Genomic DNA, 288,358 nt, shown 5'->3' on the forward strand with positions numbered 1-288,358 from the left:
CAGCCCCTCCCTCCAGCCGTGGAGCCATGGAGGCAGCTGGGCCTCCCAGTCCAGGCCCCTCTGGGATGGCCCTTCCCGACAGCCTGGCATGGCCCTGGCCCGCCACCTGGTGGCCACAACAACAATTGCCAGGACGTAGCCTCAGGCTCTGATCCCACCTCCCTCTCCCTGGGGACAGCCTCTGTTACAAGGCAGTGGAGGAGCCCATGGTTCTTCCCAGAAGCCCTCTGCTCTAGTGGGCAGCATTTCTGAGACCCCTACAAAGTGCTTGGTGCTAAGCCCCAGGGCCACAGAGGCCTCTCCAGGGGTGAGGGTCACACATCTCTGAGACCATGAAGTCAGGCTGGACCGACCCTTCTAACATGATTTCCTTTGGGCAACAAAGAGTTCCTGGCACCGAGAAGGCTTTTACTTTGCAAACTCAAATGTGCAAGAAATCATCCATTTTCACATTTGCTTTCAAATTTTCTCTCCAGTTCCTCCTCCTGGGCTCACCCACGCCTGAACTTCCCCCACCTGAGAGAGCACAGATGACAGCAAGTGTCCGTGGCCCCAGAGGGAAGGAAAGGGCCTCTGGGGTCACTGCAGTCCCTCTGGCCTCAAGCCCAGACTGGCCATGTCTGTGGAGGTAGGAGGTCCCAAGCTCCTGCGCTTCCAGGGGCTCAGCAGTTTACACCCGGTTGGCAGCCCCAGCTTAGGGTGCAGGCTCCCTCGCAAGCCACACAGCCGTTCTCGTTGGAGGCCCTGCCACCTCTTGGGGTGCAGGGATTGGTTTCCTGTCACCCATAGGTCCCACCACCCTCACGGCCCTTTATAGGCTGGGGTGATTTTTGCTTTCTTTGCTGGTTCTCTCACGAGCTAGATGTTCTAGTTATACTGCTATGCACAAACCACCCCAAAATTGAGCACATAAAACAGCCATTTTATTATAATCATGGATTCTGTGGGTCAGAAATTTGGAAAGGGCATCATGGAGACAGTTTACCTCTGCCCATAATGCCTGAGGCGCCGGCTGGAAGATGAAGGCTGGGGTGACTTGACGGTGGTGGCAGGAACCCTCTGGTGGGCATCCTCACGTGCAGGTCTGAGGCCGACACGGGCTGCCACCTGGGACACTGACCCGTCTGCTCCACTCCACGTGGTCTGTGAGTTCTTTTTAGCGTGGCAGCTGGGTTCTAAGAGTGGATGTCCCAGGAGAGCAAGGCAGAAATGCATGGCATTTTCTAGATCTAGCCTGGGAAGTTACAGAGCATCTTCTGCCATACTCTACTGGTCAAGGCAGTCACAAAGGTCTATGCAGTCAGAGATGTGGGGTGGAGTTGGGATCAGATTGAGCACTGAGTGAAAAAGCTTCACTGCAAACAGGGATACCCCCAGAACAAAGTCCAGGCTTTGTGGGGAGGAGAAATGAAGCAGATCTGCTAAAGCCAAAAGATGGAGAACTGCTTCTGTCTGTGAGTGGGGTGGGTTGGCCAGCAATACCTGGGCTTCACAGGTCAGTATGGGGCTGGCTGAAGGCACCCACCTGGTGTTCAGGGGGCCCAGGGGCCTCCATAGAGCAAGATAAGTGCCAAGTTAGCACACCAGGGTCACCAGGCAGCCAGGACAGGTGACTATCTCGGGGTCTGATGGAAGCTCAAAGTCCAGATGCTCTGCTCAGCCCACTCCCGGGCTCCACACTGGTCTCCACCATCTGTGTGACCTGGGCTGATGACATCTTCGAACTCCACTTTCTCACCTGCAAAACGGGGCTAATTATAGTTCAATGAGTCATAGCCCATTTCAGGGGCAAGTTCTAAATCAGTAAGGCAAAAATTAGGTACACACAAAACGACCCTTGAGAACCTCTTATGCTCCCCACCAGCATGGATACACATGGTTTTGTGTATACAGTTGTGAATAGTAAGTCTAATGAATGTCAAATGTGGACAACTGATGAAGCAGAACAGAGGGGGGATGGGGTGCAGTGGGAAAGCCAAGAGGGAGGTCTGGACTTCTGTGCCATCTGCCTTTAAGAAAATGCCCATCTCTAGTTGAGTGGGGGACAGGGCAGGGGTAGGGGTGGGGTTCCTCTAAGCCTGTCAGGTTTGCTGACTGGCTTTTCCGTGTTGCTTTCACACCAATCCTCTATAGTGTTAAATGAACTGATAGATTTGTGTGGCATTGTACAAATTAAACTAGTTAATATACATAAAGGCTCCAGCACAGTTCCTGGCATATAATAAGTGCTCAATAAATGTGGGTTGGATTTTTTTTTTTTTTTTTGTGAGACAGAGTCTCGTTCTGTCACCCAGGCTGGAGTGCAGTGGTGAGAGCTCAACTCATCGCAACCTCCACCTCCAGGGTACAAGTGATTCTCATGTCTCAGCCTCCCAAGTAGCTGGGACTACAGGTCTACACCACCATGCCTGGCTATCTTATTTTGTGTGTGTATTTTGTATTTTTAGTAGAGACAGGGTCTCACCATGTTGACTAGGCTGGTCTCAAACTCCTGGCCTTGGCCTCCCAAAGTGCTGGGATTACAAGCGTGAGCCACTGCACCCCGCCCTGGATTCATCTTAATTTTGCTTGATCTGACCCATGCACGTGGCTCGTTTTCAGCCAGTGCTGCCATCCTGGTTGTTAAAATATCAGCATGTGTCCGCTCCAGTTGGTAAATAGCTGCTGTCTAATTCCCCATGAGTGTGACCCGCTGCCCTGCTGCCCTGGCCTCTTACGTGGGATCCCCGTGTCTCCCCATGATGCAGCAGCTTGAGGGGTGGCCTTGGTCCAATTGGGCCCCTGGGACCTGCTCAGGTACCAGGCCAGGCCTGTTCTGACTGTTGGTCTCATGAGCTTCTGGGGTTAAATATTTCAAAGATCACTCCTGCCCATGTGCCCACTGCTCTGTGAAAAGCTGGAAGCAGCAGCCAGGCACTGCCTCCTGCACTCTCGGCTGGCATTTCCTGCTGGGGCCCACGGATCCCTTGCTCAGCCTGGGCTCTGGCTCCTGCCCTTGGACAGGATTCCAGAGGCAGGTGTGTCTTCATGGTGGGGCCTCACTCCCGAGTGAGGATGAGCTGCCTCCTTTCAGGGAATGTGGTGCCCAGAGGCACCAGGGGCCTCTCAGTGGCAGCTGTCTTTGAAGTCCTTGGACCCATCTCTCCCCAGCCCTGCCTTTAGCTATGTGGGGACCCAGGCCCAGTGCCACTCAGACTTTCTCAGCCTGCCCCTGAAATACCCACTAATGCCAACCAAGAATTAACACATGCACCCGCAGGCCAGGCAGCCTGCCTGAAGCAGCTGACACAAGTGTGAAATTTCTTTGAAGTCTTGGGTTTTGTCTCAAAAAATACACGCAGATTCTGCATTCTGCTCCATAATGTTTCCATTTTTGTTTAAATCTAAAAATAGGGCTTTAAATGACTTCCAGTGAAGAAAGTTGCCTTTCCAGGAAGATGTCGGGGCTTAGCCTGTGAGACTGTCAACACCCCTGGCCACAGGCCTCTGGACACTCAAGGCTAGAAACCGAAAAATGTTGTCCCCGCCCCTCAGGAAAGGTTGAGTCTGACTTTTCACCTCTGACCTGTGCTTAGGCACCCTCTTTGGGTCACTTCCTATTTCTGTCCCTCTGAAACTGCAGTTGGTCCTGACCCAGAGTGGTGAGGAGTGGCGGTCTCTTGCTACTACAGGTAGGATGCAGGCTTGGCAATGCCAGTGGCCATGGTTCTACCCACCCCTGCCTTGAAAGGAAAATAGCACAGCTCAAGAAAAGGGACACCCAGAGACAGCAGTGCCCTGACAACATCACTCACTCTCCTTGACCCAGCATCACCTTGGATGTCGCAGGGCTATGTGACCAGAAATTCCTCATGTTGCCCCTAAACATGGTGAGGCCCTGTCTCTACCATGCACAGATGAAAAGAGTCCTAATTAATCAACTCTCCCTAGAAAGGAGACCACTCGGAGGAGCCCTGCTCATTCTCAAAATATTCAGAGGCTATCCTGGGGAGGAGGGAGAGTATCTGTTCTCTGTGGCTCCACTGGGCCACAACCAAGACTGAGATGTGGGAGATGGAACAGGGCAGATTTAGGATGGTGGGAGGAAGTGCTTTCTGAGTCAGATCTGTCCAGGGAAAGCAGGGCCTGCTTATCAGGTAGTGAGCTCCTGTCCCTAGGGGTATGTAAGTGTAAGCTGATAACCTTCTGGTAGCAAAAAGGCAGAAAGATTGAAGCACTAGATGGGGAAGGGTGGGCTTTTGCCTCTAAAATTCCTTCCCTTTCTGAGTCTCTGGTTCCATGATACTCTCTAAGCCCTGTTCAGGGATGTTTCCTCCCTATTCCAGTGTCCAGGGTTGCTCACAGTCACCACTCCTTTCAAAGCTGGAGGCACTGCGGCAGTGAGCAGGTGGGCATCTGTGCCCTGTGTGACCTGCTGATAGCATAGACGTGGTTATCAGCCCTCTATATGTCAGGATTCTGACTAGGAAAACTCAGTGACCCAAAGCGACCTTCATCCAAACCTCTCCTTTATTTCTGTAGTTTATACACTTTGCGTGCAAACGCCCCTGGGAGGGACAGTACCTACACCTTTGGCAATGCTAAGCTTCACACAAAGAATTTTTCATCTCCTTTCTTGGATCGGGGGCGGCTTTTATTTTTCTTCCAAGAACGACTAGTCCTTATGCAGACCCAAGAAGTGGCAGCTAAGCTTCGGAGCCAGAAAAATGAGAGCCCTGAGTACAATGCCCTTACAGAGATCTGGCTTGCCCACATGTCACCCCCAACCCTAATTGAACTCACCAGGAAAACGTAAAAGGGGGGTGGGGATGAGAGGTGGGGGATTTAGGTAGCATTACAATTTTTCTAAAGTGCCAAGTAGGAGTTTGAGGAATTTCTTCTAAGCCAGTCACTGATGGGGCCAGGTAGGAGAAATACCCTGAAAGCAACATGTAGCCGGACCCAACTATCTGTGAGCTGGAACCGCCAAGGGGCTCTCCTCTGACCCTGGGGGCTAAAGTGCCCAAAAGGAGGACAGGCCGCTGCTCTGGCCTCCCCGGCGCAACGACCTCACCAAACAAGGCCCCTTCAGGAGTGTCCTGGACCGGTGGCCACGAATTGCAAGGCCTCGCTTGCTCTATACAGGTTGTGCAGGACATAATCCAGGTGCGGGGTGCAAGGAGCTTCACATCCCATTCCCTCACCCATTTGTAAAGGTGTTACTTCAATTGTCCAGCAGATGGCAGTAAAGTATACCAAACAAGAGGCGCCTTTCTTTAAGTTGCCCAGAAACCACTGGTTCCGCTCCTGGGTGGCAGAAAACTTGGAGAAGACAATCAGCTCTCCAGATTCCAAACTAAGAGTCAGATTCCCCCCCCCCCCCACCCCCGTTTTTTTTTTCTATTTCCACAACTATTTTTAATAAAAGGTTTACAGTTTTCGACGTCCAATGGTTCCCCGAGACTTACCACAAAACTCAGCTGCCGCCTCCCCACATCATCTCAGCAGCTCTCTGGGACAGGCGACCACTTGCAACTTTGGGAGGTGTTTCTTCTGTTTTTAAATCTCCATACTTCTAAGCACTAGTTCTTGATTTCACCATTTTCGACACCATCTTTGACTTACTGTGATGGAAGATGAAGATTTATCTTTCTCACAATCCATCCCACCCTGTCCCTCCACCACTTCCCCTCCCGTCTCTCTCCCAGCATAATTGTCTCCCTATTTTTGGTTAAGTCAGTGTTCTTGATATTTACTCATCTTCTTTGCCATCTCTGGACTTACGGGGTGCCCTCTATGCCACACGGCATTCCACCCAACATTGCTTCGGACCAACAAACCCATTTCACAGCGACAGGACAACAGGGACCTTGGGCCCGTGGAAATCACTAGTCTTATCATTGACTCTCTCTCATCCGGAAGCAGCTGGCCTAACTGAAGGGTGGAATGGCCATGTGAACACTCAGTTAAGGTTCTGCTTGAGAGACAATGGCCTGAAAGGTTTAAGTTCTGTCTTACAGGATGAAGAATATGCTTTGATGAGGTGACCAGTAGAAGGTATGGTTCCTCCGACATCCACAATAACAGGGCCCCAAATCAGAGAGTGGGAGTGGCTTTCCTCACTATTACACCTAATAACCACATGCCCTCGAACCCTCCGGGCTCTGTCGATTTGAAAGGTTTTGTTCCCGAGGGAGAAATGCTTCCATCGCGGAACACAACCAGGGGCCCATTGAGTTGGTCCATGAGACTGGACACTATGGGTGCCTCCTGCCACTGAACTGGCAACATGGGAGGAAGTCACTCTGCTGTGTGGCACATTTGATCCTGGTGATCAAATCAGGTTGATACTGTACAATGGGAGGACTATGTCTAACACCCAGATGACTTTCTGAGAGTACCTCTTTTTTTAGCTTTAATTTTTATTGTAATAGTTTTTGGGGTATAGGTGGTCTTTGACTACATGAATAACTTCTTTAGCAGTGATTTCTGAGATTTTAGTGCACCGGTCACCCAAGCAGTGTACACTGTACCCAATATGTAGTCTTTTATCCATTACCCCCCCAACCTTCCCCCACAAGTCCCCGAAGTCCCTTATATCATTCTAATGCCTTTGCATCCTCATAGCTTAGCTCCCACTTACAAGTGAGAACATACAATATTTGGCTCTCCATTCCCAAGTTACTTCACTTAGAATAATGGCCTCCAGCTCCAAACAAGTTGCTGCAAAAGACATTTCATTCTTATGGCTGAGTAATATTCCATGGTGTATATATAACACATTTTCTTATCCACTGGTTGGTTGGTGGGCACTTAGGTTGGCTCCATAACTTTGCAATTGCTAATTGTGAGGCATAAATGGGTGTACAGGTGTTTCTTTCATATAATGATGTATTTTTCTTTGGGTAGACACCCAGTAGTGGGATTGCTAGATCAAATGGTAGTTCTACTTTTAGCTCTTTAAGGAATCTCCATACTGTTTTCCATAGTGGTTGTACTAATTTACATTCTCACCAGCAACATAAAAGTGTTCCCTTTTCATGACATCCATGCCAACACCTATTGTTTTTTGACTTTTTAATGATGGCCGTTCTTGGAAGAGTAAGGTGGTATCTCATTGTGGTTTTGATTTGCATTTCCCCGATGATTAGTGATGTTGAGCATTTTTTCGTATGTTTGTTGGCTCTTTGTATATATTCCTTTGAGAACTGTGTATTCATGTCCTTTGCCCACTTTTTGATGGGATTATTTGTGTGTGTGTATGTTTTTCTTGCTAATTTGAGTGCCTTGTAGATTCTGGATATGAGTCCTTTGCCGGATGCATAGTTTATGAATATTTTCTCCCACTCTGTGGGTTGTCTGTTTACTCTGCTGATTATTTCTTTTGCTGTGCAGAAGCTTTTTAGTTTAATAAGGTCCCATTCATTTATTTTTGTTTTTGTTGCATTTGTTTTTGGGGTCTTAGTCACGCATTCTTTGCCTAAGCCAATGTCTAGAAGAGTTTTTCTGATGTTATCTTCTAGAGATGTTATGGTTTCAGGTCTTGGATTTAAGTCTTTGATCCATCATGAATTGATTTTTGTATAAGATGAGAAATGGGAATCCAGTTTCATTCTACTACATGTGGCTTGCCAGTTTTCCCAGCACCATTTATTGAACAGAGCGTCTTGTCCCCAGTTTACGTTTTTGTATGCTTTGTCAAAGAGCAGTTGGCTGTACTTATTTGGCTTTATTTCCGGGTGCTCTATTCTGTTCCGTTGGTCTACATGTGTGTTTTTATACCAGTACTATGCTGTTTTGGTAACTATAGCCTTATAATATAGTTTGAAGTCGAGTAATGTGATGCTTCCAGATTTGTTCTTTTTGCTTAGTATTGCTTTGGTTATACGGGATTTTTTGGGTTCCACAATTTTAGGATTGTTTTTTCTAGTTCTGTGAAGAATGATGATGGTATTTTGATGGGAATTGCATTGAATCTGTAGATTGCTTTGGGCAGTATGGTCATTTTCACAATATTGATTCTTCCCATCCATGAGCACGGGATGTGTTTCCATTTGTTTGTGTTATCTATTATTTCTTTCAGCAGTGTTTTGTAATTTTCTTTGTAGAGATCTTTCACCTCTTTGGTTAAGTATATTCCTAAATTATTTATTTATTTATTATTTTGCAGCTGTTGTAAAAGGGAGTGAGTTCATGATTGAATTTCAGCTTGGTTGTTGTTGGTGTATAAGAGTGCTACTGATTTGTGTGTGGGTTTTTTTTTGTTTTTTTTTTTGTTTGTTTGTTTGTTTTTTTACAAAAAATCACATTGATTTTGTATCCTGAGGCTCTACTGGATTTGTTTATCAGATCTAGGAGCTTTTTGGATAAGTCTTTAGAGGTTTCTAGGTATACAGTCATATCATCAGTGAATAGTGAAAGTTTGACTTCCTCTTTTTCAATCTGGATGCCCTTTATTTCTTCCTCTTATCTGGTTGCTCTGGCCAGGACTTCCAGTACTATGTTGAATAGAAGTGGTAAAAGTGGGCATCCTTGTCCCAATTCTCAGGGGAAGTGCAATAGAACCACTCATATGTCAAAGATGTTAGAATTAGCACAGGGAATTTAAAGCAGACTTTATAAATATGCTCAAGGACTTAAAGGATAAAAATGTTTATAATGAATGAATAGAGGGAAAATCACAGCAAAGAAGTGGAAACTCTAAACAAGAACCAAATAGAAATTCTAGACTTGAAAAGTACCATATATGAAATTTAAATAATTCACTGATATGCATAACAACAAACAAACTGGCAGAAGGGTCAATGAACTTGAAGCTTGATAAATAGAAAGTATCTAATCTGAAGTGGAAAAAGGTTTGAAATAAACTAAACAGGGTCTCTGAAATCTGTAAGATAATATTAGTTTCCTTAACACATGTCATTAAAGTCTTAGAAGGAGAGAAAATTGATACCAGAGCAGAAAAATTATTTGATAAACTGTCCCAAACTTGGTGAAAAACACAACTTATATACTCAATAAGCTCACTGAACCCCAAGAAAGATAAAAATAAAAGGAAGCAGTTCCTAGGCACATCATAGTCTAAAGATCAAAGAGAGAGAAAATCTTGAAAGTAGCCAGTGAAAACAAAAACCAAACCAAAACAACCAAACACACAAAAAAACCATATCACACATAGAGGAACACTTGCATGAATAATGAATGAGTTATCATCAGAGACAATAGAAGCCAGAACATAATAAAATACCATCTTTAATGTGCTGAAAGGGAAAAAGAACTTAGAATTATATATCCAGAAAAAAATCCGTAAACATGGGGAAACAAAGATATTTCAAATAAATGAAAACTGAGAAAACTCACTGCCAGTAGACCTGTTTCACAAGAAACACAAAAAGAAGTTCTTCAGGCTGAAGGGAGATTACACTGAAGGATACTCAGATTTACAGGAAGGAATGAAGAACATTAGAAATAGTACACATGTAAATCGTTATAAAGGAAAAAACTTTATTTCCTTAATCTAAAAAAGATATAATTATTTGGAGCAAAAATTATAACACAGTATTATGGAGCTCATAATGTATATAGCATGTGTGTGTTTGTATGTCTATATATATATAAAATAAAATTAACACAAAGCAAAGGTTCTTACTTTGATGTGAAGTGACAAAATATCTATGATAAGGTAAGGACTCATATTAAAATTGCTAGAGGAAATATTACAAATGCAAAGAGGTTTTGCTAATGCAAAGAGGTTTTGATAAAAAGTAACAGAGAAAAGGTTCTTTAAAAAATGTTTAACTCAAAAGAAAACAAAAAAGGAGGAAGACAGGAACAAAAGATTCAGGTGATGAATAGAAAATCAACAGCAAAACTGATAGGCCTATACTCAACTATGTCAATAATTATATTAAATATAAATGGATTAAACACTCTAGTTAAAAAGCAGAGCTTATCAGACTGAGCTAAAAGAGAAAGAACCAATTGTGTTCTCTATAAGAGGCACTCTTTCAATAGAAATATATAGTTAGGTTGAAGGTATAAGGAGACAAAAAGATATATCATGCAAGCATTAGAAAGCTAGAGCAGGCCAGGTGTGGTGGCTCACGCCTGTAATCCCAGCACTTTGGGAGGCTGACGGGGGTGGATCACCTGACATCAGGAGTTCGAGATCAGCCTGGCCAACATGGTGAAACCCCGTCTCTACTAAAAATAGAAAAATCAGCTGGGTGTGGTGGCAGGTGCCTGTAATTCCAGCTACTTGGGAGGCTGAGGTAGGAGACTCACTTGAACCTGGGTGGTGAGGTTTGCAGTGAGCCAAGATCACGCCATTGCACTCCAGCCTGGGTGATGAGTGAAACTCTATCTCAAAAAAAAAAAAAAAAAAAGCTAGAGCAGTGATATTATTATCAGGTTAAACATGTTTTAAAACAGTCAGTATCAGCTGAGATGAAGAACACTTTATCAGAAAGGCATGACAATTACAAACAATTACAAATATCAGAAAGGTGTAACAATTACATACAAATGTGTATGTGCCTAATAAAGCACCTTCAATATACATAAAAAAGCAATCCTGACTAGACTAAAGGGAGAAATAGACAAAATGTACAGTCATGTTTGGAGACACTACAACCCCTGTCTCAGAAATTAACAGAACTAACTGACCAGAAATCAGTTAAGGTATAGAAGATTATGAATAACACTATAAAGTGCTTTGATTTAACACCATTTATAGAACACCACGTCAAACATCTCCAGAGTACATATTCTTTGCAAGTACATATAGAACATTCACCAAGACATACCACATACTAAGCTACAAAATAAGCCTTAAAATTTTTCAAAAGACTGAAACTTTACAGAGTATGTTCTCTGTCAACAATGGAATTAAGTTGGATAGCAATGACAATAAGGTATCTAGAAAATCCTCAGATAATTAGATATTAACATATCTTTAAATAACTGCTTGGTGAAAGTAGAAATCAGACAGAAAATTATAAAATATTTTGGACTGAATAATAACGAAAATATATCTCAAAATGAGTGCAGTGCAGCTAAAAGTGCTTAGAAATTTATACCTAGAAATGTGAGAAAATAAATTTTTGTTGTTTAAGCCACCCAGTCTGTTGTACTTTGTTATGGCAGTCCTAGAAAACTAATATGATGTATCACACTTCAATAAGAATCAGGGCTCCTTGGACAAATGGCTGATTCTAGAACTGGGGAAGGAAATATATGACATGAGCCTGGAACATCTTGTAGCTCTAGAAAGTAGGGAAAGACTCAAATGCAAGAAAGAAAAAAATACTCACAAATTGATGAGCTGTCAAAGGATAACAGAAGTCCACTTAAAGAGTTCCCAATGCAGCCGGTTGCAATGGCTCACACCTGTAATCCCAGCACTTTGGGAGGCCAAGGTGGGAGGATTACCTGAGGTCAGGAGTTCGAGACCAGCCTCACCAATATGGTGAAACCCTGTCTCTACTAAAAATACAAAAATTAGCCGGGTGTGGTGGTGTGCGTCTATAGTCCCAGCTACTTGGGAGGCTGAGACAGGAGAATTGCTTGAACCTGGGAGGCAGGTTGCAATGAGCCGAGATAATACCACTGCACTCCAGCCTGGGCAACAGAGCGAGACGAGACTCCATATCAAAAAAAAAAAAAAAAAAAAAAAGAGTTCCCAGTGGCCAATGTGGAAATAATTTGAACAATAAAATTAATAAAGTTCCATTAGATGATAACCCAAAGCATAAAATAAATATCCACAAGTCCATACTGATATAAGTCACTGATGCAATAAATTCATAAATGGGAGAAGGCAGATAAATCTCTCATGCAGAAGAATTCCAAATAATTTATTTAAAGATGCTCAGCCCTCAAAGAGGAGAAGCAGTTTGAGTGTGGTGCTAATGCCTGTCATCCTAGCACTTTAGGAAGCTGAGGCTGCAGGACTGCCTGAGGCCAGAAGTTTGAGACTAGCCTGAGCAACATAGCAAGAACCCTCCTCTACAAGAAAAAATATAATTAGACTGGTGTGGTGGTGTGCACCTGTACACCCAGCTACTCAAGAGGCTGAGGCTGGAGGATCACTTGAACCCAGGAGTCCAAGGCTTCAGTGATTCATGATCACACACTGCACTCCAGCCTGGGTGATAGAGCAAGATGCCATCTCAAAAAAAAAAAAAAAAAAGTTAATTTAAAAAGAGGAGGAGCATAGCTCCCCACTCTTTAGGTATTGGCTGCAAATAGTGACTTCCTTCCGACGAGTACAGTATGGAAAGAAGGGAAAAAGAGTAACTGTACTGTGGGAACACCTGACCAACACTAACTCAGCCAGGTCTCTAAGGCCAACATTAACAGTTATAGATAATGTTGACAATATATATACTTGATATGATGTGGTGAAAATGGCACTTTACCTGTGATTTTCCACCCAATAAACCATAACCACAGTCATGACATTAAAAAAAAATTGAACAAATTCCAACAGTGGGACATCCTACAAAATGCCTGGCCAGAACACCTCAAAACTATCAAGATCATGAAAAATAGAGAAGGAAAAGAAGTCTTTGAAATTGCCATAACCAAGAGGATCTTAGAGAGACTTGACAGTTAAATGCAATGTGGTATCCTGGATAAAATCCTAGAAAAGGAGAAAAAAAAAAAAACTAGGTGAAACCTAAGGAAATATGAATGAACTATGGACTTTAATTAATCACAATGTACCAAAATATTGTTTGATTAACTGTAACAAATATAGTTATGTAGGATAATAGTAATAGGAGAAATTGGTGAGGGGTGCATAGGAACTCTGTACTGTTTTCCCAATTTTTCTGTAAATCTAAAACTTCAAAAAATAAAATCTACCAAAAATAAAAAATATTAGCAGATTAAATTCATCAACATATAAAAATGATGATACATCATGACTAAGTGAGTTTCCTCCCGGGAATGCAAGTTTAACATTCCAAAACCAATTCACCTGTTAATGGAATAAAGAGGAAATATCATACAATTATCTCAACAGATGCAGAGAAAAAGGATTTGACAGAATTTAACACTCATTTGTGATAAAAGCATTCAGCAAATTAGCAGTAGATGGGAACTTCCTCCATTTGATAAATGAAATCTATGTAGATAAAATACTGTAACTCATTTCATATTGGGTTAAGTATGAATGACAAAATGTTTTTCCTCCAAAATCAGCAATAAGACATGAATACTCACTCTTGTTATTTCTACTCAGCATAGCACTGATAGTTCTAGCTAGGGCAATTAGGAAAGAAGAAAAAATGCATGAAATTGAAAAGGAAGGAAAAGAGCTGTCAGAGTTTGTATGGGGTTGAAATAGTCCGTTTTGGGCATGGACTGGCAGTCTGCCTTGGCCCAGGCAGAGAAACTCCACTGAGGGAGAGAAAAATTATAATCCCTTTTGGTGGTTGCTGGGTCAGCTGCAATGATTTATAACCTAAAAGAGGTCCAAACACAAGACCATAGTCTTCCACAGAAGTTTTCTGTGTTCTGGAGCTACAGCAAGCTGAGGCTCTGATCTATAATGACAGAGGAGAAACTCTTGCATAGGTGGTTAGGAGACCAAATCACACTAGACCAGGGACCTACCTGCAAGAATCACAAACTAGTTTCCTTCCTGAAACATCTGTCAGATTTTGAACTTGTGAACTTGTGTGAGTAGGCAAATGAAAGAGCGAAGCTCAAAACATTCCAAGGTCAGACGGAACTTTCAGATTCTCAATGAAAAACCTGGTAAGGCGGCCGGGCGCGGTGGCTCACACCTGTAATCCCAGCACTTTGGGAGGCCGAGGCGGGCGGATCACGAGGTCAGGAGATCGAGACCATTCTGGCTAACACGGTGAAACCTTGTCTCTACTATAAAAAATACAAAAAATTAGCCGGGCGAGGTGGAGGGCGCCTGTAGTCCCAGCTACGCGGGAGGCTGAGGCAGGAGAATGGCGTGAACCCCGGTGGGCGGAGCCTGCAGTGAGTGCCACTGCACTCCAACCTGGGTGACAGCGAGACTCTGTCTCAAAAAAAAAAAAAAAAAACCTGGTAAGGCCATACCAGGAAGAATAGGCAGGTACCAGTGGCGGACTGAGTCTTACTAATACTGTAATGCAGCCACAAGATTATCAGTCCCTTACCCCATTTTCTTAACAGAATAAAAGACTAAACCCTAATTACTGAAAGATATTATCTATAGCCTCTATGGTCCTTCTATGAGCAGCATCTGGCAGTGAGAGTGACAGTGACAAAGTAGGAGATGAGCAAGGAAGGGGGAAAATGTGGACAAAAAATAGCAGAGCCACTGCTGACCCAGTTACTGGAGTTAGCAGTAAGGACATAAAAACAGCCATGATCAGCATGTGAAAATAAATACAGGAAAAGATGCACAAGATGGATTAAAAAGTGGAGAATTAAAATAGTTAGAATATCTCTTAAAAATCCAATGGCCATTCTAGAATGGAAAATATATCAGAATTTTAAGAATTTGTTGAATGTATTTAACAGGAGACTGAACACAGTGTATGACTGGATAGTGAACTGGAACTCAATAGAAATTATCCACACTGAAGCACACAGAAATAAAGCTGGGGAGGGAGGGGGAACAGAACAGAGCATAAAGGCATGTGAGGTACTAACAAAAGTTCTAACATACACATATGTGGAGTATCAGAAAGAAAGGAGAGAGGAATGAGGCATAACCAGTATTTGAATAAATCATGCCTGAGAATTTTCCAAATACCACAGATTTAGTTTTATAAAGCAAGGCAAAACCCAAGCAGGATAGATACAATGTAAAACCACATGCAGGCTCATAATAAACTGCTGAAAGACAAAGACAAAGACAAACAGTAAAAAGCTGCTAGAGGAAAAAGGAACCATTACCTTAAAAGAAGTAACAGTAAAACTGACCACTGGTCTTCACTAGAATCTATGGAAGCTAGAAAAAATATTGCCAACTTAGAATTCTATATCCACTAAAATGTCCTTCAAAATTAAAGGTGAAATATATTTTCATTAAAAAAAAAACCACATACAGAATCATCACCAGCAGACCAGTATCACAATAAATCAAAAGAGAGTCTGTCCTTCATGGTGAAGGAAAATGAGCCCAGAGAGAACAGACCACAGGAAGGAGTGAATAGTACCCAAGACAGTAAGTATGTAGGTAAACATAAAACAATATTGATTACATAAACCAGCAATGATAACAATGTATCTTCAGCTCATAACATATGTATGAGTACCAATATATGACAATAATAGCACAAAGGGCAAGAGCGGATAAAGTTGAGTTAAACTGTTGTAAAGTTCTTGCATTGAAGGTTCTTGCATTGTTCAAGAAGAAGTAACAGTGCAACCTTAAGGTAGACTGTAACAATTCAGGGATGCAGTTTAAATCCACTGAAAGAAAAAAAGAACATATAACCACGAAGCTAACAGAAGTGACAAAAATAGTTGATAAGTCAAGAAAGGCAGGAAAGGAGGAATTAAAAAATGAAGAATAGATGGTTCAAGTAAAAATCAAATCACACGATGGTAGTTTGATACTACCAACTATATCAGCAATTACATTAATTATAAATGGATAAATAGTATAACACGAAATAATTGTCAGATTGAACTAAGAAAACAAGATGCAAATATTAGTTGTTTGTAAGAGATACACACAATATAGGAGGACACAAGTTGAAAGGAAAAGAATGAAAAGATATTGCTGGAAACCATTAACAAAAAGCTGGTGTGGTTATATTACTATCTGATAAAGTAGACTAAAAGAAGTAACTTCCCCATATTAGTATGCTCCTCATTTCAAAGCTTCAAATATGCAAAGCAAAAGTAACAGAATTTTTAAAAAAGAAATGGGCAAATTCAAAATCAGAGTTACAGATTTAACACACTTCTCTCAGAAAATGCTAAAACAAGCAAGCAAACAAAAAACAGTGAAATACTGAATATTTAAACAACATAATTAAGCAATTTTATCTAGTTAATGTATATACAACATTATATTGAATAACTGCAGAATGAATATTATTGTGAAGTGCTTGTGGAACATTTACCACAATAGACTACACAATGGGTCATAAAGCAATTAACACAAATTTCAAAGAACTGAAATTATACAGAATATGCTCTCTAACTGGAGTGGAGTTAATTAGAAATCTATATAAAAAGGCAACTAGAAAATCTCTAAATGCTTGAAAATTAAGCAACACACTGCTAAATAGTCCATGGGCCAAAGGAAACATTACAACAGCAAATATTTAGAGTGGGATAATGAAAAGTGTGAGCTGCATCTAAAGGCTGTGGTTACAGAAACATTTATAGCCTTAAATGCAATTCTTAGAGAAAAAGATACACGGAAAATTAATGAATCTAAGCTTCCATCTCAGGAAGACAGATAAACAACAGCAAATTAAACCTCAAGAAAGTGGAAGGAAAGAAATAGTAAAGATGAAAGCAGAAATCAAATAGGAAAAAAATACACAGTGGAGAAAATGAGCAAAGATAAAAGTTAGGCCTTTAAACAAGTAAATAAAATGTATAAACCCCTACTAAGAAGAGAGACACAGACAGACACACACACACACACAGACACACACACACACACAGAGAAAGAGAAACAGAATATCAGCTAAGAAAGTGGGTTATCAGTACAGGTTCTAGAGACATTTAAAAGATATCATGGTTTTTTTAAATTATTATACCTTAAGTTTTAGGGTACATGTGCACAATGTGAAGGTTTGTTACATATGTATACATGTATACATGGTATATACATGGTATACATATGTATACATGTATATACATGGTATATACATGGTATACACGTGTATACACGTGCCATGTTGGTGTCCTGCACCCATTAACTCATCATTTAGCATTAGGTATATCTCCTAATGCTATCCCTCCCCACTCCCTCCACCCCACAACAGTCCCCGGAGTGTGATGTTCCCCTTCCTGTGTCCATGTGTTCTCATTGTTCAATTCCCACCTATGAGTGAGAACATGCAGTGTTTGGTTTCTTTGTCCTTGTGATAGTTTTCTCAGAATGAAGATTTCCAGTTTCATCCATGTCCCTACAAAGGACATGAACTCCTCATTTTTTATGGCTGCATAGTATTCCACGGGGTATATGTGCCACATTTTCTTAATCCAGTCTACCATTGTTGGACATTTGGGTTGGTTCCAAGTCTTTGCTATTGTGAATAGTGCCACAGTAAACATACATGTGCATGTGTCTTTATAGCAGCATGATTTATAGTCCTTTGGGTATATATCCAGTAATGGGATGGCTGGGTCAAATGGTATTTCTAGTTCTAGATCCCTGAGGAATCGCCACACTGACTTCCACAATGGTTGAACTAGTTTACAGTCCCACCAACAGTGTAAAAGTGTTCCTATTTCTCCACATCCTCTCCAGCACCTGTTGTTTCCTGACTTTTTAATGATCGCCATTCTAACTGGTGTGAGATGGTATCTCATTGTGGTTTTGATTTGCATTTCTCTGATGGCCAGTGATGATGAGCATTTTTTCATGTGTTTTTTGGCTGCATAAATGTCTTCTTTTGAGAAGTGTCTGTTCATATCCTTCCCCCACTTTTTGATAGGGTTGTTTGTTTTTTTCTTGTAAATTTGTTTGAGTGAATTGTAGATTCTGGATATTAGCCCTTTGCCAGATGAGTAGATTGCAAAAATTTTCTCCCATTTTGTAGGTTGCCTGTTCACTGTGATGGTGGTTTCTTCTGCTGTGCAGAAGCTCTTTAGTTTAGTCAGATCCCATTTGTCAATTTTGGCTTTTGTTGCCATTGCTTTTGGTGTTTTAGACATGAAGTCCTTGCCCATGCCTATGTCCTGAATGGTATTGCCTAGGTTTTCTTCTAGGGTTTTTATGATTTTAGGTCTAACATGCAAGTCTTTAATCCATCTTGAATTAATTTTTGTATAAGGTCTAAGAAAGGGATCCAGTTTCAGCTTTCTACATAAGGCTAGCCAGTTTTCCCAGCATCATTTATTAAATAGGGAATCCTTTCCCCATTGCTTGTTTTTGTCAGGTTTGTCAAAGATCAGATAGTTGTAGATATGCAGCATTATTTCTGAGGGCTCTGTTCTGTTCCATTGATGTATATCTCTGTTTTGGTACCAGTACCATGCTGTTTTGGTTACTGTAGCCTTGTAGTATAGTTTGAAGTCAGGTAGTGTGATGCCTCTTGCTTTGTTCTTTTGGCTCAGGATTGACTTGGCGATGCGGGCTCTTTTTTGGTTCCATATGAACTTTAAAGTAGTTTTTTCCAATTCTGTGAAGAAAGTCATTGGTAGCTTGATGGGGATGGCATTGAATCTATAAATTACCTTGGGCAGTATGGCCATTTTCACGATATTGATTCTTCCTACCCATGAGCATGGAATGTTCTTCCATTTGTTTGTATCCTCTTTTATTTCCTTGAGCAGTGGTTTGTAGTTCTCCTTGAAGAGGTCCTTCACATCCCTTGTAAGGTGGATTCCTAGGTATTTTATTCTCTTTGAAGCAATTGTGAATGGGAGTTCACTCATGATTTGGCTCTCTGTTTGTCTGTTATTGGTGTATAAGAATGCTTGTGACTTTTGTACATTGATTTTGTATCCTGAGACTTTGCTGAAGTTGCTTATCAGCTTAAGGAGATTTTGGGCTGAGACAATGGGGTTTTCTAGATATACAATCATATCATCTTCAAACAGGGACAATTTGACTTCCTCTTTTCCTAATTGAATACCCTTTATTTCCTTCTCCTGCCTAATTGCCCTGGCCAGAACTTCCAACACTATGTTGAATAGGAGTGGTGAGAGAGGGCATCCCTGTCTTGCGCCAGTTTTCAAAGGGAATGCTTCCAGTTTTTGCCCATTCACTATGATATGGGCTGTGGGTTTGTCATAGATAGCTCTCATTATTTTGAGATACGTCCCATCAATACCTAATTGCGAGTTTTTAGCATGAAGGGTTGTTGAATTTTGTCAAAGGCCTTTTCTGCATCTATTGAGATAATCATGTGGTTTTTGTCTTTGGCTCTGTTTATATGCTGGATTACATTTATTGATTTGCGTATGTTGAACCAGCCTTGCATCCCAGGGATGAAGCCCAGTTGATCATGGTGGATAAGCTTTTTGATGTGCTGCTGGATTCGGTTTGCCAGTATTTTATTGAGGATTTTTGCATCAATGTTCATCAAGGATATTGGTCTAAAATTCTCTGTTTTGGTTGTGTCTCTGCCAGGCTTTGGTATCAGGATGATGCTGGCCTCATAAAATGAGTTAGGGAGGATTCCTTCTTTTTCTATTGATTGGAAGAGTTTCGGAAGGAATGGTACCAGCTCCTCCTTGTACCTCTGGTAGAATTTGGCTGTGAATCCATCTGGTCCTGGACTTTTTTTGGTTGGTAAGCTATTGATTATTGCCACAATTTCAGAGCCTGTTATTGGTCTATTCAGAGATTCAACTTCTTCCTGGTTTAGTCTTGGGAGGGTGTATGTGTCGAGGAATTTATCCATTTCTTCTAAATTTTCTAGTTTACTTGCATAGAGGTGTTTGTAGTATTCTCTGATGGTAATTTGTATTTCTATGGGATCAGTGGTGATATCCCCTTTATCATTTTTTATTGCATCTATTTGATTCTTCTCTCTTTTCTTCTTTATTAGTCTTGCTAGCGGTCTATCAATTTTATTGATCTTTTCAAAAAACCAGCTCCTGTATTCATTAATTTTTTGAAGGGTTTTTTGTGTCTCTATTTCCTTAAGTTCTGCTCTGATTTTAGTTATTTCTTGCCTTCTGCTAGCTTTTGAATTTGTTTGCTCTTGCTTGTCTAGTTCTTTTAATTGTGATGTTAGGGTGTCAATTTTGGATCTTTCCTGTTTTCTCTTGTGGGCATTTAGTGCTATAAATTTCCCTCTACACACTGCTTTGAATGTGTCCCAGAGATTCTGGTATGTTGTGTCTTTGTTCTCATTGGTTTCAAAGAACATCTTTATTTCTGCCTTCATTTCGTTATGTACCCAGTAGTCTTTCAGGAGCAGGTTGTTCAGTTTCCATGTAGTTGAGCGGTTTTGAGTGAGTTTCTTAATCCTGAGTTCTAGTTTGATTGCACTGTGGTCTGAGAGACAGTTTGTTATAAGTTCTGTTCTTTTACATTTGCTGAGGAGTGCTTTACTTCCAACTATGTGGTCAATTTTGGAATACGTGTGGTGTGGTGCTGAAAAAAATGTATATTCTGTTGATTTGGGGTGGAGAGTTCTGTAGATGTCTATTAGGTCCACTTGGTGCAGAGCTGAGTTCAATTCCTGGGTATCCTTGTTAACTTTCTGTCTCGTTGATCTGTCTAATGTTGACAGTGGGGTGTTAAAGTCTCCCATTATTATTGTGTGGGAGTCTAAGTCTCTTTGTAGGTCACTCAGGACTTGCTTTATGAATCTGGATGCTCCTGTATTGGGTGCATATATATTTAGGACAGTTAGCTCTTCTTGTTGAATTGATCCTTTTACCATTATGTAATGGCCTTGTCTCTTTGGATCTTTGTTGGTTTAAAGTCTGTTTTATCAGAGACTAGGATTGCAACCACTGCATTTTTTTGTTTTCCATTTGCTTGGTAGATCTTCCTCCATCTCTTTATTTTGAGCCTATGTGTGTCTCTGCATGTGAGATGGGTTTCCTGAATACAGCACACTGATGAGTCTTGACTCTTTATCCAATTTGCCAGTCTGTGTCTTTTAATTGGAGCATTTAGCCCATTTACATTTAAAGTTAATATTGTTATGTGTGAGTTTGATCCTGTCATTATGATGTTAGCTGGTTATTTTGCTCATTAGTTGATGCAGTTTCTTCCTAGCCTTGATGTTCTTTACAATTTGGCATGTTTTTGCAGTGACTGGTACCGGTTGTTCCTTTCCATGTTTAGTGCTTCCTTCAGGAGCTCTTTTAGGGCAGGCCTGGTGGTGACAAAATCTCTCAGCATTTGCTTGTCTGTAAAGGATTTTATTTCTTCTTCACTTATGAAGCTTAGTTTGGCTGGATATGAAATCCTGGGTTGAAAATTCTTTTCTTTAAGAATGTTGCTCTCCCTCTCCCTCTCCCTCTCCCTCTCCCCACGGTCTCCCTCTCCCTCTCTTTCCACAGTCTCCCTCTGATGCCGAGCCGAAACTGGACTGTACTGCTGCCATCTCGGCTCACTGAAACCTCCCTGCCTGATTCTCCTGCCTCTGCCTGCCAAGTGCCTGCCATTGCAGGCGCGCGCTGCCACGCCTGACTGGTTTTTGTATTTTTTTGGTGGAGACGGGGTTTCGCTGTGTTGCCCAGGCTGGTCTCCAGCTCCTAACCGCGAGTGATCCGCCAGCCTCGGCCTCCCGAGGTGCCGGGATTGCAGACGGAGTCTGGTTCACTCAGTGCTCAATGATGCCCAGGCTGGAGTGCAGCGGCGTGATCTCGGCTCGCTACAACCTCCACCTCCCAGCCGCCTGCCTTGGCCTCCCAAAGTGCTGAGAGTGCAGCCTCTGCCCGGCCGCCACCCCGTCTGGGAAGTGAGGAGCGTCTCTGCCAGGCCGCCCATCGTCTGCAACATGAGGAGCCCCTCTGCCTGGCTGCCCAGTCTGGAAAGTGAGGAGCGTCTCTGCCCGGCCGCCATCCCATCTAGGAAGTGAGGAGAGCCTCTTCCCGGCCGCCATCCCATCTGGGAAGTGAGGAGCATCTCTGCCCGGCCGCCCATCGTCTGAGATGTGGGGAGCGCCTCTGCCCCGCCGCCCTGTCTGGGATGTGAGGAGCACCTCTGCCTGGCCACGACCCCGTCTGGGAGGTGGGGAGCGTCTCTGCCCGGCCGCCCCGTCTGAGAGGTGAGGAGACCCTTTGCCCAGCAACCGCCCCGTCTGAGAAGTGAGGAGCCCCTCCGCCCGGCAGCCACCCCATCTGGGAAGTGAGGAGCGTCTCCGCTCAGCAGCCACCTCGTCCGGGAGGGAGGTGGGGGTCTGCCCCTGCCAGGCCAGCCGCCCTGTCCGGGAGGGAGCTGGGGGGGTCAGCCCCCCGCCCGGCCAGCCGCCCCGTCCGGGAGGTGAGGGGCGCCTCTCCCCAGTTGCCCCTACTGGGAAGTGAGGAGCCCCTCTGCCCGGCCAGCCGCCCCATCCGGGAGGGAGGTGGGGGGGTCAGCCCCCCGCCCAGCCAGCCGCCCCGTCCGGGAGGGAGGTGGGGGGGGTCAGCCCCCCGCCCGGCCAGCCGCCCCATCCGGGAGGGAGGTGGGGGGGTCAGCCCGCCGCCCGGCCAGCCGCCTCGTCCGGGAGGGAGGTGGGGGGGTCAGCCCCCCGCCCGGCCAGCCGCCCCGTCCGGGAGGGAGGTGGGGGGGTCAGCCCGCCGCCCGGCCAGCCGCCCCGTCCGGGAGGGAGGTGGGGGAGTCAGCCCCCCGCCCGGCCAGCTGCCCCATCCGGGAGGGAGGTGGGGGGGTCAGCCCCCCACCCGGCCAGCCGCCCCGTCTGGGAGGTGAGGGGCGCCTCTGCCCAGCTGCCCCTACTGGGAAGTGAGGAGCCCCTCTGCCCGGCCACCACCCCGTCTGGGAGGTGTACCCAACAGCTCATTGAGAACGGGCCATGATGACAATGGCGGTTTTGTGGAATAGAAAGGGGGGAAAGGTGGGGAAAAGATTGAGAAATCAGATGGTTGCCGTGTCTGTGTAGAAAGAAGTAGACATGGGAGACTTTTCATTTTGTTCTGTACTAAGAAAAATTCTTCTGCCTTGGGATCCTGTTGATCTGTGACCTTACCCCCAACCCTGTGCTCTCTGAAACATGTGCTGTGTCCACTCAGGGTTAAATGGATTAAGGGCGGTGCAAGATGTGCTTTGTTAAACAGATGCTTGAAGGCAGCATGCTCCTTAAGAGTCATCACGACTCCCTAATCTCAAGTACCCAGGGACACAAACACTGCAGAAGGCCACAGGGTCCTCTGCCTAGGAAAACCAGAGACCTTTGTTCACTTGTTTATCAGCTGACCTTCCCTCCACTATTGTCCTATGACCCTGCCAAATCCCCCTCTGCGAGAAACACCCAAGAATGATCAATAAAAAATTAAATAAATAAACAGATAAATAAATAAATAAATAAAAAAGAATGTTGAATATTGGCCCCCACTCTCGTCTGGCTTGTAGAGTTTCTGCTGAGAGATCCGCTGTTAGTCTGATGGGCTTCCCTTTGTGGGTAACCCAACCTTTCTCTCTGGCTGCCCTTAACATTTTTTCCTTCATTTCAACTTTGGTGAATCTGACAATTATATGTCTTGGAGTTGCTCTTCTCGAGGAGTATCTTTGTGGCGTTCTCTGTATTTCCTGAATCTGAATGTTGGCCTGCCTTGCTAGATTGGGGAAGTTCTCCTGGATAATATCCTGCAGAGTGTTTTCCAACTTGGTTCCATTCTCCCCGTCACTTTCAGGTACACCAATCAGACGTAGATTTGGTCTTTTCACATATTCCCATATTTCTTGGAGACTCTGTTCGTTTCTTTTTATTCTTTTTTCTCTAAACTTCCCTTCTCACTTCATTTCATTCATTTCATCTTCCATCACTGAAGCCCTTTCTTCCAGTTAATCGCATTGGCTCCTGAGGCTTCTGCATTCTTCACATAGTTCTCCAGCCTTGGCTTTCAGCTCCATCAGCTCTTTTAAGCACTTCTCTGCATTGGTTATTCTAGTTATACATTCGTCTAATTTTTTTTCAAGTTTTTAACTTCTTTGCCATTGGTTTGAATTTCCTCCTGTAGCTCGGAGTAGTTTGATCATCTGAAGCCTTCTTCTCCCAACTCATCAAAGTCATTCTCCGTCCAGCTTTGTTCCGTTGCTGGTGAGGAGCTGCGTTCCTTTGGAGGGGGAGAGACGCTCTGCTTTTCAGATTTTCCAGTTTTTCTGCTCTGTTTTTTCCCCATCTTTGTGGTTTTATCTACTTTTGGTCTTTGATGATGGTGATGTACAGATGGGTTTTTGGTGTGGATGTCCTTTCTGTTTGTTAGTTTTCCTTCTAACAGACAGGACCCTCAGCTGCAGGTCTGTTGGAGTTTGCTAGAAGTCTACTCCAGACCCTGTTTGCCTGGGTATCAGCAGCGGTGGCTGCAGAACAGCGGTGGCTGCAGAACAGCAGTGGCTGTAGAACAGCGGATTTTCATGAACCACAAATGCTGCTGCCTGATCGTTCCTCTGGAAGTTTTGTCTCAGAGGAGTACCCGGCCCTGTGAGGTGTCAGTCTGCCCCTACTGGGGGGTGCCTCCCAGTTAGGCTGCTCAGGGGTCAGGGACCCACTTGACGAGGCAGTCTGCCCGTTCTCAGATCTCCAGCTGCGTGCTGGGATAACGACTACTCTCTTCAAAGCTGTCAGATAGGGACGTTTAAGTCTGCAGAGGTTACTGCTGTCTTTTTGTCTGTGCCCTGCCCAGAGGTGGAGCCTACAGAGACAGGCAGGCCTCCTTGAACTGTGGTGGGCTCCACCCAGTTCCAGCTTCCCGGCTGCTTTGTTTACCTACGCAAGCCTGGGCAATGGCAGGCGCCCCTCCCCCAGCCTCGCTGCCACCTTGCAGTTTGATCTCAGACTGCTGTGCTAGCAATCAGTGAGACTCTGTGGGCGTAGGACCCCCTGAGCCATGTGCGGGATATAATCTCCTCGTGTGCCATTTTTTAAGCCCGTTGGCAAAGCGCAATATCAGGGTGGGAGTGACCCGACTTTCCAGGTGCCGTCTGTCACCCCTTTCTTTGACTAGGAAAGGGAACTCCCTGACCCCTTGCACTTCCTGAGTGAGGCAATGCCTCGCCCTGCTTCGGCTCGCACACAGTGCACTGCACCCACTGTCTGGCACTCCCTAGTGAGATGAACCCGGTACCTCAGATGGAAATGCAGAAATCACCCAGCTTCTGCGTCGCTCACGCTAGAAGCTGTAGACCGGAGCTCTTCCTATTCAGCCATCTTGGCTCCACCCCACGCCCCCCCCCCACCCCCCGCTGATATCATGGTATTAACAACTTTTTGTCGATACATTTGGCAACTTAGATTAAATGAACAAATTCTTTGAAAACACACCTTACCATATAAAAAAGTAAAAAATACTGTAGTCTAATATTCATTTAAAAACTGAATCTGTAATTGAAAATTTTCCTACAAAGAAGCTTCCAGGGCCTGATAGCTTCACTGGAGAATTTCCACAAATATTTAAGGCAGAAACAGTGCTAATCTTATTTAAACTATTTCAGAAAAAAGAGAAATAAAAAACACCTCCAAACTTGCTTTACAAGACCAATATAAACCTGATTTTAAAAATCTGACATTTTATTATTATATTTTATAAGCAAGGAAAGAAAAAATTACAGGCCAATATCACTCATAAGCATAAATGTGAAAATGCTAACTAAAATATTAGCAAATCAAACATAGTGACATATAAAAATTATATATCATGACCACATGGTGTTTATTCTAAGAATGCAGTTACTTTAGCATTATTTTAATGTAATTCACCACATTAACAGAATAAAGGAGAAAAAGTATATAATTGTCTTGATAGATATAGAAACATTATTTAACAAATTCAACACTTTTTCAAATTAAACTACCAGAAAACAGGAATAGAAAGGAACTTTTCTAATCTAATGAAGGATATCTACAAAAACCCTTAGCTAACATCTTTTAACATAAACTAGTGAATGCTTTTCCTCTGAGGTTAGAAACAAGACAAGGCTACTATCACTGCTTCTATTCATCATCGTACTGAAGATCCTAGCCAGTGCAATATGGCAAGAAAACAAATTGAAAAGTATGAGACTTGAAAGAATAAAACTATTATTTGCTCACATACATGGTGATGTATGCAAAAAATTCAAAAGGGTCTATAAACAAACTATTAGAATTAATAAGCAAATTTGGAAAGGTCATTTAAACAAGGTGACTTTTCAGAAATCAACTGTATATTTATATACTAGTAAAATAAATTGGAAATAGAACCTTAAAAACCACCATTTACAACTGAATTTTTAAAATCAAATAAGAATACATACAATGAAAAATTGCAAGATATCCACCCTATAAAACAGTATTTAGAGAAATTAAATAAGACCTAAATACATGGATTTACATAAACACTTCATGTTTACAGATTGGAAGAATCAATATTGTTTCTCTCCAAATAGCAATCTCTCTCCAAATTGATCTACAGATTTTGTGACATCTCAATCAAAATACTGGAAGTAAATTGAAAAGCTGATTCTAAAATATACATATAAAAATGCAAAAAAACCCAGAATAGCCAAAATGATGTTGAATAAGAATAAAGTTGGAGGACTCGTACCATCAGATATACTTATTGTAAATCTACAGTAGTTAAGAAGACTATGTGGGTTTGGTGCAAAGACAGATAAATAGAAGAATGAAGTAGGATAGAGTCCAACAACAGACCCACACTTACATGGTCAATTGATTTTTGACAGTGGTGCCACTGCAATCCAGTGGGTAGAGAATGCCTTTTAAATAAATGGCCTAATGTCTTAGATCAATTGGATATTCATATGGGAAAAAAATGAAGCTTGATCCCTACCTCACACCAAAATTAATTTGAAATGGATTCTAGATCTACATGTGAAAAACAAAACAATAAAGCTTCCAAAAGAAAATACAGAATCATATCATTATGATATTGGGATAGTCCAAAAGTTGTTAAAACACCAAAGCCATTACCCATAAAGTAGGCCTCATTAAAATTAAGAACTTCTGTTCATTAAAAGACATCAGGAGTGTGAAAAGGCAAAATATATACTGGGATAAGATATTGGCAATACATATATCTGAGAAATCAATAAAACAAAAAACAATTAAACTTTGGGCATAAAACTTAAGCACTTCACAAGAAAGGATATTCAAATGGCCAATCAGCACATGAGAAGGTGTTCAACATTATCACTCATCAGGAAAAAGCCAATTGAAACCACAATGAACATCACTACAAACTTTCTAGAATGAGTAAAAAGAAAAAGATTGTGAATATTAAGTGTTGGCAAGAACGTGGCACACCTGGAACTCACTCATGTACTGTTTTTGAGAGTGTAAATTGATACAATTACTTTGGAGAACTGTTTGGAAATTTCGTATTAAGTGTACACCAAATTTTGATATTTACAGCTAAAAGCATTCTAACTGTTGCAAATAGGGTCATATTGCTTATATTATTTTGAGCATGTGCTTTCATTTTACAATATGAAATATTGTAAAATAACTTTTTCCATAATAGGATTTTTAATGGCTGCACTGTATTCAATGTGTTATGAGACGTTTAGGTGTTGCCAGTTTGAATTAAAAATTTAAGTAATTTGAATTGTAGGTAACTACCCAAGATACCTTAGAGTACACATGTCCATCAAAAAAGCATGTATGAAACTTTACAGCAGCCTTGTTTAAAATAGCCAAGAGTTAGACACAACTCAAATGTCCATCAACGGTAAAATGGATCATTGGTATAGTCATATAATGGTGATACCACACAGCAAAAAATGGAACAAACCTACTATTCTCAACAACGTGAATGAATCACACAGATACAATGATGAGCACAAGGAGTAGGTGTAAAAGTCAACATACATGTAATTTCACTTATGTGAAGTTCAAGAATTGGCAAAACTCACTTGTGATGATAGAATCTGAGTAACGGTTACTTCTGTGGGTACTGGCTGGGTGGAGGAACAAATGATTCCCCCAGGACTCGAAATGCTCTGTTTCTTGATTTGGGTGTTGGTTATATGAGGGTTTTCAGGTTGTGAGAATTAAGCATGATTTGTGTAATTTTCTGTATATACGTTATACTTCAATGCAAAGTTAAAAATAGAATGCTAACAAGGAAAGTTGGTAACAATGGCAGATTACAAATCAATGCAAAGTTTTGGAGGGAAATTTAAGGAAAAGCCTTGATAATATATACCACCATTACCCAATATTTTGTTTCTAGAAAATTACCCCTAAAACCAAACAAATATGCAAAGATTTGTGCTGGGTGTTGTCACACCATTATGTATAATGGCAAAAACTGGCAACACCTAAATGTCTCACAACATGTTGAATACAGTGCAGCCATTCAAAATCCTATTACAGGAGAAAGTTATTGACTTTTGAAAATGTTCATGGTATATTATGAAATGAAAGAGCATGCTCAAAATAATACAAGCAATATGATCCTATTTGCAACAGTTAGAATGCTTTTAGCTGCAAATAATGAAATACCTTTCTAAAATAAGGGCAGATTATTATCTCAAATAACAGGAGTCCAAAGATAGGGCAATTTCAGGGTTGGCTAATGAAGTTGCTCAAAAATGTTATCCGGGATCTAGATTTCTTCTTTGGTGTTGGTTTTTGTTTTCAGCCTAGTTCTTCCTCGCTTGCTGGATGGCTGCAGCAGTTCCCTGAATCTCCACCTTATAGAGCCAAGCTGAGCAACAGAAAGAGGACCATCATCTTCTGTGGACCTCTAAGAGCAAGGAAAACATTCCCCCAAAGTCATTCTTGTGCATCTCACTGGCCAGAACTGTATCACATGTCCAATGTCTAAACTATTCACAGAAAAGGGAAATGCGATCACTGTCATTATCTTAAACCAATCATGATTGGATTCCCTGGAGCTGCGCTGTGCAGGGGGTCACTTTCCCTGAGCCCATGACAACAAGGAGCTTGAACACTTCTACAAAACAAGAGCTTTGCCAACCAAGAAGAAGTGAGCAGAAGTGAAGACAGACTGCCACTGAATAGGCAACCCACAGTGTTCACCCCATCAAATACACACCAAAAAGGCATAAACCAAGTTCTGAACTTGCTCATAAGCCTCACCTCTGGGTAGTAAAACTGTGGTTGATTTATTTTAGTGTTTTGCTCATGGTTTTCGTCACTGGACATGTATTATGTTATAATAAAAAAGTCTTAAATGTTATTTTTAAAACAATAATTTAAAAATAAAAGGGAGCTTGCGGATCATTAAGCACATCCCCAGCACTTTGCAAATTGAAAAGACATGTCCCTGAAAGGTAGAGTAATGCTTATGAAGCCACAGTCATTTCCTTTCTACTTCTGTTTCCATTCTATTCCTCCATCCTTTCACAATCTGCCTCTGAGCTACTCAAAGTCTGACTTCAAAGTGATGCTGGATGGAAGGGACCTCTAAGGACATCGAAGTTAACCTCTTACAGGAAACCCAGAATGAGAGCAGCTTACTCAAAGTCACCCAGCTACCTAAGGAGAAGACCCAAAGATAGTAATAGGCGCTTTAGAAATCCTCTGATGAGTATACTTCTCCAATTCCTAAAGCCAGCCCAGGGGCAGCAAAGATTGAGCAAAACCCAGGAAAATACTAATGGCTCAGCCATCTTGCTGTGGAAAGAGGAGCAACACCCTGCTTAAGAATGTGCCACACACACCCCATCCCCATCCCCATCCCCAAATTAAAGTAAAAGTCCTCTTTCTAGTGTTACCTCTCTGCTGTTAACCTTGCCTTCTCTGCCAGCTGCATTCCCATAGGCTGGAAACACGTCCAATTTTCTCCCAACCTTTAAACAATAAAAATATTTTAACTCTGCCTTCTCTTTCTAACACTTTTCATCCAAATAGCTCAAAAAGATAATCTGTGCTTTCTTTTTCTAATTCCTTACCTCTCATTTTCTCCTCAACTCATTCCAATCTGCTATACCACTTCCATGAGGTAATACCACTAAAATTGTTCTTGTTAAGGACATAAGTGACTCCTATCATGAAATCTGAGGAAATCCTTAAGTTCTTATCTTACTGGACCTCCCTGTTGCATTCAACCCTATTGTCCACTTTCTCTTTCTGAATGCTCTGCTCTCTTGGTTCCCAAGATATCTTGCTTTCCCCAATTCTCATAACTTTCTGGCCATAACTTTTTCTTCGTAGGTGGGAAGATGTATAAAGACATATTTCTGATGATATTGTTTTAACAGCTTGATCCAGCCATGCCTGAAGCCTGACCCAGATTTTTTTAGTTATAGGAGCCAACACATTATTCTTTTTGCTCAAACCAGTGTTCGCTGAGTTTCGGGCACTGACCAGTGGAGCTCAGCACAGCAGTGGAATCCTCTCCCTTGGTAACTCCTTCCCTTCTTCTACTGGCATGTGCAGCACTAATGATAGTACTACCTAGACACAGGTCCCCAACAGGCACATAGTGGAGGCTAGACATACAGTTAGGGAGGAGTAACTCAAGAATGGCAAATTTGGATCCTCCAAACAGAGCAGCTTGCCTCAACATACACCCCAGCTCATGGGTCTCATTTGATGCAGAGAGCAGGCTAAACCAAATGGATTTTGCCAGCTAAGCACTGCCACAACCATCAGCACTGTTTGAGATGGGCCCCCAAATGCCAATCTGCTTCCTGGCACAGGAACCCTGAAGGGCAATCTCTCTGCCAGCCTTTGCCCTCTGCAGCTGGGTGAAGCTCACCTAAGACTACCCTACATCTCTATACACCCCCAGAGGGCAAGGCACACATGGGAAATCAATGACTCACCTACACAATTGCTGGGAAAGCTCACATCAGCTACGAATGGTGATTAGGCGAGTCCTTTGTTTAAAAATGGGAAGAGACAGTGAAAATTTTCTGGACATGCAAGGAGAGTCAGTGGCCTGAACTGAATACTCGGACCAAATAGCTCATGCTGAAATAGGGTTAATGCAGGAGATATGGAAGAAAACTTTAGTCTTACGATCATGTTCCTTGAGACTCATAAGCATACTCCCTGACAAAATAATCTCAGGCAGTTACAAAAAAAAGTTATAGAGACTAGCATAAACTTGAGTTCAAAACTAACAAAGCCCACTCACACAAAAATTTAGAATAGCAGACAGGTGTGGAGGCACAAGCCTGTAATTCCAGCACTTTGGGAGGCTGAGGTGGGCAGATCGCTTGACTCAGGAGATTGAGACCAGCCTGGGCAACACAGCAAAACCCTGTCTCTACAAAAAATACAAAAATTAGCTGGATGTCGTGGCATGTGCCTGTAGTCCCAGCTACTTGGGAGGCTGAGGTGGGAGAATCGCTTGAGCCTGGGAGGTCGAGGCTGCAGTGAGCTGAGATTGCACCACTGCACTCCAGCCTGAGCAACAGAGTGAGACCCTGTCTCATGAAAAAAAAAAAAAAAAAGAATAGTATTTCAACATTATAATTAGCCACACATTTTTTTTAATTTTTAAAAAATGTATAATAGCAATTTGATGCAGCAGCATATTAAGGAAGAACTTGACATATTTTATCCTAGAAATTCAAAGATGACTTAATAATTATCAAATCCTATAATGTTTTCCATGTTTGCAAATTATTGCAGAGCAATAATCATTACATCTAGAGGTCAATATGGAAAAATAGGTGCTGATACTGATAGATACAAAAAAAGGCATTGGTAAAAATTCCATTTTAGCTGGGCACAGTGGCACACAGTTGTAGTCCCAGCTACTAAGGAGGCTGAGGCAGGAGGGTAGTTTGAGCCCAGCCTGGGCAACATAGTGAGACCCCCATCTCTAAAAAGAAGAATCCAATTTTAATTATACTCTCTCTCTCTCTCCTACTAAAATAGGAACAAAAGGACATTTCTAGAATGTAATGAGATTATCAGAAGGCTGCAGGAAACATCATGAAAACAGGAGAAAACCTGCCTTAGCAAACAAGAATGCTTGCTGTCTCCATTCCTAATCATCGTTTTGGAGCTTCTAGCTAATGCAATAATATAAGAAAATTAACCAAGATTCATAAATATTTTTTAAAAGGAAGGCACAAAGTAATTATTTGCATGAGATACTCTTGTCTATCAAAAAAGTCCCAGAGAATCAGCTCAGAACTAATGAAAACAATATGTGAATTTAGTAAGATAGCTGGTCAGAATATACATTTATAAAAATCAATAGCTTTCCAAATCCTAGCTTTCCAAATCCTAGCTTTCCAACAGCAAGGACAATTTAGAAAATAAATGTAGTTGAAAAAGATCCTACTCACAATAGCAGCAAAAACTATCACATACCTAGAAATAAACCTAAACAGAAATATGTTAGGTTTATAAGAAGCAAACTATAAAACTTCACTGGAGATCATAAAAGAAGACTTAAATACGATGGAAAAATGCACCAGGTCCCTGAAGGAAAACTCAATATTATGGGAATGTCAATTCTCCTCAAATTAACCTATAAATTTAATGGCATTCCCATCAAAATCCCAATGGCTTCCTCTCCAAAACCCATAACCCGAGTCTAACGATGAGAAAAACATCAGACAAACTACAATAGAGGATTCTTCCACAAAAGGCCTGCCCAGGACGCCTCAAAAATGAGCTATCAAAAACAAGGGAAGTATGAGAAACTGTCCCAGCCAAGAGGGGCCTAAGAAAACAGGATGAGTAAATATAATGTGGATGAGATCCTAGAACAGAAAAAAGTACTTTAAGTAAAAAGCTAAGGAAATTGGAACAATCTATGAACTTAATGTAGGATTTTGGTTCATTACTTGTGGCCAATGTATTGTACTAATGGAAGGTGTTAGTAATAGGGGGAACTGGGTACAGGGTATATGAGAACTCTTTGTAATAGCTTTGCCATTTTTCTGTAAACCTAAAATTGCTTTAAAACATAATATCTAGTTTTTAAAAGTTCCAATGGATTTTGAAGGGGAAGAAGAGAAAATGTTTCCATTTTTATTTTAAATGTTACCTGAAATGATAACAGAGTGATAACAGGACAGAATTCCCATTTTAAAATTAATGTGTGCCTAGTAAGCCAAGGTGAAGTGAAAAGGTGTCCATCTCCTTCTCCTCTTGAAAAACCATCCTGGAACAAGCAGAACAAAAAACACAACACAAAATCCACCTTGGATAAAACAAGGAGGCATCTAAAGTATTACCAGATTGCAACATAGGCAGGTGGAAGACAGCTGGAGGAAGGGCTGCCTTAGTATAGAAGATGGAATCAGATCTGAGTACCCAATGCGGGACACTGGAACGCAGAAAGCCAATTTGCCCACAAGGAATCACAGGAAAGGCTTAGAAATGGCAAGAACCAGGTCCCTTAGAAGGCCGAAGTGAGGGCTGCGGCTGAAAATAGAAGGATCATTTTCCAAACCTTATTAAAGAAGCACTGAGACCCCCAAATTGCCCATCCCAACCCCACCCAAGGCAGTTCCCTTGCTGTCCCTGTGGACCACCATAGTCCTTTCCTAGAGCGATGGTCATAGACAGACTTCTAAGTTGTTTTCACCAGGCACTGAGGAGGGTGGGAAACTGCTGAATCAAAAACAGATGGGGGCTGGGCACAGCGGCTCCTGCCTGTAATCCCAGCACTTTGGGAGGCCGAGGCGGGTGGATCACTTGAGGTCAGGAGTTCAAGACCAGCCTGGCCAACATGGTGAAACCCCCATCTCTACTAAAAACACAAAAAAAGAAAAAAAATTAGCTGGGTGTGGTGGCAGACACCTGTAATTCCAGCCACTCGGGAGGCTGAAGCAGGAGAATTGCTTGAACCTGGGAGGCGGAGGTTGCAGTGAGCTGAGATCGCACCACTGCACTTCAGCCTGGGCGAGGGAGTGAGACTCTGTCTCAAAAACAAACAAACAAAACAAACAAACAAACAGATGGGGCCGAGGCAGGCAGATCACTTGAGGTCAGGAATTTGAGACCAGCCTTGCCAACATGGTGAAACCCCGTCTCTACTAAAAATATAAAAATTAGCCAGGCTTGGTGGCACACGCCTGTAACCCCAGCTACTCGGGAGGCTGAGGCAGGAGAATTTCTTGAATCCGGGAGGCGGAGGTTGCAGTGAGCTGAGATCGCAGCACTGCACTCCAGCCTGAGTGACAGAGACTCCGTCTCAAAAAAAAAAAAAAAAAAAAAAGAAAAAGAAAAGAAAACACAGATGGGAGGCCGGGTGTGGCGGCTCATGCCTGTAATCCCAACACTTTAGGAGGCCAAGGCAGGAGAATTGCTCGAGCCCAAGAGTTCCAGACCAACCTGGCAACCTGGCGAGACCTCCTCTCTACAAAAAATAAAATTAGCCGGGCATGGTGGCGTGCATCTGTAGCCCTGGCTACTCAGGAGGCTGAGATGGGAGGACTGCTTGAACCCAGCAAGGTTACAGTGAGCTGAGATGGTGCAACTGAACTCCAATCCAGCCTGGGTGACACAGTAAGACCCTGTAAAGAAAGAGAGAAAACAAGCAAGCAAGCAAACAGATGGGTAAGGAGCTGTTTGAGCCCTCCAGTTCCTTCCCCACTCGGGTCCAAAATTAGAGATCCCTTCTGACCCAGCATTACCTTGAAGTCAGAGCAGGACTAGACTTATGACTCAACCCTTGTGTCCTCCCTCTGCGTGCACACATACACACACGCACACACACACACACACACATACGTGAGAAAGTGGAGGGTCATTCTTTGTTAAAGAAAGGAAGACCTACACCACACGGGGAAAACACAGCTTCACCCTCCAGTAAAGCATTCAGTCTGTGAATCCCAACCGCCTGGGTGTACCAAGCTTGTTGAGTAACTTGCTCTCAAAAATGAAAAGGCAGCCAAGGATCACCAGATATTTGAAGAAAGCCACTGCCTGAAAGGGAGCCCAATGAACAGGGGGGAAAAACTTGAAGAAGCAGGTAATACAGAGAACAGAAGGAAAAAAAGATATTCTTAGAGAAGAGAAAACATTGCATTCATTCAAAATAATGGAAGGAGGCTGGGTGTGGTGCTCCCGCCTATAATCCTAGTATCTTGGGCAGCCAAGGAGGGAGGATCACTTATACTCAGGAGTGCAAGACCAGCCTGGGGAACATAGTGAGACCCCATCTCTATAAAAAACTTTTAGAAATTAGACAGGCATGGCGGCATGTGCCTGTAGTCCCAGCTACTTAGGAGACTGAGGTGGAAGGATCGCTTGAGCCTAACAAGTTGAGGCTGCAGGGAGCCATGACCATGCCACTGAACTCCGGCCTGGGTGACAGAGCGAGACTTGTCTCAAAAATAAATAAATTTAGTGCATGATACACATGACACTACAAAAGAATGAGGAATAGATGGATTATTCTATAATTGGTGTTGGGGCAACTCTCCACTAAGGAAAACATAAAGTCACATCCCTATGCTATACTCTACACCAAAGTAAATTCCAGCTGTGTCAGATATTTAAACAAACAAACAAAAAGAGCAATCAGAAGAAAATCTTAAGATTTTTTTTTTTTACAATTTACTGAAGAAGGCCTTTCTAACTATGTTCGCAAAACTATAAAGGAAAAACAGAAAACATCTAAATTTCCATACAGCAAAAGACATCACAAATAAAGTTACAAAAATTGTTTGCATTGAGAAAACTGCATTACATATTTCAAACAAAGCATTTTGCTATCCTTAATATGTAAACTACATTTCTAAATCAATAAGAAAAATAAGGGCCCCAATTTTAAATGGACAAAGGACATAATCAAGCAATTTGCAAAAGAGGCATGAAAGATGAGTAAACATATTAAAATAAGCTCATCTTGCTAGTGGTGTCATATAATTTAAAACAACAATGAGATACATCAGTTGCAGAGCAAACCACTGAAGATTAAGCAGATTGATGGTGTTCAGCATAAGGGTGTCGGGGAAACAAGCAGGCTCATACAAAATCAATGAGAACTGACACAGGCACGAACACTTTGCAGGACAACTGGGCAAAATGTTTTATGACAACTGGGCAAAATGTTTTATGCAGTGGCTCACGCCTGTAATTCCAGCACTTTGGGAGGCCGAGGCAGATGGATCATGAGGTCAGGAGTTCAAGACCAGCCTGGCCAACATGGTGAAACCCCATCTCTACTAAAAACACAAAAATTAGCTGGGCATGGTGGCAGGCTTCTCTAATCCCAGCTACTTGGGAGGCTGAGGCAGGAGAATCGTTTGAACCCGGAAGGCGGAGCTTGCAGTGAGCAGAGATTGCACCACTGCACTCCAGCCTGGGTGACAGGGCGAGACTCCAACTCACACACACACACACACACACATACACACACACACACACACACACACACACAAAGTTTTTAGGATGTAAAGCAGGGCATATCCTTTGACCCTGAAATTTCATTTTGGGAACTCATCTTAAGGGAATAACCAGAGAAGCAAACAAAAGATACAACTAAGGATGTGTACTGCCGTATTTTTATGATAAAAAATGTGATCTAACCTAAATATCCATTCGTTTATATGCCTATGTGTTGGTCTTCCTTGGGATACTCTGAGCTTCACATAGGAAGGGACTGTAGGTGTCTCACTCATCTTAGTGGCTCTCATGTCTGACGTGTCAATCAGTGTTTTACAAATGGAGGGATGAGTTCAGGGAAAGAGAGAGAAACAATGTTGAAGTTTATTTGGAATCATTAAGCCCAGTGATTCCTATATTTCTTACTTTCATAACTGGAGGGAACTACTGTAGGTTTGTCAACCTTTTATTTTGCCAAGTAGGGTCCCTCAGAAAAACAATAACACCATTTTCATCTTCTACACATGCTATTATTACCCTTGCATAAAAGAAAAAGGACATTTGAACACCAAAAATAGTAGGAAATATATTATCTCAAAATGAAGATCATCCTTTAAATTGAATAGCTTTAGCTTTATGAAAATAATGCTACATTGCTTTATGGTTTTCATCTTCTCAAGGACAAGGGAAATGTTCTCTGACAAGGGTGGCCGTATGGATTGACATGTGGAAACTGGTCCCTCACTTTACAAATTGAGAGAAAACCAGTGAGGCTCTGAGCAGATACACGATCTGACTGTAGTCCCCCAGGAGTCAAATAACAGGGGTGGTACTAGAACCCACATCTCTTGGCTCCTGGCCCAGAGCTCTATTCTTTCACGACAGTGCTCTCCACCAGCAATGTGGCTGCACCATTTCTGGAATCAAGAATATTCCCCTATGGTGGGACTTTGGAGATCATTAAACATAACATCTACCTGGGCATAAATCATCTTCAGAAGAGCCCCCAACCTTGGCTTACACACCTCCAGTAACAGGAAGCTCACCACTTGCAGTGGCAGCCCCTATTTTTGTTGGGTGGCTCCATTGTTTCAGCAGTTCTTATTTTCCTGGAGCTTATCTGTCTCATTGTGGCTCCACCCAGCAGTCCTAAAGCTGCTCCCCAATCTGCATGAAGGTCTCTCAGGTTTAGGAGTATGTGGCATTCAGGAGTCTTCCTGGAGTCTCCTGGGACAAAAAAAAACAACCTCTCTAATGCCCCAGTCCCCATCCCTTTCTCTAGCATCCCTCTACAAGACTGAGAACATACTTCATCTCTTGAATGATGATTGAATCCAACATTCCCAGCCCTATTTACAGACAAGGAGACCGAACGAGTGCTGTAGAAACCATCAATTCCAATACTCAACACCATTGAGGTCTTCCAAAATGGAGAGAGTTGCCCAGAGTCTCAAGTTTGGAAAGAGTACTCCACAACTTGTACTCTAATCAGTGATTTCAACCTCTTTGATTTTACCAGTCTGCCAAGGTCCTGTCTAACAAGGCAAGCTCTACCGCTGGCTCTCAGCTGATATCTGGGGGTTTCCTTTGCCTATCCTCCTGGCTAGACACACTGTTAAGAAATTTTGGTGAATAACTGCGTGATCATCTACAAGCTCCATAAAGTCTTGGTTTTAATGTTGCAAGCAACAGAAATTGCTCTGGCTGATTTTGGTCACCAGCCTCCAAGGTGACCACCAAGGATCCCTCCTCCTGGTGGCTGCACCCTCGTGTAGTCCTCTCCCACACTGTACCAGGGTTGGTCTGTGTGACCACAGAATATGGCAGCAGTGATGGCATGTCACTTCTGAAATTAGTTTATAAAGGGCTGTGGCTTTCCTGGCCTGTCAGAAACTGTGTGATAATAAATGTTTACTGTCTTCAGCTGCTAAGTTTCGGGCTATTGGTTATGCAGCAATAGACAACTTGTAAATTGAAAAGGAACACAGTGAAAGGATTTCAGGTAGCTCATGATCCTCTGGAAGGCTGGAGAAACAGGTGTGGGGTGCACACAGCCAGAGCCACAGCCAAGATCATGCTAGAGACCTGATGTGGTAAAGACATTGCTCCCCAACCTGACCAACAGATGCCAAAGCCTGCACCACCAGCCCTAGCCCACAGCTCTGTTGGACCCAGCCACTGACATTACTGCTCCTGAGAACGGACTGCACTGCACCTCACCCATACCTGAAAGGACTGTCCATGATCCATGCTTCTATTATCTCTAGCTCCCAATTCAAAGTCAGGAAGATGCATCTGATTGACAGCCTGGGTCACGGACCAGTGCCTTACCTGCAGGGAGGCCAGGGAAGGGAGTTTTTGTTGTTTCAGCTTCTCCAGTGGGCAGAGAAAGGGCACACTCTGCTTCTCCCCAAGGCTCAGAAGGTGGGATGTTCTCCAGCCACTGGAAGGGGAATCAGATGCTGGGAAGCCAGAAAAAAAAGACACATGTTTGCTTCAATCTCATCTAGAATTCAGGGATAATTCAATGAGATGGTTTATGAGCATGTCTACAAACTCACTGGGACTCAGTAAATGTTTATCATCCAGATGGCAACCAAGGTGATCTCATGAAAACAAATCAAGTTCTGGGTCTCCCCAGCTTAAAAATACCAGTGGCTTTCACCGCACTTCAGAGAAAGCCAAACTGGAAAACCCTGGCAGAGATCCCACCCACTTCTCCCCACATCTGCTTCTTGTCCTTCTTGCCACACTGCACCCTGGGCACACTAGCCTTCTGCCACTTCATAGAACAAGCCAATTCCATCCTGCTCAGGGCCTTTGCACTGGCTGTGTCCCCTTCCCAGGAATTCTGCTACTCAACTCTTGGTGGAGCTGGCTCCTTTGTATCTAGCAAGACCCCCACTGAAATGCCACCTCCTCAGAGATGCCTTCCCTGTCCTCATGATCTAGGGATGCCCCTCACTCCCACGCCACTATTCCCATACCTCTCCACCTTTCCATGCCTCAACAGGAGGGACTAACGGGGGAGATTTTCTGGAGCACAGGTAGGGGATAGTGGTTTGGGCCTCCCAGGGAGCTGGTAGGAGCAAGGCAAGCTGCTTGTCAGTAGAGCAAAAAATGGCAACAATGATCTGACCCAAGGCATTTTGATCTTAGCCACTGTCAGCAGCTGGATGAGCAATTCCTTGGGCTTAAGCCAGTCCCTCCTTCCTTCCAAGAGAGGGATTCCTCAGCTGTTGGGTGAATGGACAAGATCAGAACAGAACTGTGCCTAGCTTAACGTGAGGCCTGTGGAATCCAGGTCCCTTCAGCAGCTCTTCCAAATGTGGATTTATTTAAAGCATTTATCTCTTACCATTAAAAAGGGGAACATCTTTAATAAAAGGCAGAGAAAACAAGGCTGAGCCAGGAGGATTAGAAGTAGTAAAGCAGTAATAAGGATGCAACTGCCAAAGCTGTTAGAAGTGAAGGTGGAATTTGGCTCTGAGCTTCCTGGCAACCCGTGCAAGAAGGGAAGGCTGATCAGTTACGGAGCTCCTCTTATTAGCAAGGAAGATGCTTGCCAGTTCCTTGGGGGAAGATGCAGTGTGTTTCAGTCTTAGTTTTTTCCAGGTACTAAATCCTTATTGAAATTTTGCCCTTGTGCTTTCAGGAAAGGTCATATGTGCAATAAACAATGTCCTTGTTTTACAACAAATGTGGAAGTGAATCCCCAGTGACTCTTCCTTCTAGGATCCAGGGGGCATTTACCTTGGAGCTAACAGGAAGTATTTTGCTTGGTGTCATTATTATTAGTAGGGGGTGGAGGGAAGGCCTCAGGTGGACTTTTCCTTCCAAAGAGGTGAACTCTATTCATTTAGAGTATCTCAGTAGCCTTCACAGGGACCTAGAGGTGACTGGGATTGTTAGTACATTTTTTGCAAGAAGAGGTCATAATGTACCTGGCCTTGAATCACAAAGTTCTGGTCAGCTCCTCTTTGTGAGATACGCTCAAGGGAGAAATTAAGGAAATATTTCACCATCCATTAGGCTGAAAAGCTGCATTATGGAAAAGGACAATGAACCAGAAATGACTAAGAGCAGATGACACTGAGCAATGGAGTCAGGCAGACCTAGGTTTGAATCTCACCCTGCCTCAAACTAGCTGTGTGACCTTGGGCAAGTCTCTTAACCTCTCTGAACATGGTTTCTCTGCCTGCAAAAAATAGTGATGATGATATCCTTCTTGGATTATTGAGATTATTGAGTATAGATGGTAATAACCCAGAAGGTGTGTACCATGTGCCCTATTCGCTTCAATCCTGTTCTCCTTCCCCTTTCCTTAAGTTCTCAGGAAATGCCAGTGGAGCTCTCATCTCATCCCTACTTCTGAGTTTCGGGCCCAACTCAGCCCGCAGAGGGAAACTGAGGCACTTCCTCACCAGACGTGCTTTGTCTAGACTGCTTGTCCGTGGTGATCACATTCAGGGTCTGGGACCACTTTCTGCCCACTTTCTGCCCACATTGACCCAGAGCACATGTGTCAACCCTCCAACTGCCTAGGGCTTCCCTTCTGAGATGTTTCCAACAATTCCCCCAGCCTTGTTTCAGATTACTTCCTGTGCCTTGGCCTCGACTATGTAACTACAGGGGCAGTTTCTTGAGGGCAAAATATAGAACCCCTGGTCCCAACTCTTCATGCCATGCAGGAAAACACTGGCCCCCAAAGAGGACAAGTCAAATGCTTCAGGCGACAGGTTGGGACTCAGACCTGGGTCTCTGGATCACACCGCATCTCTTTGCTCCCCATAGCCCCTGGACAAGTCCCAGTGTGACGCCTGAAGCGCTGACTCCCCAGCCTGCAATGCCTGAGGACCCAGTCTCACCCTACAGATGCAGCTGAGGACCTACGGCTTCCTGGCAAAGGAAGCCAGGATAGAAATGGATGGGGAGATTTAAATAGAAAACCAATGCCACAAGAAATTCCCTCCTTACCTCACTTCCAACTTGCCAGCTCATTCTCTTAAAGATCCTTTTGCTCTCTGGAGGCTGGGACCACACCCCTCCTTTATCTACTTCTCTTTTTGCCCTCATCTCCGATATCTCTGCCTCACCCTCTACCCCAGTCACTGCAGGACACATGTCCAACACCCTGGGTAGGTTGACGCCTCGAGGTCTTTGCTTCTGCTCTTTGCCTTCCTGGCAATGCCATCCTACCATTGGTGGAAATTCCAGGCCTACCTCTGACATCACTTCCTTGGTGAATCTTTCTCCTCAAAAGGAACAACAAATGGCTCCTTCCTCAGTGCTCTTTTCCCGGCCGGGCAATTGGCATCCAAAACCATGCTCAGTGCAACTGGAGGTGCATTCAGTTCTGAATTAATTGAAGTTATCTGCGAGTGCCTTCATCTCTTGGGCAGACCAAGACCTGCCTGAAGGATCTTGTCATTCTAATCGTGGAACCCCTCCCCCAACCCCCGTCCCCCAGTACCCGATACTCTGCCTGGCACCAAGCAGAGAAATACTCAGGAAACTTACAGTTGCATTGAACCTCATATAATGACAGGGTTGTTACTGTCTCTTGAGCATCTACTGAGAGCAGCTGGGTGCTGGGCCCTTTAAATACACTCTCATGGCTCCTTACACAGAGCCAGGAACGTCGGTATTACTGTGCACCACTTTGCAGATGTGGGAAATAAAGGCTCAGAGAGCAGAAGCCAGTTGCTCCAGATCACACAGCCAGTAACAGGCATGAGATTCCAAGAAGCTGTGTTTGTGACGCCAGAGTCAAGGGAAACAAATGATGTGGTACCCACAGTGCTCCCTCCCTCATCACCCCCACCGCCTCCAGCTCCACATCCAGATTCCAAAAGCCATGAGCACCCCCATCTGACCATGAACGCCCATCTGACCATGAACGCCCATCTGCGGATCGCCAGCAGCGAGGTTGACACGGAACTCCTTCTGCCTTGGGAGGAGGCTTCCCTGGGGTAGTACCCTCTGGGGGCCTCCTGGGCAACTCTTGCAGGGCTTTGTGGATGTTTGGGGGAAGCATTGGACAGCGCCTCGCCCAGGTGCCTTCCTGGGAATCACCAACTGGGGTTTACTGCCCCAATTTTGGAGCCTGCACAGAGCATCCTCCCTTGGTAGGAGAGACGTCGCCATTGGGCCACAGGACTTGTAGAGGACGCCACGAGAAAGGGGTTGATTGGGGAATGGTTGTCCTGGTTACGCCACCCTGCAGTGTCCCTTGCCCTCCTCCAGGGCTTCCAGCCCCATCACAACCTGTCAGTTTTCCAGGCGCTCAGGAAAGCATGTCAAGCACTCAAGCACTCTGACAATTCCACCCCCGGCCCAGTCTTTCCCTCTTCACCCCCTCTCAGTGATGTCGAATCCCATTTCACAGATGGAGAAACTGAGGAATCGAGCAAGTGAATGCCGCTTAAACATCTTTTCCAAGCCAGCCAGGGACCAGCCCCTCCAGTTCTCAGAATCTCTCTCCCTCTGTAACATATTTTGAGTTGAAGAACATGTGCGATTCGTGACTACAAAACCGCAACCCCACATAAAGAGTTAATATTTTTAACGAACCCCAAGCCCCGCACCCTCAGCCTTCGCGGGACGCCTGCGTTTCGCAACTTCAGTTTGTATCTCCAAACTGCTGAGCATTCAAAGGGTTAAATGGGACCGGGAGGGGGCCAGCCGCGGAGCCCTGAAAGGGTTAAAAATCCAAACGCGTCGACTCCCCCCGACTATTTGGTTCCAAATGGACAGCCACGCGACCGGGAGAGTCAGGGAGCCCCCCTCGCAATGACTTTTTTAAAATTTGAGAACTTTTACTGCCGACCCCAAAAGAGTATCCCAGTTCGAAAGTTCTCTCTTAATCTTTTCTTTTTTTCATCTATTTTTTTCTCGATTTCTCCACGGGCTGGATTATAAAACGCTCCCTCTCCCTTTGGGTTTGGAGAGCCGGGTTCCCCCCTCTGGGCAGGGCGCGGGCCTAAGGGGCCCCGGGAGTTTTCTCCGGGGCCGGGTCGGGACGCGGCTGGTGAGTCCCGGCTCCGGCCCCTGAATTGGGGGGTCCGCGTCTGCCCCAAACGCCGCTTTCTTCCGTTTTCCATGTCATTTCCTGTACTAATAAGATGGTGGTCAAAGCAGGGGAGGAGAGCAGCAGCGAGTCGCCGCCGCCGCCGCGCCGAGGCTGGCGCTGAAACTTTGCCTCGCCGGGGACCAGCGCGCCCGCAGCGCGGCCGCTCCCGCCGCGGGGGCCGCCAGCCGAGGCCGCGCCGCCTCCGCCGAGCCGCCCGCCGGGCCGCCCTCGCCGCCCGGGCCCCGCGGCTGCCGCAGCATTCCCGGGAAGGTGAGTCAGCCCCGGTAGCCAATGTGGCCATTGAAAATGGCTTCGGAGAGCGCTCGGCAGTTTGCCAGCGAGCGCGGGGGCCGCCGGTGCGGGGGCCGGGAGCGGCGGCTGGGGGCGTGGGCGGCCGGGGGTCTCGGCGCGGGCGCGGGGCGGGGGTCCGGGCGGCGCGGGCGCGGGGTGGGGGGCGGCCCGCCGTGGCCGCGAGGTGGGTGAACCCTCGGCAGGTAGCTGCCGCCCCCGCGGGAGCCGGGGGCCGCCCTCCGCCTCCTTCCTCCCAGTTCGCTCGCTCCTCGCCTTGTTACAATGTAGCCTTTTCTCTCCGCAAGCGGCGCGCCCGCTGACGGACGTGGCCGCCGACCAATGGGAGTGGCGGCCCCGGCCGAGCGCTCGGAATGAGAACGCGGTGACACGGGCGGGGCGGGGCGCGGACGCCGACGCCAGAGGGCTCGCCGCGGCCGCCGGCCTAGTTCTCTCGGACGCCCTCGGCCCCGCGCCGTGGGCTGCTGCGGGGGGCTCGGGGATGAAGGTGGGAGGCGTCCTTTGGGATGCAACGAAGCCTTCTCCATCGCGGTTCGCGATTGCCCGCGAAGCGTGGCCGAGCCGGAGGGCATTTCTGGAATGCGTTTTAAGTGTCAGTTGCGGTGTAGACTCTTCGGGAAACCTCTCCGGAGCGTAGCCTCCACCCCCCACTCGCAGTCCCCAAGGTACTCTCCTATGCAGAAACTGCAGAAACTTAGCGGCCAATGACCTCTCTCCGGTCAAGGCCAGCGTGCTCTAGGCGAGTCGCTGCAAAGAGAATACCAATGTCTTGGGCGATGCTGGTGAAAAATTGCTGGTGTGTGTCTAGAGCCCAGTTGGGAGATGGGGGCTTAGAACCCCCCAGGCTGGGCTGGGATTTAGGGGAGAAAAATGTGAAACCTCTCCTCTTTCCTAGACGTTTGCTTCGTGTGGAGAAAGGCTGTGCTGTATAATGTAGAGTGGCTGTAAGGAAACACACCCAGCCCTTTGTGCGTGGGGCCAGGAGGCAATGATGAGAGATTGCTCTTGGTACCTGGAAACCCTATAAACTTCGGGGGTTTGGGGACAGAAGAATTTTCTGTGGAGCATGATGCCTGTAGCACCCAAGCTGGTCCTTGCCCACATTTCCTCTTGGGAGGGAGGAAGGTTCGGGCTTTCCTAGGGTCATTGTTGGAGGTGTAGGGTCATGGTTGGGGAGCAGGGCACAGTCTTTGCCCGCCGAGTCTCTGAAAGGTGGACAAGCAGAGTTCTATAGGGCACGTGTAGAAACCTCCCCTTCTGGGAATAGAACCCAGACCTCTTGCTGTATTCAGTTTAATGGAAAGGCTTTCTCTCTTTGAATTCTACCTCCTCCTCATAGTCACTGTCTGACTTTGGACTTCACATCGTTGTCTTTGGCCTCTCTGAGCCTTGTGTCTCCATCCCTGAGTCCAACAAAACCTGCCTGGCAAGGCAGTTGTGAAATTAAATGAGATAGCAAAGATGAAATGCCTGTTCCAGGGCCTGGCATACTGTTTAAGAAGTGTTCTCCCCCAGAATCACGGCAGAAGGTACTGACCTGGGAATATCAGAATTGCCCCCACAGACCCCACCGTGGTCCATCCAGTCTCAAACTGACAGGGCCCCAAGGAACAGCTGGTGGCAGGGTCTTGTTTCCTTCCCTGGTGACGTTCTCAAAGATGAGGGACTCCCCTCATTTGTCCCAGGAGTCCTAGATTGGTCATGATAGCCATCACCTCTGCACTTACGGACTCATTTGACCTGAGTTACAGTTCTGTCGTCTAGACTTCTTGGGTTGATGTATTCCATCAATTTCTTCTCCTTGGTGTCAAGTAGGATTTCTCCTATTTGGATCTGCCCTCTCCTGGACTTACAGGGAGTTTCCCTGGTTCCAGGTTGTTGGCAAGTATGAAGTAAAGAACACTGGGGTAGGAGTCAGGAGTCCTGCCTGTGGATTCAGCTGCCTTCTTGGCCTGCTCTCTTGGCTGTCTCATAGGCATGACAAACCCACAGTGGCCAAAGGTGTCCATAATCTTCCTCTCTAAACCTCCTCTATGGCTCTGATCTTGGCCAAGAGCACACTGTCCCACTACTCTTTAAGGCAGAAGCCTTGGTGTCTCTGTCTCTCTCACCCCAATCTACTCCATCTCCGGACCCAGATAACTTTATCCTCTCAAATGAACCCATCCACTTCTCTCCATCCCCTCTTCCCCAGTGTTGTAGTCAAGCCATTGCTGTCTCTCCCCAGGACAACAGCAAGAGCCTCCTAATGTCTACCTGCAACCTCCCCCTCATGGCAGTCAGAGTGATCCATTCCAAATAGGATCATGTCAGGCATCCCATTTCCTGCTTTAAACACCTAGAAGTCTTTCCAGTGTGTTGGGGATAAAGAACCAAATTGGTGTAGTGACCTAAAAGCTTCCGAATGATCTGGCCCCTGCCCTTGACCTCATCTTCTATCCTCTCCTAGATCTCTCTGAACTCCATACCCCGATCTCTCCTACATAGGCTGGCCTTTCCTCCTCAAATCCTTGAGCTGTTGTCATCTAATGAATGAATTAAGGTTAGCAAAGGGCATAGTGGGATGGGAGTGTCTGGTGGTCCTTAGTGCTTTCCTCTTACTATTTCCGGTTCTTCCAGTTCCACAGTAGGTTGACTGGAGCTCTACCTGCGCTTGGGTGGGGGCCCCATGACTGGCTGGTGAATTATAAATGACAGTGATACACGTCACTTCTGGGCCACAGCATTTAATTGCTGGTGTGAGACCCTCCACAGTGCACTTTCCCTGTGGCATGGCAACTGGTAGTAAGGCGGGATGGTGGTGGCTGCTGCCAGCCTGAGTCCCTGTGTCACTCCGTGAGTGAAGCCCTTGGTGACCCATGATGGACATGCAACATGAGTGATAACTAAACCTTTGCTGTTTTAAACTGCTGAGCTGTTGGGGCTGTTTGTTACTGCAGCATAACTTAGCCTGTGCTGACCGATGCAGGGACTAGAGAGGCATTTTAGGCAGAGAGACAAGTAGTGCATGTGCAGTTAATGCACAGAGAGAGGACCCTGACTTGGAAAGCAGCTAGGGTGATCTTTTCGACATGCATATCTGAGCTTATAAACCCCTGCCTGAAAGACCTTCAGGGACTCCCCCTGCTGTGAGGAGAATGACAGAAATCCAGCTGCCCTCCAGTCTCTGCAGGGACACCATCTTTTGTCCCTCCCATTTGTCATGTTCTGCCTCACATGGGCCTTCCTCATGCTGTTCCTTCTGCCCTGACCTTGCATTCCACCCCCTCTCCCGATGAGGCCTCCTCATCCTTCCTCCTCCATCTTCACATCCCCTCTTCAGGGAAGCCCTCCCTGATTAGGCTGAATTCCCTTCTTTATAGCTTTCTTGGCCCACCTACCTCTCCTTTGGAGCACTCACATCCATAGCAATTTCCCACTTATTGGTGTAATGATTTGGTTGCAGCCTTGCTCTTCCATCAGACTCTACCAGGGTTGCTTTGAGTGTGCTGTTGGGTTTGCACTTGAGAGTTGCTCACCAAACACCTTCTGTTGAATCCTTAAGCATAGATAGAAGGCCCACTGTGTGCTGAGGGCTGGGGACAGGATGAGGGAACACCACTTCCCTGAGCTGCGGGCTGGTGGGTCCAGCCGGAAGGAGGTGTTAGGCATAGCTGGCAAAATGACTGGCTTGTAGAGTACAGATGGTACGTTCCCCATCCTTACTGGTGTCCATGGCCCAGGGGGACTGTGTGCCAGGGATGTAGCATAGGATATTCCAGGAAAGCAAGAGGATGAGATTCAACATTGACTCGAGGTCCCTGCTCATCTAGATAGTATATGATTCAGTGAAGGGGCTGCAGAACAGGAGATCTGGGGAAGATGAAGAGGAAGAAGAAGATGTTGATGATGGCAGCTAATGTTTTTTGAGGGCTTATTGTGTGCTATCTGTGGTTCTAAGCATGTCACATACCCTGCACTGAAAACAGCTCCACAAGGTAGATATTATTTCTGTTTCACAGATTGAGAGACTATGGCTACGAAAGATGAGGTAAGGGACCCAGGGTTAATGGTGTGGCCAGGATTAGAACCCTGGCAGTCTGAGGCCATCTCCTTGGTATGCCTTCTTGGAGTGAGGGCAGAGAACCCCAAACCCATTTGGAAGCATCATGTGGGGTTATAAAGCTGTCATGGGAGAGCGGGCCTCCAGTGGGGTAACACCTACCTAACATCAGGGTTTAAGCATGGGGTTCTTGGCTCAGAGGTGACTGGTGGCCCTGGTGCCAGGGCTGGTCTAAAACTGCCTGGTGCATCTCTACCTCCTGCTGGAGGCTGAGACTCCATGGAGGCCGCAGAGCCCCATGTTCTCAGAGTGAGGCCTGGGAGGGGCTTCCCGACAGCTGACCCTGGAGCTGTGCTGGAAAAACAAGCCGTGCAGAAAGAAAAAAGAAAATTGTGCTGTTGTTTTCTTAAAAGCCTGTTTCCTATTGCAGATTTGTCTCTGTGTTGAAAAGGCCAATGTTCACTTAATGCAGCCACATCGCTGGTGGTGTCCCCAGACTGTGGCTCTGTAAGTGGGGAGGCCTGGACCCCCATCTGGGTATCATTCAGTCCTTCATTCATTGACCAGGTGGTCAGGACATGTATGCCATTGCTGTGCCAGGCACTGTGCTGGGCCTAGGGGGTACCACGTGCAAGTTAGTCCTTGCCCTTCCAGAGCTCACAGATCAGCCTGGGAGATAGGCAAATAACCAGGCAGTTGCAGCTTACAGCAGAAGGATGCGAAGGAGACAACCACTGACTATAAGTCAGGGAAAGCTTCGCTGAGGAGGAGGCCTTTAGGCTGGCCTTTGGAGAGTGAATAGGATTTGGATAGCACAGGAGGGGAGAGGCTTCAGGCCCAGGGCATGGCTTGTCCAGAAGCATGGATGCATGTAAGGGACTGGGGAGGCTGGAGTAGTTCATTCGGGTAGAGAGTAGGTGTAAGGGGAGGAGATGGAGGTGGATGAGGCTGGAAAGAAAATAACAATAATAGTATGAGTAACACTAATCCTGGTCCTCGGCATTGGTTGCATCCTCTCCCTAGATCACTCTTACCCCAGTTATCTCCATGGCGTGCCCCCTTGCCTCCCCCAGGACTTTTGCTCAAATACTACCTACTCATGGGCACATTTATTTATTTATTTATTTGAGACAGGGTCTTACTCTGTCACCCAAGTTAGAATGCAATGGCATGATCTCAGCTCATTGCAACCTCCGCCTTCTGGGTTCAAGTGATTCTTCTGCCTCAGCCCCCGAGTAGCTGGGACTACAGGCACATACCACCACACTTGGCTATTTTTTGTATTTTCAGTAGAGACTGGGGTCTCACCAGTTGGCCAGGCTGGTCTTGAACTCCCGACCTCAAGTGATCCACCTGCCTCAGTCTCCCAAAGTGTTGGGATTACAGGTGTGAACTACCGGGCCTGGCCATGGGTACTTTCTTGTTTAAAATTGCAACCCACCCCAACACCCTCTCTCTGCTTCCTGCTTTTTTCTCTTTAGTGCATAGCACTTATCCCATGCCCCATGTTTTACTTTTTTATTTTGTTTTCTGTCTGCCTCCCATCATTTTAATGCAAGTTCCCAGAGAGCTGGGATTTTTGTTACTTTTGTTCACTGCTGTATGAATAGTATATGCCATATGGTAACTAGAGCCTCAAATACTTGTGGAATGAGTGAATTAATTGAGCCCTTACTGTGTTCAAAGTGCTTTATCTGCTTTGTCTTTTTAAATCTTCACAGTGATGTCCTGATCATGGTATTGTTATTTCCCCATTCTACAGTTTAGGAAACTGAGACTCAGAGAGGTAGCATCACTTGCCCACGGTTTCACAGTTGGTGATGAAATTCAAACTCAGGGCACCTGATTCCTGAGCCCTCCGGCCTAACCCGGATACTTGGCCTTGACTAGGCTGTAACAGGTCCTGACTGCTGTGCTGAGGAGTTTACACTCTGTCTGTTGGGCCACAGGGAGCCTCAGAGGGTTTTATGAGGAGGAAGCTGACATGGTGATCAGATCCATGTTCCGAAAAACAGCAGCAGCTTGGGCATAAGGCTGGAGGCAGGGAGGCCAAATAAGAGGCTGTCGTAGTAATTGACGTAGGAGAGGATGAAGGTGAGAGCTGAGAGTGACCATTCCCAGGGAAAAGTAGGGGGATTTGGCCCTCTACAGCGAAGGTCAGAGCAGATGGGTTGGGGCTTGGTTCTGGAGGCCAGTTGTTTCCCCGAGTGTGCCTGACTTATGCTTCTGAGTAGCGAGGGGACCCGCAGATAAAATCCAGCAAAGTGCCTTAGGCTGGTCCCTTGGCAGAGAAAGGGAACTGAGAAGGAGCCAGGGAGCCAGCTGGTGGGGTCCACACTGTTCCCTGGAGAGGGCGTGGGCCCCAGGTTCAGTCCTGCTTCTGGCACCAGATAGCGGTGAGATCTGAGCAGGAGGCTGTCCCTCTTGGAGTTACCCATTTTCTCATTTGCAGAACGGGGGCGATGCCACTACTGGCCTCCAAGGGCTGCATGGACAGCTCCGGAGAAAGACGGAGCACCAGTGAATGGCTTAGGGCCAGTCTTGGGCCATCTCCTGGGTGTGAGGCCAGTGGACATGGGGGAGGCATGGGGGTCCTCTCATGCCTCTTGCTGGGGATGGGACAGCAGTGCCTGAATACGAGACAGTGAGCATATCTGTACTTAAAGTTGATCTGGCCACAGCCTCAGACACTCATGGTGCCCCACTGTCTTGTGTTCAAGGCCAAATATTTAACTGCGCCTCAGTTTCCTTTCTGTAAATGGACTCAGTAATATCAGTCCTGCCCTACATTCTGTGGAAGATTTTTTCCTCTGTGTTTGCAGGACTGAGTTTAAGGTGCTGTTATCTCTGGGGCAGTAAACAGGTAGAAGGAACATGTATGGAGCACCAGGACACTGACAACAGCCCCGTGAGGTTACTCCCGCATCCACATATGGATGAGGAACCTTGGGGCTCAGAGAGGTTACATGACCAACTGAAGATCACACAGCTATCATCTCATTTTTCCAATCTTCTTAAGAAGACCACATTGATAAAGGAAGCCTTTGAGGTTGCCTATTTGTATTACATAATAATTCCCAGAAGGTTTCTTGGGTGATTTAAAAATAGGATTTGGGCTGGGCACAGTGGCTCATGCCTATAATCCCAGCACTTTGGGAGGCTGAGGTGGGAGGATCGCTTGAGTCCAGGAGTTTGAGACCAGCCTGGGCAACATAGTAAGACCCTGTATTTACAAAAAATGAACAAAATTACCTGGGTTTGGTGATGTGTGCCTGTAGTCCCAGCAACTTGGGAGGCTGAGGCAGGAAGATCACTGGACCCTGGGAGATCGAGGCTGTGATGAGCTGAGATCGCACCACTGTACTCCTGCCTGGGAGACAGAGTGAGACCCTGTCTCAAAAAATAATACATCAATAAAAGTAGGATTTGATTTATAGAGTGTTGGTTTCAGACCTTCTCCCCATCCCAGGAACCTCACAGGTCAGAAGTTGCGAACACATTCAAACAGACCAGGAGCCTCCGCTGAAATGATAGTGGGTACGGGAAGTGGAGTAGGGGTGGGGGCAGATAGCTGCTGCCCATCTGCTCCCAAGCAGCAGCCTTAGATCAGGGGTTGGTGCTAGTGGTAGGGGGGTCCCTGCTTGCAAAGTGAGGCACCCCAGGCCTCTGGAGCCTTCAGTGCCTTCTAGAGCTTTCCCTTCCAGTCCTGTCTCCCCTGCCTCATCTGATCCATAAGAGCAACCAGAACTCTCCTCCTCCCAACTGCACCTTCTCCCGATCCCCGATTACTAGCCCAGGCAGGTTGGCTCTTAAAACCCCCATTTTACAGCTCAGAAAACTGAGGCTCAGAGAGGGGAAGTGACTTAGAGCTCATACAGTTCAGGAAGTAACCAAGCTAACATTCTAACCCCAAATCTAGCACCCCTTCCTCTGCACCCCAGTCCTTCTGGAATCAGAGCAGAATGGGGACCCCAGAGAGTGTTGTTGTAGCCTCTGTACCCTGCTTCCCAAACAGAGAGATTGTCCAGCTACTGCAGGGAGTGTGGCTGGAAGGAGCTTGGGGTAGAAAGGGGGGTAGTGGCCGGTGGGCGCCTTCCCCCAGGCTTGTGTCAGAGTTGAGGGCGAGAGTGGGCCCAGCAGGCAGGAGGATCACTTTGACTAGGGCACTGAGCTGGGCTGGTATGGACGTCACTGAGCAAGTAAATATGGAACCGCCCCCACAATGTCAGCTTTCCCGGAGTGGCTTCTCCCACTATCTCTCACTTTCCCCAAGGGAAAGGGGTGAGGGCCAGGAAAGGATCTGGCTGCCCGATGCCAGGGGATGGAGATGGCCGGCTTAGGAGGCTCCAGGACGGCCGAGGGGCATGGGGAGGAGCCCACCAGACCCTCAGCCCCAGAAGGAAGTGAGCTTCTCGTGGGAGCAGCCGACTGGGACCCAGCCAGGGCAGACTCAGCACCGTCATGGCCCAAGGTACAGAGAGGGCGGGCTCTGGGGGTTGCCGGGAGGTGGTTGGCTGGGGCTTGTCCCTGACCTCACAGCCCTTTACTGTTCCAACCCAAACAGAGTGGCATTTTCCCAGGGGCCAGGGGTGCCCCTCTTTAGGCCGCTGTGTTCCAAGAGAAAGAAAGACCAGCCAGAGGGGGTTTGCATTTGGAGAGGGGGTGCCGTGGTGCCTCAAGGAGGGGTGGAGAGGGAGGAAGGAAAAGCCCCTTAGCCTGAGGGAGGCAGAGGGCAGGGAGGTGAAGTCCTCAAGGGAAATCAGCAAGCTTAGCAGCCAGGGAAACCAGCAGTCTCTCTTGACCCCAGAGAGGAGATATTGGGTCTCCAGAAGAGCAAGCAGAAAAGGAGGATCCAGGACAGAGTGTCTTGCTGCCAGACCCTGGGCCTTTTATAAACATCAGCGACAGCCGAGCCCAGATGAGTGTGGACGGGCATGTTCCATTCAACCCTCATAGCTGTCCCATGATGCTAGTGTTATTAGGTGCAGTTTACAGAGGTAACATTGAGGCCCAGAGAAGTGAGGTGACTCACCTAAGGTCACACAGCTATGAAAGGCTGAGCCAGGATATGAACCTAGGTCTGTCTGATTCCAGAGTCTGAGCTCTTTATCACAGCATGGGACTGGCTTGCTGGGACTGCAGTGGGAGATAAGGTCAGCCATCCATGCTGGGCAGGAGTTTGGATGGCTAACTTACAGATTCCAAGTTCCTTCCCCTGAGATGATGGGCAGTGTAAAGAAAGTACAGCATATGAGCCACTGTGGCTCGGGCAGGTCACCCTCTCTGTGCCTTTATGTGGCCACTTGAAGAATGGGGAGGCCTAGCATAAGGACCGGCCATGTTACAGCATTTTCAGACCTTCCCATCCATTGTCTGGGTCAGCAGATGTTCATGGAGCGGCCCCTTGTGCTCTGGGGTCCAGACATACACACCTGACTCTTGATGGGCCCTGCACCAGGTTCCTCTTGGAACACTGGGAGCACAGTGGCTCTGCCAGGCAATGGAGACCGTGGTCCGCAGACCTCTGCCCATCCTGAGCTATGCTGGATGGGTGTATGGTGAGAGACATGCAGACTTAGAGAGAAAGCCTTGAGAAACTTGTTTGGCAACTTGACATTGCCACATCATTTTTAATTTTATTTCACAAAAATATCTGTTGGCATCAGATTGGAAAACTTAAAAAGTAAAGAGGTCACTTCACCTCAAATTTCTTGAGCAGCTCTTGCCTGGGTCTTGGGATTGAAGGTAGGATGCGCCTGGCTTGCTCATGGATATGGGGCAGAGGAGGGCAAGTCATTTCGCCCTGGAGGTCGAGAGGGAGGATCTGATTAGGCTTACCAGAGGAGGTGATGATGAGCTGGACCTTGAGGGAGGAGCGGGGGTTTGCCAGGCGGAGGGAGAGGGAAGGGCATTTTAGGCACTGGGAACAGTATGTGCAAAGGCAGGAACAGGAGGACCCCATGGTTCAGGAATGGCAAGCGGTCATGGGTGTTCAAAGAAGCATTGGAGATGGCTGGGGAGAGGCAGGTGGGGGCCAGGCCGGGAGGGCCTTGAATGCCGTGTGAAGGAATTGAGACTTTGCCCTGGAGGCACGGGGGAGCTGTCGGTGGTTTGTAAGCAGGGGAGAGAAGTAGTTAGCTTTGCGCTACAGAAACTCTGTCCAGGTGGCAGTGGACTTGAGGTGGCCATGGCTGAGTAGGTGGCTTACAGCAGTGGTCTCCAACCTTTGGGGCACAAGGGACCATTTCATGGAAGACAATTTTTCCATGGACGGGGTCGGGGAGGATGGTTTGGGGATGAAACTATTCCACTTCAGATAATCAACTGTTTCACCTCGGATCATCAGGCATTCGTTCAGTTCTCATAAGGAGCACACTCCCAGAGCCCTCGCATGCGCAGTTCATGGTAGGGTTCGCGTCCTGTGATAATCTAATGCTGCCTCTGATCTGACAGGAGGCAGAGCTCAGGCGGTAATGCCTGCTAGCTCGCCTGCCACTCGCCTCCTGCTCTGCAGCCTGGTTCCTAACAGGTTATGGATCAGTATCCATCCGTGGTCCAGGGGTTGGGGACCTATGCCTTAGAGCACCAAAGAGGCCATCCAGGTGTGTGCTTCCTTTCCACCGCCAACCTCCCAGAAGGCTGTTCCTCGATTGTGTCTTGTGGAGTAGGTTGCTGATGCACAGGCCTCTCTTTGTCCCCTGAGTCGGTCCTGGCTGATGGGCAGGCAGCCCTCAGGTGTGAGCAGCATGGCCCTTCCAGGCTGGCCTTGTTGGTGGGGTCACACCTGGGGTCACGGGCTGGCCATGGCAGAACTCTCTTGTCCACACTGCCTGTCCTACTAGAGCTGCAGGAACGTGGACTGGTGGGCTGTCAAATGGGTGCTGGGTACAGTTTGGGGTACAGTCCAGAGCCGTGTTCAGGGAAAGCTGTCAGAAGGGAGGGCTGAAGTTTGAGCTGAGGTTGGGCCATTGCCCAGGCCCTGGGTACCTGGTCTCTGATGGCATGGGGTCTGTGCAGGAGGTGAGCAGTGGGCAGCAGGCTGAAGTGGCTTCCTGCATGGATCCTCTGATGGGCCAGGGCTGAGACCTGCCTCTGTGGCCTTAGGAGCAAATATCTGGTTGAGGTAGCGAGGGAAAGTTAAAGTCAGTCCCAACCCAGCCCAGCTCAAAGCAGACAGTGCAGTGTCAGGGAGTCGCTGGTCTTCAACTCTGTCACAGCCTCCTGTCCCTAGAGTAACTGACCTGCCCTGTCCCAGGGCTGCTGGGAACAGACCAAGGTGTGCCTGGGCCTGCATGTGGCCACAAGCCCACGGAGGGCCTGCCTGGGAAGGAACTGTTGGAAGCGCCTCTCCTGCCTGCCCCACCTCCACCCTCCTCTGGGGCCCCAGTTCAGGGTGGCCCAGCCCCTGCCTCCCTCCCTGCAGCTCCCAGACAGGCTGGGCCCCAGCAGCAGGCCGGGCTGTCTGGCTGCTGTTCAACAGGGAGTCCAGCTGCCTGGGGTCCTACAGAACGGGGCTGGGCAGGCATTCTTCTCTGTCCAGGCTCTGGCTTCAGGGCCAGGAAGGCAGGAGTTGTTGAGGTGCCTTAGTTTTAACAGTGGTCTTGGTCATGTGTGGAGGCTCAGGATTAGAGTCCTCACCCTGTCTGCTGTACCCGACTTGGTTGGTCCCACACTGAACTCACGACTTGCCATAGAGCGAGGGCCTCCCTGACGGGAGCTGGGGAGCAGGCCCTGGGACAGCTGAGCCTAACTCAGGCTTCGTCTTTCTGCTCTACCCTTCCCCAAAGCTGATCCTTTCACTGTGCAGGCCTGCTGAGACCTCCTTGCTTCTCGGTGCCCCCCCTTATCTAAGGACAGACACCCTGAGCCTGTTCTGCATGGCTTCTGCTACTTCTCAGCAAGACCTCCCAATCAAATCCTCCAAGGTTGTCCGGGTCCGGGTCCAGGGGCACAGTCTGGCCCCTTTGCTCATCGCAGCCTGTCTTGGCTTCTCCCGGGGACCGTGCTCCGCCCTCCCTCTCCTTGAGCCCCCCCTTCCTAGTTCTGTGGCCTGCCCTGTCCCAGTTCCCTGGGCTACCGGTGAGGAAAGGACCCGCTCGCTGGCCCAGCTCCCAGGGGTCTGCTCCCCGGGCTTCGGTTAGAAACCAGACTCCTCCCTGGCACCTGCCAGTGGCTCCCCTGCCCTCCCTGAGCACCCTGGCCCCAGGCCCAGGACAGTGGCCAAGAAAGTCTCCTCTGCCCTTTTAGACTCACTCTCATTTCTTCCTGGACCCTTCCATCCTGGAGAACCCTCTGCCTGCTGCCTCCTGGGCCCAGCAGTGGCCTCCTTCCTGGCTGCCCTGGACTCCTGGCCTGGCAGCAGTCTGGCTGCTTCTGGAGCTCAATTGTTGCCACCCCCTTTTCTCAGAGCCCAGTGTCTGAGGCGTGGGTGGGCCTCACATGTTGTGGGAGTCCCTGTGGTTCACAAAGAGGCTAAGTGGGCCTGGTCTCATTTCATCTGTGCAGCAAGCTTGGGAGTAGCTACTGTTCACCCAGTTTGCGGATGAAGGAGTTGAGGCCCCAGAGGGTTCAGCAACTTTGTCAAGGTCTTGTGGGACATCAGGGACTTAGACCCACGTGTCCTGACTCTCCTCGTGACCACATAGCTGTCTTGGAGGTAATGGCCTCATTGGCCTCTGCTTGCTGTATTGTCAGGGTCTGGCCAGGGCTCACAGGCTCAGTCTGTGTTTGGGGTCGGGGTTTATTGGGCTGCCTGGGCCTTTGCCTGGGCTTAGTACTAGTCACCGTCAGTGGCAGTCAGCTCTGTGAGCATTTATAACTGCTTTCTTCTCCTCCTTCCTTCCTGAACTGTTGACACCAGTGTCAGATCCTCTTAGGGACACAGGCTTTATCCCTGAAGCATCCCTGAAGCTGGTCACAATTGGCCAGGGCTGGGGGCTGCTGAAACAGAATGGGCCAGGAGTCACTGGGGGAAGATGGCTGGGGAAGGTAGACTCTGAAGAGTTGGCCTGTGCGCCTCTGACTGCCCAACCCATTTCTTCTTGAGTCACATTGAAGATCCACAACTCCAGCCTCTCCCTTCTGCAGGGTCTGATGCTCCGTGCTTCCTTATAGCAACTCTTGATGCGAGTAGAGAGAGTAAAGGCTTTTGCTCTGACTTCCCTGCTGGGGCTCCCGAGGTTCAGAATGGGTGTTCACCCCTTTAGATACCTTGTGGTGTTTAAATTTCCTCTAATTCCCTCCACCCCAAGAGAGCTGCTGGCATGCCTCCAGGGACTGGTAGCCCACTGGTTCCCAAGGCAGCTCATTGGATCTTTTAATTTTTGTTTTACTACATTTCGATTATATAAGGAATATACAAATACATTTTTACTTTGAAAAAAATAAAATATTAACAAATAAACTAAAGTCTTTCTTGATGATCACAACATTCCAGATTTCTCTGGAGCGTTGACTGTCATGGTCATGACTCTAGTATATATCCTTCTAGATCTTTTTCTATATGTCAACACACATAATTTATAGGAATATGTACCACTGCAGAGTGTGTGGGTGTGTGAGTATGTGTTTAAACAAATGGTTTCATGTAGTACAGATTATTCTGCAAATTGCTTTTCTCACTTAACATTGTATCTGGGAAATCTAGCCACACAGTAGGTTTTAGAAAGGATAGTCATTTAACCATCCCCCCACCACTGACATTTGGGTAAATTCTGATTTTATTCTAGTGCCTCCTTGCACATATCTAGAGCAGCTACTGCTGGGTCTGGGGAACCTTTTGCACTTTTTAAAGTTTATTGTACAATGTTTAAAATCTGTCTGTTGAGACTGCATAGAACCAAATGTTTCCCTGTGAGTCCTTCACTATTGTTGGTTCTCCGTTTTAGAGCCAGAGAGAAAGTCAGCTCTCCTGACCCCTGCTAGCCCTCAGAGAGTTGAAAACAGTGGCTGTGGCCCCTGGAGCCTTCTTTCCTTCACATTCAGGGTTTTCTGCCCTCATTCAAAGGCATGGCTTTGGGTGACGTCTCTCTTGGGCAGCTGTTGTAGGAAGTGAGCTCTGGAGTCATAATGCCGCAGTTCAAATCCTGGCTCAGCCCCTTACCAACTGGGTACTCTGGGAATGCCACATAACCTCTCTGTGCCTTAGTTCTATCCTCTGTCCAATAGAGATAACAGCAGCACCTACATCCTGGCACTGCTGAGGACCAAGTGAGCTAACACATGTGAAGTGTTTACCATGTGCCGTGCAGACACACAGTAAATGCCCAGTAATGTTACTCTCCCAGGGTGTCTTCTCTGAATGAGCCCTGGATCCCACCTCCATGGGCTGGGGGCCTGTGCTCCCAGAGGGCAGTCTGCGTGGCTCCGGCCTTGGTGACGGCTTTGTCCCGCTGTCCGCTAACATCCTGGTAGAGGCTGCTGCCTGGGAATGCAGCGGGCAATCGGATTTCATCCTGGCTTGGCCCCGAAAGGTCTGGACCAGAGCCTACGGGGAGGGAAGAAGGTCACCCTGACCCCTTGCTCGGCACAGGTGGCCAGGAGCCTCATACCGTAACCCCATCCTTCAGGCAGGTTTCCCGGCTGTCAATGAGGTTCATTGTGGCTGCGCATTTGATCTCCCTTGGCCTGCAGGGTGGGCAGGAGAAGAAAGCAGTCTGGGGCCAGCCTTTCCCCTGAGAGTCCCGGGACGGCTCTGGGCCACACTGGCTGATCCAGGTCAGGGTTTGCCTCGCAGCCCCCGGGGCAAATCGGTGCAGCTGATGATTTATTTAGTGCTGGAAAGCATGGTCTGTTTGCTGTTTTCCTCACATCCCCCTTTCAGGCTCCAAACCACACTGATGCTGCTGCCTAAGCAGCTCCTTGCAGCCACACTGGAGAAACAGGCAGCCTGGCCAAGGTCATTTCACAGATGCAGACACTGAGGCTCCAGGAGGTTATGCGACTCTCCCAAAGCCACATAGGTCACCACCGGCAGGGCTGGGAATGGTAGCCAGGCCATCTGGTTCCCTGTCCGGTTCTTTTTCATGAGGCGACCTAATGTGACAGTCTTGGCAAAAGTTCCTGGCCACACAGCTTGGCCTCCTGCCCTCTGGGCAGTGGCGTGTGTGTTCATTGAGCACAGAGGTTTGGGATTATTTCCTAAGAGGCGAGAAGCACCATGGCTTGCCCTGGGCCCTGCCCTTCCCCAGCACCAGCCCTGGACCCTCTGGGTACCTAGAGGGGGCAGGCAGCAGAGGGTGGCTGCTTCAGCTGAGGCCTGTCTACCCGTCTGGGGTGAGGTATCACTCTCTACACCTGTCCTGTGGTGTGGGCAGGGGTTGCAGCAGCCCTGGGGGCTCCAGTGCTTCTCCCAGGGAGGCAGGTGAGCAGCCATCATTGGACCCATTTTTAGGCTGGAAAGGGCCTCTCTGAGCTAGTGGATGCAGAAGGAAACCTCAAACCCACCTTCTAATTCTAGATGTAGGCCCTCACAGAGCCTGCTGCTGGGTCACACCAAAGAAACTGACCTGGTCTGGTTTTAAGAACATAGTGTCAGAGGGACACAGGCTTTGGGTTCTGGCTCAGCAATAACCACTCATATTTACTGAGTACTTATGTGGCAGGCACTATCTGTGACATTTCACTTAATCTTCAGGGTAGCATCATGAGGTAGATACAGCCAAGGAAACTGAGGCACAGGGAAGCTAAGTGACTTCCCAAGATCATATTGGAGGAAGCTGAGATTTGAATCATGGCAGTATAGCTTCAGAGGATGTGTGGGAGCCACGATGCTATAAAGCCTCTGATGGTCGGGGGGTCACTAAGGTGGCAGTGCGCCTTTCTCACTCCTGGCACCATGCCTGACACATGGCAGGTGCTTGGTAAATGTGTCGAATAAATAATCTCTGAATGAATGGAAAGCTTTGGGCAAGCAACTCAGGCTCTCTGCATGTCGGTTTTCTCACCTTTCCTTCAGCACTGATGGGGAGGGTCCAGTGTGGTGATATTTGGAAGTGCTGAGCTCAGGGCTTGGGCCCTGGCAGTTGCAGTCACTCTGGGGAGACGGTGCCTGAACTGGGATGCTCTCAACTGTGTCCCAAGGAGTGGGTGGTACTGCTCCCAGCTGTCCACACTGGAGCTCAGCTGTGTGCCCCCGGGGAACAGAGGCAAATTCCCTCTCCATGAGTAGCTGTGTGTGTCACCTGTGGCTGGTCTTGGTCTTCCTCTGGGCAAAACCAGGGGAGCCAGAGGGTCTGAAGACAGGCACTGGGCCAGCATGCGTGCCGACCCTTCAAGTTCCTATGGATCACTCCCAGCCTACTGGGTGATTTAAATGCACACATTTTTCATTTCAATTTCATTTCTTTTCAATAATGAGCCCATCTTTAACCAAGGTCTTGGCCAAGGTCCCACAGGCATGGAGCGGGATTCCAGTGTGCCTCACCTACTGCCTTCTGAGGAGCCCTCCTCTGCTGCTCAGGTGGCCCCTGTGTGTCCCAAAGGTGGGAGCAGGTGCTTGAGGATGGGGGGGTACCCGGTGGTCCCAGGAAGTAACTCCCACCTCAGCTGCTCCTGATCGTAGGGAATTCCCCCACCTCCACTCAGATTTGCACTCTTCGTAAATAGCTCTGACAGCAAGATCTCTGCAGGAGGACTCAGTTCTAGCCTAGGCTCAACCACATGTTTGCTGTGTGGCTTTGAGTAAGTCCCTTTCCCTCTCTGGGCCTTGGTGCACCACCCTGTAAAGTGAGACTATGGAGCTTGCTGATACCTGTTATTCTGTCCCTCCCATAAGAAGGAGCTGCAGACCAATACTTCCTCAGCCCCTATTTAAGAGATTGGGATATTGAATACCTTGTCCATTGGGACAACTGGGCTTGGAGTTGAGGGTCAGATTCTGGTATTGGATGGTCCTGAGACTGTGAAAAGCACAGGACAGGGTGTGGTGTGTGTGTGGTGTGGTGGGGCTCGCCAGGATCCACTCCCCTCACCCCATGGAGAACCTGAGGTTTGGCAGCCAGCAGCCAGCATGCAGGGAAGGCGCAGCTCACGGAGCTCATGAGATCCAGGTTTGAATCCTGGCTTTGCCACTTACCCTTGGCTACCCACTTAACCCCTCTGAACCTCACTCAGTTTCTGCACCTGAAAGATGGGGGATCTGAAACTTTCCTCCTGAGACTGAGGTGAGGATAGAACAGGTGGGTATGTGTGACTCCCCAGCACCCCGCGGGTCCCCGGTGGAGTGTATCCAGCATCCTTTAAGTCTGGTGAGTGGGCAGGGTAAGGTCAGGGAAAGCGCCGGAAGCCTTGCCAACAGCTTGGGAAGCTGAGTCCAGAAATAGAAGACCCCGGAGACAGAGGCTCCAGATGGCCAGGCTGCGCTCTGCCAGCCCCTGGGAGGCCAGCCTGAGCTGGCAGTGCGGGCCTCCCCTCCCTCCTGGGGCTGTTGGCTGCATAAATTACTCGGCAGCCTTTGGGCTAATTTTACCTTCTTGGTTTTCATGAATCATTTCCCATCTGGGGGCGTGCGAGAGAAATGGAAATGGCTCTGCCAGCTGGCTGCCAGGGCGCCAGCCACCGTGAGGGCTGTGGTGAGCCCCTCTTGCAGGTTCTTGGGAGGGCCGTCCTCAGGACAGCCACCAGGGCTGTCTCCTTCCAGCCATGTCCCTGTGCCTTTGGGTTATCGTGATATGGGGTAAATGAGCCACAGCAGATCCTGAGGCTGGAACTTGGGCTAAATCTAAAGGGATTTCGAATCAGTGGTTTCACCGTGCTGGTCCTTCGGGTCTGTTTTGACCTCGATGGTGGGAACGGCTTGGCAGAGAGACCCCTGAGACCTGCTTGAATGCTTCTTGGGGGCCCAGCTTCTGGAGTTGCATGACCCTGAGTTTCACAGAATGCCAGAGCCAGCAGATCCTAAAGGAAAATTAATCCCAAAGGCCTCATTGTGCAGATGGGTAAACTGAGGCTCAGAGAGGGAAAGAGATTTATCCAAGGTCTATGCCTCTGTGGACAAGGTTGGAGTAACAGTTATTTACCGTCTGCTTATAACTTCACTCACAACATCCTGATTTCACTCTCATCCCCATTTTATGTGGCAGGGGGCGGGGGTAACTAAAGGCACAGAAGGTGAAATAACTTCTCCAGATCGCATAGTTAGTAAGTCGTAGAGCTGGGATTCTCATCCAGGGAGTCCTGTTCCAGAGCCCATGTTCCCAGCTTCTTCACCAAGCTGCCTCTTGCCAGTGGACTGCAGGGCTGCCCTTGTTCCTGCCCTCCTCGCCTCTCCCATGCCCCTTGGGAGTGGATTTACAGGGCTGCTAATGGGGTACTCCTGGAAATCTCCAACTGATGCCCTCCCATTGTCTTCATCCATTCACCAAATATGTATTGAGCCCTGCCGGTGCCAGCAACCGTTCTGGGTGCTGGGGATTTGGAAGCAGCCAGAATGGGAGGGGCTGGGGGGCTGGTGAGTCCCCAGCCCAGCACCCTCATCTCCTCTGAGGCTGGGTTCTCAGGGGGTGGCATCTGCACAGCACTGTGGTCTCTGCCACGCAGGCCGCACACTCAGATGCCCAGCCCAGGCGGGGGGCACATGTGAATGACACAGGCTGACTGGAGACCTGGAGAGTGAGTGCCTTGCCCTTGCCCATCTGAGCAGGGCCACCACCCAGCTCCAGTGAATCGTTGCCATGTGGGACTGCCTGCGTGGTGTTGCCAGCCCTTCGGATTTCCCAGAAAAGCTGAACATCCACGTTTTTACGTGGAATCTTCTGTTTCTTCGAAGTTGGCAAAAATAAAAATGGAGAAAAAGAACAGTCACCAGTTTGCAGCCTGTGCTTCCTTTCTGCCGTTGCCTCTCTGCAGGCCTGTCTAGGAGGGAGCAGGCTTTCCTTCTAGTTAATGGGTCCTTCACTCCCTGCTGTGGAAGACCCCCCTCCCATTGCAGCCTGTCTCCCCGCCATGCTACACTGCCACCTGGGAGTAGAGAAAAGAGTGTGGGCTTTGCATTGCACAGACTCCAGACAGCTGCTGTGCAGCCTTGTTCAAGCCACTTAACCTCTCTGAGCCTCCATTCCTATCTGAAAAACAAAGTAAAACTGCTTACTAGGTTGTGGACAGGACTAAATACAAACTGACTGAAACTCAAGTCAAACAAGAGTAGTCAAAAAATGGAATTTATGGGCTCAGCAGAAGCTCTAGGAGGATCTTGAGAGCTTCAGGTACAGTTGGATCCAGGGGCTTACACTGTCCTCAGGACTTGTTCCGTCCATCCTGCCCTGCTTTCTTAGGTATGGCTCCATTCATGGGCAGGCTGTTGTATCAGGTGGCACAGTGGTTGGCTGTGCCCCTGCCCACAGCAGATTCGCCCTTCTATCCTTTCAGCAATCCCTGCAATGAAAGGGCCCTTCTCTTTCCAGCAGAGTCCCCCAGAGCCCCAGAATTGTAGCTCACAAATTGGATAGACCCTGTATCCTCTCTTGCACCAATCACTGTGGCTGGCCTGCAGATACGAGCACTGCTTGGTCAGTCCTCAGTGGCACTCTTACCCATGGAGTGGAGCATTGGAGATGGGGGCTCCCCAGGGACACCAGGGGGCCTGGATGCCAGCAGGCAAATGCATAAATATTCTAATTGGGCTGCAAGCCCCCTGAGGGTGGCAACCTTGTTCACCCATGGTTCCTAGCACCTAGGACAGTGCCTGGCACTTGGTAGGATGTGAACACAGAAGAGTGAGTGAACAGATAATGCTTCACAGAGTATGTAAAACACCCGACACAGAGCTGGGCATCAGCCACATCCATGCCCCTTCCACCTCCTTCCTGGAGGACTTCCGCCTTCTGAGCTGCACCTGCCTTTCTGGTCAAGTGTCACAGCTCCACAGTGCCTCCTCCTCCACTTGCTGGATCAGCCAGAGAAGCCCAAGTATGCCCGTTTGTTTTGGCAAACTTGACATACAGTAATTATAATCACTAGTGATCACATCACTTTGAACTCACAGATATTATTCTCTGAAATCATCTCATTCTTTGTTTACTTCTTTATTGCTCAGCCCAGCTCATTCATATTGTTTGTTACTCTTGTGAGACTGAGCTGCACTCAGCTTCAATTTCATCAAATGTAGGAAGGGGGTATAATTCACCCTGCAGGGTTATAGAGAGGATTAAGTGAGATCATACAAAAATGGAATTCACTTTCACAAAGCCTGGCACAAAGTAGGTGCCCAAGAAAGGTCAGATTCCCTTTGAATTCTTTTAAGTCAAGGTCTTATTGGAGCTTACATGTATGAGCCTTTCCATGAATACATGAGAAGGTTCTTAATTCTCAGTAATGACCACTAATGACACACACGTGCACACATACACACACACATACACACTATCACAATCATGGAAGAACCCTAGGTCACATAGTGTAGGTGCTAAAAGTGACCAAGAGTCAATGGATCAGCAAGACAGTTTATTACTCACAGCAAACATCAGGATCATCAGTAGGGATTACCCTACTCCCGAGTCCCATGGGTTGGCCCAGATGGCAACTATTCACACAGTGGGCTGTGTTGCACCAGAAGAACTCAGGGCTGAGGGCTCAGCAGCTTTTCTAGCAAGCCATAAACAAGTAAGTTTCCCTTCTCCAGGGAGTGAGCAGTTGCACAGTGTTCACGCCAATGTCTCTTTGACCAACTTATTACCTATATCACTAGCGGCAGAAATGATTCAGAGTCAGAGGATAGTGAGGCCTTCCAGGTGGATATACTTAGCAAGGATGTTTAGGGATGCTTAGGACCCAAGGAGGACTGCCTCTCTCACACCACACACACACACACACACACACACACACACACGCCATACTCATCCATTGGAATGGTGAGCTGGCTGCCTGATAGTGAGTTCCCTGTTGCTGGAGGTACTCATGCATGCTTCGGGATGATGTATACTGTGGTTTCAAGCATCTTCTGATTTAGACTAGTGCATCTCCAACTTCGATGTGCGTACAGATCACCTGGACAAATCACCTTAGGCCAACTGATTCAGGACTGCGGTGCAGAACTCAGGATTCTGCATTTCAGACAAGTTTCAGGAGATGCCGAGGCTGCCAGTCCACAGATCATAGCTTGAGAAGCAAGGATTTAGATGACTGTTGAGGTGTCTTTAATTCTGAGATTCTGGGCAAGATTGGGCAAATACACAAGCCGGTGAGAATAGCAGGGCAGGATGGAACAGCGAGGGAGGGAGGAGAAGGGGATGGGGGAGAAGTAAAGGTTGATGGGGGCAGGAGCTGTGGGCCGTGGTCAGGTTCCCTGGACTCCTTATGCCCCTGCAGCCCCTCCATCTACAAGCCTTCTCCTCTGGGTCCTGTGGTCCAGACAGGGGGACCCCTTTCCTTGTAACCAAAACACTGAAAAAGAACCTCATGGTGTTTCCTCAGGTCCTACATCCCCAAATAGAGACCCCCAACTCCACGAATTGGGAGGAGTGTAGGTATGAGGGCCTTGCACAATGTTCAGAAGGGTAGGGGCTGCCTGCGCCGAGTGGCTGGCGGTGGGTTCCTGTCTCCCTCTGCCTCCTCCGGTGGCCTTGAGGTTTCCTCCCCTCTGGGTCTCACTTTCCTTGTCTAGAAAGGTGGGGCTTGGGTCAGGGCATCTCTGGGCATCCTTTCAGCTCTACCCAGGTTGGAATCCCAGCCCTGCCCACTAAGAGCCACAGGTGTGGTGTGCGGGGAGATCACTTAACACACTCTGGCTTCCTCACTACATCATGGGGTTAAGGAGCTGGCTAGACGAGGACACACTGGGTCTCCAGCACCCGGCAAGTGGTCAATGCAGGACAGCTCTGATTCTCCTTAGAGGAATCTACGCATCCAGGCCTCTTTCAGTCGTGATCTTCCCAGCCGCCACTTTGCCATCTGAAAGTGTGGCTTCAGCCCAGAGACTGCACTCCTGGCAACCTGACCCTGGCCCTCCACAGGCCACAGCCCCTTCTCCCCAATTCTTATTTGGCTGTGGCTGACCGGGTGCTTGGAGTTGTGGAGCCAGGTTGGCCTCAGGGAACTGTTAGGACTTCAGGGCCCTCTTCCACAGGTACAGCAGTGGTTGGGAGGAGCCCCCTCTGCCTGCCTCACCCCGAATCACTGACATGCTTGGGGTGGGGGTGGGGGAGAGGCAACCTGGGACTTGTATTTTAATTCTAGTAATACTGATAAGTATTTGTTACTTTTTATTGTGCAAAAAAAAAGTAGATAGAAAAGTATAATAAACTTCCACATACCTATCACCCAACCTCAACAATTAATAGCCCCTAGGCATCACTACTATATTTTTAAAATCAGAAATGCATGCATCTGGTATAAAATTCAGTAAGCAGTAACTACCTCTCCTCCTCTAGCCCTCAGTCTAGGAGCATCATCTGTCACAGCCTAGAGCTGTTTTGAGAATATATGAGCACATCTAAATGTGTATGTCCTTTAACACTTTATGCAACTGGGGCTTGTTTGTTTTATATAACACACTTACCGCTTACTGGCTTTGTGCCAGATAATGTTCCAAGTGTATTACACATGTTAATTCATTTATTTCTCATAACAACCTTACCAAGTAGGTGCTATTAACCCATTTATGCCTGAGGTTGCAAGTTTTTGAATTTTTACAATCAGACCTTGGCAATTACCTTGAGCAGTAGGATGTAAATAACTCCCACATGCTTAGCTTTCCAATAATAGAACACTAGGCATAAAGGGGTTTTGATATCCCCAGGCCCAGAGAAGTTAAGGAACTCCCCCAGTGTCACACAGATGGTAAATAATGCAGCTGGAAGTTGAATCCAGGCAGCCCAGCACCAGAGTCCATGCTCTTAACCACCATTTTCTGCTGTCTCTCCGATGACGTGTTCTCTTCCTAACTTTGGTTTTGTTTCACCACCAAATGAGTAATCCATTCGATAAATGTTTATCATGTGCCTATCTTGCACCAGGCACTGTTCTAGTTTCAGGGGATACAGCAGTGAACAAAACAGAGAAATATCTCTACCTTCCTGGAGTTGACATTCTATTTGGGGAGGCAGACAGAAGTGCTGCTTAAGTTTGATGGTGACACACACTCTGGAGAAAAATAAAGCAAGGGGCCAGGCAGGGTGGCTCATGCCTATAATGCCAGCACTTTGGGAGGCTGAGGCGGGCAAATCACCTGAGGTCAGGAGTTCGAGACTAACCTGGCCAACATGGCGAAACTCCGTCTCTACTAAAAACACAAAAATTAGCCAGGCGTGGTGACAGGCACCTGTAATCCCAGCTACTAGGAAGGCTGAGGCAGGAGAATCACTTGAATCCAGGAGGCAGAGGTTGCAGTGAGGTGAGATCACACCACTGCACTCCAGCCTGGGTGACAGAACAAGACAACTGTCTCAAAAAAAAAAAAAAAAATCCAGCAAAGAAGGAGTGGTAGCAAGCATCAGGGAGTTGCAGTATTATATAGGGAAGCCAGAGAAAGTAACATTGAGTGAATGCCTAGAGGGAGTAGGGGAGCAAGCCACATGGGTATAAGGCGGAAGAGCATCTCAGGCAGAGGGAACAGCCAGTGCTAAGGCTCATGTTGGAGGCAGAGCAGGGCAGCCCCTGTGGCTGTGATGTGGGGTGGGGAGTAGGAAGGGAGGAAATCTCAGAGGGAGTGGAACAAACTGTGTCAGGCCAGCACACTGCTGAAGAGCTTTGGTGTTTGCATTGCATGAAATGGGGCACCATGGGGGTTTTGAGTGGAGGGCAGCGGGCACTTGACCTGCCTTATGTTATAACAGGTACACCCTGACTGTGGGTGGGAAATGGACAGTAGGGGTAGAGTGGAAGGAGGGACACGAGTCAGGCTGTCTATGAAGCCATTCCAGGAAGAGGGAGTAGTGGCTTAGAGCAGGGTGGCAGCCATGGAGGAGGGGTTAGGTCTGTTTCATGGCTTCCTTCTTTGAAACTGCTCACTCTCTGTTGTGTGGCTGTGCAGTGTGGTATTTAACCAACCACCCCATCCCCCTCCATGGGTACATTGGTTGTTTCCAGTCTTTTGCTATCCCAGACAGTGCTGCAAGGAATACCGTTGCACAGATGTCTTGGAGAAATTCCTAGAAGTTGTAGGATTGAAGGTTATGGGTTTTTTGTTGTTGTTTTTGTTGTTTTTTTTTTTTTTTTTTTTTGAGATGGAGTTTTGCTCTGTCACCCAGGCTCAAGTGCAATGGTGCAATCTAGGCTCACTGCAACCTCCACCTCCTGGGTTCAAGCAATTCTCATGCCTCAGCCTCCTGGGTAGCTGGAATTACAGGCACCCACCACCACGCCCAGCTAATTGTTGTATTTTTAGTAGAAACAGGGTTTTGCCATGTTAGCCAGGCTGGTCTTGAACTCCTGACCTCAGGTGATTCACCCAGCTCGGCCTCCCAAAGTGCTGGGATTACAGGCGTGAGCCACCGTGCCCAGCCGGTTATGTGGATTTTTTAAAGTTCCCCAGTGCCAAATTGCTCTCCCTGGTGCTACTAGTTTACACTCCCACCAGCAATGCTTTGGAGAGAATGCCCAGGATGTCACTTCAGTGCAGATCTTGGGCTTAAGGGAGAGGGGTGGCTGGTGGTGAGATGCTGTGGCCCCACCCTGTTTGCCCCTTTGTAGGCTGAGGCACCATCAAGGCAGATGCTTTACAGAGGCACAGGCAGAGTGCTGGGCCCAGCTGGAATGGGCCTGGGGATAGAGGGGATCTGCCCCTTTGATAGGACAGTGTCCCAGTGAGGATGGCTCATGGCTGCAGGTGACAGAAACCCTGTTGCAGACAGGCCCAGGCAATAAAGCAGTGTAAGAGGAAGTGCAGAGGTAGCATGGATTTCAGGACCTGTTGGTTCAGCACCTCAACCGTGTCAGTTACAGTTTCTGTCTCTGAGATGGTTCCCAACACCAGCCCCTTCTTGGATTCTCCAACCCAACTGGGTGTCCAACAATTCAATGCAATTGAATTCTGTAACTAGCTAGAGCTGGTGCAGACCCCACAAGATAAGAGCTCAGTTACACAAGACTGCCCTCAATTCAGACACTGGTCGTAAGTCCCAGGGGACTTGTACCTCTGACCAACATAAATCCAGGGCTCCTACAAACCCCTTTCTCAGGTGTGATAATTCACTTGAATAACTCACAAAGCTCAGGAAAGTGATTTACTTACTATTACTGGTTTACATAAAGGCTACAACTCAGGAATGGCCAGATGGAAGAGCTGTGCAGGGCAAGGTGTAGAGGAAGGGACCTGGAGCTTCCATGTTCTCGCTGGACCTCCACCCTTCCAGCACCTTGCTGTGTTCACTAATCCAGAAGTTTTCTAAATCTCCTTCAAGAGTCTTCACAGAGCTTCACCTCCAGCCCCTCTTCTTGTTGCCAGAGGCCAGTGGTTGGGATTGAAAGTTCCAACCTTCCAGTCACGTGTTCTTTCTGGTGACTCAGCCTCATCCTGAAGCTATCTGGGGGGTCCCACCCTCAGTCATCTCATTAGCATAAACTCAGGTATGAGCCGGTGGGGCTCCTTGTGAAGCACCAAAGACACTCCTATAACCCAGGAAATTCCAAGGGTTTTAGGAGCTCTGTTTTATTAGCCAGGAACCAGGGACAAAGACCAAATACAGTCAACCCCTCCTATCCATGGGCATCCATGGATTCAACCAGCCATGGCTCAACAGACTTTCTCCTTGTGATTATTCCCTAAACGATACAGTATAGCAGTGATTTACATAGCATTAACATTGTATAAGGCATTATAAGTAATCTAGAGATGATTTAAAGTATATGGGAGGATATCCAAAGGTTATGTGCATATACTATGCTATTTTATATCCAGGACTTGAGCATCCTTGGACTTTGGTATCAGAGAGGGTCCTGGAACCAATTCCCCTCAGATACCAGGGTGCAAATGAATGTGTGTTTCTTGCCCTACCACCCTGTCCCCCTGCTCTGAGGAACTCGCTTCATGCTGAAGATGCTTCCTGCTGGGGTCCTCCGCAGGACATGGCTCCCATTTGCAACAATGGCTGTGTGCTTTCTCCTTCTAGTCATGAAATAAAAGCCCTTCCCTTCCCTTTGATTTGGTCAAAATAAGTCAAATGTCTGATCTTGGAGGGAAATGTCATGTGCTGATTAAAGGCCAGGTTCCTGATCCAGTCATTGGGGAGGGAGGTGGCATTGCTAGAATTGGCTTAGATGAACCTGAGCCCAGCCCTGGTGCTGGGCAAAGGCTCGGTGTCTCTGAATCTCACTTAGTAGGTCCTGTAAGGGAGGTGTGGCACCTGAACAAAGTCCAACTTCCAGTGGGGAGTAATGAGGTAACGGATACCATAGAAGCCACCAGCAGTATCCACTGTGAGAAGCAAACACATTAAAAAAGTTCTGGCTGGGCGCGGTAGCTCACGCCTGTAATCCCAGCACTTTAGGAGGCCGAGGCAGGTGAATCACCTGAGGTCAGGAGTTCAAGACCAACCTGGTCAACATGATGAAACCCTGTCTCTACTAAAAATCCAAAAATTAGCTGGGCGTGGTGGCGCACGGCTGTAATCCCAGCTACTCGGGAGGCTGAGGCAGGAGAATCGCTTGAACCCGGGAGGCAGAGTTTGCAGTGAGCCGAGATCACGCCACTGCATTCCAACCTGGACAACAAGAGAGAAACACCACGTCAAAAAAAAAAAAAAGTTCTGCAGGAGGGACCGCCTTGGGAGAATGTGTTCCACCAGCCCTGGCCAGCTATACCCATGATGCTTAGTGGCGACTGCCCTGTGGGTAAAAGCTCAAAACCTCATTTTCCATGACCCCAGCAGGAGCCTCCACTGGCTGGACCCCAGTTCCTGCAGCTGCAAAATCAGGGACTGGACAGGGTTAGAGGTCCCCATATGGGAGTTCCTTGCCCTCAGGGGGCTCCAGCAGATGGTTTTTCTTTATGTTTATTAACACGTATACATTCAGAAAAGTGCACATATTGTAAAAGCTGGCTGAGTATATTTCCACAAACTTATTATACCCATGGGATGAGCACCCAGATGAAGAAATAGAACATGGCCAGAATCTTAGAACTCCCTTTCCTGCCTTTTTCCAGTTATTCCCAAGAATAACCACAAACTTCACCTCTAACACCATAGTTGTGGCTGGTTGGTTTTTTTTGGTAACTCTATTTAAATGGAATCATACAGTATGAGTCTGTACTCTTTGGGGGTCTCCTTTCTTTTTTTGGCATTATCACTCATCCAGATTATAGCATGTAGTTGTAGTTTGTCTATTCTCATTTCTGCATAGTATTCTATCCACTGAATTTAGTGAATATTGTACAGTATCCTATGATCAGGTGGGACAAGTGAACAAACATGTCAAATTTCTTTGCTTTTGCTTAGGATGACGGCCGCTAACCAGTGTATTAACTCTGCTTATCATGTACCCTGTGTGTATACAAAGACCTAGGAAGATGAATTAATTATTACCTAATGCATGCAGTCTTTTTAGTAGACATGATCTTCCAAAATGGGAATCCTAAACAAAAATAAAAACAGGTATGTTTCGGGTAGAGATATGGGGGTCCTTACTGATTGATTGATTCACTGAGTCATTGATTCATTCGTTCATCAAATATGCATCAAGCGCCACTTGTGTGCCTGATACTCAGTCTCTGATCTGGATTCCTCCTTTCTCCTAACCAATTGGCAGGATCTCAGCATCTAATGACAAGTGGGTAAAGGTCATTGGAATTATCTTCTTTAGCAATTTCTAAACTAAATGATTATGAAGAGGTCCTCTAAAGAATATTTAAGTGACTATTTTTCAGAAGCAAAAAGAAGAAAACAGAAATACACAACCCTCCTCCTGAACTAACCACTAGTGATACCTTAAAATATATCCTCCCAGGCCCATGTGCACAGATCTGCATCATTATGTATAGACTTTAAGTGGAATTATTTTGTACACCTGTGTAGTGTGGGAAATTAAAAGTGTTTTAATGCAATTATTTTGTATCTATCTTTTCATAGCTTTCATTAACAAGATCCTTGTTTTTTAGAGCAGTTTTAGGTTCACAGCAAAACTGAGTAGAAACTAGAGTTCCCCATACACCCTGCCCCCACACACATCCAGCTTCCCCGGTTATTAACATCCCACACCAAAGTGGAACATTTGTTACAATTGATCAACCTCCATTGAAACATCGTTATCAACCAAAGTCCATAGTTTACATTAGGGTTCACTCATGGTGTTGTACCTTCTGTGGGTTTCGACAAATGTACAATGACATGTGCCTTCCATTGTAGTATCATACAGAGTAATTTTACTGCCTAAAAATCCTCTATATTCCACCTATTTGTTCCTCTCTCCCCCCAACCCCTGCCAACCTCTGATCTTTTTACAGCCTTCGTGATTTTGCCTTTTCCAGAATGTCATATAGTTGGAATCATACAGTATGTAGCCTTTTCAGGGTGGCATCTTTCACATAATAACTTGCATTATCATTTAGCAATATGTTGAACATGTGTTTTCATGTCAATAAATATTCCTCTACAGCATTGTTAATTGCTGTCTATTATTTCATTGTATGCTAATATTTCATTGTGATATAGCATAGCAATTTCCCCCATTTTGGAGGTCTAAATTCTTTCCTATTTTTTGCTTTTAAAAATAATATTGCAGAGGACAGCTTTGTAGGTAAATCTTTGCACGCAATTTAAATACATCCTTAGGATACATTCCTGGATGTGGGCTTGCTCCTACAAAGGGTTTACTTACTTTGAGGATTTTGATACATGTGCCAAATTACCCTCCAGAAAGGTTACACCAATTTACACTCCAACCAGTGGGATATGAAGTACTAATTTCCCCTACACTCTTGCCAACTCTGAATAACATCAAGATTTTTCATCTTTGCCAATTTATTAGAGGAGAAATGATGTTTATTTGTTTTAATTTGTATTTATTTGAGTATTAATGTCTTCATGGTTTTCCTTAAAGCATATTAGCCATCTATTGGTCTTTGCAGATTGCTTGTTCATGTTTTCTTTTTATCCATTTTTTTTTCTATTGAGGTAAGCATCTTCAGAGCATATATTTATAAAAAGTGTTTATTAGGGGTATTCACTGCTTGTAAAGGCCCTCTTCTAATGTCAAAAAATTTTTGGCCGGGTGTGGTAGCTCATGTCTGTAATCCCAGCACGGATCCCAGGGCAGATCACCTGAGGTCAGGAGTTCGAGACCAGTGTGGCCAACATGGTGAAACCCTGTCTCTACTAAAAAAATACAAAAAATTAGGCAGGTGTGGTGGCAGGTACCTGTAATCCCAGTTATTCGGGAGGCTGAGACAGGAGAATCGCTTGAACCCAGGAGGCAGAAGTTGCAATGAGCCGAGATCGTGCCATTGTACTCCAGCCTGATCGACAGAGCGAGACTCAATCTAAAAAAACAGAAATTTCACCACCATGTGCACTTCTGATGTCTGTTATACTTTTAAATATTAATAAAATGAATGATAATATTTATAGGGTACTTACGATAGGTCAGGCATTATGCTGTGTTAAACAGCCCTATGAGATAGGTTCTGATATCAGTCCCACAGGACAGATGGGGAAACCAGGTAGGCGTGGTTAATGCATTTTCTCAAGGTTACACAGTTTGTGAGTGGCTGTGCTGGTGTCAATTGATTAACAAAATACATGGTGACATAAGGTTTCTATGAATTCAATAACACTTTTAAATACATTTATCTTTTGTGTTCATCACAAAAGTATTCATTTGCAAATCTGTCGTATACATGTAAGTTTAAGGCATATATTTATGTTCTCTATAGGCATGCTTGCTGAGAATATAAATTCAATAACTCCCTATAATAATTCCAAGCCCTTGCCCACCTCTCACATGGTATACTGTTAAGGACTATGAGTTGGACCTTTTATTTTACAGGAAAGAGAAACTGAGGGCAAGGCAGGAACTTTATCAGGGTCACCTAAAAAATTGACAGCACAGCCAGAACTGAGACCCAGGGCTTGGGATTCCCAGCCCAAGTCAAGGTCAGCATGTGGCTTGGGCCAGCACCCTAACCTCATGTCCTTTTGGTATCAATGGGAACAACAGAGATGCTGTGGTAGGTACCAGAGTAAACCTTCTAGATTCTCATGGTGCCAGCCTCTAGGGAAACCAAGTGGGCACAGATCCCCAGTCCCCTGGCTACACTGGCTCCTGGGCATTCCAGGATCCTGGCACCCTGCCAAGGGTGAAAACAGAGCTGCAGACTCCTGGGCTGCATTCTGCCCCCTTCTTTTGGGTTTGCAGCTCACTGCTGGGTTTGCAACAAGCCTAATCTCTGCATGTGCAGACTTAGAGGAGCCAGCTGAGAGGGAGCATTGCCAGCAGCTTGGAATCCTCCATGAAGCCTGCCGACCCCCCTTCCCCCAAGCCTTTTGCTGGGCAGGTAGGACTAGAGCATTCTTCAGAAAAGGCAACAGGGGCTTTACCTGGGCCAGGCCTTAGAGTGTCTGCTGAGATGGACTCAGTGAAGGACACCAGCGCATGTTCTCCCTCTCTCTCTCCCCAGTGGAAGTTCATTTGGTCCTGCCACATCCCGTCTTCTCCCTCCCTGTCCCTATGGCCTTTATCACAAGCACAGAAAGCCTGTCTATTTCAAAGTAGAGATGTCTATGGGCCACTTGACAGTTGGAATGCACATTAGTCCTTTGAGGCTTGATCCTGGTTCTCCGGGCAGCCAGCTCCAAGAGTAGAAAGAAATTATATGTGCATATAGTCAATAAATAGGTGTCAGATAATAAGGACTCGGTAACTCATTATGTTTCCCTTTATGCTTTGGCTGCCAGGAGGCTCAGAATTGAATGAAGAACTCAATCACTAACCCTTTTACAATAGATTCCCGGCATAACCAATACCCCTCTTTCTCCATGAGGCCTCTAACACTATCTCTGGTTGTTTCTTAACTGTCCTGTTTAGTATGTGTTTGTTTTCTAAAACATTGCAAATCTTTTGTGTGGTGAAGGTGGGATGTGAGAGATAGGACATAAATGCAAATGGCCCACAGATGTCTCTACTTTGAGATACAAAGTAATGCTTTGCCCACAGGGGGTGGTTTGCTGGGAATGATTTAAGACAGGAAAATGTTTATATGCCTCGGTCCTTCTCTTTCAATCTCCCTTCCCCTCCCCATCTTCTCTTTTCTCCCTTCTCTCCTCCTTCTCTCCCTGTCTTACCCTCCGTCCTTTATTCTCTTACTATTGCCTATCCTCCCTCCAAACCCCTCCCGCATCCCTCTGTGCCCTCCTCATTTATTCCTAATGGGGACCACCTCCACCTGGCAAGTATCAGTATTTCCATTTTGCAAAAGAAGACACTGAGGCCCTAGAAAGTGTAAGTGACGTGCCATGGCCACACTGATTATCCTCCCCAACTGATCGTCAGAATCAGGCTCTGAGTCTCATGAGTCTAATTCCATCCTACCCCCTAGTGCTCCATCCTACCCCCCAGTGCACCTCTGCACCCTTCAGTGCCCACCCTGCCAGCATCTCTCACTACCTGCTCTGCCTGGCGGAGATCACTGGAAGAGAGCTCCATAGGGAATCAAACCCCCACCCTGTTTTTCCTGCTGACGTCTCTTTCAGAGTTGAGATTCCCAATGGGACCAGTGGGACATATCAGAGGGACCAGTGAGATATGAAGGGGAACATTTGGTGAATATTTACTGAGAATATGCTGTGTGCTGGGCAAAGTGGAGAGTCAGCCAAGCAAGGTTCTCAGGGTGCAAAACTGAAAGAGGTTCTCACTCTCAGGTGCCAGTCCTGCAAGCGTATGACCCTCAGAGTGAAAGCCTCCTAGTGCCTGGCTTGTCTTTCCCTAGTCTTGGCCCTGATGCCAGGCACTGTTACAGGGGCTGGCAGTTCAATGGTGGCCTGCACCCTGCCCTCGGGGAGCTTACAGTCTATTAAGGGAAACAGATATTAATCAAGTAATCCTGCTAACAAAAGACGGTTATACATGTCACACTGCCATGAAGTGTGACATGGGGCTAGGAGAGGGTGTTTTTGGTGGCAGTTGGAGGGGGGCAGTGAGGTCTGAAGTCTGGATAGGAGTTCCCCAGGTGTTCTGCAGGCTAGGACACAGCAAGTTCACAGGCCCCATGGCAGGATGGAGAATGGCATACAGGTGGGGCTTGTGGAGGGCAGAGGGGCCAGAGCAAGGGAGCCCCATGCAAAGCAGTCCTCAGCAGTCCGTTCCAATAAAGCGTCAGAGTTTCCAAATGACTGACTTAAAAAAAATAAATCCCAGCCAATGGAGAGAATTCGAAGCCACCCCTTGATGATGTCACTAGCACTCATCTTCCTGATCAGCATTCTTTAGTGGGATGTGCAGAGACTGGCCCCTCCACACTCATCTGTGTCCACTGAATACAGCTATGTCTGTGATAGAATCTATTATTAGCCACATTTTCTAGATGAAGAAATGAGAACACAGAGAAGTTAGATAACCTGCTGTATTAGTCATCTCAGGCTGCCATGACAAAATACCGTAGATGGGGGTGCTTAAACAACAGCCATTTATTTCTCACGGTTTTAGAGCCTAGGAAGTCCAAGATCAGAATGCCAGCCTATTGGTTCCTGGTGGTGGCACTCCGCCTTGTGGATGGCTGCCTTCTGGATGTGTCCTCATGGTGGAGAGGGCCCTGGTGTGTCTTCCTCTCCTTATAAGGGCACCTAACCCTTATGACCTCAATTAATCTTGATCAGCTCCTCACAGCCCCATCTGCAAATACAGATACTCTGGGGCTGAGGGCTTCAACATATGAAGGGGAGTGGGGTCCATAACACCTGCCCAGGATCACACTGCCCATCAGTGGGATTTGAACTCAGGCACTGCCTGTCCAGTGCCCAGGCACCTAACCACTGAGGCTCCGCCCCAGGATGTATGGTGGGGGGTACTGCCCATCCCAGTGAGAGTTCCTCAGGGCAGCAGGTGTTCAGGGATCCTTCACAAATCCACAGGGCCTTGCTCCTACCTGGCAGCTGGACTTCTGAGCTGGGACCTGAACCCACTTAAGGGTGATCCCAGCGATTGTTCGGTAGAGGACTGGACTGAGGATACTGCATGGTGAAGCCAACTTGAAACACTTGAATCTGGGGGTTCAGCCAGTTTCCAATTTACTAAGCAGCCATCGGGCGTGGTCTGCATGACCTTGGGCAAGTCGCTTGACATCTTCCAGGCCCCAATTCCTGCGCCCTCACAGGAGGCAGGGGGCCATCCCACAGGCTTTGAGGTCGGTCGAGCACCCAGCGGGGAGTCCCTGGCATAACGCAGCCAGGAGGCAGTAGAGTGGCAGGCGCCCCGGGCGGTGCAGGTGCGGCCGCGGCTGAGCGAGCGGGTGTCCGGTGTCCGCACGGGTGGCAGCGCAGGCCCTGTCGTCGCCGCCACACCAAGGCAGCTCGGAGGCTGGGGATACCCGCCTGGCCTCCGCGGCGCTGTCACCCAGCCCTGGCGCCCCCCGGGCCGAGTGCGCGTCGGGCCCCGTGGGAGGCCCTGGAATGCGTCCACCGCCCGACCCGGAGCGACCCCCCGCTGCGCCCTCTCCCGCCGCCCCGCCCGGGCGCCCGCTTCCTCCGGCTCCCTGCGCGCCCCCCTCCCGGCCGCCAGCCAACTGCGTGCCCCCAGGGCCGGCAAGAAGCCACATGCCCCCGCAAGGAATGCCGGGCCTGGCGGGCGGGGGGCGGGCGCTGGGCAGGGCCGGGCGGGCCGGGCCGGGCAGGGAGCTCCCCGCCGGGAAGGCTGGCGAGAGGGGGAGAGCCCGCCCGCGCCCGCCCCGGCCGCAGCGCACACCGGCCCGAGACGGGGCGGCCACGGGGCAGGGGGCGGCGCGCCCGGCCTGGGCAGCCCTCCCCTTCCCCACTGCGCGCCCCCGGCCCTGCTGGCTCGGAGGAGGGGGCAGGCCGTCACGTTTCCCCGCACCCCTCCCAGTCGCCGCCGCCGGCTTTGGGGCCCCGGTGGGGAGCAGGGGGCTGATTAGCCGAGGAGCAGGGGTGTGGCCAGCGGGGCCCCGGGTAGTGAGTCACACACGCCGCTCGCCCAGTCCCGGGGCCCAGCGCGGTCCCAGCCCCAGCTGCGTGCCACCCTGGCCCCGAAGAGTGTCCCCGGGTTTGGCATGAGGACCCCGGGGTGCCGAGGGAGGGGCTGAAGCCCGGCGCGGTGGTGGAGGGCGGTAAGCGGCGGGCTGGGGAGTGTCCCCTTGAGAGAGTGGGGTGGGGCTGGAGCCCTGGCTGGCCCTCGCCAGCGCCCCCAGGCCCTGCCCGTACCTGCTCTGAGCTGGCAAAGGGGCCTGGCTGCGCTCCCGGCAGTCCCAGGGTGAGGGGCTGCCCTGCCAGGCGCTGAGGGCCCATTCAGTCCGCCCACTACCCCTTGGCCCAAGTTGGGCTTCAGTTGTGAACCCTCCCTTCTCCCCTTTGCAGTTTTGCGCCCAGGCTCATGTGGGATCCTCCTGCCCTTTGCCCTTTGGTCTAGGGGTCCAGGCTATGCTTCCCAGCGCGGCCTCCTGGCCTGAGCTGCTCTAGGCTCCTGACCCCATGGGGCTGGTGGCTCCAGTCGTCCCCAGGACCAGCCCGGGATAGAAATGGCATTTCCTCTTGGCCGGGCTACAGCTGTTTTTGTTGTCTGTGTTCTCAAGTGCTTCCTCTGGGGATGGCAGGGAGGGTAACCAGACTCCGCGAGACCCCCACTTGCCCTCTCCGCCACTCACTCCTCTTCCCCTGTTTCTTTGATCCTCTTCCTGTGCTGGTCCCACCTCCTGCGTCCCAGGACAGAATGACCGAGAACATGAAGGAGTGCTTGGCCCAGACCAATGCAGCCGTGGGGGATATGGTGACGGTGGTGAAGACGGAGGTCTGCTCACCACTCCGAGACCAGGAGTATGGCCAGCCCTGGTGAGGCCCCTGTGTGGGAACTGGAGAGGGAGAAGTGGGAGTGGGAGGTGCCTGGGTTCGGTTGGTTGGGAACCCTGGGAAACGTTCTCACTCCTTGCCCACCTTCCCTTACCCTGCTCCCGGCAGCTCCTGGGCGCAGGCTCTAGAAAAATCCAAGCAGTGGCCTAGGGAGGTCTGTGCTCGCATCTCAAGCCTCCAGTTTTTCCACCACCTCCTGCACTGAACAGCAGGCTGGCTGGGACTCCTCTGCCCACCCCACATCTTCTCAGTCTCCTGGCCAGGTCCCCAACTTTTGTCCCCACTGGGCTCTCACTCTCTGATGACTTCTTTGCTTTCTTTGCGGGCCTCTGCCCTGGCCAGCTCTAGGAGACCGGACTCCTCGGCCATGGAAGTTGACCCCAAGAAACTGAAGGGGAAGCGCGACCTCATCGTGCCCAAAAGCTTCCAGCAAGTGGACTTCTGGTGTAAGTGGAGCTTGGGGCTCTGGGCTGCTCCTCCCTTCACCCCCATCGCCCCATTCCTGGCTAGGGAATTCACAACAATGCTACTAAGATAGGTCCTCACCTGCAATATACCAGGCCCAGGTCCAGGCCTTGGTTCGTCATCATCATTAGCCATCCAAATGGCTATTGTTGGCCCCATTTTCCAGATAGCACACTGAGTCTTGGTGAGGGTTAAGTATCCCGCGCCTCGAGTCCTCTGGCCCAAAGGGGTACAGTTGCACTTGGACTCCAAAGCCAGGCTCTTTCTTCCAGTTTTTTAAAACTTGAGACAAAGGGAGCCGCTGGCCTCCTTGACGTAGGCAGGCCTGTTCTTGGAGCCCCCAGGGAGAGTATGGGTTATTGCTACTGATGACCCTGGGGCCTGCAGCTGGCTGTCCACGAGTGGGCCTCCTGTCAGCCCCTCTACCTCCCCCATGGGGGTCTTACCTCCCTGCAACAACTGAGGCCCTCCCTTCTCTTTCCATCCCTCCAGTCTGTGAGTCCTGCCAGGAGTACTTCGTGGATGAATGCCCAAACCATGGCCCCCCGGTGTTTGTGTCTGACACACCGGTGCCCGTGGGCATCCCAGACCGGGCGGCGCTCACCATCCCACAGGGCATAGAGGTGGTCAAGGACACTAGTGGAGAGAGTGACGTGCGATGTGTAAACGAGGTCATCCCCAAGGGCCACATCTTCGGCCCCTATGAGGGGCAGATCTCCACCCAGGACAAATCAGCTGGCTTCTTCTCCTGGCTGGTGAGTGTGCCCTGGGCTATTCATGGGAGAGGTTGCCAAGGAACATGGAAGGAAACCACCAGGGGGAGCCATACTGGCCCAGCTTGGCCCCAGAACTTTTCTACCATCACTTCTGGACCTGTCGATGATGGATCTTGCTGTCCCCTGGCCCCAGCTGAGTGGCTGCAATGCTTGGTGTCCAAGGGCAATGCTGAGAGCACCCACCTGGCAGTAGTCAGCAGATCAGGAAATCACCAAGCAGAACTCAGGGCAATTTCCCGATGAATCCTCATGTGTGTGTCTGGTGGACCATTGGGCAGTATTGAACCAACCGATCTTCTAGAGTGGGTGACTCGGAGCTGGCCTTTGGGGATGCAGAGCATGACTTCCCACTTCCAAACCAGTAATATCAGGCTCTGGGCTAGGTGCTGGGGGTAAACCCTTCAACAAGACAGACATGGTTCCTGCCCTCAGGGAGCAGACGATCTGGTAGGAAGACAGGCATTGAACAAGCAGGTACACATGTGATATCAGTTGCAACACAGGGTACTATCAATAGATGGGTTGCAAAGATGAGGAAGAGGGGTTTTCAAGGGTATGAGGAGGAAGGGTTACCAAAGCAACTTTAAGGAATCAAGCTTGAGCTACTAGACAGAGATAGGGGAGTGTGGGGTAATAGAGAAAAGCATTCTAGAGGGTAAGAAGATCCTTATTCACTACAAAAACACTTCTTGAGTATTTCCTTTGTGCCAGGCACTAGGCTGGCCCTGGAAATACAGTGGTGGGCCAGATAAGGCAATCAGATAAATCCTGCCTTCATGGAGTTCTCTGTGGGAAAGATAGAATTAATCAAAGACTAAGACAAATCCATGTCAAATAATAACTCTGAGGGTGATGGAGAAACAGTGAGACTGGGAAAAAGTGAACAACCAGGGGAGGTAATATGGGTAGATGTCAGAGAAGGCTTCCTGCTAGTTGAGCTGTGATTGAAGGAGGTGAATGCCTACCAGGTGAAGATTGGAGAGGTGCATCCAGATGCCTTGGACAGCAAGAGCAAAGGCCCTGTGGCAGGAGAGCATGGTACATCTGAGCTACTGGATGAAGGTCAGTGTGCCTGGAGTGCAGCACACACAGGGGCCTGGAGATGATGGAGGCTTGATTTTGTAGGGCCCAGTGGACCAAATTAGGACTTCTGTCCTTTTAATAATGTAGGAGTTGGGGGAGTGACTTGGTCACATTTATGTTTTGAAAAGATGACTTTGGCTACAGCCTGGAGAACTGATTGAGCTCAGGGGTGCTGGTCAAGAATGGGTACCCACACCCCTTTCCCCAGGTAGAGCGTGTGGGAGTTCTGTAGTCGGCAATGGTGGAAGACTGGGCTGGGGTTGGGGCAAAGACTTGGAGCCAAATGAACTGCTTTGTGAACTGTATCAGAGAGGAGAGCTCTGACTTAGACATAGACTAACTGGCCTAAGGAAGGGAGCAGGAGGTATCAAGGACATCTGCAGTCTCCCAACAGGTCGTTAATGGTGTCTTTCTCTGAGAAATGGAGGAGGCTGGAAGGGGACTGGGTTGAGGGACAAATCATGATTTGGGTTTGGGACTTGTTGAGTTTGGAGTAACAACAAGATATCCAAGTGGTGATGTCAAGTAGGCAGTTGGATATATGGGTCTGAAGCTTGGAGAGGAGGCTTGGAGATGTTGCTTAGTGAGTCACCTGTGCATGGGTGGTCAGTGGGGGAGTGGGTGTGGAGCGCAGAACCTAGGGAGAATGTGCTGAGTGAAAGGTGGAAAGGCCTGTGAGCAAGCTTTGAGGGACTTTAGCAGTTCATGGTCTAGAAGGGGAGCTTGATCCTGCAAAGGAGACAGAGAAGGTTTGCAGCCAGAGAGGTAGGAGGGAAACCAGGAGAGTGGGTGACCTGGAAGTCAGGGGAGAAGAGAGGTTCTCCGGGCCACAATGGCTGTCAGTGCCAAGTGCTGCTGAGAAACCAACCAGAAAGACTGAAAAGTGTCCCGTGGATTTACTACCAGGGAAGCCATGGGTGACTTTAGCAAGAGCTATTGTAGAAAGCAGTGGGTCTGAACCTGAGGCAATTTTGCAGCCCAGCCTCCTGTCCCCAGACATTGGGCAATGTCTGGAGACCTTTTGGTTGTCACAGCTCAGCATAGGGGTAAGCTGCTGGCATCTAGCAGCTGGAGACCAGGATTACTGTAAACATTTTACAATGGACAGAATAGTCCCTCATAACCAAGAGTTATCTGCAGAAACCCTGCTGGAGAGTGATGGGGGTAGAACCTGATTAGCATGGAGGTGACCAGGCATAGTCATTTCCTAGAAGTTTGGTTACAGATGAGATCAGAAGTGGAGGAGAAAGATAAGAGTGAGGTGGGAGGGTGTGTGGTCAAGAGAGTTTGTTCATTAGAAAGACTTTAGCATCCTCAAAAAGCCAAGGGAGGGGTTCTGCTGAAGTGCTTGAGTGTAGAGTAGAGATAAGGCATGATTCCTAACCTTTTACATCACCTCAGAGGGTTCACTTGGAGACACTGGACAAAAAAGGGGGTGGATCAGCATCATTTCTGTCCCTACAGGGTTAGCCCAGAGGATTAGAGCAGACAGAGATAGTTAGGTATAGTAGGCCACATAATGTCCCCCCAAAAATGTCCCTGTCCTAATCCCTAGAACTTGTAAATATACTGTCTTCATGGCAGAAGGGATTTTTTGCACGTGATTAAGTTAAGGATCTTGAGATGGGAGCGATGATCTTGGATTATCTGGGTGGGCCCAGTGTAATCACAGGCATCTTAATAAGAGGGAGGTGGGAGGCTCAGAGTCAGAGAGAAAGGGATTGGAGGATGCTGCTCTGCTGGCCTTCGAGATAGAGTAAGGAGCCGGGAGTCAAGGGATGCAGGCAGCTTCTGGAAGCCAGAAAAGTCAAAGAAACACATTAACTCCCAGAGCTTCCCGAAAGAATGTGGCCCTGCCAACACCTTGATTGTAGAACTTCTGACCTCTAGAACTATAAGGTAATACATGTGTGTTGTTTTAAGCCACTGTGGTTTTGGCAGTTTATTGGCAATTTATTACAGGAGCAACAGGGAACTCATATAGGAGGCTTTTGTGTTTGTTGGGGGACATCTACTAAAATATGCAGGGAGGTGGAGTGAGGTGGCCTGAAATCGAGGAGATCAGAGAAGGTGAGTTCTGCTTGGGATGAGTAGAGTTCCTGGTGCCCATGAGATGCTCAGGGGAGCTGTCCAGAGCACTCTGGTGTGTGTGGCTCTGCAGTAGAGAGATGCTGGGATGACAGGGAAAACTAAGTATATAAATTAATGCAGCTGAAGCCCGGAGAAGGGAGGGCATTTCCTACAGAAAAGGTGCTTGGGGAGGAGAGAAGAGGCATTTCCTTTGGAATATGAGTTTAAGGAATCCTTGGAGGGAGAGGAGTTGAGGAGGCATGGAGCGGTAGGAGGAGACAGTAGGAAGTCTCCTTGGCCCCCTTGGCAGGAGCAGTCTCATAGGCGGAAGCCAGATTGCCGTGGATTAAGGTGTCAGTGGGAGGTGAGGAGAGGGAACTAGCAAGGGTGCATGGCTTGTTTTAAAAGTCTGGTTGCCCACTGAGCAATTGTTATATGCCAGGTGCATACTGGACACCTCTGGCATCTCATACTCTTCCTCGAAACAGTCCATAGGGTGGGGGTTGCTGCCCCTCTTGTTCTGATGAGGAAACACAGGACTCCCATAGCTGGTCCACAGTAGACCTTGGGTTCCTTCAAAGATAGTGTCCCTCCACCATGTGAGGACTTCCCTTATTGGGAGACATTGCTAATGGGGTGGAGCAGTTAATAGCTACCCTGAGCCAGTTTTGGTTATGTGTCCAGGTTCAACCCAACCTCACATACACAGAGCAACTCCGGAGCACTAGGTCCTGAGCAGGGAGCTCTAGGGATAACAGGGATGCGTGAGGTTTGCTCTCTGTTCTTATGGAGCCTGTGGTTCAGTTATGAGGAGCAGGGGCCATGGTGGATAGGAGGGGAGGAAGCTTATTCCCAACCAAGTAATACAGAGGCAGAGTATTGCTTGGTGACCGCAGTGCTGCAGAGGGCTGTAGCAGTAGGGAGAGGGGGATTGGTTTCAACAGGGCAGATTGGAGATGGATCTTGTCTTGAAGGATGGATAGACGTTCAACAGAGGAAGCCTATGGCTTCACAGCCTATTGGAAAATTGCAGGAGAAAAAATCTAGGACTGTGCTCAAGGAATGGCTATTAGGATCCCTTTCTGCAGCTGCTAGAGTCTGTACCTTGGGACAGCCCAGCCATGGAAAGTTGAGAATCTTTAAAGCAGATGAACTTTCCCAGGTTGGCTGCCTGGCACAGGTCTACAGTGAGAGGAAAGGAGGAATAGAAGGCCCTGGTGTTTGCAACCTGGTTCTAGCCTAGCTCCACCAGTCACGAGTAGGCGTGGCCTCAGTTCAGGCGGTGGGACTGGTGGCCTGGAGGTTATTCCCTCTGAGGTTTCTTCCTAGGGCCTTAGCTGCAGCCAGCAGCCAGCAGATAGGCACAGGGAGGCAGTGGTTAGAGGCTGCAAGGCCATGTGGGGGCTTTGACCTTTGGGAAGCCAAGAGGTGAGAGACATTGAAGGCCTAGAGCCACCAGATGCTTAAAGTGGCTCAAGAAAAGTTCGTGTGTGTGTGTGTGTATGTGTGTGTGTGTTGGGCATGGGTTTTTGGCCTCCACTGGGGAAAAGCAGGCGTGAGGAATGGCTCTGCCTGCTCTGCTGATGGGTAGGCCAAATGGTGGGAGAGTATGGGGAAGGTGGGGTGAACAGTGGTGCTGATTTTTGGACCAAGATCTGGAAGCCCCATATCCTAAATAAACTGCCCTCATTTGTCAAGTCCTGTCCCAAAGCCATACTGGATATCATCTTCTTTGGACCTTCTGCCTGCCTGCAAAAGCTCTGGCCCCCATTCAGCACAACACGTTTCCCTCCGCACTCCCTCAGTATGTGCACTCTACTCTGTAGAAATGATGGTGGTGGTCATGACAAGCATAGCTGTTAATGTTTATTGAGCACTTACTATGTGTCTGGGTCTGTGCTCAGTGCTTTATAGCATAATCTCATCTGATCCTAACAACGCTCCTGTGACATAGGTATTATTCCATCCATTGCACAGCTGAGAAAACTGAGGCCTGGAGAGGATGAGTCATTCTGCACAAAGCTAAACAGCTGGTGAGTCACTGAGCTGGGGTTCAAACCTGTGCAGTCTGACTCCAGAACCTACCCTCTCATTCCGCCTCTTGGCCCTCTAGCCTCCCTTACTTAGCACACCTCTTCTTACCTCCTTGCCTGGGTAGACTCTATTCTACTCACTCTTCCTGCCCAGCACAAGTTCCCTCTTTGTCTTAGCTTAACCTGGAGGAAAGCTGGCCTGACTTTGGGCAGAGTGGTACAAGGCATGGGCCTGGGTCATAATGGACCGAATGGCCATTTCCACTCCACAACTCTCCTTCGTGGCCTGGCTGACTTGGCAGGAGTTGGACACTCACCTCTGCCTGTCTAGGAAAGACATGCCCCTTCCTCTGCTTTTTCATCCTATTGGAAATTATAAATGCTGTAATTCATTGCCAAGATCACCCAGGCTACCCTCAGACACTGCAGGCCAGGAACCATGCTGCTGGCATGATGCATTTGGGGGTGCTGTGCAGCCATGTGGTTTGGTAAAGAGGCAGAAGACAGAGGAAGCCAACATGGGATTTTTTGTTTGTTTGTTTTGTTTGTTTGAGATGGAGTTTTGCTCTCCTTGCCCAGGCTGGAGTGCAGTGGTACGATCTCAGCTCACCGCAACCTCTGCCTCCTGGGTTCAAGCAATTCTCCTGCCTCAGCCTCCCTAGTAGCTGGGATTACAGGCATGCGCCACCACATCCAGCTAATTTTGTATTTTTTTTTTTTTTTTTTTTTGAGACGGAGTCTCGCTCTGTCGCCCAGGCTGGAGTGCAGTGGTGCAATCTCGGCTCACTGCAAGCTCCGCCTCCCGGGTTCACGCCATTCTCCTGCCTCAGCCTCCCGAGTAGCTGGGACTACAGGCGCCCGCCACTGCGCCCGGCTAATTTTTTGTGTTTTTAGTAGAGATGGGGTTTCACCGTGGTCTCGATCTCCTGACCTCGTGATCCGCCCACCTCGGCCTCCCAAAGTGCTGGGATTACAGGCAATTTTGTATTTTTAGTAGAGACGGGGTTTCTCCATGTTGGCCAGGCTGGTCTTGAACTCCCGACCTCAAGTGATCCGCCCACCTCAGCCTCCCAAAGTGCTGGGATTACAGGCTTGAGCCACCACACCCAGCCGCCAGCACAGGGTTTCTGTGTAAGTTTTTCGTTCAGACCTTGACTTGTTCCAGAAGGGATTTAGGGTTGCCTAGCAGTATACATAAAATATACCACAATAGCATATTAAAACTGGGGGAGAGAGAAGAAAGGAAAACAAGGGTGGAGACCCTAAGTGAAGCCAGGAATGAAGCTAAAAATGCATACTATAATGACCTCTATCTGCACTTTTAGCTATACAGGCTCCAAATCTGGCAGCCACTGGGAGAGTAGCTGGTACATTCTGTCCATAATGTGAAAAGGACCAGGGAGCTCCTGAGGAGGTCCGCCCTTCTGGGCGCTGATACTGGATAGCCCAGGGGCCCTTATAAAGAGGACACTGTGTGATAGAATTGTCCACTCCGTGCGAGGCAGCCTCCCCACCTGCCAGACTGCTACCGTTCTGGGGAGAAGCAGATATGAAGTGGTGTTTTAGTGTTTCCCATTTCAGCTTTTATAGTAAATTGACGATTTCTTTTAAAACTTGAAAGTGGACGTGCCAGAGCTCATGGCACATCCTCCAGAATAGCCTCTGAGAGATCCTGAGTGCTTAGCTAGATGAAATAAGCAGACAGTTGCAGTGCCATGACATGTGGTGGGGACAGGCAGGTGTTACCAAGTTCGGGGATGCTCAGAGAAGTGAGGAGTAACAGGTTTGTTCGAGAAGAAAGAAAAGGGGCATTTGAGACAGGGTAGTCGTGCAGTGTGTGAGCATGCATGAGCAGGTGCTTTTCATGCTTGCTTGTTAATTTCTACTCTTTATTTTGAAAGTTGCAAACTCGGTTGAAAAGTTGCAAGAATAGTGTAATGAATACCCTCACACCTGTCTGTAGATTCATCTATTGCTAACACTTTATACCCATTGCTTTATCTCTCTTTCTACACTTACACCACCTACACACACGTGCGCGCGCGCACACACACACACACACACACATTTTTTTTCTTGAGACAGAGTCTCACTCTATCACCCAGGCTGGAGTGCAGTGCCATGATCTCAGCTCACTGCAACCTCCACCTCACAGGTTCAAGCAATTTTACCGCCCCAGCCTCCCAAGTAGCTGGGACTACAGGTGCACACCACCACGCCTGGTTAATTTTTTTGTATTTTAGTAGAGATGGGGTTTTACTGTGTTACCCAGGCTGATCGCCAACTCCTGAGCTCAGGCAATCTGCCCGCCCTGGCTTCCCAAAGTGCTGGGATTACAGGCATGAGCCACCACGCCCGGCCACACATTCTTTTTTTTTTTTCTGAACTGTTTGAGATATAGTTACAGAGACATCGTGACACTTTACCTCGAAACACTTCAGCCGAATTCCTAAGAGCAAGGTGTTCTTCTATACCAGGGTGAGCAAACTTTTTTTTTTTTAAAGGCTACCTGGTAAATACTTTAGGCTTTATGGACTGTGCAGCCTCTGTCATAACTACTCCACTCTGCCATTGCACTGCAAAAGCAGTCATAGATGATACATGAATGAATGAGTGTTGCTATGTTTCAATAAAACTTTATATGAACACTGAAATTTGAATTGCATATTATTTCAAATGAAATTTGAAAGTCATAGAAATAAAATTACATAAAAATAATTTTTTAGTCATTAAAAAAATGCAACGTGATTCTTAGCTTGCAGGCTGTATAAAAACAGACAGTGGGGACTGGATTTGACCTACAGCCATAGTTGGCTGACCCCTGAGCTATTTAACCACCATATAATGATTACGCCCGGGAAATTTGACATGGATACAATACTGTCTCAGCTATAGTTCATATTCAGATTTCCCCAATTGCCATTAGTAACATCCTTTGTGGTTTTTTCCCCATCCAGGACCCGTGCAGGTATCACACATTGCATTTAGTTGTCACATCTCATTAGTCTCCTTTATTCTAGAAAAGTCTCCCCTGTATTGTTTTTTCTCTTCGTGATATTGATACTTTTGAAAAGTTCAGGCTAGTTGTTTGCATAATGTTCCACAGTTTAGATTTGTCTGATTGTTTCTTCATGGTGGATTCCGATTACAGCTTTTTGGCACAAGCAATGTTAGGTCTTCCTCATGGTGTGCCATCAGGAGGCACCTGGTGGCAGTTTGTCTTGTCTTTTACTCAATGGTTTTAACAACTATTGATGATTCTTGTCTGTTCAATTATTATTCATGGTTAAAATGATTTTTCCATTTTTTCTCTTCTACCTTTATTATTTGACATTCTTCTGTTTAAAAAAAATAGTGCTCAACCTTCACCCCCACTCAATCCTCATTTAAAGCTATTTTTAGTATTCGTATGAACATGAATTCTTTTTTTATTCAATGTGTTGGAATCCATGTCTGTCATTATTCATTTTGATGTTTAAATTGCCCTAGATTTGGCCAGTGGGAACGCTTTCAAACTGGCTCCTTGTTCTTTCGACACATTCCCATCATTGTCTTAGCACTTTTTCCTTACTTTCTGGCACAAAAAGATATTCCCACTGTCTCTCGTAGGAGCTGTGATTCCTTTCAGTGGGAAATGGTGTTTAGGAGCCAAAATCTCTGAATGGTAGGTGTGCAGTTGCTACTGGGGTGTCCTTGCTTCTAAGCCGAACTAGGTTTTATTATTATTATTATTACTATTATTATTATTTTATTTTACTTTGAGTTCTGGGATACATGTGCAGAACCTGCAGGTTTATTACATAGGTATACACGTGCCATGGTGGTTTGCTGTACCTAACAACCCGTCATCTAGGTTTTAAGCCTCCCATGCATTAGGTATTTGTCCTAATGCTCTCCCTCCCCTCACCTCCCACCCCCGCAACAGGCCCCCGTGTGTGACGTTCCCCTCCCTGTGTCCATGTGTTCTCATTAGCCAAACTAGGTTTTGAGGGAGGGATGGATGAGTTGATGCAAATGCCCTACCATGTCAGAAACTGAGGGGACGCAGCATAGCAGTGGTCATGGAATTTACAAAGGCCCTGGGGCACACACGTAACAGTCAAGTGGGGATGGTATTAATATTAGGGTATAACAGAGGTACCAAGTGTGCTTAGAAGGAAAAGTGGAAGATGAGACTAGAGTGAAAGTCACTTTTCTTGTGTTCTCAGATGCAATGGATCATAAAACACTATTGATTCAATATCAGCTTTTCCAGGAGTAAAAATGAATACCTCAATCCAAAGATTCTGAATATCAGAAGCATTAAATGGGCTCAGCTTGTGTAGCTGTTTTATAAGTGCTGGTAGTTTAGTTATTGAATCACAAACCAAACCAAAGATTTCCCCGGGAAAATGTAGTATGCTCATGAACCAGTTCTGGCTGGAGCCAAGTCTGTACATCTATTGTATCAGAGCAAAAGTAGAACATGAAAAATTATTCTGAACCTGTATAATATTTCCAGTACAGACCAGCTCCTAACCTGACCTCCTCTATTTCTTGGCTTTCCAGTCCATTCTACTGTAGTTGTGTTTCTCACACCTGAACAGTGTTAAGTTCAGGTGATTTTTAATGTTCCTGGAGTCTTCATGTCACATTAATTTTATTTTCATGTTACTTAAAAAGGTATAAACATATAGCTTGGTAAACACTAAGTGTCTTGTGCTTATAACTTTTAAACAACTGTAAAGCCAAAACAAGTTTACACATATAAAATTAACTACAGAAACCTCAACATAATACACATTAACAAAGTCATTCTAATGGGGTAGTTGATGATGTGTCACTGAATCAAAATTGCTATTTATAAGGCGAATATCGTAGTGACTACTGAGACACAGCAAGAGTCTTTGGAGTTTGGAATGCCTGTACTTTTGTGTGCAGTGTGATATCTTTACTTTCCTACTATTTGTCTCTATTTGAAACACTGGGAAATCTTTTATTTATGTATGTATTTATTTATTTATTTAGAAATGGGAACTTACTCTATTGCCCAGGCTGAGTGCAATGGCAAGATCATAGCTCACTATAACCTCAAACTCCTGGACTTAAGCCATCCTCCTGCCTCAGCCTCCAGAGTAGCTGCGATCACAGGAGTGTGCCATCACACCCATCTATCTTTGTTATTGCAACTGCCATGATGTGTCTTGGCCTTTGCTTTGCCGGAGTGCAACATTTACGTATTAAGTTTATATCTGTTCTTTTTTTGTTGGCTCATAGCAAGTAGTCATAATTGGGGTTGTATGGTCAACTGTTGGGGTAAAACAAGCTACCTCAAAACCCAGTGGCATAGAACAAGGGTCAGCAAGTGTTCTCTGTAAAGGGCTAGATAGTGAATATTTTAGGTTTTGCAGACTATACAGCATCTGTCTCAATGACTCAATTCTGCCATCATGGTGCAAAAGCAGCCATCAGTGTGCCATGTTCCAATAAAAGTTTATTTATATATACTGAAGTTTGAATTCCATATAATTTTCACATCATGAAATATTGTTTTTCTCTTGATTTATTTTCAACAATTTAAAAATCATTCTTAGCCTGGTGGGCCATGCAGAAACAGGTGGTGGGCTGGAATTAGCCCACAAGCCATAGTTTGCTGAGCCCTGACATAGAATGACAATCATTTACTCTTGCTCACATATCTGCTGGTCAGCTGCCGTTCCTCATTTCTACTTGTGTATCTGCTGGTTGGCTGCAGTTTGGCTGACATAGCTGGGCTTGCTGGGCTGCCCGGCCTCCAGCTGCTGGGGGTTCTTGGCTTCTCTCTCTGGAGCCAGGTCTGCTCCAGACACTTGGAGCATGTCTGTTCTGGGCCCCAGCTGAAGGAGCAAGGGCTCCCTGGGGAAGCTTTTCTACATTTTGAGACTTTGCTCATATCATGTTTGCTAATATCTCATTGGCTACATCAATTTCACAGTTGAACGTAAGGTCAAGGAGCAAAGAAGTGCAGGCTGCCTGTTAAACAGTCTAGTTCAGAATCCTGTGGCAAAAGGTAGTACGGATGGCTGAAGAGCTGGGGCCAGGGTTTCAATCTGACACGGATGCCACCTCAGCCATAAATGCAGTACTCTTGCGGGTGCAGAAATCTCATGAGGATTCCCGCATATTGATTTTTTTAAATGAAAACATGGAATTAAAAATTCTTAGAGAAAACATTCAGATCCTGAGAATATATCCAAAGACCCTAGTTTGAGAGACACTAATTTTTAGTAAACTTCCTGGCTTTGCCGCAGAGGATTTGGGGTTTCTTGGTGTTTGAAAATTCCCCAAGGAGAGCTCTTGTTGAACTAGGCTCTCTGAACCTAATTCAGCACTCCAAACCCCAGTGGGTCCTCCAAAGATGCTAGTTAGGGTTGATGAACAACAATAACAACAATAATAGTAGCAACAATAATAGCTGCTGTTCACTGAGTACTAAATGATTTGTATATCTCACAGCAGTACTGTGGGATAGTTATTATCTTCTTTTTAAAGATTGGGAAACTGGGGCTTAAAAGGCCACGTTACTTATTTAAGGTTATACAGGTCATTTATGGGGCCAGGACTTTTAACTAGATCTCCAGTTCATCATCTCCAGGCCTCAGATGTGAATATCTAGAATGCCTTCCTGGCATCCCATTGCTGGTCTTCCCACTCGCATGGAAACCTGTTTCTTTAGGGGTCACTGTTCAAGCATAGGATATGTAGGACGTAAGATCGTTCCCTTCTCCTTGTTTGATTGGTAACAATGAACCTTTGGCAGATTTTATTTTTTAACAGCTTTATTGAGATGTAATTCACATACTATATAATTCACCCATTTAAAATGTATGATTCAATGATTTTGACTATATTCACAGGTATGTGCAACCATCATCACAGTCGGTTTCATCAAATCCTGTATCCTCTGGCTGTCGTTCCCCTCTTCCAATCCCCTTAACCCACATCTTCAACCCCTCACCCCCACCCATCCCTAGGCAACCACTAATCTACTTTCTGACCCTATGGATTTTTCTATTCTGGCCTTTCATATAAATGAGATTATGTAGTATGTGGTCTTTGTGACAAGCTTCTTTCACTTCACTTCATGTTTTCAAGGTTCATCTGTGTGGCAGCATGTATCATTCCCTTTTTCTTTCTTTCTTTTTTTTTTTTGTTTTATCTGAGACAGCATCTCTCTCTGTCACCCAGGCTGGAATGCAGTAGCTCGATCTTGGCTCACTGCAGCCTCTGTCTCCTGGGTTCAAGTGATCCTCCTGCCTCAGCCTCCCAAGTAGCTGGGATTACAGGTGTACACCACTATGCCCAGCTCTTTTTTTTTTTTTTTTTTTTTTTTTTTTTTTTGTACTTTAGTAGAGATGAGGTTTTGCATGTTGGCCAGGCTGATCTTGAACTCCTAGCCTCAAGTGATCCACCCACCTTGGCCTCCCAAAGTGCTGGGGTTACAGGCATAAGACACCACACCTGGCCGTATCATTCCCTTTTATGGCCTAAAAATGTTCCATATATTGTTGATCTCTTCATCCATTGATGGACAGTCTCTGCCTTTTGGCTATTATGAATAATGCTGCTGTAAACATTTGTGTACGAGTTTCCATGCGGACACGTGTTTTTATTTCTTTCGGGCATAATACCTAGGAGTGGAATGGTAACTCAAGGTTTCATCATTTGAAGATCTGCCAGGCTGTTTTCCAAAGCAGCTGATCAATTTTGCTTTCCCACCAGTTGTATATGAGGGCTCTGATTTCTCCACATTCTTGTCAACCCTTGTTTTTCTCTGACTTTTTTATTCTAGCCATCCTAGTGGATGTGAAGTGATACCTCATTGTGAAGCATGAGGGTTTTGCTCTGCTTTTTTTCTATCTCTTGTTCATTTCAGTGGTTATTTGGGGAGAGCTACCCAGGATGGATGCGCGGGTTGTGTACTTAACAGCTCCATGGGGTGCTTTTCATGTCAGCCCTGTTAACTACGTTCTTCTGCCAGGTTAACTTGGAAGACTCTTCCAATCTGCAGCATGATAATTAAAGTGTATTTCTATCTGATTTCTCTCTGGCTCATTCCAGTTTACATTTTTTGCCCCCTAGATAGGCAGCAAACTCCTGATCCAGATACTCCTGGATCTCTCTCTTACCCTTGCCCAAGACCATTCATAAAAAGGCATAACTAAGAGATGGGATTGAGGCCAGTCTGCTTGACAGCTGCTTCTCTAGTTCTTCCCCAAGGGTCCAAACTAGTACTCAGAATGCTATTGCCTTTCACCAGGAACCTGCCTCCTTACCAAGGAGAGCAAGGCTGTGTGTGGTCAGAGTAGCGGGTGGTTGGTCCTGAGGCTGGTCCATAGTCCTGGCACCTTTTACAGGCAGAAAAGAAGGACTTGTGAAGGGAAGAGCTGTCTGAGTTGGTTATAGGCTCTGTTCCTGGATTCCGATCCTGGCTCTACCACCTGCGAGAAATGTGTCTTTGGGCTGCTCACCTATTCTCTCGGAGCTCCAGTGGTTTTATCCATAAAATGAGGATGCACAGTCTAATGGAACACACCCCTATGAGTTGTAAATACTAATGCTTGTTGCATGCCTAGTACTTAGCATGTGATGAGCAGATCACAGCCAGCTTTAGTATCCACAGTTATCATCAGATGGGTTTCAGGAATGGTTGAGGGTGGGAGGTGAAATCAAAGTATATAAAACCTGGATGTGGAATTTAGGATTGTTTGTCAACATGCCTCATTAACCAGGTCTCCAGAGTCTTTTTAAGCATTAAAAAGAAGGAAATTCTGCCATTTGCAACAACATGGGTAAACCTGGAGTACGTTATGCTAAGTGAAGTAAGCCAGACACGGGACAAATACTATCTGATACCAGTTATAGGAGGAATCTGAAATAGTCAAATTCATAGAGACAGAGAGTAGAATGGTGGTTTCCAGTGGCTGGGAAAGAGGGAAATAGGGAGATATTAGTCCAAGGGTATAAAGTTTCAGTTATGCAAGATGAGTAAGTCCCAGAGATCTACTGTACAGCATAGAGCCTATAGTTTACTGTATTGCATGCTTAAAAATTTGCTAAAAGGGTAGATCTTATGTTAAGTATTATCACAATAATAATAATAATAATAAGAGCAGGAGGAATCTTTTGGAGGTAATGGATATGTTTATATCATAGTTTGTGGCGACGGTTTGACAGGTGTACACTTATTTCCAAACTCATCAAGTTAGATATGTTAAATACATACAGCTTTTTGTATGCCAGTCATACCTCAAAAAGCGGTCTAAACCAAAAAGAAATTTGAAAAAAGGATGAGTTCTTGTCCTTTGTAGGGACATGGATGAAGCTGGAAACCATCATTCTGAGCAAACTATCGCAAGGACAGAAAACCAGACACCGCATGTTCTCACTCATAGGTGGGAATTGAACAATGAGAACACTTGGACACGGGGTGGGGAACATCACACACCAGGGCCTGTCGTGGGGTGCGGGGAAGGGGGAGGGATAGCATTAGGAGATATACCTAATGTAAATGACGAGTTAACGGGTGCAGCATACCAACATGGCACATGTATACATATGTAACAAACCTGCATGTTGTATACATGTACCCTAGAACTTAAAGTATAATAATAATAATAAAAGGAAGTTTTGGATTAATAAAAGGAAGTTCTCATTTCCTTATCAGTTAAATTAGGGCGGATGGGTTAAATCATGGTTCTTTTTTTTTTTTTGAGACGGAGTCTTGCTTTGTCGCCCAGGCTGGAGTGCAGTGGCGCGATCTCGGCTCACTGCAAGCTCCACCTCCCGGGTTCACGCCATTCTCCTGCCTCAGCCTCCCGAGTAGCTGGGACTACAGGCGCCCACTACCACGCCCGGCTAATTTTTTGTATTTTTAGTAGAGACGGGGTTTCACCGTGTTAGCCAGGATGGTCTCGATCTCCTGACCTCGTGATCCGCCCGCCTCGGCCTCCCAAAGTGCTGGGATTACAGGCGTGAGCCACCGCGCCCGGCCAAATCATGGTTCTTGAGCTTTTTTGAATCACCTAGGAAGTTATACTCACGTGCCAATGTTCACAAAATGTTGCACACATTTTAAGGGATGCCCCCTTTCCCAGACACCAGGTTAGAAACCTAGAGCCTGGATAATCTCAGATGCCCTCATCTAGCTTAAGTATTCTTCACTCCATGTCTGTGGCCATAGCAGAGGCCAGAGTTCAAGTTCAAGTTCAGGTTATCTCTATCTCTCAGGTCTTCAGTTGGCTGGGCTGGGGAGTAGCTAGAGAAAAGAAGTGATGCCATCTGCCTCCTGGGGCTTGGGAGAGGAGCATTTGAGGTATGCCAAAGCGCTTCATCAACTGTGAATGGCTTCACCAGTCATTCTTGTAACTACTTTGCTCTATGAAGAAATGCAGGATTGAATTATGAATGCTTTATGGATTCAATGAATTCCTGGAAAGTTGCAGACAAATCAGGTTTTTGAAAATCCATCTCTGCAGCATCTGGTCATGACACCATTTAGAGGAGCCCAACAGTGAATCTTCGACTGGGGCAGACAGACATTCTGTTGCAAAGCAGAGCATTCTTCCCTATTAAAATGCCAACCTGCAGATAGCAGATTTGCTCAGAGGCAAAGCTGGAAGTTCAGAGAGGGGCCCAGAAGAGTCCTGGTTGATTCTGGGTTTCAGGAATGGTTGAGGGTGGTTAATGGAGTCATTAGGAAAATCTTGGGGCTAACATCCATTGCTCTACAAAGGGGTTAAAGCATGGACTGTACTGTCAGAGACCCAAGTTTAAACTCCAGCTTCCCATGTGGAAAATTCCTTTGTGGCCTCAAGCAGGTTACCAACAGCCCTCAACCTCAGTTTTCCAATCTGTAAAAGGAGGATAATCATAATAGCTGTGAGAATTAATAGTGTGTCAAAGCACTTGACATAGTGAAGGTACTCCATAAGTGGTAGCTGCTAATGAGGCTTTATTTTTATTGTCTTTATTAATTATTACCGTGGTCTAAAATAGCATGTGGATCCACCTGGACCATGCTTCGCTCAGGGGGCCAAACTCCATGCTTTTATGTTATTTTTATGAGCATCTCTCAATCTTCATTTTAGACAGAACTTTGAGGTCATTTAGGACAGATTTCCACTGAGTGAGAAAGTCCTTTTTTCAGCCTCCCTACTAGCAAATCATCCCCTGGTTGAACACTCCCATTAACAGGAAGCTCACCACCTCACAGGGTTCTTGTCCTATCTTAGGACTCTTCTGCATGTTAGACCATCACTTTTTGTGCTGAGTTCAGGCCTGTATCCCTCTAGATACATGCGCATTCTAACCATCCTGTCCCCACGACATGGTCGTCCTTCCCACATCTGATGATGATGGCTCTGCTTTCTCAGGCCTCTTCTTCTCCAGGCTAAGGGAGCCTCTCACCATGCAGGTTCCCCAGGTTATCAGCCTGGTTCCGGGTTATCAAAGGCCTTGTATCACAATGCTCAGAGCTTCTGGGCTGGTCCAAAGTGCTGAGTTCAGAGGGACCAAGGAGTTGACCTTGAGGGATAAGGCAAGGGAAGTCACTGGGAGACCAGTCTTCTGGGGGGGCTGGTCCTGAGCATCTGGCCCTGCTGTCATTCCTGGACCCATGTCAGTCCCAGAATAGGAAGCCCACAGCCTGCTCTCTACTCAGGATGGTCTGGGCTCATCAGTGGCATGTAACGTGGTCCACAGGCCCTGCGAGATCCTGCCTGCCCTGCACCCTCTGCCTAGGGCACCATCTCTCTCTTCTCTAAGATCTCAGCTTAGACTCCATGTCCCCAGAAAAGGTCCTCAATAGATTCCCAGGTCCAGGGCTGCAGCTCAGAGATCCCATAATCCCACATAATTCTCCACCATGGGACTGGCCATGCCATATCACAGTGGCCTCTCTTCTGTGTCCCGCTAGGCTGTGAGCTTTCTAAGAGCAAAGACACTCTCTGCCTGGGTCAACATTTTATCCCCAGAGCCTGTCACTGTGGCCTCTCCCTCCATGACGTTTGTTGGTTGAATGAATGAATGAGTGAATAAATGCTTGATACGAGACAATCCCAATTGGTGGGAAAGATAAGCCAAAAACACCTGTCAGAAAAGCTCTAGACCTGAACCCAGCAGAGAGTGGTCTCAGGCGGTTCCTATGTCCTTCACAGCCCTCACCCAGTCCTCTCTGTCCAGATGAAACTGCCAAGACTGATTACAACTCAGTGTTGAACCACAGGCCTCCCACCACCCCAAATTAGTAATTAATATTTGAACTCTTAATAATCCCGATTATGATCACAGTGCTAACAGTGACTGTTCACTGAGTGTCTTCCACTTCCATTATGACAGCAGTGCTACAAGGTTGGTTTTTATCCAATTTTATAGATGAGGAAACTGAGGCATGGTCAGCAAAGATCTGCCCAAGGCCACTCAGCTTGTATGCAGTGAAGCTGAAATTCTAGCCAATTCCTCTGGCTCCATGGCTCTTACTACCCTCCATGTGCTCCTACGACTGGCTGTAGGAACTAGAGATGCTTCTCTTTTCCCCCAGCAGACAGGGGAGCAATCAGAAATGATAATGTAGGGGGAGTAGTGTTATGATAAAATCCAGGGTTCTCTGAGATTCCAGGGGAGGGTCCCTGCAGACTGGAGCATCACTTGGGGAAACTGCCATGGAAGGGGAAGCTTGAGTTGCATGTTTTCTCTTTTTAGTTTTCTGAGATTTTTAAAACACAAAGGCAGTACAGTCTTATAGACAAATTAAGCAGAAGCATCCCTGCTTCCCTCTTTCCTCCCCTCCAGAGTAATGAGAGTTGAGATTTTGATGTGTATCTCCTAGACTATCTATGCTCATGTAAACATGCATAGTGGTGTGCTGGTAGATGTTTACAACTGATGGTGATGGTGATGGTGATGGTGAGGCAATGTGCCAATTTCCATGGTGTAAATGCTCCCCCCATGGCTGATTTCAAGCTACTAGCATGAAATCACTGAATGTGCAGTTGGGAAGAAATATGCAGTCGCAACTATTGTATGGTATTTCTACTCTGCAGCTACAGTAGAGGCCAGTACCCTCGAGAGCATAGAAAATCATCAGTCAAATGTAGTAAAATAATTGGGAATGGTTAAGTTTTGAGTATTTATTGCCTTTTAAAAATATATCATTTATTGAATTATAAGTTTATATCGTTTAGTTTTTCAATAATGGCTGTGTTTGACAACTGGTTCACAAAATTCCTGAAAATTTAACAGTTGGCTCTCAGTCAACATAAGCTGGCTCCAGCATAGCACTCATTTCATTTTTACTAAAATCTTAACATTTTATAATTTTTTCTTCTTTCTTCCTTCCTGCCTTCCTTCCTTTCTTGTTTCCTTCCTTCCTTCTTTCCTTCTTTCTTTCTTCTTTTCTTTTCTTTTAGAAACAGGATCTTGCTTTGTCACCCGGGCTTGAGTACAGTGGCACAATCATGGGTTACTGCAGCCTCAAACTCTTGGGCTTAAGCAATCCTCCTGCCTCAGCCTCCTGAGTATCTGGGACCACAGGCGTGCACTACCACACTTGGCTAATTTTTTAAAAAATTCTTTGTAGAGAGGCCGGGCGCAGTGGCTCATGCCTGTAATCCCAGCACTTTGGGAGGCTGAGGCGGGCAGATCACGAGGTCAGGAGATCAAGACCATCCTGGCTAACACGGTGAAACGCTGTCTCTACTAAAGAAAACACACAAAAAAATTAGTCGGGCATGGTGGCAGGCGCCTATAGTCCCAGCTACTTGGGAGGCTGAGTCAGGAGAATGGCGTGAACCTGGGAGGCGGAGCTTGCAGTGAGCCGAGGTGCACCACTGCACTCCAGCCTGGGTGATGGAGCGAGACTCTGTCTCAAAAAGAAAAAAATTCTTTGTAGAGACAGGGTCTCGCTATGTTGCCCAGGCTTGTCTCAAACTCCTGGCCTCAAGCAATTCTCTGGCCTCAGCCTCCCAAAGTGATGGGAGTACAGGTGTGAGCATCACACTTAACCAATTTTTTTCTCTTTAACTTGCTTTTTACTTAAAAGGCTCTTTTTCCCATCATTCTTTCATTCAACCAGTATTCCACCATGTGCCATGCCCTCCCTGCGTTAGGAACTAGGGCCACCATTGTGATCAGGGCAGCCACGTGCTTTGCACTCATTAGCTTATGGTCTAGCCAGGGAGACAGTCAGTTACCAAATCGACAAATAGATATCAACAAAATGCTCACTGCAATTAGGGCTCTTAAGGGAAGTTACAGGATGATGTAACAGAGATAATGCCATGATAGACCACGGATGAGGTATGGCCAGGAAGAACTTCCTTTAGGGTCAAGGCTAGGAGAGGCTTCTTCTGTCAAACTCACATAATCTGAGACCCAAAAGCTAAGAAGGGACCACATATTCAAAGCTTAGTGGGAAAAAATTGAAAAAGGATATGTTCACTTGGGTGCCATTTCTGTAAACTTTACATACATGCAAACAGTCCTGTATGTTGCTCTTTGAAAAGTCCTTGTGTCATAAAAATGGGAAGGCTTCCCACCATCTCTAGGACGGTGGTTACTCTTGGAGGGAGGAAAGGAAAGAGAAGAAGTTGGAGGCAGAGAGGGTCTTCCACTGCATCTCAGCATTTTCTTGAAGCAAAAGGAGAGAGAGGCCTGAGACAAATATAACTCGTGTTAATTTTTGTTGGCTTTAGCTGATGGGCACAGGGTTGTCAGCTGCATTCTTCTTTATAATTTCTGAATGCTTGAAATATTTCATGATTATTGTTATTTTTAAGGGTAGATAAAAGAGGCTCTAGGCTCACCCTCAGGGCATCAAGCCTGCAGAAAAGTGAAAAGGAAGTGAGAGGCCCAGGGTAAGTTGGGGGGCAGGCCTGTAGGGTATGAAGGCTGTGGCCATAAATATGAGTTTTATTGTAAGTGCAGTGGATGCCATTTTGAGCTGGTGCGGGACATGATCTGATTTACATTGTTAAAGGGCTTCTCTGCTGCTTTGAAGAGAACGATGGAGGCTTATGAATGGCACTAGGTTAGGTAGGAGTCTAGGCATGGTGACTATCCATCTGTTTCCCATCTCCCAGGAGTTCTCCCAGGCTCTGCTTCACCAAGTCTTCAGGGGACCAACCCTGATCTAGCTCATGTGTCAAAACTTATCAAGTTGTACCTTATATGTCAATGATGCCTCAATAAAGCTGTTAGAAAGGAAAAAGAAGGAACACGTCACTATGAAACAGAAAGAGGCAGGATGTATAAAAGGGTGGACCTGAAAAAAAAACTAATTAAAAATTCTGGGAATGAAAAATATTCATCAAAATAAAGGTACTCATTAAAAAAGAAAACAAAGAAAGTTGGAAAAACCTCAGTAGATGGGAGAAACCCTGGATTAGACACAGCCAAAGAGATAATTAGTGGACTGGAAGAGAGCTCTGAGATATTTTTCCAGAGAGTGCCCAGAATAATAAAGAGAAAAATATGGAAGAGTAGTTAAAAGACATGAAGGATATATTGAGCTACTCCCATAATTTTTTTTTTTTGAGATGGAGTCCTGCTGTGTCACCCAGGCTGGAGTGCAGTGGTGCCATCTTGACTCACTGCAAGCTCCGCCTCCCGGGTTCACACCATTCTTCTGCCTCAGCCTCCCAAGTAGCTGGGACTACAGGTGCCCGCCACCACACCCAGCTAATTTTTTTTTGCCATACATGTTTAACAGAAATTGTGCTGAAAGAGAATGGAGAAAATGACCGAGAAGGTGTACTCAAAAGCCTAATGACTGAGAATTTTCCAGAATTGAAAAGGATATGGGTCTTGGAGTTGAAAGGTGTTCATCAAGTAGTAAGGAGAATTTCAGGAAAGTAAATCTTCACTTCAAAACCACATAGCAAAACTGCAGAAAATCAAGAGTAAAAGGAAAGTCTTAAAATTTACCACAGACGGATTATCCACAAAAGAACAACATTAGACTGACAGCTGTTGCTTTTGCGCCAATGGCAGTCTTTTTAGCAGTCTTCAGAGTGCTGAAAGAAAATAAAACTTAGCCTAGAATTTCATACCCAGCTGAACTCTGATTAAAGAGTGATGATGAAATGAAAGAGAAAGCAGCCAGCTTCAAACCCTGAGGCTCTTGAACATTTAGAGGTTGGGGAGAGGAGGAACCCTCTCAAATCACATATGTTCAGTCATCCAGCAGTGGCCTCTGTCTCCCACAGAAACTGTAAGGAGAGAAGGATTGGTTTAGCCTTTGTAGTTGCAGTGCGAGGCCAGTGGAAAAGCCCCTTGTCAGCCATGTTGCTGAGTATTCCATCAAGACAGAGGAGGGAGATGGTCCTATCTGCTTCCCATCTTCCAGGAATTCAAAACACCTGTGAAGGGCTTTGTGTGTCTAGGAGAATAGGATCTCCAGTGTCTCTAGAAGAATGGGAATGGGTGGAGGGTAGGTAGCAGAGATTCTGAACCCAGCCTGCATTTCAGTTCTGTAGCAGTGGTGACATTTCAGGGGCGGGGGAGGGAGCAGGTGGGACCAGGCCCTGGGCCCTGGTTGGGAAGGAGCCCAGGGACATGAGAACCCCTCTAGAATGGCCCATCCTAGACTCTTTCTCTTTCTTCCAGATTGTGGACAAGAACAACCGCTATAAGTCCATAGATGGCTCAGACGAGACCAAAGCCAACTGGATGAGGTGAGCCCTGCTCTGCTGATGTCCCGGGGGTCTTGCCTGGCCTCTGGAAAGGAGCCAAGGGAGTGTGTTGGGCCTGTGGGAGCTCCAGTGGTGGAGACTTCTGGAGGCTGCCGTTTGCAGGGTTTGGATGCATCTAGCTCTGAAGGACCCACCTTTTCCCCTAGGCCTCCATCAGGGGGCTCTAGAGGACGGCATGTGGTCAGGCCGTTGGGATGCAGGGACCCCTCGGGCTGCTCACTTGCCAGTGTGTCTGGAGGACCTGGGCCCCAGGCTCCTGGCAGCATTCCTAGGGAGGAGGAGGAGACTGTCCCCCACCTAGGACTGTGACACCTCAGAGCAGGCTCCTGCAGGGGTGGTGTGAGAATCGTCCCAGTGCAGCCCCAGCAGTTGTTTAAACAGCCTCCATGGAAGAAAGGGCTCTGACAAAGTCTTCAGCTCAGTTTTTGACAGTGTTGCTGCCTACGTTTGAGTACTTTGAAGTGTCAACTTTACCCTCTTCCGGTGTTTGGGACAGAAGTTTGCACCAGAAGTTTTCTTAAATGCCAGCCAGAGGAGGCAGGAGACTGGCCCCAAGCAGGGTCACCCAGGGATGGCTGAGCTGAGCCCAGAACCATGGGTCCAGCGTGACGCTGATGGTCTGTGCCGTGTGTGAGGGACTCTGCCTGGTGGGGTTTGTGGACAGGGGTGGGAGATCTGACGTGCCTTGTTGCCTGCTTGGTGGCCTCTCTCTGGGACCTAGGAGCACTGGCTGGAGATTTGGATCTGGGTGGGAGGGGAAGGAAGCCTCAGATGTCTGGAGTCAGGGGCACAGCCACACCATGGGCCTGGGGCCCTCTGCCGGCATTTGCACAGTTTTCTGACCCATGGGGCCTTGAGGCTGGTGGTGGGATTGTACTTGGAGAGAGGGCAACTTCCTAAAAAGGAGTGTGCTGTCTTAAACTCGGAGACTTTCTAAGCAAATGAGGAGAAGCAGGTTTGAGGCGCAGAGTATGTGATGAGGGCTCCTGTGTCCTTCCCAGTGGCTCCACTGCCCACCTGTACTCCTATCAGAGTGGCTGAGCAGCAGTTCACACCTCCCAGAGTACTTTAGCGTTCGCCCTCTTATGGGTTGGGGCAGGTGTTCTCATTGCCGTTTGATGGGTGCAGAACAGAGGCTCCAGAGACCAGCGGGCCCCCTGCCTTGCAGTGTGGAGAATAGCACCGACTGCCCCTAACCTCCTTGCACACAGCTGATCTGACACTGCCCTGAAAGTGGCCCCAGGGAGGTGGCTTGACACCCCGACTGCCTTCTCTTCTCACTGCCACGGGGTCCAGGTCAGCTGAGCACTTACAGTTCATCACCTGTGTACTGAGCACCTAGTTTGAGTCAGACTGTGAAATGGGTGCCAGGGTGGATCACCCAGCCCTGCCCCACCACACCCCATGCCCCACCCCCGCTGGCCCTTCCCGGGCTCACACCTCCTGCCACAGAGGTGACTTTCCAATGTAGTTTTTGCACCGAGGCACAATGTGCTGCAGAGGCCCAGATGAAAGAGGAGGGGTTCGTTGACATGGGCCTTCAAAGGGGCCAGGATTGTGTCTGGGGACACTGGGTTGTGGTGTCTAGTCAGGCTGTTGGGCGGCTGCTCCGTTTGGACCCCAAGCCTGTGCTGCTGTGCTGCCTGCCCTGTGGCTGCAGCCTGGCTCCAGGCAAGCAGGGGAGAGCGTGCGTGTGTCCACTTGGGAATCAGGCTTTCTGTGCTATTGCTTTTAAGGCGCCGGGAGCTTTGCCCATAGAACCGAATCTGTTCCACTCTTTCACCCATCTCTGATCTTTCCCCCTGGGGACAAGGCCTTCTCAAAACCCCAAAAAAGGGGAGCTGTCATCCAAACTAACTTATCTATCCTCTGGCACCCCGCAGATTGTGACTTAATTGGGCTGGGGATTGGCCTTAGGCCTTGGCATTTTTAAAGCTAGTGATTCTGATGTGCCACTAGCATTGAGAACCACTGCTCTGTACAGATCTTCATGCCACAGTGGTCAAGCTGAGGGCAGGGCAAGGTCTTGCTTAAGAGCATACAGTCAGGGTAGCAGAATCAGGATTTGAACTCCTGGCTCTGTAATCCTAGGTCGGTGTTCTTCCTGCTTGTGCACAAGGGACCAGGTGAAGCGTGGCTTCCTGGGCCTGGATGGGCACTGGTGAGCAGGGGTTTGGCGGTTTCTGCTACTGCCACCTTGCTAGCATGGTATCTGTCCTGTTCTGCTCCCAGCCTGTCCTGATTCAGGATGGCATCTGGGTAGTCACAGCTGGTGGGCTCTCATCTTATGACCACTCAAAGAGCAGGTTTGGGTTAGGGATGCAGTTTGTTGCCACAGAGACGCCCCTCCTGTTGCTGTTGGAGTGACGGGAAAGCTGTTAATCCTGGGAATCCTCCTTCCCCTTCATGTCCAGCTTCCGTGGTGTGGCTCTTTCTGACTTGCAGATGCTCTCCTTTGCACTGTCATGGCACTGCTTGGGGATGATTGAATGGACTCAGTTAGTTTCTTAACAAAATTAATGGTGGGCCAGGAGGCGAATGGGCACTGTCGTGTTGAGCTTATCTTTATGACAGCCCCATCTAGGTGATCTGTCTGTGGTGGTTCTCAACTGGGCACTATTTTGTGCCCCTGGGGGCATTTGGCAAGGCCTGGAGACGTGTTTGATGGTTGGATGCTATCAGATAGAAGCCAAGGATGTTGATAAAATCCTGCATTACACAGGACACCCCTTCCCCCCAACAAAAAATTATCTAGCCCCAACTGCCAATAGTGGCAAGATTGAGACACCCACATTAAGTCCTCCTGATAGCCCTGGACAGTGACACTAGAATTGTCACCCTAGTTTTATGGAGAAGGAGACTGGGTTCACACGAGTCCCATGGCTTGGCCCAAGGAGACTCAGTCTCTAGTTCCAGGTCTAGTCCCATATTCCTGCCACCATCTTGGACTGGGTAATGAGGCCCCCAGCCTTCTTCCCATCTTCTGGGCCCTGGTGTTTTGGGTGCGTGGGTAGGGAGGTGAGGGCTGAAGGATGTTGGTGCCGCCGGCCTTCCCCTCTTGGTTTCAGAAGGAAACCAAGGAGTGAATGCACTCTGAGCTTTCCTCCATACCCTCATGTCCTCTCTTGGGTGGATTTTTTAACCTTTTATCACTAGTTAAAAGGGTGACAGAGCCACGATGTGGAGAAATCAAGTTCCAAAGCCAGAGCAGGAGCCAAGTGGGATGGAAGGGCCATGCTGTGCCCCTTGCCCAGGGCCTCTGGCTGCTCAGTTGAGAGGGAATCCCAGGTCCCCCTGGTGTCCACCAAAGTGGAACTTGACTCCCTCAGGACAGTCGTGGGCTTCTCAAATTCTACCAAAAAGTCACAGCAGCCCACCCGAAGAAAGCACTCCCATGGGAAGGAAACCTGTTTGCCTGCACATATGCAAAGGTGGGGGCTTGGAGAACTGACCGGGACGGGGAAGGGGAAGAAAGCCACTAGGCAGAATAAGCTTTCTGTGGCCACACCCTAGTCATGGCATTGTCACTGCTACACCCAACGGTAGCCAGTGTAAATAGTTTCCCTGGTTACGTATTCTTCCGAGCCATTCATTCAGCTGTAGGGCTGTAGGTAAATATCGCTTTATAGAGGCAATGGGCTAATCCTAATTTCAATAAGATCCTTTATTGCTACCTTTAAGAGATTTTAAGCCCCTTACATCATGATGTTTTTCCCTCCTTAGTAATAAACCCGAAGAGTTGTGGTTGTTATTCTGGACAGGGAGAATAAGGTGTGAAAGGTTGAACATGAACTGCCCTAGCTCTCACCGCTGGTAAGAGCTAAAGCAGGCCCTGAAACCAAGGCCTTCGACTCTGAGTTCAGTGCTCCCTCCCATGTAACGCCGTCTCTTCTTTCCACCCTCCCCTCCGAGGAGTAGTGGAAGGGACCTCTCAGTAGGAGGAGGGTGTGGTGGGGGCCAGGTTGCCCCAGGTGCCTCCTGGCTCCCCAGCTGGGGGCCAGCAATTAGGAAGGAGAACCACCTGCGTTGACGGTCATTTACCCAATTGTGCTTTGTGGGATATTCAACCCAAGGAATGTGGCACACCTGGCCGAGCGTAAGAGGAAGCCCAAGTTCTCCAAGGAGGAGCTGGACATTCTTGTCACAGAGGTGACCCACCACGAAGCAGTGCTCTTTGGGAGGGAGACCATGCGGCTGTCCCATGCTGACAGGGACAAGATTTGGGAAGGCATAGCCCGGAAAATCACCTCCGTCAGCCAGGTGCCCCGCTCCGTCAAGGACATTAAGCACAGATGGGATGACATGAAACGGAGGACCAAGGACAAGCTGGCCTTCATGCAGCAGTCCCTGTCGGGCCCTGGGGCCGGGGGCCGGGCCCCCACCATCGTGCTCACGGCCCACGAGAGGGCCATCGAGTCGGCGCTGCTCACGGCCCGTGCAGGGCGCAGCTTCCCCAGGGCGGAACTGGATGGCACCGACAGCCCTTCGACCAGCTGTGAGTATCACCAGTCCCCCTCGCCGCCCAGCCGGCTGCCTGCCCCCCAGCTTACAGTCCACAGTCTCCCACCGACTTTCCCTCTGGTTCTCTCCTGTCCCTCTCTGTCCAGCCCACTCTTTCCATCCTCCCCTCCTCCCACTCTTCTCCTCTCCATCCCTTTTTGCATTCATTTTCGAATATTTACTGAGCATCTCCGTGCCAGAGCCGTGCTAGGAGCTGGGAAGACAGCTGTGTGTAAACCCCACGCAGGCCCTGCTCTTGGGGAGACCCTGGACTCCTAGGAATAAACCAACGTTAAATAATTGCACGAGTAAACTGGAAACGAAGGGATGGAGGACACAGGAGTCCAGGAGGTCCCGAGAGCAGGGCTGACTTCATGAGCATGCAACCTGAACAGTCACAGGGGCCGCGGGGTTTCAGGCTCTGCTGTCGCCATCTGGACATTCTTCATAGTTTTTGAGCCAGGGGCCCCACGTTTTCATTTTGCATTTGACCCTGCAGGTTATGTAGCAGCTCTGTCTGAGAGTTAAGGAGTGGGTAAAACTGGCTCCACTGGGGACTGGGGAAAGCTCCCTGAAGAAGTCCAGCGGACTGGGATGTGAAGAGTAAGAGTTAACCAGGCCAGGCAGCAGCGTGGGGCGCGGAGAAGGGGAGGGGAGGCGCGCAGGCAGAGAACAGCATGTACGAGGCCCCGCATCAGGAAGGCGCTTGGCACGTTCCAGGAACAGTGAGAAGCCAGGAAAGCCCAAGTGTAGCAGCGCGGGGGAGGGGGCTGGAGACGAGGCGGCCAAGCTGTGAAGGCCCGGGCCGGGCCATGGAAAGATCAGTTCCTTTCTGTGTCTGGTCCTGACTGCTTTGTTCCTCTATTAGTCTCCTTACTCCCCTGCCTGAGCCACGCTGCCTGCTCCCCCCTTTTCTGTGTGCTGCCTCTCTCTGCCTGCCCTAAGGCTGCCTCTCAGCTCCCTCTCCATCCTCCTGGCTGCTCCGCCACCCGCTCCCCACCCCTCTTCTCCCTCTGTACTTGTCCCTGCCTTTCCTCTCTACTTCCTGTGTCTCACATGCACTTTGAAGCCAGGGCCCCAGCGGCTGAGGCGGGTGTCCCTTGGGGCTGGAGTTCTAGTTGGGGCTCAGCAGAAGGGGGAGCACTCGAGGCCTCCGCAGGGACTGCAACCCTTACTTTCCACTTCTGCACATCTCCCCCGTGCCCCGCCAGCTGCAGTCCCCACTAGAGGCCGTCTGCCTGACCGGCTCGTGAGTGGTGGGAGCCAGGCAGGAGAGGCCCCGGGGAAGCAGCCGTGGCTCAGCCCATGGGAAGGTGCTTCGCAAAGACTCACTTGCGCCTTCCCTTCCCGGGCCCCCTGCCATTGTGATCCACTTGCTTCCTGTTTGGCTGGGGCTCCTGACAGGTGGCAGTTCACAGAGTCAGATGTTTAGGACTGGAAAAGAACATGGAGACCATTTAGTTCAACTTCCTTGCAATGCAGAAAGTAGGCTCTGAAAACCAAGGTGGCCCTGAGCTCGATTCAGAAGCAGGACTTGAACCCGGCTCTGCTGGCTTCCTGTGAATCAGTGCTTTCCTAAGTCTTAAGAGGATTCCACCCCGTGATCAGAAAAAATGGGGGGGTCAGCATCCAGTAAAGCCTGTTCCCTGCATCCTGCTCCGCTCACCCCTCCATCTCCCTGAGACTGAATGTAATGAGGCCACCAAAGGTAACCTGGGCTGGCAGGGAGCCCGAGTGTGCCATCAGGCAGAGCCCGCTCACCCCCATGGCAGGCTCACAGCCCTCCCTTTCCTGGCAGTGGCCAGCTGCGGCAGCACTTGGCCAGGGGCTTGGCAGAACGGGGACCTGGGAGGGAGGGAGCAGCATCACCTCACCGGGTCTCACTCCTTCCAACACTGGCCATGCTAGACAGGTCTCTGGGATCTCAGGGGATGGCTGCTGTCCCACCAAGCACTGCCAAGAGACATAGGGCTCTTACCAAGCTGGCCCAAGTGAGCCCCCAGGACCCCTGGGAGGCATGAGGTAACTGTAAGATAAACCTGTCTGTCCTCCCCATCACCTTCCTGGGGGGTGGTTCTGAGTTGAGCCCTCAGATCCAGGCAGGGAGGGCTTGCCTGTCAGTAGGGTCAGCCCATACATCATTTAATCCTGCCACAGGGATCAGCCCATACCCTTGGTCACCAGAAAGCAGGACCCACATGTGCAGAGGCTGGGCCCCCTCCCTGTGTCCGGCTGCAAGGAGCAGTCTGTCCGATGGCCCCTGTGTGGTCAGATGCTCCTGGATGGGAGCACGATGTGACTGAACTGGAAGCCTGCCTTGGGGGACAGGGGGACAGCAGGGCTGGTTGCAGAGGTGGCTCTCCTGCTCTGCGCTGTCCTGCCAGTTTCTTCAGCCTGTCAGCATCTGCTGCAGTGATTTAAAGATGCAGATTCCATATTAGTAGTCTTTTATCCCTCACCCCCTTCCCACTCTTCCCCCCAAGTCCGCAAAGTCCGTTGTATCATTCTTATGCCTTTGCGTCATATGGCACAGTGTATACTGCTTGGGTCATGGGTGCACCAAAATCTCACGAGTCACCACTGAAGAACTTCCTCATGTAACCAAACACCACCTGTACCCCAATAACTTATGGAAAAAAAAAAAGTGTGCAGATTCCAGCAAGGCCACAAGATGGCCCCAAGCAATGCAGACGTGGCCTCAGAAAGGCTGGTGCTCAGAGGGCCGAGAGCGTCTTAGTACCTTTAGGCAGGTGCCGCTCCTTCAGCGTTACAGAGCGCCTTCATGTTTGTCATCTTGTTTATGACTCTTCTTAACAACCCAATTAGGTAGCCAAGCGGTTCGATGTGTAGACAGGGCAGTCGTTATCATTGCAGAAAGTGAGTTGCAGAGAGCTGAACTGACTGCTGAGGTCAGGAGCTGCTGGGTTGGCACGCAGCCACTGGGCCACGGTCTCCAAGTCCCCTGGCCTGGGCTCTTCCCCACTAGAATGGAGCTGTTCTGTTGAGAGGAAGAGGAACTTCCCCCCAGGGATGCTGGACCCACGCACCTCAGGGATTTGGGGAACAGGGATTTCTCTATGGGCGGGGGCCAAACTAGACCACAGGGTGGCAGAGCAGGGGGATACTCAGGTGTTTTTCAGGGGCAGGGCCAACCCCTGGGCCTCCCTCCTTCTCCGTTTTGTAACCACTTTTCCATCTTTGTTTCTGTCCCCCAAGATGATGAAGATGAGGAGGCGCCTGGGCCCTCAAGGCAGCCTCTTCGGGTGCCTCTGCAGCGGTCTCCGGAGGAAGAGGCCCACCTGGCCAGGCCCGCCCTGCTCCGTTCATCCTCCTCCTCAGACCAGTCTGAGACGGTGGGCCCCAAGCCAGAGACCCTGCCCCATCCCTCGCCCCAGGCCCAGGCTGCCTGCAGGACCCCTCGGCCGCACCCCAGCCCACCCACCACGGGCCTTGACTGGCAGCTCCTCCACGTCCATGCCCAGCAGACCGAGGTGTTCCGGCAGTTCTGCCAGGAGCTGGTGACCGTGCACCGGGACATGGCCAACAGCATGCACGTCATCGGCCAGGCCATGGCCGAGCTGACCAGCCGTGTCGGTCAGATGTGCCAGACGCTGACAGAGATCCGGGATGGGGTTCAGGCATCTCAGCGGGGGCCAGAAGGGGCAGCCCCTACGGGCTCCACTCCCCAGGCCACCCAGGCCCAAGCCCCCCTGCCAGAGCCCCAACCAGCTTCCCCAGCATCAGCCCCCACACGGACTACCAGGTCTCGGAAGAGAAAGCACAATTTCTAACCCAGCTAGTCTGCACTAGGAGGAAGAGTCATGGAGGAGGGATGTCTGGCCTCACAACGGGCCAGTCTTTCGTGTCCAGGAACAGGATCGATGACCCTTGTAGGACATTGGGGGCGCTGTTACCTCCTCACCGAGCGCAGGTCGCTGCCCTGTGGTCTAACAGAGCATGTATTCAGACCCGCACCCTCATCTTTGGCGGATGCTGAAGATGCAAGAAAAGCCACCTGCTTGATGCTTGCTTGGCCTGGAGATCGTTCTCCTCTTGGTCTGTGTCCCGTGGCGGCAGGCCTTGCAGGGAGGGGGGCGCAACAGTGGGGAGCATCCGAATGGAGTCCCACTTTCCAACCTTGGGGCTGCTGCATCGGCCTCCCACATGTGACCTCCCAGGCCCTGATGCTGCTGCTTTTGAAGGGGGTGAGGCCTGATGGGCAGGTCAAGTCAGTCCTTCAGGGAGGGGTCTACTCTCCCTTGCCCGGGGGTGGTGCCCGCCTTGGCCCTCCGCTTGCCCTTGTGCGCGTGCTCAGCTGCTGTGCTTGCCTTTTTTGGAGTGGGGAGAAGAATGGGATGACGTCGGAGGAAGGAAAAGACTGTCTTGCATTCATAGAGAGCACTTTATGCTTTTCCTCGCCCTTGCAGAGTCTGGGTGGTCTCAGTGGGGGCTCAGGACAGTCAGCTCAAGACAGCCAAGTCAGGTATTATTATGATCATTTTTATCATCATCATCTGTATAAGACAAATGACACAGCCAGTTAGTGAGAGGGCCAGGACTGGAAGCCAGGGTATCGGTTTTCCTAGCTCCCCTGTCAGAGGCCAGATCTGGAGTAGTGGGAAGAGGAGGCAGGGGGCAGGTCTTGTCCCTTGCCAGGCCTCTGCCCCTTGCCAGGCCTCTGCCCCCTGTATCTCTGCTTCTGCCTCAGCTGTCCTGGGTGAAGTGGGAGGCACCTAGCATTTAGCAGGTGATTCTCCCACCCTGCCCTGGCTCTATGGCTCATAGCCAGTGGCTTGGAGAGGCAGGGCCAGATCTCAGGAGTGGAGGGCAACCTCTTCCCTGGCTTCTAAAAGAATCCAGAGCCCAGTGGGGCTCGTGTCCCATTCCAGGTTCCAGCATGCCTTGCCTCTGCTTGCTCGGGCTGCCTACGCACTAGCTACATACACCTCTAGCTTCATGTTTCATGTTGGAGTGTGGGGAGAAAACTGGGTTCTTAGCATTAGAGAGGGAAGTGGCAGGTGGCAGATACAAGCTTAGCTCTGACCTGGGTGCACCTCAGCTCTGTGTCCTTTTTTTTCCCTGACCTGAAGCTGACCCCAGCAGAAGTCCCCCAGCCACCCCTCCACCCAACAATCCCCCACCCTCCCATCCTGCCCCCAGCCATAGTGGGAGCTGGGAGGATTGCAGCATCCAGTGCCTTCCAAGGCTGTTCCTGGAGCGCTGCTTGTAAACCCAAGCCAAGCTTTGTTCCACGTAGGGAGAATGGAAGGTGACTGCAATGTCCCTGTGCCTTTGGCTCCATCTCCCCATTCTGTGGTTCTTTGGGGGTTCCTGCTTCCCTCAAACTGAACACTCTCCTGTCCAACAGCCCGATGGCTTAATTATTGCCTGGAATTGCCCGGCCTCCGATGCTGGAATCAAAGATTGCCTTCCGAAGTATTTTTGTTAAGATGGCAATAAAAAGAAATCAATCTCACTCTTTGAACACACCCAGTGTCCAGGATCTTTCTTTGGTGTGTATTCTCTTTCTTCGTTTCCTGTGAAAACCTCGAGGACCCCAAAGCAGGGGTTAGATGTTTAAGGAAAAGCATGTTGGCGAGAAGGGCTCAAGTGCCCCTTGATTTCCCTGATTCTATAAACTGCCAGATTCCCTGTATCCAGCACCATGCCAGGCCCTCGGAGGAAAGGAAAGGCATGCATGCACAAAACCACTCAGTTATATTTCATTTCTCTGCTCAAAAGTGAGGTGTTGCTAAGTCAATTTTACCTTTTGTTCCCTAAAAGTGAGAAGTTCTGGAAAAACAATCACCGTTTCGGACAGGAGGCTCTAGAAGGGTCAGGGGCTGTCCATGTGCCAGTGCACTTTAGGGGCCACCTGGAGGCATGACCCTCCCCACCAATCCAGGTGTCTGTGTGTCTGGCACTGGCAAGGCTCTGCCCACCTAGATCTGAGGCTTCTCAAAGTAACCAAAGCTGCCTCCTCTGCTAAGAGGAAGCCTCCTCACCTGTGCATTGCCCTGGCTTAATACCAGTCTCAGAGAGCTTCTCTCAGGCAGGAAATCCCCTAGTCTTGCCCACAGATCCCCTTTCTAGAAGGTTCTAACTTGCCATCCTCCACAGTTCTTGGCCAAAAAGCATGGCCATAGAAATGGAGGACTACCCAATTTCCGAGAGATGCAAAGATGCCGTGAAACCATTCCCAGGGCCTTCTCTCCCAAGGTCAATGTATGAAGCAGTGACTGGCTGGCTGCTCTCTCTGTTCCTGGAGAGGGAAGGAGCCAAATTGGAAGCTGTAAAACTGAAACGGAAGTCAGAGCAAAAGGGACAGTGAGGACTTGTCAACTTGGAATGGAAAAGATTTTCAGTTTCTGTTTCTTGGCTTCAGTGGGGATTGTTGGGCTAGCACATTAAAACAGGAAGAGGAAACTTGGGTGAGAGACAGAAATGAATTGGAAGAGGGAGGCCTCTAGCCATGACCAGGTGACCATCTGGTGGATGGATGTGTGACCCAAAGCCCCTCCTAGCCCGGAGACCTATGCATGTGAGAACACAGAGCCCAGCCTCTTCTCAGTTGGTCTTTTCCTAGTTCTGCCTCCCTAACTGGGGCAGCTTCCTTTGTATTGAAGATACCCACTATGCAATAGTGTCTGAGCCTGGCCTAGTCAATTCCCTCCAGCAAAATGGATGCCCTGTGTTATGTTTTCTTTGCGTTAGAAACAATAGTCGGGTGCTGACCCAGCTAGAAAATATGATGCACTTGATAAGACACAGTGGGTGAGGTCTGAGAATTGTTGTCTTAGTACTTACCTATCCAGTCCCCAAGGTCAGCTGGGAGGTTGGAATAAAAACAATCCAGGATCATCATGACAAGTTTAGTCCAGAGCTCTCCACCGCCATCAGCAGCACCACCACCTTCCCCTTGATTGCTCCAAAGGTCCCAAATTCTGTGGGTTGGAGTTGAAATGCCTCAATAAGCACTAGCATTTGCAGAACAACCTCAGCCAGGCATTCTCTGTGCCTTCTCTCAAGAGGTAGTGACCTGGTAACTCTTCATACCTCCTTGCAAAGAGCTGCTCAGCCACAGTGGATAGATTTTGCCCCTCCTGGTAGCCTTCCACTCCTTGGGGAGGGCTTCTGATTTCTGCAGCCATGTAATGAATGGAACAGGCACAGTTCTTCATAAAGGGGTTGTTGTGAATGGGGACAGAAGGGTTCTGGGGGGTGGTCAAGCCAGCAGGTGTTAAGGCAAAACACTTAAAAGCAGGAGATCTAATCAGAGGTAACAGGTCTGGGGACCTAGCTGGCTTCATTTAGCTTTACCTCTTAAATGGTATAACATAAACATCTTGTCAGGGGAATGGGTTGTGATTCACCAAGAGTTGCCATATATATTGTATTTCAAATGCTAAGTTCCAGAACAACAAATACAACAAAATCTGAATAAGCATTGATCTGCCTTTGAAAATACTTTGTGATTTATACAACGCCTTGAGGTTAGCTTTCCAAATATTGATTCTTGATGGATAGAAAAAGACCAGAAGATGGAAAGTTAAATTGACTTGAGTCTTTCTAAACCTTTTGACACACCCTAGAAGTTGCTCTTTTGAATAAATAAATCCCTGATAGGAGTGTATTTCTCATCTAGCTTTTTCTCTTGACGTCAAGTGTCAGAGAAATAATTCTAGCTTTTAGAGCTTGGTGGTTGTTTAGAAACTGGAAGAAAAAAAGGAGAAGACAGCGTTCTCCAATCATAGTGCTGTGATTCAAGTGAGTCTTGTGAGAAAAAAGATGAATGAATGGTTTCCCTTTTGTATCTGGGAGCAGGAAAGTTTGGAACAACTTCTATTCTGTGCTAACCACAAGGTTGATTATTTTTGGATGTCAAATCCTAGACTCTCACTAAATTGGGGACTGGAAATATTTTGCATATTCAGAAGAAATCTCAGCTATGGAGAAAAGTCTGACTCACAGTTGTAGAATTGAGATTGGGAATTATTAATTTGGAGTGACTTCTCTCAGCCAGGAGGGGCTCTTTTCCTTTCTCTTAAGTCCTTTGTTAATAACATCGTGGCTGGGTGCGTGGAAATCACCCTGTGGTCTTCACTACTCAGGGATAGCGATGCTTATATCCAATGTGATAAGAACACCAATGTGTTGGGGCTAACAGAGAACACAGACCTAGGACAAGATGCAAATTCTGGCGGACCTAAGCACTGTAAATCTTGCAAGTTCTACACCTCCATGGTGGAGCCTGTGGCTTGCTTCTCTCAAAAGGTTGAAGCAGCCAAAGCCAACATTTGCTCTCCCATCTGCCTTGGTCTTACTCCTTCTGAGGTCTTGCAGCATCCTGTTGCCAGAATGGATTGTTCCCTGGACTCCAGTGATCCTCCTTGGAAGGCAACAGCCTCCTCCCAGGCTCTCCAGATGAGCAAGGCAGGATATAGATGAGGGGCAGCTGGTGCCATCCCTGGGACCTCTAGAATGTAGATTCTCCATGCTGGTAGCTGCCACCACTGTCACCTCATACTGGAATTGGCATTTGTATATTTCTTTTCTTTATGTGTGTGTCAGGAGTGAGGTGGGTGACAGTAATAGTTGCTTATTGAGGGAAACTTTGAAAGTATGCAAAATTACAAAGATGATCCACCTGTAAGGGGTTGTCACTGTTAAAACATTGGTATATTTCCTTCAAGTCGTTTACTGGGGCTTGTTTTTAAAGCATTATTGGAACCATAGTCTACTTCCAGTCCTATTGTTCTCACACTATCTTATTTCAACACCATTTTTCCATGTCATAAAAGATTCTTTGAAAACATTTTTCTATAGATGAATAGCATTCCATTATATAAATGTAACATCGTTTACGAAATCTTATCTAGTATTAGACATTTAAATGTTTTGCCTTTGTACTACTATACACAATGATACAAGTCAGCATATTGGTATGCCGGGTTTGCATACTTCATCCATAACTTATGTTTCTTGAGCCATATTGCCAAATTGTTTCCTAAAGGGTTGCACCTGTTAATTATGCATCATCAGTACAGGAGACACCTTTCTTACCACCTTTACCAATAGAGATATTATCATCTTTTAGAAATCTGTGCCAATGAGACAATGTACTATGCTGTGTTTCTTTTATTAGTGATGCTGAATACTTTTCATTTGTTTATTATCCATCTGAATTCTTCTGTGAATTTTTGTTTCCCCTGGACTTTTCCAGATATAATTCATTGGGCTACACCAATCAGACAGACTTTGATTTTTGTCCCTGGTTTTTGAGACAAACCATAACATAAAGAAGTTTATTTTTTACTACAAATTTCCTAGGTGCTTGTGTAGCTCAGAACCCTAAAACGTCAACTAATTTCCTCTTGCCCTCTGATCTGTACACCTTCACTCCTCGGCAGGTGTTCCCTCATCCCACCTTTTGGAGGTGGGTAGGGTGGTGGGCTGGATGTCACACATGTTGTTTCAGTGAGAATGGGCGAGGGCCATAGATTCTGAGGGTTTGACAGAACTTTAAAGGTTTTCTGGGCATTGCCGAGTTGGTGCTTTACATGCCAACATAGGACCCATGGGTTACAGTGGGAAACGTGCATAGGACTCAAAGCTCCATCTCCCATTTATTAGCTGTGTGACTTTGGGCAAGTCGCTTGGCCTCTCTGAGCCTCAGTCTCCTTATCTTAAAATCATTTAGTAAGATTAACCAGTGGTTGTCAACCTTTTGTAGTCTGTTATTTACCTTCCTCCCCTGTCCCCACTGGAGCCCCCATTTTTTAAAAGATTTTGATCTTTAGCATTTATTAATTGATCTCTTGGACACCTTGTCACATGGGCTATTTCAGCAAGGCTTTGTGAAATACTGGAAACAGTTGAAGGACCCCAGCCTTACCACCATCAGAGGCCTGTGGGTATCTGGGAACCCCAGTGGTAAAAAGTTAGTGAAGAGTAGAAGAGATGACCTTTCAGTTTTTCAATCACTTATAATATTTAGTTGATATATTTTCCATATGGTGTGAGGCAGGCAGGGCAGGTGTCATATCCAGTCTCAGAAAACAGAGATTCTTAGAGGTTTGGAGATCTGCTTGAGGTCCCACAACACGGTGACGTTGGGACAGGGATGGGTTCTGGCTGGTGCTGCTTCTCCGGACAGGGCAGCTGCTCTGCTGATGTTCACACGGGCCCACGTGCCTGTGGACTTCTAACCATCCACACTTGCCCAGCACTGTGCCGGCACCAGCGGGCACTCAACAAAGGGTGGCCCATGCGTTCTCACCTGTCTCCCCTCCCCGCCAGGTACGTGGTCATCTCCCGGGAGGAGAGGGAGCAGAACCTGCTGGCGTTCCAGCACAGTGAGCGCATCTACTTCCGGGCGTGCAGGGACATCCGGCCTGGGGAGTGGCTGCGGGTCTGGTACAGCGAGGACTACATGAAGCGCCTGCACAGCATGTCCCAGGAAACCATTCACCGCAACCTGGCCAGAGGTGAGTGCCATGCTCCACATGAGCTGCGCCCACCACTGAGCCCCAGGGGAGACCTGGATAGCTTGTTTTGGAGCTTCCTGAGAAATACGGTTCCCAGCAATGGGAAGACCCAGAGTGATTCGGGGGAACAGATGGTTGAGGTCTGAGCAGCAGCTCTGGGCCAGGCAGGGGCCACCCCAGCATGTTATCTTCCCCTAGAAATGGTCTCAGAAATCCTTACCACACACATTTCAGAGTATTCATGACAGAGACATGCCCCCAAAACTGAACAAATATGTTTAATCAAAATGTACCCTATTTCCCCAACTCCAGTTGATGAAAAGATGTTACAAACTGCCACTGCCGCAATAATGATCACAATAATAGGTAACATTTACTAAATACTCAATATGTGAAATACTGACAACAGTCCAAGGACCCCACTCTACCACCGTCAGAGGCCTGTTGGGTATCTGGGAACCCCTGTGGTTAAAAGTTCATGAAGAGTAGAAGAAATGACCTTTCATTTTTTCAGTCACCTACAATATCTGGTGTTGATATATTTTCCATAGCCTGTGAGCAGATTTTCTGCATGTTCCCATGTAATCATCATAGCAGCCATCCCTACCCTGTCAGTGCACCCTGAGAAGTAGATGGAGTCATGGACATTTAGGACAATGCCCACCTCCATCATCAGAAGTCCTCAGCTATAAACTCTTAATACTCATGATCCCACGTGGATTCTTTTACCCATCTTACAGATGTGCAAACCGAATATCAAATGAATACAGTGATTCATCCAGGGTCACCTGGCTAGGAAGGACAGAACTAGGTTTCTAATCCATATTGGTCTGACTTCAAGGTCTAAGTTCTGACCTGCAATGTTACCTGATGTCCCAGACAAAACCAGTCCCCTCCTTGGTTCCTCCTGGTGTCTGTACCGCAGTCCTAATGAGATGAGGTGAAAGAACAATCTCTATCAAAAGAAGAAGGTTGGCAGGAGGTGGGATGGTGACTTAGGTGTGGGAAGCCGGGTGGGTTGGGTGTCCATCCAGAAGCAGTTTTAACTACTCTCAGCCCCTAGTCCTTTACCCTTTTATTCCATCCTTATCCTGCCCAGGGTAGACTGGTGAGTCCAGGCCCTTCTTTCAAGGGTGTTTTGTTTTTGTTTTTGTTTTTTTTTCCCCCACTAAAACCACGCATCCAAACACCTAGAGTCTATCTGGTGCCAGGAACCAAGGCTGTTCCCAAGCCTCACCATATCGTGTTCCTGACCAACTTACTAACTGGAAATAAATCTTCACTTGGAATATGAGGGGAGAAGATGAAAAGGGGGTGGGAGTGACTTATTCAAATTAAGCTATCTTTAAAAGCAAAACAGAACAAAGCAAATTGTGGACATTGAGTGCACAGCTGCTGCCTGACTTGGTAAAAGGTATCTGGAGATGATGGGCAGTAAAAGGAGACCCCATAAACATACTCATTTCTTGTCTTCTTTGGATCTCAGGGTTTGGCACATGTTGGTTTCACTTGGCAAGGCGTGCTTCCATGATGAGGCTGCAGTGGTTTCCATGTGACCTCTGGAGATGCCTCATGTAAAAGTGCCTGATACATAGTAGGGACTCAATAAGTCTTTGTTGAATGGATAAAAGAAGAAATGAATGAAGACAGCCAAGAAGCTTTCTAAAGAATCATACCACTAGAAGAAAAGAAAACCCAGAGAAATCATATCTGAGAACACAGATTTCATCCCTTGGTCGTAACCTTCTTGCATTCTTCTGGATTTGTGATGTCCTTTTCTTCCCCCCAGTGGTCTTCTCCAGAGCACCTGAAGCTGCATCATCCTCCATGAGCCCCAAGACCACAGGGGATTGCTCAGAGAAGGGTGTGAGCGTTCTGGAGTGGTTCAAAGGAGGTGTGTCAGACAGACTTGAAAGGAGATACACCAAGACATATGAAGATACAGGAGGGAAGAGGGTCTATTCCTGGTCAGGCTGAGCAGTAAGAAATAGGAAGGAAATTGAAAACCACAGTGGGGCAGTTCCACAGCTGTGGGTGATCCTGAAGCCCTTGGGAATGGTCATGGAGCTCAGTGGCTTTTAAATGTGTGCCTCTATAGCCTGTAGCTTCAGCGGACTCTGGTTAGTGGTGTCCCAGATGGGTGTGCCATTGCTGCTCTGAAAGGGAGATCCCCTATGCCCAATCACTCTTGGTCTTATATAGAAGGAGGTTTCTTTGTAATTGGAGGTTGGCACCCTGATGGAGGCCAGAGCATGAATTATTAGTTCTTATTAAGTAGGGATATTGGTTGTTGCCAGAAGTCTTCCTGAAGAGAGTGTAAACTATTCCTTTGTGGTTACCTTTTAAGAATAGATTGCATCTAAAGCTCGCATTCAAACAATTTATGTTATTTGACCTACTTTGATTCACTAATTTACTTTGAGGTTTTCTTTGTTTTTGTTTTCCATGTTGTATGGAGGCTTTGGAACCAATTTCATGATGCTTAAAGGTCTCTTTTGGCCCGTAGATTTTTCTGAAAGCCTTAAGTCCACAAAGATCATACTAAGAAATTTGAACAACGTTGTTTTCAAACAATGACGAGGAATCTCTGGTGATTTCTAGGCTTGACTTCCCGATGTCCTCAGTTGTTTGCTGCCTGATTGTCCCATGAGGAAAGGAAAATGTGGCTCTTGATTTTTAGAGATTTTCAATGGGCAAGTGCTGCATCTGATCTGTAAGACATACAGGTTGCATTTTCAAGTTATCTCCATCTCTCCCCTTTCTGTAGCTCAGCTGATATAGAAGTGCAGGCTGTGGGGAGCTGCCTGGGTTCCAGAAGCCTTGGAGATAAAGTTGTTCCTTAGGTATTCATGTGAGGACAGAAAAGGTGCATCCTGAATAGATAACTCCCTTTTGTGCTGTAACCTAAAGGAAACCTGAAGTCAAACATGGGGCAGGGCACAGCACCCATACCAGCTATGGGAAACCAGGCGTGGAACATCCGGACTGCTTATGGCAAACCCTTGGCCTTCAATCAGAAGTCTTTTGCAAATGGAGCCATCAGAAGCCTAAGTACATTTTAGTTCAAGTCATTGTTCAGCGGCACATCACCTAGGGCCCCTGCACCTGGTCTAGGAAACCTTTGAGATTTCTGAGTTCCATAGGCTACTTTCAGGACCCTCTAAGGGCTGAAGAGATTCCTCTGCCTTTTTAGCATCTCTCACCAGGAAGCATCAGCACTTCTGTAGCAGTTTATGAAACTATGTTGGTAATTTTTAAAGAATCAGGCTAGCTGGGTGCCATGGCTCATGCCTGTAATCCCAGCACTTTGGGAGGCCAAGGTGGGCAGATGGCTTGAGCCTAGGAGTTTGAGACCAGCCTGGGCAACATGGCGAAACCCTATCTCCACAAAAAGTACAAAAATTAGGGTGTGATGGCTTGTGTCTGTAGTCCCAGCTACTTGGGAGGCTGAAGTGGGAGGATCACTTGATCCTGGAAGGTGGAGGCTGTGTGAGCACCACTGCACTTCAGCCTGGACAATAGAGTGGGTCTCTGTCTCAAAAAATAAAAATTAAAAACAAGGAATCAGTCTAAAATAATTTATGGTTGAGGAGCTCACCAAAGTCTTTGAAACAATTGAAAGTAATTCAAAGTGAATTGAAGTAATTCACATGATAGAAAGAAATAGGCAAGGAAACGTCCTTTGAATTGCCAGGTAAGGAGACATGGCTATATTTCCTGACTGCTTTGGGTCATTATGGCTACCTTGTCCTTTATCTTGTCGGAGGCTGCCATGTTGGAGCCCTCAGCGCCATAGGTCTCCTTGTCTTCCCCTTTCTTCTGCCCTTAGTCGTCAGTGAGAACAACAGAAGTTCAGATCGTGCTTTCTCACATGTTCCTAGTCTGCTGACTGCTGGGAGAATTAGAAAGGACAGTTGCCATAGGATGGACTTTGCCTTAAGTAGGCTGTCTCCAGAGCAACGAAGGAGGAGGAAGGAGTGAGGCCTATGGTGTTTCATGTGTACCTTTTACCAAGTCGAAGCAGCCATCTTGTCATTGCTAGGGCTGAGGGGAAGCTGCAAAGGTTGGGGGAGTTGATACTCACTTGGCTCTGAGGTATGTTCCCACCACCCAGTGTGATTAAGTGGGATGTTGTTTTCTAGGGTCATAGGAAAGAATGTTCAATTACTCTCCCTTATAGATTTCTCTTAACTTATAACCATAGAGCTTGTAGACATGAGGCTTCTTGGAAACTGTCTCTTTATAAAAGGTCTTTCCACCGTTCAGGTCCTATGAGTCTAGCTCTGATGGACCACTGAGTGATTCGTATCTCCCCTTTGCAACACTTGCCCCAAAAGCCCAGATCTAGAGGGATGTGTCAGGTGACCTAACAGGAGGCCTGCTTTGTTTTCTGTTGGTTTCTCCAATTTGGGGGTTTTCCCCATTTCCTTACACCCTGGTTTTCCTTCCTAGGAGAGAAGAGGTTGCAGAGGGAGAAGTCTGAGCAGGTTCTGGATAACCCAGAAGACCTGAGGGGTCCCATTCATCTCCCTGTGCTGAGACAGGGCAAAAGTCCCTACAAGCGTGGCTTTGATGAGGGGGATGTACACCCCCAAGCCAAGAAGAAGAAAATTGACCTGATTTTCAAGGATGTTCTGGAGGCCTCACTAGAATCTGCGAAGGTGGAAGCCCACCAGTTGGCCCTGAGCACCTCACTGGTCATCAGGAAAGTCCCCAAATACCAGGATGACGCCTACAGTCGGTGTGCAACAACAATGACCCATGGTGTGCAGAATATAGGCCGGACCCAGGGGGAGGGGGACTGGAAGGTCCCCCAGGGGGTCTCCAAGGAGCCAGGCCAATTGGAGGATGAAGAAGAGGAGCCTTCATCATTCAAGGCCGACAGTCCTGCCGAGGCCTCCCTTGCATCTGACCCTCATGAACTTCCCACCACCTCTTTTTGCCCTAACTGTATTCGCCTAAAGAAGAAGGTTCGGGAGCTCCAGGCAGAATTAGACATGCTTAAGTCTGGGAAACTTCCTGAGCCCCCCGTATTGCCACCACAGGTACTGGAGCTCCCAGAGTTCTCGGACCCTGCAGGTAAGTTGGTTTGGATGAGATTATTGTCGGAGGGCAGAGCACGCAGTGGGCTGTGTGGAGGGTAGCCTAAAGCTCTCTGTGGAAACCACCTTCCGGGAGACCTGAGGAGTGTAACGTGGAGGCGGCTACCTCCGTGGGTGGGAGCCCAGGTCCTCAGTGTCTCTGGCAGGCCCATCGGCAGCTCTGCCAGGTGCTCTGTGTGTTGCCCTTGTATCCTCCTTGTCAATAAAGGAAGTTCCGCTGCAGAAGGGGTGTGTGCTGTGTTCTTGACCCGTTGCCTTTCTCTGGTACTGGTGTCTTACCCCAAAGCCCAATTTCTAAACCCAGTCTTTCTCTGTCCCCAGTCTCAAGCAGGGTGTCCCACTGGAGAGATCTCTTGGCTTCCCTAACTTAGTCCAGGAACACAGCCTTGTTCTTCTCTTCCTGAATCTCTGTCCTGCCACACATAGTCCCAGTTCCTTAGCCTGGAGTTCTAGAAGGATGGAGAGTGAGGGGATCCAGGCCATTCACCTGCATGGCTTTGCCCTATTCTGTTGGCTACCTGGATTTCTAGAGTTGGTCAACAACTAGGCAGGTTTTCTAGTTCATATCTGCAGCTGAGGGAGACTGTTTACATAGCACTTACTCTTTTAACCACATCCCTTAGCTCAGAATGAGGTGTTTCTTGTATTCAAAGCATGCGTCTGAACTAAACTGCATTTTGATCCTGAAATCACTTGGGGCCATATCCAAGATGCCTTTGTTCACATTAATGAAGGGCAAATGAATCCCAAGTCCTTGCTATATAACTTTGGAATGTGTGATGTGCTTTTCCTCCTCCATTAGATCTACTCTCCTAGCTTTTGCTGTCCAGTTGATAGGGGGCATTTAAATCCCTCAAACACCCACACATGGAGGGCAAGGGCAGGCAGCCTGGAATCTGGTGGGTGTGACAAGGCAACCGTGGACAATCACAGGGAGAGTAAAAGTCACATGGGCAAGCAGGAGTGCTCATAAACTAATTCTGGGCTGGGATTCAATCCATCATAGGCTTCCACGGACTTCTGTTTCCCACGGTGTGGCACCTACCTTCCAGGAGTGTTTCCTGTGGATTTTGGAAAAGCCTGTTTTCTCCACCAGGTATAAATGTTTCTTTCCCATTTGTTTTTCAGCCTCAGAGAGCATGGTCTCCGGCCCCGCCATCATGGAGGACGATGACCAGGAAGTCGATTCAGCCGATGAATCTGTCTCCAATGATATGATGACAGCGACGGATGAGCCCTCCAAGATGTCATCGGCCACCGGGCGCCGAATCCGGCGCTTTAAGCAGGAATGGCTGAAGAAGTTCTGGTTCCTGCGGTACTCCCCAACCCTCAATGAGATGTGGTGCCACGTTTGCCGCCAGTACACGGTGCAGTCCTCACGCACCTCGGCCTTCATCATTGGCTCCAAGCAGTTTAAGATTCACACCATCAAACTGCACAGCCAGAGCAACCTGCACAAGAAGTGCCTGCAACTGTACAAGCTCCGCATGCACCCGGAGAAGACAGAGGAGATGTGTCGCAACATGACCCTGCTCTTCAACACCGCCTACCACCTGGCCTTGGAGGGCAGGCCCTACCTGGACTTCCGGCCCCTGGCGGAGCTGCTGAGGAAGTGTGAGCTCAAGGTGGTGGACCAGTACATGAACGAGGGAGACTGCCAGATCCTCATCCATCACATCGCCCGGGCCCTGCGGGAAGACCTGGTGGAGCGCATCCGCCAGTCACCTTGCCTCAGCGTCATCCTGGATGGGCAGAGCGATGACCTGCTGGCCGACACGGTGGCTGTCTATGTTCAGTACACCAGCAGTGATGGGCCCCCGGCCACAGAGTTCCTGTCCCTGCAGGAGCTGGGATTCTCTAGCACAGAAAGCTATCTCCAGGCACTTGACCGGGCCTTCTCGGCCTTGGGCATCCGGTTGCAGGATGAAAAGCCAACTGTTGGCTTGGGTGTAGACGGAGCCAACATCACAGCCAGCCTCCGTGCCAGCATGTTCATGACCATCCGCAAGACACTGCCCTGGCTGCTGTGCCTGCCCTTCATGGTGCACCGGCCCCACCTGGAGATCCTGGATGCCATCAGCGGGAAGGAGCTCCCATGCCTGGAGGAGCTGGAGAACAACCTGAAGCAGCTGCTGAGCTTCTACCGCTACTCACCGCGCCTCATGTGCGAGCTGCGGTCCACGGCGGCCACCCTCTGTGAGGAGACAGAGTTCCTGGGCGATATCCGGGCAGTGCGGTGGATCATCGGTGAGCAGAACGTCCTCAACGCTCTCATCAAGGACTACCTGGAGGTGGTGGCCCATCTCAAGGAGGTCAGCAGCCAGACCCAGCGGGCAGACGCCTCGGCCATCGCACTGGCCCTGCTGCAGTTCCTCATGGACTACCAGTCCATCAAGCTCATCTACTTCCTGCTGGACGTGATCGCTGTGCTCTCGCGTCTGGCCTACATCTTCCAGGGCGAGTACCTCCTGGTGTCCCAGGTGGATGACAAGATCGAGGAGGCCATCCAGGAGATCAGCCGGCTGGCTGACTCCCCGGGAGAATACCTGCAGGAGTTCGAGGAGAATTTCCGAGAGAGCTTCAACGGGATCGCCATGAAGAACCTCAGGGTGGCTGAAGCCAAGTTCCAGTCCATCAGGGAGAAGATCTGCCAGAAGACCCAGGTCATCCTGGCTCAGAGGTTCGACTCCCGCAGCCGGATCTTTGTGAAGGCCTGCCAGGTGTTTGACCTGGCTGCCTGGCCCAGGAGCACTGAGGAGCTGATGAGCTACGGCAAGGAGGATATGGTGCAAATATTTGATCACCTGGAGGCCATCCCAACCTTTTCCCGGGATGTCTGTAGGGAAGGGCTGGACCCCCGGGGTAGTCTGTTGATGGAGTGGCGAGAACTCAAGGCCGAGTACTACACCAAAAATGGCTTCAAAGACCTGATCAGCCACATTTGCAAGTACAAACAGAGGTTTCCACTCTTGAACAAGATCATCCAGGTTCTTAAAGTCCTCCCCACTTCCACCGCTTGCTGCGAGAAAGGCCGCAATGCCCTCCAGCGAGTTCGCAAAAACCACCGCTCCCGCCTGACCCTGGAGCAGCTTAGCGACCTGTTGACAATCGCTGTAAACGGACCGCCAATCACCAGCTTTGATGCCAAGCGAGCCCTGGACAGCTGGTTTGAGGAGAAGTCTGGGAACAGTTACGCGCTGTCTGCAGAAGTCCTCAGTAGGATGTCTGCACTGGAGCAGAAGCCAGCACTACAGACCATGGACCACGGGACGGAGTTTTACCCCGACATTTAGGGAGCTGGAGCTGCAGAGTTCACTAAGCTGTTGAATATTTTTTTAATCTATACTCATAAGCTTTGATATATTATATAAATATATATTATATTATATTATATATATATATATATAAACTCACACTGAAAATTTTTAAAAACCAAGGTGATGCGTCCACCAGAAGCCACTGGGAGCTTTCAGAAAGGAAAAATGTTGGAAACTGACTCTTGTCTACAAAATTTGGCAGCTGCAACATACATGGCAACTCATTTTCACTCACAGAAGCACGTGCTGGGGCCTCCTGTGTTCCCACCTTACTGTCCACCAACAGCATAAGCTAAAATGACAGGTCTCTGTCATCACCTTTAGGTAGCTCATTTTGTTTATGTTTTCATTTGCGGGTGGCGGGGCTCTGGGTTTGGGTTTATGTTCTTGCCTTTTCTTTTTTCATTTGGTTTTATGATGGGAGGGAGCTCCTCGGCCTCCTCATTGACATTCTGGTCCGGCTGAATCAGATCTCTGACTTAAGTCAGGGTGGGTTGTCTGTCTGCATTTGGGAGGCGGGGGGGTTGACCTTTCTCCCTCCCCACCTGACTTCAGCTTGAGATCTTTTTTTATTCATTTCCTGATGAGGGTTCCTTCACTGTCCTACAAACAAAAGTGTCGGTCAAACTGTGACACTGCCACACCTCACCTCTGTTGCCTCGTCCAACCCTGGGTTGTGGATCCCTTCCTTCCAGCCCCCCTGGAAACTCACAATATTACCCATTATACTGAAGGCAACATTGCCTCACCGCCGAGCTTGAAATTCTGGGGAAGGGAGAAGGGGTAAGCTTTTAGCATTCCTGTTTTTACGAGGTGGAGGATAAAACAATATAATTCCATTCCAATCCAGGGCTTTTGGGGAGATGAAGAGCCAAGAAGTCCAGACCCCAACAGGGGAGTGATTTTTGGCTAAAAAACAAGGAAAATGAGAAGTACATATTTGAGTTACATGGATTATTTATACTTTTTCTTTATAATCATATCATGTGTTGAGGGTATTTTTTTTCCTTTAATAATCAAGAAATGCCTGCTATAGTTCAGTGGCAGGTGGTGTCAATGCAAATTGTGCCCTAAGTTATGCATAACTCAAATGAGAGTCTGTAGAGATGTGGTCCTCCTTTTGCAACAAGGCTGATAACATGCTACATGGTCATAGGAAACTGGGGAATGTGTCTCTGCCTGTAAACTCTTCCTTTTTTGAACAGGGTAGAGATGTCCTAAAGAAATGGAGAAAAGAAGAGAGGACTCTCAAGGCATCATCCTACACAGACACACACACACAGACACACACACACACACAATCACAATATACAATATAAGCTTTAGAAATAGCCACTTGCCTATTCCCTGGGGCAAGTAGTGGTTTAAACTAGAGGAGTCTGATCAATGCTCTTTCATTCATTTAACTACCGGTATACCTCGCAAGGGAGTTTTAAAAAATGTGCGTGAGCTGTTAAAAACTTCTGTTCATGTTCCTACATCTGATTTATGCATATTTTATATGCAGAGATCCTATCACGTGGATGCAGGTCATTTTGGGGGAGGGAGGAAGATCTGAATTATATACATGTGGTCAGTTCTGCTGAGAGCTTCATCTCTTGGTTGGCAGAGGGTGGTGTTATCTGGCCACAGGCAAGGCCCCAATGTCTTCAGCCTGCTTGGTTCAGACATTATAAAACTGTGGTGGCTTCCTTCCTTCTTGGTTTATGTTGTCTCTGAGGCCTCCTGCCACCGTTGAGAACCATAGTGGAAATGTCATCAACACTGAACATGTTATAGCCCTTTCTTGGTCCCACCAGTCCCTTCATCCCCTACCAATCCCTTCCCCTTCACCTCCATGGTCTTGGTGCTAAGATAACTTTAGAATCATTGCTGCTAGTCAATAGCTTTTCATTATATAAATATATTATATATATTATATATTATTTTTGAAACATTTTTGTTTGTTTTCAACAGTGATGTAGCATGTTAAAAAACAAAAAACAAAAAAAAAAATGGGTTCCTCCAACTGTCCCACTGCCAGGCCTCATATGCTGCCTTCTTCAACAAATCAATGCACCCCTGCCTGGTGACATCCACCCCACCTCCCACCCCAGTTGCACACGTTTCCCCACCCTCCTCTGAGCAAGAAGACAGTTAGCAGGAACTAGCAAGGAAAGGCTGAAAGCCTTCTGAGGCTTTGAGATTCCCGCCCCATTCCACTTCCCCACTTTAAACTGATGTCTCCCTCCATCTGTTCCTCCCATCAGGGTCAAAACCTAACTGTGGTCAAATGGGATGCTGTTGCAAAGCACCAGGTCCCACCTGGCCCAGCCCCAGCCTTGGGACTTCCTCTCCCCTCACACACGCAAACTGCTGTGTCTGGGGAGTTTTCACTGAACATTGCAGAGACTAAGAAGGGTTGAGGGCAGAGATGGCTAGCAAGACAGGGCTTGGTGAGGGCAGAAACAGTAGGTTGGGATCCTTTCTTCTGGCCAACAGTTGCCTTACACCTTACATTGGTTAATGGGTAGGGAGGAGCAGGCTAAGGCTCCCGCTCATTTGAAAACCAGGAAGAGAGAACCAGTGTCTTCCTGAGCACCTGGTCAGTTGGAGCTACTCTTTTTCCTCTCAAGAGATCATGGCCAAAATGAGCTAAAATCTTCAGCTAGAAGGGGAAAAGCTTATGGGCCAGTGCCAGTGCCTACCCTGTAGTTCCTGAGAAAGCTGAGAGTAGGTGACCCGCTTCTGGCCTAGCAGAATGAGCTGCTATGCACAGCATGCAGCTGCAGGGGTCACCTCCTGAGCTGGCCACGAGACCTTGGAAAAGCTAACCTCTCAGGTGGTCTTGAAGTTAGGTTAGGGCATCCCTAAAACTCTGGGTGCTTGTGGCTTCTGCTGAATTTAGCCATGCCAGGGCTGTGGCAGACACTCTGTAGGCCACATTGCCATGGGACAGGGAATAATTTGGGTGATACACCACTGCAATTTACACGGGGTCTCTTCTCAGCTTGGATGCTCCCTGGGAGGCCCAGTGCTTCTGTCCTGTGAATTCTGCATGTGATTACCCATGATTTCTGTCATAAGCATTTCCCACTCTTCTGCTTGCTTGAGAAGGACTTGGACTGATGGGACACTCAGGGTCTAGCCCAGGGAGCAGGTGCTTGGCTAACCTAATCTCCCCTTGATGTGTATACAGAACTGTGGAAAAGCAGTTGGTGCATCCCAAATGTTGTTACTTCAGACAAGACAGAGCCCTTTAACTCAGCCTCTGGCTTAGGAGTGATGACTACAGGCTTAGAATGAAGTGTGTCTCTGGGGCTGAGACTTGGCATAACTGGGCTGGCTGATTAGTGACTTTCTTTGGCTCGTAGGGTTGGTGGGAAGTGAGATCAACCTTGAGGCCCAGGTTTGTGGCCAACTGTGCCAAGGCGATACCTGGCAGAGCCTGGGAGCCAGAGCCCTTATGATTAACATGATCTGCTTTTCCTTCATGGAGGACAAAGAAAAAATCCACTGCCATCTAGTATCTGTGAAACATGAGGACAGCCCAGTCAAGTCTGTAACTCTTGCCATGTCAGAATCCCCAAGTTTTGCCTGCCTGGTTGAATATGAGAGTCCAGGCATCAGAAACAGCAGCCTTATTTAATTTAATTTTTTAAATGACTGGCCTATGACACCTTGTGATGCTAGGCACATCCTCATTTCCCCATCCTCACTTGAGACTGAGAGCAGGCTCAAGTTCCAGGGTCCCTGGATGGCAAGGTTCAGTGCTGGGCCCTGGAATCTATGGCACTTGGGGGTCTCTGACCTCAGCCTCTGCCACATGTTTCCAAGTTGAGTTGTTTTGCTGAGGTGGTCCTCCCCTTGAGTTGCTTATGCCAACCCTTTAATTTAGGAAAAGTACCTTGTAATTACTTAAGGTAATGTTTAAATGTTTTCCATTCATTTGGAGGTGGTGCCAACAGGGGGGAAAGCATGCAGAAGGCTGGAAACAATAGCTGAGACCCTACTGTGGGCCCACAGCCCTGGCCCAGCTGGCACTGAGGGGCTGGTGCCATGTTACTTGATCGCCTGGAGCCTGATGGGACCCAGGAGGTGGCCTGAGGGGTTGAAGTATAACTTCCCTCTTCTGGATCCCCCCTTTCATTTTCCTTCTACCCCCTCTAGGGATGGGAGTTCTAGACCTAGGTCTGCTTTTTGCTTTCAGTCTGGGTTGATTTCCAAGTCGAATTCATGCTTTTTCTTGGCCCATAGGTCCAATTTTGGCAGAAGGCATTGGACTTGTGCCCCCTCCCTGCTTCAAGAGGCAGATCTAGCCAAGCCAGGCTGAAACAGCTGAAACAGGCAGGCCAGTCCTCCTCAGACAAGAAAGGGGGTTTTCAGAGGGCAGTGGTGTGCCCATTCCAGACACCAGTCTTCTGGGGAGGTGGTGCCGTGTCATGGGTTCTAGTCTGGCCTCTTCCTCAGTCCTCAGGAGGACCCAAGAGACTGGCACGCCCTTCTCCTGCTTGGAGGGAAACCCATCTCCCTCTTGGTGGGGGCCCTTCTCTTGCTGTCTGTTGGTTAGGGTGCTTGAGCTGAGTGGATGGTGCTGTGATATTTTTAAGGAGCCTTTCAGGCAATCTTTGCATGTTAGCCAGAGGGAGAAAAAGTGCCCTTTTGGGAGGAAAATGGTACGCCCCTCCACTTCCATCTGGCACTCCCTTCCCCCCCACCCCCTCAAGTGGTATCACCCTGGAAATACCTATGCAATCCAGTCTCCCTAGGAGAGAGTGCATGGAAGCAGGGGTATGTGCAGTGTAGAATACAGATGCTACAGCATATATGTTGTATATATGGACATATACAGTACGTATACACACAGAGTAAGAGAGTAAATCACGTCTATATATCTATAAATAATATCCTATATATTTATACATTTCTATGTTTTAAATAGATATAAAAATAAGAGTCTATAGAGCTGGGAGAGCAGTGGGAAGCCTGGCGCTGTGTTGTGCAAAGGGGAAGGGAGCACGGCCTTCGGAGAGGGAGCCGGGGAAGGCCAGCAGGCAGGGTTGGCTGGCAAGGGGACCTCCTACCCGGAGTGTTGGAGAGGAGAGTGGCTGGGTCCCGGCTCGCTCCATGCACTTTCTCTCCTTTTCCACAGGCTTGGTCTGAGGTTGGAAGGAGATACCCCCTGAGCTCCAGCTGAGGTGCCCCCTACCTCTCCCCACCCCCACAGCCTATGCTTAGGCGGTCACTGCTGCTTGGCAGCAGGACGTGGTCTCTGACTCCTGGTGGAGGGACCACTGCACAAACTCCTTCAAAACCCTCCCCCACCAGGACTGAGCAGCGTCAGTGGCAATAGGAAAGGTGCAAACTGGATCAAGAGCTGGTCCAGGAAAGATACCGCCCCTGCCCTGTTAGATGCTTCTGCTGCCCCTAGAGGCCAAGCCCCTGAAGTGCAGCAGTCCTGGCCTCCCTCACTTGCTAAACCACTGTCAGGAGGAGAGGATGCGGGCAGCGTGAGCATCGCCAGGCAGCGCTGCCCACCATCCACAGGCTTTCTGGCCAGGTCAGGGGGCATCAGCTAGCAGGAAACGGTGGGAGAGACATATCTGCACACTCATAAATTCAATGGCTACTCCAGTCCAGAAGCAGGGCTTTGGCCCAGCCCGCTCCGCGCAGCAGCTGCTGCTGGCTGTACTCAGGACAACGCTGTTCCCCCTCCCTCACAGAGTCCCCGTGGCCCCTCCCCCACTCCCGCCGTAACAGGCAGGTTTAGTTCACATACACTGTTCGCATTCTGTGACTTGAGGCAGAGGCTGAGCTGGGATACCCCAAGCTCATCCACTTTCGTTGGGGAGGGCCCCTCCCTGGGTTTATCACCAGCTCCTAGCCCGGGCCGGGCGGGGATGTATGGGGGGCACCGGTGCAAGCTGGCAGCATGACAGAGGGCTTGTGCAACCCTGACGGGACCCAGAAGCCCATTTGCTCCCAGTTTCCTCTCTCTGTTTTTTTCCTCCTGGAGGTAGGAGAGAGGGCCTGACCAGGCACCAGATGATGGAGCAAGGGCAGCTGCATGCTCCCTCTCTCCAGACCAGCCTTCCGCCTTTGGGGTCTGAAGGGGCATTTGCTCCCATCCTGAGCCTCCTCTGCCCCTGTCTTGCTCTTCCCCACCATCCTACAAGTACCTCAGTCTCCAGCAGGCCCACCCCTCCACCTGCAGCCCAGGGCGGGTCTGTTCTGCCAATGCCCACCTCCTTGAGCCACAGTTAGCTGCCAACTGGGTCTTGGGACACCCTCCAGTACCTGGCTCAAGAGAGACCAGGCCGGGCCGAGCCTTCTTCCCACTGCAGTGGACTAGACCCACGGCCAGGGGATGGGCATCCCCAGGTAGCAATCCCACAATGCACTGTACCTCAGAGAGAGAGCACGCCAGGGGCACCAAGGGACCGAGCCCTCTGTCCAGAGGGGGACAGCGGTCACAATACTGCTCACCAAAAGACAAAGGCCAGGCTGCCCTCGGGCACCTCTCAGTCTTCACTTTTGTCTCTCCGGAAGAACCAGCAGTCTGATTCCGTCTATTTCAGCCCCCGTCTCTCTCCTCTCCACCCCCACGCTGCTGAACCGTTTTCATGTCAATCACAAAGGAAAAATAAGTGGGGATGGGGGGAAATACCTAGGAGTCTATTATCACATACATATTAATATGTTAATACTTTCTTTCTTTAAAGAAAACCTCTTGATGTTATTATTTTGCAGACTACGCTTTATAGTACCTGTGTGACGGGACCTAGAACACTGGATACAAATAGAGCTATGTTGGTTTATCATAATATGTACGCAGAAACTTTCTTTTTGTCATATTATCCTTGTAATGTAAGAAGATTGTTAATAAAAGCATTTAAATTTACTCACCACTGTTGAATTGCTGCCTCCTTTCCTCTATCCCCGGCCTGTGCTCTGGTTGACTCAGAACGGGCCCCACCGCAAGGGCTCAGGTGTCAGAATAGGAGCCTGCCTGCTGCCAGGTTGGAAGGAACTAGAAGAGGCCACTAGCCCCTTCTTGCTGCTCTCATTGTTCCCCCATTAGAGTCTCCTTCCAGCAAGTAACCTACGTACCTCGCCCACCAGGCAGGCCAAAAGAGGTGTGACCGAAACCGTTTAAAATAAATCTCTCTGCCCCCATATGCATTCATCCCACAAGAATCTCCTGGAGGCAGCACACAAGGGCTGTTGCAGATAAACTGTTGTTCTCATTCTCCCTCAAGCTGCCTGGCATGGTTCTCTACTTGCAGACCTATCGCTGGAGAAGGGTCTTTCCTCAATGGTTTGTCATTGGCACTGGTATAGGGGTGATGAGTGATGCTTTCCCCACATTGTTTTACAAAAATTAGTATAAATCCAGTGAAGACACATAATATGTTTTAATTTTTTCCTCCTGAGCTTCTCAGTCCTCCTACTTCCAGTTTCCCTGCCCTGCCCATTTGTCTTCCTTTTAGGAGCCTTCCTAGTTCCTTTTTCTTAACCTCTGTCTTCTGCCATTTTCCTCCCAGCCCTTGAAGGCTTCCTTCCCGTGGTTGATCACTCAGAGGCCTCCTGTTGTGAAAGCCATTCAACAGACCCCATGGAACAGTCTAGTTTTCTTCTTCCCAGAGGAGGTGTAGGGAAAGAAGGAGCAAAGAGACATAGCTGTCCACACCCAATCAGCCCAAGTGAACCAGGCTCAGGCCCGCCCCCATGCTGGGCTACACAGATTTGACCCACCTTTGCAGCAGTATCTGGAACATGTTAATGATTTCATCACCAGGAAGCAAGGGAAGGAAAGACTCCCCATTTGCACTTCACCATGAAGTTGGTCTCCCCACAGTGGGACTTGTAGGAAATGATAAGGGGGTGAGATCTATTCCATTCCCTTCCTCCCTCTTTTCCCCAGCTTCTCCTGTCCCTCCTTCCCCAAGATTCAAGGGCAAGTTGAGTCCAACCCAAAGAGGACTTAGGAGAATGACCAGCTGCCTGAAGACCTGAAAGGCTACCATGCAACAATTTCTAGAATGATCTTTTAAAACTTAGATTCAGTCATGGCATCTGCTCTGCCTAACACCTTCCACTGGTTTCCCATTGCCCTTATAATTCAATCCAAATCCTAATTATGACCCATCAGCCCCACACAGTGCAGCCCTGCCTACCTCCCAGCCTCATCTGGTCCTCCCCTGCATTGGGCTCCAGCCACACTGCCTTCAACTCACTAAGCTCTTTTCTACCTTGGGATCCTCTGATGCCATGAGCCCCCTGCCTGGGATAGCTTTCCCAGATGGTTGCATGACTGAACTCTTCTCCTCTTTTAGGTCTCATCTAAAATGCAGCCTCAAAGGGGTCTTTCCTGGCCAGCCTATCTAAACTGTATAATTACTCTGTGTGTGTGTGTGTGTGTGTGTGTGTGTGTGTGTGTGTGTGTGTGTGTGAGAGAGAGAGAGATAGAGACAGACAGACAGACAGAGAGAGAGAAAGACAGAGATTGTTTTATGTCCGTCTTCCCCTTCCATATGGTAACACCCACAAGGGAAAAGCTACATAGTGGGCATTTAATCAGTGGGTATTGAAGGGGTGAATGAACTTAAGCCACTCCTGATAGAAGTGCAACTCCTGCAATGCTGTCTTGGTCACAGCTGAGGTCCTAGGTTCTTCCATGTTACCTGTCTCTATCTTGGTTTCCTTCCTTGATCAGAAAGACCCTGCGCCTGACCTCTGGTTGCATCTAACCTTGACCCGGCCCCTACTCCACAAAGCTGGAGGTTGTTCCCATGGTACTCACTTGAGTTCCCCTCCATTCCGACTTGCTCTTGCCCCTTGGACAATGTTCTGCCCAATCCAGCCAGGTGCCTCCTAGTTCCTATAGGAAAGAGAACTTTTCCAGCTCCTTCCAGCTTGCTGATTCTCAGAGTTCATGCTTCCAAGTAGCATTTTTAAGCTACTGCCTATGCATGTAAGTGATCTTCCAATAAAGACCCTGGGCTACTGGCTGTACCCCAGAGCCTTGGCCTTTTAGGGTTAGACCATCCCAGACTCAAATCCTCCTGTGCCTCTTTCAACCTATGGGACCTTGGATGAGTCATCCTATTCTATCTCTTCAGTGCTTAGCCCAGAGCCATGGTTTACTAGGTGCTGATTATCATTATCATCCTCATTGCGACCGCTAAGATCAGGGTGAATGAGGTGCTAGGAAGCATCAAGGTTTCCTGCTGCCATCCTCTTTCATCCAGAATCCCTGGGGCTTCCCGGGGTGACTTTTAATGCAGAGCCACTTACATCTTCAACTGGCGTGGATGCCTCTACCTAAATGGGAATCACCATTCCCCTCTCAGAGAGATCCTCAGGGCACCTTGTTCTGCTTCCTGCAGCTCATCTCACCTGGCCCTCGAGAAAGGGACTGCAGAGAGGTTCTGTTTGTTCTGGCTAGAAAAGCAGGTTCCTCCTTGCTTGTCCCTGGTTGGAATCCCTAGGTTTCTGAAACAAGATTTCTGCCATTGCTCACTTGCCAACAGGCTGTCCTGAAACACAAAGAAAGGGCACTGGGAAACTGAGCTGGGGAACTATATGCCCTAGCATGGATAGGCTGCACTGACAGGAGACCAAACCTGGCTGGGGATGAGCGAGCACAGGGGCCAAATCACACAGTGGCCACCAGTAGCTCAGTTTCCATGGCAACGTCTGGCTTCTAGAGATGGAGGCGCCTATCTGGGAGAAAGTCTGGCTTCCTCCCATCCTCCTCCAAGGTAGGGGTCTTCTTCTCTGGCTTGAGGAAGCTGCTGAGGTCCCTGCCAGGGGCCATCTGTGCTGGCTCACCTGCAGGAGATGAGGAAGTGGAGCAAGGGGACAGTTCGCCAACACTTGAACTAAGAAAATGCCCAGCTCCCTAAATCCATCCACAGCCACATCCTGTGGCTTTATCCTTGCCAGGCGTCTGCCTCAGGAGGGAGACAGAACAGATGCTAGAGTTCAGAGCTCCTGAAATGGTGATGCTTCCAACTGGCTCTAAAAAAAAGAAAAAAAAAAAAATGAAACTCTTGGATGGAAAATTACCACCAGCTCCGTTAGCAATTAAGCAAATGAGAAGAGGCTGACTTGAAGCCTCAGGTGCCATTTCAGGTTGTCTAGAGGAGTGGGTAGCTGTCAGGAGGGACTGTCAGGAGATACCGGGGGACATTGCCAGGCAGGCATGGGGCAGGGAGGGCAAGTACACATGTATATCGGTTTAATTTGTTTTATGCACAAGATAGGAGGCTAAAGGTATGTGTAAAAAGTAAGTTGTTGGCTGGGTGTGGTGACTCACACCTGTAATCCAGTACTTTGGGAGGCCAAAGTGAGCAGATCGCCTGAGTCCAGGAGTTTGAGATCAGCCTGGGCAAAACGTAGCAAAATCCCATCTCTACAAAAAATACAAAAAATTAGCCAGGTGTGGTGGCATGTGCCTGTGGTCCCAGCTACTAAGGAGGCTAAGGTGGGAGGATTGCTTGAGCCTGGGAGGTCAAGGATGCAGTGAGCCTAGATTGTGCCACTGTACTCTGACCTGGGTGACAGAGCCAGACCTTGTCTAAAAAAAAAAAAAAAAAAAAAAAGCTGTTGACAGTCTAGGTCACAGAATCACAAAATGTTAAAGCTGGAAGGAGCCTTAGTGATCATTTGCTCCAAATTCATTTTGCAGTGGTCAGTCACAAAGCCAAGCCGGGTTGCAGATTCCCAGTTTCTGAGGCAATGCTCTAGACATGAGTCAATTTTATACGCAGGAACAGTGCTTGTTATTAGAAGCATTTCAATGGAAAGTCCTTGTATAAAGTGACTCATGAACTCTGCTTCCCTCTTCCATTTCTCTTTTATATCAATCCAGACTCTTAAGTATGAGTTTTGGGTTCAGGTGGGCCATATTCATAGTTACCTGTGAAACACAGTCTGCATAACATTCGACTATGTGGGATAAAACCAACTGATCCTACTTTATTATGAAAATTTAAATGCTAGTTGCCATTACAATAGAATGTATGTGTATACATAATATAAAATAGGGAATTATATGCAGACTTGGAAAGCAATGACATCTCATGGCTTTCTTTATGGATTGTTTATCCTATTTAAGAACCTTCTATTTTAATTCTGTGTGACCTGGCTAATTTTCTACTAGCTTGAAAATTCAGGCCCTGCCCCTTGCTTAATCCCTCTTCCTCCAGAGGCCAGGGCTGTAGTGGCCACCAGGAAGGCTTAGGATGACAGGACTCCAGGAGTCCCCTTGTCCCTGCTTGCCACCAGGAGTTCATGAGTACCACTGGCTGCTACTAGACCCTTCCATTGATGGAGTATTTCTTTGGGGAATGTTAAAGAAAGAGAAGTTACTAGTTTCCACCAAATTTTTCTCCCCAGCAATGAAGCCAAATCCCTGAAAAGCTTCACCCAACCTTGGCATTCCTAATTGTATGTAGCCTCTTTGATTCAGTACTCAAGCAAGGCCACCAAGGTACACACACATGCACATGCACAGAGTACTCTATGACTCACTCCTGGGTATATATCTTAGAGAAACTCACACAAGCGCACAAGGAGACATGCAGAGGAATGTCATAGCAGCATTTCTTGTAACAGTAAAAAAAAAAAAAAAGAAAGAAAAAGAAACATGTAGATATACATCAACTGCATAGGACTGTGGCATATCCATACAATGGAATATCATACATCAGTGAAAAAGAAATAAACTGGAGCTGCATGTGTCTGCACAGATGAAACTGAAATATTTAATGTTGAGTGAAAATAGTGTGATACAATTTAAATGAAGTTTAAAAACACTTTATGGAACTCAGGGCTTACAGAGACATGTAATAAATGTATGAGGGAATGCCTGGGATGATAAACCCCAAATCCAAGGTCATGGTCTTCTGAGTAAAGGGCACTGAGGGTACTTCAATTGTAGTTGTCAAGTTTTATTAAACATGGCAGTGGCTCATAAGTGCTTATCAGATGATTTCTTCTGCATTTTATATGCCAAAATATTAGGTAAAACGGAAAAAAAGAAAACACCAGGCAGCTGACCCTGTTGGAAATTTTTTATTTACCACTGCAAGGTTTTTGCTCCAAAGTGTCACACCAGACATATGACTACAATGTCTCATGCATCTTTTTGTGCTTTAGTTCATGACTGCAAAACACACACTTAGCATTTGACAACAGGAAACACAGAGGGCAGAAACAAATCACAAGGACTAGTTGGTTTAGGCTACAGCCACATTTTACCCAGGACTCCTTTACATCCAAGAGAAATGGACCCTGAATAACTAACTGGTCTCCTAGCTGACTCTCTGTGCCCAGCTTTGTTTGGAGTGACTTGTCATTCAACCCACACAAAAAGTTGTATCTCAAATCAAAATGGACAGACATATGCAAGGTCTTAATCAATAAGTGCTCAACAAATAGATATTGATTTGATGCAAGAGGTGGAGTCACAGATTAATGAGGGCAGACTCCTGATTTTCTATCCCCGTAGAAATCTCTGAAGAAAGAACCAGATCACCTTTTTGAGCAACAGTGCATTCTGAAATGGTCTCTCACCTTATTTTTACCTCTACCTCACACCCTTTTTAGAAATGCTCACTGGCATCACACAAGGTGTTCCTTTCAAAAATGATGAGATACTTCACATAGGCTCAGTTACTATAATTTGATAGTAAATTGGAAATGTTTCTGGTACAAGGTAAGCTGATGCAAAGACTACTGAAATATTTTGATTTGGCAGTTTGACATCTCTGGATAATTTAAAATTCACTAAGATGGAGTTTTACTGGAAAAGCAGAGCAATTATATTCTCTTCATCTGTTGATTACATTTACGTGGAGAGCAATGAATTATCATTAGGCAAATAGTAATACTCATTGTCATGAATTTCTAGCTTGACTGCTAAGACATCTGATGCCTTTACCATTGAGAACTCAGCTAGGACTCTAATTTTTATGCCATTCGCAGTGTCTTTTTCTGCCTACTCCGCCAGCCACTCTTCATTCATTCATTCACTCAACAAATATATATGGAGCACCCATGAGACAGCTTTATCCCAGGCACTTAGAATACAGTGAACATAACAGACAACTCTCCTTCAAAATGTATCTCATTTCTGTAATCCCTGCTAAGTGAGGTCAAGGCTGACATCTAAGATGTTCTGTGGTGGAACCTGGCTCCCATCAGGGGCAACCTTTAATTTGGATTCTGGAAGACTAAAACTTTGAGATCCCTCCCCCGCCCCGCCCCCCCCCCAAAAAAGAAGAAGAATGAAAGGATGCTTCATGACCAAATGATGATGGGTGGAGTTGATAATTCTGGGATCAGGGGCCCCGCCCAGCCCACCTGAAATTCCTTTGATGGTACTATAAGGCAGCTGCACAGATTTATAAGGAGCCATGTTTCCTGATTTTTAGTCTAGAATCCAAATTTTCTAGATTGGAGTAGTAGATGTTACCAAGAAGAGAATGCTGGTCAGCTTTCAGCTTATAGGAAATGTTTTGTTTTCTTTTACCCATACCAACCAAAGAGAAGAAACCAGTATGGTGAAGAGATCTCTAAAACATTTCATAGGAAGCCACTAACAAGTGCTTTGCCTACACAACACTTGGCAGGGGCTGGCCAACCTCAGTGATGAAGGTTTCCAATTATCCAAAAGACTTCCCATGAAAGAGGGATTCAATATTTTTTCTGTTTTTTCAGAGGATGGTTAGAAGTTATTTCTAATGCTTTTCTATTTCTGTACAGAAAGAAAAAATAATGACCACAGGTTATAAGGCTCCTGCTCAGATTCTCAGGGAGAGGCCAAGTATGACTTGACTTGTTGAAGGAATGAAGCCCTTACCCATCTTGTCCAGAAATTCTGTCTTAGGGCAGTGGATTAGGGTGACATCTGAAGGCCCAGAGTTTTAATATTAATAGAGGGGTCCAAAGGCAGAATCCATGGTTCTGGAAATGCCACGATGCTTCTGGCACTTTCTGGGCATTCTCAGCTGCCAAATTAAAGTGAAAAATAGGCCGGGCGCGGTGGCTCAGGCCTGTAATCCCAGTACTTTGGGAGGCCGAGGCGGGTAGATCACCTGAGGTCTGGAGTTGAAGACCAGCCTGGCCAACATGGTGAAACCCCATCTCTACTAAAAGTACAAAAATTAGCCAGGTATGTTGGTGGGCACCTGTAATCCCAGCTACCCAGGAGGCTGAGACAGGAGAATCGCTTGAACTTGGGAGGCGGAGGTTGCAGTGAGCCGAGATTGTGCCACTGCACTCCAGCCTGGGCAACAAAGAGCAAAACTCCGTCTAAAAAAAAAGGTGAAAAATAGTAACTTAGCTTAAAGATGATCTGCTGGTGGCCTCAGAGTTTGTTTTTAGCCAGAGAGTGCCTACAGGTTTTGAACACTATTTCATCTAGTATATCATTCATTGGGGTAGGCTTCCTAATCATTAGTCCTATCTTATACAGCTGGCCAAACAGGTTCTGAAGGGCAATGTCAACAACAGAACCCAGGAATCCTGGTTCAGGCGTAAGTACCGTATCCACTCAGCAACGCTCATAATTTAGATTTAATTAACAATGTGGACATCTGTTTAGAATAACAAGGTAGGAATTCAAAACCTAGCTGCTCGTTATTTACCCATTCAAGTGAAAACAGACAGAGGGAGGCACAGTGGCAAAAGACCTGATTTCCTTTTTAAAATTGTCTTTCTTCTCTACCTACATGTAGCCAGATGTCATAGACTAAGTCAATAACTAAATTCCTCCTGAAGTGACTGGAACGCTGAGAAGGGACCGGTCTATCTCAGAGTCACTTTGGTGATGCTGGTGGGTGTGACATCTAGCAATCAGAACCCAGCCAATGACTCACAGGAGATCCTACCTGTACTTTGTTAGGGATGGTCTCCCCAAGGATAATAGAAACTGATTTTAAGATAAAAACAATAAAATTCTTCAATAAAAAGCACAAAATTCAGTCCAAGAACAGGGGGCTTATGAAATGCACAAATTAAAGTATTAAGAATTAAAATAATTAAATTAAAAAGCTGAGGCCCCAGATTTCACACTGATGGTTGAGGTGTCCAGCACTGGAACTGGCTGCACCATGGTTTTGGGACTCCATCAAGGACTGTGGCCGAAAACCTGTGTGGAATATTGTAGAAGGAATTTCTCCATGTACAGTGCTCCACCCTCTACATCAGCTTGTTAAAAAGGAAGGCTCCTGGGCTTCGACCAGGAATACCGACTAGGAATGTCTCCAGGCGAGCCCAGGAATCTGCTGGTGACTGTTCACATGCTAAAGTTTGAGAACTGCCGGGTGACTGCCCTGCATGGTGAGCCTGATTGAACGCTGGCTAAGGTTTCTTTCCACCTGGGCAACCTCTAACTCTAGGAGTTGATCCAGGATACTTTCACTTCCTTCACCATTTTTGAAATGCTTGTTTTTCAAAAAGCCAAATTCTTCTTTGCATCCATGATTCCCACATTTAGCTTTCTCTGCATCTGGCCTAACCCCACCTATAAAACAGGCATAGGAACTGTACTGATAAGCATCTCCTTCAATAACACAGATGAGCAAAATGCATTCCTCAGTGTGACCCGCATATTCCATTTCCTGCTCTGTCTTGCTTATTTCTAAGAAACAAGAGTATGATGAGAGAGCCATCCCAGCCTTGCAAACACATCTGCCACTGTCTTCTGGGTGTCAGAATGAGGAAAGGGGCACAGAAAGGAGGTTGCAGAGGACGGGTCAGGGCTGTCCAAGAAGGGAGGCAGCTGGGCAGCTGGTTACAGGTGCAGCTGATGCCACATGGCAATCTGCCGGCGAGGGTTTTTGAGCATCTCCTCCCAGTGGCTGCGCTCAGAGCCCGAGGTGTGCAGGCCCAGGCTGCAGTGGCCAAGCGCACAGCTCTGCCCTGACTCGTCCTGGCCCAGCACTTCCAGCTCCACACTGGAGGCCTGCAGCAGGTCGTCGGGCAGCTCAAACATGATCATCTCGTTCCACACGGGGTTGATCTTGTGCTTAGCTCGTTTAGTCTGCTTCTTCTTCAGCTTCCGAGCCTGGTGCTTCAAGGTCACCTTGACAGAGACATCTGGGGAGGGGCAGAGGGGAAAAAGAGACAGAGAGAAGGGACAAGAGTGAGTTTCTGGGATCTGGCAGGGCCCAGGACAAAGCTCCCTCCTGGTGCTGGAAAGATGCTCAAGAGTTCGGACATCTGTGCCCCATATACCCAAACATCTTAGAGGCCTCAGTTTTTCCTTCTGGATACCCCAGCACAGGTCCCAAGTCTATGTGACCATAGAAGGCTCTGCTATACCAGCAGGAAAGCATCCCACCCGGACAATCTATAACTCTAGGAGTCGATCCAGGATACTTTCATTTCCTTGCATTGGGGATTATTCTCCACTCCCCCACTAGGCCATGCATTCATTCAACAAATATTAAGTGCCTACCCTATGGCAGGCACTGGTCTAGATATGGGGATGCAGCAGAAGTTCTTGCCTCCATAGAACTGACACTAAAGTGTAGGAAATGGCCAATACCATGATATAGAAGGCTGGCCACTGGGTGGCCTGTGATTGGGGCATGTTAGAGTACCAAGAGGGAACCACCTTTGCTACATGACTTCATATCCTCACATCAAACCAGGTCCATGACAATAGCTCAGGGGTCCTGCAGCTGGATTTTAAACTCAGACCAGAAAAATGAAGCCAGCTCCCAAGTCTTCATCCCCTTGATTCTTGGTGTAAGCATGTTTGTCTGTTATCAAAATAGGAGATCCCCTGCTGGTTGGTTGAGTTCTTCTCATCCGTACTTTTTAAAGTCTTATTTGAAGACCCCCAACTTCATGTGGAAGAGGGATGAAGGCAGGCTGCCTGTTCCTGCACGCTCCCCCAAACCCAGGGCACTGCACCAAGAGAGCTGGCCCCAAGGAAATCCACAAACAGGTCACCAGGCGAGCTTTCATGTCACATCACAAGGCTGGACTGGATTACTTAGTCAAGGTTTCCAAAGCTAATGTGAGAATAATTGTTACTTTGTATTTATTGCTGTAATTATCACCTCTGGGAAGTTAGTTTGTTATTTCTGCAGAGAGAGTTGAGACGAAGTGTTGTACTGTAATTGTCCTGACAGGAGCTATAAAAGAGAGCAAGAAGCAAAGAATTGTCTAAAGGGAATGAGATAAAAGCATTGAACTTTGACCTTTGACTCAGGAACCTGCCAGCAAGACCAACTCTTCTGATTCCATTAGCCCCAAGTCTTTTGCTCGAAATTCAGAATGCAGTGGCAATTCTTTATTTGTACCCTGCTATAAATAGAGACTTATTTATATCTTGCTAGGCGCATGTGGCTTCCAGTCCAGGTATTATCTGGCTAGCTGAGGATGCTTTCCTGCTCGTATAGGAGAGCTTGTTTTGGTCTCCGAGATGCTGGACCTGGGCTGGGGTATCCAGAAGGAAAAACTGAGGCTTCCAGGGTGTTGCAGAAAAGCTTATTTGGGTATATGGGGCACAGACGCCTGAAGCCTCAGGCCTCAGCCCATGTACCCACACACCTTCTGCCATCACCCACACTCAGCTGGTGTGAGGGTGGCAGTTGGCAAAGGCTGAGAAGAGAGAAGAGACTGGGGTGGGTGGTGGGAGTGCAGTGGTGGTGAGTTCAGACAGGAGGGGAATAACCTGGCCTTCCTGACATCTGCCTGAAAGGTGGGTCCAGCCAGGTGTGGGTGACAAGGGCTGGGACAAGTTTTCCCGACAGCCCAGGCCCTTCACTCCATGGCTATAGTCTGACCCTTGGCTTCTTGTGCTATGTGGTTAGGGCTGATGGTTCTCATAGTGGATCTCCAAGGTAGGGAACCCCAGGTAGCTCACACTGCGGTCCTAATGGATGGGATTGGTCCAAGAGTAAATGGATGGGAACTCAAAGAAATGAGTGTGTCCTCGAAAATCAATTTGTGAACTTAGGGTGAAGAACACAGCTGAGCATGGCTCCGTAGATGCACTCATATTCCACCTCCCTGCTTACCTGTGACCATTTCCTCCCAGGCAGCACCTCCCTCAGCACACACTCCCGGTAGCTGGAGGGGCCTTGGCCATCCTCTCACATCTCACTCACCCTTCCCCAGGAGCTCCTTGGACTGGTTAGAGTGGAGGTTCTTGGCTTTAATCAGCACCACCAGGAGGCGGTTGGCAGCTGGGAGGTAGCTGATGGATAGTAGGACCTCTCCAGCTCCTGCAGATGGCTCCTGAAACAGAAAAGGAGACGCAGGAGGGGAGTCTCACCTGGGGACGCCTTCCAACCCATCAACAAATGCTGAAGCTGGAACCATGCTGGATTTGCATCCAACACGCATCCTTGAAACCATTTACCCGTCAATGCTGGGGTCTCCACCCTTGCAGAAGAGAGCAAGGCACAGAGGAATTCCATGCGGCATGCGCTTCAATAGCAGTTTCTTTGTTTGCCTCAAAATGTGATTTTTCATATACCATATACTCAAATCCAACATACAAAACAGAACAAAGAAAGGCTACTCAGAATGCAGCAGGGAGGAGGAGGCCAGAATTCCCCATTACCCTTCACCTTCTGCCACCCCCAAGCTCCTGGGACACCTCTGTCCTCTAGGGCCTCAGAGAACAGTTTCAGAATCCCTGCATGGACCCATCAGGTTCCTGGGGCAGCGGGAGAATTGTAATTCATTACTATGGTTGAAAAGATAGTTCTTTCCAGCTCCAGGAGGTTGCTTCATCAACAGAATGACAAGTAATGTCAATGAAGTGCTGGGGTGTATGATGGTAGATCATGCCCAGAGGCAACTGGCAATAACCACACCTTGAAGGAGGTGCTGATGCCCCTGTGAGGCATCCAAACAAACACATCTATCCCTGCATGCAGCTTTAGAGTAACTCTCCTGAAATTCGTACAGGAGTTTATTTGGAATTTCAACAAATCCGTCAAGGGACAAGAATGACCGAAAGACCCCTCCTAGGAGGTGGGTGTTTGGTTGCAATCCAAGCTCTGGGGAGACCTGGCAGGAAAGAGAAGGGAGTGTGTGGGCAGGGATCAGCTGAAGGTCAGAAGTCTCCTCTGTTGAGCAGGAAGAAGATGCCCTTCCCTCGAAATCCCAAGGAAGAGGCAGATGTGTAGCCTGCTGTGCCAAGATGGAGTGGTGAGTGGGAGTGGGGGAAGGCCCCATGGAAGCTTGTCCCTCCAGATGTCACAGCTTTCAGTCCTGTGTCCCTTCCCTCCAGCTTTGTCCCTCTTTCCCAGCTGTGCAATGAGGGTAATTCAATGAGGTCTGGTACCAGGCTGGAGCCCTGGCTAACAGCCACCGTGGCTCCCTAAGCTTCCTCCCCTTCTGTCACACCCAGGATGTCTGTTCATCCATCCTGGACCAGGCACTCAGAAGGGTTGAAATCAGTTTTTCTTTGCTCACTGTGGCCTCTCGTGGATTCATTCATTCAGAAAGCATATGCAATGCACCTACTATATTCCAGATGCCGTAATTAAAGCCATGAACTAAACAGAATCAGTCTCAAGGAAGCTTGCAGTCACATGGGGAAGACAGAAAGGAAGTGATTAAATATATAACATCGGGCAGCATTAAATGCTATGAAGAAATATAGATATCAGAGGATGAAGTGAGAAAATGCATATAGCAAGTTCTTAGTAAAGGTCATAAATTACAATTCTAATGACAACAGTCAAAACAACAATTATTAATAACCCAGAATAAGAGTAATGCTGAGAGCATAGACTCTAAACCAGATTAACTGTATCTGAGTTCCAATCCTACCATTTACTACCTCTATGACCTTGAGTAAGTTACTTAACTTTTCTAAGCCTCCATTTCTGCATGACCCCAATGATTCCACAAGTCTTGAGGGACTGGTCATATGAAGAAATGATTTGGGAGCCTCAAAGGATCTTGGCGATGAAATGAATGATAGCAGCTAACATTTATTAAACACTGTGTGTGAAGTGCAATTACATTGTCCATCCCACTAGAAAGTAAGCTCCACTGTGGCCTCCAATCACACTATGCAACTCCAGCACCTGGGACACAGTGGGCACACAATAAACATTTGTGAAAAAAGGGTAACACATTCCATTTATAATCTTGATGACAACCCCAAGAGGGCTACTGATTTTGTTCCCATTTTAAGCACAAGAACCTCAGATTCAGAAAGGGAACATCATTGCCAGAGGTCATGTAGGCAGGAAGTGGCAAAACCAAGCCTTGGAAAGGAGGTACAGTCTGACAGCAAAACTTAAGTCCTGAATCCATGCTTTCTCAGTTGACAGCCCTCCCTAACCCTCTCATTTCACAGTGAAGGAACTGAGGCCCAGGGACTTGTACCAGGCACCCAGAGAGGTGTCTGCAGAGTTGGGATGGGCACCAGCCTCCTGGCTCATGGCCGATTATTAGAGGGCCACAGGTAGCCCGGGCTATAGCCACAGGGTTACCAGACTTGAGTCCTCTGCTACCTGCAGACCAGGTGAGAGGAGTCAGCACCTGTCAGCCTCTGCAGGGCTTTTCACTTTTGCATAGGGTGAGGTCTAACTAGCCTAGCCGGCTGCACCATAGCCAGACAATTTCAACAACACCTGCTTCCTGGGCGCTGCTGCTGAAAGTACCTGCAGACTAAAGTAATCCTTTCTTTCTTCTTCCTTTCCCTGGTTTTCCCTGCCCCTCTCTTTCTCTCAGGTCTTAGTGAACCATGCAAGACTGCCCTTGGAGGCTAATATCCAGAATCTACAAAGAAATTAAACAAATTTACAAGAAAAAAAACAAACAGCCCCATCAAAAAGTGGGCAAAGGATATGAACAGACACTTCTCAAAAGAAGACATTTATGCAGCCAACAGACATATGAAAAAATGCTCATCATCACTGCTTATCAGAGAAATGCAAATCAAAACCACAATGAGATACCATCTCACGCCAGTTAGAATGGCGATCATTAAAGTCAGGAAACAACAGAAGCTGGAGAGGATGTGGAGAAAAAGGAATGCTTTTACACTGTTGGTGGGACTGTAAACTAGTTCAACCATTGTGGAAGATAGTGTGGCAATTCCTCAAGGATCTAGAACTAGAAATACCATTTGACCCAGCCATCGCATTACTGGATATATACCCAAAGGATTATAAATCATGCTACTATAAAGACACATACACACATATGTTTATTGCAGCACTATTCACAATAGCAGACTTGGAACCAACCCAAATGTCCATCAATGATAGACTGAATAAAGAATATGTGGCACATATACAGCATGGAATACTATGCAGCCATAAAAAAGGAATGAGATCATGTCCTTTGCAGGGATATGGATGAAGCTGGAAACTATCATTCTCAGCAAACTAATACAGGAACTGAAAACCAAACACCACATGTTCTCACTCTTAGGTGGGAATTGAACAATGAGATCACTTGGACACAGGGAGGGGAACATCACACACCAGGGCGTGTCAGGGGTGGGGGGCTGGGGGAGGAATAGCATTAGGAGAAATACCTAATGTAGATGACTAGTTGATGAGTGCAGCAAACCAACATGGCACATGTATACCTGTGTAACAAACCTACACGTTCTGCACATGTATCCTAGAACTTAAAATATAATAATAATAATAAAATACTGCCCTTGGAGTGGGTTGCCCTGTGAGTCACTCTTGATGCACGTGGCACTTTTGGCTGAGTATCTTCCAGCTAGAACTGGGCACCATGGGCAAGTCTGTTAACCCATCTGGCCTAGAGAAGAAAAACATCTGGGCTGCAATGACTGAGGGCTCCACTCACCTTGTTCAAATCAGCCCACACCCTCTAGCTGGGGCGAGGGGCTGCCTGGCCTGGACTTCCAGCTTTCTCCTGTCCTATACACCCAGAAAGTCACCTCCTACTTCTGACTCCATGCCACCCTCTGTGGTTGTTCACATTTGTAGTAAACAGGTCAGTGATCAAAATGGTTGTGAGTACATATTTGCAGAACAGAAACAGCTACAGAAAGTATGATAATTATTAGGATGGATGAGCTGCAAGGTCAGGGCTTCATCTTAATTACTGTTGCTATGTCCCCAGCTCTTGGCACAGCGCCTGGCACATGGTAGAAACTGGGCAAGGTATTTGCAGAATGAATGAATGAGTGAATGATGGCTGCTCTTCTAGGGGGCAGTGAGAGAAGCTGCTAGGTGCCTGAGACTTCTGCCTAGATTGGCTGGATTTCTGCCCTTTGGGGCTGTACCAAGTCTCAGAGCCCAGCAGGAGAGTCTCTGCATCTCGAGAGAAAGCTAGTTTACTAGTTTAATAATCCTAAGTATTGATTCCTTCTCCCAGGATCCCCATCTGTGATTCCACAGAAGTCCCAAATCACACATTAATTAGAGAGTGGGCTTTGGAACAGCTGAGTTCCATCTGAGAGTGGCTGTGATTTTTCTAACAATTTTCTGAGCCTGGGAAAGATGAAAAAATGGAGCAAGGAGGAAATCATAGCAAAAAGAGGAGCAGGAAGCGGGTGAAACGTACTCTTCCCTCCTGCAGTCTGGGTGTCTATTAGGAAAGGTGCCTGCTGGTCACACCTCATATTTGTCAGGTGGCTTTCATGGCAGGTAATGAGATAGCACAGGATTTTGAGTCAGACCAACCCGGCCTCAAGGTCTGCCATTTCCTGGCTGTGGGACCCTGTGTGGATTCCTGAACTGCTATGACCCTGTTTCCTCATCTGTAAGGGAGATAGTTATGGTGTCTCTCTCATCTGGTTGATTTGGAGAGTGGCAGCACTCAGGTAGAGTCCTAAGCATAATAACTGATGGTGAGCATTAAAAAATAGTACCCTTGGCCGGTCGCAGTGACTCATGCCTGTAATCCCAGGACTTTGGGAGGCTGAGGTGGGGTAGATCACAAGGTCAGGAGATCAAGACCATCCTGGCCAACATGGTGAAACCCTGTCTCTACTAAAAATACAAAAATTAGCTGGGCGTGGTGGCGTGTGGCTGTAATCCCAGCTACTCGGGAGGCTGAGGCACGAGAATCGCTTGAACCCGGGAGGCAGAGGTTGCAGTGAGCCGAGATCGCGCCACTGCACTCCAGCCTGGCAACAGAGCGAGACTCTGTCTAAAAAAAAAAAAAAAAAAAATAGTGCCCTAATCAGTATTTTTCTTTTTGCTTTAGCATGAGGGTTGTCAAACATATTCTGGAAAGGGGCTAATATAATAACACCTCTTTGGGGCTATGCAGGTTATACAGTCTTTAGATCAGTATAGCACTGCCGATCTGGTTGAGAGACTAGTCACCCAGAAGGTTTCCTCAAGGAACCACAATGCAGGCCCTTAGATGAGCTTTGACCCAGGGGCCTAAGTAACTACATACCGTCTTGTAGCCCTGACCTTCCCAGATCCCCTTGCTGTCCTGGCGCATGGGAAACAATGATTTGCTCCCCAAGGGTCCCCTCTCTTGAGGGCTGTGGCATCTCAGAAGACCCTTCTTTCCCACTTGTGGCCCCCCAACAGCAGATATGGGGAAATCATCTTGAGTCTGGGGATTGCATGGACCACCGGGCTCTGGGCCTGCCCCCAGCCCTGATTGCTCCTTCAGAGCCTAGCACACGGGGCCTTCTAGAATTCTTTATCAGAGCACATTGGTTAGGTTGCTCTTACATGGCTCAGGATGGAACATATCAAATATCATCATCATTTGTCTGTGCCAATTTGTCCCCTAGTCTGTACACTCCTGAGTGGTGGGGCTCCACCCTTCATGCTTACCTACACAAACGGAGGAAGGTAGAGTGTCCTGCAGTGTCTGCCACATCGTAGGAGCACACAGAGTATAACTGGATTGAAATGGGGACAGTACTTCATAGCAGTAAAGGTAATACACACAGCACGGCATTTTCCATGACGGCAGAGAGAGTCTTTGCATGGCAAGTTAGAGCCAAGACTAGGAGCAGACACTAGGAATCCCAGATCCTGGGCTATGGGTCTCCTCTAGCCCTCTGCCCCATTCAAGATTCCAACCTCCCTTCCAGCCCCAAGCCAGGGAGGTCTCTGAGGCTTGTTCCCTAAGACCGAGTTGCTGGGAGGACACCAGATTCTGCCATCCCATGCTGCACGGGCAGGTTTTACCTTTCTAACCCAGGGGTTACCCTACCTTCGCTGAAGTCTTCAGCTCGCCCCACTGGGCAGCACCTAGAGGTACAGATGTCCCGTCCAGGCCCAGGCGGAGCTCCCCGGCCACGCTGTGGCGGGAGAAGCGGTCGCAGGTCCTCAAGGTCAGCGTCAGAGTGGCTGTGGGGAGCTCCTCCTCCGCCAGGGGGAGCACCAGGCCCTCCTCCCAGGTGGTGTGCAGCTGCCGCTTCTTTAGGGCTGTCTGAGCCTCCACAGAGCCGGTCCTATTGGCCACACTCCCTTGGACGTAGCAGTCACAGCCACCGTCGTGGTTGCTGGTCACAGCTGCAGGCAAGGAGAACAACACAGGCGTGGGACTTTCCGAGGACAAGTGGAGGGGGCAGAAGCACGCCTTGCTTAGGGCTGTGGAATCCAGCTTAACGACGTGACCTTGGGTGTCCGAAAGGCTGCCCACCCCGGGCACCAGGGAATCGCCTTTCAGTGAGACATTTAGAAACAGATCATCTGAGGGGGCTGGCCTCAGCACATGCCGATTCTCTTTCTTGGAGAGCAGGGACAAGACTTGGCATTTCCTGGAGCCCTCTGAACTCTGGATTCTGAAATTTTGCCAAGGTGCCAGGGCTTGCTGCTGGGGGCCTTTATTAGTGGTGCTGCTGACATGTAACCATTTGTTCTGAACTTTAAATAGTCACCACGTAACCATTTTCCATGAGAATCACTTGGCTCTTACCTCATGAGTGAGTGTGGCTTTATGTTCTGAACCTTGGTGTTTTCAATGCTTCACAATGTGTGGCTCTGCCCAGAAATGTACACCTTGGGTACTTTTCTGACTGGCTCTTCAGGGATTGTTTGGAAAGTGGTAGCTGACATTTCACAAGAAGAGAAGACGAAGAACTGAGGCTATGTGTCTTAACAGCAAGAGCTTTCCACTGAACTTCAAGGGACTGCTTAGTCCTGGCTCTGTCACCAGTTAGATGCAGTGATCTTTGACAAGTCATATGACTTGCCAGACCTCAGTTTCCTAATCTGTAAAATGCGCTAGTGTGAAGACCAAACATAATAAAGTATAGGAGGAAGGTGCTTCAAAATATTAAAAGATAATACAAGGAAAAAGCCTCAGAAAATAGAATTATATACAAAATTCCAATTTATCTGACCCCATTGCTAGCCCTGATTCCTTTGCAAAGTCTTAGCTTTAGTTGCTGACCTTAAAGTGAATTGTCAGGGCAGAGAAACCAAAGACATCCTGCCACCCTCAGGCCGCTTGGCTCTTAGATTGTAGAAACTTTTCTGACCATTCGGAACACGCTGTGTGTCCAGCACAAAGCTCTGTCCAATTTCAAATTCATCTATGGCAGAGACGACTAGCTCTTCACCCCAAACTCATTGCCTTTCCTTCCTGGGCACCTGTTGGCCCACATTTCCCAGCCCACTTTGCAGTTGAGTGTGCTCATGTGACTGAGCTACGGCCAATGGGATGCAAGCAGAAGTGACGTCCACCAAGTCCAGGTAAAGGCTGTTAAGGAATGATTATGCCCTTTCATTCTCTTTCTCCTTCCATCTGCCAGATACAGATGGCAAGGATACAAATGACAAGGGGGGGGGGGGCGGTTATGGAGCCACAGCTGGAAGGAGTCTGGTCCTTGAATCACCATTTGGAGAAAAAACGTTTGTCAACCAGGAATCCCCACTTTGGACTGTTGGGGTTGGGAATGTGGGAAATCTTTGTGTCTAAGCTCCATGTGTTCCAGGGTCTGGTTGTTAGAGTCCTAATCTAATGCTCTCTCCAGCTGCGGATGATCCCATCCTGCCTGCACAGCTTCTCCAGGGGAGATAGACACACAGAAGCCCACGAGAGTCAAATAAGAGCCGTACCTTCCAGGCGAGTCACAAACAATTCAGCCTTCTGACAGTCATAGTCCAGGCAGTAGTGGAGTTTGGGGGCCTGGTTCCAACTGGCAGCCTTCTCTGGGTTCCAGGTCTCCATGACACAGACATCCTCCACCACACCTGTTAAGAAAGTCGAAATCGTCACTGCCACCCACACTGGGGTTCTGCTTTCCTGATTACACCTTTCCCATCTCTATCACCTATGCCAGGAGCCCAAACCCAAGTCTTCCCAGCTGTGTGCAGAATCACAGTGGCCACACCAAGACAACAGGTGGGGTCAATGTCACAGCCCATTAGGCTGCATCTGTGTCCACTGGCTCCCTCATCAACCACACAAAACAAAACAGAGACTACACAACAATCTACTCTCCCTGCTTTATGTTTTGTCTTTCCAAAAGGCCTACATATTCTTTGGGTCAGGGACGATCATGTCTCTTCTTCCCGTATCTTCCCCAGTGCCCAGCAGCAGCATGGTACACCTAAAGGTGCTGCACTCTTGATGTGGATACTGATGAAAAGGAGAGTAGAAATAATAACAATATGTTTCGACTGGGCATGGTGGCTCATGCCTGTAACCCCAGCACTTCGAGAGGTCAAGGCAAGAAGACCACTTGAGCCCAGGAATTTGAGACCAGCCTGGGCCACATAGTGAGATCTCATGTCTACAAAAAATAAGCAAAAATTATCTGGGCATGGTGGCATGCACCTGTAGTCCTAGCTACTCAGGAGGCCGAGGTGAGAGGATCACTGGAGCCTGGGAGATTGAGACTGCAGTGGCCCACGATCATGCCACTGAACTCCAGCCTGGGAGACAGAGCAAGACCCCATCTCAAAAAAAAAGTGCCTGGGACCTTATCTCAAAAAAACAACAAAAAACCCAATATGTTTTTTGTTACCTCCTTTGTGCCAGGCTCTGAATTAAGCATTCTATGTGTGTTATTTTATCTACACTTTACAACTCCCCTACCAGACAGATAATAGTCTAGTCTCATTTTATAGATGAAGAAACCGAGGTTCACAGAGTTACAGCATGACCCATGCCACACAATAAGTGTATGAAAGGGCAGCAAATTAAACCCTTGACTCTGAAGCCCATGGTTTTAACCATGGCTCTTTATCCTCTCTCATAGTTGCACACATATGACTTGAAAGGGACTCCATTTTCCAGTGGAAAGTTGGCGGTCTGGGGGAGAAGTGCTATGGCAACATGTTGTCAGGAAGAAAGGACCATAATTCTGAGGCCCAGTGCCCATCTGCTTGGCCAGCGTCAAATGCCGGGGCACTCGGCCTCCTCATCAGGCCACACACAGCATCTACAGAGACATTGACAAGCCCCACTGGAGTGCTGCCCATGGAAGTGCAGGGGGCAGGAGACCCCTACCATTCTGAGGGAGGATGAACAGCTCCTCTGTGACCTGCCTCTTGAGGCGACTGTCATTCGGGGGTTGGGGGCTGGCAGGTGCAGTGGGCTCCTCCGTAGACCTCAGTGAGTAGTCTGCATAGTTGATGACCTCTGGAGCCGTCACAGCTGGCCTGGGTCCATAGATGTCTGGGAACTTGAGGAGGGCACGGGGCTGAACAGGTTCCGTGGACTTTTTAACGTTGAACTGCAAACACAAATTACTCTGATTAGTCCACAAAGGAGCCCTCTTGTCTGTTCCCCCCCATGGAAGGGAGAAATGGTGAACTGACCTGTTGTAGGATGCAGAGGGAGAGTTGTGGTTCCATTCTGCTCTGAAGAGCACAACCTAGGAAGGTCTAACATCATCTCCAAACCCACTCAAATCCACAATCCACTGAGATGTGGGCCCTGTTCATCCATACCTCCTCCATCCATCGGCCCATCCATCCTATGGCTGCGCCCATGGATATTGCCTGGACCTGCTGCAGGTGGTCCCCACTCTGCTGCTCTCGTCTGCTCCCCTTGCCTCTTCCTTCTCCCTTCTCCCTTCCTCCCTCCTCTTCTCCACCTAATGGCTCAGAAATGCCAGTGGCTCCCACCACACTTGGAACAAAATCCAGACTCCTTGCAGCTTGCCTAGCTTGATCCTGCTCATCTCTCTGATATCGCCCCCAATCCTTCCTTTGCTCACCTCCAGTCACTGAGCTCCCTGCTTCTCAAACAGCTTGGGCTCTTTCCTTGGTCCAGCTTCCAGCCCCTAACTTTTCCTCCCAAACCGTCCACCCCTACCTCCACCTGTTTTTGCATGGCTGGCTCCATCTCACACCTGAAGTCTGAACCAAGGAGTCCATCTCTAACCTTACAATCTAAATTAAATCCCTCCCCCAAGCCTGTCCCTCCCTATCACCACATCCCACTCTTTGCTTCACAGCATCGATCTCACCCTATATTGTTTTGGTCATAGGCTGGCCTGTTTGTATTAAGACTCTCCCACTAGCATGTGAGATCTATGAGCACAGGAATTATGTCTTGTCTTGCTCCTGCCTAGATCAGCCTGGTCCAAAGCCCACTGCCCCTATGGCTCTCGATGTTTGTCCTGCCTTCAAATCTTTCCCCAGCAGAGCAGTCCCCATTGGAAATATTTATCATCTTGTTACACACAGCAACTAGTCACCCTAGGAGAGACATGTATGACTTGCAAAATCAATTTCCCTTTGCACCTCCACCCCCACTAAGAGTGTCACTGGGCATCAAGTTGCTGTGTCCCTTGTGCCTAGCATGGTGTCAGCTCACAGGGAGCATGCAATCAATACCTGTGACTAGGGCTGCCATATTGAATGGTTTGTGCACTGCACAAAAGTCTCTGGATAAAGACAGAGTAGAAGCCAAAATGTAGCCTGTGTACCACTTGCCCAATTGTGTGCTCTAGGCTAGGCCCTTTTCACTTGGAATGAAGGGGAATCTTTCTTTTCAAAAAGACCCACCTGCTTGTCAACCCTTAAGTACATGGGGCTCCTCACACAGCATCTACAGAGACATTGACAGGGATCTTCTGTCTTTCCCTCCTATTTGAGAGACTCAAAGTTGTATGACAGGTAGCAATAGGAGCCTTCCTGGTCCTCAGGATTGAAGACCAGGTCTAGAGCTTAAACTGCTGGCACTCTGGGTGGGCAGCCCATAAAAAGGCCCTCAGGTTAAGACAGGCGGATCTGAAGACTGAGATCTATGACTGAGTCTCCCAAGAAGCCTCCTGCCTTCCATGCTAGCCCTCCTGGCCCTCCCATCTCCATGGCTGAAGCGAGTAGTGGGTGCAGATGGCTGGCAGCAGGACTCAGGCTGCCCTGCCCAGTGGCAGCAGTGATCCTGCACTGTGTAGGGGAGGGAGTGGACGTGGTCTGGCAGGAGAGGCAGTTAACAGTTTACACTATTTCAAAAAGTTGTGTTTCTAATTTTTGTACCCTCTTTATTTAATTATCCCAGGATGAATCCTGGACATTCTGCCCTGGTTGAGACTCTGTCCCCAACCATTCCTGAAGGAGACTGGACCTAGGTGACAGGGGCATTCCTTAATTAGTTTCATCCATTGGACAAACAGAGGGGATGTGCATAAGAAGCTGCAGCAGGGCCCAAAGGGGCAGGAAGCGGGGGCCGGACTCTAGGGGACCTCTTGGACAACCACTTCCTGCCCCTGCATTTCCAAGTGTTTTCTTCTGAACTTCCCTAAAAGGTAGAGATTATCCCTCTTGTACAGATAAGGAAACTGAGGCTCGGAGGAGATAAGAAACCCTCAGTTCTTCTCTCAGAAACACTGCACAGTAGATTATAATGTAACCCAATCGAGGACCTGATTCTAGCCTGATCACCACTGAATGTGCCTGGCACGCATAGGCTCTAAAAGCATTTCTGACTTCGGTGGAGTGAAGTCACTTGGAATCATGCAGCTGGTGAGGGCAGCAGCAGAGTAAGCCTAGATCAGCCTGGCCCAAAGCCCACTGCCCCCATGGCTCTCGACATTTTTCCTGCCTCCAAATCTTTCCCCAGCACAGCAGTCCCCATCAAAAACATTTATCATTATCTTGTTACACACAGCAACCAGTCACCCTGGGAGGGACAGGTATGTTTTACAAAATCAGGTCCCCTTTGCACCTCCACCCCCACTGAGAGTGTCACTGGCATCAAGGAGGCTGGCTTCCAGTACCAACCCTGCCGCTGGAGCTGGGTCACTTTGGGCAGGTCATTTCACCTCTCTGGGCCGTCACCTTAAGTGACAAGTGATTTGCAGGCTATCCCACTCCACATTCTGAGTTGCTTTTTTAGGCTGCAAAGAGATGAGAGACACCATTGCTTTATTTTCAGGTATAGGTGAGTTAGGGATGATCACAAACAGGTGAAATAAATAAGTATATTTGGCCACTCAGGACCACTATACAGAAGCAGACGGGAGGCAGTATGTGTAAATAACACATGATGACCAGTGCACAGTACATGCAGGGCACAATCAGAGGTGCCTGGGAGGCCGAGCTGGCCTTCAGGGAGGAGCCAGGGCATGACTGAGACCTTGAAAGAGAGGGGGATTTGGAAGGCAGAGGCGAAGACCGGGCTTGGGGGAGTAAAAGTCTGTGCTTCTGACAGCAGATGCTCAGGGTCCTTGGAGGAGACACACAGAGCAATGACTAATGTCCCCATCTTTCTATCCTACACAAAGTCACCTCCACCTTCAATATCTCATATAACTCTGTATTACCTTCATCTTACTGTTTCACAATGAGGAAACTGAGGCTCAGGGAAGCTCGCGATCATACAACTGACAAGTGGTATGTATCATCGAGCCTCCAGATGTTTTCACTTCAAATTTCATGTCATTTCCATTGCCCTGCAGCTGCTTCTCAACACCACCCCCTTGCCCCCTGCAAAATCCCTGTCGGTCTTGCCACTGGATTCTAAATGGCAATCACAGCATCTCAGGGGCCCACCCACTGCCACTCCCTCCCATTCATCGGCACAAAAGCGTTCCCAGAGGCTGCTGGGCCTCAGCACACACCTGACTTAAAGTCACCCTCTACTGTCACTTGGTTGGGACCAGAACTAAGACTGTTTGGGTGGTCTGGGAAACATTTTTGTGTTTATATTTGGTTTCATCCTAATTCAATCATCTGAGAAAAGGGCTGGGCTTCATTCCCAGTTTGATGCAATTTGGATGATTTTGCATTTTCAAGGGGGAAATAATCACTGGGCTCAGCTCTGAATGAAGTTCACTCTGTGTTGCCTCAAGTCTTGACAGTCTGGCTCTGCCTTCCTCCCTCCTCAGTGGATCTCAATTTGTATGTCCCTGATAACCTCAGGAGCTTGTTACCAGAGCTTAAAATGCACCCCTAGAGCAAAAGATTGGGCATTTCTTGGTTTTCTACCAATATCCATTCCCTCTCCCATCTACCCGCCCTACACAACACCAGGTTGTCTAGGTTCCATCCCATCCCCAGCTCCCAGGAAGAGGTCAGATCCTTCCATTTCTTGGCATTATCTTGGTGACTGATTCCCAGGGGTTGGCACCAGTCCTGGGGAAGCCAACCCAGATGGAAGGGAGGGACTTGGATTCCACAGTAGTAGAAGTCCCCTCCTCCCTGGACAGGAAGCGGGTGGCCCTGCCTTGTGACTGCAAGGTGAGTCAGCCTTGGGGCAGCAGAGTGGAGAGACAGAAAGAACCTGTGTCCTTGATGGCAATGTCATTAAGCTGCTCAGCCAACCAATCCAGCAATCTGTCTTGCTTCTGCATTTCAAGTTACATGAGTAGTACTGTTCTTATTGTTTAAACCAGTTTGAATTGGGATTTTTGTGCCTTGCAGCCAAGAGCATCCCAAACTGATGCATTGCCTTTTTCAAGCATCACATGAGATCATGACCCTGGTGTAGAGAAACTGGGTAGAAAGAAACCCTCTTGAATCTCTGCATCCAGCCCAAGGCATCCTCATTTGCTGTTTATTCTTATCCCACTTTATCCTGTGTAGCAAATGGCTGGCTTTAGCTGGGAATGACTTACAGCCTTTGCCCAGGCCAAGAGCAGAGTCTGATGACAGCGACATGAGTCTTTTCAAGGAGCAAAAGCAGCAGCTGATTACCTATCTCCTTCTCTTGTACAATCTTATTTATTGCATTTCAAACCTGGTTCCATCACATCTTTCAAATGCATCTATATTTGCACTTAAATAGCTGAAACTTCAGTGCCAGAGAAACAGAAAATAGGTTCAGGGGTTGAGAGAGGGAGCCTGGGAGAGGGTTCTAGGTGAAGAACAAGAATGTCTGGGGGAAGGAGGTGCTCAGGGTAGCAGGGCCCTAGAGAGAGACCTTGCTCCAGCCTTCCACCATGGGTGCAGGAGGGACAGGACTTAGAATCAGATATTCTCTGTCTACGTGTCCCTTGAAGCCCAGGAATAGAGCCTGGGAAGTATATCTGCAGGATGAATGAGGGAAGATTTCCAGTGGAGACAGGCATTCAACAATTAGGGGATGGGTGCACAGCTGTTCTTGGCATTGCATGCACATCTGGATAGAAGAATCACACCCTCAGATGTGCATCAGACCCCTCAAATGCCTCCTTAGATTCTCCACCTCACCTGTCCCTGGACCTTTGGACCTTTGGCTGCTTGCTCCCCCCACTGTGTCCAACCAGCTGTCCATGGGCACAGCCACACAGGTTCTCACACTGGGCTCAAGCCATGCCCCTCTTGCCTTCTGCCCTGGGACTTCTCCATGCCTGCTGAATTGTGAGACACCAGGGACACTCTGTCCACTCAGAAGCAACCCAGATGTTCATAGAATTAAAGCTCCATAGGGGAACTCAGCAACAAAAACCCAAACAACCTGATTCAAAATGAGCAAAGGATTTAAATAGACACTTCTCCAAAGAAGATATGCAAATGGACAATAAGCACATGAAAAGATGCTCATCATCACTAATCACCAGAGAAATGCCATTAAAACTACAGTGAGATACCACCTCACACCCATTAGGATGGCTACTATCAACAAAACAGAAAATAACAAACATTGGTGAGGATGTGAAGAAATCGGAATTCTGTGCACTGCTGGTGGGAATGTAAAATGTATCGCTGCTGTGGAAAACAGTATAGTATTTTCTTAAAAAATGAAAAATAGCCTGTAATCCCAGCACTTTGGGAAGCTGAGGCGGGTAGATCACTAGGTCAGGAGATCGAGACCATCCTGGCTAACACGGTGAAACCCCGTCTCTACTAAAAATACAAAAAAAAAAAAAAAAAAAATTAGCCGGGCATGGTGGCAGGTGCCTGTAATCCCAGCTACTTGGGAGGCTAAGGCAGAAGAATGGCGTGAACCCAGAAGGCGGAGCTTGCAGTGAGCCGAGATCGCGCCACTGCACTCCAGCCTGGGTGTAGAGCGAGACTCCGTCTAAAAAAAAAAAGAAAAGAAAAATAGCCAGGCACAGTGACTCATGCCTGTAATCCCAGCACTTTGGGAGGCCAAATCGGGTGACTTACTTGAGGTCAGGAGTTCCAGACCAGCCTGGCCAACATGGCAAAACCCCATCTCTACCAAAAATACAAAAATCAGCCCCGGCCTTGTGGTGCACACCTGTATCACAGCTACTTGGGAGGCTGAGGCAGGAGAATCGCTTGAACCCAGGAGGCAGAGGTTGCAATGAGCCAAGATCATGCCACTGCACTCCAGCCTGGGTGACAGAGCAAGACCTTGTCTCAAAAAAAAAAAAAAAAGAAAGAATAAAATTGCTGTATGATCCAGCAATTCCACTTCTGGGTATACACTCAAAATATTCGAAAGCAGGGTCTTTGAAGAGATATTTACACCCATGTTCATTGCAGCATTATTCACAATCACTAAAAGGTGAAGCAATCCAAATATCTATGAACAGATGAATAAATAAACAAAATGTGGTATATCTATATAACGGAGTATTATTCTGCCATAGAAAGAAGGAATGTTCTGACACATGCTACAACATGGATGATCCTTGAGGACATGATGCCAAGTGAAATCAACCAGTCACAAAAAGACACATATTGTATGATTCCACTCAAATGAAATACTTAGAGTCCTCAAAATCATAGAGACAGAAGGTAGAATGGTGGATGCCAGAGGCTGGGGCAGGGGAAAATGGGAAGTTACTATTCAATGGGTATAGATTTTTAGTTTTACAGCACAAAAAGTGTTATGGAGACGGATGGTGGTGATGTTTGTACAACATCCTGAATGAATTAATACCACTGAACTGAGGCTGGGCATGGTGGCTCATGCCTGTACTCTCAGTACTTTGGGAGGCTGAAGCAGGAGGATGGCTTGAGCCCAGGAGATAGAGACCAGCATGGACAACATAGTGAGACCCCATTTCTACAAAAAATACAAAAATTAGTTGGGTATGGTAGTGCACGCCTGTAGTCCCAGCTACTCAAGGGGCTGAGGTGGGAGGATCACTTGAACCCGGGAGGTGAAGGCTGTAGTGAGCCGAGATTGCACTGTTGCCCTCCAGCCTGGGCAAAGAGGGAGATCCTATCACACACACACACACACACACACACACACACACACACACAAATTGAACTGTACACTTAAAAATGGTGAAGATGGTAAATTTTATGTTATGTTCTTTTACCATAATAAAAAAAAAGAGAGAAAAAACCCCAAACATCTCCATGGGAGGAACTCGAGCCCTGTGAGCAGGAAGACAGGCAATGAATTCTCCTTCCTCCTCCTCACTATTCCCAGAAGTGCCTTCAGTCGCCTTTTGGAAGATGACCCCTGGAAATCCAGCAGTCACCCTGGATGCCAAGTGGCAGTGGCTCAGTAATGCCCCTGTGCTTGTCCTCTCTCCTCCCAGGCCCCGCCCACCATTCCCTGGCTCCTGCTTCCTCATGAAGGGCAGCACAGACGCCTCCGGCTCTGCCTCCGGTAATAATCCAGGCAGAGACAGATGGCACGGGGGGTGGAACCTGAACCTTCATTTAATGAACAAATATTTACTGAGCCCCACTACAGGCCAGGTCCTATGCTAAGTGTTCGGAATATGGGAGTAAACAGGACAGATGCTGTCCTTCCCTTATGGGGCTTATGTTGGAAAGCCAAAAATTAATTGTGTAGTTAATGATCTGTAAACAAACGTTTAACCTTACCAAAGATGCTAGGTGACCCCTTTTGTGACATGATTAATTTTTCACCTTAGGGCTGTTTATTAATCTGGGGTTTCATGCTGGGACATCCCTCTTACAGTAGCACTGCACCACCCAGGAGGTTGCAGGTGGGGGAAGCAGATCCAGCTGAAAAAGAGGTCATCTTTGCTCCTTAAACTTGAACTTTAAAAAAGGGGAGGGCAGAGAAGAAGCATCCAGTTGAGCATCCAATATTCAGATGATGCCAACCATGGGCCACTGCTGCTGCTGGGGTCTATAGTATAGCTAAGCCCCCGCCAAGGGGGTAGTGAGGCCAGGGCAAAGGGACCTGCAAGAGTCTGTCGCTCTGGCCTCTAATACTGGCGATTATGCACACTAACGTGTATATAATGAAATACATCCTGCTGGTCAGGTATTCAGGCTCTAAAACAAGACAGCTTAGTTGGAGTCTGGGCTCTGTCAATTACTTGCTGTGTGACCTTGGGTCTGATTAATTAACTTCTCTGTGCCCAGTTTCTTCATCTGTAAAATGGGGATGCTAACAATAGCATCTATCTCCTGGGGTTGGATTGAGGTTAGATAAGATAACTCACGCAGAGCTCTTAGGAGAGAGGCTAGCCCAGCCAACCCTCGACAAATGTCGGCAATATTTATGTGACCCTAGGGTCTAGTCAGGTGCTACAAAAAGTGGGGTTTGTGTGTAGGGACCAGTTGATGAACTATTTTTTGTTGCTGTTACTTTTTTACTCATTTGTGATAAATATAGACATTGAGTGTGAGCATTACAACAAAACTAAACTAAGCTAAACTGGATCCTCTCTCACAGATGGTTGGAGAAGCTCTGGTCTAGACCAAGCATTCTCACATCAGAGCCACCATGGTAGGTGCCTGTATGATGAGACCTCTCAGGGTCCCATCCCTTGGTGTCCACGCCCTTGTATAATCCCCTGTCCTTGAGTATGGGCTGGACCTAGTGACTTGCTTCGAATGAACAGAATATGCAAATGTGAGAAGACAATGCTTCTAAGATTAGATTACCAAAAAATGACATTCCATTTTCCTTGCTCTCTCTCACCCACTCCCTCTGATAAAACACACTGCAATGCTGAAAGCTTTCCTATAGAGAGCCCCATGTGCAAAGACCCGAGGGCACCGCAGGAAGAACTGAATCCTGGCAACAACCACAAGAGCAAGCTTGGAGGTAGAGGTTGCCCCAGTCAAACCCTGAGATGAGCACAGCCCCAGAGGACACCTTGACCACAGCCTGGCAGAGATTCTGAGCCAAAGGACCCAGGTAAGCCATGACTGGATTTCTGACCCCACAGAAACTGAGATAATAAGCACTGTTGTTTTAAGCCATTGTGTTTTGGGGTAGTTTGTTACACAGCAATAGATAACTAATACAGCTGTTTGTGAGAATTACCCAGGAAGATGTTAAAAAAAAATGTAGACACCACTACACACCCACTAAAATGGCTAAAATCAAAAAGACTGACAACACCAGTGTGGACAAGGATCTGAGACATTTGGGATGCTCACTAGTGCCGGTGGAAGGGAAAATGGCAAGCCACGTTGGAAAACTGGAAGTTTCTTAAAAGTTAAACATAAATCTACCCTATGACTCAACAGTTTTTATCCACTCCCACGTATTTATCCAAGAGAAAGGAAAACATGAATCTGCAAGAAGACTTAGACATGGCTACTGAGAGCAACGTGACTCATCCTAGCCAAACGCTGAAAGCAGCCCCGCCTTCCACCAACAGGACAATGGAGAAGTCCATTGGGGCATATTCTTACAATGGAATATTCCTCGACCAAAAAAAGGAATGAGTTTCAGGAACACTCAACAATAGAGAAGAATTACCAAAACATGCTGAGGAAAAGAAGACAGCTGTCTACGCATACATACTGCATGATTCCATTGACAGTGCTGGATCTCAGCCAGGGACAGTTTGGCCGCTCAGGGGACATCTGCAGTGTCTGGAGACATTTTTGGTTGCCACAACTGGAGGCAGTGGAGCTGCTACTGACCACAGTCACCATGGGGGTTGGGAGCTGTTACTGGAGGCCAGGAATGCTTCTAAGCATGCCACAACGTCAACCCCTATCTCAGTTTGGATAGCTATAACAACTTACCATAAACTGGGTAGCTTCGACAACAAATGTTTATTTCTCACAGTTCTAGAGGCTGGAAGTCCAAGATCAATGAGCTGGTGAATCTGGTATCTGGGGAAAGCCCACTTCCCGGTTTGCAGAGAGCCATTTTGTTGCATCCTCACATGGTTGAGAGCAGACAGCATCTCTCTCACATGTCTTCTTCAAGGGCACTAATCCCATCATGAGAGCTTTACCCTCATGACCTGATCACCCCCTCAAAGGGCCCACTTCCTAATATCATAGCCTTTGGGGTGAGAATTCCAACATATGAATTCGAGGGCACACATTCATTCCCTAATTCCCCCACAACAAAGAATTATCAACCCAAAATGTCATTAGGGCTGAAGTTGGGAAACCCTGATTTAGATGAAGTTCTATGACAGGTGGAACTCATCAGTGGTAATAGACATCAGAACAGTGACTGCTTTTGGGGAGAATGGACTGGGAAGAGGCATGTGAGGGGTATGGGTTACAGCCTGAGGGATACATATTTGTCAAAATTCATTAAGCTGTAAACTTAGGATGTGTATATTTCACTGTGTGCAAATTACATCACAATAAAAATAGAGATAGAGATAGATACTTGTACACACATGCACCTCTGAGTAATATGCTGAATTGGGCTTTCTGGGGTGGTTGAAGAATCTGTATGCTCAGCAAGTTTGCTGAGTGATTCCTGCACACAACCAGCCCAGAACTTGGCTGTGGACCTACATTTAGGATCCACTGGTCTCTAAACCAGTATTTCTCAAACTTTCTTTCCAAATAGCCTCAGAGGCAGAAGCTGACACGTACTCTAGGGAAGAGGAAGCAGTCAGGAGCAATTGGGGATCTTTCTCCAAATCTCCAATTCTATCTTGCAAATTCATATGAGTCTTTGTATTTGATTCCATATGATTGTTTTAGTATTAAAATGTTTTAAATTACTACCAGCAAGGAAAAGTTTCTTTTGTTTATTTTATGACTTCTAGGTCTGGTACCATAATCCTTCCACTCCCTTTCAAATACACACACACACACACACACACACACACACACACACACACACACACACACACACACACACACATCCTAATGTCTGGACAACAGGCATTAAGTCCGTTACATCAAGCTGTAAGAAACTGAGAGAGATCCTCATTTTGCTCATTTTGCCTCCAGAGAAGGACCAACTCCTAGAGGCTGAGTGGGAACAGCCTTGCTATCCTTTGGAGATAGCTTAGAAGTTTATCAAAATTTCCCTTCCGACTGCAGAGAAAATTTTCCTGGAGAAAATGTGGGGCGCAGCTCTTAACCAATCCAAAGGTTTGATCTGTGCCCATTCCTTCTGTAGAGGAAGGCACACCCAACCAATTGTGTCCTAGCAGATACTGACAACTAACTGAACCTTCATGGCTAGCCAGTCACTTATTAACAGATTTGTATTCATCAAGGAAGGCCAACTGCTAAATCTCAAGGCTGAACACAATACAAGTTGATTTCTCACAGTCTGAAAAGGGCCGTTTATTTTCAAACTCAGGGTCCCAGCCTCTTCCACCTTGTGGCCTTGTTTACCTGTGCCCTGCACTGTTCAAATATAAACTTCTTAAATCCTCATAATAACCTTATAGGAAGTACAAATATTGTCAACCTCATTTTACAGACGAGGACACTGAGTCCGTAGAGTTCAGTTCTGTGCCAAAAGTCTTGGCCCGCTAGGGGGCGGTAGAGGGTGCATTCAGACCCAGGCTGACTAGCCCCAGAATCCCCTGCGGAACCACCAGGCCCTGCTGCCTTCCCGCCACTTCAGCCACCGCCTCCCATTTCTAGTGAGCCTTGACCATTCCTCCACGTTTCTGTGCCCCTAAGGCGGATGCCCAGGACGCTGCCTGGTCCCACCACCCACTATGCTGCCCCTTCATGCCCATCAGTCAGGGAAACGGGACTGTCAGCGCCAATTCCCACACTTTGACATGCATCAGCTTCATTTGGGGAGTGCACAGTTCAGATTCCCAGGCCCCCCAGAGGTTTAACTTGGTGGGTTCTAGGTGGAGCCTAAGGACGCCTCGCTTGGGAACACCCTGATGTGGGGGAGCCTCAAACATCCAGGTAGGGTAGAGGTAGACACCCCTTCTCTCATGTTAAGCTGCTCACAGGCACGGCCTCCTGTCTCAGAGTCTGCTCAGCTCCCCCCTGCAACACTGATTTGCCTGCTAGGCCTCCATCTCCTAGGAAGCTGCCAGCATCAGGGTCCTCTACTTCTTGCCTGCTTCAAGAATTGTGAAGCCATGTGCCCTTAGGCAAATCCACAGTTATTTCTGGGAGTGGGAGAGAGGTGACACAGTTCACGCTGCAAAGGGGAAATCCACCTTGAAGAGGAGGCTTGGCTTCTAGTCCAGGAGGCGCAGTGTTTCCATGGCGACATTACCCTTGTACCATCTTTTGTTATCCCTTCCAACACCTCCTCTCCTGTTTGTTCCGAGTCTGTGCCCCCAATCCTTTCTCAAATCCGCCTCCCTCGTAGCTCACCTCCTCCTATTCTCCTTTTTCCTTGTGGTTATTTTGAAATCTAAAAAAGCCCGTTTGTGGTTGGCTCAGGGCACTCACTGCGTCCAGCCGGTACTTGATGTGACCAACTTGGAGATTTGTTGGTGGGTAAGCCCTGCTGGCAGCTGCCCCTCCCAACCCGGTCAGGATGAGACACAACAGGAATACCAGCCAGCCCTAACGCAAACGTTTTATCTGCTGTTTGTCATTCAACAATGATTAAACCTCCCAACAATGGCTAACTGAACAACACTGTCTGATCACTGTCCTTATGGAGTGGACATTTCCAGTGGGGTAGAGAGCAAGAAGCCAGGGGACCCAAAAAGCTATTTCCCTTAGGAATAAGTGCTGTCGAGACCGGGACAGATGGTAATGAGGTCGGTTGAGCGGTGGGCGGTGGTGGGGGCGCAGGAGTTGTTTCTACTAAGAATTTGAGGGTCAGGGAAAAGTCCCTGAGCTAAAATTTGAAGAAAAAGAAAACCCATCATATGTAGCTTTACCATGTATCAGATAAAAGTCTGAGCATTTTACCCATTCGGTTTCATTTAAACTTCACAGCCTCATGAGGAGGCGTTATTGTCATCCCCACTTAGAGGAAGAAACTGAGGCACAGAAGGGTTAAGTCTGAAGTCACATGGTTAATAAGACGCAGAACTGGGAATTGAACCCAGGCACATGACTGTGGAGCCTGCAGGCTTTCCAGCCTGGCCCCATCCTTCCCTTCCTGGGAAGACACAATGGTCTGTTGTCATTCCCATGTCTTGAGTAGATATAAGGAGAAGCCAGTGGCGCTGGAGGAAGGATGTCCCATCTCCACCCTCCTAGCCTAGCCGTTCACTCATTCACTCCATCAATCATCATTCAACATTAAGAGCCTTTTATGGGATAAAAGGCATGGCCAACACTGATTGCTACCCCCACGCACAGTCTGTATGTGTGCTGGTTGCAGGGAGTAGGGAGGAGGGGGATTATTAGAGTAGTAACTATGATGGAGAACAGTAGAACACCAGGCAGAGTCTGTAGAAGCAAACCAAGCTTTGCCTGGAGAAGGGGAGGGTGGTAGGAGAAGGAAGGGAAGAAGGGAGAGCTGCAGGAGGTTTCATAGAGACGCTGACTTTGGGTTGGGCACCCCTGAAGTCTGACAGGTAGAGAAATTGGAGAGGGGCATTCCACCAAGATGGCAAAAGGAAAGTTTGCACTGTGTCCAGAGTACAGTCAGTCTGCGGGTGCAATACAGCTAAAACCCAATGAGAGGAGGAGGGTGAATGTTGCTGCAATCCCAACATTTCTGGGGGAAACTAAATTTAAAAACAGAATTATTTAAAAAACAAACAAAAAAACAAAACAAACAAACAAAAAACAAAACTCCGTGGGACTGGAAACCCCAAGATGGCAAGATCCTACCTAGAGATTTCCTTCTTGTAGGTGGCCCCTGCATTATTTCAGCAGTCACATCACAAAGCCCTTTGGCCACCACCTCTGTAAACTTCCTATGTAACAGATGCTCTGCAATGCACAACACAAACTTTACTGTATTTAATCTTCATGCAACTATAGATAAGTGCCTAATATTTTCTCTATTCTATATACCCTAATATTAACAAATAAAAAATAACCTAATTATTTTTACTACAGAGGAGGAAACTGAGGCTCAGAGACATTGAAACATATCCAAGGTCACATAGCTAACATATGAAAACATTGGGCTTTGAACCTTTGTCCACCCCAAAGCCAGTGCTACTAACCTGTATACTATACTGTGTATGGTTTCTTGGGGTTGTGTCTCTGGATAAAAACTACACAGTTGAAAATGGAAAAGTTTGAATCATTGCTTTTGCTTTTCTGGCAGGTGTCACATCATTAGGCTGGTGGCCCCATCCACTCCCTCTTTCCCCTGCCAGTGGTCTGGTTGTTTTCATGAACTGCCTGGATGTTTGGGCATCAGCTTTGGTATTGTTCTCAGTTCTGAATCTGGGTTTGACATTCTTTGCGTGGGAAATGTGTTTCATTTGTGCCCTGAACAAAGGCAATGTCAAGACCATGTTGTAATCTCATCAACACTCATAAACTGATGTATTTTAAAAGGTTGGTAATCTGGACTTGAACACAGCCTTTTCACTCCAGCCACCCTACCCTTATTTTCCCATCTCCAGTGGCCACAACAAGGCTGTCAGCAATGTGTTTCACCTCAGAGCACGGTCTCTGTGACTCCCAAAATTTGAGTTTGCTTTCCAAAATTTCCACTTCTGCCCCCTCTCCTGTCCCACTGTACTGGTTTACTAGGGGCTCACATTTTTCTGTTAAACTGAGTCTGTGTATAGAAGCATTTCAGCTCTGCATAATTGAAAACTTCTGTCAGATAGGAACACAATTGTTTAATATTGGTCCATTTGCATCCTTTAGACTTTTTTTTCTTAGTTTCTAATTTGTGTTTCTAATTTAATGTTCTTTTCCCAAGACAGTCACTTTTGTATTAAAGGCTGAAAAGTTTGTTTATATATCAGTTTCCTTGGCATTGAAATTAGGGTGTTCTTTCAGAGAAGCTATAGGATTACATGATTCTATGGTGTTCAGACAATTGATGAAACCATTAACTAGGGCAACTGCTATAACCATTATTGTGCTAATATATTATAAATAATAAAGTACAAAAATTTGAGTTTGTACCCATTTAAAAATTGATTAACATATATTCAAGGTTATCCTTATAATAAGACCTCTTTCACACTTTTGCATTTTGATAAGCTTTTCTTCATGGAAGAGAAAGGAGGTAAATCTACAAAACCATCAAACCCATGTGACTATCACCCATTAGAGGTGATGCAGTGTAGAAAAAAAGTGCAGGGAACCACTAATCTAAGACATCCATCCACTTATATGCAGCACTTGAAAAGCACATCAATCAATCTCTAACCTGGAAGTTGAAAAAACAGCCGAGATATAAAGTGCAATTTCAAAACCAAGACAGAGGCTGTTTTAACTAGATTCTCCTTATATATTGGTTTTAAGTCAAACCGCTCCACATTATATTGCTGTCAAACAGAAATCAGAACATACTTGTTGCCTGCCAATCACCTGTTCACCCACCCTACATACCATGGGAGACACATGAGTAAGTCCCCACCCTCAGAGAGTTTACCATCCCATGGTAGAGATGAGATATTCCATAAAGGGGAGATACTAGGTGCTTATGCTACAATTCTCCTACCCTATGCTCAAGGCAGATTCAGCTAATTGATCGAAGCATTCTTTCCTGCTGAGCTCAGACACAGGGTGTTTGTTCAGCTTAGGGCTCCAGGAAGCTACTATCCATTAATAGGAATTGATATGGAAGATGAAAGACATTTGCTATTCCTGATTCAAACTTATGAAAAGATAGATAAAAATAGAAGACAGTCTTAAAAAGCCAAATACCTGGACTGTAGGCTACATAAGACCTAAGGAGGAACTCTTCATTGTTGATGTGATCAGAGAAGGCTTCCTGGACGAGGGGCTTCAATGCAGCATTCAAGAATGATTAACAATGAGAGAGAGAGAGAGGCATCTCAAATGGGGAGGACAGCAGCAGTGTGCATCCAGAAGGGAGCATGCTTAGGACATGGTGAGTCAGCTGGAGAGGAAGGCTGGGGTTGGAGAAATGGAGTTGGAAAGGAATGGTGAGGCTAGGTCATAAAGGGCCTTGAATGCCAAGCAAAGAAATCTCAAATTCTATCTTATAAACAATGGAGAAACGTTGACAGTTTGTGAGTAGGAGAATGACATGAGCAAAACAGTGTTTTCAGTAAATCAAACCAGCAGGTACGTACAGGAGGGATGGATGGATGTGGAGGAAACTAGGTGAGAAAACCAACCTGGAGACACAGAGACACAGTGAGGGTAACCCAGGTTGGGGGAACCACGTGCTGGGGAAAGGGAGGAATCCAAGAGTGAGAGCTGTCTCAAGAAAAATACACTTCAACTATAACTTCTCAGGCTTCCCTTTCCAAAAAAGACACCTGCACATGTATGTTTATTGCAGCACTGTTCACAATAGCAAAGACTTGGAATTAACCCAAGTGCCCATGAGTGATAGACTGAATAAAGAATATGTGGCACATATACAGCATGGAATACTATGCAGCCATAAAAAAGGAATGAGATCATGTCCTTTGCAGGGACACGGATGAAGCTGGGAACCATCATTCTCAGCAAACTAACACAAGAACAGAAAACCAAACACTGCATGTTCTCACCCATAAGTGGGAGTTGAACAATGAGAACACATGGACACAGGGAGGGGAACATCACACACCCGGGCCTGTCGGGGTGGGGTGGTTGGGGAGGGATAGCATTAGGAGAAATATCTAGTATAGGTGATGAGTTGATGGGTGCAGCAAACCACTGTGGCATGTGTATACCTATGTAACAAACCTGCATGTCCTGTGCATGTATCCCAGAAATTAAAGTATAACAAAAAAGAAAGAAAGAAAGAAAAAAGCAGAACCCCTGTGTGTCACTGGATGTCTGCAGTCTCTGCCATGTTTGGGCGACAAAGTGATTCTTCTGTGTGAATTTCATGACTAGTCAGGAAGCAGATTTCAAGGGACGGCCATTAAGGTGCTGCTTCTAACATTCTTCCACCAGCTGACATTTTGGCAGATTCAAAGCCAGTCAGTATCATCCATAGATCTAGCTGTTCCTTCTTTTAAATGAGATGCAAACCTAATAGATTTCCTTCTGTGTTACGTGGGCTGACAATCAAACAGTCTACAAAATGTCCCAAAATATGATTTGATCATAGAAGGTCAGTGATATCAGAGTACCTGGCTCCAAATTACTATAAATGCGAACTATTTTTCCTCAGCTCACTCCAAGCTTTGTGAAATGAGAATAACAGCCCCAGAGCTTCCTACCTGCAGGTGTGTCTGTTTGGCAAGCAGATATTAAAGGCTTCAAGACGCACAAAGCATCAGGCTAGATGCTGAATCAAATGGGAAAACGAAAGTGGCTTCTAAACAATAGAACCTTGTGCAAATAGAGGGTGTTATCACTGTTGGTCCTGAGTTTTGCCAATTTCATTGGCACACTTCCTCTGACTCACAGACTCTTCCTTTATTATTATTAATCATTAGGGTTGGTAATAATAGCTAACATGGTTTAAGTATGCTATCAATAAGGGTTTTTGCAAGAAGAGATGGCACATTATAACTGGGTAATTGAGGAGAGTTTCATAAAGCAGGTATTTACAAATGTATGGAGGGTTAAGGAAAGCAACAAGGAATGGCGAGTATGTAGGGGCTGGGAGAGCTGGGCACTCTTACCATCCCTAGGCCTGAAGGGGCAGGAAGCAGGAGAGGTCACTGGAAACAGGACAGGGCGCCGAAGGGCGACAGTGGCCTGACAGGACCTGAGCCCTTCAGCTGAGGATGTAGCCAGCCCCCGGGCACCTAGCAGGGAGGGAGCAGGGGTGATGAAGGCCCCTCACACTCTTCTTGTCCTCAGATCTCCTTTGGGCCAACTCCACCTGATGCCAAAAGGCAGAGGAGTTGGTCAATGCAGTTGATAGGTGGGGGCCTTCTGGGGCCAGGGTGTGGAGGTGGAGAAAATGGGGATAGGCTTGGAGCAGGGGGTGGGGAAGAAGTAGGTTTGGGGTTGACGGGGGAGCATTTAGGGGGTTCTGGAGGCACAAGGAGATGACTTCTAGCACTTACTACATTCTGTGTATAACTGTGTGATGAACATCTCTCCCTCTAGAATATTAACGACATGAGGTCAGGAATGGGTTCTGCCTTGTCACTGCACTGTCCCGAGGACTAACTCAGTGCCTTGCACATAGCAGGCATGCAAGACATATTTATTGAATGAATAATCATCCTAGAAGTGGAATGTTCATGTTCCCCTTTTCATTCTAACAGACACGTTTCATGTATCACGTCTGGAATACTGTTAATGAATTTTTTCTTTCCCGCATGGTGAATAGACAAGTCATTGCTTTGGTAAAGAATAAATAAGAAAATAATTCACAGATTCTTAAAAATATCCTTTGATCAACAGCAAGTGCTGAATCCGTTGGGTGCTTTCATACGTGTCATCTCATTCATTCTTCCATATGACCTTAGAGAACCTTGTAGAATCCCTGTTTCATGAATGAGGAAAGTGGGATTCAGAATAGCCGTGGTGATTTGGCTAGAATATGGTGGAGTCTGAATTCAAATTCAGGTTTTTGAGTCTCATTTGATTCCCATTTTAGCTCAGCATCTTGATTATAAAAGTGAACATTTTCATTCTAAGTTAATTTTTTCTTTCGAGTGGTCTCAAAGATTGTTACCTAAAATTAACTCCAATGGGTACCCAAAAATCAAATGCAAGGCTACAGTGTGGTGGGATTAGGCTAGGCACCTAACCTCACGTTCATTCCTTTCTGTTCTTTGTCTCTATGTGTTTTGTATGGAGTCTGTTTTGCAAAGGGTGATAGTCATGTTGCCACTTAAAGAATCTGCTCCATTTGTTAGTAAGTAAGAGATGAGATCATTAGATGACACACTTGCAAAGAATGTGCAAAGAAACCCTCCAAATCATGTGAATATTTTCTCCTCATGTCACATCACTGCCTTCACTGTATTCCTCTCTGATAGCTTCCCCTTTCCTCTATGTGAATTGACTGTGCTGGAAATGAAAGTGTATTTTAAGATGCTCGGCGATATGCTCTGAGAAGCAGAGTGCAGGGGGCATTCAGAAATGCAGAATAAGCTTAAAGCTAACAGAAGATATTCTACACTTGCAGCTGTTTCAATCAACTCTTCCAGTTGCCTTACCAAACCGCTTTTACCCAACCTTATCTGCATCTTCAAACACCATCTTTTCCAAAACATCCTTCTTAATTCTATTTGAAAAGCAGTCTTTGCAATCCTGCCTCAATAAACCTACAGCCTTTACATCATGCTGTTCTTACCAGAGAGTCCAACCTGTGTAGTTTATAATGCTCTTCCAAATAAAACATCTCCCTGGGTATCACCTAATTGGCCTTGCAGGTGAAGATTTTAAAAACTCTCTCTAACATTAGCCAGATGAACAGAGACCTGAAAGGAGAGAAACCTGTAAAAAGTGAAGTTGCCACATGCTTCCTGCTGGTCTTGATTTCTTGATATATCACTAAAGGCAAGCATAGAGATCCTTTGGTGAACTCAGCACCCTCCCCTGCTTCTCTGTGCCTGTGGTTTTCATTTTGGCTACAAGCAGAGGTGGCAGCCCCACAGATCCCTGCCTCCTCATTTGTCTACCCATCCATTCATCAATGTATTCGGTCATTCAACATGTCTCCTCACTTCTCTTTGCCATGTGCTAAGTCCTGCTCAACTTTCTGTGAGAGAAAAAGCATGTCTTGGACTTAATGAGTGGACGTGGGGATAGGGAGAGGAATCAATGAAATATGTCAAAATACTCTAGGGTCTATGCCAGATGGACTGACTCAATTTCGCTGAATTCTCACAGGACCCCTCTCTCCTTTACGCTTGTTTTCATTCATATTCATATATGCAACTTCCCCTCATTATTTGACTCTGATCTGTTCCTAAAAACATGCTGATTAGCAGATTTCAGAAAGCAGGCACTGGTACTCCATTATTTTAAGGGAAAAATTATAATGCATTCCAAGTCTACCCCAAAACCACAATCAACTTCCCCAAATATCATTGTAACATTCTTAAGCAGTGTGTAAAAATCTCCCAGGACTTTTCTATAACATAAGGCAATTACAGCACCCTTTATCTAACGAATTGGGACTTATTGAACTCCTCCTGAAGGTTCATTGTGTGGGCAGCAACTGGCCCTGGAGAGGGGCAAGGCTCCTCCAGGCATCACACTGGCCTGGCAGTGTTGATACATAAGGAAATATTGAAAGACCCTAAATACCGCCTCAATTAGATGGGGTCTGCAGGGCCTGGGTATTGGGGGGAATTTGAGTGGGACCCATGAGGGGCTAAAGCTTGGGGGAACAGAATGGGAAAGATGACAATAATAACATATTTGACGGACAGAGCAGCAGGTGCAAACTTGCTGGAAGAACAGGGCAGCCAGGACTACTGCACACACACTCCATTCCTCTCACGAGACTCATGAACAATGAAATGTTTTTACGGGTTGCCCATGTGGACTCATTTTAATAGTTGCTCAATACAGACAGCAAATGTTTGTTAAAAACTCGCCAGCTACTGTGGTTTTTGGATATATACCCAAAGGATTGTAAATCATTCTTCTATAAAGACACATGCACACATATGTTTATTGCAGCACTGTTCACAATAGCAAAGACTTGGAACCAACCCAATGCTCAGCAATGATAGACTGAATAAAGAATATGTGGCATATATACACAATGGAATACTATGCAGCCATAAAAAAGGATGAGTTCATGTCCTTTGCAGGGATATGGATGAAGCTGGAAACTATCATTCTCAGCAAACTAACACAGGAACCGAAAACCAAACACCACATGTTCTCGCTCATAAGTGAGAGTTGAACAATGAGAACACATGGACACAGAGAGAGGAACATTACACACCGGGGCCTGTCAGTGGGTGGGGGACTAGGGGAGGGATAGCATTAGGAGAAATACCCAAGGTAGATGACAGGTTGATGAGTGTAGCAAGCCATCATGGCACATGTATATCTATGTAACAAACCTGCACATTCTGCACATGTATCCCAGAACTTATAATAAAAATTTTTTTAAAAAAACTTGCCAGCTACTGATGAATATTTTAAAAGTGAGAATTTGGGGGTTTTTTTTAGATATTAAAAGCTCAGAAAATACCACAAAGAGATACTACTTTGCACCCACTAGGATGACTTTTTTTAAAAAAATAAAATAAAATAAAATAAAATAAAATAAATGGAAACACCAACTGCTAGCAAGGAGGTGGAGAAATGGGAACTGTCATACATTGCTGGTGGAGATTAAAATGGTGCAGTTGTTGTGGAAAACAGTTTAGCGGTTCCTCAAAATGTTAAATATAGAATTACCATATGACCCAGCAATCTCACTCCTAGGTATATACTTGAAAGAATTGAAAACAGTTACTCAAATATTTCTACGGGAATGTACTTAGCAGTACTATTCACAATGGCCAAAAGGTAGAACCAATCCAAATGTCCATCAATGGGTGAATGGATAAACAAAATGCCATGTACCCATACAACAGAATATTTTTCAGCCATAAAAAAATAAAGTACTGATACATTCTATGATGTAGATGAACCTTGAAAATATGATGCTAAGTGAAAGAAGCCAGTCACAAAAGACCACATATCATATGATTTTATTTATATGCAGTGTCCAGAATAGGCAAATCCATAAAGACAGAAAACAGATTGGAGGAAGGAGGAATAGTGACTGTTTAATGGATGAGGGGTTTTCTTCTGAGGTGAGGAAAATGTTTTAGAACTAGGTGGAGGTAGTGGCTGCACAACAATGTGAATATACTAAATGGCATTGATCCTACACTTTAAAGTGATTAATGTCATGTGAATTTCACCTGAATAAAAAAAGCTTTGAAAATAATGGTAACCTTCACCTTATCAGTATGTAGCTCAATGCCCCTCCTGGAGACATTAATAAATGTTTGATTTATGAATGCATGAATAAATAAATCTGTCCATGGTCTACAATGCCCTGCTCATCCAGGCCCCTTCCTATTTCCCCAGCCTCATTGTTCACCAGGATCTCCCTTTCTCTCTACTCTTCAGCCACACTGGCTTTTCCCCAGGCCCTCGTAAATGTTAGGCTTCCTTCTGCCACAGGACCTTTGCACAGGCTCATTTCTCTGTGTGGAGCCCACAACATCCTTCCCTTTTGCCCTGGTTAAGATCTTCTCCAACTCTAGCTCGCAGTTTGGCCATCACTCTTTAGGAAAGCTTTCATCTTGTAAGGTACTCTTGTAAAAGCTCTTCATCTTACACTTACAAAGCACCAGAACCTTCTGTTCAGGTTGCCTACCACCAGCACACACTTTCATTTATTTGCCCTCTTCTTCTATAAACTCTGGTTTGCCCCATTATACCATAAGCTTTGTGAGGGCTGAAGTGGGTCACTGTGTCATTGGGAAGAGGGTAGTTACCACTGTATCCTCACTTCCTAGCACAGTACCTGGCACACAGTTGTTCAATAAACACAACCAAGGAAGAAAAAGAGGGAGGAACCCACCTTTTTCACCTGTTTTCCTTTATAACTCTATTAGTTCCATTATTTCTTATCAAATTAGTTATAGGGGACCCTTTGTGTGCACATGTGTTGATTCTGATACGTACGTATAGAATCTCTTAGTTCTTAAAACTTGCTTCTATGAAGCTATTCTCCTCCATCCTCAAAGCAGATCTTCCCATTGTTTCTTAGCAAGAAATAAGCCCTGGGAGTACTGAATACAGTAAGAAGAAGGTGGAAGCGGGAGGTGAACTGCTGCTGGTTATTGGGAGATTGTAGGTCAGTGTGGACAACAAAGGGACTGTCACCACATATTCGGATTGCTCTCGTAGGTCTTTGATCCTGGAATGGTTGTGTCTTATTTTTTCTCCTCTTTGTCTTCTGGGTCTGATGCTTCCCTCTCCTGCTGGTCTCTTCTCTTCCTTCTGCCTTTGCTTGGGCCCCCTCTGGTTTGCCTTTCAGGTGTTTCCTTCATCATGATCCAATGGCCTCTCTATCCCTCCTCCTGTGCCCCAGGTACCTCCTCACAACTTGGCTAGTATCTGAAAATCTGGAAAGGATGCAGCACTGTTTTCTGCTGGAATTAACAAAAGGTGCTAGTGAATTGTCAATTCCATGAAGAGAAGAGCCGTGTATCTGAATTATCTACAAACTGTACCCAAAGAAGGAACTAGGGGAGGAAGGGAGATGGGACAGGTCAGACCTGTCACTGGAAAAAAGACTGAGGGACACAGGCTTAGGGGTCCACATGTGAGTGCTTTGAAGAGTATTTCCAGCGGGTATGTGCTCATCTCCCTGAAAGAATCTATGCTAATTTCTTGATGAAAAATTCATACTGTCTTCCACGTTGCTAAGCAACCAGCCCAAACATGTTTACTGTGTAAAATTTCTGTGGAGGGCCCCGGGCTGCACCCAATGCCTGAAGTGTGATGGCGGCAGCAAAGCAATCGAAAGCATTGGGAAAGGTTTCTGAAGTTGACCTGCAAAGATGTGTATTTATAGACACTTTTATGCCGTATCTGGGGAAACACAATGGCTCAAATAAAATTTTGACTACTTTTTTCTGCTAATCTTCAACCTAGTCGTCAAAAGTGTGGGCTCTGAAGCCAAATTTTGTAAATTTGATTCCCAGCTTTCCCACTGAATATGTTACTTAAGCTTTCTGTGTTTTACTTTTCTTCTGCAAAATGAAAAATAATAATTATGCATATTTCATAGGGCTATTGTGATAATTAAAATTAATATGGTTATGGCCAGCTGCAGTGGATCACACCTGTAATTCTAGCACTTTAGGAGGACAAGTCAGGAGGATGGCCTGAGCCCAAGAGTGCAAGACCAGCCTGGGCAACATAGTGAGACCCTCTCTACAAAAAATAAATTTAAAAGAAATTAGCCAGGTATGGTGGCACATGACTGTATTCCCAGCTACTTGGGAGGCTGAGGTGGGAGGATCACTTGAGCTCAGAAGATCGAGGCAGCAGTGAGCCATGACCATGCCACTGCACTCCAGCCTGGGTGGCAAAGTGAGACTCTGTCTCAAAAAACATTTTAATATGGTTAAAATGCTTAGAACAGTGATTGGCACATATAAAGAACTTGATAAATGTTAGCTATTCTATCACTGTTATTTATTACTCTATGGAAATACTTCATTGTGGTGGTGGTGGTTTATATGAATGGGTGAGTTCACCAGGCAAGAGATGAGCTAATAGTAAGCTAGAAAATGAGTCCTGTAAAAGTCTGAGAAACCATGGAGGTCAGACCTTACAGCCTTCCAGAGTTGAATCAGTTCCAGGAGTGGGGTTAGCAATTCATGGGGCGTCCTATCATCATTAAAGTACAGGGGAGACTTCAGGAGAAAAAACAACCTGCACTGGAGAAAATTCTACTTTAGGCTGAAGACGAAAGTAATACCCCCCACCCTGGGTTTCCCATGGCACCCTGTGCTTCTCTGATCCTGGCAATTGCTTGTTTTATTGTCTGTCTCCCCATTTATCAAGAAAAGCATATGTCTGTCTTTCCATTGCCATATTCCAAGGCCTAGCATGTGCTCATTAATCTTTGATGAATGAACTATTTAACTAATGAAATGCAGCATCTGTCCATCCTCACTCTTACATGTGCGAATTAAAACAAACAATCAGAGAAGGCGTTGCTCTAGAGGACTAACGAAGAGGAGAAGAGGTAGGAGGCCTAATAGGACCACACTGATGGTCTTAAGGTCCCAATCCCCAGGGGGAATCCTTTATGCAGCACACAGGAGGTGGCCATGGGAGAAACAGCAGAAAGCAAACAGGGCCGAAGAAGCAGTTTATTTAAAAAAACACAAAAAGGAGGCTCATGTCTCTTGAATATGGCCCCAAAGTCCTCCTGGCAATAAAAATACTGGCCTGGTACTCAATTAATGTTCACAAACATGTCACAATATGACACTTTTTAATAAAAACCTTACTGATGTATAACTGCAGACAGAAAAGTACATAAATCATAAATGTAGAGCTGGATGCATCTTCACAAAGTAAACACACCTCTGTAACCAGCACCCACGTCAAGAGGCAGAGCATGAACAAAGCCCAGAATCTCTTCTACCCGCTGCAGTCATTTCCTGTCCCCCAGGGTAACACCATAAATAAACTGTGCTGGCTTCAAATCCTGTGTCAGTGGAGCCCTAACAGTATGCACTCCTTTGTGTCTTCCCTTTCTTATTCAGTGTTAGGTTACAAGATAATGATTTAATTCAAAACACTGCCATGTGCTCAGCACCATACCAGACATTGTCAAGAATACAAGGAAAATGAAGGAAAAATTCTCTGATCTTAAGGAGAAGGCTCCACTACACATATATTGTTTGATAGAAATTCAGGCCATGAGGGCTGGCTCATGCCTGTAATCCTAGCATTTTGAGAGGCCGAAATGGGCGGATCACCTGAGGTCAGGAGTTTGAGACCAGCCTGGCCAACATGGTGAAACCCCATCTCTACTAAAAATACAAAAGATTAGCCGGGCATGGTGGTAGGTGCCTGTAATCCCAGCTACTTGGAAGGCTGAGGCAAGAGAATTGCTTGAACCCAGGAGGCAGAGGTTGCAGTTAGCCGAAATTGCACCATTGCACTCCATTCTGGATGACAGAGCAAGACTCTGTCTCAAAAAAAAAAAAGAAAGAAAGAAATTCAGCACTTATTTATATTATTTTGTAAAACCTTAGAACTAATCTACTAGGGTTCCACTGAAAGCCACTTCAGTGATCCCGACTCTGCTGGAAAGAGGATGGGATTGTAGAGTTTGATCACATGTGACAGTGGGTGGCTGGGGATATGGACAGAAGGGGCCTGGGGGCCAGACGCAGTGGCTCACACCTGTAACCCCAGCACTTTGGGAGGCCGAGGTGGGAAGATTACATGAGCTCAGGAATTTGACACCAGCCTAGCCAACATGGCAAAGCCTCGCCTCTACCAAAAATACATAAAAATTGCTAGGCGTTGTGATGCACACCTATAATCTCAGCTACTCAGGAGGCTGAGGCAGGAGAATCACTTGAGCCCAGGAGGTGGAGGTTGCAGTGAGCCGAGATCATGCCACTGTACTCCGGCCTGGGCGACAGAGTGAGACTCTGCCTCAAAAAAAAAAAAAAAATTGGTGTGGGAACTCCTGCTGAGGGCCAAGCAATTTCAATAAAGCCTTTGGCCATGTGTTAGCTTCAAAGGGACAGCACTGGGGTCACCCAGGGGACCTCTCTGGCATTCGAAAAGATTCACTTAAGTGCACAGCAAGGTAGACACTGTGTTGGGAGAAAACTAGGCCATGAAAAGGAAGGCTTTCTGAAAACAGGACGCGGGTGCCTGCCAAGTGGTAGGGGTACAGGACTGAGCCGTGGGGCAAGGGGAAAAGAGCAGTTCTCCTTTCTTACTCCCAATTCTTTAGGTCGGGCGAAAGGAGGACTTTCTATGAAAGGACCCAAGAGTGGGCTGAGTGGCAGCCTGTGCAGACAAGGGTGATGAGGAAATTCAGAGGCAGGAACCCATGGGTCTGGCCGCCGCTCACTAATAGATTCAGAAGTAATGGTGAAGGAGAAACCATCATTCTCGCTTTGCCTCCCTGGCTCTTTCTCCTTGCTCAAGCTGCCAGGTCACTGCCTAATGATCAAGCTTCTAGAGGTAGGCTGATGACAGAGAGGTCCCAGGTGACCTGCCAGGCCAGGAGTGGGAGGCATAGTAAAGCTGAATTCCTTGCATGCCTGGAAGGGCTGCACATTAAGAGTGAGGCACTGTCTAAGAAGGCAGGATAAAGGGTCCAGAGTGTATATTTCAGAAAAGCAAAGAACTGTGACTTGAAAACAGCTGGAAGCATGAGAGGTAACGAATGGCCGAGGGCTGCCTAGGGACACTTCCTCTGAATTGTTGGAAAAAGCAGAAAATAAAAGACACAGGGCTGCAAAGCACTGTCTAATAAAACCAAATTGTGAAGTAGCTATATGTTTGCTTCTTTATTAATTCATTAAATAACAGAGTCTAGCGGGAGATTTAATAAGTACCATAATTTAGAATGAGAGATGAGCGTAAATCTAATGTGAACCATCTGCAACAGCTGTAATGTGCTACCAAGCTATCTGTGATTTCCCTTGGGGACAAAGTCACAGGTATGGATGATACACTATGGTTTTTGTTGCTATTCCTACTTACAGAAAATACTGCTTCAGTTAGAGGTAAGTGAAAATAATGATGTCATTTTTTTCCTATCCAAGACCACAAACCTTTTAATGCTATCTACAGACCCTTTGGTGGGAGGTTTGTGGACCCAGATTAAGAACCCCTGGGGTCAAAGCACAGTGGTTCATGCCTGTAACCCGAACAGATTGAGAGGCTGAGGCAGGCAAATTGCTTGAACCCAGGAGTTTGAGACCAGCCTAGGCAACATGGTGAGCCTTGTCTCTACAAAACATAAAAAAAATTAGTCAGGCGTGGTGGCACATGCCTGTATTTCCCAGCTACATGGGAGGCTGAGGTGGGAGGATCACCTGAGCCCAGGAAGTCGAGACTTCAGTGAGCCGTGATCACACCACTGCACTCCAGCCTGTGTGATGGAGTCAGACCCTATGTAAAAAATAAACAAAACCCCTGGGAAAACTCCAAATTTATTTTCAAAATCACTACAAACTTCAACTTCATCCAGCCATTCAGGGTCAGAAATCAGATTTCTAGGAATAGCCTCCAAACCCAAAGAATTTTTTCAGCAGCCAAAACTAGTGAGTAACAGAGACACTGGCTATTAGGCCTTGGACACCTCTGTTGTGATTACAGTCATCTAGACCCCTATTTTCAGCCCCCATACCTTCTTTCCTCAAGGAACATCCTCAGAGAGCTTCCCTGGCTCTTGTCCTACTTGTCAATAGGTGCCATGTACATCACCCTCCTGTCATCTGCCACCACTAATGGTTGCCACCCTCTTTACTTGCTTTGAAATGTCAATTGGTTGTCTTTTCTCTATTTACTTCATCTGGGCCAGTGGCTGAATGAATCTGAGAACAACGGCAACCAAGTCATTGTGAGATCTCAGCTTCAACACATTCACACCCATAGATTCAGCCCCAAGTTGCCCACATCTTTGTCACTGAGGGAACCAGGTAAGGGAATGTGGATGGGCAGGTATCATGTATCAACAAATATTTATTGTGCCCCTATTGAGCTTGCACTTGGTTACAAAGACATGGTGCATGCACCAGTATTTGAAGATGATAATCCCCATTGGATGACCCCTGAGATGACTTTATTCGTCTACAATTTCTTATTGGACACCTACTACTTTCCAGGCACTGAGAGTGTGCTGGGAATAAATATTACACCAGTAAGTGAATATGAAAGATTGCATCCTAATGTAAAGAGTGCCATAAAAGGATTTGTTAGAAACAATATGGGAGAGAATAACAGGAAGAAGGTGTTTTGTTTTATGTGTCAGTAGGCAAAATCCTCCCTGAGACTTTAAATGGAAAAAGACCTGAAGGATGAGAAGGAGCCATTTGTGTGAAAGGCCAGAGAAAAATGAAGGGGCAGAAAAGGGCTTGGTGTTTTAAAAGAATGATCGTAAATCCAGGGAGGCCAAGACTGCTGATGAAGAAAGAAACTGGCATGAGCTTGGCTGGAGAGGCAGGCACCTTCCATGTTAAAGCAGGTGAGTAGGTGGAGAGGAGTGGCTAATAGTGTGGCCTCCAGAATCAGACAAGCTCAGCTAGAGTCTGGCTCTAAAACTTCTCTAGCTGTGCAGCTCTAGGCAAGTCAGTTACCTTCTCTAAGCCTCAGTTTCCTCATCTTTAAGTTAGGATCATTCTATGGCTCCCTCGCTGGGTCAAGAAACACATTAATTAGTGTACTCTGAACAGTGCGCCTGGCACACAGTGTGTGCTATGTCATGGTTTGCTATGACCTCTTCCAAGCTCAGTGAGAAGTTGTGGAGGATTTGAAGCAAGGGAGAGACACAACCTGGTTTTTCTTCAACAGATGATCAGCCGTTCTGTGGGCTACATCAATAAGACAAAGAGTTGGAAGAGACCCTAGAGGTCATTTACACCAACTAGTTTCCCAGTGGTTCTCTCTAGGAAGGGGAGGGGGCGGTGCCTGGAGAGACATCACTGAAAGGCAGAAGAGTGGCTGTTCCTCAAGTGTGTTGGGCAGGAAAGAAGGTTGAGAGGCGGCCGACCACAACCTGTGGAGAACGACTCCCAACCCCCGGCCGGTGGAAAGCCCACTATTCCCCTTTTCCAGATCATCCCAAGTCCCACATTCTGCTGTGTAGCCGGCTCCTATTTAGCCACTGTCAATGTCACTGTTCTTGGATTATAAGTGCCTCAAGGACAGCAGCCATTTCCTTTCCACTCTCACTGTACAGTGACTGACACAGGCCCCACACAACTGGGTCCTCTGAGCTTTTGAATTATTGATTGGAAAAAGGAAGATGGAGTCACAGCATTTTAGTGCCACTCCTGGAACCATAGAGTCTATAAGGGATCTAGAGGGCCTTTAGGAGGTCCTTTAAGTCATGCCCCTGCCCCAGGGCCATCCTTCCTCAAATCACTCTAGCAGGACTCTTTGCCTCCTGGTTCTCCAGAGAACATTCTGCATTCTGTACTTTGGAAATACATCCTGGAGGTCACAGCCTATGCAGGGAAATCCTTCCAAACTGCTTCCCCAGACCCCTTCTGCTGCTCTTTACAATGGGAGCACGGGCTATTTCCTGCACGAAGGGGCTCTGGCCATGAGCAAATGCATGGGATAAAAGCCCTCCTGTCTCCAGGGACGTCTGCAGAGACATCTTGAGGGAGGCCATACCAACCCCCTCTGACTGGCTGGAGCTCAGAGCTGCTAGGGGGTGGGGAAGAGTCCTTCAGGTTCCTCCGGGATTCAGCTCTCTAGACCCCGCTAGCTTCCCAGCTCCTGCGGGACCGCGGCCACCTCCCCTCTGGCTTTGCAGGCATTACCTCTTCTCAGCTCTGGCAGGACTTGCCCTACCCTGGCTCCACAACCACCACCCACCTCCCTCTCACAGACCCCAGTCCTCTTCCCAATTCTGCAAACTCCTCATTCTCTGGTACCTCTCAGGGTCTTCCCTAACCCTGGCGATTCCCCTCCCAGCCTCCCTCTCCTCTTACCCTTCCCAGCCCTAATTCTTAACCAGGTCCCCTTTCCTGTCCCCTCCCTTTAGGTCTCGCTGCTGGCCCCCATTCTTCTCTCAGTCCCCACAAGCTCGCCGCTCCCTAATTCTCCTTCACCTCTCGTCTCCCCCATCCCCTAGCCTCCCCCATCCCCCTACCTTTTTGACTCCTTGACCTGTCCTCCAACTCGTCTGCTGTCCCCTCCCCGCCAAGCTTTGTCGCGCAAAGATCCACGACCGCCTCCCACCCCATTTCCCCCTCTGCAGCTGCCCGGCAACCCCGCCTTGCCCGGGAAGGGCCCGCGCGCCGCCCCCGCTCACCTGTTGTGCAGACCCGAGCAAGCTGGGCTTCGCCTTCTCCAGGTCGGGGTCCTGGTCCCGCGGCAGCAGCCCCTTCTTGGGGTGCATGTGCCGACACAGGCAGGTGACCCCGCACAAGGCGAGGATGCTGGTGGCTGTGCCCAGCGTGGCGCCCAGCGCGATCACAGGCACCGACAGCACCATGGTGCCCGCTCCCGGCGAGGGGCTGGGTCCCGCAGCCGCTCACCTTCCCCGGGCCGGGCCCGCCTCCAGGCAGCTCCCGGGATCCGGGCGAGCCAGCAGCTCTCCCGCCGCCAGAGGGGCGGGGACGGAGGGAGGGAGGACGGCTGCGAGGACGTCAGAGGAGGCTGGACCCGCAGCCACGTCAACCGGCAACCCCCTCACCGCCAACACGTGACCGGACCCCCACCCCAACAGGAGCCGGAGCCTTCCAGGTGGAAGGAGCCTTGGGGTTGTTTCAGGCCATTCTTAATGCTTTGTGTACAACAGGGGACAACTGGGCCCAAGAAGTGCTGGAGCTTGCGGAGGTCACACTGTGTTAGAGGACAAACCTGGGCTCCAACCAGATCTGCGACTCTAGGAGTCACTACCCCAGACTACTAGCTCCTTGCTCACCCTTCTACCCCAGCAGCTGGCCAAGCTGGCTGTAAAATTGGGTCTTCCGGGAGCTTTTTCAAACACAAAGCTGGAGATTTCCCAGCTCCCCAACCTGGGAGATGGTTCTTACAGGGAAGAGGAACAGGCCACAGGTAGAGGGAACAGATGGGATGTTTGGGTTGAGGCTGTACCGGTGTCCTGCTGAAGATGGACAATACAGCTGCATCCCCTTAGGGTTGCCCAAGAGTTCACCTTTATTACCTAATCAGCAGGTATTCTCACCTTTATATATAGATGAGGAAGCCGAGGCTCAGAAGAGAGATGCACAGGTAGAAAAATCATCACCCTGAACCCAAGCTTATGGTTGCAGATTCCAAGTCCACACTCAAACGGACTTGTCTTAGGAGGATAAAGAAGATAAAACGCAGCAGCTAGGAGTACACACTTGATTCAGAGAGGGTGAGCATAAAACTATGCTTAGAACAAGGGGAAATTAGAATTCCAGGCATGAGGACTGCCTTAGCTCAAGAAAACAGTGGCTTTTTAGTGTTCTTCATTATATGGAGTGTTGAATTTAATTCAGCAGATATTTGCTGTGGGTTGGCTGTGCTCTAGGTGTGCTGGGCATGTGTGAAAAGGGATGTAGGTGATTTCATCCACAACAGAGCTTTCGCATTTCTATAAGCCAATGTCTCCTAAATCTATAGCCTCTCCAGCCAGACCTTTTCTTCTGAGCTGTAGCTGTGACCACCACCTGGGAACCCACCCGTCCTCCAGTTTTTCAGCTATCTACACTTGCATAAAAACCCACCGATGACTTACTGGCTTAGACCAGTTATTTTGTTACTTGTCATGATTTCATGGGTTGGCTGGGCTCAGTTGGGTGGTTTTCCTGCTCAACATGTTGTCTTCTGGGACTGCAGTCATCTAGGGGTTCAGCTGGACTGGGACATCAGCTCTCCAGACACCATTGCAGATGGTGCAATGGTGAACTCACGTGGTGAGCAGTAGGTGCTGGCTGCCACTGGGATCACAGTGGGGTTGTCAGCTGGTGCATTTTGGTTGTCCTCTATGTCACCTCTCCATGGTGCTGGAGCTGCTCACAGCATGCTGGCTGGATTCTAAGAGGAATGAAGCAGAAGCTGCCAGTTGTCTTAAGGCCTGGGTTCAGAAATTCTAGAACACTATTTGATCAAAACAATAGTCTCCCTCTAGTTCTTTCCTTCAGTGACATCAAAAGGGAGGTGTCCAAAATACAAAGCGGATCATGTCACTCAGCTCTCAAAGGTTCTCCAAGAATAAACCCAAGAGACTCAACCTTTATCCAAATCCCTTTGTGATGTGGTCCCTGCTAAGCCTTCCAGACTCCTCTCTACACACTTCCCAATGTGCCCCTGAGCCTCAGCCACCCCATGGACTTGGGATTCCTTCAACAGGCTAACATCTTTAGAGTCTCCATGTTATCACCCATGGGTGCATATAGCAGGCACTCAGTAACTGTGGAATAATTCATATGATCATCTTATGCAGAATTTCCAGTGTTTTGAAGGAATCCCGTTTGTGATATGAGCTCCATTTTAGTAAACTGACTTTTCCACAAGTATTTATTGTGTGCCTGCTGTATGCCAGGCACATTTTCCTACTGATCCCCATTTGCTGCAAACTGTAGAGCTGAAGCACTGCAGTTCCTGGTGACAGCCTTAGCAATCTCTCACATAAGAGCTGCCCTGGGAGGTTTTCTTGGCTCCGGGGCCTGGCAATGCAAAATGTTTTGTGGAAATAGAGGTTTAATTAATGCTGTCAGCTCCAGGTCTCCCATGCTCAAACGGCTGCCCTGGGAGACCATCAATGCCACTACTCATAACAGGATCTGGGGTGGGGTTAAAGGGGAAGGATGAAGAACACTTAATATCAGAAAATGTCTGATGGGGAATCAGACACCTGTCACGTGATCCATTGTTACTATGGTTACAGGGATGACAGCAGCTGCAGTGGCCTTCATTTATAACAGGAAGACGGACCCCAGCCCAAGAAGAAGAGCTTGCCTTGTGCCTCTTTCACACACAATGAACCTATGGCAGAGCTAGGAATAGACCCCAGGGGATCTGAAGCCCAGTTGAGTGATCAGGACTCTGGGCTACCTTTGCTACCCAACCAGTCACCGTCATATATCTCATCAAAGATACGATGTTTGCTTCTTGGCTACTGATATGCAGACAATGGCCTTTAATGACAACCCACAGAAAAAAGGCATCACTAGGTTCCTTTGAAAAATGAGAGTATGCCTATTGGGAAAGGCAGTTAACTGAGTCAGCTGAGTGGATCAGTTAAGACAGTCTGAGGCTGGGACCCACAAATAATTGGAAGTGCTGAGGCCACATTTCTAAGAGCAGACAGAGCAAGATGCTTAGGAGGCATCTACGAGGCTGAGGGATGGATCTTTGAAGGTTCCCCAGCCTCTTGATGAAATGTTCCCATTGTTATTTTGATCAATATTGTACATGTTAGATGTTTAAATATTCTGAATAATCACTCTGAACTTCTAAGGTACTAAAATGCTTTTATCTGGAGAAAACGATTTCAAATATAGGAGGTTCTCTTATTTAGCAAACATTTGTGGTGTCTACATATGGTGCTATGCAGGAGGGAGGAAAATATACCAGCAGAATAACTGAATTTTAACATTGCAACGATTTCAGATATCACCTGTGGAATCCTTTTATTTTACCAATAAGGAAATGGAGATTCAGAGACATTGTGGCTTGCCCGAAGAGTAGGAGTTAATGACAACTGGGATGGTGTTTTAGGTCAGGGTAAACTAGATTCTGCTGCAGTAACAAATAACTCAAAATGTCAGAGATGAACTCAATAAAAGTATACATCTCCCTCCTTTCTCAATTGAAGGAGGATCAGATGACTCATTCGGTCAGCTCTTCTCCAGTTGGTGACTCAGGAATCTGGGCTGCTTCTGTCTTGTGATTCCTTCACTTCCAGTCATGCAGGAAAGAGAAAGAGACTTGAGGACTACTTGTGGCATTCTAGAGGACATGGCTGGAAATGGAGGACACAGAGCACCCCATTCCACTGGCCAGAATTTGGTAACAGGACAAATGTAACAGCAAGAGAGGCTGGGAAATGCAGAGGAGAATGTGGAGATGTGTGAGCAAAAGTACTCCCGCCACAAAAGCCAGAGCCTTGTCTAGTGTATATTTCTCTAATTTATTCACTCATTCAGCAGATGTGAGTTTCTATGACCAGGTACTGTGCCGGGTGATACAGCAAAGAGAGTGAGTAAAACCAGGCATGGTCTCTCTTGCCATGGAAAGTTTATATTCCCATGGGGAAGACGGGTGCTCATCATTCATCACACGTGTCAAATTACAAATCTGATACAGGCTAAGAAGAAAAGGTGAATGTTAGAGACTTGACTTGTTCAGAAATATCACAGAAGACTTCCTGGAAGAAGTAAGAATTGAGCTGAGGTGTTGAAGAATAGAGTTAACTCAGCAAAGAAAGAGGGGAGAGCGTGCCAGGCAGAACAACAGCATGTTCAGCGGTCCTGTGATGGAACAGCACAGTGGGGATGAAGCAGCGGTGGACTGACCAATCAGCTCTCCAGAAAAAAAAAAAAATAGGATTTTTAGCATTTGTTGATTTTTCTGGTATAAAGTAACCCCACCATGGTCGATTTCCAGCTACCAACAAATTCCTGAATATTTCCCATTGGCTCTTGTGAGCTTGGAGGAGCCAGTTTCAGCACACAACTAGGAGAGTGTGACTGAGCCTGAAGGAAGAAACAGGGGCCAGACAACAGGGCTCAGAGGCCATAGTGGAAAGCCATTGCATGTTTTTAGGCAAAGGAGTGTGATATAATCAGAATTGTGTTTTTAAAAGATTCCTGGCCAGGTGCAGTGGCTCACGTCTATAATCCCAGCACTTTGGGAGGCTGAGGTGGGCAGATTGCTTGAGTCCAGGAGTTCAGTATCACCCTGGGTAACATGGGGAAACCCTGTCTCTAAAAAAAAAAAAGATTCCTCTGGCTAAAGTGTTGGAAGGATTGGGGAGGAACAAAGTGACAAAGTGGGTGCTGGTGGACTAAAGAGGAAGGCATAGCAGGCATTCTTCCCTGGGAGAGAGGCCATGCTTCCCTTCAGGAATGAGGAGTTCATGGCGGGCTGAAATTGTTGACAGCAGAAGGAGAGGGCAGGTACAGTGTGGGCAAGTTACTTTTCCTCTCTGGCCCCCAGTTTTCATCTCTGTGCTGCTAGCTCTCTCATTTGATGACTTTGCAGGTTCTCCAAGCTGGACCATGACTGACTGGGTGTTCCCCAAGCTCAAGTCCCTTGCCAAAGGTGAGATGTGCAGGAGGAAGTTGCCTTGGATAAGGGGTGGAAATTCTGAGCCCCACAGCAGGTCTTGCAGAGCCCAGGAGAACAGAGATACTGACAGTGAGGAGAGTAAGTAGCGCAGCTCAGTCCAGACCCAGGTGTGAGGTCCGCTCCCAGGACTCCTGTTGCTGACTCTGAGCAATTCTGGGCTGTATCTTAAGGCACAAAGGAGAAAGGGGAGAAAGGGATTGGGGGGGCCTGATCCAGAAATCCAAGTCTTTGAATAGCAGGGAACTCTTCTGGTGTTGGAGCAAATTAAAGTGTTACTGTATTAACCACTAGGTAATCAGCTGCCCTGGCATGGACTTTTCAACAATGCAGGATTCTTTCAAATCCTAATTCCATCTCAGCACAAGATAAAGCCACATGTTCTAGTGCTCATGGGCATGGCTCCTTGATTCCCTTCCATTTATTCTGAAGCTAATCTAAAGGCTCCAGTTGGTTCTAGGCTTCTGGAGTGTACAACAATTACAAGACATCGTCTGAAGGATTTTGCCTGCCATATGAGAAGGAAGGTTAGCATTTTTTTTTTTCAGAAATGAGGTGCTTAACCTGGTGGGGCTCATGTGAATATAATAAAAGCAATTCTCTTTTCCAGAAGAATGTCTGAATGTTATATATATATAATTTCGTATGTAACTCTAAATTGTTCAAGGATCATATGATGCCTTGAACCGCAGATTAGAAGTCTCTAGAGTGGTTGAAATAAGAGTGGACTTGAAATAAGAAGAAATGGGTTCAAATCCTTTGTCTTTGTGTGTACTAAGTGGTGTGATTCATTGGCAAAGTAACCTTGATATTTTGGAGCCTTACTTTTCTTATTGGTAAAATAGGGGCAGTCATCTCTACTTTATAGGGATGTTGTGAGGATGGCCTAAAGCATAGTGCTGTACAAATAACAGAGGATTCTCAATTAATGTTAATTTTAAAATTCAAATGATCACATTTGTTCCTGACCCTCTAATTTCTTAATAAAGCATCTTGGCTTAGTGAAAATAGTGGGTATTGAAGTCCCACAGGTATGTGTTATTCTAGCTCTATTGCTTATTAGCTGTGAGTCTCTGGATGGACGAATTAGCTTAAACTGATTAAACTTTCATTTATTTGCAGAAAGTGGGCGATAAATGATTTGGAAATGTGGTTGCAATTATTCCCTTTCCTGTGTCCACACCCTTTTGCAATGTGACTTTGCAAAGAGGTTGAGTCTATTGATCCACTTCTTAATCTGGGCTGGCCTTGTGATTTGTTTTGGCTAATTGACTGTGGTGGAAGTCACATTGTGCCAAATTCTAAGCCTAGGTCTTGAGAGATCCTGGAAGATTCCATTCTCCGTCATAGAATCCTGCCCAGCCACCATGTAAAGAAGCCCAAACTATCTTGTAGGAGGATGAGAGATTAAGTGAGCTTGTTATTCCCATGACCCCAACGCAAGCCATTTCCCGGAATCAGAGCTCATGACTGAATCCAGATAAAACTAGAAAAGCCACCCCACTGAGCCCAGCCAAAGAGCCAACCCACAGAAAAATGAGCTAAATTAAAATTACAAGTCATTTTAAGCCACTAAATTTTAGAGTGTTATGTGTCAAGAGCTGATACAAATGGGGAGATGATAGTCTCCTTGACAGGATTGCTGTGAAAATACGTAGTGCTAATTTCTGTAAGCATAGGGCCTGGCACATGGAAGCTGCACAACAAATGGCTTGGATTATCATTCGTGGTTCCCAAAGGCAGTGTTACCAGTACTTCCAGCAATGCCTAATAGATACACCAGCTCATTAACAATTGTACAAGAATCAATCTTATAGACTCCAACACTTGAGAAGGGTACAAAATTAGTTCTCTGAACCAACCTCCACTCAACCAACTTTCCAGATTGGCCCAAGCTATCCACTCCTTCTGGAGAACTTGCTGCCTGATGCCCACAGCCTCTTCTCTCATTGCTCTTTTTCCCCCTCCAATGGAGTCGTCTACTCACTCAAAGAGTTAGTTGTGTTTGTCTCAGTATCTTTTTATGCCAGTTGATCTCATTATTGATTTATAAACTTTAATTAACTGATATGTAAACTAATGACATAGAAGTATAAAGGAAAGTTAGTTCTGTGAGAACTAAGGTGAGTGCTTTGCAAAGACCCATTAGGGTAAGTTGCTTTTAGAACTGCTATTAAAATAGATATGAGCAAGTTATCTGTAAAAGGTTGGGACAACTCACAAAATTCTAGAAGGACGCTGCCATCAGATTGCCAGGAAAGTGTCTCCAAGTTCTTCCTCTACTGCAGAGAATGCAGGACTGGAAATCATAAATGAGGCATCATGGGTATGCACACAAGGTAACAGTGCTAACGTTTATTCAGTGCTAACGTTTATTAAGTGCTTCCTACACATCAGGCTTGGCTCTGAGCATTTTGTCTGTACTAACGTATTTAGAAATTTAAAACGTTTTGACACAGAGTCTAATCATCAAAATTTGGGGAAACTAATGCAAACTATGATTTAGATTAAAATACAATGTTTAAAGTGTGTGTCATTTTGAACTTACAGAAGTATAACCTACAGATGAAAAGTGCATAGGTCATAAGCATAGCATGGTGGATTTTCAAAATGTGAACTCATCTGTTTACCCAGCGCCTAGATCAAAAAATATAATAATAGTCACATCCCCCAAATTCTCCATGTTTTGTTTCTAGGATTCCCCCATTTTAAACGGCATTTTTAGATAGACTGAGCAAGAATACTCTATGGCGGGGAGGAGGAACCACCAGCACTGCCCCACGAATTGGAAGATGCTGCCACCCGGAGGATGTGGAGGGAAATGAATCCTCCCCTGGGTCTTGACTCCCAGTCCTTTTTTTTTTTTTTTTTTTGAGACGGAGTCTGGCTTTATTGCCCAGGCTGGAGTGAGTGCAGTGGCACGATCTTGGCTCACTGCCATCTCCACCTCCTGGGTCCAAGCAAACCTCCTGCCTCAGCCTCCCAAGTAACTGGGATTACAGGCGCCCGCCACCACACCCAGCTAATTTTGTATTTTCAGTAGAGACAGGGTTTCACCATATTGGCCAGGTTGACCTTGAACTCCTGACCTCAGGTGATCCACCCACCTTGGCCTCCCAAACTGCTGGGATTATAGGCGTGAGCCACCATTCCCGGACGACTCCCAGACCTTTACCTCTCCCTATGAGGCCTTCTTTGCCCTTTATGTAAAATTACCAGCTCTCCACCCATTGTCCCATCGCTCCCTGTTCCCCATCGGCTTACTTTTTCAAACCCTTAGCACGTGTCATTATTTAATATTCCTTCTAATTCTCCTTACCTGTCTAATTTATCTTGCTGATGATCTGAGTTCCTCTTCTGGAATAGAGGCCCTAGGAAGGCAGGCGTAGGGCCTGAGTTGTCTAGCAGTGTATCTCCAGCCCTAGAGCAGTGCCTGGCACATCACAGCACTTCAATACATATGTCAAGTGGACAGACAGGAGCCCTGTCCCTGACCCACAGCCCTGCCCTGTGGGCCCTAACCCAAACCCTGAGGCTTCACTGCACCTTCATGCACAGCCCCTTTGCAAGCTCACACCACTGCTCCCCTTCTCCCCATACCTTGTGGTGGTGGGGTGGGGGGGGCAAAGGGAGAGTCCAGAAACCCCTGGCACTGTGTAAACTGCTCCAGGGCTGAAATGGGAGGAGCCGTGGCCAGAGCCCCTGGCCACTGTATCCTGTGTGATAGCCTGCTCTAGTGGCAGGCAAGCTGGAAAGTCTCACTGTGTCGTGGTTAAGCCAGATCAGTCTACCCTCCAGTGAATTCGAGTTCCACAAAGGAACCAGCTGGGTGGCCTCTGACAATGCACTTTATCTTGGTGAGGCTCAGTTTTGCCATCCATTAAATGGAGAGAATGAAGTGATACAATGGGCATGATGTGGTTCACACAATGCCTGGCATGTGGTTGGTACTGTACTATTGGAAATGATTACCACTATTTTGAAGGGTTAGGGCTGAAAGGAAACCTCAAGGTCCTATAGTCCAGGAGAGGCACTTTTCATTGTTATTTGAAAACTGCGCTATAGTTTTATGTGGGGATTCAGAATAAAAGACAGGGTGCTGTGATGGAAAGAAGGTGGGGGAAAGAATCCCCTGGGATCACTGCATCCCTGAGCCCTCCTCCCCACTGTACACACCATCAGCCTCTAGGGACAGTCAGAGCCACCCCCAAAGCAGTGTGAGACCACAGATGGTGATCTACAGCCTCGTTTTACAGATGAGAACACCAAGGTCAAGAGAGGAGATTGCTGAGCTGGCTCCCAGGCCTCCTGACTCTGTCTAGGGTTCACTTCAGGCTCTCTGCTACTTCCCAAGCCATTCATGGGTTTATTTCTTAGCTGGTTAGTGAAGGGCCCAAGGGGAAAGTGAGCTCTTTTCGCCTTACTTAAATCAGGGTGGGCTTCCAGATGGAGCAGGAGGAATTTGGGAGACTTTTGACAAAGACTTAATAGCATGTTGGAGAAGGAATCTCGGAGCCAAAATCAAACTGGTGTATTTGTGGAACTTTATAGGCAAAGCCAGGGCCAATGTGGTGTCAAGGAGCAGATACCAGAGGCAGTTGGGGAATTATTGTGAAAACAGAATCAAATAATCAGTGAAAAGTACTTTGAAGATTGCTTAAGTGCTAGATAAATGACAAGATGTTTATTGTAATCCATATCATCATTACACTTTATGTTAATCAACCGGCCTGGAAGTTAATTCTAATTAGGAAGAGATTCAACACCATGAATAAACATTACCTGGAGTGGTCTGCAAAATGCTGATTTCCGGGCCCCAACTCAAGAGAGGCTGATTCAGGGATCACCCATGGGTCTAGTGTTGAAGATTAATAAAATCTGAACCTTCATCCTTTGCTCCAGTTCTGTCATAAAAACTGAGTTATTTATTTATTGCTCATAACACTAGCTACATTTCAAGTCTTGGCCTCAAATTTTCAAGTGTTCATAATTAACATAAGCGTCTCAGGAATGAACAAAGGCAACATTCCCTCTCTTTGACAGCTACAGTGAGAGTAAGGTCTTTTCATTTTTTATTTTTGCAAACAATCTGATTAGATGCAGTGTAAAACTGAGATCATTTGTGAGAACATCCATCTTAGTTTCTGTGCAAGATAGAGACATGTGGAATGTGGCTGACTGTCTTCAGGGATGACCGTGGATTCCTTCACTCCCTTTACATGGAGAGGCAGTGCCCAATTTCCCTCACTTTTGGTGTGAACTGGCCTTGGTGATTTGCGTGGCCAACAGAGTGTGGTAGAAGTGACGTTCTGAAACTTTCTAAACTAGTTCATAGGAAGCCTCTCAGCTTCTGCCTGCCTGACCCCACTGGCACCCTCACTCTGTGTGTTCTTTCTCAGAGTTCAGCTTCTTTTTTAAAATTTTTATTTTTATTTTTATTTTTTGTGGGTAAATATTAGGTGTATATATTTATGGAGTAAATAAGATGTTTTGATATAATACAAGCATGCAATATGAAATAAGAATATCTTGGAAAATGGGGTATTCATGCCGTCAAGCATTTATGCTTTCAGTTACAAACAATCCATTTATGTTCCGTAAGTTATTTTAAAATGTGCTATTAAGTTATTATTCACTATACTCACCCTGTTGTGCTGTCAGATAGTAGGTCTTATTCCTTCTTTCTACTTTTTATGCACCCATTAACCATCCCCATCTCCTCCTTAATCCCCCACTACCCTTCCCAGCCTCTGGTAACAATCCTTTTACTCTATCTCCATGAGTTCAATTGTTTTGATTTTTGGATACCACAAATAAATGAAAACATGCCATGTTTGTCTTTCTGTGCCTGGTTTATTTCACTTAACCATAACGATCTCCAGTTCCATCCATGTAAATGACAGGATCTCATTCTTTTTTATGGCTGAATAGTACTGAATTTTGTATATGTACCACATTTTCTTTATCCATTCATCTGTTGATGGATCCTTAGGTTCCTTCCAAATCTTAGTGCTGTGAACAGTGCTGCAACAAACATAGGAGTGCAGATATCTCTTCCATATACTCATTTCCTTTCTTTTGGATATATACCCAGCAGTGGGATTGCTGGATCATATGATAGCTCAATTTTTAGTTTTTTAAGACACCTCCAAACTGTTCTCCAAAGTGGTTGTACTAATTTACATCCCCATCAACAGTGTAGAAGGGTTCCCTTTCTGCACATCCTCGCCAGCATTTGTTATTGCCTGTCTTTTGGATATAAGCCATTGTAACTGGGGTGAGATGATATCCCATTGTAGTTTTGGTTTGCATTTCTCTGATGATCAGTGATGTTGAGTGCCTTTTCATATGCCTGAATGCCATTTGTATGCCTTCTTTTGAAAAATGTCTATTCAAATTTTTGCCCATTGTTTGATCAGATTATTAGGCTTTTGTTTTGTTTTGTTTTGTTTTTTGTTTTTTGTTTTTTTCCTACAGAGTTGTTTGAGCTCCTTATATATTCTGGTTATTAACCCCTTGTCAGATGGGTAGTTTGCAACTATCTTCTCCCATTCTGTGGGTTGTGTCTTCATTTTGTTGATTGCAGGAACTCAGCTTCTATGTTCTCAGAAGGCCAAGTACATGGTGAGGTCTTGTATAGAAGCTTCAGTTAACAGCCTCAGCTGAACTTCTAGCCAACAGCCCCCACTAACTGCCTTACGAATGAGCCATCTGGTACATACAGCCCACTCTAGCCTTCAGATGACACCAACCCCTGCCACTATTTGAATACAACTGTCTGAGAGACTCCAAATGAAAACTGCCTGGATGAGCCCAGTCAATCCTCAAAATCATGAGGTAATTACACATTATAGTTGTAAACCACTAAGTTTTGAGACAATCAATACATCAATTACCAAAATGTGTCAATATTTATGTCCCTGTTGCCAGTTTATTCTGTCTTCTGTTGATATAAATCTATCCGCAGGAAAATAATCTGAATGAAAGGGTCTTGTAAAATTCCTAAGACTTTAGAGATTATTGCTATGTCCTGTGAAAATAACCCTCAAAGAAAAACCTGCAATTCTGACCAGCCATTTCCGTAGCAATAATGCTATAAAGGACATCTTGGTATTCTTAAAAAGTATAAATATTGGATGGGCGTGGTGGCTCATGTCTGTAACCCCAACACTTTGGGAGGCTGAGGCAGGTGGATCACCTGAGGTCAGGAGTTCAAGACCAGTCTGGCCAATGTGGTGAAACCCCGTCTCTACTAAAAATACAAAAATTAGTCGGGCATGGTGGCGGGCACCTGTACTCCCAGCTACTCAGGAGGCTGAGGCAGGAGAATCACTTGAACCCAGGAGGTGGGAGGTTGCAGTGAGCCAAGATCGTGCCATTGCACTCCAGCCCAGACTACAAGAGCAAAACTCCATCTCATTATATATATATATATAGATAGATAGATAGATAGATAGATAGATAGATAGATATAGATATATGTAGTAAGATGCTCTGTCAAATCAGGGCAGGACTATTGGACTCTCTTCTTTTACATACATGATCAGGGAGAAAAGCGTTTGGCTCTGTTAGGCTTCTTATTTTAATAAATAAATGAGGAGGGGTTTTTTTGCTTTTTGTTTTGTCTTTAAATTAAGATGGGAAATCGACGTTTTTTAACAAACTTCCCACATGCTGCTGGTGTGGATGGGCTGTGGAGCACAGTTTGAGAAGCATCAATAATTTGGCTGTGCCTCAAGAGGAGGGCAGGGCCTTGAGTTCTTTTTTTGCTTCCCCCGAACCAACTTTCTAGTGACACCTACCTGCCCTGCAGAAACTCCCCCCACTGAATTCTGAGGCTCTGTGGTGTGCAGGTGAGCCTGAACCAGCCCTGGCTCTGCAGACAAGCCTCCCATGGGACCTCGGCAAAGTTACTTCCCCTCTAGGGGCCCCAGTTGCCTTAATTAACCCCATAGGGCTTTTGTAAGGATTGAGTTAACACAGGCAAAGTGCTTAGAACAGCAGCCATTGCATGTGAAAGGGCCTATGAATACTCGTTATTGTTGTTGTTAATCAGAGTTTTTCCGCCTTTCCCACCATATCTAGTAAGGGCCTGAGGGCATGAAGTGATAGTGGTGAACATGCACTTTCTTGCAAGTCTCTATAGTTTTACCATTTTAACAAAATGAGTCTGATTTTGTATTCTCCTCCACCATAGATTTTTTTTTTCGAGACAGTTTCTCGCTCTGTCGCCAGGCTGGAGTGCAGTGGCGCAATCTCGGCTCACTGCAACCTCTGCCTCCACAGTTCAAGTGATTCTCCTGCCTCAGCCTCCCGAGTAGCTGGGATTACAGGTGCCTGCCACAACCCCCAGCTAATTTTGTATTTTTATAGTAGAGACAGGGTTTCACCATATTGGCCAGATTGACCTTGAACTCCTGACCTCAGGTGATCCACCCACCTTGGCCTCCCAAACTGCTGGGATTACAGGCATGAGCCACCATGCCTGGCTGACTCCCAGACCTTTACCTCTCCCTATGAGGCCTTCTTTGCCCTTTATGTAAAATTACCAGCTCTCCACCCATTGCCCCATAACTCCCTGTCCCCCATCGCCTTACTTTTTCAAACCCTTAGCACTTGTCATTATTTAATATTCCTTTTAATTCTAATTTTTGTATTTTTAATAGAGACAGGGTTTCACCATGTTGGCCAGGATGGTCTTGATATCTTGACTTCGTGATCCACCCGCCTCGGCCTCCCAAAGTGCTGGGATTACAGGCGTGAGCCATCGCGCCCGGCTTCCACCATAGACTTTATCAGCCATGAAATAAAGTGTTTTAAGTCACACAAGGAGGAAAAACAAAAATTGGTCCTAGGTTTGTTTTTAAAGTTCCTGTTGCAGGCCCAGCACCCCTGTTTGAGATGCTCAGCTTTAAATTGCATATCTCTCTAGATAGCTCCCCATGCTTCCCAATGAAGCATCTCATTACATCTTCTTGATTGGCATTCTGGAGGCACAGGTGAGGCAAACACACCTACAGAGTTATAGCGTGCATCCTGGCTAATAGGGCTGAGTCTGGCTTCCGACTGCCTGGGTTCCAATGCCAGCCACTCCACTTAATAGCCATGGCAATTTGCTGGATTTCTTTTAAGTCTCAGTTTCCTCATCTGTACTATGGGAGGGGGGCAGAAGGGAATAGCTATGTTATAAGGAATAAGTTAGGTCATCTAACTTGCCTGGCAACAAAATAATATTGGCCCTAGTTAGGTGGGGTCCTGATGGCAAATACAGGAGCCCAGGGCTTGTCCAAGGCACTCCCTTCAGTGAACTCCCTGTTAACTGTATGTTAAGTGGTGTGTGCGTGCATGCGTGTGTCTCCTGGTTCAGAGGTTCTCACCTAGGGATAATGCTGCTCTCCAGGGGACATTTGGCAACATCTGGAAAGAATTTTGATTGCCAAAACTAAGAGAGGGGGAGTTATCACTGGCATCTAGTTGGCGAAGGACAGAGATGCTGCTAAACATTCTACAGTGCACAAGACAGCGTCTTCAAACCAGCACAGAATCATCCACCCCCAAATGTCAGTAGTGCCAAGGTTAAGAAAGTCTACCCTGGTTAGAAAAGAAGCTCCACGAGAGCAGTGTCCATTATTCTTCTGTTCACTGCTGTATCCCCTGACCATAGCAGAGTGCTTGGTCCTCAAGAAATACTTGCAGAATGAATGAGTGATTGACATGAATGAGTGATAATCAAGATTCTTCAAAGGTAGAGACATCCGTGGAGCTGGGTGAGCACAGGGTTTGGCTGTGGATCTGTTTCCCTCCCTGAAGAATCACTGAACCTTGGAGAGAGGGTCCCAAGGCTGGGTGAGATCCAGGATATAGGGCCTCTCTAGGGGCTGGATGGTGGATTGCAGGATCATGCAGTACACACCAGGCATACCATTCCAGGAAAGCAATCAGAAAACTCGGCCAGCAGCCGTCAAGAGTGGATACTCCCCTCAATGTCTCTTGGAGTCAGAGACCATGGGAGCCCTCCGGACCACAGGTATCTGGGAGTCAGGTACTTTGTTTGTACCTGACTCAGCCAGGGTAGTTTGTCATCAGCAATTTTGAGTCATTTTGGTGGGGGCTGCAAAGCACTTAGAGTAAATCCTTTGAGGGTCTGTTGACAACAAAATAATTGTTATTTCAGGGCCAATAATGCAATTCCCTTGCATCTCCTTTTTTAAGGTGATCATTCCCTGCCCTGGAAAATGCTATATCCCAGTCCCAGCATTTCTGCAATTTTGAGAAGAAGGTCCACATCAGCAAATTCCAGCAACTCCCTGACTCTGGCCCCACATCCATTGGCTTCCCTGGTTCTGAGGCCTTTGGTCTTGGACAGAACCACCCTGCTGCCTTCCCTGGTTCTCCAGCTTGCAAGTGGCCTGTCGTGGGTCTTCTCAGTCTCCATAATCATATGAGCCAATTCCCCTAATAAATCCCTTCCCATATAACTATAAAATTTAAACAATTGATATTGTAATAATCCATTCTTTTATTTAACCCCTTTAGTGGGGCATATCTTTCCTCGTCTTTTTTTCCTGAGCCAAAGAATCACTAAATCCTCGTTTCCTTGGAAAGCAAAAACTAACAAAACCAAATGAACCTAACTTAGGCCTTGCCACTCCTGCAATTAGGAAGGGACTTAGGTCAGGGCGTGTGGTGGAGACACTTCTCTGGGAGGCAGGTGAAATGGATGACTTCCTTACCTAATATTTGTTTAGTGCTTTGGCCTATGGAGAGCAGTGGAGTCTCTAACTGAGCTTAATTGTTATTGATGTTTAGTAAGCCATAAAACCCCAATTTCCTGCCTGCACCCCCAGCCATAAAATAACCATTTGCAGCAGCCCGTAAACACCCCCTGGTCACCAGGCTCCATTCGCAGCACCTGTGGAGCTGGTTAATGAGCATGAAGCCAAGGCCTCCTGGACAGTTCTTTCCTCCCCTCCTTTTTGCCTCATTAGTTCCTCTGACCTGCTCCCCACCTGGGGCCTCCAAAGGCCTGGCTTTGCCACTGAGCAATGGCTGGAGCAGCAGCCCTGTACCCCAGGAAAGGCGAAGGGTCTGGGCTGGGAGCCAGTGGTCCCAAAGGCCTGATGTGCCTGGCCCTAAAAGTGGAGCATCAATCTTCTCCCCTGAGCACACGAAGCTCAAGGGGCCCATCTCAGGGCAAAGGGAGAGCAGGAGCCCCGACCCCAGTAAACACCTCCTCCCAATGGACTAGGCCTTGCCGAGGCTGCAGTTGATGGCCTCAGTCTAGGAGGGCCCATTGCCATTGCTGTGAAAGGGCTCAGAAGCTGGGGCTCCACTTTCGGGCTGAACATAGAGGCTCAAGAGCCCTGTTATAAAATTTTCTGGGGTTTAAATACCCTTTAGAGGTTTCCCATTGGCCACTTGGTGTACACCCTATGTAAATGAAGTAGTTGCTCACAATCAGTCCGATTAGTTGGCCTGCAACCAATCAGAGGCTGAAGTGAAGTTACAAAGGTTACACTCTATATCAGCGTATTTAGCCTTTGATTGGTTGTGGGAAGCAACCAATCAGAGGCTAAAGTGAAATTACAACGTTGCACTTCCATGCAAAGAAAGACTTGGCCCGCAATCAGTCTGACTGGCTGAGGAAAGCAACCAATTAGAGGTCCTTTCAGTTTTCCATCTGCAACGCAGAAAAGGTTAGGGGGTGGTTTGCACAGAGAGTAGCCTCCAGTCCTTTCGTTACTTAGGTGTGGAACGTTGGGGTTTTCCCTTCGATTTAGTTCTAGGAAGGTGTGAATCGGCCTTAGGTTCCCTGCCTCCAGACCCTATATTCCTGCCTCACCAGAGGCCTGATTTAGGTTCCCGTGGTTTACCTGTCTCCTGCTGCTGGATGGAGGGTACCTTACAGGTGGTGAGCATGTCATGTTCATCTCTGCACCTCTGTGTACCTCACACAGGGCCAGGCCTGGACCAAGGGCTCCGTGCCTTTCTGAGGAAGAAACAGATGGAGAAAGGACAAAAGACAAGGAGGAAGAGAAGCAGGGAAGAGTCTGAACTGGAAAGGTTTCTGAACCTGGAGATGGCCCTCATCCCATCACTGCCCAGAGCCCAATGGAGCAGTTTGGAGCACTTTGGCTTTGGAGTCAGGCAGACCTGGATTAAGTCCATCTCTACCCCTTACCAGCTATGGGACCCTAGCAAGAAGCTTTTCTTTGAACCTCAGTTTCCTCATCTATAGAATGGAATAATATCTATTTCACAAAATTGTCAGGATCAAAGGAGAAAATGTATGAAAAACTCTTAGCACATGACGTATCCTGTGGTTAGCACTCAAACAGTAGTAGCCAGTAATACTAGCGGTAGAGATAACTGGACAATGTAGGGGAATGGGGCAGTAGGTGTGTGATAGGCCTATAGAGCCTCCTACCTGGGCAGCTGGGATGAGCAAAATCATCTTTGAATTCTTGCAGACCCTCGGAGACCTGCCACCAACATCTTTTAGCACACATAGCACCAGCCAGTGTCCTGAGAGTAATGAGAAGGCAGGTAGCGGAAGCCAGAGGACATGAGGAACATTGAGAATTAGGCTTGCAGAGTGGAAGAAGAGGAAGCTGGGGGCCTAGTGGTCCAGACAGTTGGAGCCACGTGGTCTTTCAGGGTCACTGTGTCCACTGGGATGCTCCTGCAGCTGTCTGTGTCAGCCTTTCCCGAGGGTGAGAGATAGATAAGATTTTCTCCATTCGCCTCCAGAGGGTGTGGGAGAAAGTGATGAGGGAGGCAGACTCTGCCTCATTCAGCCTGAGGAAATTTCCTACAATCTGAGCAGCCATCTAACAGGACACTGTCTACCTGTGGGCAGTGAGTTCCCTGTTGTTTTACGAGACAAGGGACAGAAACCCAACTTAACCTAGTTTAAGCAATCCAGAAAAATTGTTAGCACACCCACCCAAACCAAGGAAAGGTGAGGGCCAGATGATCCCAAGGTCCGCTGGATGCAGGCCTCAAGCTTGGCCAAGTTCCTTTCTCTCCGTGTCTGTATGTTTCATCTTGACCTCTTGTTCCTTCAGTATCCACCAGCAGCTCCTGGGGCCTATCCTGAAGCTTATGGTTTAACTAGAGAGAAAGTTCTCCTCTTTTCCAACATTCATAAATATAAAATTCTGGGGGGGTGCCCGATTGGCCCAGCTTGGGTGGTGCATCTGCCCCTTGGACTGATCACAGGGGCCTGAGGGAGGCAGAGGTGCAGTTGGCCCCCTCATGAAAGACGCGGGCTGGTGGCAGAACCAAACCCATGTTTTTTGCCTTCACTAGTCAGAAGGGACAAGGGATGGCGAGCAGACGGGAGCAGCAGACACGACCATAAGCACCTGTGAGGAAGCTGCACCAGGGTTTCTTCCAGGAGAGAGGTTGGCCTTGACAGGCTTAAGCCCCCTTTCATCACTTGCAGTCTAGAACTGCTTGCAGAGTCAGGCCTCCCGACTTCACATGTGGGACTCAGGTGTGGGCACAACTGCCCTGCATCTGCCCTGTCACCCCAGGGACTAAGGGCACCTCGGGGTTTTGTGGATAAATGGATGGCCAGATGGCTGTGCTTGTGTCATAGCCAGAGGGGAGGCAGGAAGCTCAGGGACTGGGGAGGCAGGAAGCCCAGGGACTGGTGAGGCAGTTCCACCTGAAACCCTATGGGACTTCACAGCAGTGAGACATGAAGTCCGCAGAGGCCAGTGTGTGCCCGCCACAAGTTGTACGCCCAGTCCAGAGGAGCCAGGAGCTCTGCAGAAGCAGAGGTACCCGCAGGTGCAGGGCCCCAACATTGCTGCAAGGGTACCACCCACATCGCGGGGTATGAAAGGAGCTGTGCCTGAAGTTCAGAGCCTGCTTCCACCACATGCAACAGCCCTGCTCTCTAGAACCCCAGCTTTTGGTTTCATTCTCAAAGCCAGTCAAGGTGACTCCTGTGGGGCCCCAGGGGCCTCTCTTATGCTCTAGAGCCAACAATGGCAAAATCGGTGGACTCATTCTCTTTCATTCTCTTTCTTGGACCCTCATTCTGGCAAGTGGGTGGGCTTTTTTACAAGGCCGATGTGTTCGATGGGTAATTTCCATCTACAGACAAGCAGGTGGCCATGCCAGGACACATTCTCCTATCCTTGTCGTGCACCCAGCCTCTCAAGCTGCATTTGTGAGTCTTGTGAACTGGTATGCGACTATTCCTGCTACTTGGAAGTAATGAATGTTGAGTGTATCTCATGGCATCTCACCAAGGTGTCCAGAGAGCCTTTCCCCGACAAGAAAGCAAGTTGTTCAGGGCAGGCTTTCTTTGCACACACATTCTTTCACCAAGCATAGGTCCCAAGGTGGTTCTGGGAAGACCCTAAATCTCTGCCTCTCGAGTGGCTAGGATTGAACCAGCAGCCCCTGCAGGTCTGGTAACTAGCAGTGAGAAACGCTGGGATGTCTTTAGGTATCCCCATGAGACCCACAGCGTCAGCTCATGGTAACCTCCCCGACTTCCAACACCTTTAACTCAGACACCTGAGACTCTTCCTTTCTTGCTCTCAATTTCAGCTCTGTATTCCTCAGAGATGGGAAGAGGATGTCTTTATCTAGCACTCTAGGTGTTTGATGTGGGAGCAGAGTTCCAAATGGGAATTCAGGCCACCATATTGACCAGAGCTGTCTCTAATCACTTCTCCATGAGCAGCCAAAGTGATTTTTTAAATTTATTTCTTTTTTTAAATTGAGGCATGATTCATATACAGTAAAATTCACCCTTTGGGGCATGCGGTTCTGTAAGTTTCAATAAATGCATACTACCAGGTAGCTCCTACCACAGTCAAGATAGAGAACAGCTCCAAAATATTCCCCAGTGCCCCTTTGTAATCACCTCTTCCCCACAGCCTCAGCCCCTGGAAACCACTGGTCTGTTTTCTGCCTTTTCCACAATGTCACACGAATGGAGTCAAACAGAAGGAAGCCCTGTGCATCCCATTTCTTTCATCTAGCAAAATGTGTGAGATATATTCATGTTATTGTCTATAGCAGGAGACTGATCTTTTTATTGTATTTTATTTGCTCTATGTGTATGTACCCAGATTGTTTATCTATTCACCAATCCAAGGACATCTGGATTGCTTCCAGTGCTTAGTGATTATGAACAAAACAATAACGTCCAGGATTTTGTGTGAACATAAGCTTTCACTCCTGCTGGGTCATATGCATGTTTAACTTTATAAGAAAGTGTCGAGCTGTTTTCCAGAGTGGCTGCAGTGCTTTGCATTCCCACCATCAGTGGAGGAGTGTTCTAGGTGTTCTGCAGCCTGGTCAGTGCTTGGTGTTGTCAACAGAGTGAACTTCTAAAGATGCAATCTGCTTATGTCAGAATGATTCAATGCCTTTTTATTGCTCTCAGGCTGAGGTTCTTTCGGTGTGCCAGGAGGCCTGGCACAGTCTTGCTACGCCCCTTTGTGACTATGCCCCAGCCCCATCACCCCAACCCCAGGACCCCCAGGATCCTGGGGGAAAGTGTGAGGTTTCTCCTCCCCTCTGACTCTGCTCTTTGCTGGGTAGCCCCCTTCTCAACCTACAAACTTCAATGCTTCTACCTCCACCAACTTTCCTGACTCCAAACTCCAGCTGGGTGACTTGCATCTTCCCTTAGCACCCTGTGGTTTTCCTTCACAGCACTTGTCACAACCTGGAGACACATACTTCTCTCTGTGATCATGAGATTAAGGCCCATCTCCTCCTCCAGCTTGTCATCTCGATGATGGCAGGAACCAAGTCCATTTCATTCACTATTGTTTCTCTAGTTTCTTTAGCACATAGTGAGTAGTCAATAAATACTTGTCATAATCTTGAATAAATGACTGGTGGAGATTCTCTGCAGCTGGGATGGTCCAGGGAAGACTTCAGGCTTTCCATGATCTCTGGCAGGTGTCTGAACTATGATGTAGGACAAGTTTTCCACAGTCCCCAGGACTCTGGTCAGCCATTGTCACACCCATCAAACACCCACATCAGATAAAGGGTGTGAGCTCAACGCCACTTCCTGGAGCCCCCATGCTACTTGAGGTGGGGTCAGTCATCCAGGAGCACCCTCTCCATTTCCTTCCTGGTGGGCCCAGTCTCTGGTATTTACAAGTAGCTCTGCTTGTTTTCTATCATGCTTTGTATTTTATTTTATGTTCCTCCTTTTTAAATTATGAAATATTTTGACATAGCAAAAAAAACAGTAGAGAGGATAATATTTAATACAGTGGGCATCTGGGCTCCCACCACCCAGGATAAGACAGAAACCATTATAGATATAGCTTAAAGCCCCTCCTCTCTGCCATTTTTTTCTTCTCTCTAGAGGTAACCTGGGAAGTCTGGAATTTGCCGGTTATTTATTTTCATGTGTGTTTTGTGTTTTAAACACATATGTGTGTTTTTATATACTGTGTTTTTCATATTTTTAAATTCTATATATTAATTGTATGCATTCTTTATTGTATGCAGTCTTTCCAATTTTAGGTTGGTGGGATTTATCCATGTCATGTCTATAGCTCTAGTTCACTCGCTCCCAGTGGTATATAGTATGTTATTAATATTATTCAGATATACCATAAGTAATTTGTTCTCCTGCTGATGGGTAATAAAAGTTGTTTCCAATTTTTACTATCATAAACAATGTTGAATTGAGTATTCTTATATGTCCTCTTTCTGTGCCAGAGTTTGCTCTAGAATGTACCCTGGAGTGGATGGCAAGGTTGTAAGAGATGCACACCTTAAGTTATCATAAACCCAGCTGCACCCTCTAGCATTGAAAGAGAGAGTTTTCACTGTTCCTTATCTTTACCATCACTTGGTGTTATCTGACTTTTAACTTTTGCCAATAATGGGGGTAAAATAAAAACTCATAATGAGATTGATTTGTATTTCCCTAATTATGAAGGATACTGATCATCTTTTCATAGATACGTTTCATACTGCTGTTTCTGAGAAATGTCTTTTTATGGTTTTTGCCAAATTTTACTGTTATCTTTTTCTTCTTGCTTCGTAGAAATTCTTTATATAACACTGATCCTAGTTCTTTGTCATTTATATGGAAGATTTCTCTCCCAATTAGTGACTCATGTCTTCTCATTGTTTATGGTGACTTTTGCTACACAAACACTTCTAGTGTGAAGACAATCAAATCTATCCATTTTTTCTTTCATAGCTGTGCTTTTTGTGTTTTAAACAATTCTTCCCTATTTGAAATAATAAAAATATTCTATATTTTATTCTGAAAGTTTTAAACTTCTGTTTTTCACATTAAGTCATTAATCTGTGTGGGAATTTTTTCTGTGTTCGGTTGGAGGTAGGGAGCTAATTTTACTTTTTCCATAATCAGTCTTCTGTACGTGGTTGATTGACGAGTCCATCCTTTTCACATTGATTTGCAATGCCATCTTTGGCAAGTATAAAGTTTCCTTATTCATGTGGGAATATAATATTTTCATCTGTGTTTCTCGACTCCCTATTCTGTTCCTTTAATCCATATGTCCTTCCTTGTTCTCGATCACACTGGGTTTCTATTAAAATCCTAATACCTGCCAAGACAGTCTTCACTAACTGCAAAATTGTCTTGGCTATTCTTGCTTTTTCATATCTCTATATATTTAGAATCCATTTGTCAAGTTCAATAAAAAGCATCTTGGGGATTTGGACTGGAATTGAATTTAGAAATTGATTTGGGGTGAACTGATATATTTATTTGTTTAAATCTTCCCGACTATGAACATAGCTTATCTCTCCATTACTGTGGCCTTCTTGAATGTCTTTCAATTAAGTTTTATTGTTTGCTACCTAAAGATCTTGTATATCTTTTGTTAGATGTAGTCTTTAATTATTTTGTTGTTATATTTCAATGAAATCTTTTAAAAATTACCTTTACTAGCTCTATGATGCTAGAATGTAAAAAGTGAATTTTATCTTTGTTTATTTGTCTTTTATTTTTTTCTTTTGTTTTGAGATGGAATCTCACTCTGTCGCCCAGGCTGGAGTGCAGTGGCACAATCTTGGCTCACTGCAACCTCTGCCTCCCAGGTTCAAGCGATTCTCCCTGCCTCAGCCTTACCACGTCCAGCTAATTTTTGTATTTTTAGTAGAGACGGAGTTTCACCATGTTGACTAGGCTGGTCTCGAAGTCCTGACCTCAAGTGTTCCACCCACCTTGGCCTCCCAAAGTATTGGGATTACAAGCATGAGCCACCTCGCTAGCATTATCTTTGCTTATTTATTTTATATGCAGCAACCTTGCAAACTCTCTTAGTTATAATTTGTCTGTAGATACTCTTGGGTCTTCCATGTGGATAATTTTTTCTTTCTGTTCCATCCTTACTCATTTCTTTTTCTTTTATTACTGTGCTACCAGGAGCTCCAAATCAATATTGAATAAAAGCAGAGATAGCAGATATTCTCAATGGAGTCAATGTTTTTTAAAGGAGAATCTATTTGGATTTTCTATATCTTTTTCCTCTTCTTTATATTTTATTTTACAAATTTTCTCTAATTGGTGTGCATTACTTTTATTTTCCCTTTTATTTTCTTTATTATTATTGTTATTATTATTTTATTATACTTTAAATTCAAGGGTACATGTGCACAACGTGCAGGTTTGTTAAATATGTATACATGTGCCATGGTGGTTTGCTGCACCCATTAACTCATCATTTACATTAGGTATATCTCCTAATGCTGTCCCTCCCCCTTCACCCCACCCCACGACAGGCCCTGGTGTGTGATGTTCCCCACCCTGTGTCCAAGTGTTCTCATTGTTCAATTCCCACCTATGAGTGAGAACATGCAGTGTTTGGTTTTTTGTCCCTGTGATAGTTTGCTGAGAATGATGGTTTCCAACTTCATTCACGTCCCTACAAAGGACATGAACCCATCCTTTTTTATGGCTGCATAGTATTCCATGGTGCATATGTGCCACATTTTCTTAATCCTGTCTATCATCGATGGACATTTGGGTTGGTTCCAGGTCTTTGCTATTGTGAATAGGGCCGCAATAAACATACGGGTGCAAGTGTCTTTATAGCAGCATGATTTATAATCCTTTGGGTGTATACCCAGTACTGGGATGGCTGGGTCAAATGGTATTTCTAGTTCTAGATCCTTGAGGAATTGCCACACTGTCTTCCACAAATGGTTGAACCAGTTTACAGTCCCACTAACAGTGTAAAAGTGTTCCTATTACTCCACATCCTCTCCAGCACCTGTTGTTTCCTGACTTTTTAAAGATCGCCGTTCTAACTGGTGTGAGATGGTATCTCATTGTGGTTTTGATTTGCATTTCTCTGATGGCCAGTGATGATGAGCATTTTTTCATGTGTCTGTCCCTTTTATTTTCTTTAGAAAAAAATTTTAAGCTCCTAGAAAAGTAGAAAGTGTACCTCCTCACCTATATTCACCAACCTTTAATATTTTGCCACGTTGGTTCCGTCTCTCTCTTTTTAAATACACACACTTTCCTCTCATCAAATCATTCAAAATAATCTACAATTATCATGATATTCACCCCTAAACACTTCAGTGTGCTTCCCCTACGAATAGAGGCATTTCCCCATACAAACTCATTATCATTACCATATCTAGGCCAATAATTCAATTACTTTATCCAACATATGGTCTATGTACAAATTTCCTCAGTTATCTTCCAAACATATGCCCTTATGTGTCTTTGATCTCCTCCAATCTAGAACAGTTTCCCCCATCTTTTGTGTTTGATTTAGCTTCTTTCAAATAAACATTATATTAAGAATTTCATCCATACTAACAACATGTAACAAGAGTTCATTTATTCTCATTGCAGTATAATATTTTATGGTGTGTGAACCCATTACAATTTATTTACTTGTTCTACTCTTGGTGAGCAGTTGGGTAATCTCTAGTATTTTGTTGTTATTAATAGTGCTGATAATAATATTCTTGTGTACATCTCCTGGTGAACACATGTATTTACCCAAATGGGGCATCATCACTGGGTTATTGGATGGGCACATGTTCGGCTTTATTAGAGACAGAGCTTTTCAAAGTATTTCTACTGATGTATTCTCCCACTAGCAATGTATAAATGTTCTGTTTGCTCCAATGGGTATTGAATCTTTTAAATTCTGTTCATTCTGGTAGGTTAGTTATGGCTTCTTATTGTGCTTTTATTTTGCATTCCCTAGTATTGAATAAAAGTTAAATATCTGGCCTGGCACAATGGCTCACGCCTATAATCCCAGCACTTTGGGAGGCCAAAGTGGGTGGATTGCCTGAGCCCGGGAGTTTAAGACCAGCCTGAGCAACACAGCAAAATCCCAACTCTACAAAATAGGCCAAAAAGTGGCTGGGCATGGTGGCGCATGCATGTAGTTCCAGCTACTCAGGAGGCTGAGGTGGGAGAATTGCTTGAGCTGGGGAGGCAGCTGTTGCAATGAGCCGAGATCACACACCACTGCACTCCAGCCAGGATTACAGAGCAAGAACCTGTCTCAAAAAAAAAAAAAAAAAAAATAGTTGAACACCTTTTCACATGTCTATGATCAAGTTGGGAAAAATCTACATCTTTGCAATATTTAGGTCTTCTTTAATCTATTCCAATAATATTTTATATTTTTTAGTGATGAGGTCTTGCCCAACTTTCATTAAGTTTATCCCTAGATGTTTGATGGTCTGTGGTACAGTAAAAGGTTTCATTTTAAAATTTTTGTTTTCTATGTATTGTTGCTGGAACATAGAAATACAATTAAGTTTTTATGTTAGCTTTGAATCTAGTGGCCTTGCTAAACTTGCTTAGAAATTCCAATAGTTTCTCTGTAGATTCTTTGGAATTCTCTACATACACAATCACATCTTTTACAAATAATGGCAGTTTTATTTCTTTCCTCATATTAACACTATTTATTTCATTTCCTTGCCTTATGCCATTGGCTAGAACCTTCAATATGATGTTAATAAGTGTGATTATAGTAGCCATCCTTGTCTTATTCCCAATCTCAGAGGGAAAAGATTTTAACAATTCAGCATTAAGTATAATGTTTGCTGTAGGGTTTTTTTGTAGCTATTCTTTATCAAATTTAGGCAGTTCCCTTCCAGTCCTAGCTTGCTAAGAGTTTTCTTTTTTATTATAAATGGTTATTAATTTTTGTCAAATGAATTTTAATGTGTCAAAGTAATCATATGGTTTTTTCTCCTTTCATCTATCAATGTGGTGATCTACATTGATTAACTTTTTGTGTTGTGATGTGATATTCCTTTATATATTGCTGTACTTGATCTCCTACTACTTGAAGATTTTTTGTATAAATATTTACAAAAAGAATTATCTATAATTTTTCCCTATAATGTTCTTTTCAAGTTCTGATATGCAAGCTATACTGGCTCATCAAATGAGTTGGGAAGTATCCTCTCTTTTTCCACTCTTTGGAAGAATTTATGCAAATTTGTATTATTTCTTCCTTAAATGTATGGAAGAATTCTCCAGTGAAGCCATTTGAGCCCAAAATTTTCTTTGTGGGAATATTTTTATAAACAGATTCAATTTACTTAACAGGTGTAAGAAAATTTAAATTTTCTATATTTTCCTTCATCATTTGCCAAGTCTATTTCTTTTTAAAAGAAAGTTGTCCATTTTATCAAAATGTTTAAATTTTTTAAAATAAAATTGTTTATAATGTCTTTTTCTTATACACTTCTGTCTAAGATCTGTAGTGACGTCCTCCTTATATTAATAATTTGAGTTTTATCTCTTTATTCTTGGTCAGTATTGACAGAGGTTTATTTTACTAATCTTTTCAAAGAACTAACTTCAGGCTTTATTGATTTGTCTCTATTGCATGCTTTGTATTGCACTGATTTCTGATTTTATCTTTATTATTTTCCTCTTTCTACTTTCATTGGATTTAATTAGCTTAGGATTTTTTTGATCTTATTGAGATAGGAATTTAAACTATTGACTTCTTTTTTTTTTATTTCTAGTATATGTACCAAAGACTGTAAGTTTTTCCCTAAGCAATGCTTTGGCTTTATCCCACATATTTTATATGTCTTATCTTTATTGTCATTCATTTCAAATTGTTTTCTAATTTCTGTTGTAATTTCTTTTTTTGACATATGGATTTTTAAACATACATTGTTTAACTTCCAGGCAGTTGGTAATCTTCTAGTTGTCTTTTTGATATTAATTGCTAGCTTAATTCTAGTTATCAGAGAATATACTCTGAATGCTTCTAATCTGCTGAATTCTTTTTTGAGTCTTTTAAAAATAGACTGGCATGTGGTAAATTTGGTAAACATGCCATGTGCACTTGAAAAATGTGTGGATTTTGTCACTGTGATACTGTGATTTACAATAAGAAATATCTATTTCAGTCTTTGTCCCTGGTTCTTGGCACAGAACTCCTAAAACCCTTGTAATTTCCTGAGCAGTAGGGGTGCCAGGAGCCTCTTTTGCTCTACTATTTGGTCTTTTACCCTGGTTCCTAACACACAGCTTTTAATTCCCTGGAATTTGTGAAGTCTTTTGCATCTTTTGCTCTAACGACTTGTCTCTTGCTGGTTCCTGAATGGGAGCTGGTCACCAGAGATAGAAGCCATGATTAGAAGCTTGGAGCTTCCAGCCCCACCTCACATTCTCTGGGATTGGGAGAGGGGCTGGAGATTGAGTTAATAACCCATCATGCCCAAGTGATGAAGCCTCCATCACAATCTCTGCACTCTGGGGTTTGGAGAGCTTCTAAATAAGCACATCCATGTGGCAAGAGAGTGGTGTGTGCCAGCTCCCTGGGCACAGAGGCTCCTGCACTTGGGATCTTCCAGACTTCATCCTTTGTATCCCTTCAACTGTCTGTTCATTAGAAATCTTTATCATATCCATTAATAATATAATAAATGGGCAAATGTGTTTCTCTGACTTCTGTGAGTTGGTCTTGAAAAGTAATTGAACCTGAGAAGGGGGTCTGGGAAACCTCCAGTTTGTAGCCAAGTTGAACAGAAGTTGTGGGTAACCTACCACTCGGAAGTGATATCTGAAGTGAGGGGCAGTCTTGTGAAACTGAGCCCTTCACCTGTGGGATCTCACTGTAACTCCAGGTAGATAGTGTCAGAATCTGGTTACATTGTAGGACACCGTGTTGGTGTTCACTGGAGAACCGGCTAGTGTGTGGGGAAAACCCCAAGCACATTTTGGTAACCAGAAGTGCTCTGTGCTGTGTTAAAAGTAGGAACAAAAGTTTAGTTTTTTTCTATCTCATACACAGTTGTCAGTTGCAGTGGTGTTTTTTGTTTTGTTTTGTTTTTGAGACAGGACCTCACTCCACTGCCAAGGCTGGAGTGCGTGGCATGATCTCAGCTCACTGCAACTTCTGCTTCCCAGGCTCAAGCAATCCTCCCTCCTCAGTCTCCTGAGTAGCTGGGACTACAGGTGAGTGCCACCATGCCTGGCTAATTTTTTTTTGTAGAGATGGGTTCTCATTATGTTGTCCAGGCTGGCCTCCAACTCCTGAGCTCAAGTGATCCTCCCACTTCGGCTTCCTGAAGTGGGATTACAGGCATGAGCCACCACACCTGGCAATTTGCAATGTTTGTGTGTGTGTGTGTGTGTGTGTGTGTGTGTGTGTGTGTGTGTGTGTGTGTGAATATATATTAATTGGGTCAAGTTTAAGGTTTTTTTTGCATATCTATATTCTGCATGTTTTTTGTCTGATTGTTCTATCAGCAATTAAATAAGTCACATTAAAATCCCCTGCTATGATTGAGGATTTGCATCTTTCTTTTATTTTTAAGTCTTACCAATTTGTGCTTTAAATATTTTCACATTATGTTACTGGGGGCATGCAGATTTAGAACTGTGATATCTTTCTGGTGCATTTACACACCTGCATCCTTATTTATTTCCCCTCTCTCTAGTAATGCTTCTTTCTGCAAAGTACACTTTGTCTGACATGTAGTCTTAGATGTATGGTTACCTCAGTGTTTATTTGGTTTGTATTTGCAAAATGTATCCTTTTCAATTCATTTAAGGTTTCTTCTTATGTTTAAAGTATATCCTAGATCACAAACTCCCTTTTAAAATTCTGGCTTCATGTGAGTATCTTTAGGGTGACCTCCTTACTGCCCTGGTCCCAGGCTCTATGTCCTGTCTTGGACACCTCCTACGCTGTTAAAACCCAATTGGCCACCAGGGATGAAAAGATGTCTTTAGAGCAAACATCAACTCCAGCAATTTCTTGCCCTTCTAGTCAGCATCTCTTGTCATTTCTGCCCTATGATTGTTTCCCTGACTTTCATGCCAGCTCAATCGGGCTTTTGAAAATATTTTACTTCTACTCTCTTAAGCATTTTTAGATCTTTCTGTATGGAGAAGAGTTTCTTGGAAAACTCATTCCAAAATATTTCTGAAAATGGAAGCCTCTTCTTTGTCCATTCCCCAGCTGGGCTGTTTGTCATATTCTTATCAATTTATATTGATAAGATCTCTTTCTATTAGGGATATTACCCATTTACTCATCATTTGTTTTATACTATGTCCTCCTCGAATAGACTTTGTCTTTTGACTTTGTTTGTGGTGTCATTTTTAGAGAGAAAATGTTAATACTTATGAAATTAAATCTGTCCATTTTTTCTTTATGGCTTGTGTGTCATACCTTACCTAATAAGGTATTTCCCACTTCTACATTTTATCTTTTTAGAGTTTTAGTTGTTATATTGTCTTTAAAACATCTGAAAATTGTTAATGTGCACACTGTATAGAAAAGATCTAACTTTATTCAATCCAGATGCAGAGCCAATTTAGTAAATAAACGGCTCAACCCACTGAGCTGAAACATCACCTTTGTTATGATTACATTCTCACATATTTTAGGTCTATTTTTGGACTCTCTTTCTTGGGCCAAAGATATATTTGTGTATTTTAGTGTCAAAATTAGACTTATTTTTCTTCTAATACCTTTAGACCAAAGTTTTAATTATTTTCTGGGGCAAGTTTCTCCTCACTACTACTTTTCAAAAAATTTCTTGGCAATTCTTGAATATTTATTCTTCCATCTGAATTTTAAAATTATTTTTCCTATTCCAAGGAGAATTATATCATATCGTTACATTTTTACATTATACTTTATGGTAATTTAAGAAGGATTTTTCTTTTCATCTTCTCTTTTAAAAATATTTTTTCTTTTTGAGATGAAGTCTCGCTCTTGTCGCGCAGGCTGGAGAGCAGTGGCAAGATCTCGGCTCACTGCAACCTCAACCTCCCGGGTTCAAGCGATTCGCCTGCCTCAGCCTCCTGAGTAGCTGGGACTACAGGCGCCCGCCACTATGCCCAGCTATTTTTCTTTTTCATATTTTTAGTAGAGACGAGGTTTCACCATGTTGTCCAGGCTAGTCTCAAACTCCTGACCTCAGGTGATCCACCTGCTTTGGCCTCCCAAAGTGCTGGAATTACAGACATGAGCCACCGCGCCCAGTCTAAAAATATTTTTTTCTGTGCACATGTAGTTGAAATTGCAGAATGAATATGCTTCTTTACAAGCAATATGCTAAGTCCTCCGTATATGATTTTCTTTAATTCTCACAACAAGCTCTAGGAAGGGATTATTGATATCTTCATTGTCGGTTAAGGAAGAGAAGGACAGCAAAATGAAATATCGTGCCCAAGATCACAAGTTCAGGGCAGCCAGCTGTTTTATCCCTGGTCTTCCATGTGCCATGCCCATAAGGTCATGCCCATAAGAACCCATTTCCTATGATTTTGGATCCCTTCTCAGCCTCACTTTTTTTTTTTTTTTTGAGTCTTTAAGACTACTGTTAAATAAGTAATAGTCAAATCTTCACTCTGCTTAAAATAGAAGATTTGCTTTGGCACCTCTTGGAACACGGATTTCATCTCAAAGCCCAGCCCACCTGTCTGCTAGAGCCTGGTCATTCATTCATTCTTTCACTCAGCCAGCAGGTACGTGTGGGGTGCCCAGTGTCGGTCTTCATATGTCACTGTGGAGCCACTGTCAGAGATCAGAGAACCAGGCTTTGCTCCAATGAGCTTACAATATATTTGAAGAGCTATAAATGCACATAGAGAGGGAAAGACTAAAGCACAGACTAAAACATCCAACTCTAGACTAGTCTCTCTGGTGTCTGTTCAGGCCTCAGGCCCAAAGCCTGGCAGGTGTACCATCTGCTTGCAGAAGGAAGAAATAAATAGAATCAAAAACACAAGAGGCTACGGGACAAATGGAATGACAGAAGTTTATTTTACACATCCATGGAGAATAGCTGTCTCCATTGGAAAAAGAAATGCAACTAAGTACATGCCCAACTGAGATCCTTTCTGTAAAATCACCTTTGAAATAAAGGAGGTGCCTTTTATAACAATATTCTTGTGATGATGAAAGGAGGTCACATTCTGGGGCACTGGGCAGAAATGAAAGCAGCTCTTTCTCTCATTCTCATTTGCCTTGTCCAGATCCTGCTTGAGATGAGGACACTCTTCTGGGGGAGGGTCCTGGGAAAGGAACTGGGAATGATGTGGGCTTGTTCCGGTTCTGCCTCAGATGGGCTGGGCTCCTTTTACCACCTGTTGGACTGCTCTAGTCTGGGGTCTTCACTGATGCTTACTCTGGTTTATCAACTGGCTCATTTCTCTTTTAGAGAGTTAATTTTTAATGGAGATTTTATCTCCTAATTTAAGTCTCCTATTTTTTTTTTCAAAATGTGATGAGTTTAACAGGAGGGAATTTTAGCAATAGCTCATTCATCATTTCTGAAATTAATCCATTGAAGATTATATGCCTCAAGATCTTAACTGATTTTCCACTGAAAAAGGAGGGGAAGGTTCTGTGGTTAAGACAGTTCAGGAATGCCAGATTAAAGAAAATTGAAGAGGCTTCTTGACCACAGGACTTTCCAGGGCTCTGAATACCCTGATTTTATTTGGCATGTGTCTTTAAATGGCAAAGAGAGGGCTGCAATCAGAATCTCTTTGACTCTGGGACTTTTGGGTTTACCATCTTCCATGTTCCATAGGACTCAATTTGGAAAACTTTTTCCAGCCCAACCCTCTTATTTTACAGACGAAAGATCTGAGCCTCAGAGCAAGGAATGACTTGCTTAAGGTTCCCTATTCACTGATGGCCAGAGCTGGAATCCTGACTCTGAATCTAGGCTCTTTTCAATTAAATAGACCATTCTTTCTGAGCCAGGGCAGGTTGAGAGGTGAGCACAGTTAATATGGGGGTTATATGTGAAATAAATAGAAAATCATGATGGCTTTGTCAAATACGGCCACCCAGAGATGAATGGAGGGATGCAGTAAGCCCAGGAAGCCCTGAGCTTACTTAGTAGGATCTGCTAGGCTGGATGGTGGTGGTAGGAGCTGTGGGCTCATCTCCTCTCTGTGTCTCTTCTGCCACTCCCAGCCCTCATGAGAACCCTTTGTAGCTGGGTCACAGCTCTGCGATGCTGGCCACAACTCTAGTCTCCAGTGTACATGCCCGGGGCCCAGCTGCCTGAGGGAGGAGTGGGCTTGAAGTGATGGGAGGAATCTCTCTCTTTTTCTGAAGAGGCCTAGAGTCTCATGCTGAGGTCAAGTCTGACTTCCTGGAGCATCAATTCTATCTTTTACTTCTTATGGGGTGAACTCCTCCTTCTGTTTCTGTAAGTCCTACAGAGGAATCTATTTCGATCACTATTGAAGAAAATTGGAGACATAGAAAGCCAAGGTCCAATCCCAGCAAAGAATGAATCTTGTCCTTGTAATCAGCCAATGGGCTCTTCTTGCCCACTGCACAGATACAGCTGATTCACTGAGACAGCTGTATTGCAGTAAAGAAAGGGTTTAATTAATGCAAAGCTAGCTACATAAAGGACAGGAGTTTATTTCTCAAATCAGCCTCCCCTGAATATTCAGAGACTGGGGTTAAGGATAATTTGGTGTGCAGGGGACTGGGGAACAGGTGCTGCTGAATGATTGGGGCTGAAACCATGGGGGCATGGAAAGCAGTTCTTGTGCACTGAATCAGCCTCTGGGTAGGGCCACAGGACCAGATGAGTCACAAGTCATGGGTCCAGGTGAGAGTCAGCTAGCCACCAGAACTGCAAAAGTCTGAAAAACATCTCAAAAGACCAATCTTAGGTTCTACAATAGTGTGTTATTTGTAGAAGTAATTGGAAAAGTTACAAATCTTGTGACCTCTGGAACAAAGGCTGGTTTAATATGCCTACATCTTAGCAGAATTCAGGCCCCTCTCATGATCCTAATCTTATAGACTTTTATTAGTTTTTATAAAGGCAGTTTTCATCCCTGAACGATGAGGGGGTAGTTTTGGGAAGGGCCATTTTCATCCTTACTTTAAGGGTAAACTATAAAACTAAATTCCTCCCAAAGTTAGGTTGGCCTACACCCAGGAACGAACAGGGATGGCTTAGAGGTTAGAAGCAAGCTGGAGTCAGCTATGTCAGATTTCCCTTAGTGTCACAGTTTTGCAGAGGTGATTTCATTTTTCTTCCTACTTTTTGAAATTATTTGGTGCAGAGAAACATCTGGGATTGGAACTCTTAGGAAAGAATAGAACAATATTCTAAGGAACAGGCAGGGCAGGGCAGGGCAGGGGTTGGCAATAGAAGCTGTGAGCTTCTATTGAGTCTCACAGACTACATCTGAGGATGGCAGAAAGCCCCAGGGTAAGATGCCAAAATGGGTGATTCAGTAATCATAGATTGGATTATTATTATTATTTTATTACTATTATTATTAGTCAGAATCTTGCTCTGTCACCCAGGCTGCAGTGCAGTGGCACAATCTTGACTCACTGTAACCTTTGCTTCCCAAGCTCAAGCGATTCTCCTGCCTCAGCCTCCCAAGTAGCTGGGATTACAGGCACACAGCACCATGCTCGACTAATTTTGTATTTTTAGTAGAGATGGGGTTTTGCCATGTTGGCCAGGCTGGCCTCGAACTCCTGATCTCAAGTGATCTGCTCACCTCGGCCTCCCAAAGTGCTGGGATTACAGGTGTGAGCCACCACCCCCAGACCATAGATTGGATTATTAAGAGAGTTTAGGACACCTGCACGGGACAGAGTCCCACCACTCTTGCTCATAATCACCTTTGCATCTCAGGTGTGTCTGTGTCGAGCCTTTCTTTTGCATTAAGACTGATCTGGAGACAATGCTGGACCTGTAGAAGCCTCTCATTAGATGCTCTAGCAACACCTTCAAAGGGGAGGTTCCCAAGAAGTGACTCTAGACTCTGCTCTGCCCATCCAGAGGGCTGAAAGAACCACAGAGCTGGCAGGGGGCCTTGCAGCGGGGTGGCGCTGTGAGAGCTGGAGGAAGGACTAGTGGTTGGTTTTGGAGGACACGTCTCAACTTCCCCTTTGAGGTGGCATCTGGTCTGCATCCCCTACCAGGCTCCCAGGGATACTGCATGGGAACACACTTTGTAAATGACACAGTGCTATACACGCAAGAGCCTTACCATTATTGTCACTGGCCATTATACTCCCTAATTCCTAGTGTTCTTAGGGCCTAATCTTAAAGGGTCTCCCCTGAAAGGAACATTCTCCTCAGTTTCCTACCCATGCCTAACCCAGGCTCCGGCTTGCATAGCTGGTCCAGAGAAGCTGAGGCAGCATGGCACCTGCTTTCTCTTAGGAAAAGGTGGTGTATTTCTCCTTCTTTCCTGGTCCGTCTTCCTAGCATGATCTATGCAAGTCTAGGGTCCCAAGACAGGGCGATGTGGGAGGTGAAACCCACAGGAAAGGTGATGTGAAGGAAAATCTAGGGGTGAGGGATATAAGGGTTGCTGAAGAGCCAGGGATGTGGGATGTGGCCCTGCCCATCCCCTGCTGGACCCCATGCTGATCCTGGCCCCAACTTAGTGTGAGGCCTGTCTCCTGCAGGCATAAGGCAAGCTCCTTTGGGAGGGCGGCTTTTTGCAACAGTTGCAGCAAGCTCACTGCTGCAGGTTATGATATGTGACTGTCTGCTGTTGGGGGAGCCTGGGATAAGGCTGCTCCTGCTGGGTCCCTGGTGGCTTCCTCTGCTCCTTGGCCTGAGCCTGCACAAGCGCTGGTCTCTTTTCCTCCAGGTTCCACCCCCTCCCCGGGCCCAGCCAGCTTCCACTCTGTTTTGTTCTCTCCTACCCCTTGATGCCTCTCTTCCGCCAGAGCCCTTCTAGCTCAGGACCCCACATTCTTCACCCCCGTGACTTGACTTCCCCCCTCCTCCCTTGGAGCACACTCAGATCCTAGAGTCTATTCCCCGGCCAGACCCTCTTTGTCTCTGGCCTCCACCTTCTTGCTGGACCCCCAGGCAGGGACCACTCCCTCCTGCAGTATTAACTATATTTTCTCACTTTCTGTATTCCTGATGCTCTAGCCTCACTGGTCAGGTCTAGCCAGTTCTTAGAGGTAGCACATGATTGCCTGTGAGCACCCTTTTCATATACAAACCATCCAATCCACAGCCCATACCTGCCCCCTGCCTCCTTAATTGAGCTCTCATGGGTTAAGCCAATATTCCCCTGTCCTCGTCACCCCAGGGCCAGGTACCAAACAACTCAGGACAGCCCCTATACCCTGGAGTCCACCGAAATGATTCCAACTAGTCAACTCTGAACCTGCTGAGCCTGATGACCCTGCCGTGCCCATGCCTGTCCACAAAACTCCAGCAAGGGCTCCAGTCCATGCCCTCCTCTCTCCTTCTATCTCCTGACTGCCACTGGTGCTTCCCCACGTGGCTCTGTGTGGTGTGCAGTGCCTCCTGTTCTAGGGATCTCTGAATATAAAAACATCTCCCTTTGTGACAGTCATTTCTAGGTCTATGTGTTTTACCACACCTGATTAAAACAAATCCCAGGCACGTTTGAAAGCACCTGCTCATGTTGGCCTTCTTCTCAGCGTAGACGTCTGCTAAGGGCGCATTCCTGTCTGCTTCTCAACGTGCTTCCTTCCCTGTCCACAAGAAGCCTCTCTCTTGGACATTCTGCCGCCAGGCATTTGGAGGCCGGTGACATCTTCATCAGTCCTGATATCCAGGAGCTCCTGGAGATATGAGTCAGAGAAAGAGTGGATCTCCAGATTTAGGAGAAGAAAGAAGAGAGGGCAGGACCATTTCCCAAAAAACTGAGGCCAGACTGCAAGCTAGATTCTGGGACATCCTTGGAGTCCTTTGCTGACCAACAGGGTCCCAGAGTCCCTCAGTGCTTCTGGAGCACCAAGGGAAAACCAGAGAAGGGCACTGTCCTTGGCAGCCCCCACACCATGCCATCTTGTGGAACTGTTTGCAGTGGAAATGGAGCCAGCTCTTTTGGGGTCTCCTCTCTCTAAAAAGCAAGTCCTCATGGCTACTGTCCTAGTTTCTGGTAGTAGTTCCCCACTAGAGTTTTCCTTTATTTCTCCAGATCCAGTTTCAGGCTAAAGAATCCTCTACCTCAGCCTCTGGCACACCCCAAGACCCAGCCCCAATCCTTTCCTGGAGCCTTGTGCCAATTGCAGCTCTACTGCAGGCCCAAGTGCAGCCCCAGACCCCCTTCAGTTCTCTCTCCCATTCCCACTGCCCTCTCCTTCACCCTAGACTAGGGCCAGTGGGATGCCTTCCCTTAGAGTCCAGAGTGAGGTTCAGTCTCTCACCTTGGCTGACATTCAATACCTGCAATGGCACTGGCTGGAGAAGCAGCTGGAAAGTTTGTGAGGTTCACCCTCTGTGGTCTCAAGAGTTCAGCAAACCTGTAGCCCTCCAGCCCCTACCTTCCCCAGCGAGCCTGGCGTCCCTGTTCTAGGTGCCAGTCTCCATCCCTCCTGGAGAACCTTCTATCCAGAATGACATCTTGAAGCACCTGGGGCACCACCTTCAAAACAGAAGTTATCCAACACAGGATCCAGGAGCCTCTGCCACGATGCAACCTCAAGACACAACCTGGGACATCCCAGCCAAAGGGTGAACATGGCCTCGGGTGGCCCTCTGTGTTTACAGGCCAAGGAGCAAGAATCAAGGGAAGATTGCATTGAGGGAACAGGAGGCTTCACGAAGGGGTCCAGCTAAGTTTCTGTTAGGGTGGGATCCATGGAAGGGCCTGGGGCACACTCTGAGGATGGCCCTAGAGCTCACTTTCCAGGGGCCTCAGAAAGTTTCCCATGCAGGGCCTGGCAGCTGAGCTCATTTTCCAAGGGCCTTGGAAAGTTTCCCACACAGGGCCTGGCAGCTGACTCTGAGAAGGAGACAAAAAGGGATTTGGTGAGCAACTCAGAGAAGGATTCATCAAGAGGCTCACTCCAGTTCCAGAAGCAACTGGAAAACAAAGCTGGGGCAAGTTGATCCAGGCTGAGTCCCTGCCCGCTACTCATGATGCACTTGGAAGCTGGAAGCTTGGTGCCCTTGGTGCTCAGGAACGTCACCTGCCTCCCTCGTGGGAGTTTTCCTTCCTTGATCCAGGCCCTGGGCAGGTGTGAGAAGTCTGTAGGATACGGTTTTGGATGAGACAGATGTGGGCCTTCTGGAAAAGCCAAGTCAGTGTCAGCCTCTGGGCAGAGCCCAGGCCAATGGAAACCAGAGCTCTCTTCCTGGGCGGTGGGTACCCTGGGGTGCAGGTGGACATGCAACCCTCAGCCTCCTCCTAGAGAACCTGAGCCTTAGGTAGGGACTTGGTGTATGGGAGGGAAGTCAGCAAGAGGAAGAACTCAAGGTCTGGGCAGAGCCTGCAGATGGGCATTCCTGCAACGACAGGGCTCCCTGCTACCCTGAGCAAGGATTGAGACAAGCGCCTCATCCTGCAGCTGCCTAGCAGGCTCAGAGGGCTTGAGTTGCCCCAGCAGGGGTGGGTGGATCAGGCCCCGACCAGGACAGACATGCCTGGAAATCTGAGAGGTGCAAAGGGTAGCAACTGTGTCTGGATTCCTCGTTTCAAGTCCACCAGGGAGCCTGTGTCCCCAGCCTGCACCCAATAGCGTGGGCCAAGGATGCCAAGAACCTCTGGCCACTCCATCTACTGCCACAGGCTCTGTCTGTCAGGCGGCATGTCTTCTACTCAGCAAGAATGTCCTCCTCCATCCTCTTCTAGGAAGGAAGGTTCAAAGGAAAAGTGTCAATCCAGTTAGAGAAGATCTGCAAGTCTCATGCCATCACGCATCCTCTGAAGAGGTTGGCCTCTCTTTCTCAGAATGAAAGATAGAGATTCTTCCCCATGCAGCTGTTTTCTTCTCATAGGAGAGTGGTGTCTTCTATCTGTGCTGTGTTTGGAACATAGGTTTATAGTATCCGAGGGGCTTGAGCTTAGAGGAATTCAGAGCCGGCTTCAGCTCTTACTGAGTGCCTGCTTTGGCTTCTAAAAAAATGGCTGAGGTCATGGAGAGAGGTTTCACACCTAACCACTGTTGTGATTTCCTTCATTTGCACCTACTCATATGTCCCATTTTAAAAACACTGGGCCAGATACAGTGGCTCACGCCCATAATCCCAGAACTTTGGGAGGCCAAGATGGGTGGATCACTCGAGGTCAGGAGTTCAAAATCAGCCTGGCCAAAATGGCAAAACCCCATCCCTACTAAAAATACAAGAATTAGCCAGTCATGGTGGCACGTGCCTGTAATCTCAGCTCCTCAGGAGGCTGAGGCACAAAAATCCCTTGAACCCAGGAGGCGGAGGTTGCAGTGAGCCAAGATCGCACCACTGCACTCCAGCCTGGGCAACAGAGCGATGCTCTGTCTCAAAAACAAACAAACAAACAAAAACAAAAAACAAAAAACACAAATTTTTCATAAGAGTCATTGAAAAACATACAAAAGCTAAAATTAGTATTAAAAACACTAACAGGTTAGTCAAAGTTAGAAAATCCAGTACACCCCACCCCAAGATGTGGCTTACACAGAACTTTCTCATCTAAAACAGCTGTAGGGGTAGCTAGGGTTGCACAAGAAAAATATGAAGAATACCTTGTTGACATTAACAGATTTAGAGTTTGCCATATTTCTTAGAATTCAATGTTAATGTATTGAGTTGTCACAAGAGTTAATGAATTTACTTACCTTGGACATCATTTGAAACTTTTATGATTTTATTTCAAAGCCAAATCATTCTTCTAAAAAACATGAACCAGTTATGTCAACGTAGATGCATATATTAAAGAAAAAATTAAGTACTCAATTAAGTTATTGGAAATTTTTGGTGGTAAAAAAGTAACAAAATTTGCCATTTTTAAAAGCATACAATTCAGTGGCATTAAATACATTCCCAGCATTGTGCGATCATCACAACTACCTCGTTCCAGGATTTTACCTTCATCTGTCAAGGAAACTCTGTGCCCATGAAGTAGTTACTTCCCACTCCTCGCTCCCCCCAGCCCCTGGCAACCACTAAGCTGCTTTCCATCTCTATGGATTTTCCTATTCTGGACATTTCATATGAACGGAATTATACAACATGTGGCCTTTGGCCTGGCTTCTTTCACTTAACATAACATCTTCAGGGCTCCTCCATGTCAAGGCATGGATCAGTACTTCTCTTTTCATGGCTAAATAATGTCCCCTTGTATAGATACCCCACCTTTTAAACAAATTCATCCATCTATTGATGGATACTTGAGTTGTTTTCACCTTTTGGCTATTGTGAATAGTGCGGCTATAAATATTCATGTACAGGTTTTTGTTTGAACATCTCTTATCAATGTTTTGGTTATATATCTAGGAGTGGGATTGCTGGGTCATATGGTATTCTATTTTTAATGTATTGAGGAACCACCAATCCATTTTCCACAGCGACTGCACCATTTTACATTCCTACCAGTAATGTATAAATGTTCCAGTTTCTCCACATCCTCACCAGCACTTGTTATTTTCTGTTTTGTTTTTATTATACCATCCTAGTGGGCATGAAATGACATCTCGTTGTGATTTTGATTTGCATTTCCCTAATGACTAATGACATTGAATATCTTTTCATGAGCTTACTGGCCATTTGTATGTCTTCCTTGGGCACATGTCTATTAAGTCTTTCACCCATTTTCTAATTTATTTTGTTATGCTGTAAGAGTTCTGTACAAATGCTGGATACTATATGATTTGTAAATATTCTTCCCATTCTGGAGGCCATCTTTTCACTCTCTTTTTGAAAGTGTCCTTTGATCCACACAAGTTTTTAATTTTGATAAAGTCCAATTCATACATTCTTTTGTAGCTTGTGCATTAGGTGTCATATCCAAGAAACCATTGCCAAATCCAAGGTCATGAAGGTTTACTCATATGATTTCTGTTAGGAGATTTATAGTTTTAACTTGTATATTTAGGTCATTGATCCATTTTGAGTTAATTTTTGTATATGATGTGAGGTAAGAGTCCAGCTTCACTCTTTTGCATGCAGACATCCAGTTGTCTCAGCAGCACTTGTTGAAGAAATGCTTTTTTCCTCCATAAATGGTTTTGACCACCCTTGTGGAAAATCGACTTATTATAGACACATTAGTTTATTTCTATACTCTCAATTCTATTACATTGATCTATATGTCTATACCTATGCCAATATCACACTGTTTCGACTTTTTGACTAACATAACTTTGTAATAACTTTGGGAACCGGGAAATGTGAGTCCTCCAATCTTGTTCTTTTTCAAATTTTTCTGCCTATATGAGAACCTTTGGAATTTCATATGAGTTTTAGAATAAGGTTTCCTATTTCTGTAAAAAGAAAAAAAAGGCAGCTGAAATTTTGATAGCAATTGCATAGAATCTGTAGGTCACTTTGGAGATTATTGCCATCTTAACAATGTTAAGTCTTCCAATCCATGAACACAGAGAGCCTTCCATTCATTTAATTCTCCTTTAATATCCTTCAGCAATCTCAGTCCAATTCCAAAAATCAGAAGAGGAGTGAACACTTCTTAACTTTTCCATAAGGCTAATATTAACCTGAAACTAGAGCCAGGCACAGACATCACAAGAAAAGAAACTACAGAGCAATATTCCTTATGAATATAGATGAAAAAATCCTCAACAAAATATAGCAAGCCAAATCCAGTAGCATATTAAAAGTAATACACACTATTATCCAGGGGGGATTTATCTCAGGAATGCAAGGTTGGTTCAACACGTGAAAACTGATCAAGGTAATACATTAATATAATAAAGAAAGAAAGCCACATTGTTGTCTCCATTGGTGCCAAAGAAAAATTGGCAAAATCCAACACATTTCATGATTTAAAAAAACTCAGCAACTAGGAATATGAGGGAATTCCTGAAATTGATAAGGAGCATGTATGTAAAACTCACAGCTAACATGATATTTAAGGAAACACTGAAAGCTTGCCCCCTAAGACCAAGAACAAGAAAAGAGTTCCCGCTTTTGCCACTTTCAACATTGCACTGGAATTTCCAGCCAGAGTAATTAGTTTGGCTAGAAAAAATCAAAGGCATCCAAATCAGAAAAGAAGATGTAAAACTATCTCTATGCTTGTGCTGGGGGCCTGTTGATAACGAGTGTTCTCTTTTGTTTTATGCATTTGTGCTTGACAGTTTCACTGGCTGTAGAATTCTAGATGGACAGTTATGTTCTTTTAGCACTTCTAAGACACCATGCTATTGTCTTTGGGCTTCCATTAGGGTTTGAGAAAGGTTAGGTCCCAGTCAAATTGTCATTCCTTTCAAATGATCTTCTATTCTCCCTGATTGCTTTAAGACATTCTCTTTGTGTTTTGAGTTCTGCAGGTTCACTGTGATTGAACTAAGAGGTTGCTGTGAGAGTGATCTGAGCCTCTCAACTTAAAAAAAAAAAAAAAAGATAATTACACTGGAGCAAGTGGGAAGTTTTCCAGAAAAGGGGGCTACCAAAGTCATTCTGAACTCATGGAACAAGAGGAAGAGCTGTTAAAATTATACCTGCTTCTTAACTCAAGGATTCTTTCTTCATCCTGGTCAGCAAACAGCTTTGTTGAAAAATAAAGCCCAGACCAGCCAAGATTGGCCTCAAGGGGAGGAGAGTCTCAGAAGCTGCTGTGGTAATGGCCTCCAGCCTGGGGAAGTTGGTGTGGACTTTCCTCTCTGTTGGGTCAGTTTTGTGCAGAGCTGAGGAATACTGGGGAAAAGTGCTCCATCTCAGGGTGACCACCCAGCTCCATCAGTCCAGGGACAATGACACCATATTGATGTTGCTTCTGGCAAGGACCTGACCACTAGTTATTTCTGGGATTCTCTGGGGGTAAAAATAGGGTACAAAACAGTTATAAAATATTACCCTTCTAATTATACTGCCAGCCCTTAAACTGTGGGATAGAACACGCTTTGTGGGGTTTAAGAACCAACTCTCCATCAGCACAAAGACCTCACCTCTCTGCTTTCCGCACACCATAAGTTTGCCCCTCTGGCTTCATTTCCAGCCCAGACACAGGCAGGTCAAGCTTGGAGATCAGGTCCTTCTGCTGCCTAGATCTGAACCAGACACCCCTAAAGGGCCTTGGCTGCCCTTTTGTTCCTTTTGGTGCTGGTGGGAGTATCAATAGGCATCACTTAGCACTGCCTGTGTACTTGCAATGTGCTGAGTCGTGGAGGCACAGGTCCCACTGTGATCCCATTTCACAGCTGAGAAAACTGAGGCTCTGAGCAGTCCTGTGGTCCTTCTCTTCCACAAAGCTGCTGTAAAGTCTGAAGAAAAGTCTGGGCTCCCTTGGTCTCTCTCCACCTTTGCAGCCTCCTTGCCCTTCTCCTCAAACCAGGCCATTCTTTTTCCTATCCTTTCTCCAACCAGACATCGCCCCAACACCTGTACACACCCCATCCAGCTCGGCCACAGAACTGACTCTCACTCAGGATGAAAGCAGTCTCCTTTCTTTTCAGTGAAAACCTACCTTGACCCTTAAACCTGATGCTTGGCATTCCCTGATGCAACCAAACTGACTTCAGCCTGAGATCCAACATGAGGCTGAGCCATCAGGACCGCCTTGGCTGGACATTTCTCTCCCTCCTGCCAGGTACCCTGTTCTCAACCTCTGACTGGCTGTCACCTTCAGACTGCTTTTAATGGAGCATAACGCAAGCTTTGCAATAATAAGGGGCTTCAACAAAAGCCTGTTCAGAACAGAGAGAGAATTTGAGGAATCTCAAAGCTGAAATCAGTCTGGTTAAGTTGGGAAATGCAGTGCTACAAGTCGGGCCAACAGCCCTAGAGGCCCACAGGGACAGAAGGACCCAATCTTTCTACACTTGGGTTTCTGTTCTTGTGTGGGTCCAATTTCTAGAGTTAAACTTCAGGCACAATTTCTAGATGTGCAACAGTAGTAGCTCTTATCAATGGAGCACTTCCAGTGTGCCTGGCTCTGTGCTGACCCTATTACATGGATTCATTATTTGGCTTCTAGAGTGGGTAGAATGGTGGCCCCCAAAAGATACATCTGTGTCCTAATGCCCAGAACCTGTGAATATGATCATATTTGGAAAATTGATCTTTGGTGATATAATTAAGAATCCTGGGTTAGAGTCATCCTGTGTTATCTAGGTGGGCTCTCTATCCAATGACAAGTGTCTTTATAAGGGATCCATGAAGAAGAGACAGAGGGACAAAGATTGGAGTTCTGCAGCCACAACCCAAGGAACACGAAGAGGCAAGAATAGATTTTCTTTTTTCTTTTTCTTTTTTTTTTTTTCGAGACAGAGTCTCGCTGCTTTTTCAAGACAGAGTCTCGCTGCTTTTTCGAGACAGCGTGTCACCCACGCTGGAATGCAGTGGCACGATCTCAGCTCACTGCAACCTCCGCCTCCCAGGTTCAAGCAATTCTGCTGTCTCAGCATCCCAAGTAGCTGGGACTACAGGTGCATGTCACCACGCCCAGTTAATTTTTGTATTTTTAGTAGGGATGGGGTTTCCCCATATTGGTCAGGCTGGTCTCGAACCCTTGACCTCAGGTGATCCACCCGCCTTGGCCTCCCAATGTGCTGGGATCACAGGTGTGAGCCACCACACCCAGCCTAGATTTTCCTCTATAGCGTTTGGAGGGAGTGCAGCCCTGCTGACACCCTGATTTCAGACTTCTAGCCTCTAGAACTGTGAGTGTGTAATTTTCTGTTGTTATAAGCCACCCAGTTTATAGTAATCTGTTACACCACCCAAAGGAAACAGAGGAGTCTCCCATCGACTCTGGAAAATAGACACAGTCATCTCCCATTTTATAGATTAGGAAACTGAGGCACAGGGCTTGGATAACTTGTCCAGGGTCCCAAAGGCAGGAAAAAGCAGCACCAAGATGAAAAACCAGTTAGAACGACCCCAGAGACCATCCTCCCAGCCACAGTCTGTGATGCCTCCTGCTCTGCTAGACTGCTGGAATGTGCCTAAAATAAGTAGGCATTTGTCCCCATTTTGCAGATGAGAAAAACAAGGCAACCATGAAGGAACTGTTGGGGAAAATAAAACTGGGATGGAACATTGAAATTCAAAAGTAGTTCCTTGTATGCCTCTTTTCTTCATGCTCACAACCAGCCAGAGAGGTGGTTGTTACAACGTCCATCTTCCAGATGGGAAGATTAAAACGGTAGCTCTTTGAGGGAGCGACTGTTCACCATTGCCACCCTGAGCTAGCCCTGAGCCTGGCTGAGGTAGCTCAGGGAGGTGTGGTCGTGCATCCGAGATCATGCAGCCTGCCAACATGAGGCCAGGGACTCAAGCCTGGGTTTTCTAATGCCAAAGCCTGTGTTTTCCCTCTGCTGAACAAATGCTGACCTCTGTTATCTCCAGACTGTATGAGCAAATGGGTGGAGGGCAGAGAGACACTGTGAGGCCTGGAGAGAATGTTGGTGGCAGCTTTGAGACTGGGGTTGGGGATGGTATGCCTTGATGACTGGAAGGGTTTGGACAGGTGAAGGAAACAGGACAGAAGAGATAAACTGACACCCAGCATGGGGATGCCAGGGTCTAGAGGCAGGAGGGAGGCTGGGAACCAAGGCTAAGGAAGGAAACCCAGATTTGCTCTTCATCCTCCCTCTTCCTGAAGCTTTCCATGTACCCCAAACCCCAGCCCCCAATGATAACACTACAGGCCTGTGCCCTAATGGCAGGCCATGCATCAAAAGTCAGAAGATAGTGGGGCAGCCATGCTACTGCACACAATTTGATACATTTCCCTGGAATGTCGGCTCAGCTTCGGGAGTCACATCTGACTTCTCTAAGCTTCAAGGCAGTGTTCAGAAGTGAGAGGTGTCCTTCCTCTCCTTCTCATGAGTCTGTGTGGATGGTCAGAGAGCCGTATGTTCTCGTACACACTGTTTTCGAAAGGAGGCAGTCCTTGACTTGAGTTTTAGGAATTCTCTTCCCAGTCTTTAGTCACTGATTTCTAGAAAAAAACTTTTCCTCTTTATTATTTAACTTCTGCCTTCATCCCTGCCACCCAGGCTCAAGAACTGACAGTGAAGTATGCTTTCCTCAAAGGCAAGAGAAGGACAGGGTTATGGAGAGAGTCCTGGCCACAAGACGGGATCTCAGGGGTTTAGTATTAGCTCTGCCTTTAATTGGAATAGTGAGGATGAGTTTGGGTGCTGGAGTCAGACAGGTGCAGGTTCAAGTCCCAGCTAGACCACTTTCAGGCTGCATGGCCTTGGCCAAGTGGCTCAACCCCTCTGAGGCTGTAAAATGGGAGTAATTGTGTTTGCAAAGCAGAGATTTGTGGGGAGGATGCATGAGCAAATGCACCGGCTCCATAGAGCTCGGTACATAGTGAAGCTTCAGTGCTGATGATTATCATGACATTAGGTCTCTTACACCCCCTTCCTTCCCTGACTCAACCAAGTCACGCTGCTGGTCCTTGTCTGCCAGGCTTTAGCACAAGCCAAGAAGTCTCCCTCTTGTGGTTCCTTATTCCTGGAATTCTTGGCCCCCAGCTCCTTGAAAGCCTGGCTGCTCTTCATCTTCAGGCTCTGGAGAAATGCCACCTCCACACAGATCTTGTCCCTGTCCCTCCATCTCTTAACCCCCTCCCCACAATTGCTGATAATTGTGTTGATCTGATCACTTCTCATTGTCCCTGTGCTCCACTCGCCTGCAGGCTTGGTGTGGGAAGGGGCCACGTCTCTCCTGCCACTCTTGTGTCTCCATCACCCATGAGTGATTGTGCAGTGACATGGATTGACTCAATGAACATTCAATTAACATTTGTTGATTTAATGAGTCGCGATGTCTGACCCTGGGTAAACAACACGACACTTGTGGGATTCCGTTTTTCTCATCAGAAAAATGAGGAGGTTGGAATAAAAGGCTGAAACATATTATTTCCCCTAAGTTTCCCATGAACCTGTGAATGAATTCAACGGAACCAGGGAGTTAAGGTGCAGAAATGCTACAGAAACATGGCCTCTTTCTGCCCTCTAGTGGACGAGGTGGTGAATGGCACTTTATCATCCCCACCGCTGCCCCCACTCGCCCGCCACTGTTTCTAATATATTAGCCCTGCCAAGAACCACTTCAGAAAGGAAAATATTCAGTGGCCAGAGAAAAGGGGCCATGTCTTCTTCATTAGGGTACACCCAGAGTCGAGCAGTGAAGCGTGGGAGACAGCTAGATTCAGCAGGAAGGGCACTGGTGGGACTGGGACCACCACCTACTCCCTGGGTGAAGTTGGGTGTGGTTCTGTCCTCTCGGAGCCTCTATTTCCCCATCTGTGCGGTGGGCATAATAACATCTACCTCACAACTGTTGTAGGATTAAATAATGTAAAGTGTCTGGCATGTGGTAGGTCCTTAATCAAGGTTGGTAGCCTCTTGGCTCTCTATACAATTTGTATGAATGAAACGCAGTCACAGACATAAAGGAAAATGTTACAACCTAGAAGAAAAAGCAAGAAGTGTGTGTAAATGAGTAGGAAACGGGTTTATGTACCGGGGAAACATCCTCGACTTGATGTTAGGAGCTTTGAGATTTAGATTTATGAGCTCTGACACTAACAAGCTCTGTGACCCTGGGAACGTTCTGTCTGTCGCCTCTCTGGACCTCAGCGTTGTCATCTGGGAAACAGAAGGTTAAATGACAGCATCATCCAGAAGGCACTCAGCTTCAGGAAACAGAAAACACAACTGACAGTGACTAGATCCAGGGTCGGCAAACGACAACCCACTTGCCAAATCTGTTTTTGTGCTGCCTGCGGGCTAAGAATGATTTTTACAATTTAAATTGTTGAAAAAATCAAAAGAATAAATAATATTTTGTGACACATGAACATTATATGAAAGTCAAATTTCAGTTTCTATAAATAAAGTTCTGTTGGAACCCAGCCACACTCATTTGTTTATGTACTTATCTAGGGCTGTTTTCCCGTGACAATGTCAGAGTTGAGTGGTTGCGGCTTGGAAAGCTGAAAATATTTACTATGTGGCCATTTATAGAACAAGTTTGCTGACCTCCGACTTCACTAATAAAGATATTTAGTTGTCTCACATAACCATAACATTCCCGCTGTTCTCTTGGTCTTCTCTCCTGATCACAAGATGGCAGCCTCGATTCCATGAGTCACATCTACACACAGCCTACATTTAAGACAGGAAGTAAGGAGCAGGGGGAGAGAAAAGACTTTCTTCTGCCGTGACTCCTGTGCCCAGAAAGAAAATATTTCCCCGAAGCCCTGCAGGAGGCTTCTCCTATCTCATTGGCCGGAATGAGGTCACATGGTGGACCCTGGACCAATGCCTGCAAAGGACCTACCCTTCCTGAGATGAAGGGATCTGCCTTTTAACAGAAAGAAAAACCAGGGCTCTGTTAGCATGAAAGAAAGGGGGCAGGGGGCACGTGCCGACCAAAATCATTAAGACCCCTTGCCTAATAGCATCTCCAGGTTCCAGTTGCATGAGCCATTTCAGAACTTAAATTTGAAAGCTTTTCATTGACATATTTTCTCCACTTCAATCCTCTCTCTGGAACTCAGGATGTATTTCTGAGCGATTTTCTTCATTTATAATTTTTTTATTTGGGTTTCCTTATTTATATTTATTTATTTGTTCATTTTTTTTGAGGCGGAATCTTGCTCTTTTGCCCAGGCTGGAGTGCAGTGGTGCGATCTCGGCTCATGGCAACCCCCACCCCCGGGTTCAAGCAATTCTCCTGCGTCAGCCTCCCGAGTAGCTGGGATTACAGGCATCCACCACCATGCCCAGCTAATTTTTGTATTTTTAGTAGAGACGGGGTTTCACCATGTTGGCCAGTCTGGTTCTTGAACGCCTGACCTCAGGTGATCCACCCACCTCGGCCTCCCAAAGTGCTAGAATTACAGGCGTGAACCACCGCGCCCGGCCCCTTCCTTAAGTTGCTTGATTTGAGATGTTGCTGTTCATGATGTTTCTCCATACCAGTCCTTAATTTTGACCTCACCTCTGCCTCCATGTGTGAGAAGGTTGAGTAGGAGGCAGGAGGTGGTAGAACTTTCCAGGGCTTCAGCACAGCCGGGCCTGGTCCTGGCAGTGGCAAAACAGATGAGGCGTTCACCAGGACGGTTAGACTGAAATCCTGTTTGGCCACTGAAAGCTGAGGAGGCAACCTCGTGGACTGTTTTTCAGTTATGTACCAGTCTGAAAGGCATTGGAGGAAATGTGGAAATGCATCCAGCGATACAGCTACTGTTCACTTCAGTTAATAGAAGAGGGAGCAGAGCTTCAAGTGCCAAATGGAAATAATTTTGTAGATGACTTGAAAAGAAATTTAATAAGGACTTAAATCCGAAATCATAGCCTCCTTGTTGTTAGAAAGTGAGGGAGTTGCAGTTACAGACACAAAGGAAAACAGCACAAAAATGGAAGGAAAGCCAAAAGGACCCACGCAGAAAGTTTAACACAGGATCAGAGGCCCCAAGAGAGAAGCAAAATCCTAATACACATCCTCTATTCAAGAAGCAGATGGCAGCTTAGAAGGAAAATGCAGAAAGAGATGGCAGGCCACACAGTGTTTCTGGAAAGGAGGACTGTCCTTGAATTATGATCTCTTCTTAATTTTGGGGTGGATTTCCTGATGGAGGGTGCTTTTTGAACATTCTGTACCTGAAGTATTTTTTTGTGCTAAGGAAAAATAGGAAAATGAATTCGAGTTCCCCTAAACCAGAGTGGGGTTGCTCATTCCTAACAATCAAGATTCAAAGAGAATGAAAAGATGCAACCCTCTGTACCTTAGTTTCTGCATCTGTAAAAGAGAAATTAGTGCCTGTGTGACTCAGTTGGGCACACATTCCAATTCCTTCTAGACTACCTTCCTGCACTCTAGAAACTGCAAAACTGAAAACCAAATTTGAGACTCCTTTGCAGCTAGAGTGCAGGCACATGGCCTGCTTCCCACCAACCAGTTACACTCATTCAGGACTTGAATGTGGAAGTGAGTGGTGCAAGAAGGCTGGGAGCCTGGACCTGCTGGAAGGCACAGAGGCAGGAGTGCTGGGTGTTCTGGGAAATTGGGAGGAGTTTTGACTTCAGTCCCAAACATCATAAGTGTCAGTTAACAGGTGGAAGCAGCAGAGGGCTCTCTGTGAACAGCTCTGCAGAGAGTGCGGGCATTTTAAGGGCTTGGCTGACTCTCTTGTCCAGGTCTGTCCTGGTCTGAGTACCATTTAAGCTTGATTCTGTGGTCCCCCAAAAAAGTCCATTAAGTATTTAATAAATACATTTTAATAGATCTCTGTCAGCATGAACTTGCTAATGTGGACTCTGTTGCCTGCAACCAAGGACCTTGGCCTTAACCACACATAAAGCGTTAGATCAGTTCCTGGCACGTGGCAAATCCTCACTATACATTAGCTACCATTCTGTATTATTTGAATGCTCTACAAAGAGATGGTACATCTGCTCTTATTTAGCAAGCATAGGTGTTAGAGTTCATCAATTTCTTTCAAAAGGAAGTGACGCGCACATTACTCTCCCATGGGAGTGCAAAACTCAATCCTGCCAACTCAAGGTAAACTGTCACTGTCAGGTGCTCTCAAGCTCTGTCAATTAAGGCTCTTTCCCCTCTGTCCTCTCCAGGCATTGGTGGTGTGAGGGGCACTCCCCTTCCCCTCATCTGGTTCCCTCCTACGGAGTGTCCGAGGCTGATGTAATTTGCCAGGCCTGTGTGTTGATGTCTGATGTCATCTGCATTCACTGCTGTCATAGCCACTGCCACTCTGTCTTCCCTCATCAGGTACCTAAGCGTCTGCACCCCCTGCGTCCCATTGCTAGGCCTCTCCAGGTTCACCCATCAGCTCTCTGCCATTTCTATCCCTCCTTGTGGATTTGGGGATGTGAGTGTTTGAGGCCCTCTCAGTAACAGGTCCATCACAGGAGTCCTCACCTGGCACAGTGTGGTGGCACAGTGTCCACCACAGCTTTTCCTGGGCAGAGAGGCGCAGGTCTCCTCTGCTTCACTGTCTCCCACCCACCCTCGTCCCAGGCTTTGTCACAGGTCCCTGGCACCTGTGGGTTCTAGTTCCAACCCTTCGATCCCCCTTCTTCCGCCTGCCAAAACTGAACTTTCGTCTCCTTTTGAGTAGGAACTTTATTCATTTACTATTGAATATTCTTTCCTACTCTATGGTGTGGTATAAAATCTATGCTCTCAGTCCCCCAGACTACCTTTTTGTATCTTAAAAAACATGTTTTCTTCTCAAGAACAAAGTCCTGGCTTTTTCTAAATGTATTCAAGAATTTCTTCACCAAATATTGTTGGAACACTTGCTGGGGGGCAGACACTCTCTGGGTTGTACGGACAGACAGACAGTTGCCTTCTAGTTGGGGAGATGGGCGATAATCACATGCAAAAGTCAATTGCCTAATTTCTTTTTTTTTTTTTTTTTTTTTTTTTTTTTTTTGAGACGGAGTCTTGCTCTGCCGCCCAGGCTGTAGTGCAGTGGCGCTATCTCGGCTCACTACAAGCTCCGCCTCCCGGGTTCATGCCATTCTCCTGCCTCAGCCTCCTGAGTAGCTGGGACTACAGGTGCCTGCCAACACGCCTGGCTAATTTTTTGTATTTTTTTTAGTAGAGACAGGGTTTCACCGTGTTAGCCAGGATGGTCTTGATCTCCTGACCTCGTGATCTGCCCACCTTGGCCTCCCAAAGTGCTGGGATTACAGACGGCCATCAATTGCCTAATTCTTTTCTTTCTTTTCTTTTTTCTTTTTCTTTTTTTTTTTTTTTTTTTTTTTTTGAGACAGGGTCTCACTCCTTCACCCAGGCTGGAGTACAGGGAATGGCATCATCATATAGTTCACTCATAGCCTTGAACTTCTGGGCTCAAGCCATCCTCCTCCCTCAGCCTCCCAAGCAGCTAGGACTACAGGTATGTGCCACCACACTTGGATAACTTTTATTTTATTTTATTTTATTTTATCTTATTTTATTTTATATTGTGTAGAGATGGGGTCTTGTTCTGTTGCCCAGGCTGGTCTCAAACTCCTAGCCTCAAGTGATTCTTTAGCCTTGGCCTCCCAAAGTGCTGGTATTACAGGTGTGAGCTGTGGTGCCCAGCCACCTATTTATTTTCAACAGAGCGAATGCTTTGCTGGAGTATTAAGTATAAAGTATACTTTATATTCAATAGTCCAGCAAAGTATTTTATATTGAGTATAAAATGCTGAGTATCAATTTTATATTGAGTATAAAAAGGGGTAAAGAGACAGAGCGCTGGGCAGCGGGAAGGGGTAGTTATGAAACAGACTCACTGTGCGCTAGTTACCACTTCAACCCACTCGATCTTGGGTTGCACATTCACTACTTGCCCAAGTTCTGTGAAACAGAACACTGAAATACACAAGTTACATGAAGAGAGTTTATTACTTATAGATAGTCAGCAAGGGACAGCAGCAGCCTAGAATTCATGAGTATCAGTCTCCAAGCCTCAGGAAAGCTGCCCAGATGGAGTCTTGTCTGCACATGCCCCACTTGCACCACAACTGCAGAGCCCTGAAGGCAACCCACCCTGGGTTTTAGACCACGGGGTACAGGACTTGCTGGGTCAAAGCATTGAAGGACACCTTGTTTCTAATAGTGACTGAAACAGAGCCTGGGCTGCTCAGACCAGTCCCGCCCTATTCCACATGTTGCATTTCCAGCACATTACACAGCGATTCTTGGGAGCTATGAGAGAAAAGGGGGAGAACTGGGTCGGTCCACAGCCATCCAGAGAATGGTCTTGCAGTAGTGCTGCATGGAGTCAGATATCCAGGAAGGCCTGGTAGGCATTTGAACCCCAATCTAAGTGCCAAGAAGAATCCCCCGGAGAAGGATCAGGTCAGTGCCTCCAAATGGAACAGCAAGAGCAAGAGCCCCGAGAAAGAAATGAGCTTGGCCTTGGTCACAGATAAGAAAGAAGGCCAGCGGGTTTATTGAATGGTAAAAAGAGAGTGAGCAAAGATGACCTCAATGGGTCACTGGGCCAGATTTCGCAGCACCCTTTTAGCATGCATGGAAGCTGTGGATTGTTTTGTTAAACCCTAGAAGATTGAAGTAGAGAAGTTATTTGCATTTTAAGAGAATCATTTTAATTATAGAAAAATGGTTGATTATAAGAGGGCAAAAAAGCACGGGCGAGCAGGGAAAAGGTAACTCTAGGAGTCCACACGGGTGATGAGGGTAGCCCGAACTTAGAGGGTAAAGATGGTGAGATGTGGACCATTCTGGATACATTGTAGGGGAAGGATTGAAGGGACTGCTGCTGGGCTGATTAGGCGGTGGTGAGATGCAGAGGCAGGAGAGGCTGAGGAAGCTTAAACCCCTGCATACTGTCTGGAATGACTGAGCCAGTTCTACAGAAGTGGCAACACTTAGACATTAGCCCAAATGCACTTCCTATATAAAAGCCCTGTGTGTGCTTCCTGTGTGCTGTGTGTGTGCTCTTCACGTGTGTGTGTGTGTGTGTGTGTGTGTTTCAGCTAGCAGATTCACCTACTCTCATCCTCTCTCACTAGAATGTTCCAGTGCCTAGCAGGTTGAGCAGGGAGCAGAGGGGTGGAGTAGTACTCATCTCTGGCCAAATCAGCACAGGCTCACCCATTATACTGTTTACTAACATCTGCACTTACAGGGTCCTTGCCATGTGCCACATGCTGTTCAAAGTGGCCTGCCAATATTAACACACGTAATCCTCAGAACAGCCCTAGGAAATAAGTGCTATTATAAATCCTCATTTTACAGGTAGGGAAACTGAGATTCCAAAAGATGAGGTGGCAGGCTGAAGGTCACACAGCTCATAGGCAGCAGAGACAGGATTTGAACCCAGGGTATACGATGTCAGAGGCCAGGCTTATCAATCACCTATTCCAGGGATGGCAAGGGAATACAGGCAGGAAAGAAAACCACCTAGCATGTCTTCTTTTAAATGCCTCTAAATGTGAAAGCACTTAGCAAAGTGCTGGCACATAGTAGGTGCTCAATGCATAACAATAATACATTTTATTAATATCCAGGGACCAGGCAGGCTATGTCCCTCCTGCGTGCCCATGCCCTGTGGGAGGCAGAATATGCGAGTTGGAAAAAAATTGATCCACATCAGATGCCAAGCCGTCAAAAATAACTGGCAGGAGAGGAGAGACCAGGCAGAGCATGTATCTCTGATTCCCTTCGCTTGTTGTCACACTATTACAGTTAAAGAGTGAACACTTCACAAGAAAAAGAGCATACGTCTGCCCACGGGTTTCTAGATTTACATCCTTTTCACTTATTGGAAAGAGAAAAAAAATAGGACCAAATGTTAAAAGCATGAAAAAAAATTAAAAAGCAAGAAATTTGAGGGGGAGGGGAATCAGACTGGCAGCTCCGTGGGAACCGAAACATGCAAATGACGTGCAGCCTGTTTTAATGATCTGACACCCCCGAACTGGAATTGATTACTGCTGTTGGGAGGAGAAAATGGATCGGCAAAGTGTGATCATGCAAACTTCAGAGGGAAATTCAATCCCAAACACCGAAGTGAGGGAAGGGCTGGGAGATGCCCTCGTGGGAGAGAAAGCCGGCCACGCCTTCCAGTTCCAGCCTCTCGTTGATAGCCCTGTAATGACAACACGCGCCACCAGGGGGCGACCAACGTCTCGCACCAGGAAGACGTGGCTGTAGGGAGGGGCGTGGCAAAATGAGAGGCACAGGGCTGGCCCCATTCAGAGGAAGGAGAAGAGAAATCCAGCCACACCGGAGGGGCAGCTCCGGACCCGATCAGGCTGCCCCAAGCGGCGCTCCCTTCACTCAGCAGGACTTGAGCAAGGCCAGCTGGAGTGGAAACCAAGCCTTGGAAGAGGAACCGTAAAAAAAGAACCTTGCTAGGCCAGAATTAGACACTTCAACTCAGCGACCCCAGAAGGGAATTTTTGATCAGTAATTGCTGCCCATGAGAATTGGTTTTCTGGGAATGACAGGCTCATTAAGGAGGGAATAGAGACGATGTCCTAAATCAAGGGTCGGCAAACTTATCTGTAAAGGGACAGCTAGCACATATTTTATGCTTTGCGGGTTCTCAGGCCCTGTTGAAACTGCTGAAATAGCGTGCAATTAGCCACAGACGATCTGTAAATGAATAAGCATGTCTGTGTTCCACTAAAAGTTTATTTATGGACAATAAAATTTGAATTTCCCTGTTAAAAGAATGAAAAGACAAGCCACAGACTGGGGAAAAAATAGTTGCAAAGCACGTTGGATAAAGAATTGGTATCTAAAATATACAAAGAAGCCTTAAAACTCAACGATAAGAAAACAAACAACCCAATTTAAAATGAGCAAAAGATCTGGACAGACACCTCACCAAAGAAGATATATAGATGGGAATTAACTATATGAAAAGATGCTCAACATTGTATGTCATTGCAAATTAATTGCAAATTAAAAGCAACAATAAGAAACATTCTACGCCTAAAATCCCAAACGCTGACAAAACCGAATGCTGGTGAGGATGTGGAGCAACAGGAACTTTCATGTATTGCTGATGGGAATGCAAAGTGGTACTGCCACTTTAGAAGACAGTTTGGTGGTTTCTTAAACATACCCCTACCATATGATTCAGCAATCTCCCTCCTTGTATTTATCCAAAGGAGTTAAAAACTTGTGCACAGAAAGCCTGCATGCAAATATTTATAGCAGCTTTATTCATAACAATCAAAACATGGAAACAATTGATGTCCTTCAATGAGTAAATGGGTAAACTGTGATATATTCAGACAATGGAATATTATTCAGTGCTAAAAAGACATGGAAGAACTTTAAATGCATATTACTGAGTGAAAGAAGCCAGTCTGAAATGGCTACATACTGTATGATTCCAACTACATCACATTCTGGAAAAGGCAAAACTATACAAACAGCAAAAAGATCAATGGTTGCCAGGGGTTAGCAGGAGAACTGAATAGACGCAAGCAGCCGGGCAGGGCTGTCGCTTGTGGGGTAGGACACCTGGTGGTTATGGCGAGGGCCTCGGTATGTCACAGTCTGGGTTTACGTTCTGGCTCTGCCGTTTTCTAGCTAACCTTGGGTAAGCTAGATGACCTTGCTGTGCCTGCATTTTCTCACATGAAAATGGAATCATAAGCAATCAACTTCAGAGAGTCGTGAAGATTACATGAGAAAAGACCTGTTAAGTGCTTGTAATAGTGATTCATACACAGAAAGAAGTTGATACATGCTAGCAATTTTTATTACCAGGATGGGAAAGAGGGTGTTGCTGGAGGGAAGGCCTGCCAGGACAATGTTGAACACGACCCCGTGCATAGTTTATTTTTTTTGAGATGGAGTTTTGCTCTTGTCGCCCAGGCTGGAGTGCAGTGGCGCGATCTCAGCTCACTGCAACCTCCGCCTCCTGGGTTCAGGCGATTCTCCTGCCTCAGCCTCCTGAGTAACTGGGATTACAGGCGTCTGCCAACATGCCTGGCTAATTTTTTGTATTTTTTTTTTCTTTAGTAGAGATGGGGTTTTGCCATGTTGGGCAGGCTGGTCTCGAACTCCTGACCTCAGGTGATCCACCCACCTCGGCCTCCCAAAGTGCTGGGATTACAGGCATGAGCCACCGCGCCCTGCCCTAGTGCACATTAAGGAGCTGGAAGGGGAGTTGCGCTGCAGGTGAGAGAACCATGACTTTATATTCCAGAGTTGTTGATGCTGTCTGTGTCCCCGTGTCCTCTGAGTTTCTAGGGCTGGGGGGCTGCCTTTCATCTTGAATCCTGCTTAGCTGAGGTTTCACCATAAGACCGGGTCCAGGAAGCTAGAATCAGTTATGAGGTTCTGGAATTCTTGTTGCAAGAGGAAAAACAAACCCAGATTTCTTTGAGCCCATGTTGAGCTGGCTCCTCTGTTATTTGCACTGAGCAAGAGGGAAGGATGGCTTTCTGAAGCCAGGAAATAAAGCCACGGCCAAGGCAGGAAGGGTCCAGATGAGGGAGGTCAGAGGGTCACAGCAAGGCAGGCACAGGAAGGGCTCCCGGAGCTGACCCCATGAACACTGACTGTGCACTGGGTTGTGTTCTCTTGCACAGCCTGCTGCCCTGTAATGGTCCAGGGACAGGCTCTCTAGTTTATTTTTCATTAAAAATGACTTTTATAGAATGTTTTGATTTCAAAAGCAATATCTGGTCTCTGGAGAAAAATTAGAAAATGTAGACAAGCAAAGCAAAGAGAAGAAAATAAAAATACATCCACTATCCTAATCCTGAGCAATAACTACTCTTTTTTCTTTTTTGGAGATGAAGTCTCATTCTGTCGCTGATCTAGGCTCACTGCAACCTCTGCCTCCCGGGTTCAAGCGATTCTTCTGCCTCAGCCTCCCAAGTAGGTAGGACTACAGGTGCACACCATCATACCCTGCTAATTTATTGTATTTTAGTAGAGACAGGGTTTCACCATGTTGCCCAGGCTGGTCTCAGACTCCTGACCTCAGGCAATCCACCTTCCTTGGCCTCCCAAATTGCTAGGATTACAGGTGTGAGCCACCGCACCCAGCCAGTAACTTCTCTTTATACTTGTTCTGTGTCCATCCGGCTTTTTCCTAGGAGTGCAATATATTTATAGCATCATTTAATAAATTAAATTTTATACCACATACCTATATAACCTTTTAAAAACTCAATTGGCATTATATCATTAATATCTTTTCATGTCAATACTCTACAATCTGGGTTTTAATGATTATGTAATATTCCATTGTATGGGCATGCAAGTACTTTAATTTACCGATCCCTTATTATTGGACATTTAGGCTGTTTTCCAATTTTCACTACTCTAAACAACTGTGACGAACATCCTTTTGCATAATTACTTAACCACATTCTCATTTTCTTACCTGGGTTACATTTCCAAAGGTAGGATTAAAGGATATGCACGTTTTTAAGGCTTTGATACACATTGCTTCACTAACCTCAGGAAAAGTAGTCATAAATTATACCCCAGGGATGGCTATTGTCCCCAGGGACAATGCTGATCTTTATATGCAGGGTCTAGAGCAAAGCATTGCATATAATAGGAGCTGATTAAATATGCATAGATTGTAATTTGAGCATAATAAATCCAGACTCTTTCAAGCACACTATCTGCAGTTCTTCTGTCTGCTGTTAGCCCTCCAAGAGACAGAGTAAAGAATTGTTCATAAAAATGAGAGAAAGGTAAGGGATGATGAAAAGAAAGTGGAACAATATCTCAGGGGAGTGTGCCATTTAATAATACCCTAGGTCATTACACAGCACTTTCACTGAAATATAGGTGTTAATGGCCCACTTATGAACATTTCTACTCCAACATAAATTAGAGTCTAAATTATTTAAACCATCCCAATGTAACCATACCAGGCAAAAGTCGTGTACATAGAAGTACCATGGCTTAGAGGTAAAAGACCATGGAGAAAATAATTTTCATAATATCCAACCTCCCAATAAACATGATGGAATTGCCACTTGGGAATCCACACCCTCCCTTCAATATCCAACGTAACCAGCTTAGGGAAAGCACTTCAAAGAAGTGTGGGTGAAGATAAAGGAACACTTAGTTACAATCTGAGCTCACCCTGCAAGCTTTGATTTCTGACTATTCTTAGGACTTGTTTCTTTCAAATCCTCAGACTAGAGGGCTTGGTTCATTTTGACAGAGAAAGATAATCATTGAAAAACAGAAGGAGGTTTGGTTTAGCCTTACAATGGTTTCTATGTTAAGCCTCACAAATGAAAGTCATATTAAACTGGATGTATTCATCCCTGACATCAAAGAAAGGAGAATGAAGGAGAAAAAAACGTATTAAAACTTGCAAAAAATAATCTTTCTATAAAACCTGACATTTATGAACATAACTCAAAGAAATACCTAAAAATTAATCTGTGGATTACACCAATTTAAAATGTATGGGAAGAATACAAGTAGGAAGAGGGGGAAAACAAACAAAGTGAAATATATTGACATTCTGAAGTCTCTTTTCATTTAACAACAAATATTTTCAAAGAACACAAGGCTTTCTCAGTCATTAACAATTCATTTTTTTATAAGCTACATTCAATTTTAATCATCTACAATATATGAAAAATCCCCCTCAGGATTACCTGCACAAAATTGCAAAAGAAAAAAAAAATTGTAAGATTATATGACAGTTTCAAAGCTGAATTACAAATGTGTGCACCCAGCAGCAGATAAAAATGAAGGAGAATACGGGAATGATTAAGTTTTCAATTTCCCTACAATGACTTGATGTTAATTTCAATTCAGTTACAAGCCTCTTTGTAAAGGATTAATAAAGAAAACAAATAATCTGATGGTTTGACAACATGAAGGTACTGGGAAATTATTTCCCTGAGAGATTGTCATTTAGAAGCTGGATAAGTTTCTGATTCACTTGCGGCCTCAGTTTCTCATCTTTAAACTGGGAATTGGGAAATGACAATGATGATTCCCCAGTAGGATTCATGTGAGGATTTCATGAGATGATGGAATTCAAATGTTGTGCAGATGGCAGGGACTCACTTAAAAATAGCCATTTTTATTGACATGGGCATGGCAAAAATTTAAAGTGCCTGTGACAAAGATCATCAGTGAATCTCATATAATAGACTTTTCTAAACTTTGCCCTTCCTTCTCTTTAATTCTTTGATATCTACAGTACAACCAGTAGTATGTTCTGCTTTGAGTGTCTTAAGATGGAAAACATCAACAAGCAACAATACTTTGCATTGAGTACTTACTACATGCCAGGTGCTTTATGTCATCTCAAACAGTCCTCACAACAAACTTATTGCATAGGAACTACTCATCTCAGTTTGCCAATAACAAAATTGAGACCTAAAGAAGTTAAGGAGTTTTCCAAATGGCTGGAGGCAGCACAGAGGTTAAAAGCATGATGTCTGGAGCCAAGCTGCCTCTGTTTCCCTATTGAGGGAAATTGGGATGGGTAGTGTATTTGACAGTGTTCTCTAGAGAAATAGAACTAATAGGATGTGGGTGTGGGAGTGCTGAGGGGAAGCAGTGTGGGAGAGAGAGAGACTTTATGTTAGGGAATTGGTTCATGCAATTGTGGGGGCTGGAAAATGCAAACTTTGCAGTGGTGACTGGCAGTCTGGAAATTCCAGCAGAAGTTGATTGTTGCAGTTTTGAGTCCAAAGGCAGTCTGGAGGCAGAGTTCTGTCCTCCTGGCGGGACCTCAATCTTTTCTCTTAAGGCCTTCAACTGATTGGAGGAGACCTACTCACATTAAAGAGGGTAATGTACTTTACTCAAAGTCTACTGATTCAAATGTTAATCACCTAAAATCACCTAAAAAAATACCTTCCCAGCAACATCTGGACTGGTGCTTGACCTAGCAACTGGGTGCTACAACCTACCACATTGACACATAAAATTAACCACCACTGGGGGTAAGAACATTACCTACCTCACATGGTTTGGAAGGATTAAATAATATAAATCATGCACAGTACTTGGTATGCCTGAGGCCCTCAGTGTCTTTATTTTCTTATGGACAGAGCCTGCTAAGGAGGAAGCAGTCCATAGGTGTTAGCTATTGTTATAAAGGGACACAGCCATATTAGAACCCAGGTCATTTGCCTCCAGAGCTGATTGTCAACTTTTAAACCTGTACTGTCCAATATGATAACAGTCAGAGAGATGTGACTACTTACCATGTGTACGTGGCTAGTGTGACTAAAATTTAAATCTCATTTCAAAACCAAAGCAGAGTAATTTGTTTGTTTGTTTGTTTGTTTGTTTGAGATGGAGTCTCCCTCTGTCACCAGGCTGGAGTACAGTGGCACGATCTCGGCTCACTGCTATCTCCGCCTTCCAGGTTCAAGCCCCCCTCCCCTGCTTCAGCCTCCTGAGTAGCAGTGACTACAGGCTCGCACCACCACACCCGGCTAATTTTTTGTATTTTCAGTAGAGATGGGTTTTCACCATTTTGACCAGGATGGTCTTGATCTCTTGACCTCATGATCCGCCCGCCTTGGTCTCCCAAAGAGCAGAGTGAATTTTTAAGCATTGAAGTGGCCTGAGTACTAGATATATTTAGTTAAATAAAATATACTATCAAAATTAATTTCATCTTTTACTTTTTGCTTTTGTAAATGTGGCTACTAGAAAAATCTAAATAATACACATGGCTTGCATCATATATTTCTTGTACAGTGCTACTCTAAGCATGGTGCCTTCCCAGGGGTACACAGGCCTGGCGTGTGAACACAAGCCCTCCACAGGACAGGCTAAGCAGCGAAAACACTGCACCAATGCATCTTAACGTCAGCGAGGCTACCCAACTTCTTTAAAAAAAAAAAAAAAAAAAAAAAACTTAACAGTAGCACCACCCACAAAGGAAATAAGTAAACTGGACTTTATTAAAATTAGCTCTTTTGCCTATCAAAAGACACTACTAATAGGGTAAAACAGCAAACTACAGATTTGGAAAAGATATTTGCAATTCATATAGCCAAACAGTGGACTTATATTTAGGATATATAACAAATTCCTGTGAATCAATTTTTTAAAAAAGGAATAAAACTCAATAGAAAAATATGTGAAATATTTGAACAGGCATTTTAGAAAACAAGGTGTCCAAATGGCCAATAAACACATTACATGCAAATTAAAACATAATGGCTGAAATGAAAATGATGGAAAAATATCAAATGCTGACAAAGATGAAACAACTGAAATTCTTACATATCGCTAGTATGGTATAAATTGGTATGACCATGTTGGAGGATTTTTTTTTCCTGCCAAGTACAAGCATGCTTCCTTCCACTAACACCCCCCTCGGTGCAGGAAAATTAATCTCTAACTTAAAAAGCCAGCATTTCAAAATGTATAAAATAATGAGGCAGAGAGAAGGCCTTGGGCCTTGCCACACTGGAAGGTATCATCAGCAGTTAATTGAGCCACAGGGAGGCTGAGAGCAGGATTGCAAACATGGTAAGCTTCACAAATGACAAAATATAGTGCCTGACCTTTTTAAAGCAGATCTCGTGGGCTCCTCACAAACTGCAGGGCATTCTTTGAGGTCGGGAACCAGAGGGGCCCTGCAAGGGGCTTTGGTGAGGCAGGCAGGAGTCCGCTAGGGGAGTTGCTTTCACATTAAGCCATAAAACAATTTTCTTTGGAAAAAAATGTGTCTGTAACAAATGCCCCGCAGAATTATACTACATCACTGAAAACTGAACATTTGCAAAGCTTTGCTCAGGACTTTGTTATCATGCTCTGCCCTAAATCTAAGAGTTAAGAGTTATTCTTGTCAGGCATCTGCTTTTGAAGTTCCTGGCTAAGTCAAATAGTGCATGAGGCTCCACAGCAGCTCTTAATCAGGAAAATGGAGAGATGATTGTCGTTAACACAAAACACGGAGCCCTGGGACCAGCTTTCTGTCTGCCCCAAAAACCAGCTGCTTCCAAGCCCCTCTAATTCCTGGTTCTCTGGGAAGGTGCTAGTCCAGTGACTTTTATCCAGGGGTCCACGGACCCCTAACATGTTTGTGGAGGGAATTCAGGGGTCTGTGAACTCAAATGAGGAAAAATATATCTATGTTTGCTAACTTCCAACCGAAATGTAGCACTTTGGTTTGGAAAGCAGGCAACAAACCATAGTAATGTTATCAGTCCTCATTGTCACCAATAGAAATCACCGACATTTTCATGTATTACAGTTGCTACAGATATGTTGAAATCAAGCTCAGGCTCATCTGTGCAGCAAAATTGGTAATTAGATCCACTATTAGACCTTGTAACATAAAAGCATAAACAAAGAAGCATATATCGGCCAGGTGTGGTGGCTCACGCCTGTAGTCCCAGCATTTTGGGATGCTGAAGCAGGCAGATCACTTGAGGTCAGGAGTTCGAGGCCAGTCTACTCAACATGGTGAAACCCTGTCTCAACTAAAAATACAAAAATTAGCCAGGCATGGTGGCAGGAACCTGTAATCACAGCTACTCTGGAGGCTGAAGCAGGAGAATCACTTGAACCCAGGAGGCAGAAGTTGCAGTGAGCTGAGATCGCAACACTGCACTCCAGCTTGGGTGACAGAGGGAGACTCCATCTCAAAAAAAAGGAGCATATGTATGATTCAATCACCATTTTAAAATATATTTTGTATTTCAATACAGCTGTAATCATATGTGTCTTCAGCATTTAAAAAGTTTTATTCCAAGGTGCCCCTAGGCTTCCCTGCCAGAGGTATCCCTGACATGAAAGAGGTTAAGAAGCCCTATCTAGACACAAAAAGGCAGGCCTTAATTAGACCAGGGAGAAGTATTAATAGAAGGAGCAAGGCAGGGCAAAAGTACTATGCTTTGATCCCGGCAAAGTAAAGCTGGATATGGCAAGGCAATGCCTGACCCAACCTGAATGCCAGGTAACCAGACAAACCAGTGTGATCTAGAACAGTCTAGAAGAGCAAATTGCCTGGAAGGGTGCTGCTCACGACAATCCCAGGAAGCACAAACAAGGGAGCCCTTGAGGGAAATCTCCCCCAAAGTACCTGTGGTCACTGTTTAAAGCTCTGGCTTTGACCCGGGTCAGACCTGGCTCAATCCTGGCTTCATAATCACTTTTGGCAAGAAATGGTTCACCTAATCAGGGTGAACCTCACTTTCTCTCTCCATCTGTAAAATGGTAATAATACCTCCCTTAAGTTTTTGTTAAAGTTATATAATTTATTCATAAATATGTTAAACAAAGAAAGCAAATTACAGAATGATAGATACTTCATTTATGTACAATATTAAGTAATACAAAACTATGTTATATAATGTTTATAAAGACTTCTGCAGTAATATAGAAAATTACGCATGGGGATCAAAAACACCAAATTCAATTTCCTAGTGCTTATATATAGGAAATGGGGGAAAATTAGGTTTGGGATAAATGATGTGTGTTTGTAAGTGGAGAATCTGAAATAAATACATATGGCAAAGGTTAAGATTTGATAATGCTTTCTTTTAACCTTTATTTAAGTGACCTACAATAAGCTGAACATTTAAAAACATACAATTTAATAAGTTTTGGCATATGTATACTCTCATGAAACCATTACCATAATCCAGATAATGAACATATCCATCACTCCCAAATGTTACCTCATTACAACATGCCATGTTGTAATGGCTCATCTGGCAGCCTGACTTGAGAGTGTGTGCCTTCATCCTCCTGAAGAGGGTCAACTGTATTCCTTTATTATCTTGCTTATTCTGGAGAACCTGTAGTAATATCCTCTGTTTCATTCCTAATATTGGCGATATTAGAATGTTACCTAATATTCTTCTTTTTTGTCTGTCTTGCTAGAGTTTTATCCTTTAAAAAATATTTTCAAAAAACAAGCTCTTTTTTTTTTAGTTGCTTTAATAGTTTTATTGCTTTCTATTTCATTGACTTTGCTCTTTATTATTTCTTTCTTTCAGCTTGTTATGGGTTTAATTTGCTTTTCTTTTTTCTAGGTACTGTAGTTGGGAGCTAAGATTGTTGATGAGAGGTTTCCTTTCTTCTAATGTATGCTATGCATTTAGTGCTATAAATTTCCCTCAGCAGTGCTTAGCTCTCTTCTACAAATTTTGATATGCTTATTTTCATTTTCATCCAGTACAGCATATTCTTTTGTTTCCCTTGAGACTTCCACTTTGACCCATGGAATATTTAGAAATGTGTTGCTTAGTTTCCACCTGTTTGGGTGAGTTTACTGTCATCTTTCTGTTGCCGTTCTCTAATTTGATTCCACAGTGGTCAGAGAACACACTTGGTATGATTTTAACTCTTTCAAATGCGTTAAAGTCTGTTTCATAGCCCAGAATGTGGTCTATTTTTGGAGTATGTTCCCTGGGCACTTAAAAAGAACATACCTTCTGTTGTCAGGTGGAGCATTTTATGAATGCTGATAAGATCATTTTGATTGATAGTGTTGCTGAATTTTTCTATATCCTTGCTGATTTTCTGTCTAGTTGTCCCACTAATTATTGAGAGAGGGTTGTGGATTTGTCCAGTTCTCCTTTTAACATATCTATTTTTTGCTTCACATATTTTGCAGCTGTTATTTGGTGTGTACACATTTAGGGTTGATATTTCTTCTTGATGGATTGACCCTTTTATCATTTTGTCACATTGCTCTCTATCTCTGGTAATTTTCTTTGCCCTGAAATTTACCTTATCTGATGCTAATATAGCTACTCCCACTTTGATTGTTTGCATGATATATTTTTTCCATCCTTTCACTTTCAATCTGCCTATATTGTTAAATTTGAAGTGAGAATTTCTTACAGGTGGCATGTAGCTAGGTCATCTTTTTCATCTACTCTGCCAATCTGTGTGTTTTAATTGGTGTATTTAGACCATTGACATTTAATGTAATTATTGATATGTTAAGGTTTAAGTCTACCATTTTGTATTTTCTATTCTTATTTCTGTTTTCTCTTTCTTGCTTTCCTGTGAGTTATTTTAACTTTTTTGTTGAATCTCATTTTTATTTATCTAGTGTTTTTGAGTGTCTTTCTGTATATTCTTTTTAGTGGTTGCTCTAGGTATTTCATGTAATGTATACATAATATCGCATTCTCTGGGGTCATCATTTTACCAATTTGCATGCAGTGGAGAAATTTTTACCATCCTCTATATCCCTTTACCTTCTCCCACTTATAATTGTCTTAAATATTTCCTCTACAAACATTTAGATAGGTATCAGCAGATACAGGGGAAGTACTTTTTTGTTTGTTTTGTTGATGGTCTTTGGCTGGAGTCAAGCAGTTATTGTCCAAAAGCCTTCTGTCTTGTTAAGTTGCCCCATTCTTAGTCCTTTATCTTAAGAAAAGTGGCTTTTGTTGGGACTTTTTTTTTTTTTTTTTTTTTTTTTGTCTGATGCCGTTAGCATTACTGGGTCACTGGCTTCCTCAGCTCTAGGTTTGGAATATATGAGGCAAAGGAAAACCCAGAAAATTTGCCAGCATGGTGCTCCTTAGATCACAAGGTTCCTAGTCATTCCACCTTTCTAAGTCTTCTTATGTTTGTTTTTTGTATAATGCCCAGGGGTTTTAGTTGCACTTTGTGGGAGGAAGAAGAGAAAGTACATTTACTCCATTTTCCTGGAAGCAGAAGCCCTGATGCATTTTTAAAGCTGGCCTCTTGTTCCACTTTCACAAAAGACATTTCCCTATGAGAGAGCGTTAACATCCCACTGCTCTTCAAAATGGAAAACAAGTTTGCAGTAAGAGACAAGATGATCAGCAAGGTTTAAATCATCTCAATCTGCCTGCCAAGACACTAAAAATAGAGGGGCAAAAAGCTAGCTCAGTTTTCTAGAAATGCCTCAAGAAAATGAGATAATGTGAACATTGATGATTTCGTTGATTCCCCATACAGACTTCAGGGGTATCATTCCTCAGCGATACGAGCTAGTGAGGACTTTACCCCTGGGGATGCATCTGTCTCAATCCATTATATACCACTGCCAGTCTACACCAATCATTCCCAAATTTTATAGTGCAACCAAAGTACCTGGGGAATGCTTATTAAAATACAGCTTCTGCAGTGGTACCTCTGGGGAAGGCAGAGCAGTGCTGGGCGTGTATATAGCCATTTGGGAACCCCAGTGTACGTCCAGACCAAGGCAAGTCCCCCTGAAACTGCCTCTTTAAAAATTATACAGCATTGTTTTGGTTATTGAGGTTGTAATAAGTACTTGGCTCATAGAAAAGTCACTTCTTATAAAATAATAATGGCAGCATTTTGCACAGCCAAAAAGTGCAGATTCTAGGCCTCAATCTGTAGGTCTTAGGTGGGCCAAGGAACCACTTAGCCTCTTGGTCTTGAGTAAGCTCAGCTGTGTCCTGGGTACAACACTAGAATTCACTGAGAGATCTGTAAAATTACAAGTAATAAAAATGCATATTAAGATAGAACTTATCAGATTCCCAATAACAAAAAGACATTTTAAAGTCAGACAAGTAGGGTAACAACAGGACATGGAAAACAGAGAGCTGAGTATGGGTACCAAAACCAATACGTGGCACTGGCTGCAGTCTCTGGTCATCTGCTGTCTCCTGACTCCTACTATAAAGGAGGCTGGGCCGGGCGCAGTGGCTCACGCCTGTAATCCCAACACTTTGGGAGGTCGAGGTGGGTGGATCACTTGAGGTCAGGAGTTCGAGACCAGCCTGGCCAACATGGTGAAACCCCGTCTCTCTACTAAAAATACAAAAATTAGCCAGGTGTGGTGGCACACGCCTGTAATCCCAGCTACTTTGGAGGGTGAGGCATGAGAATCGCTTGAACCCTGGAGGCAGAGGTTGCAGTGAGCCGAAATGGTGCCACTGCACTCCAGCCTGGGCAACAGAGCAAGACTCTGTCAAAAAAAAAAAAAAAAAAAAAAGAGGCTATTATCCTATTTCAGACATTTTAAGGTTACTGTAGAGTCACTATCTAGGAATCTACATGGCTAAAATCTGCTTGCTCTGCCTTCCCTCCAACCCCTACAACTACGCACACATCCTCCACCAATCTCAAACCTCTCAGGCACTTCATCTCCTTCCTTCAATGATCTCACCTCCCTTTCCTAGGCAAAATATACACTGCAAGACAGGACATACTTCACCTTCCAGCATCAAACTTTCATCCACGGCTGCTCTGGCCTTGTGTGTGAATTAGAAAGAGGCACTCTTTCCTCAAGGGTCTTTACTATCATTTGCCAGGAAACAGTCAAGGCCACTCTTCAATTTGTCCATGGGCTGATCAACATAAAAAATCCCTGGCTCCTTCTCATCAATATTTAAACAAGCTTTGGCTGGGTGTGGTGGCTTGTGCCTGTAATCCCAGCACTTTGGGAGGCCAAGGTGGGAGCAACTGAGGTCAGGAGTTTGAGACCAGCCTGGCAAACATGGTGAAACCCCATCTCTACTAAAAATATAAAAATTAGCCTAGCGTGGTGGCGTGTGCCTGCAATCCCAGCTACTCAGGAGGCTAAAGTAGGAGAATCATTTGAACCCCAGTGGCAGAGGTTGCAGTGAGCCAAGATTACGCCAGTGCACTCCAGCCTGGGCAACAGAGTGAGACTACGTCTCAAGAAAACAAAACAAAACAAAAACCCCCCCAAACAAGCTTATGTTTCTCCAATCTTAAAAAATAATAATTAAAAATCATCATTTTCCTTTCAGAATCACTCTCATTTCTTCACAGACAACTTCTTGGAAGATTTGCCTATGTTCATTTATCTCCATTTTCTCACCATCACCCTCACTTATTCCTCAACTCACCGCAAGCTGATCTTCTCCAGCCATTCCAAGGAATCTGCTCCAGGTAACAACAAAGTCTGCTCAGTCATCTCACTAATTTCTCAGCAAAACTGACCTAATTAACTACTCTTCCTGAAGTGCTCTTCCCTTGCTCCCTGCAATGCCGCATTTCTCTGGTTCCTCTCCTAGGGCTGCCTGCTCTTCTTCCCTTTCTTTAGTAGAAGAGCTCTTGACACTCTGTCCTGCGCCTCTTTCCCAAAGGGTATTCTCTCCACCAGGCAATTTCTTCTAAGCTCCTGCTCTAGCACCATTCATATACAAGAATCTAAGGCACAGATTTCTAGCTCAGGCCTGTCATCTAAAAAATCAAAACAGGCACATCCATTGGCCTGTTGAGTTTCTCCACTAGAAGACCTCCAAGGCTTAATATATGTAAAACCAAACTTCCCACACATCAGCTTCTTCTCCTGTGGTTCCCTTTTAGTATGTGATGGCCCAACATTCTCCCAGCTATCAGCCCAGAAGCCTGGCAGTCACCCCAACTCTGCAAATTTCACACACCCAATCCACCACCACCACTGCCGCCACCTACTTCCCAATGATCTCTCTCTCTCTCCCTCTCTCCCTCCTGTATTCTTCAGCTGTGGCCTGAGTCCAAGTAACCAAAGTCAAGAAAAGCAGGGCCATGTACTCTGTACTCACCAGCCTGGTGCTTGAAACCCTCAACTATTGTAAAGTGGTTATGTTAATGAAAAGGGGTCCCCATCCAGACCCCAAGAGAGGATTCTTAGACCTTAAGCAACAAAGAATTTGGGGCAAGTTCAAAGAGTAAAGTGAAAGCAAGTTTATTAAGAAAGTAAAGGAATAAACGATTGGCTACACCATAGGCAGAACAGCGGCATGGGCTGTTCAACTGAGTATACGTTATTTATTGATTAGACACTAAACAAGGGGTAGATTAGTCAAGAGTATTCTGGGGAAAGGAGTGGCAATTCCCAGAACTGAGGGTTCCACCCTCGCCTTCAGATCATATAGAGTAACTTCCTAACATCGCCATGGCATTTGTAAACGCTCATGGTGCTGGTGGGAGAGTCTTTCAGCAAGCTAATGTATTATAATTAGCATATGATGAGCAGTGGGGACAACCAGAGTTCACTTTCATTGCCAATCTTGGTTTTGGTGGATTTTGGCCGGCTTCTTTAAGTATCCTGTTTTACCAGCAGGGTCTTTGTGACCTGTATCTTGTGCTGACCTCCCTGTCTCATCCTGTGACTTAGAATGCCTAACCTCCTGGGAATGCATCCCAGCAGGTCTCCGCCTTCTTTTATGCAGCCCCTATTCAAGATGGAGTCCCTCTGGTTCAAACGCCTCTTGACAGTTCATCCTTTCAGTGTTTCCGGCTAGGAAATTTAAATGTTTGTCCATCCTATTCACTGGGCTCTGAAGCACTCATTTAGTACACGGAGAAAGGAGAGGGAGGGGGGATGGGAGGAGGGGAGGAGCAGAGGAGGGAGAGGAGGCGGAGTCGGTTAGTCTATCCTCTCTGCGGGGCCTCTCTGCTGGGACCCAGATGCCGAGCACTGAAATTCTCATCCGCCACACACAACATGGAGGCTTCCTGGACCCGCGCCCAATTTTCGCTTCCTGGATGGAAGCTACGTCATTTCCCCCTCTGTTGCCCTAGCGCCCCTTGGAAGCCAAGAATATGAGGAAGTCTTCTTCCTTCGCGCCTTCTTCTTCCTTCTTCTTGCTTACGCTCCAGGGCAGCCTGACAGAGCCGCTCGAAGGCTCTGCTGGCCGCGGCTAGCCGGTGAGGAGGGTGGGGGGAGGGGCCGTCCCGCGTGTCGGGGAGTCTGAAGGCGACCAACGAGAGGGAGGGCCGGAGCGGGGAGGTGGCTCGGAGGCATGTCCAGTAAATTGGGGATGAAAATCCTCCCAGGAACACGATTATTAATGGGTTGAGGGAAGTGGCAGGTGCAGCGGTTGCGCAGAGACAGTGATGCTTAGTAGCCAGGACTTCATGGAAAATTTGTGTGTAGAGAGGGCCACAGCAGCCTGAAAACCATTTTCGTCCCCTTTTAGGTTTACCCATTCCACTGGGCCCAGCCACCACCCACTCCTGCTGTCTGGTAAACTTTCCTCCTGTTTCTGGGGCCATGGCTGGCATGAAGAGTTTTTACTGAATAGTTTTCGTTGATCGCAGGCCCGTTCTCTCTTCTCACCCCTTTATTGAAGTGACAGTGAAAATCTAAGTGAGAAAGCACTGTTACAGGGGCTGAAAAGGCTACAGGAGACCAGAGCCATTGACTTTTATTTTTAAAATGAAGATCTCTTTTACTTGAAGGAACTTACGAATTTTGGCATTCAAATAGGGGCTGGAAGACTTGAAAGCAGTAGAAATTTCACCACAGGTGATAGGAAGGGATGGATGGTCACGAAATGAATATCTCCTGACTTGCACACCTAGTGAGCAGAGCCAGGACCTCCTTCACCTTAGCATTTGGAACAGGCTGCAAAGTTCATTCTTCCTCATAGCAGCCCCTGCATTCAGTCTGGTTTAGTTGTTTTATGTGGTTTCTAGCCTGATGTTTTTTTTTTTTTCAGGGTGCAGCAGAAGTCCCAGGTAGCTGAGAAGTTCATGGAATCTTCTTATTTGCTACACCTTTCACTACTGCTTGTGATATAGTGCAGGGCTGGGATGTGCAGACATTTCTCAAGTGCACTGTGTACCTACACAGCATGCTGCAATTTGGCTACTGAAGTCAAGAGAAACTGGTTTGAACAACTACTGAGTGTAACATAGGAAGCGCATTTCATTTGATAACAGGAACACAGCTTTTGTGCTAATAAAGTGCTTTGAAAATTAGTGTGTGGTCTTTAGTAATTAGCATATACATTTTAGTTATCCATTGGTTCATAACAAACGGACTAAATAGGTACCCCACTGAGTCATTTATCTAAATGAAAAGTTTGGTTAAATTGTAGTTGTGGGCATTGATCAAAGCTAATGGGAAAAAGAGATTAAGATGAAAATCATGGGATTAAATTTTTAATTAGTTTGCCCCTTGGACCATTGCTTGGTATGACATGGAGATTGATTGGCTACTTATGCCTGCCTGGGAAGATATGGCTCTGCTACCAAACCTCTGAACGTAAGAGTGTTTTGCAAAAAAACTGAATATTTTATTCAGTAATCTTTCACTTTATTCCTGCTTAACAAGGAATTGAAAAGGAAGGCAAGGTCTTGGATCTCATAGTTCTTGGTATAGTGATAGATACAAAGTATGAGATGGGGGCTTCAGCGAGTTCATTAATAAATATCTCAAATCAACATGTCTAAGTCAAACTCTTCCTTTCCTGCCCCCAATCTCTTCCTCTCCCAGGGCTCCTTATGTCAACTAATGGTGCCATCATTAGTGCACTCAAAGCAAAAACCTGGGAACATCTTGATTCCCTCTTTCATTCCCCACAGCTCACCCATCAACAAATTCTATCCGCTTTTATTCTAAAATATATCCTAAATCCATTCACTGTTCTTATCTCCACCACCCTAACCCAGGCATCATCATCCTTTACCTGGTTAACTACAAGATCCTTTTCATTTAACTTCCCTGCTTCTAATCTTCTGACCCATTTTCACCATCCCAGTCCATTCACCACACAGTAGCAGCCAAAATATTTGTTTAAAATGTAAGTTAGATTCTATCACTTTTGTGTTTACAATTATTGTCTTCCCCCACTAATTACTGTGCCCTATGTGATCTGGACTCAATCTGGTACCACTCTCTACCCCTTCACTCACTATAATCCAGACATACTATCTTTCTCTCTTCAACCTGCCAAGTTTTATCCTGCCTTAGGGTCCTTGCACTAGCTGTTCCCTTTGCTGGAACCCTCTTCACCCAGTTATTGCAGAGCTGGCCCTCTCTTGTTTAGAGCTGAATTTCAATGTGACCTCTTCAAATAAGCCCTCCCTTGACCACCCAAACTCATGTACCCCCTTGTTACTCTCTGTCACATCATCCTGATTCAGTTTCACCACAACACTCATCATTACTGCTATTTTCTTGTATCTTCCTTTGTTTATTGACTGTCTCCTCCCATCAATATGTAAGCTCCCTGAAAATAAACATCTTGTCTATATTGTATGACTCTATCCCCAGAACTTCAAATAGTCTGTGACATATGAATGAATGAATGAATGAATGAATGTATGAATGGATTCTGCTTCCCCAAAGCTGCTGCCATCTCATCTCAGGTACATTGAAACAGGAAGGCTGGTAAAGGCCAGGGGGTCAAATGCTACATAGAGTGGAGCCTGAAGCATAAGATGTGGGCAAAGACACAGTGGAGAGGGGCAAGAAAAGCATTTGGGATGGAGGGCAGAGGGTCTGGGAAGGAACATGGAAATGATATAGAACAACTCTACAGATACGTCCTAGACATCTTAAGACTTGTACAAGCATGTGTGTGCCCGCACATACACACATACCAGCTTGAAGAATCTTGTCTCAGCACGTGCTCTGTACTTGAGTCTTAGAGAACACTTTTCCTGGTAGAGATGTTTAAACTTCAGCATTAAGGAGTCTGATTCAGAGGTCTAGGTAGGGCCCATGTGTCTGTGACTGCGTAATACTTGTAAACTGGTCTCATTCTTTGTCAGGACAATAAGGCTGCAGTAAATCATAGCAGCTGGGAGAAAGTAGTGTGGTATCCTGCAGTGGTTCTGTTCACCACCACATGGGCTGAGCATGAGCAACTTTCCTTTCCTGGGCCCTCGTTCTGCTCAGATACAAAGTGAAGGCTTACTTGGGCTCCTGTGCAACTTTAAAAGTGAAACTTAACTGAAATTGGGCAGGTGGGCTGCACTTCTTCTAAAAAGTAAGAGGCCCACTTTTTAGAAAATATTAAACCTTGGATTACACCTCAGTTTGGCAGTTACATGACACATTATTTCTAAAGAGCCATCTAATTTTATGCCATCTAATGTTTATATTGATAACTGATGAAAATACAGGAGCTTATTATGCCACTGAAACTACGATGAAGTGGCTCAAATTTATTCTCTCACTGTAGGTTGGATTTGAGGGGATAAGGATAAGAGAGAAAATACTATTGGTGCTCAGGTTAAAAAAAGAAAAAGAAAAAAATGGAGCTTAGACTTTAATCTTTTCATAAATCTTCCTCATCCCCAATTGTTCAGCCAAATTCAGAAGGATTAGCTTTCCATCTTCCATGAACCTTTTGGTTGGGCCTTTTGTCAATCTTTTTCCCCTTTGAGGCTACCTCGATGTTTAACAAAAAAAAAAAAAAAAAAAAAATGAACTACAAACTTTATTCAGATCCAGTTCAGGGTCCTACATAGCATTTAGTTTTTATGTCTTCTCCAATCTGTGATGGTTCCTCATTATTTCCTTGTCTTTCGTGACCTTAACACTTTTTAAGAGTACTGCTCAGTTATTTTTTAGATTGTTACTCAGCTTGGATTTGTCCAGTGTTTTCTCATGATTAGACGGGTTTTGAAGTTTCTCCATGCATCATATTGGAGTACATAACATCAATATGTCTTATTATTGGTGCTGTTAATAAGACACATTGCTGTCGATGACATCTGATCACTGATTAAGGTGGCATCTGTCAGTTTTTTCCACTGCAAAGAGGAGAATTCCATTTGTGTTAATATATATTTGGAGAGAGATGCTGTGAGGTTACCTTGGCCTTATTTGTAACCAGATTTTCCTTACATGTGTGTTGGGATGGAGAGGTGATGGGAGGTGGGATGGGGTGGACTGTGTGATCTGTTCAGTCTGTACATCCCAAGTACAGATCAGAGCTTGCTATGATTATGCTGCACAAAGAGGGGAAGAAACCTTTGCACTATAATAAATAGCTGGGGCTACATCTTGATATGCATAAACGAAAATGTGATATGGCATGTTTTTATTGTGTGTGTGTATGTGTGTGTGTGTGGAGGTGTGTGTTGTTCGTTGAATTGGGTTCTTCTTATCCATGAGTTCATTATTTCTTAATAAAGGGTAACATTTTTTGAGTGTCTACAATGTTCCAAGCACTGTACTAGGCTCTGCATCTCTTATCTCAGTTCATACAACACTGTAAAGTAGACATCATTAGCTGTTTTACAGATAAGGATACCAAGGCTCATGGAAGTAAGTTACTCAAAGGCAAGTGGCAGAACTGAAACTTGAACCCAGGCTCGTCTGACTCAGAAGTGTGTGCTACTTCCAAAGCACCAAGCTTGCTTTCCTACTGTGCGCCAGGCCCTGCAATTAGTGCTAGGATGCAGAAGTATGAGATAGTGTTCAAGAAGCTCACACCTACCACACAGGGACCTTGGGAAGAAGCACCGAGGGCCTGGGGAGGAACATTTATTATGGGCATCATCCTTGTTTTCTCAGTGACAATCCCTTGTCTTGAAAATCACTGAAATGGTTTTTTCTCGGGCCTTTAATGAGTCAGGGTAGATTTGCCAGGTTGCCCTCAGCTACAAGTAGCTGAACAGAGGAGGGAACTAATAGCGATGCAATGCCTGCTCTGCTTGTCACTGACTGTTATCCATCTCAGCCCCGCCATGAGTGAGTATATTATTATCTCCACTAAGTACGTGAGATATCCAAGGCCCAAAGAAGCTAAATAATATCATCCCTAAAGTCACCAGCTAGTAAATGGCTAGCCAGGAGTTTGATCCCAGATCTAACTGATTCCACAGCCAGTGTCCAATCTCAGTGCCCCTTGATATGCCAGGGGTACAGATTCCAGCATCCTTGCTGCAACATGGCTATGCATCCACTACCTTCTCATTTGTAGAAGGGGTGGCCATGTTTACATAGTGCCTGATGGACATTGACAACAGTTCATTTGTACAAAGCATTTTTTTGCTCAAGCCAAAGGATCTTTGGGCAGCTTTTGCTTTTTTTTTTTCACCCCCTCCCCCCAACAGTCAGTCCATACCAACAGGGCAAATGGAAAGTGATGATTCTGAGTCATTTGTGACATATAAAATGCTACTGTGTAAACAAATGTGCTTCCCTAAGAGAGATGGCATATGGCAAGTCAGGTCTCTTTGCCCCCAGCTTTTGATGAGAGGATTTAGTTCCTCATAGAGGCAATGCTTAATAAATAGCATTTGATGTGGCTGCTAATAGTTGGTGGCCTTCCAGTCTCCAGGCATTTGCTGAACTGTGTAGTGAAGAAGGGGGACAGAAAAAAATCCTTCATTCCCCTGCCTGTCCCATTTGGCAGCTCCCTAGATTCTCTCACATCAACGTCCTTTCTATTATTTGCTATTTTTGAAAATTTGAAAGCAAGGTGAGGTCGCTGCATTGGAGTAGTTGGAAAAGAAAAGGAGACTAATGATTAGCAGGCTCAGGGATTAGGATAGGGAGAGCAGGTGGCAATCTGGTTTATTAAAATTACTCCATTTGGTTCCTACCATATAGAACCGAGGTTCACTGATTATCTTGATTCTGCTGCCATTGTCCTCCTACAGGCAGTGAGAATGAATGACCAAAAGGTGAGATTAGCAGTAGATGGAAAGAAAAATGGGGTAAAAGGAATTGGAAGTTGTTTTTGATTTCCCTCTCTTAGTTTGGATTCTCCCAGACCAGATCCAGAGGCAAGGATTCAAGCGTAAGCAATTTATTTGGGAGGTTCAGGAACCGTTGGCAGGGAATTGAGAACAAGCTGGGAAGGGAGAAAGGCCAATAAAGGGTTGCTACTCCTGTGGAAGACTGGAGCTCAATTCCACTGGTGAACCCTGGGAATGGTGGTGTAGGACACACAGGTCAGAATGATCTGTCTTCCCACTCCCACTCAGGGAAGGGAGCTGAGGTATTTATACACCAACTTGTGAGTGTAGGTTATTAACAGCTGCTCCCATGTGGTGTGCTGGGCACACAGGCAGAGTGGTTCTCTCCAGTTTAGGAGAAAACCCGCAGGCAAAAAGATGCAAATGCTGCAGTTGAAAGTAAACCAGTGTGCACTGATGTGGTAAAGCCAAAGGGATATGGGCTGGGTATCAACAGCATCTGCTATGTCCCTTTAAAACAAAACAAAACACCCACTCCTCCCCCCGTATTTCCATATCACTAAATAGCACCAACATTTACTCAGTTTCTTATGCTAGAAGACCTTAGAATCTTCCTTGATGCTTTTCTGCTCTTGCCTCACATTCAGTCATGAACTCCATCTTAAAAATACACCTTGAATTGTACTGCTTCTCATCATCCCCGCCATCATCTTTCACCGGGTCTCTGCAACAGCATCTTAGCTCAAATTCGTATTTACACTCGTTCCCCTGACATGGTAGCCAGAGTGATTTTTCAAAACCTGAATCAGATCATTTTACCCCACCCCACCAGCTCAAAACTATCCAGTGGCCCCTCATCACTCTTAGAATAAAATCAGAAGCCTTTACCATGCCCCAAAAGACCCTACATGATCTAGCCTGACTTCATCCCTGACTTCACTTTCTATCTGTTCTCCTCTTTGCTCACAGTGCTCCTGCTAGATGGCTTTTCTTGCTGCAATCCTGCCTCAGGGCCTTTGCATTTGCTCTTTCAACATAGAACACTACTCCAAATACACATCTCACTCAATCCTCTCAATTACTCAGTCATCTGCTCAAATATCACCTCTTTAGGGAAGACTTTTCTTAATACTCTATCTAGAAAAGAGCCTTTTGTCACTCTATTCCTTAATCTGTTTTATTAATTTTTCCATAGCAGTGATCATGACCTGAATAATATTAGTTTCTATTTTATTTGTCTGTTGCCTGTCTCTTACATTAGAATGTAAGTACCATGAGTGCAAGGACCTTGATTCTCTGCATTGCTCCCAGCTCCTAAAAGAGGGTGACACATAGTAGGTACCGATTGAATGAATGGATTAATAACCATTTACTGGTCCTGCTGAGAGGACCCATCTGTCAGAATTTTTCAGAACAGACAGGAGAAACTGGAAACCTTGGTTTGATAACTGCCTGGCTGCCTCTTTTCCCAGAGCTGGCTCTAACGAAGAATAAACACACTTAACAGAGACGGTTGAAGGTCCTGGGATTACTTCCAATATGTTCCTTCCTGATGTCCATGGCAAATCTCAACTTGTTCATTTTTCTTTTTGTTTGCCTTTCTGAAAACAATGGAAGGAAAATTGACGGAATCAATGTGTTACATTTCATATATGATGATAGGGACAAAGTGTAGTTTTGATTTTTTTTTAAATGATCTAGAATACAAAGTTGGTTATTTCCTCCTAGTGCCTGGAACATAGTATGTGCATACTAAATGTTGAGTGAATTGGCAATGTCATCTATTTGATGTTACTAAGTTTTCATTGTGTGCTAATTGTTCTGTAGAAGGTATTGGATTAGAGGGCCCACACCCTTAAAGATACCAAAAAGTTGGAGGATTTTCTTCATCACTGCCCCCAACCCAGAAAACCCTTAGCCTAATCCATGCCCGTTCCTTCTCATATGTACCAGCCCATGATCCTAAAAATAGTCAGTAGAATCAATTCTATTTTTTTGTGTGGTTTAATTTAATCCATTATAAAAGTAATGCAGGTTAATTTTAGAAAGTTTTTAAATTACAGAAAAGTAAAACAGAAGAAGAAAAAAATATGTGGTTCTACCACCCAGAGATAACCACTGTTAATATGCTGGTGTATTTATTTCCTTCCACTGTTTTCTATGTGTATTTTTACACAGATTGAACATACAATTGTATTTCTCTCTTAATATCATAACATAAGCATTTATTCTTGGAATTCAATACTGTGAATATCTAATAGTTGCATACTATTACATTTTCCTGTTTTAGACCATTTAGTTTGTTTTCTATTTTTTAAAATTATAAGTAATGCTGGATAAATATCCTCATATGTGTATCTTTGCTGGCATTCCTGTATTTTTTTTTTGTTTTTTTTTGTTTTTTTAGGATAGAGTCCCAGAAATGGTGTAACTAGTTCTAAAGGAGACAAACTCTTAATACATTTTATGAGATTTCATTTTGATTTCTAAAACCGTTCGAATGTGACTTCCATAAAAGAGCTCTAGGAAAGCAGATTGCCTCAAAGAATTTACTTCCAGTTTTGCAACATTTCAGACATAGAGTGTTTTAGCATTCAGTTTAAATGAGTACAGAAATCTTCTGTAGGCTGCCTCTCTTCAGGCCTCTTCTCTCTCTAATAAAATGCAGCATTGGCATTATAAAAATCTTTCTTTGATAAACAACGTCTTTTTGCCTTCTCAAGGATTGTTTTCCTAAGTCTTTCTGGCGGGTATTGGGTTTATGCCTAGAATTGTGTGTTGTATTTTTGCTTGCCTGTTTATGATATCTTAAGGGTTTAGTTATGCTTTGTGTTTTGTTTTGTTTTTTTCATTGCCAAAGGAAGTCCAGATTTCATGGCAGTGAAACCGGCTTTTACAAGTCTGTCTGGGTCTTTCCTGAAAGGCCAGGAGATTACCTTGGCAGGGACTGTTCTCAGGAATATTGCATGGAAAAGGACTCCCCTCTCTAAGGCTAAGCCATCCTGGAAACAGCCTTGCCAAAGATAAGCGGTTTATCAATGGAGGGAAACCATGCCATTCATAGATATGAGAGACCAGGCATGCCATCTAGGAGGGTCAGGATATAGGATGGCTTAGTAAATGATGTCTCAGTCATACCACATAATATCATGCATGCAACATTATTGAAAAGAATGGAACAGACATCCTTATCTTACCTGAAAAGACATCCATGATATTTTGTTAATTCTGAATAACAAGATGTAGAGAAATATGTATGGTGTGATCTCATATTTGTAAGAAAAAAATAAAAGCAAAAATCATGTTTAACTGTTTGGGAGGCTGAGGCGGGCAGATCACCTGAGGTCAGGAGTTGGCCTGGCCAACACGGTGAAACCCCGTCTTTACTAAAAATACAAAAATTAGCCAGGTGTGGTGGTGGGAGCCTGTAATCCCAGCTACTCAGGAGGCTGGAGCAGGAGAATCACTTGAACCCAGGAGGCAGATGTTGCAGTGAGCCAAGATCACACCACTGCACACATCAAACTGTTGGTAACTCACTTGTATGTGAAATTGGGCTAGATGAGAATAAGGAACTTTGCTTTATACAACTCTGTTGAATAACCTGTTACAATGAACATGTATTACTTTTATAACTTAAAGGAGGAAAACTAAAAAAAAAAAAAAAATACTGGAGACGGACAGAATAGGAAGTGGGATTTAGGAGCTAGTTAAATGGGACCTGTGCAGGGTGGATCATCAGCCTCTCTGGCAAGGCTGATGCATGTGCCAAAGAAGAAAAGTGGGGCTACCTAGAAAAGTGGGGCTGAGCTGGCGTGTCCTTACCCTGGCAGCTGCTAGAAAAATTGAATATGTTGGCATTCACTGGAGATATCACATCTGTAAAGTCTTTTGGGGGAGAAAATGGGAATGATCCAGAGAGAGTCAAGAGTTGCCATCTGAGGGCTTGAGAGAGGGTGGCCAGGAGAGATCAGAAGAACATGCTTTAAAAGCCCCAGAATGGAAAAGATGGATTCTGCATCTGAATCACAGAGCTCTTCTTAGCCATCTGTGAGACATGCCCTAGGCCTTGAACTAGAGACAGTGCCCAAGGCTTTTATTAACCTTCTTCCCTTGGGAGTGAATGCTGAGGTGTGTGTCTTCAAGGAGTGATGGCTCAGAGGCTACACAGCTCTCAAACTTGATTTGCTTTATATTTTATTTGTGAATTAGGGTGTATTCACGGCGAATGGATGATTTAGACGATGATGGGTCTGCTGCAAATATAAAGGGATAATTGAATCTCGAAGTCTATTAAAGACTGTGGCCTTACATCTTGTGGGATGACATTTTATTACAGGGGCCAACTTGTCTCTTATATTCTGTTTCTTCTCTTCCCTTCCTCCCTTTCTTCATTATCCTTAAAAAATTAGATTTTCCCCTTCGCCAATCAGCAGTTGCAAAAAGTCCTCCAAGAAAAGTCAGGATGCCAGAAAGCCGTACCCGAGGGAGGCAGAATTGCATGGCAGTGGGCTACATGGGCTCCAGAGTTGGCCATTGTGTGGCCTCTAACAAGTATCTTGCCTCCTCTATGCCTCAGTTTCCTTCTCTGTAAAGTGTGGGTGACGATGTTTACTTTTTAGTTGTCATGAAGGTGAGGGATGATGATGCTTAGCACAGTGTCTGACACTTTACAGCAAGCGCCACGATCCACTGTTGTCATCGGGACTTTTGTCATCCTCAGTGCTGCCACACGTTTGCCCTGGGTCCTTGAGCAAATTGGCTCCTTTCTGTGGCCCCCTTGTTCCTCATCTGCTCACTGAACTCTCCGCAGTTAATAACTCCAGCGACACTCGAAAAAACAACAAAAGCAGTTGAACAGCAAAAACAATAATCCAAAAACCCACCCTGATTCCTGGGTAGGATAACGTCATTTCGCTCAGGACTGCTCTCAGTAAGTGGGCCTCTCCTGTCAGAAGAGCCCGGAACCTCTCTGTTCCTCAGAGCTGCCAACACTGGCCTTGTTCTGCGGTCTGATCTGCTGGCGACCTCTGTCCGCACACTTCTGAGACTGGCCAGGGGCCCTGGCACAGTCACACTGCACAGCCCGCCAAATCGACAGGTCCTTTCTTTTGAGCAAATAGCATCATACACGTTGCCATCAAGAAAATGAAAGCATTTGCAGTGGCGCAGCATCCAGCTTCTCTCTGTGGCCTTTGGAAACAATTTTGTGACCAGAGAATGGTTGGAGACAAAGGTCTTTCTATCTGATCTGCTCACCAGGCTGGCATGGGATCGTGGGGGGCCTATGTCCCTCTTTCCTGGCACCACATGGATTGCTATCGCTGCGTTTGTCTCCTCTCTTTGATTAGGACAAGACAGGCAGGCAGGCAGAGGGTTATATTTCAACTGCCCTTGACTGTTTATAATCACAAACATGAAAGGAAGGGGAAGAGATTGAGTTTATAGGACTGGTTCTTTGTGTAGCCTAATTTATCTCTCTCAGGCAGCAGTGGGCTGAGCGAGTTTCCTTTTTGTTTCCAATGCGGGAAACTGAAATATGAATCTATGTTGATGAGAGAATAAAGGAATTGAAAGAGGCATAAATCTTATCTTCTCGCAACCCTAGAAGATCAGCTTCTTGTGAAGAAGGGGATTATACTTCTGTAATTAACTGCTTTGCAGCTCCTGGTGATGGCTCAGAGCTGAATAATAGCACCCAGCCAAGTTGGATAAAAGGCTGTTGGATGGGCGGGTGCGGCCGCTGGTCGTGAACAATGGTCTCAGGGCTTGACATCCTTTTCCAGTACCCCGTGCTCAGAGAGTCCAATCAGGGGATATTTGTTCCCTGTCTATCAACATTCACAGCAGAGAATAAAATTCCAGAACAAATAGCTCAAAGAGACCTGTTCCACTGGAGGCCAGTAGCTGCAATGAGCTGCCTTGAAGGACCAAGCCAGATTCTACACCTCTTTGTGTTCCGACCAGTGCCCGGGACCTGTTAGGGGCTTATGGAACGCTGGTTGGAAGTGACTGCTTCTCAACCGCTGTGCTGTCTCAGGAAAGTTGCCTGAGTTCTCTGATCTTCAGAGTTAACCTTCCACACAATGCAAGGGGTTCTTATGGAATTCTTATGAGGAAGAAATCAGATCATGAGTGTAAACAAATTACTTAGTACAGTGCCTGGCACAGGGCAGGTGATCAATAAATGGTAGCTATTATTATTAAATTGTGAAATAAAAATGGATCATGGACACATAGCCATTATAATAGTCAATGTTTATGAGGCTTACCCTATACAGACACTGCATATCCATTAGTGCATGAAGGCCCCACAGCATCCCTATCAGGTAGGCAGGATTCTTTCCCCCCATTTCACTGGTGACAAAATGGGCTCAGAATGGAATGATGATCTGCTATGGTTAGGAGCAGGAATGGAGACTGGCACCCAGGTCTTTCCCTTGTCTCTTTTTCCTTAGCCCCTGCCCCTCAATACTGGAGCCACAGGTACTCAGCCCCTCAACCCACTGTACTCTGAAACTCACCAACCCCAGGATCAAGCTTCTGAGCCATCTGTGTTTCCTTTTCTCCTCCATGCTGCATGCTGAAATCTCTAGGAATCCTAGAGATTCTTCTTTTGAGATGTTTCCAAAACACCTCCCTTCTTCAATCCCACTGCCACTCATGCTGGTACAGACCCTCGGCTCATGACAACCAGGCTTCCTACATTGAGCAGGCACCCAAGTAGTGTCTCAGGCCCAGGTCCTCTTTCTGTCACCCCTCACATCAGTGCCAGATGAGTGATCCCTCGCCTCACTCTCCTGTCCTTCCCTCCTGAGGGAGCAACAATCACTCCCCTGCCATATTAAGTCAGTTCCATGCTCCTTTCTTGCTATTCAAAGCTCTTTAGCTGACCCACCCAAACTTGTCTTCCTACTCACAGTCAGAACTTTGGGTCCAGCTGAGCCTGTCTCAGTTGCCCTCAGGCAGGCATCTGCAGCCACTCTGTGGGCTCAATGGATTAGACCCTTGATAAAGACTCAAATGTCCTCATTCACTGAACATTTAAGTGTTTAACAGAGCTATGGAACATAGAGATCATGTCTTCCATTCACCCTCCCATTCTACAGATGGAACCTGAGGTCCAGAGAGGCTCCATATCACACAGTGAATTAGTTTCAGAACCAAGTCTCAAAACTAGGCTTTTAAGCTTAGAATTCAGTGTTCTTCCATTAGGTCAATAGGCCATACTACCCTCAGTAATGACTGGCTGCCCATGGCTGGGAGGGGCAATTTATTTATTCCTCAGTCTACATATGGGCCCTGGACCTGTGTGGTGCCCCAGAGGGTCAGCCTGAAGCCTGCGGAGGCTCTGAGTTAGGTGCTGGGGACAGGGAGGTGATGGGCAGAGGCTGGATGGTGGCAGCAGCAGAGGTGGAGGTGGGAGATTGAGATTTAGGGGGACTGTTTTGAATCTCAGCAACTGTAAGACAGATGAAAATGGGGCTGAATGCCAGGCCAAGCAGTGTGTGTGGGAACACAGCACTTAACTTCTCTATTTGGATGGGAGATGGGATCCAGAAGGGCTTTAGGGAAAAAGCAGCCTGTGACTCTGAAGAACCAGAAGGACTACGTTCATGGCACCAGAGGTCAGGTATTCCGGGTGGAGGAGCAGCGTGGACAGGGCCAGACTGCCTGGCATGTGCGTGGTGAACAGCGCAGCTGCAGCAAGGGAGCCCGGAAAAGCAGAGAAGCCTGGACTCCAGCTCTGCCTCTGCATCTGGGCTGACCCACTCAAGGTCTGGGCAAGTCACTTTGCTTTCCTGAACCTCAGTGTCCTTGTATGTGAAATGGGCATCATGATGTTACCTGTCTCCTAAGGCTATTGTGGGGATTAACCTAAATAGCAAGGCACCAAATATAGGGCCTGGCACATAGTAGGTATTCAGCAGAAGACCTAGTGTGGCTGGAGCTCAGGTTATTGGGCCACAGGGACAAACAGATGTTTGGATGTCATTGTTTGTTTTCTTTCGCCTTCCAATGGGCCCTTTCTGCTCCTTCCAGGAGCTCACCAGCTGGCCTGAGAGGGCTGCTTGCCCACTTATAGTTGCCAAGATGTTTGGCTGTGCCCCCATCCAGAACCATCTTCTGGTCCTGTCTTCATTCTTGAGCCCTTTCCAGCCTGAACCCAATGGGGGACTCGTGTTCCAGGTCTGCTAACATTTGCTGGCAGAGCCCATGTTTGGGAGCGTGAGCTGTATTTAGGTAGAAACAGACACTGAAAACAGCTGCTGGCTTCTCTGCCGTGGTAAACAGGGAATAAAGCACCCCCCACCTCCCACTGTGGGCTTCACTGGGGATTGGGGAGCACAAGGCAGGCCGGGCTTACTGTCGCTTTTGGGGAGGGGAAGGCCATTTTTCTTTAGGGAGTGGGCCTGCCCCCTCAGGCTCGGGTCGGGCCAGGGGTGGGGTGAGATGTGTGGAGGGAGTTGGAAGCCCTCCCTCTCCCTGGACTTGTAGATGTTTGAAGACTCCATAGGCACTTTCTACTGTTTGGTGTCTGTGAGACAGGGTCGTTTCTTTAAGCCTCTGTGGGTGGACCGTCAGCAAAGGCAGTTTCTGGCATGTCCTTGTACTGTGTTGATGAGTGGTATCAAACTTACCTTCACATCAGCCTCACTTGGTTGGTGCTGATTTTAACATACATATTCCCAGGCCCTTCCTCAGGCTCGCAGAATCAGAATCTCTGAGGGAAGGGCCCAGGAGCCTGCATTTTAACAAACTCTTCAGGTGCTTCTGCTGCAGGCATTCAGGGAACTACACCTTGGGGACCCCTGGCAGGTTTCTAATGGGTTATCTGGGAAACCAGGCGGAAGGGGCAGTCAGGAGGAGGAGGGAGCCAGCCCAACTGCCCTTAGCATGCACACCCTGTTATGCTTTTTCACTTAGACTTGGGAGCAGATGCTTTTAGATGTAGGTCTCCTTAGAAACAGATGCTATCTCTGTTCTAGAATATAGAATAGAGTAGTTCCCCATCCTCTAGGTGTGCTTCATTTGCTGTCCACCCACTCATCCATCTCTCGACCCACCCACCCACCCACCCATCCATCCACCCACCCTTTCATCCACCCACCCACCCACCCATCCATCCACCCACCCTTTCATCCACCCACCCACCCACCCACACACCCACCCATCCTTCCATCTACCCATCCTTTTTGGAGTGACCACCTGCTTTGTGTCTGGCTCTGGGCTGAGCTTTGGAGACACCAGAACTCTCCATTTAGACAAACAGACACAGAAATCATCATAATACAGGGGGACCTGTTCAATGATCAATGTCTCGAATAAGTACTGTGGTGGCACAGATGACGGACTCCACTGGCAGGGAGAAGGGATCAGAGAAGGCTTTGGAAGACAGCAACCTGTGAGTGGGCCATAAAGGGCAAACAGTTTGCTAGATGGAGAGTGTGAGTGTGAGGGTGTGTAGGAGGGAAAGTCAGTTCTGCGAACTAAATCCTCTCACATCCACATTCAGAGCAGGGGCCTATCCCCAGGCCCCATGGAGCCCATATTCGGAGGCTTATCTGTAGCTGCAACCTCTAAACTTGGCCCCATCTCCTGACATTTCTGAGTGAAAAGGAGCCACTCTTTAGTGTGTGTGCTACAGGCTCCTGTGGCTGTCACAGTACAGTTATTGCGGAATTAACAGGGGAACAGCCATCCAAGTGGAGAGGCACAGAATGCTTCCTGTCCTAGCTCTGCCTTCAACTCACTGTGTAACTGTGGACAGTTTCGGCCTCAGTTTCCCCATCACCAAGATGGGAGATTGGCTGTCAACTCTGCCAGCTTCCTGCCTGGAGCGCAGCCCTGACACCCTGCCTGCAAGACACACGTTAGCAACGACCGTTCTCTCTACGCCAAGCTCATTTGTCTGAGCGTATCAGCAACACGACACCCCGCAGTTCAGTGGATTTGATGTGAGCTCCCGCCCCTGGCATACCTAGCGTGTAATACCTGCAGCTGAAAAGGGGCATTTGAAGGCAAAGTGCATGGCAGAAGGAAGCCTGTAGGTGGCGCTATGGCTCCGGTTGCCCAGCTGCTCCCGGGAGATCCATTTTCAGAGGATCTGAGAAAAACCCGGCAGGGTTGATGGCAGCTCTTTCTTCTCGGTGCCCTCGCAGTGCAGCAGGCCCCGCTTATTTGCAAGAAGCAGCCAGGTCAGCCCACTGGGCCTCCCCACCTCTTGTGCCCCTTCGCACATTTCAGAGCTCTCTCTTTTCCTCTGGGTCCTTCCATTCAGGAGAGGAGGAGGAGGAGGAGGAGGTGAGCCTGTTGTGAACGGCGTTGGTGGGGCAGCGGCCGGTTCCCCTGTTTCTGGGGAGCCTTTTCTGTGGTGGTTGCAGGCAGGGGCCCTCAGTGTGGAGCTGCGGTGAGCCTGTGCCCCGTCGTATTTGGGTCACAGCCTCCGTGACCCCCAGCCCCCGCCAGGCACTCCACACCTGCGGTGATTCGCTTGATATTTTAAAAGCACTCCATCTTCTGCCTGCTGCCTTCTCTCCATTCATCTGGGTCCAGGTTTTCACCGAGCCATCTAATAAAGAATCCAGAGGGGAGAATGATGGGGGCGAGGAGAGGGAAAGTGCTAACATTTATTAAGTGCCCGCTGGGTGCCCAGCACTTCCTCAACAACTAGAGCAGCGGTCTTTCTGCTTTCTTTCAGCTGCGTAACACTTTCCTCCATCCAAAATCGCAAGCCTAACCTGGCCGTGTAAACAAACACCAGGGAAGCGCCTCTGATGGAAGGGGATGGGGCACCTAAGGCCCTGTCCCTCACCATGTAGCATCCTCCCCACTCCTAACAGACACTTTGGTGCTTCCATGAAACCTGGATCTAAAAGCTCTGTGCTCATTAAATCTACATATAACTCTCCAAGGAAATAGTATCCCCATTTTTATAATACCAAGCTAAAGGCCAGAGAGGGAGAGTGTAGGATCACACAATTTTTTTTTTTTTTTTTTTGAGATGGAGTTTCACTGTCACCCAGGCTATAGTGCAATGGCGTGATCTCAGCTCACTGCAACCTCCACCTCCCTGATTCAAGTGATTCTCCTGCCTCAGCCTCCTGAGTAGCTGGGATTATAGGCGCGCGCCACCACACCCAGCTAATTTTTGTATTTTAATAGAGACGGGGTTTCACCATGTTGGCCAGGCTGGTCTCCGAGCTCCTGACCTCAGGTGATCCGCCTGCTTTGGCCTCTCAAAGTGCTGGGATTATAGGCGTGAGCCACCGCGTCCGGCCCAGGGACACGATTATTAAAGGGCAGAGAGCCAGACTGGGGAGGCAGGTGTGCTCCATTCCCAAGCCCATGCTTGCCCTGGCTCTGCTGGGAAGACAGTAGGTGCTTTGCTTCCTGAGAAAGGGCAGGAAGAGGCGTGGCTCCTCCAGCTGTACAGACGACCAGGCCAGATCCACATGGCCCCGTTTGGTGCTTGGATGTCTGGTAAACTGCCTGCCAAGGAGGAACTCAGGTAGGACAAGAGAACTGTGGGTGGTGGGAAACGCATGGGGAATGGGTTCTGTGCCGCCAGTGAAATGGTCTTTCAGCCTGCCAGGCTCCAACTTGGCTGACTTTAGAAGAAATCAGCCAGCCATGGATTGCTGGAGATTCAGACACAAGCTTTCCAGGCCCTGATGAGTCCTTGTTTTCTTCCAGGACAACTGGGGTTTGGGACTGTAAGCTATGACCCAGATCTTGGTTCCCATTTCGCACATGAAGAGAAGATTGGCCCTTAAAAAGCAAAATGCTTTAAAACAAAAACAAAGAAAAGAAAAAAAGGAATTCACTTTTTTGCTTGCAATTTATTGTTTTCTTATAATCTTATAATGACCATCAATTTGGATTCAGAAATACCTGGATCAAAAGGTCATGTCGGTGCTAAGACCTGACTTCCCTGCATCTCAGTTGCTTCCTCTGTAAGATGGCATCACAAACACTCCCCATGCCATCGGGCTGCTGTCACTGGTTCTTGTGTGTGGAAATGTCAATCCCAGGGCCTGAGGTGTGCAAAGTCAATAGTGGTTCTCTCCCCACTTCCATCCCCCAGTTTTTCTCAAAGCCTGTTGAATGTATGATGTGTCCTAAATGGAAGTGCTTCCACGGGGCACTGAGAGGATGGGTGATCTCTTCTCACTGCAGTCAACTGGCTGAAACGCTCACCTTTTCATCTTAGCATGTGAGATGTGACACTCTGATCCCCGGAATTGTAAATTCAGACTCTCAGAGAGCTCAGGATGGCAAAATCCAACCTCTTCGTTTTTAAGATGGGGAAATTGGTTTGCACAAGGTCGTGCAGCAGGTTTGTGGCAGAGCTGGAACCCACACCTGCTGATTCCCAACCTGGTGCTCTGTCTGTCATCCTGGGTGACAAGGAGCCATGGAGGCCGCAGGGAGGAAGGACCATGGGATGCTGTCTTGATCCCTCTGGCCTGTGACTGTGAGGGAAGCTCACTCTGCTCTGTGAGCCCCATCACATGGGTGTCATGTGTGAGGGTGAGTGGTGCCTCCCTTATAGAAATGAAACCCCAAGAGCCAGGAAGAGCCCAGTCATCATCCAGATTCATAGGGAAAGCCAGCTCCTATCAGAGGCATCGGGGGGTGAGGAGGCCTGCCAAACTTGGAGTTGAGTCCCATTCCTGCCTCTTGCCAACTGTGTGCCCTGGGCAGGGGATTTCTCGAGTTGAGCCTGTTTCCTTACGAACTGAGGAGAGTAAAATTACAAACCCATAGGTTAATGTGAAGATTCAACAAGTTAATATAATACTAATACTTAATGAGCATTTGCTATGTGTCAGGTTGGGTTCTAAACTCTTTATATGTATTTGCTTATTTAATCTTCATAACAACATAGTTTGCTGCTAAGGGAATGGAGGCTCAGGATGGTTAAACAAACCCCAGGGACAAAACTGGAGAGGACAGTGTAGATTTTGAGCCCAGGTAGCCTGGCTCTGGCACTCTACTCTTAACCACTGTGCTCTTTGACCTCAATTTCAGCAGAATCCAGTGCTTAGCACATAGAAGCTCCAAAAATGTCCACCCCTTCCTTGCTGTCTGTAACCAGCCTTCCTCTCCACCCCTTCTGGCCCTCAAGAGTAGGTTCCAGAAGCAGGGTTCTGTTATTTCTCAGACACCAAAAGTTGACCCAACTCGATTGCTCTATCTTGAGTTATTTTACTTCTCTGTTTTGTTGTTGGTTTTGGGTTTTATTGCCTTTTCTTTGATCAAAAGCAAGACTGAATTGCCTACAAAGGCAAATCTGATTCTGTGCTCCTGAGCACCAAGTGAGCCTCAGCGATCGGCTCAGCTCAGCTCCTAATGCCAACCAGTGAAGGAGCATGGTTTCTTGGTTTCTAACTGCTCACATGCATGGCTAACCCCCCAGCCCCAGACGAGCTTCCCTGACCAATTTGGGGGAAAAATACACCTTCTTGTTTGTGGGTTTCTGGCGATACTTGTTCAGTTTCATGGTTACTACAGAGACCTTGTCAACACATCCAAATACTCTCCTTAGCAAAGAAATTTTCTTCTCCCCAGTCTCTGCATAGCCCCAAAGAACACAGGGTCTCAGGAAGAAGCAGGAAAGGCTTAGCCTATGGGCCTTCTGAGCCCAGCCCAGGCTCTGGTTCCCTTTCAGCTGCTTGCAGACTTTGAGCCTACAGAGGATAAAATGAGGGAATGAACAAGAAGTGCTGTTTGAGTGGGATTGAGTTTCAGGGCAAATAAAGGGAAGTGAATCAGAACAACGGAAAATCTGGCCAGGGTATTTAAACATTCAAATTTCTTTCTTTTTCCAGTGACCTAAGTACAGGCAATCTGCACTGGGAATCTGGATCCCTTACTCCTAATATTATGGCTGGAAGGGCAAGGTCAAGACTCCCAGTGGACTGGATACTAGGGTTGGGTCTCAGGTCTGCTCCTGATGGCCGAGGCCAGCAGCTACATTGCATTTATACAAATGGTTAGCGGAGCTCCCAAGCTGGCTCCTGTCTTTCCATCTCTGCTTGTTGAAAGCTTACCCATGCTTTATGACCCTGCTTTGTTGCCACCACCTCCAGAAAGACTTAGAATCTATCTCCTCTTTTGCCCTTGTACCTCTAATTATAATCTCATCTCTCATCACCTCCTGCCCGACGTCATGGTTGCTTGTATGTCTGCCTTTATTCCAGAAATTCTCATCAAGCTGTAATTATGGGGCAGGCCCAGAGCTAGTCACTGGCGATGAGAAAGATCTAATCCCTGTCCTTATTTCAGGGGCTCCCATATGCTCAACAGCCTAGCAGAGACGGACAAGTCCACACGTAATTTAGGCAGACGGAGAGGGATGTGCTGAGTACCTGGGGCATCTCTGCCTGCAGATGGGGAAGGGGTGATCCAGGAAGGCTTCCCAGAAGTGATGATGCCTGGCTTACATCTTAAAAGATGAGTTTCACAGAACAGCATAGGGGACAGGGGAGAAGGTACAATTCATGAAGGCGGAACAGGATGTGCAAAGCCAGAGAAGTGTGATGTCTTCAGGAATGAGCCCCAAGGAGCCCAGATGGCCAGTGTCGGGGGCATCCTGGGGCGCAGGGGCAGGAGGTGGGATTGGGCAGGCAGGGACTGTCAGACCACAGAGGACCTACTATGCACTGCTTAGCAGCTTGGGCTTTATCCTGCCAGCTGTGGGGAGCCATGAAAAAGTTTTCAGGAGGCAAGAGACCCGACAGGGTTTGTCTTTTAAAAGGACAACTGGGGCTGCTGAGTGAAGGATGGATGGTTGAGAGGCAGAAGGTGAAGCAGAGAGACCAGCTAGTAGGTAGTGGCCTTCATCCAGGTGAGGGACCATGGTGTGGACCGAGTGATACCAGTGGAGGTAGAAGTAAGAGGATTTGAGATCTGTTTAGGAGGTAGAATTGGCAGGATCTCGTTGTTGATGGGATGGGAGAAAGAGAGGGTGAGTTGGAGATGACTCCCAGAATTGTGGCATCGTTGGCCAGGGTGGATGATCAGATCTGAGGAGGAAAGTGGCACTTTTTGCTTAGGAAATGCTGATCTAAGGAGCCTGAGGGATACCTCAAGGTGCATCTAGACGCTCTTCCCTCCTCTTTCCCCTGCTCCCCAGGCCAGCCCTTGCTGTGGCTTTTCCTCCAACCTGTTGTCCAGACCCACACTAAGGTGGTAGCTTGGAGTTAGATCACCAGATTTGGAAAAAGTCACCAGATGAATGCACTCCTACTGCAGATGTTTGAGCTGGATTCCGTGTGCCCTGCCTCCCTGGGGTTTTCAAACTTCAAGGAGAAATCCAGGAGAAAAAGGACACAAACAGTGGAATTCCAGGTTTGTTAGGAGAGAGATTTAGCAAGTCCTTCTCTAGGGCCTGAAAACACACTTGCTCAGGCTGCTGGGCCTGCTCCTCTCGGGTCACGGTCCTGTGTGCCCTGGTCCAGCCCTGCAGCCTTCAGTTGTGCACCCAGCCTGCATCACCAGCCACAAGGCCCCAAGTACATCCTTTGTTTTTCCTGGGCCTACTTCTTTATTTATCAAATAACAGAATTGTGCTCCTTCTCTTCCCACCCCACCCCCCTTATCTTCTCTTCTTCCTTAGTGATAAAGAACAAGGACTTCAGAATCAGGTAAATCTGGGTGTAAATTTCAGTCCTACAACTTTCTACCTGTGTAAGTTACTTCACTAGTACCTTAGTCTCCTCATCTGTAAAGTGGGGACAGTAATGGTACCTACTTCATATAAGTATCGTTCATATTCAGTGAGACAATGTATGGAAAACTGTCAGCTCAGTGCCTGCCACCCAGGAAATGCTCCAAGGTCATGGCCATCACGGGCATCAAGGTTCCTTCCCTCCCGCTGACCTCCCCTCCCTCTCTGATATTTTTTGCAAATACTCCCATTACACGGCTATCTCTGGCCTGGGCTGCTGGCTGTCCGGTCTGGAGGCAGAAGACTGAACTGAATGGCCCCTTGAGGTCTTTTTTGTTTGGAAGTCTTGAGTCTCAAAGGCTTGGGAGCATTCTCCCTGAACTTTCTTCATCTGGGTTCTCATTGTGATGTGGGCCCTGGGCTCTGTGGGTCTCTGTCTCTATTTAGTTTTTCCAAGTCACCTGGAGGCTCCCTCCCTCCACTCCCCACTCTCAGCATCCCCTCCTGGGTCCAGACAGGTTCATGCAGAGCACACTCTCCATCAGCCATCATGGCCCACCTGCTGGCTCCCCAGTGACTGGGTCTCTGATTGGCTTCCTTCTGCATTTCCCAAGGATGTTCTGAAGAGCTTCACGTGCTTCCCCCTGCCTGCCAATGCTCAGCGTTTCTGAAGCTGGCTTCAGAGCAGAGGGAAATTGCTTTGGGAGAATGAGTATTCTTTTTTATCTTTTACTTTTTTTGAGATGGAGTCTCACTCTGTCACCCAGGCTGGAGTGCATTGGCGCGATCTCGGCTCACTGCAACCTCCACCTCCCAGGCTCAAGTGATCCTCCTGCCTCAGCCTCCCAAGTAGCTGGGATTACAAGCACATGCCACCACGCGAAGCTAGTTTTTTGTATTTTTAGTAGAGACAGGGTTTCGCCATGTTGGCCAGGCTGGTCTTGAACTCCTGACCTCAAGTGATCCAGCCGCCTCGGCCTCCCAAAGTGCTGGGATTACAGGCATGAGCCACCGCACCTGGCCAGAATTAATTTTCACATTCTCTGTACCTCCTTCACGCCTGGCAGTTCCTGGTGCCCAAGGAGCTTGCCTTTGTGTGATTTCTCTGCTGATCACCTTGGTCCATGTCCCTGGGTATTAGGGTTCTCCAGAGAAACAGAACCAATGGGATGCATATAGAGAGAAAGATTCATTTTAAGGAATTGGCTCACCCAATTATGGAGGCTGGCATATCCAGAATCTGCGGGATGGGCTGGCAGAACCAATGGGGCAGTTCAAACTCAAAGGCTGTCTGCGGCTGAATTCCCTCCTGCTCAGGGCAGGTCAGTCTTTTGTTCTATCGAGGCCTTCAACTGATGAGAGGAAGCCCTCCCATGCTACGGAGGGCAATCGTTTTACTCAAAGCTCACTGATTTCAGTGTTAATCTCACCCCCAAATCACCCTCACAGAAACAACTAGAATGATGTTTAACTCTGGATCTGGGGACCGTGGCTCAGCCAAGTTGACACATAAAGTGAACCATCCCACCCTGTTATTGGCAAACATACCAGACACATATCCCAGGCCTCGGGGAGGCTGTCACTCATCTTGGATTCCAGACCACACAGTAGTAAGATTTTGTTCCCACTTCTCCAGAAGATCATGTTGGGAAGCCACCACCCACTAGGTGTAACCTCTGCCTCGGCCAGTCAAGGCCTCCTGGACTGCAGCAGCGCAGGACTGGGCCCGGGCCTGGGGCTGAAGGCTGCATGTTGGTTACTGAGTGTGTAATGGAGGTTGTAGGGAGGGGATGAGGGGTGTTGCTGCCCCATGGCCTCACAGACAGTAATTTTCTTTCTTTTTTTTTTTCTTTTGAGATGGAGTTTCGCTTTTGTTGCCCAGGCTGGAGTGCAATGGCGCAATCTTGGCTCACTGCAACCTCTGCCTCCCGGGTTCAAGCAATTGTCCTACCTCAGCCTCCCGAGTAGCTAGGATTACAAGCATGCGCCACCAAGCCTGGCTAAATTTTGTATTTTTCGTAGAGACAGGGTTTCTCCATATTGGTCAGGCTGGTCTCGAACTCCCGACCTCAGGTGATCTGTTGGCCTCGGCCTCCCAAAGTGCTGAGATTATAGGCGTGAGACACCACGCCTGGCCAGACAGTAATTTTCAAACCTGGCTGCATACCAGAATCACTTTAAGTTGTAGATTCCCAGACCTCACTATCAGGGGAAATTCAGAGGCACTAGTCAAATCTAGAAAGATCAGGGCATCTAAATTATTAGGAAGTAATTAATGTATCCCCATAGAAAACTCAGAATGAGAGTGGAGCTGTGAGCATCTCCTGGGGCCAGGCATTTCCTGTCTCTTTCAGAGGTGAGGCACCTGGTCCGACCCATCATTTCACGCTGAATCGCCTGTTGACCCATCTCACTTGAACGACTCCTGGGATGGAGGCCTGGCTCCCTCCAAGGCAGCCCCTTGCGTTGGAAGAAGGGCAATGGTGTGAAGCCTGTCTGGTTGTACCCTCCAGCTGCGGGTCCTTACTCCAGCTCTCAGAACCAGAAGGAATCTGTCTAATTGCTCATCTACTGGAGAGCCCTTGAGGTACTGATGACAGTGTTCACTTCCTGCTGTGTCTTCTCTAGGATAAAAAATCCCCAGCCCTCTTCCAAGCTGTGTCTCTCAGCATGAGGCCCCAGCAATGGACTCTGCTCAGGCTTTTGTTTGGCCCCTACAAGGCCTACCAAAGCAATCACCTCCTTCCTTCTGAACACTCCACCCCCATTAATGTGGCCAAAGCCACGTGGCTGCTTGTGTTAGCTCCATCACACTGAGGATAGAACCCTCAGTGTTAGCTCCATCACACTGTGGATAGAACCCTCCAAGCCTGAGCCCCAGCCTGCATCCTTATCCTCCTCTTCTCTTTTGCCTTAACTGTTCCACCTGGAAGAGGGGCTTCTTCAAGGTCCTGGACACTCCAGAATGTTCTCCTCCACTTAAAAAACACAAGGATGGTCTCCAGGCACCTGAGGAAACACAGTCTCCTGCCCTTTAGGATCAGCCACCTCTGAGGCCAAGACCTGACCCAGATTCTGGTACCCTTCACAGGAGGAGCCACCACAGTGGAGAAGGAAGCTCATGGCTTTTGGGCAAGGTAGGCTTAGGTTCAAAACCCGGCTCTCCCTGTAGGACCTAGGGCAACTGATCCTCTCTTTCTTAATCTGTAAACGGTACCTGCCTACAAGGGCTGTGCTGAGACTTCTGGATAAAGTGTCAAAGCACCTAGCCCAGGGCCAGCACATAGTAAGCACACCTAAGTCTAAGTTCTCATCTCCTCTTGAGGGACTTAGATCTTTTATCCCTTTTTCTTTCCCATCAAATCCTCCAATTCTAGCCCCTAATGTGGAAGAGCTGTATTGACTCAACACACTAGTACACCAGTACACCAAGGCACTAGTCAAATCTTATGGCTTTGGGCAGAGAATGCCCCCGTGTGGGTTGTGTGACCTGGGGCAAGCCTCTTCCTTTCCTCTGATTGTGGGTCTTTCATCTCTGATTTGAGATGCGCAGGCTAAGAAGTCACATTTATTTATTTATTTATTTATTTATTTATGGATATGGAATCTCGCTGTCACCCAGGCTGGAATGCAGTGGCACAGTCATGGTTCACTGCAGCCTTGACCTCCTGGGCTCAAGCGATCCTCTTACCCCGCCTCCGGAGTAGCTGGGACCAAAGGCGTGCGCCACCACACCCAGCTAATTTTTGTGGAGATAGGGTCTCACTCTGTTGCCCAGGCTGGTCTCAAACTCCTGGGAGCAAGCGATCCCCCCACCCAGGATTCCCAGTGTTGAGATTGCAGGCATGAGCCACCACGCCCGGCCCAGGAAGTCACTTTAAAGCCCCTTCTAGCTCTGCCTGTTGGGTCTCCCCAGAAGCCTCCTTGTCATTTGGGATCCTTGGCCCTGGGAGGGAGCTGGGTCAGCTGTGAAAATCATCTAACGAGCGCCCAAAGAGGAGGCTGGACCATTCTTCCTCACCACTCAGCCTGATTTTCTTTTTGTTTGTTTGTTTTGTTTTTTGTTTTTGTTTGTTTGTTTGAGACGGAGTCTCGCTCTGTCATCCAGGCTGGAGTGCAGTGGCACAAGCTAGGCTCACTGCAATGAGCCATTCTCCTGCCTCAGTCTCCTGAGTAGCTGGGACTACAGGCGCCCGCCACCACGCCCGGCTACATTTTTGTATTTTTAGTAGAGACGGGGTCTCACTGTGTTAGCCAGGATGGTCTCAATCTCCTGACCTCGTGATCCACCCACCTTGGCCTCCCAAAGCGCTGGGATTATAGGCGTGAGCCACTGTGCCCGGCCCACTCGGCCTGATTTTCAGCACCCGATCATCTCATTCATTCCTCAGACACCCACATGTCCCCACTTGTTGGCAGGCACGATGAGGGCACAGATGAGAAATAAAGGGTCTTTCACTTCAAGATGCTGACAGGCCAGCAGGGCAGACAGACAAGCAAACAAATAGCTAAGCCAGGGTGACAGGAGCTATCCTAGAAGCAGCAGACAGAGCACAGAGGAGGCAACACGTGATTCTACCAGGGATGAGGGATGGGTGGTGGTTCAGAGAAGCTAACGAGAAGCGAATGTTGGCGTTCAAGCTTGAAGGATGAGTGGGGGTCTGCCTGGTGGGAAAGGGAGGAGGGGCACTGAAGGCCAAGGACACAGCATGAGCATTGGCCCAGGGATTGGAAAGTCCTGTTCCACTCTTGGAATGACCTAAGAGTTCAGCAAAGCTTGAGGAAGTTGACTGGGAGATGAGAGTGGAGGCACGAAGGCCAGCTGGCTGTCTGCTGTGGAGATCCAGACTGGAGGCCACGGGAACATGAACTAGGACAGAGCCTTTGTCCTTAGTAGGCAATTTGGGGACACAAAGACCAGCCAGATCTGGATCCTCCTTTCCGGGGACTGACCATCCATCCAACCATTCACTCATCAATAAATGTCGATATAGCACCTATGCTGTGCCAGATGCTGTGACGGCAGTGAGCCTCCTCCAGGAGGAAGAAATGGCCTGTCCTCCTGTGCATTAATTTCCCAGGGTGGCTACAAGAAAGTGCCATGATCTGAGTGGCTTAAAACCACAAAAATGCATCCGTGCATAGGTCTGGAGGCTGGAAGTCTGAAATCGAGGTGTCAGCAGGGCTATGCTCCCTCTGAGACTCCAGGTAGAATCCGTCCTTGCCCCTGCCTACCTTCTGCTGGTGGCCATTCATCTTAGGGTTCCTTGGCTTGCAGACGCATTAATCCAGCCTCGGCCTCTGTCATCACGTGACCTTCTTCCTGTGTGTCTGTCTCTGTATCGCTTCTCCTCCTTGTCATAAATAGACCAGTCATATAGGATTAGGGCTCATCCTAATTGAATAGGACCTCATCTTAACTAATTATATCTGAAAAGACCAAATTTCCAAATAAGATCACATTCACAGGTACTGGGCAGTTGGGTCTTCAACATCTCTTTCTTGCGGGGTGGGGGAGGTGGAGACACAGTTCAATGTACAATGCCAAGTAATCACAATGCACTGTGGCAACTACCTTAGAGGAATTGGGGACAGGCTGTGAGCATTCAGAATAAAGAGTTCTTGCCAAGCAGAGGAATCCTCAGTGGCTTCCTGGAGGAGGTGGCCTTTCAGCCATACATTGACAGGATTTAGCTATGGAAATGGAAGGGCATCCCAGGCAGAGGGTAGTGCAGGAGTACAAGCATGTAGGAGGGAATTGCAGGGCAGTAATTATGTCACTTGTTGTAAGCAGTACTCAGAAAGCCCTCTCATCTCACCCTTCTGCCTGCCTGCCCCCCCCCCCCCCCACCAAATCTTATACATGCCAAGCTCACTCCAGCACCATCCAATCTTGCACTTGCATTTGATGGGGTTTGGAAGAAAACTGCTGCCCGGAGTCATCATGACATTCCTATTCATGTCCAAGCCTGAATTTGTTTTTCTTCAGCTGCAGTGAAGAAAAAAAAAAAATAAACTCTGTATTTATCAAGCAGCAAACCAGTAGGAAATTATAACCTTTTAAAATAAATATGTATCTAATTATAGGAGAGCAGCATTTACTTTTGCAGTACTGTCAGGATTTCCCCGGCCAGCCTAGTCTACAGATAATGTTCCAACTGCCCCCAACCCCCAAATCTCACTGGGCATTAACCTCAAAAATACCACCTTTGCTGATCTCTCAGCAGACAGTGGTTTAGGCTGCGCTGAGATGCCCTGAGCAGGCTGGAGAGGAACCTGATTCCCCAGACTTTCCTTTTAAAGCCAGAGGCCCAGCCCCTTCACTGGCTCCTAACCACAAAGCCACAACCCGCACCCCCAAGAATGTCTGTTCTGTCCAGCACACATCTCTGTGGTTGGCAGTTTTCTCCCTTGCAGAAAAGTCAGAAGTCCCAGAGGGAGCAGAACTGAGCCATCTTGGGGAAGGAGCTAACACTGAGGGCTCGTCTCATGCCAGGCATGGCGCAAGGCCCTTCCTTCACTTCTGTATTCCTGTCATCTGTAAGTCCACAGACAGTGATCTAGCCCCGAATGTCGCGTCCACACACACCATGAAGAACAAGTAAGGAACAGGAGCAAAGTGTGTAAAGTGCCAACGGGAGCCCAGGCACCTATTAAGTGCTGATAGGAGGCAGCTGTTGTTATTCATGGCCAGAACCCTATTACTCTCCACCAGGCACATCCTATGATGAGTTCATTCTTTCAGCATCTATTCATTAAGCACCTGTGACACAGCAGGTACTGCTATTCACCTGGCTCCTTCCCTCCCTTCCTCCCTCCCTCCTTCGCACTGGGGCCTGCCCCGTCTGCCCTCTTTAATGCCTAGCCCCCTCCAACCCCACTCCTGGCTCACCCACCCTGTTTACCCAGCTCTGCTTTCCCCCTCGTACTTATCACCTCTGATACCCTAGATGATTTATGTTTGTCTGTTATTCTTGTCTGTTCTCTGCAACTCTGGGAAGGTGGAGTCTTGGTAAACTCACTGCTATGGTGGCAGCACCTAGGTCAAGGCTGTAAACATAGCAAGTGTTCAATTAATATTTGTTGAGTTGAACTAAGATCATTGTCTTTGTAGATGGACAAATCCAGGTGAAATGCCCACTCCTTGCTAGCTGTGTGACCTTGGACCCACAACATGGCCTCACTGAGTCTCAGTGTCCACTTCTATAAAGTAGAGAATCTGTGGGGATCTGAGCAGGTAGGAAGCTTGCACAGCACAGAGCAATGCCCGGTGCCGAGATGCTTCTCAGGAGCTGGTAGGCAGGCTTCTGAGGGTCAGGCATGCAGTGGGAATTCCATGGTTTATGGAGGTCTCAAGTGTTAGCAGGTCTGGGTTTGAATTCTGGTTCCCACCACTTCCCAGCTCTGTGACCGTAAGCAAATCGTGGAACCTTTCTAAGCCTCAGTTTCCTGTTTGTAAAATGGGGCTCAAACAGCACCCCCACCTCAGAGAGTCATTTTGACATAGTATGAGGTTGTGTCCATAAAGCAAGCTTGCAAGCAGTAGGCATCCAGGGAGTACAGGCTCCCCCTTCCCTCCACCCAGCTGGGGGCTGTAAGAAGCTTGGCAGCAGAAACCTGCAAATACCCAGGGCTGCTGGGGGCATTGGCCCCTATTCCTCATGGCCATCCATCCCTCCTCCCACAATTACCCAACCTGGGCCTGCCAGATGTGCTCCCGAGAGGGTTCCACCTCCCCAACGCCAGCCCCACAGCTCCCTCCCCGAGCCCCACCTTCCCCAGCCAGCATCTCTCACTGGCTTTGGCACTAATGGGCCCTGCACACTTCTGAAAGACGGTGATGGCTCCCCACAGAGCCCACAGCAAGTGCCAGAGGAAGAGGGGTCTCCTGGGCAATGGAGGGGCTCCCCCAGGATTCGGGGGTGTGAGCAGCTGCCTTCCAGAGGGGTCACCTCTGAGTGGAGAAGGATGAGGAGGGGCTGCCACTTGGCTCTGGCTGACTCTAAAGCTGACAGTCAGTGACAGGGTGGGCTCCGGCTGAGTGGGAACCTGAAGGGGGAGATAGCCATGGCAACCTTCCCTGACACTCCATAATAGGAGATGCCCCAGTGCCTTGCATGTCTACATGAGGCCCGGAGAGGGCCAGTGCGTCCAAGGTCAGCCACTGCCCAGACTTGCATACTGAATGAGGCTGTCGCTTTTGAGGACTGTCCTGCCCCTACCACCACAGACCTGGGGTGAAGTGGTGGGGGTGGGGGGCTCTGAGCCCGCCAGAGCCTGTAGAGGCCTGATGACTGCACACCAGGCCCCTTAGCAGATACAGGAGTAGGGGGAGGTGATGCCTCTGTGCACCAGTACCCAGTGTGAAGAACTGGAAACGTAGTTATCATCCTTAAGGTGGGTCTTTCACCTGATGCCGAGATACACCAGTCACCACATGGGCCTGTGTCTGGCTTCCCCATCCCAGCCACTTGGGGGGCGCTGATTTGAAAGGGCCTTGAATAGCTGCAGTGTGGAGACAGATGCGTCCCTGAGTTCTGGGGCCATCGGGCTGGACAGGGGCGGGAAGCCACAGAGTCCAGCACAGGGGATGCACAGGGGACAGAAGATGCACATGTATCCGGCACTCGAGGTTGGCTGGGGCGACACTGAGCAGCCTGGGCTGGATGCTGGGCACCAGGTTGCTCCTTGAGACTGCAGTGGGTTGATGTGTATTGAGCCTTTCGCCCACAGTATCTCATCCAAGTCCCAGAACCATCCATGAGGAAGGTGCTGTCAGGAACCCCATCCTCCAGCCAGTGAACTGAGGCTTAGTGAGCTCACTTTCCAAGGGCACACCCAAGTGGCGGAGCAGTTTTTAAAGCCAGCTCAGTCTGCCTCCAAAGCCCATTTTGTAGATGAAGACCTCAAAGCCAAAGGAAGCCAAGGTTACCCAGCTATAAATATCAGAGTTGGCAGGCTCAGAGGCTGGGTCCTTAACTGGCGGTTGGTGGGTGAGGGAAGAGGGTGTCTGTGAACTTGGGTGGGAACAAAATACAACTTTATGTTCACTCACCTCTAACTAAAATGTAGCATTTCCTTCAAGCACAAATGTAAGCAACATACCACAGTTCTGTTAACAGCACCTGTGATTTCGTTGCCACTGGAAACCACAGGTATTTTCACATCACACTACAATGGTGACAAAGATCTTGAACTATCATTTATGCTCATCACTACTTTGAAATTGCAGTAGTTACTAGACCTGATGTTAGATCTTATAATGTAATGCACTAGTAAAGAATTTAATGCACACATATTTTTACATCTCAATTTTATTTATTTATTTATTTATTTTGAGACGGAGTTTTGTTCTTATCACCCAGGCTGGAGTGCAATGGCACGATCTTGGCTCACTGCAACCTCCGCCTCTTGGGTTCAAGCGATTCTCCTGACTCAGCTTCTTGAGTAGCTAGGACTACAGGCGTGCACCACTACGCCAATCTAATTTTTGCATTTTTAGTAGAGATGGGGTTTCACCATGTTGGCCAGGCTGGTCTCAAACTCCTGACCTCAGGTGATCTGCCTGCCTCAGCCTCCTAAAGCGCTGAGATTACAGATGTGAGCCACCATGCCTGGCCTGCAATTTTAAATTTTTAAATTATTTTTGGAAATATATATAATTGACTCGCTTTGTAATCGTGCATACTTTATGCATTTAAAAACGTTGTTTTGAGAAAGGATCTACAGTCTCTAGCAGCCGGTCACAGGGGTCATGGCATAGAAAATGTTAGGAGACCCAGCTCTCAAGCCGGTGCTTCTAACCACTAGGCTCACCTCCCTCGCAGGTACTGAGCCTCTATGCCATCACTTTGCTTCCAGAGCCATGCAGAACAGTAAGCTTGGACTACTGGCCTCTGGAGGCTTGGCACATTTGAGTGGGGTGTACCCCTCTTCTTCTCTTCCCTGTCTGACCCTCACACACCCTTTCCAGTCCCTTGGCCATGTCAGAGTTAAAATGCCAAATTCTCTATAGAGCCCAATCTTCCAATTTACAACCAAGTCAGGTTTGTGCCGATTTTCAGGCACCAATTATGGGCCAGCTCTCTTGGACCAATTAAAATGTGCAGGTGCAATAATGTCGACATCAACAGTCTGGGGTTATCTCAGCAGATATTTTTCATGAAATATTTATGAGAGACTGGGAATTTTAACCATTTGATGGCATGCTTCCCCTTTCTGCCAGGGTCTCTTTGAAAAGGAGGAAGAGCTCGCAAAGGGTGACGGCAGAGAGATGCCCAGAATCTTGCAGGAGGAGGGAGAATGCCGGTGAGGGGCTGGGAAAGCCCAGGAGTGGGTGTAGGATGGGGGGACAGGACTTTTTTGAAGGTATTGGAGGGAAAAAGAATCTGTAGAATTAGATTAATCAGGGTGCTGGTGTTCTGTAAAGAGCCCATGTGGGTCTTGGGAGACTCAGGTTTTTGGTGGGACTCTGCCATGCACTTGCTGGGTGATCTCCGTGTCCTCATGTGCAAAAGGGCTGAAATGCCCCCTGCCTTGTGCCACCTCCCAGGGTTGTGGTGGGAATTAAATGGCAGCATGAAGGGGAAAGGGCTTTGGAAGGGGTTCAGCATTGCCCACAGGGAAGGTTCTCTGCAAAGGGACTGTGCCTCCAGAAGGGTTGATATTAATGGTGCCCCCAGTTTCTCATGCCTCTGTGTGTCCTTGCCCTTCAGTAGTTCCTCCCAGATCATTGACTCTGGCTTGGCCCTGTGATTTGCTTTGATCAATGGAATAGTCACCAACTAGGTCGAAGCAGAGCTTGCAAAAACACTGGTGTATTTTCATGTTCCTTTTGCTCTTCTGCCTTTGTCATATGAATGTGTCCAGCCTAACTTGCTGGAAGGATTCAGGAGACGTGTGAGTAAAAGCCAAGATTTCCCAGACCAGCCTACAGCCAAGATAAGCACAGCTTTCTACCCAACCTGCACCTCACTACAGAGAATGGAAGAATCACTCAGCCATCCTGTAGATTGTGAGCAATAATGAATGGTTATTTTTTCTAGACACTGAGTTTTGGGATGATTTGTTATGCAGCAACAGCTGGCTGCTACAGAGATTGTGCCCACCCTCACAGCCCCCTGGATCTGTGTGCTCTCACTGAAAAGCAAAAGTAACTTCTGTTTTTCTCTTCTCTGTGGCCACCAGGGCTGCTGCCCAAACAGAAAGGCAATTTGCTTAGTGGTGGAGGTTGTGACCTCCAGAGTCAGACAGTCCTGGAATCCTATCCCAGCTGTGTGACCTGCAGTTGGCTACTTAACCACTCTGTGCCTCAGTGTCTCCATCTACAAAAGGCACAGTTTCTACCCCATCAGGTTGTGGTAAGGACTAGAAAAGACATTGGAAGTAAAGTGCATGACACCAAAGTGCTCCAAACGACATTTTTTTGTTGTTTATTTGTGGTAGTTGATGTTCATATTTTCCCAAAAAAGCCTCTTCTTATCTTCATCAGCCCAGATTGCCTGAATTTTTTGCCAGGATATCTTCCCAGTGGAGGGAGACAAGCTAGAATTGGTAGCCACATGCCTTTGGTGCAGATTTCACAAACACTGTGATTTTTGGCAAGCAGAGTCTGCCAGTTGCATAGGAACAAGCCTGCCTGATAACATCCCAGTTTAACCATCTCCAAAGCACTTTCATATCCATGCTCAGATTTGAAAGCCTCACAAGAATCCTGGGAGGTGGGCAAGGCAGGAGCTGGCAGCCCCATTTTATAGACGAAGACACTGAGGTTTAGAGAGTTCCCCTGACTTGCAGAAGTTAAAATGTGGCCCAGGTTATCTGGTCACAGAGGAGAGCTGCCCCTGTCCTGGGCCACTCAACCTCTCCCACAGGGACAGATCTCAGCCGTGGAGATGCTGGAAAGAGCTCTGGAATCCCTGATGAGGGGCTACACCCTAGAGTCCTAAATGTCCCTCTGTAGAATACGATTTTATTCCCTGAGCAGGAGGGATCTCTTCCTCTCCCTGAGCCAGTGGAGTAGTTTGGGAGTTATAGTGGGAGATCTCTTTAGTATTTAGCAAAATCAGGATTTTAAATTTAATAGTAATTAGGCAGGGTCCCTTCACACTGTCTATCACCCCCGACAGAGTTAAAACATCAATAACAATGCGGGTCCCAATGGAGATCCTTGTCCCCAGTGTCATGATGTCCAGGGAGCCTGGTTATGGATGTAGCCAGCTGTCTCACTGACTCTCTCCTTCGGGTTTAGCCTCACCTGCCAGCTCACTGGGTGTAAACAGGAGGTGGAGGGGTTCTTGCTGTGTGTTATGTATTTATTCATGGGTTTACTCAGTTGCTTCTCTACAAAACCAAATATTGCCCCCTTTTTACCTCTTCTTCCCAAAAGTTACTTTCAGAGTTTGCCAAGAAAGCTGGAAAGTTGTTATGGCTTCAGGAAGGCCCAAAACACAACCGAAAAACAAAAACCAAAAACACAGTGCAGCAGCAATATTAAACAGCATTGTGGAAAGAACTGCCCTGTAAAATGGCTTTTGTGTTGGCCAGCTCCCTCCCAGAGCGGGTAGACTATTAAATGGGTGTAGCCAGAAGGAATGGGCCATTTTGCCGTCTGCTCTCTTCCCTTACTGTTCTATCATAAGCATTTTCCTTGTTGCAGCACATTAAATTATGGTGTATGCACCAGTAGAATTTTAGACAGTCATGAAAAAAATGATTATTACAAAGAACAGATTGTTTCTTGGAATGCACCTTCCTGATGAGGCAGCACCCTTTCTCATTCTGTGCTTTGTAAAAATTACAAACTGGCTACCAGGCCTCAGATGTCCCCCGGAGCTCCCTGTCTGAGGACAGAGCAAGGTAGAAATCGTCTCAAACCAAGCTGAGCCCTGTGGTCTGGAGTGTCCCAGCCACAGGCATAGTATGCACCCTGCCCAGACCCCTGGCAAGCCCCTATGCCCAGTCCCCCCCTCACACTCATTTTTGGGTTGGTGCTGCTTCTAGTTTTTCTCTCTGATCTGTTACTCTCCTAGAACGTAAGGGCCTGGGAGGCAGGAATCTCAGTTTATCAGACTCTCCTGTTATCCTTCTATAATATTTGCATTAATGGGGACAATGATGGTGTTGATGATGGTAGGAGGAAGTTCAGTGCCTGGTAAAGCACTTTGGGACCCACAGACTGGAGTTAGGGTCCCAGGACCCTCACTGACCATCTTGCTTTGACGCTTTTGACCTTGACTTACACGAGCATCATCTCTGATCCTCATCACTGCTTTGAGATGGTGAAATTATCATCATCCCCATTTTTGAAGTTGAAGAAACTGAGGCACAGTTTAAGTAGCTGCTTCCAATGTGATAGAGTGAATGAGGGTTCGAGAAACCTGGATTCAAAGCCTGCCTCCACCCCCTACTGTCTGATGCTGGCAAGTTTTGCAACCTCTCTGCGCCTCCCTGTCCTCAGCCAGCCCCTGCACAGGCTTAATAAATTCTAACCACTCATCCCTTCCCACATGCTGTGAGCAAATAACTGCTTGGGAGCTACTGGGCTCCGGGCAGAGAGCAGCTCTGCCTGAGTCACTCGGGAGCAACTGGTATTGATTGGGTGGGCACACCACCAGTGGCCGGCAGGGTGGGCCCCTAACCTCTGCCACCCCCGCCTAGGCCTCTGGTTCCTCTGTCTCCAATCTCATCCCACCATGGCTATGAAGAACAAGCCCACTTTCCTGCCTCATGCCCTTCTCTGGGTCCTCTCAGCCACAGCAGCCCCCAACCTGCATTTTCACCCTCCTCCAAACAGGCACTCCATGGAGGGTCTGCCCTCAGCCCTGCATGGCTGAGAGAGCCACACTGGAGGCAGGGGACAACTGAGGGGTCCTAGACAGGATGCTCTCAGGAGATGGGGGCCAGGAGAGGGGTGGGGTCAGCAGGATGATGAGGAAGGGACCGGCTGAGGGGGCCAAGGAGACAGAGCCCACAGGGCAGGGAGGAAGGGGGAGGCAGGGGCCTAGGACGACCTCCATGGCTCGGTCTTGAGCCCATGGAGGAGCAGATTTGGGTGGAGAGGTTGAGTTTTATTTCTGATACATCACAGGGAGGCTCGGGGAGAGCAGGAGCAGGGATCTAATCAACAGGTGCTCAGGAGAGAGGCCTGTGCTAAAGACCGCCTGAGCCTCTCCTGCCCAGTGATGGCCTCGGAGCTGGGGAGTGGGGGGATTGGAGGGCGGTTGGAGGAGGAGAGGGGAGTGTGCTCTTGGGTGTATTCTGTCCTCCCCTTTAGCCTCTCAGGGCACTTCTGCCCCCTTCGGGTAGGTCCAGGTGGGGCAGCAGGATGCTAAATCACCGTCCAGTCCAGAAGTCAGCCTCTCACCTTGTGACCTCCTTTGGTAGGAGAACTCTCCAGTCTGTTTATCCATCCTGACCTTCAACCCATCAAAAGCAAAATATTTGGTTTTTAGAAACTGCCTGTTTGCTTTTCTGCTTCCGGAGGCAGCCAGAGCTTTGAGAGACCCATCCAGATGTGGGCTTGGAGCAGTCAACCCCCAACCTTTGAGGACTGAGCCTCTCAGAGGGGAGGCAGCCGTCCTTGGGGCCTGAGACCCAGAGTGGGCTAGGCTTGCTTCTCCTGAGAGTACACAGGAGGCAGGAATCCTGGGGATGCTTAGCCCTGCTGGCCCATCTGAGGATGGGAGCAGTGGGCCCCAGGAACATGTCTTTCCTGCCGGCAAGAGTAGGGAGGAGCTTA

At 46.7% G+C, this 288,358-nt stretch overlaps 4 protein-coding genes and 2 long non-coding RNA genes across 17 annotated transcripts; 4 read left to right on the plus strand and 2 right to left on the minus strand.

Annotated features, from left to right (window-relative positions):
- Window positions 1-901: 901 nt before the first annotated feature.
- Window positions 902-42,189, minus strand: LOC129525282 (uncharacterized). 3 transcript variants are annotated; one of them, XR_008669453.2, is made up of 5 exons: window positions 41,535-42,189; window positions 38,346-38,476; window positions 5,448-5,603; window positions 1,526-1,738; window positions 902-1,175 (listed from the first exon to the last, which is right to left on the minus strand). It is a non-coding gene; the product is annotated as an uncharacterized lncRNA (long non-coding RNA). The 3 variants fall into 3 exon arrangements; XR_008669452.2 differs by having other exon boundaries at window positions 902-1,738; XR_008669454.2 differs by lacking the exon at window positions 41,535-42,189 and adding an exon at window positions 40,992-41,469 and having other exon boundaries at window positions 902-1,738.
- A 1,078-nt stretch (window positions 42,190-43,267) lies between these two features.
- PRDM11 (PR/SET domain 11) lies at window positions 43,268-131,797 on the plus strand. Of its 9 annotated transcripts, none has more exons than XM_055354732.2 (8): window positions 43,268-43,356; window positions 78,233-78,357; window positions 78,718-78,821; window positions 79,333-79,595; window positions 101,426-101,493; window positions 116,311-116,498; window positions 120,951-121,577; window positions 122,729-131,797. In XM_055354732.2, the coding sequence occupies exons 2-8, from the start codon at window positions 78,239-78,241 to the stop codon at window positions 124,891-124,893; spliced, it is 3,534 nt and encodes a 1,177-aa protein (XP_055210707.1). In that variant the 5' UTR covers window positions 43,268-43,356; window positions 78,233-78,238; the 3' UTR covers window positions 124,894-131,797. The 9 variants fall into 9 exon arrangements, with proteins under 9 accessions (XP_055210707.1, XP_004051035.2, XP_018893045.2 ...); XM_004050987.4 differs by lacking the exon at window positions 43,268-43,356 and adding an exon at window positions 43,853-44,060; XM_019037500.4 differs by lacking the exon at window positions 43,268-43,356 and adding an exon at window positions 77,119-77,639.
- Window positions 109,844-111,500, plus strand: LOC101134984 (uncharacterized). Its single transcript, XM_019037504.2, is given in 2 exon segments — window positions 109,844-109,863; window positions 109,865-111,500. Coding segments are annotated over 2 exon segments (711 nt in total). The 3' UTR covers window positions 110,556-111,500.
- A 5,164-nt stretch (window positions 131,798-136,961) lies between the features above and the next one.
- SYT13 (synaptotagmin 13) lies at window positions 136,962-183,145 on the minus strand. Of its 2 annotated transcripts, none has more exons than XM_019037636.4 (6): window positions 182,803-183,145; window positions 152,308-152,533; window positions 150,912-151,046; window positions 149,059-149,360; window positions 143,031-143,160; window positions 136,962-141,006 (listed from the first exon to the last, which is right to left on the minus strand). In XM_019037636.4, the coding sequence occupies exons 1-6, from the start codon at window positions 182,983-182,985 to the stop codon at window positions 140,702-140,704; spliced, it is 1,281 nt and encodes a 426-aa protein (XP_018893181.1). In that variant the 5' UTR covers window positions 182,986-183,145; the 3' UTR covers window positions 136,962-140,701. The 2 variants fall into 2 exon arrangements, with proteins under 2 accessions (XP_018893181.1, XP_055210714.1); XM_055354739.1 differs by lacking the exon at window positions 182,803-183,145 and adding an exon at window positions 168,078-168,096.
- Window positions 183,146-251,926: 68,781 nt separating this feature from the next.
- LOC101152210 (uncharacterized) lies at window positions 251,927-253,262 on the plus strand. Its single transcript, XR_002007740.2, has 2 exons — window positions 251,927-252,206; window positions 253,001-253,262. It is a non-coding gene; the product is annotated as an uncharacterized lncRNA (long non-coding RNA).
- A 14,811-nt stretch (window positions 253,263-268,073) lies between these two features.
- Window positions 268,074-268,580, plus strand: LOC101135699 (putative uncharacterized protein FLJ41423). The gene is given in 1 exon segment (XM_019036174.1): window positions 268,074-268,580. A coding segment is annotated over 1 exon segment (507 nt).
- The last annotated feature ends 19,778 nt before the right edge of the window (window positions 268,581-288,358 follow it).

Source organism: Gorilla gorilla, chromosome 9 (genome assembly GCF_029281585.2).
Source record: "Gorilla gorilla gorilla isolate KB3781 chromosome 9, NHGRI_mGorGor1-v2.1_pri, whole genome shotgun sequence".
Lineage (NCBI taxonomy): Eukaryota > Metazoa > Chordata > Mammalia > Primates > Hominidae > Gorilla > Gorilla gorilla.

Coding starts and splice junctions, on each gene's coding strand:
- PRDM11 (XM_055354732.2), top strand. CDS start 78,239: ATGACCGAGAACATGAAGGAGTGCTTGGCCCAGACCAATGCAGCCGTG. Junction 78,358..78,717: donor CAGGAGTATGGCCAGCCCTG/GTGAGGCCCCTG, acceptor TGCCCTGGCCAG/CTCTAGGAGACCGGACTCCT. Junction 101,494..116,310: donor ACCAAAGCCAACTGGATGAG/GTGAGCCCTGCT, acceptor CCTCCCCGCCAG/GTACGTGGTCATCTCCCGGG.
- SYT13 (XM_019037636.4), bottom strand. CDS start 182,985: ATGGTGCTGTCGGTGCCTGTGATCGCGCTGGGCGCCACGCTGGGCACA. Junction 151,047..152,307: donor GTTCATCCTCCCTCAGAATG/GTAGGGGTCTCC, acceptor CTTTCTTAACAG/GTGTGGTGGAGGATGTCTGT. Junction 141,007..143,030: donor CAAGGAGCTCCTGGGGAAGG/GTGAGTGAGATG, acceptor GCCCCTCCCCAG/ATGTCTCTGTCAAGGTGACC.